At 43.4% G+C, this 238,707-nt stretch overlaps 2 protein-coding genes across 2 annotated transcripts in view; one reads left to right on the top strand and one right to left on the bottom strand.

The window, feature by feature from the left end:
* Positions 1 to 37,924: 37,924 nt before the first annotated feature.
* On the top strand, positions 37,925 to 188,511 carry LOC120926472 (sodium/hydrogen exchanger 2-like). Its single transcript, XM_040336409.1, has 12 exons — positions 37,925 to 38,353; positions 74,905 to 75,368; positions 121,440 to 121,690; positions 136,612 to 136,829; positions 148,432 to 148,637; positions 152,584 to 152,673; positions 157,824 to 157,894; positions 163,678 to 163,836; positions 168,329 to 168,425; positions 168,754 to 168,888; positions 178,642 to 178,732; positions 187,526 to 188,511. The coding sequence occupies exons 1-12, from the start codon at positions 38,080 to 38,082 to the stop codon at positions 187,879 to 187,881; spliced, it is 2,412 nt and encodes an 803-aa protein (XP_040192343.1). The 5' UTR covers positions 37,925 to 38,079; the 3' UTR covers positions 187,882 to 188,511.
* A 23,262-nt stretch (positions 188,512 to 211,773) lies between these two features.
* Positions 211,774 to 238,707, bottom strand: part of MFSD9 (major facilitator superfamily domain containing 9) — a 27,018-nt gene continuing 84 nt past the window's right edge. The window contains exons 1-6 of the mRNA XM_040336407.1: positions 238,565 to 238,707; positions 230,978 to 231,065; positions 229,276 to 229,319; positions 216,779 to 216,908; positions 215,124 to 215,333; positions 211,774 to 213,114 (exon numbers count right to left, since the gene is read on the bottom strand). The exon at positions 238,565 to 238,707 is cut by the window's right edge and continues 84 nt beyond it. Coding sequence (XP_040192341.1) covers positions 212,324 to 213,114; positions 215,124 to 215,333; positions 216,779 to 216,908; positions 229,276 to 229,319; positions 230,978 to 231,065; positions 238,565 to 238,639 — 1,338 coding nt within the window. The 5' untranslated portion in view covers positions 238,640 to 238,707 and the 3' untranslated portion in view covers positions 211,774 to 212,323. The remainder of the gene's footprint in view (positions 213,115 to 215,123; positions 215,334 to 216,778; positions 216,909 to 229,275; positions 229,320 to 230,977; positions 231,066 to 238,564) is intronic.

Raw genomic sequence — 238,707 nt, 5'->3', positions numbered from 1 at the left:
GTACTATAAACATATGTTGGGTTTGGGTCCATGAATGGAAGTCACCAGATCACAGCAGAAACCATAGTCAGAAGCATCTGCTTGTCATTATATAGCTATCTGCCCCCATTACAGACCTGCAATCACAGCCTCTAAAACTGGCCATACACTAGCAGATTTTCATACGCATATATATATGATCATTCACATGAACATTTTTAGTACATTCAATGACCCAATGAATATTGTTCAATAGTACCTCAAAATGTAAATTTGCTTTTAACCGCTTGGGATCCGCGCTATAGTCAAATGACGGCTACAGCGCGGATCCGAAAATCCAAGTGGACGTCAATTGACGTCTGCCCCTTTGCGCGTTCCCCGCGCGCGCTCCAGAGCGCGCAGCGGGGAAACTCTGTGTTGGCCGTGTCCCTTGGACACAGCCAATTACAGATCGCCGCGAACGGCCAATCAGAGTGGCCATTTGCGATCTGTGCGGCCAATGAGAGATGATCTCATATGTAAACATATGAGATCATCTCTCATTGCCGTTTTACACTGAGACAGCGTCCTGTCTCTGGAGAGGAGAACGATCTGTGTCCCTTGTACATAGGGACACAGATCGGTCAACCCCCCAGTCACCCCCCCTCCACCTACAGTTAGAACACAATGCAGGGAATACATTTAACCCCTTCCTCACCCCCTAGTGTTAACCCCTTCAATGCCAGTCACATTTATACTGTAATTAGTGCATATTTATAGCACTGATCGCAGTATAAATGTGAATGGCGCCAAAAATGTGTCAAAAGTGTCCGATGTGCCGCCATAACGTTGCAGTCCCAATAAAAATCGCAGATCGCCGCCATTTCTAGTAAAAAAATAAAATAATAAAAAATAATAATTCTGTCCCCTATTTTGTAGGCGTTATAACTTTTGCGCAAACCAGTCGCTTATTGCGATTTTTTTTTTTTACCAAAAATATGTAGAAGAATACGTATCGGCCTAAACTGAGAAAAAAATGTGTGTGTTTTTTTTTTAATTGGAATATTTATTATAGCAACAAGTAAAAAATATTGTATTTTTTTCAAAATTGTCGCTCTTTTTTGTTTATAGCGCAAAAAATAAAAACCGCACAGGCGATCAAATACCACCAAAAGAAAACTCTATTTGTGGGGAAAAAAGGACGTCAATTTTGTTTGGGAGCCACGTCGCACGACCGTGCAATTGTTAGTTAAAGCAACGCAGTGCCGAAAGCTGAAATTTCACCTGGGCAGGAGGGGGGTACAGGCATACCCCGCTTTAAGTACACTCACTTTACATACACTCGCAAGTAAGGACTTACCTGCGAGTGTATGTAAAGTGCCTTACAAGTACTTTACAGACATTTTGCAGCCGCAGTAGAAGGAGCTGAAGCTCCGAGAGCATACCCCGCCCTGTTCCAGTGTGCCCCTGACACCCCCACTACAGCTCCTTACACCCCCACTACAGCTCTGGACCCCCCACTACACCCTAGAAGTGAAAAAAGGTATTGTTTCACTTCAAGTACATTTTCGTTTTACATACATGCTCTGGTCCCATTGTGTACTTAAAAGTGGGGTATGCCTGTATATGTGCCCAGTAAGCAAGTGGTTAATATCTGATTTTGAAATTAATGTAATTTTTCAAACAAAAATCACATACACTGTTAAAAATTGGCTAGTCTGAGAAAAGATTTATATTCTGTGCCATGGAATTTTTTCATGACTGTGGTCGAAAAGGGACAACAATTTTACTTCACTAATGATTAGAAAAGTGTACAAATGTTCTTAAAAAATCCTACTAGTGTATGGCCAGCTTAACTGCTTATTAAGTCCTCCCACTCTCGCCGCACTTTCGTGCCTAGCGGAGCGTGCAGCAAATGTTGGTGCACTCTGTCCCTGGGACACAGTGCACCACCAATCCCAGTAAAGAGCCAATGACGAGGCTCTTTACCCATGTTGTCAGCTGTGTCCAATCACAACTGGTCACATTTACAAACAAGGAAATGGCAGTTATGACAACGCATGAGGAGAGGAAAGCCGATCAGCTGCATTACCTCACAGGGGAGATCTGCACAGATAATCAGTTCCCATCAGTGATGCCAATCAGTGCCCAGATTTATCAGTGCAGTCCCATCAGTGCCCCTCAGTTATGCCAATCAGTGCCTATTAGTGATGCCTGTCAGTGCTGCCTTTCATACCCATCAGTGCCTGCTCATAAGTGCAGCCTATCTCTGCCCATCAGTGCCTGCTTATCAGGGCTGCCTATTGATGCCCATCAGTGTTGCCCATAAGTGCGGCATATCAGCACCCATCAGTGCAGTGCAGTGTTTTCTTTAGCTCCTCTGTAATCAGTGGAACAGGGGTTGATTGTTTAGTTGATTATCTCACAGACTTCTGCTCTGTTACTTCTCCAGTGTTTTAGAGAATTCTAGAATTGTAGGAAGAATAGGGCATGCAATCTATATATTTATCGGACTCCATCCAATGCCTGGGGAGGTGTGCCCAGAAGGTGGAGGAAAAGAGCATACATAGTCTGAGGCCTGAGCAGCAGCTTCAGAGTTCCTGGGTCCAGTTTTTCTGGAGGAGATCCCTAGGCCAGCTTTCTGGGAGGATCTGGGAGGAAGACACTGAGGACCAAGCTAGGCTTAGCTGGGGGGGGGGGGGGTCTCTTAGCAAGCTGAAAACCAAGGATCAAGTGGGGTCTGAAGAAGCTCACTGGATAAAGCCAGAAGAAAGTTGGTAGGAAAGAGTAGAGCTGTCCTATGGTAATGTAAGTCTACATCTCCTCCACTAGCTAGAGCCTTGTTGATATCAGCAAGAGGCAACCAATGATCCTGTGACTAATTGGGTAAGCAAGTATTTTGCTAAATAGTGAGTGAGTGTGTGTAGCTTTTAAACAATGGAAGGTGTGCAGGCCACTGTCCTGTGGGACATTCAGCAGTTGTGCAATGCAGCCAGCAGTTTGTGAAGTGCAGCCAGAAATCGAGGAGTACTCAATTTATCCAGTTCTACCATTTTTGGGGGTATCCCATGCTCCCTCTCCCTATCCCAGTTCATTATTCCCCCCCAAAAAAACTAGACTGCTTTCACTGAGCCAGTGGAAAATGCTGTGTGCCTGGCTGTGTGTGCTCTGAGGGGAGAAATAGGACCCAAATTCAACAGTGGCTCTTTAGGGGGTGCACTACAGATATCAAGATTATTCATTTTTTTTAATCAAATAACGTTTCTATTCTCTGAATAGTTTTACTTCTTTATTTATTTATTTTCCTGTAATTTGTATTTTTTGCTGTAAATACATACAGTATCTCACAAAAGTGAGTACACCCTCATATTTTTGTAAATATTTTCTTATATCTTTTCGTGTGACAACACTAAAGAAATTACACTTTGCTACAATGTAAAGTAGTGTGCAGCTTGTATAACAGTGTAAATTTGCTGTCTCCTCAAAATAACTCAACACACAGCCATTAATGTCAAAACCGCTGGCAACAATACTGAGTACACCCCTAAGTGAAAATGTCCAAATTGGGTCCAAAGTGTCAACATTGTGTGTGGCCACCATTATTTTCCAGCACTGCCTTAACCCTCTTGGGCATGGAGTTCACCAGAGCTTCACAGGTTGCCATTGGAGTCCTCTTCCACTCCTTCATGATGACATCAGCTGGTGGATGTTAGAGACTTTGCGCTCCTCCACCTTTTATTTGAGGATGCCCCTCAGATGCTCAGTAGGGTTTAGGTCTGAAGACAAGGATGGACCAGACCATCACCTTTACCCTCAGCTTCTTTAGCAGGGCAGTGGTCGTCTTGGTGTGTGTTTGGGGTCATTATCATTTTGGAATAGTGCCCTGCGGCCCAGTCTCCTTAGGCGTTTTACATTGTAGGCCTGTAATTCTTAGGAATAACTCACTTAAATCTGTCCGAACAATAGTCTAGTAGAAAAAGAAAAGTCTAGTAGACATCTCGGGTATGATAAAGTTTGAAAAACAAAATCATAAATTATAATATAATAAATAACTATAAATAATTATAAAAAATAATAATATAATTATAATAAAAATTATTCAATAATGTAATCAACTCAAAATCACTGAAATTTGCTCAGTTGCAAAATTGTCGCTGTCGTTACTTTTTTTTTTATGACGAATTTCCCCACAAATCGCTATCGCTCAATTCTGCAAGTGATTATAATTTATTATCGCTGTTTTCTAGCTGCTATAAAACCACTTTTGACATAAAGGGACACTTTTGGTTGCTATGGACAATCTACAGTTTGCAGGCAGAAAGAACAGTTTTTAGTATACAAAAGTGCATGTAGGACACTGGACAGACCACTAGGGACAAAGGGGGTGTGTTTTTTTTTTTACATACAGTACTGTAATCTGTAAGATTACAGTATACTGTATGTAAAGTGTTTATTTACTTTTTTGAATTTGGCGCCGTCCTCCGCCCCCGTTTGTCATAACGTCGCAGGGAACGGAGATCGGCGGCACACAGGGACACTGTGTGAATCGAGCGAGGACACCGCTTGCTCACACAGCGGGGATGCATCGCAGGATCCAGGGACGTAACTTTGCCTGTGGCTGCTGCGAGGCGATCCCGATCCTGGCTCAGGGATACCGCTTTTGGTAATGAAATCTTACCCCGAGCCAGACTCGGGAATACCGCCAGGGGGGTTAAAGAGGACATACAGGTACGTGATTGTGCCCAGCCGTGCCATTCTGCCGACGTATAACGGCGTTAGGTGGTCCTTAAGTGGTTAAGGGGGAGTGACAGGGGGCGTGTCATATGTCTACATGCATTTTCCAGTAGGTGTCCCTCATTCCCATCTCATTCCCATCTCAAAATGTTGGGAGGTATGCTTCCAGGTTTATTAGTATCACATCTCCTTATTTTCTTTCCTTTCAGTATCTTAATGCAATATATACAGTATTTATAAATTGGCCTTAATTGTGCTCTGCTCAGGTGAGCCTGGATTAATATACCACCGGGTGTGAGGCTGTTCATGTAGCAATTTGAATGTTCACGTTATGAAGTATATCTTCACTTTGCTGTTAGTAAGTAAGGTGTGTTCATTTTGAAAACTCAATCATGTAAAAAAAAAAAAAAGTAGACTTTTTCTAGAACATAATTGTATAATTGAAGTGAACCTAGCTTGACCTTATTTACTAAGCTCAGTGAACATATTGTACACTTTAAATGAGAGCAGACTCTACTCCGTTTGGAAATCAACTCATGTTCTCTTCGGCTTGTATTGGTCATTCACATAAATATGGCTGTACTGCTTTGGGAAAACGGCAGGAGAAATCAAGAGAGAGGCTGAGAACGGGTGCTGGCCTTGGGTTTACACGACTGTATGCAACGTTGAAGCAAGTAGACATGTGAGTGGGAAAGACTTGTAATTGGTTAACAGTCCTGCCAAGATAAGCAACAGGGTGGGGAATATTTTTCCAGAACTATGATATGAAATAAATAATGTGTCATACTCCTTACATCTAATTAAATATCTAGAAAGTCATTTTACATTAACTGAAACTCAAACAGGTTTTTCTTGATACGCTGCAACATATCACCTCCTACATTAGGATGGGTACTCTTTAATCAAAGGCCACTTATTATGTATTTATAGTTCATTTTGCTTGTGCTGGAGATGAATGACCATTGGTTTAGGTTTTCTTTCTTAAAGTTAATGGTCTGTGACCTTTTTGTCTTGATATTTCTAGGTGTACCTGATACTTTAGAGACAGAGATAGTACTGTAGGTATTATGCATATCTTATTTATCATCCCAAACTAGTAAGTTTAGCTGGTTAATTTAAATTTAAATTTGCTTTTCTCATTTCAAAAATGACAGAAAACCTGATCACAGTTCCAAATTATTCACCTGCAGCAAAATGGCACACCAACTTTGCTATGCTTGGGTCATTTTATATATACAGTATATGTAGTTAACAAAATCTTACACTACAGACACATTTGAGTGATTTGTTGGAGCTTTTTGGGCCAGATTCTGGTAGAATCTGCGGCGGCGTGGCGTGAGCCATTTACACTACGCCGCCGCAAATTACTGGAGCAAGTGCCGTATTCTCTAAGCACTTGCTCCGTAATTTGCGGCGGCGTAGTGTAAATGGCCCGGCGTAAGGCCCCGTAATTTAAAGGGGGCGGTTTGTATTTAAATTAAGCACGCCCCGGCGACGATCGAACTACGCATGCGCCGGGCATAAAAATAGCCCAGTGCGCATGCTCCAGCTCACGACGGAAAACGTCAATGACGCCAACGTGAGCGTCATTGACGTAAAGTCGTATTCGCGAACGACTTACGAAAACAACGTAAACGACGGAAAAAGACGACGCTGACCCGACGCCATACTTAACATCAGGGGCGCACTGACCATTGGCACTCTCGGGCACTGCCCGAGGGCCCCATGTCACTAGGGGGCCCCATCAGGGTTGTCAGGCTCAATAAAACCAGGGACAGTATGTAAAAATCTGTGTTTTTTTTACATCTGTCCCTGATATGTCCAAAACCAACATGCTTTTGATGTGAAAATCCTGAGATTTTAGCTGCCCTGCCTAGGCAATGCCTCCTGGCGTGGTGGCCATCTGTAAGCCCGGGGGCCCCATAATCTTCTATCGCCCAGGGGCCCCATGAGTTGTCAGTCCACCCCTGCTTAACATGGCTTACGACGGACCTTCGTAAACTTGCCCCTCATATAGCAGGGGCAAGTTTACGCTTACGGAAACGTCGTAAATTCATTGCGTCGTCCACGCGTACGTTCGGGAATCGGCGTAAAGAGCTAATTTGCATAGACGACGTGGAAAACGACGAGGCGACACCTAGCGGCGGGAAAAAAAATTGCATTTAAGATCTGACAGCGTAAGAGCTTTACGCCTGTCAGATCTAAGGGATATCTATGCGTAACTGATTCTAAGAATAAGTCGCATAGATACACCGGGCTAGATTAGGACTTACGATGGCGCAAATGGTGTTGCGCCGTCGTAAGCCTTTTAAGAATCTGGCCCTAATTCTCCAGTATTTCGTCTTTCATAGCAACTTGTCCTTCAAAATAAAAAAAGCACTCCACTGCCATCTAGTGTGCGATGTAAAGAATGCTGGTAAGTATATAGTAGAATGAAAGTCAAAGTGAGAAGCAATGATTTTTAGTTGAATTTATAAATACAAGCTAAAATGAGTTGATGGCAATCATTTGTCATATTTTTTATTAAAGTTTCAGTAAGTTCAAATCTCATGTTTTAGGTTTAGAAAAAACACAAACAGGAGGACTAAGGGTTGGGACTTTGAATGAAGCAGGCAGGTGCAAGTAGCTTAAATTTATTGGAAATCAATTATAAGTTGCATGAGGCAAACAGAAAACTAATATAATTAATTTGGTGGATAACCATATAGCAATTGCAATTTACCACCTAATAATACAAATCACATATTACAAGTGATCAAAGATAAAACATATAGTTATAGTTATAAAAACATGGCATATAGTAGCTCTATGCATTTTGTGGATTCATCCACTCTTCAGGAGCATGCACGTGGAGATTAAATGCTGTAGTATAGTAATAACCAGAATATCTGCAAAGGGGTGTCGCTGGTTGGAGCTGAGGTGGTTATAACAGACCGAGACTCAACAAAAATGGTTTCCAAAAAAGGAAATTCCAAAAAATAATGGTCAGAACTGACCATAAGTGCTGAAAACAAAAGTGAAATTATAAAATAGATGGAGAACTCTTATCATGTGATATCATGGGTCATAAGTCCTATACTTGGTAAAGGATAGGATAATGAGATGCTAATGAGTGTATAGGTAAGGTTAGGTTAGTAAAAGTAGAAAGTAAAATGGATGAAGCAGTGAAATACATAGAAATTCAAAAACCATTGCCAAGATGAAGGTAGAAGTCAAATGAAAGTGCAGCATTAATACTTGAAAAAAGGGTGAAAGTCAATTTACCTAATAAGCACTTCAATTCTAAATGATCCGCAAGGTGTACTGTGCAGGTGTTCTTTTTCATTTCGGGTCTGATTAATACCCTATTTTATCATGTAATATGTTATTTATTCATTATATAAAAAATTACCCCTCCTTCCCCAGCCATACACAGGCATCAATAGTTTTGAACTGTACCTTCCTCTTGCATAGATGTTTTATTTGGTAGAGTGTGCAGGAGCTAAGTGATCACTTAACAGCCTATATGGAGCAGAGCTGTAGTATTTAAAATGAGAGAATTATATCCCTGGAAGTCTGTTAAGCTCACCATACACTATACAGTCTAATTGTACAATCTCTTTTAGATCTACCATAAACTATGTAATGCATGGGGCTGCCTGATTGGATACAGAGTGATTGGATAGATAGATTTCTGAAATTATTTAAAGGGGTTCATGGTGGTAATGGGGTATGGAAAAACAGGACCTGTAATGCACACACAAAATGAAGTGGTGACATGTCGTTGCAAGGGGCAACAAGTACAAGAGAAGGATGATATGACAACCAGACGGCGGGAGAGTGGTACTGACAAGGATGACAGGTTTCATGCATAGTGAAGAAAGTGGAGGAGCCCCAGCAATCAGGACCTTACCTGTGTGGTGTTGACCCTAGGGACCTGGCCGAATGGTACAGGAGCAGAAACAGTTAATTATGTGTGTGCATGTGGTCCGTGCTAGTTCCCGCTCTGTCACTGGTGGATAGGTGGCGGAGTCTAGCTGAACTGGTGGAACGGGACACTGCTATGTGGTGTTTCCTTCAGAGTGTCGCATCCTGAGTAGGTGTATGGATCGTAAGACCAGGAGGCACCTATATGACAACTTCAAGTTATGATACGGAGACACTGGGGTGTACGGCTCGCTTCTGAGTTGGGGTGCTGCCATAATTTTGATGTCACATGAACATGGCATTGGATGGTCCTGGGCATTAATGGGTGCATACACCAGAGAGTCCGCAGGAAGGAGAACAATAAGAAAGAGCAACAAAAAAAACGGTGAGTCGGCAAATCATTTACCACTGACAGGGGTGCTTGCAATTTTCAGTTTTTATGCATTCATATAAACTCTTCTTCCCAAAGAATAAAAATAAACTGTTGTTCTAACGGCTTGTGTAACTGCAGTGTGAGCTGGGGTTTGGCTTCAATGTGTTAGTATATCAAAAGCTGCTAATACAGCTAACTCTCCCCTCTCCCCGGACTGACAATGCTGTTGTCCAAAGGTGCCACTATGCTCATTCATCCACAGTGGGGGCACTCTAATACAGGAGGTTTAATACTGGCCAGATCACCAGGTTAAAACAGGGGGGGGGGGACGAAAGAAAAAAAAATGAATGCAGACAACACATCTAATGATTGGTAAGCTGCAATATATTGCATTTTTAGTTTGGTGAGTAATACCACTTTAAGTTACCTCTTTGTCTAGATGCTGTATTATTTGGTGTACTTGATATTTTAGAGCAGGGGTCTCAAACTGACGGCCCTCCAATGATTGTGGAACTACAAGTCCCATCATGCCTCTGCCTGTGAAAGTCATGCTTGTAACTGTCAGCCTTGCAATGCCTCATGGGACTTTAAAGGGGTTGTAAAGGTAAATGTTTTTTCACCTTAATGCATTCTATGCATTAAGGTGAAAAACATCTGAGTATTAGCGCCCCCCCCAGCCTCCCGATTACTTACCTGAACCCTCGAAAGTCACAAGCCGTGAACGAGCAGGCTTCTCGGTCATCTTCCTGGCTCATTCATTGGTTGATTGAAAGCAGCGCATTCATTGTCTTGCGCTGCTGTCAATTACATCCAATGACGTGGCGGGGGCGGGACCGAGTGATACAGTGAGCAGCTATGGCCACCGGCAGTGTCACGGGAGCGCGCCCGCAAGTACTCAACACCATGCAAGCTCGCTCACTTGCATGAAGGTGTTGAGTCCTTGCGGGGGGGGGAGCCAAGACAGCCGCCGAGGGACCCCAAAAGACCAGGTTCGGGGCCACTCTGTGCAAAACGAGACGCACAGTGGAAGTAAGAATAATGCCACGTACACACGATCGGTCAAACCGATGAGAACAGTCTGATGGACTGTTTTCATCAGACCAAACCGATTGTGTGTGGGCCCCATCGGTTATTTATCCATCGGTTAAAAGAATTCAATCTTGTTTTAAATTTAACCGATGGATACCTAACCGATAGAAAAAAAAAACGATTGTTTGTAGGTACGTCCATCGGTTAAAAATCCATGCATGCTCAGAATCAAGTCGACGCATGGTTGGAAGCATTGAACTTCATTTTTTTCAGCATGTCGTTATGTTTTACGTCACCGCGTTCTGACACGATTTTAACTGATGGTGTGTAGGCACGACTGATCATCAGTCAGCTTCATCGGTTAACCGATGGAAAAATCAGACCATTTTCATCGGATGGACCGATCGTGTGTACGAGGCATTACATGTTTGTTATTTAAAAAAAAAAAAAAATCTATAGTGATCCTTTAAGTTCTGAAACAGCTAAAGGGCCACCAGTTTGAGACCCCTGCTTTAGAGACAGAGATTTTAGGTACCATGAATATCGTATTTATCCCTCCAAACTAGTGAGTTCAGCGTGTTAATAATTTAGGTTTTACTTTGTTCTCATTTAAAAGAAGCAAAATAAAATAAAAAAAAGTGGACCTGATCAAATTACTAAAGTAATCACCTGCAGCAGCAGCACCCCAACTTTGCTATGTAAATATAGTGCTGTAGAGTTAGCACTATCTAATACAATTGATAAAGTTGAGTGTGAACGAGTAAGCATTTGATTTGTTAGAGCTGTGATTCTCCAGTATTTCATCTTTCATAGCAAGTTGATCTATATAATAACAAAGAAAGTACTTTGCTGTCATCTAGTGTTCAATGTAAAGAAGGCTGGTGACTATATAGTAGAATGAAAGTCAAAGTGAAAAGTAATAATATTTATGTTGCTTTTTATAGAGAAGCTAAAATGAGCTTTTGCTACGGTGGCTATATTTTTTCATACTTTTTAATACAATTTCAGAAATTTCAAATCTGGAAACTCTCATATTTTATGTCTGCAAAAAGTATTTTGGAACTTTGCTAAATTCATTTTTCACATGACTCACTCATGGTCACAGATGCCTAGATTTACAGACCAAATTAAGCACCACCAATATGCATTGGTTAAATTGGCAATACATCTTTGACAAGTATGTCAATAATTTCTGCAGATTTTAAAGGGCGCATACGTTTATTTATTTACTGCAATACTATGTTAAATACCCTTCTCAGATTAAATTTTTTTTTTTATATATATTATAGCTTGACAAAAGGACATAAAAGTGCAAAAAAAAAAATATGTTTCTTTTATCCTTAAAACATTTTAAACATATCTGTGCACCACAAAAGCACAGAAAAAAAACATACACCAACGTCAGTATCACATCATGTCATAGCTGACTTAGTGAACACTATGGATAAATACAGCTGCCAGGATTTGATTCACTGAGAAGCTGGTGAATCCTGTTTGAAAGTCTCAAAGTTTTCACCTTAATGCATTCTATGCTGCAGCTGCCCCCCCCCCCCCCCACTTTTCTTACATGAACCTGTTCATTCCAGCGATGAGCCTGAGTCAAGAAGCTCCTGCCATCTCACTGCTGTCAATCAAATCCATTGACATGAGAGGGGGGGGGGGGTGCGGAGCCAAGTCCTGCTGTCTGTGTTAATTGATGCAGCAGTGAACGCACTTGCTTGGGAGCCCCCATGGAAATTGGCTCTCTGTGGGGGCACCCGATGAAGATGAGGGGCCAGGAGCACCGCCAGGGCATCCCAGAAGAAGGAAATCAGAGCCGCTCTGTGCAAAACCCTTGCACAGAGCAAGTAAGTATAACATGTTTGTATTTAAAAAAAAAACCTTTACAATAAAGTTCTGTTTTAATGTGCTGAGGTACTGTCCATAGCACCCAGTTATACCTCACTGATCACTATTTACCCTTCCACCCCTCCAACTTATTTTCTACTAAGTTCTGCAAATAAATCCTAGAAAAAGAAGTGTATCGTGTGGACATTGGAATTTTTCAACTCTCTCTATCACCCTGGACAGCGAGAAGATAAAGGTAAAATGCCACCCAAAGAGTGAGATATCATATGTGGATATTCCCCAGCACACCAAGGATCGTCAATTTCGTCCAAACGTTTCTTTATTCAAGAAAGCTAACATCACAAAACAATGTAGTAAAACTTTTCAGAGCCACGCAGGACCCCTGACAAAGGGGTCCTACATGGCTCCGAAACGTTGTACTACATTGTTTTGTGATGTGAGCTTTCTTGAATAAAGAAACGTTTAAGCATGCATTCTAGGAGTGTGCGCGATGGGAAATTTGGACTGTGGGTGTGATATCAGGGGTCTAAACCAGGGCTGTGGAGTCGGAGTCGGAGTCGAGGAGTCGGAGTCGGGGGAAATTTTGGGTACCTGGAGTCGGAGTCGGCAAACAATGCACCGACTCCGACTCCTACTAAATTTAGATTGAAATAAAAATAAAAAAAAGCAAGTTTAAATGTCCCAATTCACAAAAAGTTATAATTAATGACTTCTCTACTGTAAGAATAAAGACAAATGCATGCAGTGCCTCACGTAACCGCAAAACGAACACGTTAAGTGACCGTGAAGAAGCATGCTTTTCATGTGCTTCACTATATGGCACGCAACGCACAATTAGGAGCTGCAATACTTATACTTTCCATAGTGTTGTGTTCTGCTTTTACAGGGAACGCATGTTAGAGAACCAGTAAGTGTCCAAAAAAAATAATTCCAACAGGAGTTTTATAAAGCACTAAAAGAAGTTGAAAAGTATGATCGCTCATCAAAACTTACTGTTGAAGAAGCCATCCTTGTTTATCCAGAGATCGTTAGTGATGTGGCCAGAATAGTTACTGCAATGCCACCCACCCAAGTCAGTGTCGAAAGATTATTTTCAGCCCTAAAAATAATAAAGTCTGACTTAAGAGCCTCTATGAAAGAGGATCTGGCAGAGGCAATTCTCTTCCTTAGAACTCTACATTGAATTGATTTGCATTTGCTAAGCCTATAACTACATTTCAAGATTAATATAAACCATTTCTAGGTTTTACAGATTTTGTTTTTGGTTCATTATAGATAAGCTTTGTTTTTGTTCTAAAACAACCAAATAATGTGGTTTGTATTTTTGAACTGGTAAAAATCCTGTTCCTGATGTTTATGCCTGCTGCTACTATCCAGCCACTTGATTGATTAATAAGAAAAAATTAATAAAACTTTGTTTTCATTGTGTTTGTCTTTTGCTTAAACTGTGCAATACAGTAGACTGTTGGCTTCCCAGCCAGTAGTCCTGTGGTAGGTCGCGTTTCTTTCCCTCAAGGAATGTATAAAATACATTCGCATATTAATACAGAGGAGTCGGAGTCGGGGAGTCGGAGTCTGAGTCTGAGTCGGAAGTACATAAAACTGAGGAGTCGGAGTCGGAGTCGGAACATTTATCTACCGAATCCACAGCCCTGGTCTAAACAGACCTCTAATGTTTCATCTTTGAAACAGAGAAATGAGATTGAGGACACAGCCCACAATCTCCATTTCTGCAGCCACAGCTGCACAGAATGAATGGACAGAAATAGCTCCATACAGAGCTTCCTGTTCATTCACAAACTGAAGCATAGTAAACATAGTTTACCATGTCTCAGTTATACATGAACTGGGTCAGTGATCCCTATTCATTAAGACAAGGGAGGAACCGGTAAATTACACATTTACTGGTCCCTTCCCCACACTCCATGCAGAAAACATCCCCCCGCAGCAGCCGGGAAGGAGAGGAGAGGAGAGGGGGGAACCCGGCAGCACTGTGGGGGAGGGGGGCCAAAGAGTACACAGGAGATTGGGGGAGCAGGTGGTGGATAGCACGGGGGAGGAGCTGCATATAGAGGAACCATTCCCCTTCATTTTCCTCCTGCAGCCTTTCAGCTGCTGCAGAAGGAAAATTAAGGGATAGGTTCCTCTATATGCAGCCCCTCCTATCCAGGTGTACAGGGGGTCGCATGGAAACCCTGGAGCATGCAATTGTGACCCTGGCAACTCTGTACATACGCCCCTGCTGGTGGGATGGAATGAGTGGCAGTGCTGGGGGGAATGGGATGAGTGGCAGTGCTGGGGGGAATGGGATAAGTGGCAGTGCTGGGGGGAATGGGATGAGTGGCAGAGCTGGGGGGAATGGGATGAGTGGCAGTGGTGGAGATAGGGAGGAATGAGTGACAGTGGAGGAGATAGGGAGGAATGAGTGACAATGGTGGGGGGATGAATGAGAGGTGCGTGGGATTGCTGGGGGGAATGAGATGAGTGTTAGTGGTGGAGGGAGGGAGGAATGAGTGTCAGTGCTGGGGGGGGGATGAGTGAGATTGCTGGGGGGATGGGATGAGTGGCAGTGGTGGAGGGAGGGAGGAATGAGTGTCAGTGCTGGGGGGGATGGGATGAGTGTTAGTGGTGGAGGGAGGGAGGGAGGAATGAGTGTCAGTGCTGGGGGGGGGGGGGGATGAGTGAGATTGCTGGGGGGGATGGGATGAGTGGCAGTGGTGGAGGGAGGGAGGAATGAGTGTCAGTGCTGGGGGGGATGGGATGAGTGGCAGTGCTGGGGGGAATGGGATGAGTGGCAGTGCTGGGGGGAATGGGATGAGTGGCAGTGGTGGAGATAGGGAGGAATGAGTGACAGTGGAGGAGATAGGGAGGAATGAGTGACAGTGGTGGGGGGATGAATGAGTGGTGGGTGGGATTGCTGGGGGGAATGGGATGAGTGTTAGTGGTGGAGGGAGGGAGGGAGGAATGAGTGTCAGTGCTGGGGGGGGTGAGTGAGATTGCTGGGGGGGATGGGATGAGTGGCAGTGGTGGAGGGAGGGAGGAATGAGTGGCAGTGCTGGGGGGGATGGGATGAGTGTTAGTGGTGGAGGGAGGGCGGAATGAGTGTCAGTGCTGGGGGGGGATGAGTGAGATTGCTGGGGGGGTGGGATGAGTGGCAGTGGTGGAGGGAGGGAGGAATGAGTGTCAGTGCTGGGGGGGATGGGATGAGTGGCAGTGGTGGAGGGAGGGAGGAATGAGTGTCAGTGCTGGGGGGGGATGAGTGAGATTGCTGGGGGGATGGGATGAGTGGCAGTGGTGGAGGGGGGGATGAGTGAGATTGCTGGGGGGGGTGGGATGAGTGGCAGTGGTGGAGGGAGGGAGGGAGGAATGAGTGTCAGTGCTGGAGGGGGGATGAGTGAGATTGCTGGGGGGATGGGATGAGTGAGATTGCTGGGGGGGGGGTGAGTGAGATTGCTGGGGGAATGGGATGAGTGGCAGTGGTGGAGGGAGGGAGGAATGAGTGTCAGTGCTGGGGGGGGGGGGATGAGTGAGATTGCTGGGGGGGATGGGATGAGTGAGATTGCTGGGGGGGGATGAGTGAGATTGCTGGGGGGGATGGGATGAGTGGCAGTGGTGGAGGGAGGAATGAGTGTCAGTGCTGGGGGGGGGATGAGTGAGATTGCTGGGGGGGATGGGATGAGTGAGATTGCTGGGGGGGGGTGAGTGAGATTGCTGGGGGGATGGGATGAGTGGCATTGGCAGCGCTGGGTGCCAGGATCAGAGACTTACTTGCTGTCAGTTTTCACTTGGCTTTCCCCTGCATTGCTCCGTGTCTCTTCCCTTTACACAGTGGCCGCGACCTCCTGCAGCTCCTCCCCCACCTTCTTTCAATTGGTGTCAGCAGTATCCGCCCCGCCTCCCTACATTCTCTGTCTCTGGATAGGCAGGGGCGGGGCGGTCCACAGTCTCAGCGCTGCCTGCCTTCTCTCTCTCCCCTCAGTTGACGAAAGCCCCCATTCCCACGACGGAACGAACCGACAGTGACAGGACAGTTAGGTGGGCCCCTCACGCGGGTGGCGGGCCCCCCTAAATTGGTGGAACTACAGGGCCCAGTCGCACATGCGACTGCTGCGACCATGATAATTCCGCCACTGCAGGGGATAAGGGACTAGTGACCTGTAGGCTCTCTCGCTTACTTTTTCTATTACAAACTAACAATGCCTTGTTCTGCACTGTGTTTCTTTATAGAGGTGACCATCTTGGTAGAAGCAGGCTTTGCTTCCTCATGTGAGTTTGCCTCCTGATCTAATAACTACCGTATTTGCTGGTGTATAAGACGACTGGGCGTATAAGACGACCCCCTATTTTTCCAGGAAAAATGTGCCTCCACTGTGCCATCACTTGCCCCCACTGTGCCATCACTTGCCCCCACTGTGCCATCACTTGCCTCCACTGTGCCATCACTTTCCCCCACTGTGCCATCACTTTCCCCCACTGTGCCATCACTTTCCCCCACTGTGCCATCACTTGCCCCCACTGTGCCATCACTTGCCCCCACTGTGCCGGCCAAGACAATCTCCTTACCTTATTTTGTTGCAGATTCTGGCTTCCAGGCTGCGGGCATCCATGATTCAAAAGCCGTGCCTTCTCCTCAGACTGTTCCGTGATAGGCGGAACACAAATTTTCCCAGCAGTGCCTCTGTTCAGTGTTCCGCCTATCACGGATGTCCTCTCGTCCGAGGATGAGAAGGCATCCGTGATAGGCGGAACACTGAAAAGAGGCCCTGCTGGGAAAATTTGTGTTCCGCCTATCACGGAACTGTCTGAGGAGGAGGCGCGGCTTTTAAATCATGGATGCCCGCAGCCTGACGGAGACTGTCACCGGCGTATAAGACGACCCCCGACTTTGGATGCATTTTTTTGCATCCAAAAGGTCATCTTATACGCCGGAAAATACGGTAATGGTGGAATAACAAATCAGCAGCAGGGCTGGGGTAGATTTCACCAAGTTACATAGTGAATGAAGTAGAAACCGTGAGATGTTTGTCTGCATGTCCTTATATACAGCATTCTCTCCAGCAATGAGAATAATGAGAAACACAGGAATGACGTCACCATATCTGAAGCTTGGCTGATGCCCTGTGTGTGTGTGTGTGTGTGTGTTGATATCTCATACCTGCAATACCTACAAAGCAAAGTGAAGCTAAAGCTGAATAAAAACCCCTCAAATGCTGCAGGTGCTGTAAGAGAGAGCTTTGTCATAGACTTTTATGGAGGCTTTGTAGACGCTTTAAAGCACCACTAAAGTGACATGGGGTATCATTTTTAAAGCAAAGCAAACACAGCATGTGAACAGGACTGTAAGCTAACCACTTTATTTAGTGACAGGGGCTTTGACTGGCATTGAGAGAGCTTTAAAGTGGAGTTCCACCCATTTTTTTTATGTTTGTCTGTGCTGCATGCTCTAATCTCATAGTGTTCAGAATGGACAATTTGTATTTAATTTGTTGCTTGTAAATACCTTTATTTTGTAGTCCTTCATTACTTCCTCCTCCTTATTTGCCTAGGCTATTTGCAAGGGTTTCTGGGATAGGCATCATGTTTCCCAGTAGTCCTTGCAAACCTGACTGAAACCTATTACATTGCTTGTGCACTGAGCATGTGCGAGATATGCAAAGCTGAAATCCAGGAAGTCATACAGTCTGACTTCATGATGCCCACACTTAAGATGGCCACGGTCTATTTCTAGATTATAAACTATCTAAATGCTGTAACAACCTAACAAAACGGACCTTAGTTTACAGACTAACTTTACTAGAATACATTAAGCTTGTGTATTACAGGGGTATTTATATTTAAAAAGTGAAATTGTGGGTGGAACTCCCCTTTAAGAAAGTGTCTCCATTGCCACATTTTGAAGCAAGTGTAAACAAGCCCTAAATCTCATGAAACTAGCTGTCAGATGCCCCCAGTGCCTTAGATCTCACACTATGGATTTACAGCTATGAGGCTGTAGGCACAGAGACGGCACTGCTATTTTTCAGGGAGAATTCAGCACTAGAGTTGAGTGGACACCTGGATGTTCGGGTTCGGGTCCGAACTCCGAACCCCATTGTAGTCAATGGGACACGGACTTTTAGAAAAAAAAAATGCGCGGAGGTCCCCGCAAATTCAATAACCAGACCCTTCAGGTCTGGTATGGATATTCAGGGGAACCCCGCCGTCAATTTAAAACAAAAATGACGTGCGGTTCCCCCTAAATATCCATAACCAGACCCGTTATCCGAGCACGTTGACCTGGCCGGCCGCAGAAAAGAGGGGGGGACAGAGTGCGGCCCCCCCCCTCTCCTGAACCGCACCAGGCCACATGCCCTCAACATAGGGAGGATGTCCCCATGTTGATGGGGACAAGGGTCTCATCCCCACAACCCTTGCCCGGTGGTTGTGGGGGTATGCGGGCGGGAGGTTTATCAGAATCTGGAAGACCCCTTTAACAAAGGGGACCTCCAGATCCTGACCCGCCCCCCTGTGTGAAATGGTAATGGGGTACACTGTACCCCTACTATTTCACGAAGGAAGTGTAAAGTCTTGTAAAAAAAAACACACTGTCACAGCTTTTGGGTGGATCTGATTTGTAAATCAGATATATAAGGCAGGCAAATGTAAATGGATACGTGTATACCAACACCTTTTTGAAATGTGACAGTGGTTGTGACCTGTATCGGAATTTAGTCTGATAGTGTGTATGCAAGACTGATGAAAGTGAGCTTCATCGGATATCCAACAAAAAAATCCATCGGATTTGATTCCATCAGAAATCCGATCGTATGTACACGGCTTAAGTTGCTTCTACAGGCAAAGCACAACATTTCTGTAGAAGCAGCGTTTTTTAGGCCAAGCGTGCATGGACTCTAAAATGCAGTGTTGCCAACCATCAGTATTTTTACTGGCAGTAAAAAAACTGGCACTTTTCTCCTGCCAGTAAATACCGGTAACAGGAAAAGCTTACTAGCAAAAAATATGGCTGTAGCGCTCAACTCTGAACTGCGCATGTGTGGTTCTGGTCTGGAGCCTGTCTGACGTTACTGTGTCAGTAAATTTTGAGTGTGGTGTCAGTAAATTTGAAAATGGTAGGTTGGCAACACTGTTAAAATGTGTCTTTGAACTTTTCAAAATGTTACAAAATATATGAATTCAGTGGCCCGGATTCACAAAGCACTTGCGCCTAAGAAACCCAGCGCAGATTTGGTGGCAAGTGCTTTGTGAATCCAGTGCTTGCCTCTCTGCGCTGCGTCGGCGTAGCGTAAAGAAGATACGCTACAGCGGCATAAATATGCGCCGCTGTATGTGAATCCAGGCCATATATATATATATATATACAGGCCCGGATTCACATACAGCGGCGCATATTTATGCCGCCGTAGCGTATATTCTTTACGCTACGCCGACGCAGAACAGAGAGGCAAACACTGGATTCACAAAGCACTTGCCACCAAATCTGCGCTGGGTTTCTTAGGCATAAGTCGTCGTAAGTGGAAGTGGGCGTGAGCCATGCAAATGAGGCGTGACCCCATGCAAATGATGGGCCGAGCGCCATAAAGATACGAATAACGAACGGCGCATCCAGTGCGCATGCTCAGAATCATGTCGGAACTACTCCCTAAGATACGCCGGATAACTGCCTACGACATGAACGTAACCTACGCCTAGTCATATTCACGTACAACGTAAACGACAAAAGATACGACGGCTTGTGTTCCCTGGTCCATAACTTTGCATGGGTTGCGCTTCATATATCTTAATAACTTTACGCCGGACGTACGACTTACGCAAACCGCGTATATTATGCGCCGGGCGCAAGTACGTTCGTGAATCGATGTATCTCCCTCATTTCCATATTTAAATAGGAAATCAATGGGAGCGCCACATGCGTCCAGCGTAAATATGCACCCACGATACACCGGCGTAGGCAAGTTACGTCAATCGAATGAAACCTATTTTGAGGCGTATCTCAGTTTGTGGGCACGGCGCATAGATACGACCGCGCAATTTTGCACTTACGCGGCGTATCTCGAGATACGTCGGCGCAAGTGCTTTGTGAATCCGGGCCACAGTGCCTTGAAAAAAGTATTTTCACATTATGTCATGTTGCAACCAAAAACGTTAATGTATTTGTATTGGTATTTTATGTGATAAACCAACACAAAGTGGCCCATAATTGTGAAGTGGAAGGAAAATGATAAATGGTTTTCATTTTTTTTTTATAAATAAATATCTGAAAAGTGTGGCGTGCATTTATATTCAGCCCAAAGTGTCATGGATATGTAGTATGTCTGGCAGCTTACCTTTCTCTCCATGTGTTCATTAGAGGCCAGACTCTCTTATCTGGCTGCCTTTATCATCTCTCCTCCCTGTATGGCTCCACCCCAGGCCATCCCAGGAACTCTATATTAACCAGTTCACTGCAGGTCTGCTTTTCTGATCAACGTTGTTTGTTAGCTTTGTGTTCCTGCTTGCCGTGTGCTACGTTATTTCTGTGTACCGTTTTTGGCTTGTCTCCGACTACTCCTGTTTGCCTGTGACCCTGACCCTTGGCCTGTCCCTTGGTTATCCTTGTCTGCCTGTTGCCCCGACCTCGGCTTATCCCTCACTATTTTTTGTGTCCTGAGTGGCTGCTTCGCCTCTCTCCTTACGGAGCGTGACCTAGGGGACTCTGGGGGCTGCGACCTGGATCCAGTTGGATACTTGCATATTTCTGCTATGTCAGCATCTAATGATGTGAAACACGTTAGTCTTTTGTCCCTGTTTCATTTTGATTTTGACTGTATTGCCATGATGGGATTTTATTCTACAATAAAGACGTCTTCTACAGAGTGCGGCAGTCCAGGATGTTCTCTTCCTCCATAGACTTGTGCAGATACGGCACCTGTTTGTTCAGGTAGAGCGGGAGCATAATCAAGGTTCAGAGGCTTGGTGAGCGGTAATTTCTTCATTGCATATTTCTGTTGACAGAGCTTGCGTTATTTTGAAGAATGGGCAAAAATGTCACTCTCTAGATGTGCAAAGCTGGTAGAGACATCCCCAAAAAGACTTGCAGCAAAAAGATGGTTCTACAAATTATTGACTCAGGGGGGGTAAATACAGATGCATGCCACACTTTTCAGATATTTATTTGTATAAAAGCCTGAAAACCATTTATCAATTCACAATTATGTGCCACTTTGTGTTGGTTTATCACATGAAATCCCAATAAAATGCATGTAATTTTTGGTTGTAACATAAAAAAACTTGGAAATTTTTTAGGTGTATAAATACTTTTTTAAAGGCACTGTTTATATATGTATATATATATATATATATATATATATATATATATATATATATATATATATATATATATATATATATATATGCATCTGGCACAACTATGACAAGTGAGTCAGTACCTGGGTACTATTATTATCTCTTTGCTCATCTTTCAATTTTATCTCCTTGGCTAAGTGATGATAGCTCCGTGTGATCGCATTTCAAGTGAAGTAAATTAAGCTCGGGCATTCTAACTTTCCAGGGACCCAACAGGAAATAGCCCTGTGCTGTGCATAAAAGTTTTAATATTTTTCACAATTGGTTCCTTTCGATTTTAGTTAGGAGTATGAGAGTAAAGGGGGCTGAATACAAATGCACACCACACTTTTCACATATTTATTTGTAAAAAAAATTGAAATTGAAATTGAAATCATTTATCATGGCAACAATAAGAAATATCAAAGAGTGGGAAATAAAGAGGGTAGATAGGCTGGCCCAGCTATACGAGGGAAGCACTTTAAAAACATTTACAGCCCTGAGAGATGAATATGATATACCCAAACACTCATTTTATAAATATCTACAAATGCAGACATGCATTCAATTTCAGTTTGAGAAACAAGGCCTGGATTGGAGTAATACCCAAATCTACCAAAGAATAGGTAGTCTGAGTAGGAGAGGGGGATTCATATCAGAAATATACCCACATATATGCGGCGCAAGTATTGAGGGCCCGGAACAGCAAAAAAAGTAGGGGAAAATGGGAAGAAGACCTAGGGATGATATCAGATGGGCAATGGAGGAGGATATTAGAGAGGGGGCACTTGGTATCGGTCTCATCCGCACAGAAGGTCTCACAATTAGTGCTGATACACAGGACATACTATACACCTAAGAGACTGTTTTTGTTCGGACGGCATAGGCATGCGCACATTGTGTGCTGGGTGTGCCCAGGCACACCCTAATTACCCCATGTGCATTAGTAATATCGCTCTGTGTAGCAGAAGTTACATGTAAAAGATCTACCCCTTACCTGCTCTACCATAAGTGAAGTGTTTATGCTCTTCTCTTTCACTGTGTCGGCAGGGAGGTCAGTGTGCCAGGTCATATATATGTAGACACATACACATGCATGTGTGTTTGAGCTTTAGGGTGCACACCCTAATGCAATAAGCTGCGCACACCTATGTCGGACAGAGAACAGATGCCAAGTGCCCCAGATGCCAGGATACGGGAGACATGCTACATATGATATGGAGGTGCCCAAAATTATTTTGATACTGAGCGGAGGTCCTCGATACCATAAATATGATATACGAAACCAGCCTGGAAATGGACCCCAGACTATGTATTGTGGGTTTGGGGGAAGAAATAAGTGGAACAGCTAGTATAACTAAGGTGGTGATAAGATGCCTCTTCCAGGCAAGAAAATTAAGAGCACAGCAATGGCAAGAAGAGAAGGCCCCCTCAGTAAAAGATTGGGTTAGCATAGTTGCAGAAACGATATGGAGGGAAAAAGTAGTCTATATAAAGAGAAGGGACTTCAAGGAATTTGAAAAAAATTTGGAAACCTTGGTTGGAGAGGATGGGATACCCTATATAAGGTATAGAATAGGAGTAATAAGAAATACTCCATAGAAATAAATAATAAACAGGAATAGGCTAAGGTCAAAAACATATACTAGGATAAAGAACGGGGGAAGGGGGAGGGATAAGGAAGAAAAGGGATAGGGTGATAAAAGAGACAATATAAAGTTGTAAGAAAATGTCTGTATGTAAATATATTTTATTGGGATTTTATGTGATAGAACAACACAAAGTGGCACATAATTGGAAGGAAAATTATAAATGTTTTTTTATTTATTTATATAATCTTTATTTTTTTTCTACATACTTTAAAAATACATATATATATATATATATATATATATATATATATATATATATATATATATATATATATATATATATATATATATATATATATATATATATATATATATATATATATATATATTTATTTATTTATTTATTTATATGAATGTATTTTTAAAGTATGTAGAAAAAATAAATAAAGATTATATAAATAAAAAAAAAAAACATTCATAATTTTCTTTCCAATTATGTGCCACTTTGTGTTGTTCTATCACATAAAATCCCAATAAAATATATTTACGTTTTTGGTTGTTTTGGGTTAAAGTCAAATGATCACTCAGTTTACTATGATCTGTGTAATCCACTGCAGCCAGATTCCTGATAGTTCCCTACATGTGTGTGGGTGGGTCTCATTCCTGGAAGGAAATCTATACTGAAAGAAATTTAGAGACTTCCACTTTGCAGTAAACATGAAACAATCTTTCCTTTCTTTTTTTTATTCTGCACAGTTAAAGAACATTAGTGTATATAAAATGAACTTCACGCTGCTTCCAAGCTAGCAGTAGTGTTTGCTAAAATAATGACATAACAGAAGGGGTGGGGCTTGTACAAAAAGCGACCATCATTAAACTAGAAGTGTGGAAATCAAAAAACAAACACACATTCTTACCTCTGTGGCTGTAGCGTCAGTCTGATGCTGCAGCTGTCCCCTCCCCCACGGCTGTAAGCCAGAGAACTGAGTGATCATGTGACTGCTGATTGCTCATTTCTCAGTCTACTCTGCCCCTTCAGCACTCACTTGAGCACCAGGCTGGAGAAGAGGCAGGGGTAGTTGGCTCAAGCTGGTGAACCGAATGTCTGAGCTGGGTGGATTTTGACATTATTACCTGGACCGACTCTGTGACATCAGACAGCAGTGGTCTTTAGCCCCCTGTTAGGTGATTCTGGGTCACAGGAGAGCAAAAGTAAGTGCACCCCTGTGACCCATAACAGTAGTTTGGCCGATCAAGCAAGTTAGGTAAATTTCCAAAGATTGCATTTTTAAGCAGAGGACATTTTACATGTTTCTTCTGCTAAACAAACAAGTTTCCCTGTCTCCTACCAATTTTTCAGTGACATAGGATGTGTAAGCAGCAGCAGAAAATATTGTGATTTAAGCAGGGGGCTGGTGGTGCCTTGGATAGATTGTATTTTAAATTGTGCTTTTTTCAAATTGAGTTATAGAACAAGGTGTATGCAAAGGTGTATGCAAAACAGTACAATTCATAGCTTGCCAAGGGTGGAAATAAAAACAATTATAGAGATTTTATCAACTGCATTAGAGATTCACATGCACATCTCTAATGTGTTAATTGTCAATAATGGTCCATTGCATTAAATAAGGGATAGTACATTCCAATCAGATTTGCTCACCAACAAATAAACATAGGAGTGCCTTTACATAATTATCTTATGTATGATTCCTTTCATATCACAAGTATGTTGCACTTACTTATATGGAGTGATTTGTTTAACTGGCAGGCCAAGCACAGGTGGCACTCTTTACAACATTTCTGATAACTGCATTCACTAATTTTTGGAAGAGCAAAATCCTTGTGAGCAACCTAAGATCAGTTCTATAGTGACAGCTGCAGTCTCTTCTCACATTCCCGTATAATGTGTGTAATTATTTTTTTATTATTATACAGGATTTATATAGCGCCAACACTTTACAACTTGAGGGTAGATAGTACGATACAATACACTTTAATACAATAGGAATCAGAGGGCCCTGTTCGTTAGAGCTTACAATCTAAGAGGGAAGGTCAGGAGATATAAGAGGTAATAACTATGGGGGATGTGCTGATGTAGAATATAAATGTACAGTTGTTAATGTGGGGGCCAGATAGGCTTCTCTGAAGAGATGAGTTTTCTGGGATTGTCTGAAAGTGGACAAAATAGGAGAAAGTAGGACAGATTGGGGTAGCGCATTCCAGAGGATGGGAGAGGCTCTGGAGAAGTCCTGAAGGCGAGCATGAGATGAGGTGACAAGGGAGTTGGAGAGCAGCAGGTCCTGGGGGTATTGAAGTGAACGATTAGGTTGGTATTTTTTATTTTTTATATACCGGGAAATAGGTTCACAAATACCACAACAGCAATGCAATCCGAACAGTAGTAATACAGATACAAATAAAGATACAAAGATAAAGGATACAGCATAGTGAAGCGAATGATGTGGTATCTTCCTAGTACCTTGTTAATGTGTGTTGGAAGATATAATAGGTGGTGGGTGCACTTGATTAGGTCTTTAAGGCTGTACACATAGGTTCCTGATGTAGGTCCCCATATCCATAGGGACATCGCCCATTCCTGAATATGGTATGCCAGGCTACTATTTCCTTTCTTTTTCCAATTAACTAAAGAAATAATAGAGAAAGAGAAAAGTTAGCACTCGGGCAGTGCCCAAGAGTATAGAGGAAAAGAAAGACAAGATAAAGGATGTATTGAGAGGGGAGCTCATGGACACAGACTCATGCACCCACACAGTGAGTGCAGGGAATACAAAGTATATTTTCTTACAGACATCACCTGGTGTAGGGAAACCATAAAGTTAAAGTATAATGTTTCAGGACAATAGGTCACCTCCTCTAAGGGCTTGCCCCTCCTCTGAATACTTAAAGATATTCCATAATTGCCAAGTCTTGGAGTAGGTCCCCTGTCTGTCTTGGCTTGTAAGCATGAGGTCTTCCATTTTGTTAATGTCATCGATTTTTTGGAGCCATAAGTCAATGGTCGGCGGGTGTGGTGATTTCCATTTAAGTGGGATGCAGGCTTTGGCTGCATCTAGTAAATGGCAAATGACTTATTTTTTATAGATAGGTTGGTATTTTGTGACTAGGTTACTGATGTAGCTGGGGGCCAGGTTGTGGATGGCTTTGTAAGCTTTTGTTAGTATCTTGAATTCAATTTGTTGGTTGAGTGGCAGCCAATGGAGGGATTGGCAGAGGGGTATAGCAGACGCTGAGTGGTTTGTGAGGTGGATGAGCCTGGCAGCAGCGTTCATGATGGACTGAAGTGGGGATAGCCCATTTAGAGGTGAGCAAATGAGGAGGGAGTCACAGTAGTCAAGGTGAGAGATGACCAGGGAGTGGATTAGAAACTTTGTGGAGACATTGGTTAGGAATAGGCATATCTTGGAGATGTTGCGGAGGTAAGGCGGCAAATGTGGATGTTGGATAGTGATAGGATGTGGGGCCAAAAGGTTAGTTCGGAGTCCAGAATTACACCTAGAACCTTGGCATGTGGGAATAGGTTGATAGTTGAGCCGTTGATATTGACAGAGAAATCAGTGGAAGTGGCACCTGGGGGAGGAAATATCATGAGCTCGGTTTTGGATAGGTTTAGTTTGAGGAAGTGATGTGACATTAAGGCTGATATGTCTGCCAGTACATTGGTGATGCATAAGGAGACAGGTGGCGAGAGCTGGGGGGTGGAGAGATAGATTTGGGTGTCATCAGTAGAGATGATATTGAAAGCCATGGGAGGCATCAACTGACCCAGTGTCGATAAGCTGTCTTGGGTGGAATGGAATATCGTGAACGAATTTAACCCCTGTCCCATTTGGGGTTCCGTTACAGGAGGCATCAACTGACCCAGGGTGGTGGTGTAGATTGAGAAAAGGAGAGGTCCAAGAACAGAACCTTGGGGGACCCCGCCCGAGAAAGGAAGAGGAGAGGAGGAAGTAGAGTTGTAAGTGATACTGAAGGAGTTGTGGGATAGGTAGAAAGAGAACCTGCGAAGAGTACAGTCACGGAGACCAAATAAATTGAGTTTTTTGAGAAGGAGGGGGTGGTCCACTGTGTCAGAGGCAGTAGAGAGGTACAGGAGAAGTAGTACAGAACAGTGTCCATTGGTTTTAGCCGTTAGTAGGTAATTTGTGATTTTAAGGAAAGCAGTTTCCGTGAAGTGTTAAGGGCAAAATCCAGACTGAAGGGGATCAAGAAGTTTGTTCATGGTCAGATGGTCACTCAATCAGTGTAATCAATTCAATTAATGTGTGTGAATTCAAATAATGTGCCATGCCTCTATTAAACTTTGTGTCAACCGTGAAATATGTCAAATCCATTAAATAAATTACGCCAAATTTCATATATACAACAGTAATCTACTCCATTAGCAGTGACCATGCAATGATAACAAGGTATGAAGTACCATAAATATATTTGTGCAATTCTTAATATATAAACAAAAGTCCAATTCGTTATTGCTGTGCTGACAATAACCAATCCTCCACTTGCTTCATTAAAGTGCTCAAAATTTTGCAGCTGGTGACAACATCCCGCTCCTGCTCCACTTTAAGTATATGTTCACCTTAACGCCAGTGACCTCACAATTAAGTTTGGTCAATACTCGCTTCTTAGTCCTATCTGGACTAAAACGTAAAGATGTCCTGATTCCCTTCCTCTCCTTCCAAGTGCTGCTGCTTCTCACCATACGATCAGTGTGTAAAAACAAATGATGTCCAATAGTGCTTATAACTATTTAAGACCCAAATAATCTCAGCAAGAAGGTTGTTCCAAACATCTTGGAGAACTAACTACAGATATTCTTTGAATGTAGGCTCTTCAAATCTTTCTGTCTCTTCATGTAATCCTAGACAGACTCGATGATGTTGAGATCAAGGCTCTGTGGGGTAGTTCTTAATGAGATTGGCTGTATGTTTGGGGTGGTTGTCCTGTTGCAGAATAAATTGGGGTTAATCACATGCCTCCCTGATGATATGGAATGATGGATACAGTAAGTATCTGCCTGTATTTCTCAGCTTCGAACATATCATTAATCCTGACCAAATCTCCAACTCCATTTGTAGAAATGCAGCCCCAAACTTACAAGGAACCACTACCATGCTTCACTATTCCCTGCAGTTATTAATTATTGTACCGCTCTCGTGAGCAAACTGCCTTTCACTACAGCCAAATATTCAAAATTTTGACTCATCAGTAGGGATGAGCTTTCTGTTCGAGTCGAACATGAGTTCGACTCCAACATTGGCTGTTCGCCCCTTCGGCGAACAGCGAACAATTTGGGGTGTTCGCGGCAAATTCGAAAAGCCGTGGAACACCCTTGAAAAGTCTATGGGAGAAATCAAAAGCGCTAATTTTAAAGGTTAATATGCAAGTTATTGTCATAAAAAGTGTTTGGGGACCTGGTTCCTGCCCCAGGGCACACGTATCAATGCAAAAAAAAGTTTTCGGGAGCAGTGATTTTAATAATGCTTAAAGTGAAACAATAAAAGTAAAATATTCCTTTAAATTTCGTACCTGGGGGGTGTCTATAGTATGCCTATAAAGTATCGCATGTTTCCTGTGCTTAGAAAAGTCCCTGCACAAAATGACATTTCTAAAGGAAAAAAAAATAATTTAAAAATACTGGTGGCTATAATGAATTGTCGGGTCCCAGAAATACAGGTAAAAGTCAAAGTCAAAGTGAAAAAAAAAAAACAGCATGGGTTCCCCCCTTAGTCCATTACCTGGCCCTTTGGGTCTGGTATGAATGTTAAGGGGAACTCCAAACCAAAATAAAAAAAATGCGTGGGGGTCCCCCCCAAATTCCATATCAGGCCCTTCAGGTCTGGTATGGATATTAAGGGGAACCCCGCGCCATTTTAAAAGAAAAGCTTATGAGGCCCCGTACACACGACCAGTTTCCTCGGCAGAATTCAGCTTCCGACCGAGTTTCTGGCTGAATTCTGCCGAGAAACCCGGCCGTGTGTACACTTTCGGCCGAGGAAGCCGACGAGGAGCTTGACGAGGAAATAGAGAACATGTTCTCTATTTCCTCGTTGTTCTATGTGTTTGGCACTTCGAGTTTCTCGGCCGTGTGTACGGGGCCTTAGGCTTTAAAATTAGCACTTTTGATTTTTCATGTTCGTGACCCATCGACTTTAACTATTTCTGCATGTTTGAACACATTTTTTTGCCTGTTCGCATGTTCTGGTGCGAACCGAACCGGGGGATGTTCGGCTTATCCCTACTCATCAGTCCAGAGCACCGGCTTCCACTTTCTGCACCCCAGTTCCTATGTTTTTGAGCATAGTTGAGTCGCTCAGCTTGTCTTCCATGTCCTATGCATGAAAACTGGGGTGCAGAAAACTATAGTTTGACATAGCCCCCTTGACTTTTGCTGGACAGCCTGGCTTTTGCTCCCTACACCCTTTCGGCTCAGTTCACACTTGCCCGCACTGATACCTGCAACTACTGTACCCGCAGCTGAATCGCACTGGTCTTGTGAGATGCTTGGGAGGTGCCATGCATCACATCTGACAGCGAGATTGCGCGTGCGGTAACAACAGGGAAACTGCATGGTCAAAAATATGGCAGCGTTGTTAAAAATGCATGTACCTTTTTTGTGCAGTTCATGCGGCAGAGCAGCTAATTTAAATTAATGTGCTGCTGCATCGGAGAAAATGTGGGACACACAGCCCGCACTAATGTAAACCTAGCCTCCATGACATTTTGTTTTCCTCTCCCAGTTGTAATGTGCATTTGTTGCTATTGGGCTGTTGTGAACCTGTTGTGATTGTATGCAAGAGGACCCGCAGGAGAAGTGGCCATGACTGCCTGTTCTAGGAGAAAGAGTTTGGATGCTGGGCATCATTCAACCCTAAAGGGCAGTAGCACATTCACAGAGGTAAAGTGTTTGAAACATAAAGCTTTTGCTGCAGAAACTGACATTTTTATCTATGTAGGTAGGGATCAAGTGGAGAAAACAAGAGCAAACCAGTAAAGCTAGAGAAACTGAAATATTACCATGCAGAAAATGAGCTATTCAATGCAGCTTTTCAGAGAACATTAATGACAATAGACAGAAGGTCGCTTAAGAGTCCCTTTAAATGAGAAGTATGGTTTTCACGTTTTTGGGCTATTTATACTTACCTCGGTGGATGGATCATCAGACCGATGCTCCAGCTGTCCCCCGCCGTCTGTGCACTGAGAACAGAGCCACGAACATCGCCGCTGGCTCGGTTCTCACAGATCTCCGAGAGGAAAGAGGCTGACTGTTAGTCAGCCTCTTTCCTCTCTGCTTCTCCACGCTCATTGGAGAGCTAAGCAGTGGAGGGGTGGGGAGGAGCTGTATCAGCGTCTCAGCGGCTCGCTGATAAGCTGAGACTGCCATCAATCAGGGCAGCTGGCGGATCCCGACTTGGGAAGTCCCGATCCCGACTGATGGCAGTGGCATCAGCGGAGAGCGGACTTCAGACCGATCTCTGCTGAAAATGGGTCACAGGAGTGCAAAACAAATTACACTCCTGTGACCCATAGGAGAAGCCCAGCCTAAAAAGCTCAGGCTGGACTTCTCCTTTAATCTTCCCAGGAGGAGCAGTATTACCATGATGGTCTTGCTGCTATAAGGAACAGGAACTTGCTGGCCCCTCCCCATCCAGACAAAGCTACACTACTCTTTTTAGCGAAAAGCGTTGACGTCACTTGCCACCACTCACAGTATGCCCCTCTCTAACAGGGACTAGGAACGGAAGGTGATTTAGACCACCACCTGACCCAAACGGCGTCTGCTGTTGATTACCTTGCTCTATCAACCATCATCCTTTGGAGCTTGTTGACCTAACAGACATACAGTACTAGCACAGCACTAGCACAGTGGAGGTCATAGCATCTCTGAATACACCAGGATGTGGTAACAGACTTTTATCTTCAATGTTATTCAAAGGAACAGTTGAGCTGAGCTGCTCCCCTTAAGCGACTGCCCTGGTGTGTGCTATATAAAATCCACGCATGCTCAGAATCAAGTCGACGCATGTTTAGAAGCATTAAACTTCGTTTTTTTCAGCACGTCTTTGTGTTTACGTCACCGCGTTCTGACACGATCGTTTTTTTAACCGATGGTGTGTAGGCGCGACGGACCATCAGTCAGCTTAATCGGTTAACCTATGACAACGGTCCTTCAGACTGTTCTCATCGGATGGACTGATGGTGTGTACGAGGCTTTAGTCTTAGCCTGATTGGCCACAGAAGGCTGTGTTCACACTGTCAGTGAGTGTATAAATGCAATGAGTACCCTGTATCCATGCCACCAACACAATGCTGAAGTATATACAGTCCATGCATTGGGAAGCACCTTGTCAGCAGACTGGCTATCAACTTTGTAGAAACACTGCTGAATTTATGATATATGATTATCTCTGCCAATATACTTTATGTTTTTTTCCAATACCTGGCCAACCACTGCCATAGGAGGGACAGTCCTTCCTTTGATCCACACACCTGTAATGATTGCATCTTGGACCCAGTGTTCGTAAGAGTCTCTAAATAAGGATATCACCCTTACCTATTGACTTCACATCCATTGGACTCAAATTTGGATGCAGATTTCCAATAGGTCATTACATAAGGATATTAACGTTGCCACATGATTCCACAATCATTGATCCTCCATCTGAAATTAATCTAAAACTAGTCAGTCGGCACCAAATCAGTATCAGTATGACTACACTTCCCTGGGGGACATACACATACTGAGTGTCAGAAAATATCAACCTTCCCTTCTAAGTCTCTCTTGAGAGATTGGTGGGGGGGCCCTCCTACACATCGACATCATGTTACGACTTGTTCGTGGTGTCTTTTGACTATACATGGATGTCCTTTGTCCATCTCACGCCATAGATGGGGTTGACGTGGCTCCACTTTGGCGCTTGTGCCGGTGGTGGATTTCACTGTCAAATCCTATTCTCATTCGACGTTGTGCATGACGTTGGTCGGGGACCCGCCCCACACCTGGATTACATAAGCAGGTGAGCTTGATTGCCTTACCATTTCACTATGTGTTTGACACCAGGGAGGTAGCACACACAGCCCATTCACTGGACACACACACACATAAGTTATGCACTAGACATGTGCGATTCTGTTTGTAATGAACGGATTTTCGTACGAATTTGTTAGTACATTCGTACATTTGGATCAATTCGAACATCCGAATAGCTGAAAGTACTTAAATACGAAAATGACGGAATTACGAATAAGCAAAATAACGAACAAGCGAAAATACGAACGTATGATTGGACAAACTTACTAAAATACGAAACACCGAAACAGCAAAAGAACGAAAATTACATCTATAACGAAACGAACGATTTGCATTCCGTATTTAAAATCCTTTGTCTGTTCATAATTTCGTATATTCGTATTTTCATTCGTATGTTCGTATTTTCATTTGTGTGTTTTGTAAATCCGTTTCTTTGTCTGTTCGTAAACGTGTGTACTCGAATAGTTCTTTCCAATGGTCGGATTTTTTGGAAAACGTGCTCATTTTGAAGTTTGTTGGCAAAAAGTCAGACCGTGTGTACGGGGCTTAACCACTTGACCACTGGGCACTTAAACCCCCTTCCTAACCAGATAAATTTTCAGCTTTCGGTGCTCTGAGGCCTCGTACACACGACCGAACATGTCTGCTGAAACTGGTCCGCGGACCAGTTTCCGTGGACATGTCCGACCATGTGTACGGCCTAGCGGACAGGTTTCCTGGCCGAGCGGACAGGTTTCCAGCAGACAAAAGTTTCTTAGCATGCTAAGAAACTTGTCCGCTGGAAAGCTGTCCGTCGGACATGTCCGATGGTTAGTACGACTCATCGGACATGTCCGCTGGGTATGACGTATAACCAGCGGCCATAAATCCCGCGCATGCGTCGAATTGATTCGACGCATGCGTGGAAGCATTGCACTTCCGTGTTAGAGAACGTCGGTGACGTCTACGTCACCGCGTTCTCTGTCCGCTGGGATTTTGGTCTGATGGTGTGTACACACATCAGACCAAAAGATCCCAGCAGACATGTCCGATGAAAACGGTCCGCAGACCGTTTTCATCGGACATGTCTGCTCGTGTGTACAGGGCCTTACAATTTGAATGACAATTACTCAGTCGTACAACATTGTACCCATATGAAATTTTTGTCCTTTTTTTTCACACAAATAGAGCTTTCTTTTGGTGGTATTTGATCACCTCTGGGTTTTTTATTTTTTGTGCTATCAAAGAAAAAAGACTGAAAATTCTGTAAAAATAAATACATTTTTCTCGTTTCTGTCATATTTCTCACACACAGCATATGCATACCACAAATTACACCCCAAAACACATTTTGCTATTCCTCCCGAATATGGCGATACCACGTGTGAGACCTTTACACAGCGTGGCCACATACAGAGGCCCAACATACAGGGAGCACCATCAGGCGTTCTGGAGCACCCAGACCAATTCTGACATTTTTCTCCTACATTTATTATTTATTTGCTAGAAAATTACATAGAACCCCCAAACATTATATATGCTTTTTTAGAAAAGACCCTAGAGAATACAATGGCGGTCATTACAACTTTTTATCTCGCACGGTATTTGCGCAGCAATTTTTCGAACGCGTTTTAAAAAAAAAGTTTTGTGCTTAGAAAAAAACACAAAACAGTAAAGTTAGCCCAATGTTTTTGTATAATGTAAAAGATGAAGTTACGCCAAGTAAATAGATAATCAACATGTCACCCTTCAAAATTGCACACGCTCGTGGAATGGCGCCAAACTTCGCTACTTAAAAATCCCCATAGGCGATGCTTTAAATTTTTTTACTTTTTTTTTTAGTTACAGAGAAGGTCTAGGGCCAAAATTATTGCTCTCACTCTAACGTTCGCAGCGATACCTCACATGTGTGATTTGAACACCGTTTTCATATGTGGGCGGGACTTAAGTGTGTGTTCGCTTCTGCATGCAAACTACCGGGGACAGGGGCACTTTAAAAAAAAAAAAAAAACATTTTATTGTTCATTTTACTTTATTTATTTTAGTTTGACACTTTTTTCCCCAAAAAATAAAATTTTGATCACTTTTATTCCTATTATATGGAATGTAAACATCCCTTGTAATAGGAATATAGCACGACAGGTCCTCTTTACAGTGAGATTTGGGGTCAATAAGACCTCACATCTCACCTCTAGGCTGGTAAGCCTGAAATAAAATAAAAAAATGATCCTTCGATCGTAGCGCTATTGCGGAGTATTGGCAGGGTATTGCGGAGTATTGCAGGGTATTGCGGAGTATTGCAGGATATTGCAGAGTATTTCAGGGTATTGCGGAGTATTGCAGGGTATTGCAGAGTATTGCAGGGTATTGCGGAGTATTGTGGAGTATTGCAGGGTATTGCGGAGTATTGCAGGGTATTGCGGAGTATTGCGGAGTATTGCAGGGTATTGCGGAGTATTGCAGGGTATTGCGGAGTATTGCAGGGTATTGCAGGGTATTGCAGAGTATTGCACAGGGGTATGGCAGAGTATTGCACAGGGGTATGGCAGATTATTGCACAGGGGTATTGGCAGAGTATTGCACAGGGGTATTGGCAGAGTATTGCACAGGGGTATTGGCAGAGTATTGCACAGGGAGGGATGGATGGCTGGATCTGTGACTGCAGTTGTCACAAATCCAGCCCGCAGCACTGCTGCTGCCTCCACTCTCTCCCCCTCCCCTCTCACACTGTACCGATCGGTACAGAGAGGGGAGGGAGGAACCGACGTCATCACATGACGCCGGTTTGTTTACAAGTGATCGCTCCGTCATTGGACAAAGCGATCACGTGGTAAATGGCCGCTATTATCGGCCATTTACCGCGATCCATGATGCCCCGGGTCTTCTAGACCCGGCCGTCATGGATGATTCCAGGAAGGCATCCCAGGGACGTCCTCCCAGAACAACTCGACCGCGCTGTAGCCGTCTTATGGGCTATGGCACGGTCGTCAAGAGGTTAATATGGATTAGCCGCATGTTAAAAATAAAACTGAAATACAAGATTGCGAAATGACCGCGCCACAATGTATTTACGAAAGTACAAAATTACGAATCCATTAAACGAAAATTATTGTCTAACAAAATTACGAATTTCGAATCAACGGAAATAAATTAGACAGAATTACGAATCATTCAGTATCAACGAAAATAAAACTGTTCCGAAAATACGAATGGGTCCGAATAGGAAAACTTGCGTCTTACGAAATACGAACGGGTCTGAATAGGAAAACTTGCGTCTTACTAAATACGAACGGGTCCGAATAGGAAAACTTGCGTCTTACGAAATACGAACGGGTCTGAATAGGAAAACTTGCGTCTTACTAAATACGAACGGGTCCGAATAGGAAAACTTGCGTCTTACGAAATACGAACGGGTCTGAATAGGAAAACTTGCGTCTTACTAAATACGAACGGGTCCGAATAGGAAAACTTGCGTCTTACGTAATTTTGAATCTTTACGAATCTACGGAACGAGACGAAAGGAAACAAAAAAAATGAAAATTTTTGTTGTGCACATGTCTATTATGCACATTTTTTCTCATCCAATGCAACATACCCATTTATATTGGGGTGTGGGTGTGTACATAACACTCATTCAAATATAAACTTTTTTTTTTTCTTCCCCCTTTTTTCTCTATTCCAAACACTCATGTTTTTTCACTTTTCACATGTTCTCACTTTTTCCATACAAATTTTTCACATATCTTTTTCCTTTTTTCCAGAACACCATACTTACAATCATCCTCACACATGTGGAATGTGTTGTGGCGATCGGGCATGCTATGTGGATGTTTTCTTGGCTGGGTTGGGTTTCCTTGCCTCAGCTCCGGAACAGACAACCATTTGGGGTCCCATCTTCCTCGATGCTAGCCAAGCACAGTGCTCTAGCCAGACCTGTGAGTATAGATTTCTCTCTCTCCATTAGGTCTTTTCTCCCCTTAAGGGTAGAACACATTAACTAATACTACATATCCATTTGTATTTACAGGTTATTTCTGTTCCCAACTCCTGATGAATGGCATATAGCCATGAAACACGTCAAGTTTTCATGGGGTGCTCAGTCAAGTCTGGCTCTTTACCTATTCGCTGGCCCCTATATATCTTTTATACATTCAAAATTCAATGAGTACTATGTAACTATTAATGTGTATGTGTATCTATCTTACAGCAGCTCTTTTGCATATGGTGTACCAATGCCTGCTAATAGGAAATACATTGTATTACATTTTATCAATATTCACTATCTCTCATGTGCTGCCAAGCTGACATATATCTATCCATTATGTTTATGCCATGTGTATATGTGTATTATATATATGAAAATACTTTTTTACCTGTTTCATATTATTATTACAAATAAATAATGTTTACTAACCACTCTACTGCAACAAGTCAATTGCCTCATTTAAAGTCTCACATTCCTTTCTTACGTACTTGAACCAGGGATGGAGGTACATTTATTGTGCCTCATTTAAAGTCCCAAACTCCCCCCTCTCGATTATATGATGGGCTCTGTACATGTCTTGTACCCTGGACTGTCATTCTATAATGATCTCTGTACATGTCCTTTACCCGGGACCATCCTTATATAATGATCTCTGTACATGTCTTGCATCCAGGATTGTCTTTATATAATGATCTCTGTACATGTCCTTTACCCAGGACTGCCCTTATATAATGAGATCTGTACATGTCTTGTACCCAGGACTGTCTTTATGTAATGAGCTATGTACATGTCTTGTATCCAGGACTGTCCTTATATAATGAGATCTGTACATGTCTTGTATCCAGGACTGTCCTTATATAATGAGATCTGTACATGTCTTGTATCCAGGACTGTCCTTATATAATGAGATCTGTACATGTCTTGTATCCAGGACTGCCCTTATATAATGAGCTCTGTACATGTCCTTTACCCAGGACTGTCTTTATATAATGAGCTCTGTACATGTCTTGTACACAGGACTGTCATTATTTTATGAGCTCTGTACATGTCTTGTATCCAGGACTGTCTTTATATAATGAGCTCTGTACATGTCTTTTATCCAGGACTGTCTTTATATAATGATCTCTGTACATGTATTGTACCCAGGACTGTCTATATAATGAGATCTGTACATGTATTGTACCCAGGACTGTCTATATAATGAGATCTGTACATGTCTTGTACCCAGGACTGTCTATATAATGAGATCTGTACATGTCTTGTACCCAGGACTGTCTATATAATGAGATCTGTACATGTATTGTACCCAGGACTGTCTATATAATGAGATCTGTACATGTCTTGTACCCAGGACTGTCTATATAATGAGATCTGTACATGTATTGTACCCAGGACTGTCTATATAATGAGATCTGTACATGTCTTGTACCCAGGACTGTCTATATAATGAGATCTGTACATGTATTGTACCCAGGACTGTCTATATAATGAGATCTGTACATGTATTGTACCCAGGACTGTCTATATAATGAGATCTGTACATGTCTTGTACCCAGGACTGTCTATATAATGAGATCTGTACATGTCTTGTACCCAGGACTGTCTATATAATGAGATCTGTACATGTATTGTACCCAGGACTGTCTATATAATGAGATCTGTACATGTATTGTACCCAGGACTGTCTATATAATGAGATCTGTACATGTATTGTACCCAGGACTGTCTATATAATGAGATCTGTACATGTATTGTACCCAGGACTGTCTATATAATGAGATCTGTACATGTATTGTACCCAGGACTGTCTATATAATGAGATCTGTACATGTCTTGTACCCAGGACTGTCTATATAATGAGATCTGTACATGTCTTGTACCCAGGACTGCCCTTATATAATGAGATCTGTACATGTATTGTACCCAGGACTGTCTTTATATAATGAGCTATGTACATGTCTTGTATCCAGGACTGTCTTTATATAATGAACTTTGTACATGTCTTGTATCCAGGACTGTCTATATAATGAGCTCTGTACATGTCTTGTACCCAGGACTGTCCTTATTTTATGAGCTGTGTAGATTGATTTATACCTAGGACAGTCCTGATCCATGCAGCTCCTTACAGTCATACTTGTGGCAGGGCTAAATGACAGGGAGGAGGAGTGCCGGGCTGTGGGCGGCTCTTGCAGTGCTCAGCACCTGTTCTTAGTGTAATAAGTATAGGGACAGGAGGAAGGAAGTCAGGGACAGCTCTGCTAACCTGAGCCCGGCACAGTGCAGAGAGAATGTACTGGGAGCATGCATGATCCTTCTCCTCCATAGAGGACACATCTACAGAATGATGGATCTGTCAGCCAAGACCCGACTCTGTTACCTTCTGCTGTGTCTGCTCACCTTCCCTTCAATAGAAGGTGTATCTGTCTCTGGGACCAGCAATCCAGGGGATCAGTCTACCTCCCACTATGGGGTCACCCCTGCTGAGACTAGGCTGCCAGTCTTCACCCTGGACTACCCCCATGTGCAGATCCCCTTTGAGATCACACTGTGGATCCTGCTGGCTTCCTTGGCTAAGATCGGTGAGTAGATCGATGTTTTCTTGCTTAGAAATCACTTTGTATCTTTGTATAGGCAGGCACGGGAAAAAATCAGAATAATATCCTTCCGAGATCAATGATACTGTATAGGGGCTGGATCAATAATCTATCATTTATATGGAAAGTCCACGCAGAACTACAGAGTGGGTTTAACTCAATGAATGACTTTATTTAGAGTTTAAAAAGTTATATCAAGAGAGAAAATATTGAGAACAAGGAATTTATCATCACTTGTATATTATGTGTATCATATATATATCATAGTTATGCATATATACTGTGTATATATATATATATGTATATGTGTATATATATATATATATATATATATATATATATCTATCTATCTATCTATCTATCTATCTATATATATATATATATATATATATATATAGTTTTCGAGACGTTTACACACACACACACATATATATATATTATATATATATATGTATATATATATTATATATATATATATATATATATATATATATATATATATATATATATATATATTTATACACATATAACTTAGTTTAAAAAAGTTCAGAAACCTTTTGAAGGACTATGTGTATATATATATATATATATATATATATATATATATATATATATATATATATATATATATATATATATATAAATATATATATAAATATATATATATTTGAGTACAACAAGTGTGTATGGCCACCATTGGCGATCATATCTACTGATCTATGTACTTTTCTACAATAGATTTTCCATCTAGACCAATCAGAATCATTTTGATGAAAATCAATTGACTTTGCCTTAAATCAATCGGCAGCACAGTGTAGGGTTGACTTACTAAAGGCAAATAGACTGTGCACTTTGCAAAGTGCAGTTGCACTCTGCAAGAGCAGTTGCTCACGAGCTTAGTAAATGAGCAGAAGCTCTGCTGACCAGCATCCAATCATGTGCAAGCAAAACTTAATTTTTTTAAATTGTTCTTGCATATGATTGAGTATTCTTTGTACAGTGAAGCTTTACCTCATCTACTAAGCTCTGGAGCAATTGCACTTGCAGAGAGCAACTGCACTTTGCAAAGTGCAATGTCTATTTGTGTTTAGTAAATCAACCCCAATGTGCCTTTCCAGTAATTTATAGATTTGATCATATTGTCTAATGCCGCGTACACACGGTCATTTTTCGGCATGACAAAAAAAATGTCGTTTTTAAAAACGTCATTTAAAATCATCGTGTGTGGGCTTCACATCGTTTTTCGGCTTCTAAAAAACGACAAAAAAAAATTCGAACATGCTGCATTTTTTAACGTCGTTTTTTAAAATGTAGTTTTTCGTGTTGTAAAAAATGATCGTGTGTGTGGGCTAAAACGACGTTTTAAACCCGCGCATGCCCAGAAGCGAGTTATGAGACGGGAGCGCTCGTTCTGGTAAAACTACCATTCATAATGGAGTAAGCACATTCATCACGCTGTAACAGACAGAAAAGCGCAAATCGTCTTTTACTAACACGGAATCAGCTAAAGCAGCCCAAAGACAAATGGAACTTCCCCTTTAGAGTGCTGTCGTACGTGTTGTACGTCACCGCGCTTTGTTCATCATTTTTCAAAAACGATCGTGTGTGGGCAACGTCGCTTTTAATGATGAAGTTGGAAAAACGTCGTTTTTTGGACATGCTGAAAAACGTTGTTTTTTTCATGCCGAAAAACGACTGCGTGTACGCGGCTTGACTCTCTGAAGATTGTTGCATGTATGGCAACCATTGGATGAACATCAGAAAAATGAATCAGTGGAAGACATGACAATGTTTTTGTATCTCTCTGTATCCATCTTTAGATAATAGAATGATACATATGGACATTTCCTGCACCTGGAGGTATCATTGCACTATCTGGCACCCTCACAGGATGATTCGGTAATGAAAACCATTACTGTGTACAGAATGATTCTTTACACAAGGGATTATTAGTGTGAGGAATCGATCTACTGCCTCGTGCCTATGAGTGGCCTTAAAGTCATATACTGGGCTGTTAAAGCTGAACTCGGGGCAAACAGCCATACATATAAGGGGATTGTTTTGACTGCCAAAGGATTTGTATTCCTGTCCACCCAGTCATGAAATTTACACAGCTCTGTCCTACAGCATACGCCTGTTTAGCAGGGGAGGGGACCTGAACTTTCTCTGCTGCAGTTTTATTTCTTACAAGTCCCCCCTGCCCCATGTCAGACAGTGAAGCTGCATTCACGCCTCTGCGTTTTGAATCGCGGGCAGATTTGCGACGATTCTGCCTGTGACTCCAAAGCGCAGAGTTGTGAATGACAAATCGCAGAAAGCACATTTAAGGTGCCATTAATTTCAATTGGACCTAAAATTGCTGTGAGGTTCTGCCGCGATTACCTATCGCGTGAAGCATGTTGCCAAAAAGTAGCTCCTGAATTTTTTTTTGGCTGACAAGCTTCACATGATGTGGGTTGCTGCAATGTATTGCGTGACAATTGCGGCAGAACTGTGCTGCAATTTCAGGTGCCATTCAAATGAATGGCATCTCAAATGTGCGTTCTGCGATTCGTCATTCACACATCGGCATGGGTGTCCGCTCCATAGGGCAAGGGGGGGCAATTGCCCCACTCTAAAAAAATTGAGAAGGTGTTGAAGAGTCTCGCGGCTGTGGGCTGTCTGAGCAGTCCCGGGCCAGATGTCACACAAGCACAGTGAGCAGAGTGAAGCCGCCTACACCTCAGTGTTTATGTGTACACAGGGGGAGGGAACCTGCTGCCTGTGCCGTACTGATGGCTGATCTGAGGTACTGAATGGGATGGGGGGAGGGGGGGTCCGTCTGTGCTGAAGGGGGGTTGTAATGAATGGGGGGTCCATCTGTGCTCAAGGGGGGTCTGTACTGAAGGGGGGGTCCATCTGTGCTGAAGGGGGGTCTGTACTGAAGAGGGGGTCCATCTGTGCTGAAGGGGGGGTCCATCTGTGCTGAAGGGGGATCTGTGCTTAAAGGGGGTCCATCTGTGCTGAAGGGGGTGTCTGTGCTGAATGGAGGGGTCTGTGCGGAATGGGGGGTCCATCTGTGCTGAATGGAGTGGTCTGTGCTGAAGGGGGGGGTCCATCTGTGCTGAATGGAGGGGTCTGTGCTGAAGGGGGGGGGGTCCATCTGTGCTGAATGGAGGGGTCTGTGCTGAAAGGGGGGGGTCCATCTGTGCTGAAGGGGGGTCTGTACATTCTCTAGGCTATATTTATATCGGCATGGAGTGAAGCTGAATTATCTGAAGAGCTATTTCACACTGCCAGCTGGCCGCATTATCGGTAAAGCGGCGCTTTACCATCCATTTAGCTGCGGTATCCGGAAGCTATCGGACGCTTTTAACCCCGATAGTTTACTAATCTCTCATCTGTCACTGCTCTCTCCCCCTGTCAGCATGCTTTGCACTACAGCACACTAGATTGGCTCCTTATGTTGCTTCTCCCCACCCTTCTCTGGGCTCTACTGTACAAACTGTAGCAATGCAATAGGCTGATACCAAGGCAATTGTTTAAAAATACAATGGGGGTTATTTACACTTGGAAGTGCAGTCGCTGTAGATCCGAGGGGGACATGCAAGGAAAATAAAAAACAGCATTTTAGCTTGCACATGATTGAATAATAAAATCAGCATCCAGCTTCCCCTAATTTCAGATCTACCCCTCAGATTTACAGCGACTGCATTTCCGAATGCACTTTGCACTTGTAGTTTGTACCTGTAGTGCAAAGTGGATTTGCCTTTAGTAAATAACCCCCATTGTCTTTTGTATTAATGGTAAGAGAGCTGTGTTCATTTTCACCTTTTAGATCTGCCTGGAGTTCAGCATGGAAAGGCAAGGTTCTAAAAGCTTAGCAAAGGAATACAAAAGCCTTTAGGGCTTATTTACACCAGATGCAGTTGAATGCGTTTATAAATGCTGTATGAATGCATATGCAAGAAGAATTGCGTTTTTTGAAAAGCGCAGAATGCTGCATTTTTCTTGCATGTAAACATGTATTTTTTACTGCCTAATAGCGATTTTGTATTGAGGCCTCATAAACACGACCGTTTTCCGCGGCAAAATCCATCAAGAAAAATGCTGGCAGAGCAATTTTGCAGAGAAAAACGGTTGTGTGTTCGTCGAGAAAACAGTCGTGGATCTCAACGAGAAAAATGTTCTCTTTTTTCTCGTCAGGAGTCTTAATTTCCTCGTCGCGTTCCTCGTCGGGCTGGTTTACGACAAGAAACACGTTCGTGTGTATGCTTGGAAACCCGCGCATGCTCAGAATAAAGTATGAGACGGGAGCGCACCTTCGGTAAAAGTAGCGTTCGTAATGGAGATAGCACATTCGTCGCGCTGTAACAGTCTGAAAAGTGCAAATCGTCTCTTACCAAACTTTTACTTAACACGCAGTAACATGAGATTAGCAAAAGCAGCCCCAAGGGTGGCGCCAGTGGAATCAAACTTCCCCTTTATAGTGCCGTCATACGTGTTGTACGTCACCGCGTTTGAGAACGACGAGATTTTGTCTTGACAGTGTGTACGCAAAGAAAGCTTGACAAGATTCTCGACAAGCCTGACAAGAACCTCGTCGAGGAAAACAACGTTTCTTTTACGACGAGATTCTTGGTCGTGTGTACGAGGCCTGAGGGGGGTGCGCTGCAGCTGCAGACTAAGCGTTTCCTATTCACTTATATGGGAGTGTTTGACCAGCGGTGCTGCCTGCTTATCTCTGCATGTTGCGTGGTAATTCTGGCACTGCGATGAAAAGCAGACACTGTGCACCATGTCTGCTTGTAGGTGGGTGGTCAAGGAGTGGTAAAAACGTGCACCAAAAACCTGTTTTTAACCCCCCCCCCGTTTAAATGAAACCTTACAGCTATTGGGTGTGTGTGCCAAGCTATCCACCCAGCTTAGTATTATATGAGCTCTCCTGTGTAATAATATGTTACATCATGTTTAATTTTAGACTGTACACCTGGGTTTAGTGTGGATCACCTGTAATCTCATTGACACAACCCATTACTGGGCAGTTAGCAGGGAGAAAGGTGCAGAGGGATTTATTCCTGAAAGGCAAATCCACTTTGCACTACCAGCGCACTTTCAAGTGCAGTCGCTGTAGATCCAAAGGAGACATGCAAGGGAAAATAAAATACAGCATTTTAGCTTGCACATGATTGGATGATAAAATCAGCAGATCTTCCCCTCATTTTAAACCTCCTTCTCAGATTTACAACGACTACACTTCCAAGTGCACTTGTAGTGGAGAGTGGATTTGCCTTTAGTAAATCAACCCCAGAGTCTTGGTCAAAAATTACGAAGCAGCATGAATTCTGTTATTGATTCAATGTATGACACGGCTCTCTGTGCTCCTCCCTAATGGGAACTGTGGATCCCCTGAGGACGTTGGGTTTCACAGTACTGTTTATCAGAAAGGACTGTTTATGCCTGTTACTGATACAAAGCTAAAGGCTTACGTTTAAATGTAACTACATTTTTACAAATAAATCACCTTGAGGCCCTATTCACAGTTGAGTGTATTGGAATCGCACGATTCAACCTGTAATTTCAGAATCGCAGCAAAGCGCAAAATGTGCCTGCAGTGTCATTATTTATTAATGCCACCCCAAACGTGGTGTGATTTTACCTCGATTGTTGTGCGACGAAACACACTAAAATCACAACAAAACACACAGCTCCAAATGCCCCTGGCTCAAAAATTTGGTACATGAGCTTCTTTGACATTTTTTTTGGAGTGGAGGGAGGCTAATTCAAAATGAATGGTGCCACTCCAAAAATGCGCCACAAACATGGATGTGACAGTCCCGATGCTCCTCTTCTTGGGTCTCCCCGTCGGTGTTCCAAGGCCCTCCCTCCTGCCTAGTGCCTCCATAGCAAGCAGTTTGCTATGAGGGCACCCAGGCAAGCTTGCTTCTGAGCTTCTGCTCTTTTTGTCCATTCACCACGCCCCAGCTCTCTCCACATTGGCTGTGATACTGCTGCGGTCTCAGCTAATGAGGAGGTAGAGACTTGAGGGAGCCGAGGCTCTCGTGCACATTGCTGGATTGAGACGGGGCTCAGGATAGTTTTAGGGTGGGCTGGGGCCCTGCTGCACACAGAAGTTCTTTTTGCATTCTATGCATGAAGGTAAAAAACTAGGGATGTCACGATACCGATACTAGTATCGGTACCGATACCGAGCATTTCCCAGAGTACTTGTACTCGGGGGAAATGCTCCGATGCCTCACCCAATACCTGGGCAGGCAGGGGAGTTGCAAGTCTTCTCCCCCATGCTGTCTTTCCCCCGTGCTCCGTGCTGTCTTTTCCCTGTGTTGTCTTTTCCCCGTGTTGTCTTTTCCCTGTGTTGTCTTTTCCCCGTGTTGTCTTTTCCCTGTGTTGTCTTTTACCCCTGCTGTCTTTTCGTCCGGGCCATCTTCTACCCCCGTCCGTGCCGTCTTCTCCCCCCGTCCATGCAGTCTTTTCCCCCCGTTCATGCAGTCTTCTCCCCCCGTCCGTGCAGTCAGGGCCAGATTAAGAACATCATGGGCCTGGTGCTGAGGATTTTGGTGGGGCCTTTTAGGCTGCATTCACACCTCCGCGACAAGTAACGCCGCGTACGCGGCATATTTTGCCGCGAATAGTGTAACTTTTTTTTTTACAAATCCTTCCTATTGCTTTGTATGGCCGAACGCCAATGCCGCCTGAAAAAAAGGGTCCGGGACTTTTTTTCATGCCGCAGGTGTATGGCGTCTATGAGATGTGAACCATCTCATAGACAGCAATGGGAATTCTCCCCTCCAGCGGCACGAGCGGCCGGCGTCGGGCGTTTTGTCGCGGAGGTGTGAATGGGGTGTAATACATAATAAATAAATGCGTGGGAATGACATGAACGCAGCCCAGCCAAGGCAAGTGACCAAAGGCACAGAACCCAGAAGGAAGACTGGGTGAAGATGTAAGCGCCCGGGCCCCGCCTGATTCATCGCAGCACTGGAGGGCTCAGTCTGAAAATTGAAGTGTACACTAATGTGCTAATATGCTGTGCATACTTGTACGTTGTGGCATAACCTACCCCAGGGCCTCTAAAAAGTAGTAATGTCAGGAAAGTTTACTACCGCTTTATTATCACAGGATCCCAGGAGCCTCTCATGGGGCCCCCTACTGACCCGGTGGACGGTGGCCAACATTTAAAAAATATGCACAGTTGCCAACATTTAAAAAATATTTTCAGGGCCACTTTTTTATATAAGTGCTATATTTAGAGTAGCTGAGATCCCCGATGTTCCTCTATACATCACAGTAGTAATCACAAAATTAAATGAGTACTAATAATGGGGCAGAACAAATATGAGAACTGAGATTTCCTTTAGTTGAACTAACAAAAGTGTGTCCGTTCTAGAGCTGGTAACATTGAGGATATTCAGTATAATTTTAAAGAACTGTTTTTGTGGGTAAGCGACATAGGGGAGGAGTATGGACGGTATATAAGTGGGAAGTATGTGCAGGTGAGGGAGAGGAATGTGGAGGGTCTAACAGTGGGCACTATGTACAGGAGAGGAGTACAAAGGGTACGGAAAAAAGCACTATGTACAGGAGAGGAGTGTGAAGGGTATGACAATGGGCAATATGTACAGGAAGAGTGAGGGGGGTATGACAGAGGGTAGTACGTACCAGAGAGAAGTGTGGAGGGTATGATGGGGCAGTATGTACAGGAGAGGAATGTAGACGGTATGATAGTGGGCTCTATGTATAGGAGAGGAGTGTGGAGAGTATGACAGTGGGCACTATGTATAGGAGAGGAGTGTGGAGGGTATGACAGTGAACGCTATGTATAGGAGAGGAGTGTGGAGGGTATGACAGTGGGCACTATGTATAGGAGAGGAGTGTGGAGGGTGCGACAGTGAGCAGTATGTACAGGAGAGGAGTGTGGAGGGTATGACATTGAGCAGTATGTACAGGAGAGGAGTGTGGAGGGTGTGACAGTGGGCACTAAGTACAGGAGAGAAGTGTATGTCAGCAGGCACTATGTACAGGAGAGGAGTGTGAAGGGTATTACAGTGGGCGCTATGTATAGGAGAGGAGTGTGGAGGGTATGACAGTGTGCACTATGTACAGGAGAGGAGTGTGTAGGGTATGACAGTGGGCACTATGTATAGGAGAGGAGTGTGTAGGGTATGACAGTGGGCACTATGTACAGGAGAGGAGTGTGGAGGGTATGACAGTGAGCACTATGTACAGGAGTGGAAGGATATTTAGGGACTGCGTAGTGGTTAAGCGGGTCATACATGGATTGAAATTATGCCAATTATGCAGAGACCAGCCATAGTCAATCTATGTATGGGCTAGCTGGTTTTACACAAGTCAATCTATTAATCAACTTGAGTACAACCAGCCTGTTTTTTTTTCTTAAAACAATCAGTGCTGCCAGCTAAAGTTAGCAACACTGATCATTGTACGCACTGGCAGAACACAATAACACTGCAGGAGTGATTCCCCCATCCACAGGTCAGCAGGTGAGAGGGTGTGTGGGGACAGGCTGGGGAGAGATACTAGTCAGTGGCTGGGTAGGCACTGGTAGTATCAGAGCCAGATATACACAGGTTATATACGCCACGATCGTTAGAGCGAGAACAATAATTCTAGTACTAGACCTCCTCTGTAACTCTAAACATGTAACCTAAAAAAATGTAAAGCATCGCTTAGGATACCAAAAAAAAATTGTGCTAACTTAACTAACTAACTGTTTTTTTAATGAATGAAACATTTTTTTCCAAAAAAACATGTTTGAAAAAATTGCTGCGCAAATACCGTGCTAGAGCTGCACAATTAATCGTTAAAAAAATTGTGATCTCGATTCAACCCCCCTGACGATCTTCAATGCAGAGTTTGCTGATTCTTTCATATAACAAGTGGAGAGACTTTCAGCTGTCAAAAGAAAATATCTGGGCAGTCTGCCAAGTTTTTAACAGAAAACATTGTAACTGACACTTCCTTCTTAGATCAAAGGGATACACTTCTGTGTGTAAAGAACAAATCTGGGCAGTCTGCGAAGTTTGTAAACAAAATGAAACATTGTAACTAACTAACATTGTAACTAAATTTAACCACTTAAAGTCCAACACTTGTTTCTTAAGTTAGAAAGCAATATTATTTGCTAGAAAATTACTTGGAACTGCCAAACATTATATATATTTTAGCAGAGACTCTAGGGAATACAATGGCTATTGCTGCAATATTTTATGTCACACTGCATTTGCTCACTTCAATGAATAATAAAAACCATAAAAACAAAACAGTGAAGTTAGCCCATTTTTTTTTTTTTTTTGTTTTAATGTGAAAGATGATGTTACGCCGCAACAATCGTGAGAGAATCGTGATCTATCTTCTAAGCAAAAAAATTGCAATTCTCATTTTAGCGAGAATCGTGCAGCTCTGTACCCTGCAACATAAAAAGTGCAAAGACCACCATAGAGTCATTTTCTAGCAAAAAACAAATGATGATTTTTACATGTAGTAGAGAAGTGTCAGAATTGGCCTGGGTGGCAAGGGGTTAATTACCATGAGTAATATACAAATAATTATTATAACACTGTGATCCTATCAGTCTGCTGTAGTGTGTCAGCTTGTATTTATAATGGCCGCTCTGAATGTAGCTTCTGACAGGCTGTGCAAGCAGGCCCGTATCTCCGGAACCATAAATGATAGCCGTCCCATATTTTAACCAGTTGTGGGGTAGCTCTTCCCATGCCTACCCCCAAATGTGGGGTTTCTGTGACCTCTGGTCATCGAGCTACAACCCCCCAAATTCGATCTTAAAAAAAAAAAAAAAAAAAAAATTTTTTTTTTTTTTTTTTTTTTGGGCAAATGGGCCTATCTTGAGAAAGGGGCCTGGAGCTGCAGCTCCATCAGCCCCATTGTTAATCCGGCCCTGCGTGCAGTCTTCTCCCCCCGTCCATGCAGTCTTCTTCCCCCATCCGTGCCGTCTTCTCCCCCCGTCCGTGCTGTCTTCTCCCCCGTCGGTGCAGTCTTCTCCCCCCGTCCGTGCAGTCCTCTCTCCCCCCGTCCGTGCAGTCCTCTCTCCCCCCGTCCATGCAATCCTCTCTCCCCCCGTCCGTGCAGTCCTCTCTCCCCCTGTCCGTGCAGTCCTCTCCCCTGTCCGTGCAGTCTTCTCCCCCCGTCCGTGCAGTCTTCTCCCCCCGTCCGTGCCGCTCTCCCCCCTCAATTTGTCAGGATGGAGAGCGGAGGTAGGAGCCGCTAAATCCGGTGACTTGTTGGTATGGTTCCTCTATAGGGATGGTTCACCGGGCTCCTACCTTTTCCGAATGAACAGAGTCAGTGATCACTGACTCTGTCCATTCATATAGCTAAGCATCGTGACCTGTGTTTACGATGCTTCAGTTTATGAATGGAGAGAAGCTTCTCTCCATTCTTAGCTGAGGCTGCTGAGAAAGGGACTGAGGAATCTGTGTCCTTAGTCCCTTTCTCTGTCTTAAAGGGGAGATGTCAGGGGTCTGTTAAGACCAACTGATATCTCTCCAAAGACCCCCAACAGGGCTGATTAAAAAAAAAATTGCAATAAATAAATAAATAATAAATTTAAAAAATGTAAAAAAAAAAAAAACACACTGACAATCCACCCCCCCCCCCCCTAAAATAATAATAAAAAAATATTGTAAAATAAATAAATAAATACTGCCACTGTCACATGACATTAAACAAAGTATCGGTAATCGATATCGGCGAGTACTTGAAAAAAAGTATCGGTACTCGGGACAACCCTATAAAAAACCTTATACATTTACAGCCACTTTAAGTCCACTTCTATAGGCTGCCTGCACACAGCTCTGGGGTAAATCTGCCAGCAGCTCTGCATGGAGGGCGACACTAATCAGCTGTCTGAATGAGCCCTTTTGAGAGCTGGCAGCACAACACCAGCCTGATAGGCCTGTCAGAGCCCATCGAAGTGGGGAGTAAATTACGTATCACTCATGATTGCAGCCCCTCTAGACTCAATAAGCAGTGAACACTTGAAGTGCAGAGGGGCCCTACTACAAGGGTACATTTTGCCTCATTTCCATAGTTAAAATGATACTAAAGTCTAGTTTTTTCTAAATAACAAACATGTTATACTTACCTGCTCTGTGTAATGGTTTTGCACGGAGCAGCATGGATCCTCCTCTTCTTGGGTCCCTCGCCAGCACTGTTGGCCCCTCCCTCCTTTAAAATGCCCCCACAACAGCAAGCAGCTTGCTATAGGGGAAACCTGAGCCAGGCCGCTGCTCTGCGTGTCCATTCAGACATGGAGCCGCAGCTTGGCCCCACCCCCTCAGTCTCCTGATTAGCTCACTGGCTGTGATTGACAGCAGTGTGAGCCAATGGTTCCTGCTGTTGCCAAAAGCCAATCAGGAGTGTGAGTCCCTGTAGAGACAAGTCTCTCCTGGACATCTCTGAATCGAGAGGGGTCTCAGGTAAGTATTAGGGGGGGGGGGGCTGAGGGATGGAGCAGCCTGTAAAGACTATGAAGAACAGCCATGAAGTCACAGAAGACCCCTAAAAAAAAGTGAAACTAAATCAGAGTGGACACAGAGATGTTGTTTCTAGTTAAAGCAGAACTTCACTCAATTAACAATGACTAGAATTAGTAAATAGATAGATCATATTTACTTTTTTTTTTTACATTTCTTATGACTTATGGCTTTCTTTCAACAATGGCCACATTTCCATAAAAGGCCAGATTTGTGGAGTGCACAACTAATAGTTGTCCTGTGGACAGATTCTCCCACCTGAGCTGTGCATCTCTGCAGCTCCTCCAGAGTTACCATAGGCCTCTTATGCCGCGTACACACGATCAGGATTTTGCCCGGCCAAATCACATTGGAATTCCGATGGAATTCCATTGGGAAAATATAGAACATGTTCTATATCTAAATTCCGATGGAATTCATCAGAATTTTTAATGAAAAAACTCAGATGGAGCTACACACGATTGGAAAATCCGATGGAATAAGTCCATCGGAAATTCCGATCGTGTGTACGGGGCATTAGCTGCTTCTCCGATTAATGCTCTGGATTGAACAGTGCTCTGTGAGATGTTCAAAGCTTCGGATATTTTTTGTGACTTAACCCTGCTTTATTTTACTCCTTATTTTTCAGTATTTGTCAGTATACAAAACATTTTCCCTTCAAGTAGGGATATACATTAACATACTTTTTTTTCCAATACCATATCCTCCATCTTTTTTATGTCTTTGCTCTAGTAAGTATATTTCTTCTATAAATTTTTCCCTCTTTTTTATTCTTCCCTTCTTTTTCCTGGCTCCCAATAAGATCAGAATTTCCCTTATGTAGGCTTAATGGGCCTCCCACAGGGTATTATCAGCAACCTCACTGGTTTAGTTTAAACTAAAGTATTGTTCTAGTTCTTTTTCTATTATCTCTTCACCTTGCTTATCTAGTAGGTCTTCATTTAACCTCCATGAATACGTCTGTGTCTGAGTTTCTGATATCTTTATTTTCATGGTCATTGGTGCATGATCTGATAGTGTAGTTATTTCTATGTTGTTGGAGATTACCATATCTAACATCATCAGCCAATAATCAATCCTAGTGTACGTCCCGTGCACAGGGGAGTAGAACGTATAGTCTTGTGTCCTAGGATGTTGCATTTTAAATACATCCACTAACTGATAGTGGTGTAATTTCTGTTTTATCGCCTTTAACTGAGCATTCCTCATCCCCTGTACTATGGACATACGGTCTTGTTGTTTCAGGTCCATACAAAAGTTCAAGTCCCGGGCTATAATCACTTTCCCTTTTTTAAATTCCGACAGTCTTCCCAGAACTTCACCCAGGTAACCCGTTGGGCCTCTATTGGGGCAGTATATATTTGCTAATGTACACTCTATTCCCAGCAACTTCCGCTTTAAGAAGAGAAATCTTCCCACTGGGTCAGTTAGTCTGTCCTCGAGGGAGACCCGAATTCCTCTGCCTATTGCAATTGCTACTCCCTTTGCCTTATTTGTCATCAAGTCACTATAGTACCACTTTGGAAATTGTTGATAATACAGCTCCAGGTTTGTTTCATGGGACAGGTGTGTCTCTTGTAAAAAGACCACTCCGGCCCCATGGTGCTCGATCTCTTTCAAAATGTTATGCCTTTATGTTGGTGTGTTTAGCCCTCTAACAATATAAGTCAAGAAGTTAATTGTTGTCATAGTTTAGTTATTTGCATCCTATTTTCGTAGTAGTGGGATCCATATCCATGTTTACAACTGTTTTTTTATGGGGTCTGAGTTTTGGCCTCAAGTTCTGGCGTCTGCTTTGATTTTGTTGGTTTTCCAATTTGTATAGTTTTTCTCTCTGGCCAGTCTGTAAAGTTTTGACTTTAATTTTTAATTATTTTATTTCTGAAGCCTGCTTATTGTTCTTATCCTCCGTTTCCTCTACTCTCTTTAGCAGCTGGCCCAGGTCAGCCCGCATGTAGCGATTTCTGTCTTGAGGGAATTTTCTAGTCTTACAAACATCTCTGTTATTTCTAATTAAGTTAGCATTTGAGCACAGGTACTCTGTTAGTCGCTTCTTCTTGTCTCTACTTCGCTTTCCATCTTGGTGTCTGTTTTATTTTTTTCCTGTGCTTCTCCTTTCTTTTTCGCAGGTTCCTTTTTCTTTTCTTTGTTGCCTGTTGTTGCTTTTTAGGGCCGGGGCTTTTGGACTTCCCTCTTTTGTTAAGTATTTTTGGATCGTGCTCGTATTCAAGCTCTCCCTTAGGGTTTTGGGCTTGGTCCCAGTGGTTCTGCCTCTTATTCTGGTATTTTTATTTACTGTTTTTTTTCCCCCTCCCCAGGTTGATTTCCCCTTCAAGCTTTGGCGACTTCTTGTCGACGTCTTTAAGCCACTGTGTTTCCTCATAGTCATCCCTGGTAATCTGTGGGTTGTGTGCGCCTCGGGCAGTTTGAGTGACCCTTATGCGTTTATGAGTCTCCTCCAAAACAGATTCCTTTTAATTTCCAGTCCTGTTCAGTTTATAAGCCGCTCAGAGATTATGCCTTTTTTTGTACAGTTCTTTAGTGTGGTTTTATTGGCGTTTTCATTATAGTTCAGACATTCATTGCTTTTTTAATCACACAAATCACCCAGTTAGTTAGCTGGTATATTTCAGCTCACTTATAGATTTTTCCTGTTAGGGGGGGTCATACTGGGGCAGGCATGAGTATGCAAAGATTTTTTCAAACAGTTCGTATAATTTAGTTAAACGTTCCTTAGTAGATTTTCATCCATGCCTTTTCTCCTCAGTTGCTGCGCCGAAATACTGGTCGACCTCTAATGACCCACCACTCCTGGTATACAGTCTGCAGCCCTGCTCACAGAAGTCCCCCCTATCTGGGTCAGCGGAGCAAGTACGGTGGTGCTTGGGCTCTCTGTCCAGTATTACACAGTTAATACAGTATATTTAATTCATGTGGTAGTACCTCAGTTCAAGCATATAACATTCCTCAGTTTATTTTTGCATGTACTTTACACTGCAGTTAATAGGCAGGGCTAGCAGCCACAAATTATCCATTTGTTTATTGCTCACCTCCCCCCTGCATATTCCCTTCTGAGTCCTGAGGCTAGGGGGGTGCAGGAGGGACCGAACCAGCCAAGGCAGACCTCCAAGCGTGTTATTCCATGTTCTCCCTCCGCTCAGAGCTCCTGTCCCTCCACCGGCATGCAGACGCTGTTGTCGGGTGTCATCCGTGGAGCTTGTCCCGGCCTTTCACGCCGTTAGTCTCCTGCCAGTCCACCCGGAGCCTCCCTCAGTTGCTCTCATTTGGCACCATGGTCAGGCTCTTTCCCCAGCTCAGCTACGTACTGTATCCTCCCCGTCTTCAGCGTAACTTAACCCTGCTTTAAACTTCTCCAAAACGTTATCCCTGACCTGTCTGGTGTGTTCCTTGGCGTTCATGATGCTGTTTGTTCAAATACAGAACAGCTGTATTGATACTGAGATTAAATTACACACAGGTGGGCTCTATTTACTAATTTAGGTGACTTCTGAAGGCAATGGGTTCCACCAGGGGCGGTCTGACCATTGAGGTACTCGGGCACTGCCCGAGGGCCCCATGCCACTAGGGGGCCCCATCAGGGTTGCCAGGCTCAGTAAAACCAGGGACAGTATGTAAAAATCTGTGTTTTTTTTACATCTGTCCCTGAAATGTACGAAACCGACATGCTTTTGATGTGAAAATCCCGAGATTTTAGCTGCCCGCCTCTGCACTACCTCCTGGCATGGTGGCCATCTGTAAGCCCGGGGGCCCCATAATCTTCTATTGCCCGGGGGCCCCATGAGTTGTCAGTCAGCCCCTGGGTTCCACTAGATTTTAGTTAGGGGTATCAGAGTACAGGGGGTTGAATACAAATGCATGCAATATTTATTTGTAAACATTTTGAAAACCATTTATCATTTTCCGTTCACTTGACAATTATGTGCCACTTTGTGTTGGTCAATCACATAAAATACCAATAAAATACATTTACATTTTTAGTTGCAACATGACAAAATTTGGAAAATTTCAAGGGGTATGAATACTTTTTGAAGGCACTGTAGATTCCAGAACTTTCAACATGTTTTTCCAAAAGCAACCTGCCCATTTCAAATGATACAAAACAAATTCATATATATCCACTATTTAAAGTGGAACTACACTGCATCTGAGCACTAAAAACGCAATTTAAAGGATCACTAAAGGAATTTTTTTTTTTTTTAGCTAAATAGTTTCCTTTACCTTACTGCAGTACTGGTTTCATGTCCTCATTGCTCGTTTTTGCTTTGATGTTGCTGTAAAACTGCTGTGATCTCCACACTTCCTGGTTGTCTGGCTCCTTATAACCATCATACTGGGAGCTTTTCACGATGGTCTAAGCCAGGGGTCTCCAAACTACGGCCCGCGGGCCACATCCGGCCCGCCAGGCCATTTCTTCCGGCCCGCAGCATGACTCCTTAGTCCACCTGTTAGTTGTGGAATCTGCGCTGCATATTCGCCCCAGGCAATATGCAGCGCAGGTCCCGCAATCCCTCCCGGCATCTCACTGTGTGTGTTGGCTGCTGGGACCACGGCATCCCAGCAGCCAATAAGGTGTTTAGGGCAGACCCGTTGCCGCCTCCCTGCTCCCGCCTCCCGCCTCGCTGTTAACCAGTAACGAGTGTGCAATACCAGCGGGGCGGGAGTCGGGAGATGCAGCAGGTCTGCACAGCCAGTGACGGAGAGTGGAGACGCGCTGGACACATGCAAGGAGGGGGGCTGATACACTTGAGTGGGGGTGGGTTGAATGGCGCTGATGGGGCACAAACATCTGGGGGCTGATGACTCTGATGGGGACACACGTGGAGGGGGTCTTCAGACCGATTTGGACACAAATTTTGGGGGGCTGATGACTCTGCTGGGGACACACGTGGAGGGGGGGTTGTAGACTGATAGGGACACACATTTTGGGGCGCTTATGACTCTGATGGGGACATACATGTGGGGGGGGGGGCTGATGACTGATGGGGACATAAATGTGGGGGGGGGGGGCTGATGACTGATGGGACATAAATATATATATATGGGGGGGGGGGGGGTGATGACTCTGATGGGGACACAAATATCTGTGGGGTCTGATGGGGACACAAATGTGGGGGGCTGATGATTTTGATGGGGACACAAATATCTGTGGGGTTTGATGGGGACACAAATGTGGGGGTGCTGGTGGCTCTTATGGGGACACAAACATGTGAGGAGGGGGGCTGATGGCTCTAATGGTGACACAAATATGCAGGCGGGGGTGGGCTGTGATGGGGACACAAATGTGCAGGGAGACTCGGATAAATGATGGGGGGGGCTCTAATGGGGACACCAATTTGTGGGGATAGCCTAATGAGTGATGGGGACACAGAAGAATGGGGACACAGATGAATGGGGAGACTGATGGGGACACAGATGAATGCGGAGACTGATGGGGACACAGATGAATGGGGAGACTGATGGGGACACAGATGAATGGGGAGACTGATGGGGACACAGATGAATGCGGAGACTGATGGGGACACAGATGAATGGGGACACAGATGAATGGGAAGACTGATGGGGACACAGATGGATGGGGACACAGATGAATGGGGACACAGATGAATGGGGACACAGATGGATGGGGACACAGATGGATGGGGACACAGATAAATGGGGACACAGATGATGGGGTCACAGATGAATGGGGACACAGATGAATGGGGACACAGATGATGGGGACACAGATGAATGGGGACGCAGGTGGATGGGGAAACTGATGGGGACACAGATGAATGGGGACACAGATGGATGGGGACACAGATGGATGGGGAGACTGATGGGGACACAGATGAATGGGGAGACTGATGGGGACACAGATGGATGGGGAGACAGATGGATGGGGAGACTGATGGGGACACAGATGAATGGGGACACAAATGAATGGGAAGACTGATGGGGACACAGATGAATGGGGACACAGATGAATGGGAAGACTGATGGGGACACAGATGAATGGGGACACAGATGAATAGGAAGACTGATGGGGACACAGATGATGGTGACACAGATGGATGGGGAGACTGATAGGGACACAGATGAATGGGGAGACTGATAGGGACACAGATGAATGGGGAGACTGATGGGGACACAGATGATGGTGACACAGATGGATGGGGAGACTGATGGGGACACAGATGATGGGGACACAGATGATGGGGACACAGGTGGATTGGGACACAGGTGGATGGGGACACTGATGGGGACACAGATGAATGGGGACACTGATGGGGACACAGATGAATGGGGAGACTGATGGGGACACAGATGATGGTGACACAGATGGATGGGGAGACTGATGGGGACACAGATGATGGGGACACAGATGATGGGGACACAGGTGGATTGGGACACAGGTGGATGGGGACACTGATGGGGACACAGATGAATGGGGACACTGATGGGGACACAGATGAATGGGGAGACTGATGGGGACACAGATGATGGTGACACAGATGGATGGGGAGACTGATGGGGACACAGATGATGGTGACACAGATGATGGGGACACAGGTGGATGGGGACACAGATGGATGGGGGACACAGATGGGGACACAGATGATGGTGACACAGATGGATGGGGAGACTGATGGGGACACAGATGATGGGGACACAGATGATGGGGACACAGGTGGATGGGGACACAGGTGGATGGGGACACAGGTGGATGGGGACACAGATGGGGACACAGATGAATGGGGACACAGATGGATGGGGACACTGATGGGGACACAGATGAATGGGGAGACTGATGGGGACACAGGTGGATGGGGACACAGATGGATGGGGACACAGATGGATGGGGAGACTGATGGATGGGGAGACTGATGGATGGGGAGACTGATGGGGACACAGATGATGGGGACACAGATAAATGGGGACACAGATGAATGGGAAGACTGATGGGGACACAGATGATGGTGACACGGATGTAAAGCCTCATGCACGCTGGAAGTTTAGCCCCGCTGCATGATGCTCCAGCGTTTAGGTGCCAGCAAAGAATATAGGAGCACCATCCAATCCTGCTGTCAGCAGTAAGTCAAATTCTATTCTATTCTTCTTCTGTGGATTTATTTATAAATTATGTTTCCGGCCCGCGAATATGTGTAAAATATAGAATGTGGCCCTCGAAGTAAAAAGTTTGGAGACCCCTGGTCTAAGCTGTCATTACTGTGTGTCTAAAACTTAACAGAACCAATCAGATTCATTTTAAAAACAAAACACTGCCCTGGATTTGTTTGTTTTTGTTCTGTGGGTCTCTTTACTTCACATAAACATGAAACCAGTTTAACCACTTCCATACCGGGCACTTACGCACCTTCCTGCCCAAGCCAATTTTCAGCTTTCAGCACTGTCGCACTTTGAATGACAATTGAGCGGTCGTGCTACACTGTACCCAAACAATTTTTTTATCATTTTGTTCCCACAAATAGAGCTTTATTTTGGTGGTATTTGATCACCTCTGCGGTTTTAATTTTTTGCGCTATAAACAAAAGAAGAGTGACAATTTAAAAAAAAAAACACAATATTTTTTACTTTTTTATTTAATAAATATCACAATTTTTTTTAAAAAAACTTTTTTTTTCCTCAGTTTAGGCCGATACGTATTCTTCTACATATTTTTGGTAAAAAAAATCGCAATGATCATATATTGATTGGTTTGCGCAAAAGTTATAGCGTTTACAAAATAGGTGATAGATTTATGGCATTTTTATTTTATTAATTTTTTTACTAGTATTGGCGGCGATTTGCGATTTTTTTACTGTCACCGTGACATTGCCGCGAACACATCGGACACTTTTGACACGTTTTTGGCGCCATTCACATTTATACAGCGATTAATGCGATAAATATGCACTAATTACTGTATAAATGTGACTGGCATTCAAGGGGTTAACACTAGGGGGTGAGGGAGGGGTTAATATGTATACCTGTATTGTGTTCTAACTGTGGGGGAAGGGGGGTGACTGGGGGAGGTGACCGATCTATGTCCCTATGTACAAGAGACACAGATCGGTCTCCTCTGTCCCCTGACAGGACGTGGAGCTCTGTGTTTACACACAGAGCTCCACGTCACTGCTCTGTCGTTACCGATCGCGGGTACCTGGCGGACATCGCGACCGCCAGGCGCGCGCATCGGCATCTCGGGGATGCGCCGGGCGCGCGCGCGCCGCCGCCGGCACGCTCGTGCGCCCCCCAGTGGCTGGAGGAATACAGGACGTCAAAAGACATCCTGTTGAATATTCAGAGTCACCATTTGACGATGGCCCGGTGCTCAAGTGGTTAAAACGAAAGTGAAACTACAGGCACATTATATGATTGAATTTAATCTATTTTTAATCATTTTTAAAAGGAATCAGTTAACTTTTATGTCTCTATATCCTGTAAACAGTCATTTCAGCAAAAAAATTGTTTTCCTTTAGTGATCCTTTAACTCATTTTTAGCATTCAAAGCAAACTCTCCCATCCATCTTGGTCTCCATGCTTTATTTTGCTGATAAATCACTCCTCCTAGCATTTCTAGCTGTGGCCATCTTGAGTAGGGGCAGATGAGTTCTATAGCATTTACTTCCAGGAATCCAACTGCCCATTAGCCAGCAGGGATCTCCAAACTACAGCCGTCCAGCTGTTGCAGAACTACACATCCCATGATGCATTGTATAACTCTGACATTCACAGACATGACTAGGCATGGTGGAAATTGTAGTTCCTGAACAATTAGATGGCCATCGTTTGGAGACCCCTGAGCTGAAGTATGCAGGCAGGAGGGTGTGCTTAGCTAAGAAAACCCCTCCTCCTCTCCTGAAGACTACTGGGATGTATGACATAATTTGCCTAGGCATAGAAAGCAGGAAGGAACTGAAGAAATAAAACAAAAGTTTTAAACAAGTAAATATAACATACTTTCCTATCTATTTACCAATGCTAGCAGCATAAGGATTACAAATAGTATTGATTGAGAGAGTGACGTTCCGGTTTAATGGTCCTTTAATCTATTTTTAATAAAATTATTTCTCATCTCGTGTTTTTCTGCCTCCTTGTAGCATCCTTTGTGGGCTCCCAACACTCTCTGTTTCCCTTACTTCTGTTTGTTTGAAATAAACAGTGCATGTTAGTTGCAGTCATGTACACTGCAAATCCCATTTTCCATCTCGGCAGCAAAAAAGAGAGAGTGGCAACATTTCTACATACAGTGACGCCATGAGGAATGAACTTGGCCACCCTGTAACAGGAAGTCAGGAAATCACAAGTATTTTTTTATGCTGAATTTGTCTGCAACCTCCCTGCAGAAAGTTACAGCAAAATATTGCATTATAATAATCCATCTATGTGCATGCAGCTTTAAATAGATTTTAGTGTCACATCCAGTTTGAAGTGTAATTGATACCTGTAAGTTGCATAACAAAAAACGTCAACAACAAAAAAAAAACGTAATAAATAAATAGTAGCCCACAGTTTGTGAGCTTTTCTTTTCTGTAAGAATACAAGTTATAAGACTGATGGAGACATTGATGATGGCTGCATGAACAGCACTGATTATTATAATTGTTATGTTTTTATACTGTAGCTTGAAATTTCCAATATAAATATAGATAATGCAATGCTGTATATGAGGCTTATTTTTTTTAAAACAATTATCCTTCAGTGCCTTAGGTTATTGCAGAGAAGAAGCAGGATACTAGTGTAGTTCATTAACTGCCCATTGACAATAGAGGGTGGCGTCATGTGCAGGCATGATCTGACTGCCCCCAGGCCAATTGTTTGGCTTTATTCCAGCAGAGAACCGCTGTGATTGAGGTTATCTCAGGAGAAATAATAGTAACTGGACAGGTTTTTTTTAAAGTGCCCCATTGCCTAACACTTACAACGTTGGCTGGCAGTGTCTACCGGTACCAAGTAAAAGGGACAGTGTCACGCAACCTAGCTCAATCCGGTAACTGTCATATCTGTGGGTGCCTTATTCTCTGTCACTAGACCATAAAACTAAAACTGCCCTAAGTTTTTTAGCCTGTGTCTGTGACAGTGGTTGTGTTACCAACAACAAAAATGACAGGTACCACTCAAGGCTCCCCCAGGTCCTCTTGCATGACAATCTGCTAGGAGTGCTGATAAGGACAGAGTTCGTACCAGCTCAAAAGATCTAGTAGGGAAAGGAAGTCCTAAAAGTTGCACATGACCACAAAACCCTGTAAGCAGGTGTATGACAGCCTCAGCACCAGGTACAACACGTTTCACTCTGCTCCAGAGCTTAATCATGGGGACTTACCAGATTTTAAGACCCTCCTGGGTCTATATGCGCTTTAGTAAGCTTTCACCCCTCACTATGCGCTCAACCGCATCCACTACCCAGCCTGCTTAATTGGACTCCACAGGTGTATGTATATTCCACAGTTATCAATAGTTAAGGAAACTTCAGAGCCTGGTCACACATTCATCATATGAAAGAGGATGATAAACTCATTGCGCAACATTTTTTTAAAAGCACACAGGAGATTATTAAAAATTGTACTTACAACAAAACGATAAAATTAGGCTCAAAATGGAAACATTTGTTTGTCCAGCACCCTCCACGAGAGTTCAGACGTCACTGCTGCTCCGTGCCTAGCCTGACGTATGTTTCGTCCCATGGGACTTCTTCTGTCACCAGGATCACCAGAACTAGTGTCTCAATTTGAAGATTTCCCTTCTATTACTTTTCTGCAAGTAACTAAAAGTTTTTACCTTTAATTATACTCTTACATACAGCATACACATACGGCATGCATTTACCTATATACTGTAAATGGGCCTTTACAGTTCATTTAAAGTCAAACCTTTTGTTCAGCTTTGGATAGAGTGTGGAAGGGTAAAACCTTTGTGAGTTTTTTCTGCTTCTGCTCCCATAGGGATAAGATCGGAGAACCAGATTCCATGATTTCTAGTGTAGGGAAAAGAATTATAGCTAGAAAACATCTGTTTGCTATGGGTACTTTTGCTTTTGCCTCATCCAATAAGTTAGATCTGCCTTTTTCAAACAGGGTGCCTTGAGGTTTCTTCAGGGGTGCCTTGCAAAATGCATACAAATGGATCAAAAATTGTATAAAAGCCAGCAGGTGGATGAAGCCTGCCTTTTCGTTACACAAAGCCACAAGTTTTCATTATGCACCATACCATAATGACTTTTTAGACAACCTAACAACCAATGATGTCATCCATTGATAGGGAGAATGTCTGTTGCCTCCACAGCATCCTTGTTTGACCCTCCTGTACCCCTCCTCAGCACTGGGGCCACATTAGCATACTGATGGAGAGGAATTGAGGGAGAAGATAAATATTGAAATACTGGTCAGTAACAGTGTGCAAACGTGCTTTGGAAGAATAAATCACCTCTAACGTTGGGTGTCCTACGTGTGGATGTTGTTGTATTATGTAAAGCTATTAGTTTTTACATTTTAGAAAGGGTGCCTTGATTGAAAAAAGGTTGACAAAAACTGAGCTAGATACAGTAGCTAGTGTGTATAAAGTTACAGTAAGTAATGTTTATTACAAATAATAGGCAGAAGCATATTTTTGGGACAGTGGTGTATCATTCAGTGTTCTGGAAATGTTTCTTGGAAGGTATTCAGCTATTAATAATTAATGAGCATTTTCTACTGCTGAGGCCAAGTAACAGAATTAGAAAATTTTAAAGATCGCTAATAGCATTCATTTGGCAATCCCACTAAAAGTCAGAGCATTAGGCAAATGTTGCCTTTCAGAAAAAAAAATAAAAAAACGTGCTTCAACTGAAAATGTCTCTTCTATGACTTTATTTGTTTGCAGTTAATCAAATAAAAAAAAGCGTACAATAATAAATATATGAAAAAAAAAACCTCTATGTTTTTCTTAATAAATGTGTGTTTGTACTTGTATTTTTATGTGTGTGTATGTGTTCTTTAAATAGAAGCTGAAGAAAGCTACAACTGGGAACATATACCGTATCCATCGCCTTACAATGCCGGTACAATGGTTTGTTGTTGTTACACAATCCTAGTGACAGAAGCACTCAGTGAAAAAGTCCATTATGATGGAATTCTTAAGGAAGCTAATTACAGGAGCTGACATAGGTCATAGTGCTTCAGTTTTCACTTCCTCAAGGAAAACTATGGACTCTTGTGCAGTGAACGAAGCTACACAGACGTAAGCCAATTACCTTGTACATTCATGTGGGCTTAAAAAAAAATGATCTACCATCACCCCTCTTCTGTCCATGACTTCCATTTAAAAATTGTTTTTTCACCTCAAAATATTTCTCCGTCCTGGAGTCTTTTGGAGTTTCAACAGCCATCATTTTCTTTTTCTTCTTCCCTCCTCAGTGGTGTTAATACTGATTTGTGTGAGGGAGAGGATTTCGATTTTTGTTTAGAAATAGGCAACCAGTCTAAGCCGATACGTATGCCAGTCCTTACCCATGGCTAACAGAGCAGAGCTGCCCTCAGAAGAAATGCTATATGTAGGATACATTATTTATTTTTTTATTTATTAATGTCTTCCATGTCATCAGCTCTGTATAGAAGGTTTAGAAAGTTAGGAGAACACTGCTGGTTCTCTAATGCCTCGTACACATGGCCGGACTTTCCGAGAAAAAAAGTCTGACGGGCTTTTTTTCTCGGAAAGTCCGGCCGTGTGTAGCCTCAATCTGACTTTTTTTGTCGGAAGTCCGACGGACCTTAGATAGAGAACCTGTTCTCTATCTTTCTGTCGAACGGACTCACGGTGGACTTTTGCATGGTCAAAAGTCCGACCGTGTGTACAAGGCATTAGAGACAAAACTCCAAGAACAAGATAGGTATCTAAGGGGGTAAAGAGTTTTATTTTTTTAATAGCCTCTGAGGGATTAGGTGACCTAAAGTAATTTTTTACTTTAGTTCTGTGTTTATTTATTTTAGGCCACATGATGATCATGACAGGATGTGAAAATCTACCAATCTGTATCCAGTCTTCTGTATCCAGTCTTTACAGCACCCTATCATTACTTCTATATCAGGAACTGTCCCCAGTCTTTCTGGTGCATGACTGAGTGGCACCCGGTGCCACGAAATAGACATTGGCACATATACTGTATAAATGGTATACCATCATCAGGGATGCTGTTGTTTGACGTCCCTGCTGAGGAACCCAAACAGCATGATGTCGCACCTTGGTTAGGAAAGGCTGCTTTAGGGCTTGGGAACTAGAGATGAGAAGTCACCTGAAGTCTGACTTATATTGTACCTGATCTGCTGCTCTACTACTGCCAACTTCAACCTCATGTAAAAAATGTATGTTGTTTCCTGAGTGTGCATACCAATGTGGCATAACAAAGACCTATAGGTAAAGCAGGATTAAACCCTCCTGTCCTTTATAGCTAAGAAAGCTGAAAGTTTTGTCAATTTTTGATCTGTAGTTATGATCAGTTATGTCACCAGCTTTTTGATGGCTTGACAGTTCAGTCGAGAGTGCAAGCAACTGTGACATTTACCATTCACGGCATGCCTTGAATTTAACTGTTTTGGGAAACATTGCTAATCAGTCGGTTTAGTTATGCTTGAATGTTTGATATTGTTATTGTTTCCTAAAAGTTGAGAAACAGTTAAAAGAGTTTAATAAAACTGGAGCGTGCAAAATCTGGTGCAGCTCTGCATAGAAATCAGTCAGCTTCCAGGTCTAAGGCCGGGTTCACACTGGTGCGACACGACACTAGTACTACTTTGGATCTGACTTTGCCCCCCCCCCCTTTCTTGACCGGCCAGGCTGCGTGCTCGGAAAAGGGTCTGGTGTGGATTTTGTAGGGACCCCCACACCGTTTTTTTCCCCTTTAAATCCATACCAGACCCAAGGGCCTGTTATGCTCTTGGAGGGGGAACCCATGCAGGTTTTTTATTTAAAAATTTGGCGTGGAGTTCCCCCTCAAGATCAGCAGAGCACAAGTCGCATGCCAAAGTCGGATCATGCAAGAAGGCAATCTGACTTTCGTAGGCGGACCAAAGTAGTACAGGGAGCATTTTCAAAGTTGGTCCGACATGTGTCGGACCAGTTAAGACGGCTCCCATCATGCGACATGAGCTCCCAATGTCGGAGCGTTTGTCGGACCAGTGTAAACCCGGGCCTTATTATTAAAGCTTAATTGAACAAATTAGAAGCTGATTGACTACGGTGCACAGCTGCACCAGATTCTAAGTGCTGCAGTTTTAGTAAATATCCCACAGCATGTGTTATTAGCATGCGTTGAGCCAGTTGATGGAGTAGAAAAAAGTCAGATCTCGGGATACATAATACCTATGACTCAAAATTTCAGTCACATGACTATATTTGCATATGTGTGCTTTTAGCATGTGCAGGGACTTAACTATATATCATGGAGCCCTCTTGGGGACTTTTGTTAGTGGTACCTGGCAGAGTATGCTGTAACAAAACCATAATTGATGTGAAAGTGATAGTAAAGCCTACCTTGTTTACTTGTACCTACAGGTAAGCTTAAACTAAGGCTTACCTGTAGGTACAGTAAATATCGCCTAAACATGCCGCGTTTAGGAGATATTTACTATAGTAGAAGCCGGTGCCATCCATTGAGAGAGCCGTGCCTCTGCCTTGACTACAGCGAACATGAGTGGGAGCGACGTCATCGCGGCGCGGCCAGTCAAACTGCCGAAGCCCGCAAACCCGGAAGGTAGACCTGGTGAAGATGGAAGCCCTGTCAGCAGTGACAGTGTGCCGCTGAAGGGCTTCATTCTAAGGTGAGTCTTTTGTAATGTGCTAATATGCGATGCATACTAGCACATTATGCTATTATTTTGCAGGGGGACTTTTTTTCCGGTTTACTACTGCTTTAAGATAAAATATGCCTATATCTGGGACAGGTAGCAGATGGCTGTCAGCATAGTCAGTCCATTACCAGGGACCAAGCTATGGACAGAAGTTGTCAGGGAAGAGGAGGGAAGCAATGACATGAAATTTTACATGAATTTTTCAGCATACCACTCAGTAGCTCACCAGCTGTGTTCAGCATTTCAGATTTCAGATTTAGTGTGAATTCTAAATCCTAACATCCATTCCACTGCCACAGGAAGCAATTGCAAGAAAGTCTAGTAGTAGGAAGAAAATGTTGTTGTAATAATAATAACTATAACATTATTGTTAAAGTAAAACTTTTGTATTCACTCAAGCATTACTAGCTGTGGTATAGTATGTTCAAATAGATAACAATATTACATGTTGTACTGGTTGTAGTTTAGGATAGTTTGAGTGATGGAGGTGATCTCACATTAATGCCAGGGAGGGCATGGCTGGAGACAAGAACAGGGATTAAAGGGAAACTAAACCAGGCAGCTTTTTTTTTACAAACGTAACAAACGTTCTTGGCACAGTGCTGATATTTATTATTATTATTATTATTATTATTATAAATTTATTATTATTCAGGTTTTATATAGCACCAACAGTTTGCACATTATTTTACAAAATGAAGCAGGACAAAATTATTCCAAATAATTAACAAATCATCGTCATGTATCGAACACTGGGATGTTTCCCAAAAAATAACTAACAGGTGGTATTTAACCTATTATAAATTATCCAAAATCTATCCATTCACATCTGACATTTGTTGGAGGTGTAATGAGCAAACTGGAAATCTTTTGCACACTCTCTGGAGTTGTAAAACCCTGAAAAGCTTTTGGAACTCAGTCTCATCCTTCATAGCAAATATTACAGGGAACCTTTCCACTCCCAAGCCTTGTACACACGACCGAGTTTCTCGGCAAAAACCAGTAAGAAACTTGCTGTTTTTGTTTTTTTTTTGCCGAGGAAACCGGTCGTGTGTACACTTTTCGACGAGGAAACTGTCGAGGAGCTCGTCGAGCCAAAAAGAGAGCATGTCTTCTTTTTCCTCGACGGGAATGGGGAAATTTGGCTCGCCGAGATCCTCGACAGCCTAACAAGGAACTCGACGAGCAAAGCGATGTGTTTCGCCCGTCGAGTTTCTCGGTCGTGTGTACGAGGCTTCAGTTTACTCAGCAAGAACCAGCAAGAAAACTGCTGGCAGAGCTTTCTTGCTGAGTAAACTGAGCGGGTGTACGAGACTTTCAGGTTTCTCGACAAGAAAACTGCCCAGACTCTAGATGAGAAAAATAGAGAACATGTTCTCTATTTTCTCGTCATGAGATTCTCTGCAGTTTTCCTGACGAGAAACCCGAGAGTGTGTATACTTACCTGTCACCGTGGAAACCCTTGCATGCTCGAAATGACTTTGACGCATGCGCGGTAGCTTCCTAGGCATAGGTAGGGTGCAGCAAGATGGCGGCGACGGCATCGAATGTGACGAGCGCATGCTCGTCGTACGCAATGAGGTCACCGCGTTCTTACCTTGCAAAAGAACCATGGTTCTTTTGAAAGGAGTGTCTGTACACTCGGGCAGCAAGAGATTCTTGCCAATGTTTTTTTGTCCAAAATGGCAAGGGAAGTGTATACCAACTGTCAGTTCTTAAAGTGAAACTAAAGCTCAGTTCATACAGTCGTGACTTGAGGGTTCAAAGTTTCAAGGTTCCTGCGCTACTCAACAATGTTTTTTTCCTGACAAGATTCTGGCCTGTGTGTACAGGGCTTTACTCCTGCATCAGCCTTATTAGGTATAGACCTTGAGAAATATCCCATCATGCATAGAACTATTGTGGTCCACATTTTGATAGCCTCAAGACTCACAGTTGCTAAACTCTGGAAATCTACGGAAGCACCCAATCTATCTACTGTCATAACCTGACTGAATACCCAAGCACAATTTGAATTAATGCTGGTTTACAAAAACCACTCCATCACCACCTTTAGTAGAACATTTTAAATTTGGTTATCCCACCCTAGAGCCTCCACTTACCTAAAAGAATGTAAAATTTCAGTGTATCCTATTGTCTGAAATACCTTGATCATCCAATTAAGTATTATGCCGGTGTAGAACAATATTTCTGTTATCCTTTATCCTTTGGTTATCTTGTATTTTAAATTTCCCCCTTTCTAAAAATAATTCCCTAATTAAAGTTTATATAGGCTAAAGTATTGTTTATTGTGATGCCCTGCCAGTCCGACAGTTTAAACCCATTAGGGAGCAGGCTGGACTAGGCCATCAAGGCCCAAACTAATTTTATTTTATTTTTTATTGTTTTCCACATAAAAAAAAAACTTTTGCAAACTTTACAAAAACATTTTTTAAGATTACAAACCATTATAAAGTACACATAAATACATTCATAAAAACATACAATAACACATGTATGGGTACATAGTAGGGTCCATCCTCTAAAACATGCACCTAAAATAGATCTATCTATACCATAGCGCCTTCTCTTTTATCTTCCAAGACCTCTCGGAAACATAGGGATCAGAAGAATCAAAAGAGCAAATCCCGAGCGGCTTTATGCGTATCCCATTTCTATATCTGTGCATATATACAAATTCTTACTTTCGGAAAAGGGAGAGGGGAGATCATATATCTCCTCGTCCCCCCTTATATCCCTTCAAATTGTGTGAGAAAAAAAAACGGGGAGTGGAGGGGGAGGGGACCAGAGGATAGGAGAGCTGCCACATAGGTGCTAGCCTCTATGTACTCTCCCCGCTTACCATGATCTCCAAATAAATCGGGACTGCTTAAATTCCATCCATTTCCCCCATGTACTCTGAAATCTTATTTATGCATCCTCTTGGAGACTTATTAATTCTTCCATTACCCTTGTTCTATCTACCTTCTTAAACCACTCCTTTATCCTTGGAACTTCCTTCAGTTTCCAATATTGTCACTCTATACTTCTTCCTAGATCCTCCCATTGCATGAAATAAGCATTTCCAGGGATCTAATTCTACCTCCTTCCCTTCTATCTGCTTAATTAGATCTAGTACTTCCACCCAATACGTTTGAATCAAACTACATTGCCACCATATATGGGCATGAATTCCTTCCTCCCCACATTCTTTCCAACACAAAGGTGAGGTGTCATGGTTCATTTTATGCATTTTGGAGGGAACATAATACCACTTAATCAATAATTTATAATTCATTTATTTTATCCTTGTGTCCCTTGAGGTAGAATACACATAGTCCATAACCTTCTTCCTCAGCATCTCTGGCGCTGCTTGGTTCAGTTCTATCTCCAATCTTTCCAAAGGGTGCATTAACCCGTCATCCATGGAGGTTATCAACAACCTATATATTTTAGAGGTCACCCCTTTTATACTTATCTCCCCCTGATCTATTAATCTTTCCCATGGATTTAACCTTTCAGCACAGCAGAGAGGTTTTGGAAGAGATTCAACAAAGTGTTGGAGCTGCCTAAATCTCCACCCATCCCACAGTGTTGTTCCATATTTCTCTTGCAATTCTTCTAATGAACATAACCTATTCCTTTTTAGAACATCTTTTAGTCTCAGTCTATCCGAATGGGTTCACTTTAGGTATAGTTTATTATCTTTTCCCAGAGGGAAATAGTTATTTCCCGTCAGGGTCATCAATGGACTGCTGTATTGCCCTATCGTATCTTTAGTTACCTTATCCCATATTCTTAATGTTTCTGTTGTAATTGGGGCCAATACCCTGGGAAGGTCTCTGTAATTTTTGGGTATCCAAATAATCTGGCCCAAGGCTGTATTACTCATGCTATCTTCTAACGATACCCATTTCTTGTGTAATACATTATGGACCCAATCTATAACTCTCTTAATTACTGCTGCTTCATGATATTTCTGGAAATCCGGAAGGAGCACCCCTCCATTGTCTCTGAATCTACTCATTATTTTATAGGAGACACAACTTCCTCTCCCATTCCATACAAACTTCTGTATTAAAGTTCTCATAGTTCTAAAATATGCCTCTGGGATACCAATCGGAAGGCTCTGGAAGATATACAGGGCTTTCGGAAGGGTCATCATTTTGATTACGTTTATCCTTCCTAACCATGACAGTCTGTATGCTTGATATCCTTTCAGATCTTGTTTAATTTTATTCAAGAGAGGTAAATACCGTATTTATCTTGCTATAACGCGCCCCGGCGTATAGCGCGCACCCCCAACCTAGAAGGAAAATTCCTGAAAAAAAAAAATACTTATACAGTTTGGATGCCCCTCGTCGGTGTCTTGCCCGCCGTCCAAAGTGTCCATCGACGGCCTTGTCCGGTCTGGCGTCCTTCTGCGGCCATCGTGGTGTCCTCCCCGCTCGTGGTTCAAACACAGCGCGGGAAGTGGGTATTGGCGTATATCGCGCACCCACGATTTTGCCCTGATTTTCAGGGCAAAAAAGTGTGCGGTATACGCCGATAAATACGGTAATTGTCTTGGTATAAATCTGTTGTTATTGCTGAGAGAGATACTCCTAGATACTTCAGCCCCCTTTCTCTCCAAATAAAGGGAAAGAGGGCTCTGAGTTCTCTTTTCTCCTTTAGGGGGGTGCCTATATTTAATATCTCTGTTTTTTCCATATTAACTCTAAAGTTCGAGACCTTTCCATATTCATCTATTCCTTCCATAATCTTAGGGAGTGAGTGCCGAGGGGTCGCTATAAATAACATAATATCATCTGCATATGCATTATATAGGCTAAAGCATTGTTTATTGTGATGCCCTGCCAGTCCGACAGTTTAAACCCATTAGGGAGCTGGCTGGACTAGGCCATCAAGGCCCGAACAAATTCTATACTTTATGCCTTCACAGTTTAATGTATTACAATGTTATGTAATATGTGCAGCAACTTTTGTCCTCTTTTTATGTTTGTTATTTTCTTTATTGATAAAATAAAAAAAATTCAAGATAAAAAAAAAATGAAGGCAGAGAGTACAGTTACAATGCAATTCAATACAAGACGAATCAGAGGGCCCTGCTCATTAGAGCTTACAATCCAAAAGATGACTCCATGTGCATGCTTGGTGGTTATGTCATCCCTGCTTGCCAATGAAGAGCCTGAAAACCCAGCACCCAGATGTAGCCCATGGAGAAGATGTCAGCTGCCGGTGAGGGATCCATGACTGAGGTGAGCATTCTGCAGACTTTAGTGCCCCTTTACATCTATGCAGCTTCAAAGTTGTGCGATTTTGACAGCCAACATCCTGCACAACTTAATTGCAGCTTGCTTGCGACTTCATTAACAGAAGTCAATGAAAGTTGCAATGAAGTCGCTCCAGAGTAGCGCAGGAACCTTGAAACTTTGAACCCTCAAGTCGCGACTGTATGAACTGAGCTTTAGTTCCACTTTAAGAACTGACAGTTGGTATACACTTCCCTTGCCATTTTGGACAAAACAATATCCTAGTTTCATACATCGTATGAATTGCTAATAGTGACAATGCCTCTCCCAATATGTTTAAAGTAGGTGGAAGTCATGCTAATGTAGGTGAACATTATGGACATGTAGGTGGTATTTGATGAAATATTGTACATTCTAATCTAAATGTATTCATAGACATAAAAGGCTTTGCCCAGCCAAGCTTCTATGAAAAAATAATTTCTATTGGTTTGCTGGGATTTCATTCTCTATGGTTTATGGTTTTAATGAGACATTGTAACACAGTAACTAGCTTAGGCTCTGTTTTAAGGAAGCTCCTGAAATGATTTTGTTAATTTGTAACACTTTATTACTAGACCACAATTGCAGTAGTTGCTTTTATATGGCGATGACAAAGCTGGCTTTGAACTTCAAATGAGTTATATATGTCATGTATGAATAAATGGCTTATCTTTTTCCATATGAATGCTGATAGCTCCATGTCACATGTAACAATTAATGATTCCATTTACTAATATGCGATTTTAAAGAGCTGACGGTGCGTTGTTACTAGGGTTGTCCCGATACCACTTTTTTAGGACCGAGTACAAGTACCGATACTTTTTTTCAAGTAGTCGCCGATACCGAATACCGATACTTTTTTTAAATGTGTCCCCAAATGCAGCCATGTCCCCCCCCATATGCAGCCATGTCCCTCTAGCCATGTCCCCCACATATGCAGCCATGTCCCTCTAGCCATGTCCCTCACATATGCAGCCATGTCCCTCTAGCCATGTCCCTCACATATGCAGCCATGTCCCTCTAGCCATGTCCCTCACATATGCAGCCATGTCCCTCTAGCCATGTCCCTCACATATGCAGCAATGTCCCTTCTAGCCATGTCCCTCACATATGCAGCCATGTCCCTCTAGCCATGTCCCTCACATATGCAGCCATGTCCCTCTAGCCATGTCCCTCACATATGCAGCCATGTCCCTCTAGCCATGTCCCTCACATATGCAGCCATGTCCCTCTAGCCATGTCCCTCACATATGCAGCAATGTCCCTCTAGCCATGTCCCTCACATATGCAGCAATGTCCCTCTAGCCATGTCCCTCACATATGCAGCCATGTCCCTCTAGCCATGTCCCTCACATATGCAGCCATGTCCCTCTAGCCATGTCCCTCACATATGCAGCCATGTCCCTCTAGCCATGTCCCTCACATATGCAGCAATGTCCCTCTAGCCATGTCCCTCACATATGCAGCCATGTCCCTCTAGCCATGTCCCTCACATATGCAGCCATGTCCCTCACATATGCAGCAATGTCCCTCTAGCCATGTCCCTCACATATGCAGCAATGTCCCTCTAGCCATGTCCCTCGATGCGGCGGCGCAATGCGGCGGCAGCGGCGGGGGGGGAAAGGGGGGGGAAGTATTCTATTTAGGTATCGGGGGTATTTGCGCGAGTACGAGTACTCCCGCAAATACTCGGTATCGGTCCCGATACCGATACTGGTATCGGTATCTGGACAACCCTAGTTGTTACATTGTAAGTTTGAGCAGCCACTAATAAAAGGTTATGTTGTATGTATTAATAAAGGAAAAACACTTTATTAATACAAGAATTGCTTGAAAAGGAAATTTTTTTCCCTACTTAAAGTGGTTGTACAAGCTCAAAGTTTTTTTTTCCTTAATGTATTCTCTGCATTAAGATAAAAAAAACTTTTGTGCCAGAGGATCCCCCCAGCCCCCCCCCCCTCCAATACATACCCAAGCCCGATTAAGATCCAGCTATGTGCACAAGAGCAACGGCTCTCCTGGCTTTGTGCCTCCTCATTGGGCAGAGTGATAGCAGGATAGCAGTAACCACTGCCTCCTGCTCATGTTAACCACTTAAGCCCCGGACCATTTTGTTGCTAAATGCCCAGGCCAGGTTTTGCGATTTGGCACTGCGTCGCTTTAACAGACAATTGCGCGGTCAGTTTAGGCCGATACGTATTCTTCTATCTATTTTTGGTAAAAAAAATCGCAATAAGCGTTTATCGATTGGTTTGCGCAAAATGTATAGCGTTTACAAAATAGGGGATAGTTTTATTGCATTTTTATTAATTTTTTTTTTTTTACTACTAATGGCGGCGATCAGCGATTTTTTTCGTGACTGCGACATTATGGCGGACACTTCTGACAATTTTGACACATTTTTGGGACCATTGTCATTTTCACAGCAAAAAATGCATTTAAATTGCATTGTTTATTGTGAAAATGACAGTTGCAGTTTGGGAGTTAACCACAGGGGGCGCTGTAGGAGTTAGGGTTCACCTAGTGTGTGTTTACATCTGTAGGGGGGTGTGGCTGTAGGACCGAGTCTCCCTATAAAAGGGATCACTCGATCGATGCAGCCGCCACAGTGAAGCACGGGGAAGCCGTGTTTACATACGGCTCTCCCCGTTCTTCAGCTCCGGGGAGCGATCGCGACGGAGAGGCTATAAACGAATAGCTTTAATATCATTTTAAGAGGAATTGAACCAATCTGTATTTTAGTGGAACTAAAAAAAAAAAATGAATGTGGAAGAAGAGGTGGATAAGATGGCAGTAGCAAGCAGGAAGCACAGTGCCATATGTGATGGAGAAGGGCAAACACATGTATGTTTGCCAGCATGAATAAGTATATATAATCACAAGTGCTCCAGTAGCCCCACCAGCCTTGGTTCTGCTTCAAAACTGTCACCTTAAACAAACTAACAGGGTTCAGTAGAATTTCAGTAACAATTGACATTTTTGTTAAAAGACTGCTAAAGACTGCAAGCCATCAGCACTTATATTGTAGACTAACTTCTGAAATCTGAAACTGAAGGCTTCAAGAAATACACACAGGAGTTAGTTTACTAAAACTGGAGAGTGCACAATCTGGTGCAGTTGTTTCTGGTAGCCAATCAGCTTCTAACTTCAGCTTTTTCGATTAAGCTTTTACAAGAAAACCTGGAAGCTGATTGGTTTCTATGCAAGAATGTTTTTTTCCCCAAATTCAAAAGCCACTAAGCAATATCCTTATTCTCCAAAATAATTGATACATCAATTAAAGTGGTTGTAAACCCTTACACACCACTTTCCCCTACAGATAAGCCTATAATAAGGCTTACCTGTAGGTACTGAAAATATCTCCTAAACCTGCACGGTTTAGGAGAAATTTACCATATATGCTTGCGCCAATGTCATCAGTGCATGGTAAGTTTGCAGTTGTGCCATACACTTTTCATTTTCTGATGATGGATTGAACAGTGCTCTGTGAGGCCTCGTACACACGGCCGAGTTTCTCGGCAAAAACCAGCAAGAAACTTGCTGGGAGATATTTTTTTGCCGAGGAAACCGGTCGTGTGTACATTTTCGTCGAGGAAACTGTCGAGAAACTCGACGAGCCAAAAAGAAAGCATGTTCTCTATTTCCTTGACGGGAATGAAGAAAATTGGCTTGTCGAGTTTCTCGACGGCTTTACAAGGAACTCGACGAGCAAAACGATGTGTTTCGCCCATCGAGTTTCTTGGTCGTGTGTACGAGGCCTGAGATGTTCAAAGCTTGGGATATTATTTTATAACATAACCCTGCTTTACATTTCTCCACAACTTTTTTCCTGACCTGTCTTGTGTGTTCCTTGGCCATCATGATGCTGTTTGTTTACTAAGGTTCTCTAACAAACATCTGAGGGCTTCACAGAACAGCTGTATTTATACTGAGATTAAATTACACACAGATCAACTCTATTTACCAATTAGGTGACTTCTGAAGGAAATTGGTTCCACTAGATTTCAGTTAGGGGTATCAGAGTAAAGGGGGCTGAATACAAATGCACGCCACACTTTTCAGATATTTATTTGTAAAAAAACAAATTAAAAACCGTTTATCATTTTCCTTCCACTTCACAATTATGTGTCACTTTGTGTTGGTCTAACACATAAAATCCAAAATAAAATACATTTAAGTTTTTGGTTTTATAATGACAAAAAGTGGAAAATTTCAAGGGAAATTTATATTTTTTCAAGGCCCTGTGATCTATGTACACTACAAATCTGAAAGTCCATCTCTGGAGCAAGCAAGATAGGTTGGCTATGTTCCTACATACAGTGGGATGAAGAAGAAATGCATGCACCCTCTAACACACAGGTGATAAACACAAGGCCTGCGGGCTGAATCCGGCCCTCCAGGCCATTTCATGTGGCCCTCGCACCTCTCCTGCAGCTACCGGAGAGCTCCAGTCCTCCTCTGGTCCTCTTCCAAACCCTTACTTTCTGCTTTCAAGCAATGCATCCAGCTTCTTCCCAGCAGCAGCATAAGGAAAGGGGGTGCGTTGTGATGTAAGGGAGAGTGGGGGGACTCAACTTCTGATGGTGGGGTGGCTCTTGACATCTAATGTAAGGGGAGGGGATGTGCTGGACATCTAATCTTACAGATACAACCGGCCCTTTGGAGGTAAATCATAATGCTGATGCGGCCCACGGTGAAATTGAGTTTGACACCCTTGCTCTAACAGGAAGTAACAGCAATATAAAGGTGGAGTTTGGAAGAGGCTGAGAGCAATAGAAGGTACTTTTCTGAGTTGGGAATGTATACTTAAATAGAATAGAGTTTAGTATTACTTTAACAAGGGCACTTTCATTCGTTTTTCTGCAATAATGTATGAAAACCTGTATTTGAAACCCTATTAAAACAGGACCTTTCTTTTTGTCGCACAGGGTTCCATCTTTACCACAAGCTGCATACCATAATTCCGGAGAGCTGTCTCCTTATCTTGGTCGGATTACTCCTTGGTGGAATAATATTTGCAGTAAATGAAAAGTCTCCTCCAGCGATGAAGACAGATGTCTTTTTCTTGTATCTTCTCCCTCCGATTGTGCTTGACGCAGGGTATTTTCTTCCCATGCGCCCCTTCTTTGACAATGTGGGCACAATATTCTGGTACGCAGTGATAGGCACACTTTGGAATGCCTTTGGAATTGGGATATCACTTTTTGGAATATGTCAAATAGAAGCCTTTGGGCTGTTAAACATTTCATTGCTACAGTGCTTGCTATTTGGTAGCTTAATCTCGGCTGTAGATCCAGTCGCAGTTTTGGCTGTTTTTGAAAATATCCACGTCAATGAACAATTGTACATTTTAGTATTTGGGGAATCCTTATTAAATGATGCTGTCACTGTGGTAAGTAAATTGATTTTGCATCTTTTTTTAGTTGTAGAACAGTATAAAATTATGTTTTAAAGAGGTTCACATTTTGTATCTTTTCTGTAAGGAATGGAGTCAGAGAGGGGCACATAAAGTGCCTGTGGTCAAGGGTAAAGCCACGTACACACCACTAGTTTTTTTTTTCGTAAAAAAAAAAAAAACTGACAGCTCAGGTCACAGACGCTGTACTAACAATCCGATGTTAGCACAGCGATCTCCCCTGCTATGCTATTATGTTCTGACAGGGGGACGCCCCCCCTGCAAGAACACTTTGGTCAGTGCTCTCAGCCATCGGGAGCTGCCTGCCATACACACAGGCTGAATGTCGGCTGGTTTCTATTGAACTGGTCATTACCTGCCAACATTCGGCCCTTTTGTACTAAGCTTAATAGCACACAATCTTGTTTTAGGTAGAACCTTTACTTTTAAAAGTGTAAAGCTAAGTACAACAATCAGTGACAACATGACTAATGTATGATTGTGATAGCATTGTGTGTTGAAAAAAACGTCAAGGAGTCTAACAACTCAGAAATGGGTGTTGCTCATGGCTGCGGTGTATACACAACAATTGTAAAGTATTAGGCCCCGTACACACGACCAAGGAACTCGACGTGCCAAACACATCGAGTTCCTCGTCGAGTTCAGTGTGGAAGCCGCCGAGGAACTCGGCGGGCCAACTTTTGCCATTGAACAACGAGGAAATAGAGAACATGTTCTCTATTTCCTCGCCGAGGTCCTCGTCGGCTTCCTCGGCCGAAAGTGTACACACGGCCGGGTTTCTCGGCAGAATTCAGCTCTGAACCGAGTTTCTGGCTGAATTCTGCCGAGAAACTCGGTCGTGTGTACGGGGCCATAGAGAGATGCAAGATAAATAGAAACCAATGAGATGTCCAGCTGAAAGTGGGGGCAACACATAAAGATATCCTTATTCTCCAAAAATAATCCATACATATTGTGAATGAGTGCTGCACTTGTAAAAATTATCCAACTAATTGTGAAAATCGATATTTTAAAAGGCATAGGTATTGTAAAAATAATTAAAATCGTATACCAAAGATGTGAAAATGGCACAACAAATAGGCAAATACACAATAAACAGTAAAGCCCTGTACACACGATCGGAATTTCCGAAGGAAAAAGTCAGACAGACTTTTTCCATCGGAAATTCCAACCGCGTGTATGCCCTATCGGAGTAATTCTGATGAATTCCATCGGAGTTTAGATAGAGAATATGTTCTCTTTTACTCCGATGTAATTCCATCGGAATTCCGATGTGAGTTTGGCCGGGCAAAAGCCAGATCGTGTGTACGGGGCTTAAAAAACTGTACCTAAATAATGTATTCAAAGTCGACCAAAGTCCATAATATAAACAGTGCTCTGGGTAACAAAACACAGTACATTGAACAGATGATGGGTGAGGCAAATCCTCCACCAGATCCCCCAAAAGTGTACTCTCACCTGGTAGATTGTTACTTACTACAAAGATCAAACTCACACGTAGGGCACAGTAGGGTTGATTTACTAAAACTGCAGAGTGCAAAATCTGGTGCATCTGTGCATGGTAGCCAATCAGCTTCCAGTTTTTTTGTCAAAGTTTATTTTGAACAAGCTGAAGTTAGTAGCTGATTGGCTATCATGCTTAGCTACACTGGATTTTGCACTCTCCAGTTTTAGTAAATGAACCACACACTCTCCAATTCTGCCAGATGGATTCAATCAAAATACAGCACACCAATCAGGATTTTGCTCTCCTTTTAATGATCAGGGGTCCTGAAGCCCTGTACACACGATCAGTTTGTCTGATGAAAACGGACCGATGGACCGTTTTCATCGGACAAACGGATCGTGTGTGGGCCCCATCGGTTTGTTTTCCATCGGTGAAAAAAAATAGAACTTTTCCTATGGATAAAAAAACGATCGAAAAAAAAACGATCGTCTGTGTGGAAGTCCATCGGTTAAAAATCCACGCATGCTCAGAATCAAGTCGACGCATGCTCGGAAGCATTGAACTTAATTTTTCTCAGCACATCGTAGTGTTTTACGTCACTGCGTTTGGACAGATTTTTGACCGATGGTGTGTAGGCAAGATTGATGAAAGTCAGCTTCATCGGATATCCGACGAAAAAATGCATCGGATTAGATTCCATCAGATATCCGATTGTGTGTACAGGGCTTTAGCCTCAAACATGCCCTTTGGATGCCTTCCTGTCAGTATCTGGATAACTGTCTCAGCAGAATGAATGGCGATGGATGCAGTGCAGGTCACAAAATCCCCAAGCTGGGCAATGATGGCTGTAGAATAGAACACTCTTTCTCTAGCACTTTTCCAAGGGTCAGACAAAAGGGAACATACCACACTGTGGCTTCTCTCCCCAGCCTGCACCTCCCTTTCAGGTCTTCTCCTCTGCGTCTCTCTCTCTCTCCACTGCAACCTTGCTTCTTCCAGCTTACTCTAGAAATATTTAAAACTGAACTTAGCCACCCTCTAAGCTGAATCACAACTTAAAAAAAAAGCAATTTGGAAGAGGCTGAGAATAATAAAACATTTTTTTTTAGTTAAAGCTCTTTTGGCTATACTTCTCCTGTAGGTCACGGGAGTGCAGTGCTTTCTGCACTCCTCTGTGGGCTAAAGCTGACGTTGTTCAGCTGGTCCAAGCTCGGGAAAGATCTAGACTTTGCAGTTGGGATACACCCAGAAGCCTGGATCGGCAGATGTATCAGCTTCTGAGCGAGCCACTGAGAGACGGAGCCAGCCTTAGCCGTCCCCTTCACCCTGCCGCTACAGTGAGCGCTGGAGGAGCAGAGCAGAGAGCTGGTGACTCAGGCCCCTTTCACACATGCGGACCGTATGTCCGCTTTTTCATCCATCCGTTTGCGGATGAAAAAGGGACATACATTGGTCCCTATGAGATCGCGGATTTCAGCGGATGAACATCCACTGACACCCGATCTCGTCCGCCCCGCAAAGATCTGATTTTGCAGACGGAAGAAAACCCTATTTTTCCTTCCGTCTGTGGATCGGATTGGATGAACACGGACAGACGGTCCGTGTTCATCCGATCCCCCCATAGGGGAGAGCGGAGAAAAGAAAGGGCGGTCCCTGCACAGTGTGCGGCGACCGCCCTGTCATTCGCCAGCTCAGCGGGGATCAACGGAGCGATCCCCGCTGAGCATAGGGAGGCGGATCATTACTGATCCGCCCCGTGTGAAAGGGGCCTCACAGTCACTGGCTTTCTGCTCAGTGAAGACTGAGAACTGAGCGATCAGCAGTCTTAGAAGCAGCGGGGGACATATGCAGCATCAGATCGATGCTGCATCCACCTAGGTGAGTATAATTTTTTTTTATTAAAACCCAAACTTAAATACTTTTTCTGTGATATTCCTACTAGTTAACATACTGTACATATTCAGGTATTAGTACTATAGAGTTAAATGGTGACCATCTCTGTGTCCTTAGTACTTCATTCCGGGATTTATTCTTCTGGCTACAACATACTAGTAGTGTCATTAAGATATTATTAGGATATTACATATCCTGCACAGGGTGACCTGTCGGTAGTACATTTTGAAGCACTAAAAAAATAACACGTAGACATAAGATGTACAATAAAATAAAGGATCTACTATCAGGAACACTGTGAAATAAATTGCCTTTATAAAATATTTTGCAGCACAATACCAAACTTTTAGTGCTTTACATCTATAAAGGAATTCCTTTCCCATTACTCTTATATTACTGATAATACTGATCACAGTGACTGGATCCGGTTGGCTAACCTTGTCTGTATAAATGTATTTATTACTTTAAATCATCAGCTACAGTACTTACATTTTTCTTCTTTTTTTTTTTAAGTAATGAATCATATCTGTAAAAAATTATGAGGACTGTAATTTCTTCTCATTTAGATTACAGATTGAAATTCGTATTTTTATTTTGGAACTGTTTTTGTCACTTGCAATATCATATCTATACATAAATATACAGGAAAGATCTGCTGAACATCAATGTACAGAGGTGGCTCTCAAATTAGGCAGTCACCTAAGGCCTCGCACTCACAGGGGCCTCGCGGCTGCCTAATTTGCCTTTGATCAATACTAATGTCAGCGTCATCGTATCTCTCTATTACCCCTCTCTCTTTTTCACCTCCCCCTCTCTCCCCCCTCTTGCATTGGCTGAATATGTCTGATGGGTGAGGAGGGTGCCCTGGAAGTCGTGCTGATCACCTGTGTGCTAGATCCGTGCATTTTCTGCAGCCATTTTTCTTGCTTGAATTATTTTTCCCATTATGGACGTGAGTGGGGCCTCATCTCTAAGTTTTGCCTAAGGCCTCACAAAGCCTAGAGCCACCTCTGTCAACATAACAATTTATTTAGCTTTTCTTAAATCAGGCCTCGTACACACGACCGAGTTTCTCGGCAAAAACCAGCAAGAAACTTGCTGGGAGATATTTTTTTGCCGAGGAAACCGGTCGTGTGTACATTTTCGTCGAGGAAACTGTCGAGAAACTCGACGAGCCAAAAAGAGAGCAAGTTCTCTATTTCCTTGACGGGAATGGAGAAAATTGCCTTGTCGAGTTCCTCGGTCGTGTGTACGAGGCTTAAGTGTAAGGCCCCGTACACACGTCCGAGGAACTTGACGTGCCAAACACATCGTGTTCCTCGTCGAGTTCTGTGTTGAAGCCGCCGAGGATCTCGGCGGGCCAACTTTCCTCATTGAACAACGAGGAAATAGAGAACATGTTCTCTATTTGGCCCGACGAGTTTCTCGTCGGCTTCCTCGGTGAAAAGTGTACACACGACCAAGTTTCTCGGCAGAATCCAGCTCCGATCGAGTTTCTGGCTGAATTCTGCCGAGAAACTGGGTCGTGTGTACGGGGCCTCAGTCATAGAACAGGACTGCCCAACCTTTTGAAGAGCGAGGGCCACTTAAGCGACTTGATAACCGGTCGCGGGCCACAATGAGCGGAGCGGGCGGATGGCAGGTCCGTGTCTGCTCTGTATATGCAGAGCAGACACAGAAAAAGCCCACTATACTTTTTGTTTCAATACGCTTGACCATGTATGAATCTGTTCCCTGGGTTTCAAATATCAGTTAGTCAATTTCAAAGTAACCTCTTTAATTCTCCTGTATTCATACTGACATTTTTAGGATGGAGTGTTGTGCTTGACTACTTATACCAAATTTAATTTTGTACTATATCCAGAGATGTACAATGCAAACTCATTTATACGTGACCACTGCTCTTTGCGCCAGTAATAATGCTGTCGTTTATACGTGATTGTTTGGTTAAATATTACCATTACTTTGCATGTTAGATCTCCCGTACAGTATTTGTATAGTAAAAGATTTGTGCCAAGAATACTAAAGCACTACCAATTGTCAATATGTACACATCTAGCCAAAGGAAGTGAAACCTAGATTCTGTTGAGGAAGACCTAGGAAATTCAGAATTTTCTAAACTCTTCATTTTACCTGTTGTTATCTTCTGTTTCTTTTTGGGGCAAAAAAAACAAAAACGGAACGTGTGGTTGGTTACCGGGTTAGTAGTAATGTAAAAAACAAAGTTCACCAATTAAGGGCTAGATTCAGGTACAGCGGCGTACCTTTTGGCCGGCGTAGCGCATCTCATATGTGCTACGCCAACGTAAAATAGGGTGCCCAGAGCTGTATTCTCAATGATCTGGCACCATACGTTGCGCCGGCGTAGTGGAAATAGGCAGGCGTAAGCCCGCCTAATTTAAATGTGGAAGGTAGTGGGCGTGTTGTATACAAATTAGCCGTGACCCCATGTAAATGTTTTTACGAACGAACGGCGCATGCGTGCACATGCTCAGAGTCACATCGCATTTACTCCCTAAGATACGTCGGCTCAATGCTTTCGACGTGAACGTAACCTACGCACAGCCCCATTCACGTACCACTTACGTAAACAACGTAAATTTCGACGGCTGTTCCGACATCCATACCTTAACATTGGCTGCGCCTCATATAGCAGGAGTAACGTTACGCCGGACGTAAGCCTTACGTAAATGGCGTAGCGGGCGCAAGTACATTCGTGAATTGGCGTATCTAGGTCATTTACATATTCTACGTGTAAATCAACGTAAACGCCCCCTAGCGGCCAGCGTAAATATGCAGCTAAGATACAATGGCGTAGGAGACTTACACCGGTCGTATCTTAGCAACAGATAAGCGTATCTCAGATTGAGAATACGCTTATAGATACGACGGCGTCGCATTCGGACTTACGACGGCGTCGTAAGTCTTTATGAATCTAGCCCTAAAATTTTAACGGTTAAGATCATTAATAACAAGTCCACGTGTGTCCATGGCAGGGGCAGATTGACAGGGGCAGATTGACCATTCGGTCAGTCGGGCACTGCCTGAGGGCCCTGTGGTGGGAGGGCCCGAGCCGGCTCAGTCCGTCCCTGGAGGTGCCCGCAGATTAATAAGCAGAAAAAAAACTCTGGAAAACGATACCCCCGAGGAATCAGTAAAACCCTTCAAATCCCGGTTGATGCGGCTATATGAGAGCTGGCTGGGGTGGATCATCAGTCACAGGCGAGCCGTCATCTGTGCAGGGATGATTTTAGTAACAGGCGCTCCGGCCACCTTTCCCCCTGGGGAATTCAGCCGAGGGGCAGGGCCATTCGTCACTGCCGCGGGGGACAGCTGGTAATGGAGCTGGAGGTTGCAGAGTGCATGCAGAGGCTGAGCATAGTCATCTTGGAATTTCCCTTCCCCTACGGCACCCACACTGACCTGCCTTGTGTGCAGCAGCAGGTCAGTGTGATAAAAATACAGCAGTAGTTCGTGTCTGTGTTGTAATAAGAAAAATGAGCCATGTGCTGAGTGTTCCTTCTTGCCCTGTGCTGTGCCTATTTACCAGGTGGCAGGTGCTATTCACTAGTGCACACTGACATCTGGTACACTGAATGTCACTCAGTGTATAGATATCAGTGTTATATATAGGGAATAGCACTATTGGAGAAATTTGACATGTCAAATCGCATGGCAAATCAGCGGCAATTGCCGGCAATGGCACTACCCGAATCAGTGCGATGCCACATTTGTGGCATTGCACTGATTCCCAAAAGTAGTTTCTGTACAGCTTTTGGCGACTTCTGGGTACGAATTCCATAGACATCTGTGCAGCAACCTGCACAGATGTCTCTGAAATCGCCCGCCAAACTCGCACTGACATGCGGGTATGAAATTGTGCGAGTTTAGCTGAACTTGCACGCTTTCATTCCCGCTGTCAGTGTGAACCTAGGCTAAGTGAGTTTATTATATATATATATATATATATATATATATATATATATATATATATATATATATATCACTGAAATGTATACACTGAGTGCTTTTCTCTAACACTGTCATCTGTAAACTAAGAATGTTCCTTACTGATTAGGGATGAGCTTCGTATTCGAGTCGAACTCATGTTCGACTCGAACATCGTATGTTTGATCGTTCGTCAAAATACAAACAAAACAGGTCTTTCGCGCCAAATTCGAGTTACGTTTCACAGACCATAATTCACTGCGGCATCGCTGGCTGATGATTGGCCAAGCATGCACTATGACCCGCATGCTTGGCCAATCACAGCTCGCAAAAAACGGAGAGCCATAATTGGCCAAAGCCAGGGTGGCTTTGGCCAATTATGGCTCAGGGGGTTTAGTACGCGCCCCACACTATAAAAGGCCGCCTGCAGGTCGGCCTTGTGTAGTGTGTTGCGGTGGTTAAGAGAGGACAGAGAGAGACAGAGAGAGTTTCTTTTTGTGCAGGTAGATAGAGCAGGCAGGCTAGTCAGTTAATGTTAATGTTACAGTGTGTAGAGGATGTATATACATCCCAGGTGTTGTACATATATTTATACACTGTATAGTTTAGCTAGATCAGTTCTTCCTAATTTACTGGCAGGCAGGTGATTGTACTAGGTGCAGTATTCTTACGTGGTTTATTGCCTGTGTCTTCTGTAGTTTGCACCTAAAGCTACTTGGTGTGTACTGGCTGTGTGCTCTGTAGTTTGCACCTAAGGCTACATGGTGTGTACTGGCCGTGTCCTCTGTAGTTTGCACCTAAACATTCAGGAGCAGTGATTTTAATGATGCTTAAATAAAAATAAAAAAAATGAAAAATTCCTTTAAATATTGTACCTGCTGGGTGACTATAGTATGCCTGTGAAAACGTCTTTGAGAACCCGGGTCTTGCCCCAGGGAACATGTATCAATGGAAAAAAACTTTTAAAAACGGTCGTTTTTTCAGGAGTCCTGAAAAAAACGACCGTTTTTAAAACTTTTCTTTCCATTGATACATGTTCCCTGGGGCAAGACCCAGGTTCTCAACGACGTTTTACGACAATAACGTGCATATTAGGCTTTAAAATGAGCACTTTTGAATTCGAACGTTCGAGTCCCATAGACGTCAATGGGGTTCTAAATGTTTGCGCGAACATTCGGTCCGTTCGAAGGTTCTGGTGCGAACCGAGCGGGGGGGTGTTCAGCTCATCCCTATTACTGATCACCAATGTAAGGGACATTCTTCCCACTGATCACCAATGTAAGGAACATTCTTCTCACTGATCACCAATGTAAGGAACATTCTTCCCACTGATCACCAATGTAAGGGACATTCTTCCCACTGATCACCAATGTAAGGAACATTCTTTTCACTGATCACCAATGTAAGGAGCATTCTTCCCACTGATCACCAATGTAAGGGGCATTCTTCCCACTGATCACCAATGTAAGGAGCATTCTTCCCACTGATCACCAATGTAAGGGACATTCTTCCCACTGATCACCAATGTAAGGAACATTCTTCCCACTGATCACCAATGTAAGGGACATTCTTCCCACTGATCACCAATGTAAGGAGCATTCTTTTCACTGATCACCAATGTAAGGAGCATTCTTCCCACTGATCACCAATGTAAGGGACATTCTTCTCACTGATCACCAATGTAAGGGACATTCTTCCCACTGACCACCAATGTAAGGGACATTCTTCTCACTGATCACCAATGTAAGGGACATTCTTCCCACTGATCACCAATGTAAGGGGCATTCTTCCCACTGATCACCAATGTAAGGGACATTCTTCCCACTGATCACCAATGTAAGGGACATTCTTCCCACTGATCACCAATGTAAGGGGCATTCTTCCCACTGATCACCAATGTAAGGAGCATTGTTCCCACTGATCACCAATGTAAGGAGCATTCTTCCCACTGATCACCAATGTAAGGAGCATTCTTCTCACTGATCACCAATGTAAGGGGCATTCTTCCCACTGATCACCAATGTAAGGGACATTCTTCCCACTGATCACCAATGTAAGGGACATTCTTCCCACTGATCACCAATGTAAGGGGCATTCTTCCCACTGATCACCAATGTAAGGAGCATTCTTCCCACTGATCACCAATGTAAGGAGCATTCTTCCCACTGATCACCAATGTAAGGGGCATTCTTCCCACTGATCACCAATGTAAGGGACATTCTTCCCACTGATCACCAATGTAAGGGACATTCTTCCCACTGATCACCAATGTAAGGGGCATTCTTCCCACTGATCACCAATGTAAGGAGCATTCTTCTCACTGACCACCAATGTAAGGAACAATGCACTACTTTACAGGCATGAGAAGAATGTTCCTTACATTGGTGATCAGTGGGAAGAATGTCCCTTACATTGGTGATCAGTGAGAAGAATGTCCCTTACATTGGTGATCAGTGAGAAGAATGCTCCTTACATTGGTGATCAGTGGGAAGAATTTCCCCAGGATCTCCTATTGCCCGTGGCCCCCATGAGTTGTCAGTCCGCCCCTGGTCCATGGTGTGGTTTATGTTCACACATTGTATTATAAGGCTGATTTACTGAAGAAGTAAAAAATCTTCAATTATCATGTTAAAAGCAAATTTCACTTTGAATATCAAATAATGTGCAGATGCTTTTTAGATGATTGGATAATTGAAGTGAATATTCAAACACATTTTTTGATGATTCTCAACACTTTTAGTAAATACACCCAACTGTATTTGGGGGAGAGAAATGCCTTTTCATGTCCCAATGAAACACAAAGTAGATATGTTTGTGCTGCTATAAAACAATTATCCTGGGAATCCAACTTTAATGTCATCCCAGTCTTAGTCCGTAGGGTTCAATATTGAGTTGGCCCACCCTTTGCAGCTATAACAGCTTCAACTCTTCTAGGAAGGCTGTTCACAAGGTTTAGGAGTGTGTCTATGGGAATATTTGATCATTCTTCCAAAGGCGCATTTGTCAGGTCAAGCATTGATGTGGACGAGAAGGCCTGGCTTGCAGTCTCCGCTCTAATTCATCCCAAAGGTGTTCTATCGGGTTGAGGTCAGGACTCTGTGCAGGCCAGTCAAGTTCCTCCACCCCAAGCTCACTCATCCTTGTCTTTATGGACCTTGTTTGTGTACTGGTCCAGATCATTTGGTGGAGGGGGGATTATAGTGTGGGCTCATTTTTCTGAGGTTGGGCTTGGCCCTTTAGTTCCAGTAAAGAGGCCTCTTAAGGTGTTAGCATACCAATACATTTTGTGAGAACAGTTTGGGGATGGCCCCTTCTTATCCCAACATGACTGCGCACCCGTGCACAAAGCAAGGTCCACGAAGACATGAATGAGTGAGTTTGGGGTGGAGGAGCTTGACTGGCCTGCACAGACACCTGACAAATGTGCTTCCGGAAGAATGGTCAAACATTCCCATAGACACACTTCTAAACCTTATGGACAGCCTTCCCAGAAGAGTTGAAGCTGTTATAGCTGCAAAGGGTGGGTCAACTCAATATTGAACCCTACAGACTAAGACTGGGATGCCATCAAAGTTCATGTCTGCGTGAAAAGGCAGGTGTCCCAATACTTTTGGTATTATAGTGTAGTTTCCTTTAGAACTACCTGCAGCTAATTCAGGTAAGCATTTGTGCCTCTTTTGGAAAAATTAGTGACATATTCAAGAAATTCAGGTACTGTAGTTCTAACTATCCGCATTTCTAGAGCCTGTAGTTAAAGAATTACCATAAGTGTGCAGAATAGGAAACATCTGTAGTTAAAGCGGGGGTTCACCCTAATAAATGTTTTTTCTTTATCTACCATCAAAACCAGCATACTAGCGTCAGCTACAGTATGCCTTTTTTTTTGCGCTGTACTTACCGTTTAATCGTCCACTTTCGTTTCCGACTCCGGCGGGGAAATAGGTGTTCCTATGAAGAGGCGAACATGATTGATGTCCGGCTATGGCGAGTCACGCGTTCCGAAAATAGCCGAAATATTACTCGGATTTAATACGGCGCCTGCGCAGTCAGCTCCTAGTCTGTGCGCAGGCGCCGTATAGCGCCGTGAAGAGCCGAGTCCTACTCCGGCTATTTTCGGAACGCGTGACGCGCCATAGCTGGACATCAATCATGTTCCCCTCTTCATAGGAACGCCTACTCCCCGCGGGAGTCTGAAACAAAACTGCAAGATTAAACGGTAAATACAGCTCAATTTATTTATTCATTTTTAAATCACAAACATGTTATACTTACCTCCTCTGTGCAGTGGTTTTGCACAGAGCAACCCGGATCCTCCTCTTCTCTGGTCCCTCTTCGCTGCTCTTACACCTCCCTCCTATCAAGTGCCCCCACAGCAAGAAGCTTCCTGTGGGGGCACCTGAGCCGAGCTGCAGCTCTGTGTGTCCATTCAGACACGGAGCTGCCGTTCGACCCTGCTCCGTCCCTCCTCTAAATGGCTAACTGACTTGGCAGCCAATGGCTCTGTGGCTGTGTCTGAGCCAATGAGGAGGAGAGTCCTGGACAGCTGAGGGAATTGTGAACATCGCTGTACAGAGATGGGGCTTGAGTAAGTATTAGGGGGTGTTGGGGAGGCTGCTATACACAGAAGGTTTTGTTATCTTAAGGCACAGGTGTCAAACACAAGGCCCGCGGGCCGAATCAGGCCCTCCAGACCATTTCATGTGGCCCTCGCACCTCTCCTGCAGCTTCCGAAGAGCTCCAGCCCCCCTCTGATCCTCCTCCAGACCCTTACTTTCTGCTTTCAAGCAATGCATCCAGCTTCTTCACAGCAGCAGCATAATGAAAGGGGGGTGCACTGATGTAAGGGAGAGTGGGGGACTCAACTTCTGATGGTGGGGTGGCTCTTGACATCTAATGTAAGGGGAGGGGATGCGCTGGACATCTAATCTTACAGATACAACCGGCCCTTTTGAGGGCAATCATAATGCTGATGCGGCCCACGATGAAATTGAGTTTGACACCCTTGTTTTAAGGCATATGCCTTACGATAAAAACCTTCTGTCTTTACAACCCCTTTAAAATGCATGCAGTTAGCACAGTCTATCTGTTGAGCACTTCAGTTTTTCTTGCAGCTACTAGGTTGGTGAACCAGTCTGTCCAGTCCCTTTTGACAAGAATGTGATGCTGTGAAAGCCCTTGCTGGTAATGCAGCACAGCTATTCGCATACCAATTGCAGGCTTCTTGATGTCTCTTCACCTCTGTAAGTCTCTGGAAGTTCTAATAAAATTCTTGCAGTCTCCAATAAAATTCAAACACATCTTGAGACTTTGGATGTCATTGGTGATACAAAAAGCAGGAGGAGGTAGTTAGAGGCAAGTAGACCATAAAGGGCTGGTTGCATTGCAATCCAGGTTGAGGATTCTTTAAGCGCAGCCCTTTGTATATAATAAAACTTTAGAGCTACCTCTTCAGCAGGTTGCAGGGGGGATGTGGGCGGAGCACGTTCCTGTGCAATTCCGCTGTGAATTGGCATTAAAGTTTCATTTTTTACATGGGGCTGCTCTTGTATGTTGTTCAACCTAGTGGAAGGGTCGCTTTAACTGCTTTAGGCTCCATTCACACCTAGGCGTTTTTACGCCTGTAGCGCGACGCGCACAAACGCCAGAGGGACGAAAAGTAATGAAAGGCAATGGGGATGGTTCACATCTGAACGCCTAAACGCCTGTAGCCTGTAGCCTGTAGCTCAAAAAAGTTCCGGACCCTTTTTTGTCGCTCCTAGCGCGCGATATGCGCGTATTTGAGCGTTTTTTTTTACATTGAAGTCAATGTAAAACGCCTGATACGCGCGTATTGCGCGTAAACACGCGCTTGTACAAGCGTTTTGACGCCTGTGTTGCTGAAATCCGGAAGAGGTATATTCACCCAGGAAGAGGAATAAAAAATTCCTAGGAGAGCAACAAGTGATGTCAGGGATGATCATTTTTCTTATTGGCTAATATGGAAAATGACAAAGTACAAAAACGTCGAACGCCACTGTGCGAAAACGCGCGCAAACGCGCATATACACGCGACAAAAACGTCGGTAAAAATCGCCTGTAAAAACGCCTGTACGCCCTACGCCTAGGTGTGAATGCAGCCTTAATACCAGGCACTTTCCCTTCTTCCTGCCCAGGCCAATTTTCAGCTTTTAGCTCTGTCGCTGTTCAAATGACAATTGTGCGGTCATGCAACACTGTACTTAAACAGAATTTTTATCATTTTGTTCCCACAAATAGAGCTTTCTTTTGGTGGTATTTGATCACCTTTGCGGTTTTTATTTTTTGCAAAAAATATAAAAAAAAGACAGAAAATGTTGAAAAAAATTAAGGGCCAGATTCACAGCAGAAATACGCCGGCGTATCTACTGATACGCCGGCGTATTTTAAAATTTGCCGCGTCGTATCTTGATTTGGAATCCTCAAACCAAGATACGACAGCTTTTGGCATAGATCCGACAGGCGTACGGCTTTGTACGCCTTCGGATCGTAGGTGTAATTTTCCGGCGGCCGCTGGGTGGAGTTTGCGTCGTTTTCAAGCGTCGGGTATGCAAATTAGCTGTTTACGGTGATCCACGAAGGTACGCGCGTTTGTCGCATTCTCTTACGTCGGTTTTCCCCATCGTAATGTTAAGAGTGCTATTTAGATGGTGTAAAATTACACCATCCATGTTAAAGTATGGCCGTCGTTCCCACGTCGAATTTTAATTATTTTTTTTTTGCGTCAGACGTCCGGGAATACAAAAGTACGTTACGCATGTCGCCGTTCAAAGAAAACGTCGGGGCGCCGTAATTTTGCGCAAAGCACGGTGGGAAATTTCCAAACGGAGCATGCGCAGAACGTTCGGGGCGGGAACGCGCCTAATTTAAATGGTACACGCCCATTTGAATTAGGCGGGCTTGCGCCGGACGGCTTTACGCTACGCCGCCGCAAGTTTACAGGCAAGTGCTTTGTGAATGAAGCACTTACGCCGAAAACTTGCGGGATACGTTACGCCGCCGTAAATCTACATGAATCTGGCCCTAAGTTTTTCTTTTATTTCTGTTATAAAATGTTGTAAATAAGTAAGTTTTCTCTTTCACTGATGGGCACTGATAGGCACTGATAAGTTGGCACTAATGAGGTGGCACTGACGGGCACTGACAGGTGGCACTCATGGGTTGCACTGATATACAGCACTGATGGGCATTGATAGGCGGCACTGATGGACACTCATGAGTGGCACTGGTGGGCACTGATGGGCACTGATAGGCGACACTGATGGGCAGGGAAAGGTTGCACTGCTGGGTACTTATGGGTGGCACTGATAGGTGGCACTGCTGGGCACTGATGGGCATTGATAGGCGGCACTGCTGGGCACTGATACGTGGCACTAATGGGCACTGATACGCGGCACTGATAGATGGCACTTATAAGCATTACTAATGGCACTGGCACTGGCAGGCATTGCTGATGTGCACTGATTGCCATCTGTTTGGGCACCAATTGGCAGCTGCCTGGTGGTCAAGGGTGGCATACCTTTTTGTGTATCTTCATTGGCATCCCTGGTGGTCTGGCGGCATCCCTGGTAGTCCTGGGTGGGCATCCGCTGGGGGCCTGTGCTGATAAACAATCAGCACAGACCCCCGTCTCAGGAGACCCGCTGATCAGCTCTCCTCTACTCGCGTCTGTGAGGCCCCGTACACACGACCGAGGAACTCGACGTGCCAAACACATCGAGTTCCTCGTCGAGTTCAGTGTGGAAGCCGCCGAGGAGCTCGGCGGGCCGACTTTCCTCATTGAACAACGAGGAATTAGAGAACATGTTCTCTTTTCGGCCCGACGAGTTCCTCGACGGGTTCCTCGCTGAAAAGTGTACACACGACCGAGTTTCTCGGCAGAATCCAGCTCCGAGCGAGTTTCTGGCTGAATTCTGCCGAGAAACTCGGTCGTGTGTACGGGGCCTCAGACGCGAGTGAGGAAAAGCCGATTAACGGCTCTTCCTGTTTACATCATGATCAGCTATGATTGCACACGGCTGATCATGTGGTAGAGAGTCTCCTTTAGGCTGATACACTGCAACAACAACCGCCGCAATGCGCACCCCCCCACGGGCGCACAACGGCTGTTATCCTGCTGGAAGTCATATCACACCCAATCAGGATAACTGAACCACCCGGCCGTCATTTTGCTATAGGCCAGGCGGGAAGTGGTTAAAGTGGTTGTAAACCCTTAAATATACCCAATGAAGAGACTATCCTCAGGTGATACACAGAGATAAAACAAATCCTCTTGCATAAGTTGTACTTGTTTACTTGCTGTCTTCTCTTCTCTACATCCATTCAAAGTGCTGAATTTATAAACTTGTCTGAGAACTCTGAGGCCCCGTACACACGACCGAGTTTCTCAGCAGAATTCAGCCAGAAACTCGGTCGGAGCTGGATTCTGCCGAGAAACTCGGTCGTGTGTACACTTTTCAGCGAGGAACCCGTCGAGGAACTCGTCGGGCCGAAAAGAGAACATGTTCTCTATTTCCTCATTGTTCAATGAGGAAAGTCGGCCCGCCGAGCTCCTCGGCGGCTTCCACACTGAACTCGACGAGGAACTCGATGTGTTTGGCACGTCGAGTTCCTCGGTCGTGTGTACGGGGCCTGAGAGCTGATTGGAGGGAAGAAATACACCCTCTTTCACACAGCTCACAGGAACAGAACTGAGGCTGTCAATCTGCTGAAAGTCCCTCCCCTGTCCCAATTTTTCTCTTGGTGTCCAGAAAAATTGTCAGAAGTGATTCATGCTGATAGCAGAGGAACAAAGCAACAGACAGAAATGACACTTAGTGCTCTTAAAGCGGATCTCCCATGCTAAAACGTTTTTTTTCTTTGGGGGTAGTTAAATAGTTAATGTGCAGGCTTAAGTAAACTCACGTTTCTCTTTTCAAACGTCCGTCCCGATCTGTTGCTATGTGTAATAAAAAGTTATATTTCGGATGGTCAGCCGTTGCCATCTTCAGTGTGGGCATAACAATCCCACCAGCGGAGACTTCCTGTTTGCGGTGATGCTGTAATCCCAGCATCCACTGCTCGATCTCACTAGCACCCGGGAGCAGCGGTGTCCTGTAATGGAGATTATTCAAACGCCCGCTCTCCTTCCTTTGTTTACATGGCACGTCACTTCCTGCTGCACGAAGTCGCGCGATGTTTACTCTAACAGGGCCGAATATGCTAACAAGGGAGCTATGACGCAAGCTCCCAGAAGACATTGCGCGGAACAGGAAACAAGGGAAAACCCGAAGGAAACCCGTGGGCTGCAGACCGGAAGCCTATCGTGTTTATATGGTACAGCAAAACTATTTTTTTATGAAAATATTGTATTGAACATTGTTTATGACCATTATTGCTATTGAGATTATGTTTGATTTAGGGTGGAGCTCCGCTTTAATTGAGACAGGTACACAATATGGAAGGATATGCTTTGTTCATATTTCATGTCTGAGGTTTACAACCACTTTAATGATGAGTCCCAATCTGTAAAAAAATAAAAAATAAAAATAAAAGTCAGCAGCTACAAATAATTTAGCTGCTGACTTTAAATATTAGGACACTTACCTGTCCAGGGATCCCGCAATGTCGGCACCCCAAACCGACCTGGTTATCGGCTCTGTGTGCAGGTGTCGGCATCTTCACTAATTGAAACAATAAGTGAAGCCTTGCGGCTTCAGAGCCTGGTTCCTACTTTGCATGTGCGTGTCATGCTGCACTTTCCTAATGGTCCCATTGTCTTCTGGGACCTGTATGTCTCCCAGAGGGCAGAGGGGGGGAGGAGAGGTCGAACATTTTGTGATCACCACCCAGCGATTGTGGCGATCTTATCCAGAAGTGGGTACCTGGTTTTAACAGCGTAGGGGAGGGACTCAAACAAGTGTAGCTTCTCCTTTTGGGTGGAGATCTGCTTTAAGGTAAACTGAGCAAACTTTTTGACTTCAACATAGTTGCATTGTTTGCTGGATAGCATTAGCAACTCACTGATTCCTTTCACTTTTATGTTCAAATGTCATGGGAAGAGTTATTTGCTATTTTTCACTTACCATTGTATTCAGTATATAAAACAAATAACCTTTTTTTATTTTATTTAAGAAAACATTTGTATAACTTTTTACCTTTCCTCTGACAAGCAAAAGCACATCACAGCAGTATAGCTTAATCCTTTCTGGCATCCCACTGTGTAGACTTCCTCACTAAGCTGTGATCCTCAGGTCATTTCCTTTGCTGTTGTGTGGTGGACGCCTTGTGACAAATCCTAAAGTCCTAAAACAAAACATGGAATCATTTTTTAAGAGTATCATATGACTTTTATAAATGAATATACAGAGGGTAAAATAAGTATTGAACACATCACCATTTTTCTAGGTAAATATGATTCTGAAGGTGCTATTGACATGAAGGGCCAGATTCTCGTAGAATGGCGTATCTCTGCGACGGCGTAACGTATTCGATTTACGTTACGCCGCCGCAACTTAGACGGGCAAGTGCTGTATTCTCAAAGCCCGCCTAATTCAAATTTGGATCAGGGGGGCGTGTTTTATGTAAATGTACTGTGACCCGACGTGATTGACGTTTTTCCCAGTGTGCATTGCTCCAAAGTACGCCGCAAGGACGTCATTGGTTTTGACGTGAACGTAAATGACGTCCAGCCCCATTCACGGACGACTTATGCAAACAACGTAACTTTTTCAAATTTCGACGCGGGAACGACGGCCATACTTAACATTGTTACGCCGCATTTACGCCACCATATAGCAGGGGCAACTATACGCCGGGAAAAGCCTAACGTAAACGGCGTAACTTTACTGCGTCGGCCGGGCGTACGTTCGGGAATTCGCGTATCTACCTAATTTGCATACTCAACGCGGAATTCGACTGAAGCGCCACCTAGCGGCCAGCCTAAAAATGCAGTTATGATCCGACGGCGTAAGAGACTTACGCCTGTCGGATCTAACAGATATCTATGCGTAACTGATTCTAAGAATCAGTCGCATAGATACGACCGGCCGAACGCAGAGATACGACGGCGTATCTGGAGATACGCCGTCGTATCTCCTCTAAGAATGTGGGCCGAGGTTTTCACCACATGTCAGTAACAACCCGTGCAATTCATACATACAAAGAAACCGAAACAAATAAGTTAAGAAATTAAGTTGTGTGTAATAAAATGGAATGACACAGGGAGAAATGATAGAACACATGAAGAAAGGGGGATGTAAAAAGACATGGAAAGTCAAGACACCAGCTGAAATCTAACAGTAATTAGAAACATGCCCCTTGTCAGTGCAAATTAATATCAGCTGGTTCAGTTTCAACTAATTGCCTATAAAATGGTGTCTCATTACCAAGGTGTCACACAAGAAACATCTCATGATGGGTAAAAGCAAAGAGCTATCTCGAGACCTTTGCTACCTTTTTGTTACAAAACATACTAATGGCATTGGTTACAGAAGGAGTTTTTAAAAACTTCTGAATGTTCCAGTGAGCACTGTTGGGACCATAATCCAGAACTGAAAACAACATTATTTTCCCATAAACCGGCCACGTCCAGGCGCTCCTCGCATGATTTCTAACAGAGGCGTGACAAGAATTATCAGAAGAGTTGTCCAAGAGCTGAGGACCACTTGTGGAGAGCTTCAGAAAGACTTGGAATTAGCAGGTACAATCGTTCAAAAGAAAAACAATAAGTAATGCACTCAACCACCATGGACTGTATGCACGCTCACCACGCAAGACTCCTTTACTAAAGAAAAAGAATGCTGAAGCTCATCTAAAGTTTTCTGCACAACTATACAAATACTGGGAGAACATAGTATGGTCAGATGAGACCAACATGTTATTCTTTGGATGCCATAATATATGGGAGATCAAATGGCACTGCACATTGCCCCAAAAACACTGTACCAACAATGAAGTTTGGAGGTGGGAACATCATGGTGTGGGGCTGTTTTTCAGCATATGGTACTGGCATACTTCAAGATCACTGAAGGAAGGATGAATGTAAAAATTTACCAAGAGATTATTGATAAAAATCTGCTGCCACCTACCAGGATGATGAAGATGAAACAAGGGTGGACATTTCCGCAAGTCAATGATCCCAAACACAAAGCCAAGGTAACTCGAAATTGGTTTTAAAGAAAGAAAATAAAGCCGCTATAATGGCCCCGACTTGACTTGAATCCAATAGAAAATCTATGGCAAGTACTAAAGATCAGAGTTCATAGAAGAGGCCCACAGAACCTTCAAGATTAGTAACACTTTCAGTTTAATACTTTACTTACACTCCAAATACTGAGTGAATCTAGTACTAAATCAGGAAAATCTGGTGAATCAAAAAAATCGCATATACTTGGCAAATCTAAAATGTTTAGCCTATCTGTATAAGTGCATGCGGATTGTTGAATCTGAGGATATTGGTACAATATTTTGTATGGAATATAAGGTGAGAATAAGCCTCCATCCCTAGGTGCACATCTTTACCTGACCTTCAGGCCTCATTAGTCTCAACTGACCTCAGGCCATTATATATGTGACCTATCTTACTCTCTGTGCTGTGAGAACCTGCTGACTGCTGGTAGCACACTAAAAAAGTAAAAGTGCTGCCTTTGTGTTTCAGGGAACCCACTGAGGGGCACCTTGTTAGTCAAGACCTGAGTTTGATTAGTGGCTTAAAGGACATGTTTTGTTTGTTTTGTGCTATGGATCTGCTGCAAAAAGCACTCTGGCATTGAAACTTTGGTTGCTGCTGTTGGGCTAAAAAATACAACAGAGCACGTTTGCAGAACATGTCAGATAGGACTGTTCCTGGGTGTCCATGTTTCTTGGTTTTAACAATTGGTTGTGAGTGTCACCGGCGCAAAAGGAAATAAATAAATAAATAAATGTGAACTATGATCTGCTGCAGTACTGTGTGCCCTTAGTGGGGGTCAATAGTGCTCTAAGAAAAAAAATGTTACTGCGCTGATCTAATTATCCAGAGGTATTTAATCTCTGGGAATATGGACATAAGTGAAATATCAGGGCCACAATGTACCCAATCTTAAGTGTGAATAACCTGAATACAAACAAGAAAAAATATAAGAAATATATGAGTCATACGAATGTGACACAGTGATTTCAAACTTAAATCATATATCTAGATCAGTGTGTCAGCATACAATCCATATGCCACAGTGCTTCTATGAGAAAAATGGCTGTTGCTGCTACTGACCAACCAAATAGTCAAAACAATACGAAAGATATTACAAAAAATATATATTATATATATATGTATGTGTAAAAACCCAATATGCAGTACGCCAACTGCACCGTGAGTTGTCCAATAACCGATATTGGAACAAAATAAAATAAATATCAATAAAAGTGAAATAATTATCAAACAACCATACAAATGTGCAATGTGCTGGCTGCACTTAAAAATAGTCCAAATGACAGGCAATCTTGCTCTTATACAATAGGTTCCAGCAAACACAAGGTTCAATGTTGGTAATGCTGTGTACAGGAAAGTGCCGCTATCTCTTCCACCCGACAAAGATGTGCCACCATCACCAATGGTTAAAATCAACACTCACCAGACCCCAGATATTATTAGGCTCCAAAGTGGTGTCTTTTCTTTGTCGGTCAATGGGTGTTGCCTCCTTTTCCCTTTTACAAGGTGTCATCAATTCCTCAAAAACAAGGGGCTCATCATGGTGTAGTATATTAAAATATGTATTTATTTAAAAAAGGTAAAAAAATATAACACTTACAATATAAAGTGCCTCTGACCGGCACTGAGTGTCTTTGGCAGTGTCAACAGTTAAAAGCCGCTGACCAGCATTTAAGTGGCGTCCTAAGAGGTGTGCTTGCCCCGCTGTGCTCCGCATGTATTGCTACAAGGGGTCCGTGCGCGCTGGTGTGCTGCACCCTCAATGTGTGTGTCCAAACAGCCTCTACGCATTTCGCAAGTTGCGTCGTCAGGAGAGCTGTGGACACTACTGTTTAGGCTGTATTTATACCCCTGTGGATTCCCTGAAATGCTGCAAGGTAGTCACAGGAAACAGGAAGTCTTCCGGCCACCATCTTAGCTGGTGGTGCAGGAAGTTCCTGTTCCACCATTTTGGTTCCTGGATACCTGGCTGTTTGCCAGTCCTGGCCATTCACAGGAAACAGGAAGTCTTCCGGCCGCCATCTTAGCTGATGGTGCCGGAAGTTCCTGTTCCACCATTTTGGTTACTGGATACCTGGCTATTTGCCAGTCCTGGCTGTTGTTACTGGGTGTCAGCAATAAAAATATAAATATATATATATAAATATAAATATGCCCAGCAGCCAGGGTGGCTGTATGTGTGGGGCGCTATGTGCACTGCTACCTCCGTTCGTTTGTGCACCTCCCCCCACCCCCGTGTGCGGGCGCTTGTCGCCCTGTGTGTTATTCCCTGTATTATCGCCGCAACCGGAAGTGCTTGTGCGGCCACCTTGCCTCCGTTACCGGAAGTGTCCGTTCCGCCATTTTGGTTACTGGCATCCTGTGTTAGTCTATGCCTATTTTAGGTAATGGCTAATTCCCCACACAGGATGTAATATTGGTTATTTTAGCTACTGGCAATAGTCCCTGTGTAGCAGTCACCGTCTCTGGTTGACGCTGCCAGGGACACTTTACAAAAAACAACATTTTATCACCTATATTACTGCAAGTGGTCAAAAACTATGTTTACTAAAAGTTTTATTTACTAAAAATTAATCAAACACCTGGCTGCTGGGCATATTTATATTTATATTTTTATTGCTGACACCCAGTAACAACAGCCAGGACTGGCAAATAGCCAGATATCCAGTAACCAAAATGGTGGAACAGGAACTTCCGGCACCATCAGCTAAGATGGCGGCCGGAAGACTTCCTGTTTTCTGTGAATGGCCAGGACTGGCAAACAGCCAGGTATCCAGGAACCAAAATGGTGGAACAGGAACTTCCTGCACCACCAGCTAAGATGGTGGCCGGAAGACTTCCTGTTTCCTGTGACTACCTTGCAGCATTTCAGGGAATCCACAGGGGTATAAATACAGCCTAAACAGTAGTGTCCACAGCTCTCCTGACGACGCAACTTGCGAAACGCGTAGAGGCTGTTTGGACACACACATTGAGGGTGCAGCACACCAGCGCGCACGGACCCCTTGTAGCAATACATGCGGAGCACAGCGGGGCAAGCACACCTCTTAGGACGCCACTTAAATGCTGGTCAGCGGCTTTTAACGGTTGACACTGCCAAAGACACTCAGTGCCGGTCAGAGGCACTTTATATTGTAAGTGTTATATTTTTTTACCTTTTTTAAATAAATACATATTTTAATATACTACACCATGATGAGCCCCTTGTTTTTGAGGAATTGATGACACCTTGTAAAAGGGAAAAGGAGGCAACACCCATTGACCGACAAAGAAAAGACACCACTTTGGAGCCTAATAATATCTGGGGTCTGGTGAGTGTTGATTTTAACCATTGGTGATGGTGGCACATCTTTGTCGGGTGGAAGAGATAGCGGCACTTTCCTGTACACAGCATTACCAACATTGAACCTTGTGTTTGCTGGAACCTATTGTATAAGAGCAAGATTGCCTGTCATTTGGACTATTTTTAAGTGCAGCCAGCACATTGCACATTTGTATGGTTGTTTGATAATTATTTCACTTTTATTGATATTTATTTATTTTGTTCCAATATCGGTTATTGGACAACTCACGGTGCAGTTGGCGTACTGCATATTGGGTTTTTACACACACATATATATATATATATAATATATTTTTTTTGTAATATCTTTCGTATTGTTTTCACTATTTGGTTGGTCAGTAGCAGCAACAGCCATTTTTCTCATAGAAGCACTGTGGCATATGGATTGTAAGCTGACACACTGATCTAAATATATGATTTAAGTTTGAAATCACTGTGTCACATTTGTATGACTCATATATTTCTTATATTTTTTATTGTTTGTATTCAGGTTATTCACACTTAAGATTGGGTACATTGTGGCCCTGATATTTCACTTATGTCCATATTCCCAGAGATTAAATACCTCTGGATAATTAGATCAGCGCAGTAACATTTTTTTTCTTGGTTTTAAGGCTGCCAATAACGGCAGAGCCTATATATATGTATAGAGGCCCGGATTCAGATACAATTGTGTATCTATCGGCGGGCGTAACGTATATAAGAAACGTTACGCCGCCGTAACTTAGAGTGCAAGTTCCGTATTCATAAAGAACTTGCGCCCTAAGTTACAGCGGCGTAGCGTATGTGGTCCGGCGTAAGCCCGCCTAATTCAAATGTGGATGATGTGGGCGTGTTTTAATATAAATGAATTGTGACCCCACGTATTTGACGTTTTTTACGAACGGCACATGCGCCGTCCGTGAAAGAATCCCAGTGCGCATGCTCGAAATTACGCCGCAAATAGCCAATGCTTTCATCGTGAACATAAATTGCGCACAGCCCTTTTCGCGAACGACTTACGCAAACGACGTAATCAGCGGAAAATTTGACGCTGGCCCGACGTCCATACTTAACATAGGATACGCCTCATATAGCAGGGGTAACTTTACGCCGGAAAAAGCCTAACGTAATTGACGTAAAAAAATGCGCCGGGCAGACGTACGTTTCTGAATCGGCGTATCTACCTAATTTGCATATTCCTCACGTAAATCGACAGAAGCGCCACCTAGCGGCCAGCGTAAATATGCAACTATGATACGACGGCGTAAGAGATTTACGCCAGTCGGATCTTAGCCAAATTCCAGCGTATCTTGTTTTCTGAATACAGAAAAAAGATACGCCGGAGCATCCTAGAAGTTACGCGGCGTATCAATAGATACGCCAGCGTAACTTCTTTCTGAATCTACCCCATAGTGTATTTCCTTACTCTATGAATGTATACCATTTTGTGTGTTAACTATCCCCGAAGGTTTTGGCTGCCAAATGACCAGGGCCACTTTTTGCGATTTGGCACTGCGTTGCTTTAACTGACAGTTGCGCGGTCGTGCGACGTGGCTCCCAAACAAAATTTACGTCCTTTTTTTTCCCACAAATAGCGCTTTCTTTTGGTGGTATTTGATCACCTATGCATTTTTTTTGCACTATAAACAAAAATAGAGCGACAATTTTTTAAAAAAAACAATATGTTGTACTTTTTGCTATAATAAATATTCCCAATTAAAAAAAAAAAAAATTCTCAGTTTAGGCCGATACGTATTCTTCTACATATTTCTGGTAAAAAAAATCGCAATAAGCGTATATTGATTGGTTTGCGCAAAAGTTAGAGCGTCTACAAAATAGGGGGTAGTTTTATGGCATTTTTTTTATAAAAAAATGTTTTTGCTAATTATGGCGGCGATCTGCGATTTTTATTGTGACTGCGACATTATGGTGGACACATCGGACACTTTTGACGCTATTTTGGGACCATTAACATTTATACAGCGGTCAGTGATATAAAAATGCACTGATAACTGTATAAATGTGACTGGCAGGGAAGGGATTTACCAGTAGGGGGCGGGGAAGGGGTTAAGTGTGTCCTAGGGAGTGATTCTAACTGTGTGGGGGTGTGGCTTACTGTGACACGTCACTGATCGCTGCTCCCGATGAGAGGGAGCAGGCGATCAGTGTTGTGTCACTAGGCAGAACAGGGAGATGCCTTGTTTTCAAAGGCACCGCCCCTGTTCTGCCATTCTGTGACTGGATCTAGGGACACCGAGTCTGTGGGTCCCGTGGGCATGGTCACGGAGACCGCGGCAGGCACGCGCCTGCTAGGCGGCAGATTTAAAGCAATGTATATATACATTGCTTTGCCTGCCCGTGACATTCTGCTGACGTATAAGTGCGTGAGGCAGTCGGCAAGCGGTTAACCAGATTTTTATAGTCCAACTCCAGATTAGGATAAAATGAACACAATAATTTGCCAATTTCAGGCTATGATAAGATTAACACATAATAAGCAGTGGAAGAGTCCCTACTAAACATAACCCCTGTTCATAGATAGGCAGCCAGTATGTCTAGGTTTCCATATCACTGGACTGAGCTGCCTGTAACCAGTCCTACCTGTTTCGCACTGAAACTCTTAGCTTGACAGAAGTTTCAGTTGGCTCTCACCGGCATTTCCTCCTCAGGTTAATTATTTTGTACCATAATTGGATAACTGTAAAGGATCAGAGCTGTAGTATAATCAGAGCTGTAGTATAATCAGAGCTGTAATATAATCAGTGTTCTTCTTGTTGCTTGTAGTTTTTAATAATGAACATATGGGCCCTTGGTTACTTATTAGTCTCAATAGATATATTCTTTGCAGAATGACAGCTCAAATCACCATCCAACTTGCATTCTTTGCAGTTGTATTAAGTACCATATATTCTCACATGCTACAGGAATGTGACTTACCTTCAATTGACCTTAAACATTGTCATAGGCATATGCAGATATATGTAGTGCTCACAGCGATGTTTTTTTTAGCTTACACTGCTAAAACAGGCTAATGGCTTTGAATAATATATTATAAGCTGATCTGATGAAAAAATCCTGTAAAATATTATTGCATATAAGCCTATTTATTTAGCACTGAACTACCGTATTTATCGCGGTATAACGCGCTCCCGCGTATACCGCGCACCCCTAAAGTGGCCCCCAATCCTGTGGAAAAAAAGTTTTTTTTTTTTTTTTTTGTACTTACAGTTTTGGTGTCTTGCGCGGCGTCCATCGGCGGCCTCGTCGGGTCCGGCGTCCTTCTGCGGCTTCGGGTGTCCTCTTCGGCGGGTCCGGCATCCGTCTTCGGCGGATCGGGTGTCCTCTTCGGCGGGTCGGGTGTCCTCTTCGGCGGGTCGGGTGTCCTCTTCGGCGGGTCCGGCGTCCTTCTGCGGCGTCCTCGCGGCGTCCTCCCCGCTCGTTTCCTGCGCCGAGTTTGAATACTGCGCCGACATATACAGAGCGCAGTACACTCGTGTATTGTCGGCAATGCTCGGCTACCCGCGCTGATGTCCTGTACGTCCAGGACGTGAGTGCGGAAGGAGCCAAGACTGCTCGACTATACCCGAGTGTACTGCGCTCGGTATATGTCGGCGCAGTTTTCATAACTCGGCGCGGGAAAGGCGGGTATCAGCATATACCGCGCACCCACGATTTTGCCCTGATTTTCAGGGCAAAAAAGTGCGCGGTATACGAAGATAAATACGGTAACTCTTCTTCTTTGGTACAAGCTGCACAATCGCTAGATCCTTTTTTTTCAAAAGAACTTTATTATCCAAAAAGCATAACACATCCCACTGGATTGTCCTCCTCCTCAAGAATCAGCGGCGTAGCCGCAGTCCACCTATAGTGATGCCATTTATGGGAATTTTTCCCTTCTTAACAAATAAGTTTGAATGCTTGATAGAGCTAAGCTTTCACACACACAAGCACCAACTGTGTGTTTGACTACTAAAATTGGAAAGTGCAAAATATGGTGCAGTTGTACATCAGCTTGTTCAATTAAAGTGACACCATAGGTTCAAATGTTATTTTTTTTAAATAACAAACATGTCATACTTACCTCCACAGTGCAATACGTTTTGCACAGAGTGGCCCCGAACGTCATTTTCTGGAGTCTCTCGGCTCCTCCCTGCTTCAGATAACCCCCTCTGAGAAGCTCTCTCCCAAGGGGGTTCACTTGCGGGTGCACTCCCGAGTCCTGCATTTGGCGTCCATAGCCACGGAGTGCAGGACTTGGCTCCACCCTCCCGGCGCCCGCGTCATTGTATCTGATTGACAACAGCAGGAGGCAATGCCAGCGCTGCTATCAATCTATCCAATGAAGAGCCGAGAACCCCTGGTCAAAAGAAGGGCGCGTTCTCAACGCGGGACTTTCCAGGGCTCAGGTAAGTAAAACGGGGGGCTGGGGGACCGGTAATAGTCAGATGTTTTTTTCACTTTAATGCATAGGATGCAGCCTATAAGTACTGCCTAGGTCACTTATCAGTGCCACCTATCATTGCCCATCGGTGCCACCTATCAGTGCTCATCAGTGCTGCATATTAGTGCATCCTCATCAGTGCCTTTCAGTTCCATCTCATCAGTGCCGCCTCATCAGTGCCCATCAGTGCAGCCTATAAGTGTCCATCAGTACAGTCTCATTAGCGCAAATCAGTGATGGAGAAAAATTACTTATTTACAAAACTTTTTTTTTCAAAAATGTTGTCCCTTTTAGCAAAAAATAAAATACCCAGTGGTGATTAAATACCACCAAAAGAAAGCTCTATCTGTCTAAAAAAAATGATATATTTATATTATAAACTTAATTTAGGTACAGTGTTGCATGACTGCGCAATTGTCATTCAAAATATGAGAGTGCTGAAAGCTGAAAATTGGCCTGGACAGGAAGGGGTGAAAGTGCTCAGTATTGAAGCGATGAAAAAAATAGATATCAATTTGTTAAGTCCCTGGTTAAATTCCATATCAGGTTTTTATTGCTAGAGAAACATAAAGTCACCAGCAGCAGCACTGACAATGTGTTCCTTATCACTTATGTCTAGTTTTTATTGCCATATGTTGCAGTGTTAAGGAGATTCACTCTCTCTGTTTGGCCTGTTGACTATTATCACTGGAACTGAAAGTTAGGCCCAATCACACTTGGGTGATTAGGAATCATGGGCAATGTTTGGATCCTGTGCAATGTTGCCATGATTGTTTTGAGACAAAACATGCAAGAATCATGTAAAAAGCTTTTGAGCGGCTTTTGTGTGACAATTGCACACAGGGCAACCCATTCAAGTGAATGGCCTGCCTTATGCACGACACATGGAAACACGTGTGAATCGTAATTTTAAAACCGCTAGCAAGAACTTACATTCCCGCAAAGTGATATGTAAACGGGACCTTAGATGAAAATCAAAAATATTGAGCTGTCACCAAAAGAATAATAGAAGGAGATTCATCCCACAAGGCACCTATTTCAGTAAAAACTATCTAAGAGAAGATAGAAAGACGATGTGCTTTTCCTTCCTGTTGTATCGACAGGACAGGAAAGGAACAATATTCTACTCAACTAGACACTATAGCAAAACAAAAAAAACCTAACCAGTGTTTTAACTAGGGATCATGTCCCGATACCGATACCAGTATTGGTATCGGTACCAATACCGAGTATTTTCCCGGGTACTTGTACTCGGGGGAAATGCTCCGATGCTTCACCCGATACTTGGGAAGTCAGGGTGATTGGTGCGGCAGGGGAGTTGCAAGCACTGATCTGCCACCTTTTCAGCTGCTTTAGTTAAAGTTATACACGGGTGATTAGTGCTTGTAACTCCCCCCAAAGCTACATCGATCACTGCTGACTGTCCCTGTATCCTCCTTCGTGCTGCTCTCCCCCTCCGTGCTGTGTGTCCCCCTCCTTGCTGTGTGTCCCACTCTGGGTCCTTGTCCCCCTCTGTGCTGCTCTACCGCCTCAATGTCCACCTCCACCCCCTCGATCTGTCAGGATGGAAGGCGGAGGTAGGAGCCGCTAAATCCGGCTCCTACCTTTTCCGAATGAACAGAGTCAGTGATCACTGACTCTGTCCATTCACATAACTAAGCATCGTAACCTGTGTTTACAATGCATTCATTTTAGCTGAGGCTGCAGAGAAAGGGACTGGGAAAGCTGTATCCTTATGCCGCGTACAGACAGTCGTTTTTTGTGATAGAAAAAAACGAAGTTTTATGTGATGAAAAAAACGAAGTTTTATGTGATGAAAAAAACGACGTTTTATGTGATGAAAAAAACGACGTTTTATGTGATGAAAAAAACGACGTTTTATGTGATGAAAAAAAAACACGTTTTTCAAACTTAATTTTCAAAAACGATGTAGCATACACACCATCGTTTTTTCCAAAAGCTCTAGCAAACCGCGGTTACGTTCAGCACGTACGACGGCACTCTGTTCCATTCAAACTCGCGTCCTAACTTGCTTCTGAGCATGTGCGGGTTTAAAAACGTTGTTTTAGCCTACACACGGTCATTTTTTATGACACAAAAAACAACGTTTTGAAAAACGGCACAAAAAATTGAAGCATGCTTCAATTTTTTTTTTGTCGTTTTTCTGAAGACATAAAACAACGTTTTCCCCACACACGGTCATTTAAAATGACATTTTTAAAAACGTTGTTTTTTTACATCACATAAAGCGACCATGTACACGGGGCATAAGTCCCTTTCTCTGTCGCAAAGGGGAGATGTCAGGGTTCTGTTAAGACCCCTGATATCTCACCAAAGATTCCCCAACAGGGCTGATAAAAAAAGAAAAAAAATTGCAATAAATAAAAAAAAATATTTTTAAAAAATAATAAAAATGTAAATAAACCCCCCCCCCCCCAAAAAAAAGAGAAGAAAGCACTGTGAAAAAAAAATTGTAAAAAAGAAAAATTAAAAAAAAAAAAAAATACTGCCACTTTCACGTGACATGACATAAAAAAATATATCGGTAATTGGTATCGGCGAGTACTTGAAAAAAGTATCGGTACTTGTACTCGGTCTCAAAAAAGTGGTATCGGGACAACCCTAGTTTTAACCAATTCCTATTCTACACAAAAATTTTTTACTATCAATGAGTCAGAAGAAATATCACCATTATGTAGTTGGGAAGCTCACAAATGCTATATCAGAGGTATGTTGATAGCATTAGGGGCCCATAGGAAACGTGTTTTAGGTGCTAAAATGGAGACATTGTTGAAAGAGATTGGGGTATTAGAACTGGCACATAAGAAATCACAAACCCAGCAAGTAGAAGAAAAACTTATGAGGCTACGAGAGGAATTAAATGGGTTATTGATGGATAGAGCCAAAGCAAAACTAACACGATGTAGACGGGCGTATTATGAATACGGAAATAAACCTAGTAGAATGCTGGCAAACGCCTTAAGAGAAACTCGGGCTAGGAACCATATTGAACAGATAAAAACACAGGGAGACATTTTGGTGAAATCTACTAAGGATATAGCAGAAGTATTCAGAGAGTATTATACCAAATTGTATAAAATAGAAGGGCAACAGGAAGTAGTAAGGATGTCTAACCGAGAACATCAGGCAAAAGAGTATGTAGAGGCATCAGGGCTGCCCGGGCTGTCGGAAGAGGAAGCAGGAGGGATTGATGGGCCAATTACTATGGAGGAATTTTTAGAAGCCATACAAGTAATGAAGCCAGGTAAAGCGCCTGGTCCCGACGGGTATACACTGCTTTATTATAAGACGTTCTCGGAGAAATTGGCATCAAAATTTTTGACGGCCTTTAATTCAATAAGGGAAGGGCAGGAGATGCGAGAAGAGACATTGATGGCTCATATTACACTACTCCCTAAGGAGGGCAAAGATCCAACTAATTGTGCCAGTTATCGGCCAATTTCACTATTGAACGTTGACCTTAAGATCCTGACAAAAATCTTGGCCAACAGATTATTAGGATATATTCCAGCAATTATACACCCAGATCAGGTGGGGTTTACTCCTGGTAGAGAGGGGAGGGAGAATACCCAAAGGGTAGTAGGAGCGATTCATACAGCGCATGTTCAAAAGAAGCCGTTAGTGATTATATCTGCCGATGCTGAAAAGGCATTTGATAGGGTAGACTGGACATTCCTGAGAGTGGTGTTGCAACATATAGGGTTGAGAGAGGGGATGTTAAATTGGATTAAGAGTTTATATACATGCCCTAGGGCAAGAGTCAAAGTAAATGATATGATGTCTAAACCTTTTTCAATTAGTAATGGGACACGGCAGGGATGTCCACTCTCCCCTATCATATTTGTTCTTACGGTAGAACCATTGTTGAGGACAATTCGGGCTAATACAGATGTTAGGGGTTTGGTAACAAAAGGAAGAGAACATAAAGTAGCGGCCTATGCGGACGACTTGCTATTTTTTATAACTTCGCCAGGAATATCTCTACCAGTATTGCTACAAGAATTACGCAAATACGGAGAGCTATCTAATTTTAAAGTAAATTATAGCAAGTCCGAGGCAATGGGTGTGGAACTGAGCGAGAAACTGAAACAGCAATTAGTGGGGAATTTTGGATTTAGGTGGACGGATTCATACATAAGTTATTTAGGGACCAAAATACCAAACAAGCTGAGCCAAGTTTTTTTTCGAACTCAATTTTGCTCCCTTAATCCGGCAAATAAAATTGGACTTTGTAAGGTGGGATAAAGAGGTATTCACGTGGTTTGGAAGAATAAATATCATTAAAATGAATGTGATGCCCAGATTGTTATACCTATTCCAGACTCTACCCATTAAGTTACCGGCCGGATTTTTGAGAGATATCAGTTCTAGGTTTGTGAGATTTATCTGGGCAGGGAAAACCCCGAGAGTACGTAGAACGGTGCTGACTCTACCTAAAGAAAGAGGAGGGGTGGGACTTCCGGACCCGGAAAGCTACTATGTAGCAGCACATTTAATGAGAGTGGTAGAATGGTGTATAGCGGATAAGGAAAAACCATGGATACAGATGGAGCAAAATATAACTGATATACCCTTGGAGGGAATAGTGTGGATAGAGGAGGGGGTGATACCAAAGGAGGTGAAGGGACATCCCACGATAGGAGCTACAATCCAGGTCAGTAAAAAGGTATTCAAGAAAACAAAGATGTCGGTACACCCAAGTCCTATGACCCCAATTTTGGGGACACCAAGTTTTGAGCCAGGATTGGTAGACCAACGGTTCAAAGAGGTAAGGCAGAGGGGAATTAGTAGGATGGTTCATTTTTCAAGGAATAATTATGTAATGACTTGGGAGGAGATCGAAAATGAGTTCTCGGAAAACTTGGACAGTTTCAGGTTAATACAACTCAAAGCATATATACGGGTAGCCACGCAACATATGGCAGAATTACGAATGTTATCTGACTTTGAAAAGATATGTTTAAAGGGAGAGCCTATGAGGCACTTACTTTCTGCTATGTACGCGATGGTGGTAGATCTAGGAGCTCCACAAGAATTGGCTTTTTTAAAAGCATGGGAGAGGGACCTAGGAATGACTTTCTCGGAGCTACAGAAAAAGAAAATACTGCTATTTACCCATAAAGCCTCGATGGCAACTAAATATCAGGAGGGAGGGTACAAGATCCTAACCAGGTGGTATAGAACTCCGGCAGTATTGAATAAGATGTTTCCTCAAGTGTCTAATCAATGCTGGCGGTGTCAAAATGCAGAAGGTACCATTTTACATATTTTTTGGGAGTGTTCTGGAGTGCGAGATTTTTGGAAGATGGTGGCTGAAACAGTAAAAAAAATCACAGATGTGGCTCTTGTAGAAAAACCGTCAGTGTTCCTTTTGCATGACATCCCGTTATCCAATGAAAAATATAAAAATTCTTTGGTGAGACATTTACTTACGGCAGCATAAGCATGCATCCCGAGTCTTTGGAAAAGTACAGTAGCTCCAACAAAAATGCAATGGATAGGGAGAATAACGGAGATTCAACAAATGGAAAATCTGACTATGATATTAAAAGAACAGGAAGGGAAATATCAGGAAGTATGGTCACCATATGAGGAATATAAGAAACAGAATCCATAAGGGGGTGCAAGGGGGGGGGGAGGGGGGACCGGACCACAGTGGGAGGGGGAGGGTTTTTTTTTTTTTTTTTTTTTTTGCTTGTTGTTTTTTTTTTTTTTTTTTCCCTTTTCTTTTCTTTCTGCTTTTGTTTTTATTTATATTTAAACAGCATAGGATAAGAAGGGTGTGGCTGAGAATGGGGGGGGCTCAGTCGGACAGAAGGTAAAATGTTTTTGTGCTAATAATATAGAGTGATAGTTGAGCTGTTCAGAATTAAGGGATAACCAGTGGTAAAGAGGATAGGTGTAAAGAATGTAATAATCAGAGAAGTGGATGTAAACTGTAATTTGAAATATTGACATGTGACTGTGTATTAGTGCTTAATGTTGTTAGGATTGCTGTTAACAAAATAAAGAATTAAAAAAAAAAAAAAAAAAATTGTAAAAAAGAAAAATTAAAAAAAAAAAAAAATACTGCCACTTTCACGTGACATGACATAAAAAAATATATCGGTAATTGGTATCGGCGAGTACTTGAAAAAAGTATCGGTACTTGTACTCGGTCTCAAAAAAGTGGTATCGGGACAACCCTAGTTTTAACCAATTCCTATTCTACACAAAATTTGTGAAATATGTTGGATTATATTTAGATTCAGTTCGCATGCGCCGCGCTTTATAAGTTTTTCATTCATTCATTCATTTTTATCCATTCAAAATCTCTTTGTGGCATCGTTTTGAAAAATGGACATATTTATTGAAGTCTGTTGTTTAACCACTTCCCGACCCCCGCATGTACATATACGTCCACAATATGGCACGTACAGGCACATGGGCGTACACGTACGTCCTCGCCTATTAGCGGGTGGGGGGTCCGATCGGGACCCCCCCCGCTACATGCGGAGGTCGGGTCCGCTCGGGGAGCGATCCGGGACCACGGCGCGGCTATTTGTTTATAGCCGCTCCGTCGCGATCGCTCCCCGGAGCTGAAGAACGAGGAGAGCCGTGTGTAAACACGGCTTCCCCGTCCTTCACTATGGCGGCGCATCGATCACGTCATTCCCTTTATAGGGAAGACACGATCGATGACGTCATTCCTACAGCCACACCCCCAAACAGTTGTAAACACATACTAGGTGCACCCTAACTCCTACAGCGCCACCTGTGGTTAACTCCCAAACTGCAACTGTCATTTTCACAATAAAGAATGCAATTTAAATGCATTTTTTGCTGTGAAAATGACAATGGTCCCAAAAATGTGTCAAAATTGTCCGAAGTGTCCGCCATAATGTCGCAGTCACGAAAAAAATTGCTGATCGCCGCCATTAGTAGTAAAAAAAAAATAAAAAATAAAAATGCAATAAAACTATCCCCTATTTTGTAAACACTATACATTTTGCGCAAACCAATCGATAAACGCTTATTGCGATTTTTTTTACTAAAAATAGGTAGAAGAATACGTATCGGCCTAAACTGAGGAAAAAAAATGTTTTTATATATGTTTTTGGGGGATATTTATTACAGCAAAAAGTAAAAAATATTGCTTTTTTTTCAAAATTGTCGCTCTATTTTTGTTTATAGCGCAAAAACTAAAAACCGCAGATGTGATCAAATACCACCAAAAGAAAGCTCTATTTGTGGGGAAAAAAGGACGCCAATTTTGTTTGGGAGCCACGTCGCACGACCGCGCAATTGTCTGTTAAAGCGACGCAGTCCCGAACTGTAAAAACACCTTGGGTCTTTAGGCTGCATATTGGTCCGGGGCTTAAGTGGTTAAAAAATGGAAATTTTCTGGTCTGTGGTCAAGTTTCATCTCACTACTGCCTGGGTATCACACAGTTATGTTTACGGTCCCTGTTTCTAAGCAGTTAAATATGAAGCACTGTCAAAATCTCTACGTTACAGAACTTGGAAGACTGTACAACGAGAAATGATACAAGGGACTGCTTGTTCTCTTCCCTGAAATAATCCATGTGTACAAAGAAGTCTGGTTATTCCAGTATCTCTTGTTCCCATTCAGCTTTCTAGAGCAGCTACCGCATTTCAATTTTAAATGAGCATGGCACTACATTTGGGTTTTGGAAATTTAGCAATGTCACAGTGATCACTTCAAAATAAATTCCAGGGACATTTTCCTACTGCGCTAAGTCTTTCCTTTTCACATTCAACATGACCTTGTACTAGTACATTCTCCATTAAGTCATACATCATGTAGGAGGGTTTGTGTATATGTAAGGGTGAACTGTTCAGATCTACAGTTACCGTAACACCTTCTGAGTCTAAAACAAATAGCCTGCATACACAGGTAATATTTGCCATTACACATTATAGTACCCCTACACAGATGCAGGAGAAATCAACGTTGTTGTCCACTATTGCCACTGACAGGTAAAGTGAATAACATTGATTATCTCATTAAAATGTCTACTGAAAGTGGATGGGAAATTTTATGCCTTATACACACGATCGGAATTTCCGATGGAAAAAGTCCAACTGACTTTTTCCATCGGATATTCCGATTGTGTGTAGCCCCATCTGAGTTTTTTCATCGGATATTCCGAGGAATTCCATCGGAGTTTAGATATAGAACATGTTCTATTTTATTTTACTCCTATGGAATTCCGTCGGAATTCCGATGTGATTTGGCCGGGCAAAAACCCAATCGTGTGTACAAGGCATTAGGCAGCACGTGAAACCCGTATATGTGTGCATGCACTTCAGATAGTGGGGTGCTTGTCCAACAAAGCAGGGCACACAACTATGACACTGTTCAAAAAAGCAGTATGTTATTTTTAGGAGCACAAAAAACAAGGGATGGTCTTGGGAACATCATAATTAAACCTAGATATTCCTGCTATCACCCATGGCTCCCTTGGCTGTAATCCGTAACATGCATTATCTCCCCACTATTCAACTCCTCCCCAACCTTAAACCTAAAATAATACTAAAAAATATCCATAACTTAAGCCTATTTGTCACCTAATCCTTAACCACCTTTGACTGATGTAGCAACGTGGACTACAACTGCAAAGTGCGGTGATCCTCCATTGTTTCTGTATATTTGTGTTGTTCCTTTAGTGCCCAGTATCACTAACTGACATAATTTTTGTGAGCCAAACCAAGGGGATGGTGGGATTAGTAGTTCCTCAGAATGGCAATTGTTCTGCATGACTATACACCTGGACTACATATCACAGGGATCTTTGCTACCATCATGGAGATTGCTGGGAGGAGCTATAAAAGAAGCCAGAGACACGCCTCACACTCTCTTTGAGTTATTTAAGTAAACGTTAATAGAATATAAACTGTAAACGTACTGAGCTGTTTGACTTATTACTTTAAGATGGTTCAAAGATGTCTGAACCCAGAGTGTCAGATGGGTTGGAATGTTTACACGGTCATGGTGGTGCAGATAAGCAGGTAAATCCAAGCAGTCCCCAAGGGGGTTGTGCTACACTCAGTTAGCCCCAATTCCTAATCAACAGAACCTGTATTTACCTTAATGCCCAACTCCGGGCAGATAAAAAAAAATTATCCGTTGCAGTGGGGATGTACCCACACTGCAAGGATTATTAGCTTATTCTCTCCAGCAGGGAGGAGACAGTATAACTTATCAGATTCTTCACTCCCCCAACTGGAGGCACTCCATGATCTTGTGATGGACTGTTCTTCAGCATTCTCACATCCAGAGCAGGGCTATGGAACTTGCTCTGGTCTTGATGACGTCAAGACACTAGAACACGAGGATGTAGAAGCTGTGGGGACCGGTCTAGCTGCTGGGCGGAGGGAATGATTGGGTAAGCATATCCCCTTCTATTGTTCCCCTAGACATAAATGAGAAGTTTACCCTTGCTGTGCAGACACAGCCACACTTCATGGGAACATTTTTTAATTGGCTGGAACTGGAATTTAGAGGAAAACTTTACTTGGTTTGGCCCCAAAGCATACTTACACGTAGTGGCAAATTTACCTTTTTTTGGGCCCCGGTCCCTTGCTCCCCCCCTGTTTCAACTTGGCTGGCACTGGCTTCTTCTTGTGGTCTTTTTCTGGGTTCAGAGCCTTCTGTCACATTTGAACGCTGAGCTGCACATTTTATTCAATATACAATTATAAGAAATGTAGTTAGCAGCCATGGCAAGTGCTTTTATAGCAGAAGAGACATTCAAAGTTTCTTCTACCATAAAATCTACCTTCTAGCATTTTTTTTTAAATATAACTTTAGTTACTTTGGGCCAGATACACAGAACAAATACGCCGGAGTATCTACTGATACTCCGGCGTTTTTTCAAATTTGCTGCGTCGTATCTTAATTTGTGATTCACAAACAAGATACGACGGCTTTTGGCTAAGATCCGACAGGCTTACGGCTTCGTACGCCTTCGGATCTTAGGCTGCAATACTTCGGGTGGAGTTTGCATCGTTTTCCAGCGTCGGGTATGCAAATTAGGATTTACGGCGATTCACGAACCTACTCGCGTGCGTAACGTCGTTTTTTCCCGTTGCAATGTTAGGCAATCTTTTTCATTGCTTAACTTTACACCAGCCATGTTAAAGTATGGACGTCGTTCCCGCTTCGAATTTTAAATATTTAATTTTTTTCGGCGTAAGTACGGCGTAAGTACGTTACGCACGTCGCCATTCACAAACACGTCGGGGCGCCGTAATTTCGCGCAAAGCACGTCGGGAAAATTGCGAACGGAGTATGCGCAGAACGTTCGGCGCGGGAGCGCGCCTAAGTTAAATGGTACACGCCCCATTTGAATTAGGCGGGCTTGCGCCGGACGTCTTTACGATACACCGCCGCAAGTTTACAGGTAAGTGCTTTGTGAATCAGGCACTTACGCTGAAAACTTGCGACGGTGTAACGTAAACGGGATACGTTACGCTGCGGCGCAGGTACCTGAATCTGGCCCTTTATCTTTAGTTTAACCGATTGACGACCCTCTCACGCTGATATATGTTGGCAGAATGGCATGGCTGGGCAGATTGATGTATATATACATCGCCTTTAAGATGTGGCATGGTGGGCCGCACTTGCTGCTGGCGGCACGTGCTCGCCGCGAGCTCCGTGACTCCCACCACGGGTCCCGTGAGGATACACACGATTGTCTCACCGAGAGAAAGAATGGGGAAATGCTAATGCTAAACAAGCATTTCCCCATTCTTCCTATTCTTGAGGATCTTTATTATAGCACAAAGTAAAAAATATTGCTTTTTTTCAAAATTTACGCTCTATTTTTTGTTTATAGCAAAAGATTTAAACCAGAGAGGTGATCAAATACCACCAAAAGAAAGCTCTATTTGTGGGGAAAAAAGGACGTCAATTTTGTTTGGGAGCTACATTGCACAACCGCGCAATTGTCAGTTAAAACGACGCAGTGCCGAATTGCAAAAAGTCCTCTGGTCTTTGGCCAGCCAAATGGTCCGGGGCTTAAGTGGTTAATCCATAAAGCAACATTCAAAATGTAATAAGAAGCATATGTAGCTACAGGTCCGCAGTGATTCCTACTCGCAGCCGCACAGACTGGGCTTTGATTACTAATGCTACTGCTGTTCACACCGTTTCTCTAGCTCCAGCCATTGGGTGTTACTACCCTTGCTGCTGTATTATTAATATTATAAAATAAATTAAATATCTGAGAGGGAGTGCTTTATTATGATAAGTGTGCAGATAGGAATCTGAGAATTCAGGCATGGAGACCTCAATATTGGAGTTTAACTTTTCATTATCTCCCGAACAAAGGGGTGTCAGTTTTGGAAGGATTGCCTTTTTTAAAAAACAAAATCTGGGGTACATTCACACTGGCGATTTAGGCTGGTGTGAATTGCAGTGGCAGGAATGTTCTGATTCCTACTGCTGCTGTGAGCTGCTAGGTGCAGCCGCTGGTCTTTTCACTATAAGGGCAGGTCGCTGGCGGACACAGCTGTTCGCTGCTATCTGCGCTCACAGCTGGACACACAGTTCACAGCAGTAGCAGGAATTAGAAGACTCCTGCTTCTGCAATTCACACTGGCCTAAATTATTGGTGTGAGAGTTGCCTTATACAATATTATATATATTCTCACTTTAGTAAATTAAATCCTAAAATGTAATGCTACACCAGAAGTTGGTGCAATCATTCACAACTTCTGATCTACATGCTTGTTCATGCTTATTAGTAATTCAGAATGTATTCAAGCCAGAGGGTTAGCAAATCAAACAGAGAGATTCTGCTAAATCCAGATAAATAAGTGTAGGGACATCTAAAAGTCCCACGACTTAGTCTTTTTACTCAACCTATTGGGGATGGAGGTATATACTAGGTATTGCCTCACTCAAAGTCCCAATTTAGCTTTATTTTAGCAATTTGTTCTCAAGTGTAGGGACACATTGTATAGCCAGCACTACAGTCAGAGGTAAATTATCTCTTACACATAGCCTAAAGTTTTACTAAACCCACAACAGTAAAATAAGTCTGTATATGCAGTAAAGCATGCTTGTTATACTCACTGTGGAACCTAATGCCGGGTACTGACGAGCAAACATGTACGATGAAACCGTTCCGTCGGACCGTTTTCACCGTACATGTCTGCCCGGGGATTTCTGTATGGTGGCTCTACTCACCATCATACAGAAATCCGCGCGTAAACAATACGCGGGGCGTGTCCGCACCGTCGCCGCGACGATGACGCGGTGACGTGGGCGGGCCTGCCAGTTAAATGCTTCCACGCATGCTTCGAAGTCAATCGACGCATGCGAGGGATTAGCGGGCGCTCGGACATGTACGGTAGGTCTGTACAGACGACCGAACATGTCCGAGGGGACAGGATTCCAGCGGGCTGTTTTAAAACAAGCCCGGAAATATTTGCCCGCTGGGAAAAGACCCGGCGGGCAAATGTTTGCTGGAATCCTGCCCGCTCGGGCCTACACACGACCGAACATGTATGCTGAAACTGGTCCGCGGACCAGTTTCAGCAGACATGTTCGGTCGTCTGTACGGGGCCTAAGAGGTTAATCTTCTGCATTGTGTGAAATGGCTATTTGATCATGTCTTCTCTGATCCTCCCCTTCTTTCACATTCCCCAATCTATCTGCTGATAGAACAGAGGCTAGAGGACAAGCTGCACATGCTCAGTTTTGTGTGTATTGCTAGAGAGGTTTTTCTTCTTGGGAGAGTGCATGTGATTAGCACAGAACCAATCAGCACTGTCCAGACAGAGAGTCAGGGGTCCTGCAGCCTCATAGGACAGTCAGAGCAGAATAAAAACTCCTCCTACAAGCTTTAACCAGATACTGATAGATGTCACAAGACTGCTATGTGCTGCTGATGAGAAAGGGTGTTTAGCCATTTACATTTACTAAAACTGGGGCAATACTTTTTTCCAGAGCTCAGGCCCAGCCCATTCCCCCCTAGCAACCAATCCTTGGATCCACCTTATCCTGTACCTGGCCATGCCCCTATCAGTCAAGGCTCTGTTTCCCTAAGGGGGCTCAAGAGGCCTTAATTTCCATGTTCTGTGTACTGTGGGAGACATGATATAGTGAATGCAGGGTCCTGGGTTTAGTAACACTTTAAGTATAACAGGCAGCAAAGTAGTATGGAGAGGGGCCAGTAGCTTCCCACAGTCCCAAAGATTTACAAGCTGACATTTGGATGCACAAAGTAATGCAATGGTATTTAAGATCTGAACTAAAAAGTTTTAGCACACCCACATTATAGTAAAGGTCATAAGGTGTAAACTTTATAGAAGGAGCAAGGTTAACTATCTACTAAATGTGCCAGACACAATCATTAGCTACTAATAAATCATTGCACTCTAGTATCTAATTTAGATACTTGTGAAGTTGGCAGTGGAAAGTTTTCAAGTGCAGATCACCCAAACTAAGGTCATGAGGCCTTTGTCATACTTTATATGATCATTGTTATCAGTTGTATTAAAGATTTGACTATCGAAGAATTGGTACAAAGATACACGTAACAAGATATTTCCATGTCAGTTTTTTTTATTTTTTATAACTCATAATCACCTCATCTATCGCTGTGTAAATGTCAATGTGAAAAGCTCTGGCCTTGTCACATATACGGGATTGGTTGGGAGAAGATAGTGGCAGGTGGCACTGTCTTGTATTAACAATCTTGATATAATAAATGTATTTACATATTGCCAAAATGAAATCTTATTGTATTAATTCCTTTAAATATACCAAAAGCTATAAAACGCAAAGGCTTGCCTCATTGTATATTTTGCTGGATGTTTCAGGTAGACCCTCAAACAAAATAGTTGGGGCAACTCAGTTGATGATGTGTGTGGCCAGCTTAAGGGACCTGGAGATTATTTCTGCTTCCATTTGTAAAAATGTATCTCTGCATTTTATTACCATGAATAGTGCTTGTATATAAAAATGTTAGCAATTTCCAAAATGATCTTTTATTGCTCATACTGTAGTTGCAGTGGTACACTTTTAGCTCGATAGGAAGCATTGGTTTTCTGCTGCTAGTGTTTAGACTAATTGCCTTGCTTAAATCTATTTTGGAAAATATAACCAATCTGGATACTTTTCCAACCTTTTATTTTTTAAGAGGACATTTCAGATGAATTTGATTAAAAGGCACATTTTCGACAAGCTATGTCATGTGGTTGTCAAATTCTGATATTTAATAAAGTGACTATTTTCTGAAAAAAGTTCCTGCATATTTATATAATTTCCTGTATTACCTTTTTTTTCTTTAATAGAAATAAAACGGGCCCAAAAATCCTCTTTTTCAAAAAAATAAATAAAAAATCAATTAAAGGAATGTATGAATTAGTCACTGTTTAAAAAAATATAGAAAGATAAATGTGTTAAGCTGCTTTAAAACAACAGTACCTGTATTGTAAAAAGGCTTATTTAAAAATGGCAAAAAAGGCAATCTCACTCACCCTTGATAACCAATCGCATTTCATCTTTTATTGGTTTTACCCAAATAACCCTAAATTTGATTGCGCTTACTAAGAACACTTATAATAATTATCAAATAGAGTGAGTGTGGGTGATTAAAAAAAAAATAACCAACTAGAAAGTGTATTTTAATGTGACCTAATTTTCTTTTCGTGGAGATGTTTTAAGGTATATCTACAACCAACTTTTTTTTGTCGGCTTTGGATTTCACGCGAACATTCGAACACCATTAAAGTCTATGGGACTCGAATGTGAGAAATCAAAAGTGAGAATTTTAAAGGCTAATATGCAAGTTATTGTCCTAAAAAGTGTTTGGGGAGACGGGTCCTGCCCCAGGGGACATGTGTCAATGCAAAAAAAAGTTTTAAAAACTGCAGTTTTTTCGGGAGCAGTGAATTTAATAATGCTTAAAGTGAAACAATACATTTGCAATAAAAAGTATGTGAAGCCTTTTGGAATGATATGGATTTCTGCACAAATTATTCATAACGTGATCTGATCTTCATCTAAGTCACAACAATAGACAATCACAGTCTGCTTAAACTAATAACACACAAAGAATTAAATGTTACCATGTTTTTATTGAACACATCATGTAAACATTCACAGTGCGGGTGGAAAAAGTATGTGAACCCTTGGATTTAATAACTGGTTGAACCACCTTTGGCAGCAATAACTTCAACCAAACGTTTCCTGTAGTTGCAGATCAAACGTGCACAGCGGTCAGGAGTAATTTTTGACCATTCCTCTTTATAGAACTGTTTCAGTTCAGCATTATTCTTGTGATGTCTGGTGTGAATCACTTTCTTGAAGTCATGCCACAGCATCTCAATGGGGTTGAGGTCAGGACTCTGACTGGGCCACCCCAGAAGGCGTATTTTCTTCTTTTTAAGCCATTGTGTTGTTGATTTACTTCTATGCTTTGGGTTGTTGTCCTGTTGCAACATCTTCTGTTGAGCTTCAACTTGTGGACAGATGGCCTTAAGTTCTCCTGCAAAATGTCTTTATAAACTTGGGAATTCATTATTCTTTCGATGATAGCAATCCATCCAGGCCCTGATGCAGCAAAGCAACCCCAAACCATGATGCCCCCACCACCATACTTCACAGTTGGGATGAGGTTTTGATGTTGGTGTGCTGTGCCTCTTTTTCTCCACACATCGTGTTGTGTGTTTCTTCCAAACAACTCAACTTTGGTTTCATCTGTCCACAGAATATTTTGCCAGTACTGCTGTGGAACATCCAGGTGCTCTTGTGCAAACGGTAAACGTGCAGCAGTGTTTTTTTTGGACAGCAGTGGCTTCCTCTGTGGTATCCTCCCATGAGATCCATTCTTGTTTAGTGTTTTACGTATCATAGATTCGCTAACAGGGATGTTAGCATATGCCAGAGACTTTTGTAAGTCTTTAGCTGACACTCTATGATTCTACTTCACCTCATTGAGCAGTCTGCACTGTGCTCTTGCATTCATCTTTACAGGACAGCCACTCCTAGGGAGAGTAGCAGCAGTGCTGAACTTTCTCCATTTATAGACAATTTGTCTTACCATGGACTGATGAACAGCATACTTTTGGAGATACTTTTATAACCCTTTCCAGCTTTATGCAAGTCAACAATTCTTAATCGTAGGTCTTCTGAGAACTGTTTTGTGCGAGGCATCATTCACATCAGGCAATGCTTCTTGTGAAAAGTAAACCCAGAACTGGTGTGTGTTTTTTATAGGACAGGGCAGCTGTAACCAACACTTCCAATCTCATCTCATTGATTGGACTGCAGTTGGCTGACACCTCACTCCAATTAGCTTCTTGGATATGTCATTAGTTTAGGGGTTCACATACTTTTTTCCACCTGCACTGTGAATGTTTACATGATGCGTTCAATAAAAACATGGTAACATTTAGTTCTTTGTGTGTTATTAGTTTAAGCAAACTGTGATTGTCTATTTTTGTGACTTAGATGAAGATCAGATCACATTTTATGACCAATTTGTGCAGAAATCCATATAATTCCAAAAGGGTTCACATACTTCTTATTGCAACTGTAAAAGTGAAATATTCCTTTAAATTTCATACCTGGGGGGGTGTCTAAAGTATGCATGTAAAGTAGCACATATTTCCTGAGTTTAGAACTGTCCCTGCACAAAATGAAATTTCGGAAGGAAAAAAAGTAATTTAAAACCACTTGCGGCCATTCATGAATTGTCGGTCCTGGCAATACAGAGAAAAGTCACTGAAAAAAATGGAGTCCCCCCCAGTCCATTACCAGGCCCTTTGGCCTGGTAATGGTTTTCAATGACTTTTATCTGTAATGCCGGGACCCGACAATTAATTAATAGCGCAAGTAGTTTTTTTTCCCTTCAAAAATGACATTTTGTGTAGGGAACCAAAATTAAAAAAAAATGTGTGGAGGTCCCCCCAAATTCCATATCAGGCCCTTCGGGTATAGTATGGCAATTAAGGGGAACCCCCCGTAATTTAAAAAAAAATTACTTGGGGTTCCCCCCAAAATTCCATACCAGGCCCTTCAGGTCTGGTATGGATTTTAAGGGGAACTCCACGGCAAAATAAAAAAAATGGCGTGGAGTCCCCCCAAAATCCATACCAGACCCTTTATCCGAGCACGCAACCTGTCAGGCCGCAGAAAAAGGGGGGGACAGGAGAGTGGCCCCCCTTCCTGGACCGTATCAGGCCACATGCCCTCAACATGGGGAGGAAACTTTGGGGGTCTGTGACCCCCCAAAGCAACTTTTCCCCATGTTGATGGGGACAAGGACCTCATCCCCACAACCTTTGCCCGGTGGTTGTGTGGGTCTGCGGGTAGGGGGGCTTATCGTAATCTGGAAGCCCCCTTTAACAAAGGAGACCCCCAGATTCCGCCCTCCCCTATTGTACCTCTACCATTTCACAAAAAAAGTTTAAAAAAAAGGTAAAAAAACACACAGACAGCTTGGGAAAAGTCCTTTAATACAAAATAAAAAAATAAATTCCAGCAATGTAAATCCTTCCACGACCCAGACCTGCACTACCCGCCACCATGAAAGATACAGCCGCTTCCATAGAATGCTCCCGTGATGCACCAGAGGGGGCGGGGTCACCTGTGACACCACGGGGAAGCTGCTGGAAACCCCTGTTACGTCAGAACGGGGCAGGGTCACTCGTCCACGTCACGGGTGGCCCCGCCCTCGGGTTTAAAAGAAATGTCACATGGCCCACGCATCATTCGCCCGGGAGCCTTCTATGGAGAAGGCTGTATCTTTCGTATCGGTGGGTAGCGGCAGTAGCGCGGGTCCGGGTCGTGGAAGGATGTACATCCCTGGAATTTTTTTTATTTTTTATTAAAGGACTTTTCCCAAGCTGTCTGTGTGTTTTTTTTTTACCTTTTTTGACACTTTTTTTGTGAAATGGTAGAGGTACCAATTCACATAGGGGGGGCGGAATCTGGGGGTTCCCTTTGTTAAAGGGGGCTTCCAGATTACAAAAAGCCCCCCGCCCACAGACCCCCACAACCACCGGGCAAGGGTTGTAGGGATGAGGCCCTTGTCCCCATCAACATGGGGACAAAGTGCTTTGGGGGGGTCACAGACCCCCAAAGCATCCTCCCCATGTTGGGGGCATGTGGCCTGGTACGGTACAGGAGGGGGCGCTCTCTCGTCCCCTCTTTTCTTGTGGCCTGCTAGGTTGCATGCTCAGATAAAGGGTCTGGTATGGATTTTTGGGGGGGACCCCACACCATGTTTTTTTTTATTTTATTGTTTCACTTTTAGCATTATTAAAATCACTGCTCCCGAAAAAAAGTACAACTTTTTTTTGCAATGATACATGTCTCCTGGGGCAGGACACAGGTCCCCAAACACTTTTTATGACAATAACTTGCATATTAACCTTTAAAATTAACACTTTTGATTTCTCCCATAGACTTTTAAAGAGTGTCCCCCAACTCATGTTCGACTCGAACATAAAGCTTATAAAGCTCATCACTATTGTAGAGTTGTCTGTTCTGTTGGGGAGATTTTTTCCTGACCCAAAGATGCAAAGTAGGAAAGCTCTCCAACGTTAGGAGGGATTTTCTCTTTCACAGTGCCACCTGAAGGTCTTTGGATTTCTTATCACAGTAGCAATGGTCACCAGGACAAATAGAGGGGGAAAATCCTCCCAGGGATACAAACAGCAATAAAAAACAGACAAATCTAAAATAAAAAATCATCATGTATCAGCTTCTGTAAATTAATCTGTGTCGCAAAACATGTCTTACATTCTGCATCTCTTTCTGCTTCTAGGTGCTGTATAATTTATTCAAATCATTTTGTGAGATGAAAACAATTGAGACAGTGGATATCTTTTCTGGAATGGCAAGTTTTTTTCTGGTGGGAATAGGAGGAGTTTTAATTGGAATAATTTTCGGATTTGTAGCTGCCTTCACCACCCGCTTCACTCGCAATATCCGTGTGATTGAGCCGCTCTTTGTTTTTCTGTACAGCTATTTGTCATACTTAACTGCAGAAATGTTCCATCTTTCAGGTATTATGGCGTAAGTAATTCAACTTGTATTAAATATCGAAATAATTATACTGTATTACACTGTATTTGCCTAAATGTTAGGATTCTTACAATGATCATAGTTTGTTTTTTTATTTACAATATATGTCATTATGATTGCAGCCCTCAAAAATTTAACTCACCTGCTCGCATTTTGCAAGTGGATTTTGAGGGCTGGCAAGCGTGGGCTGCCTGGGAGCGAGCACCGCCAGCCGGCAGGTTGTATGGGAGTCCTTCTCGCAGCACTCAGAGGGGGAAGAGAGGAGAGCAGGTGGCCGGATCATTAGAGTGTGGGTAACATCACTAGCAGCTTTCATTTCAATAGCAGAGTGTTTCCCGCGCTCACTGTCACACACAGTCCCCTGGTCCCGGGACTTTGACAGATCACCTGGGACGAATGACATGTATCAAAGTTCCCCGACCAGGGGGCAGATCTGTATGCGATGCCAAGCGGCAGGAACACACTGCTATTGAAATGAAACTTAGAACTTAAATTTGCATAAAACATTTAAGTGTTATTTCATTAGTTAATTTATGAGGGCATGTTTAGGGGCGGAATTAGGGGCGGGGCAGTGTAAGGGATGGGTGGGGCAACTGGTGGCGAGTAACCCTTAAGCTCGTAGCTCAGGACTTGAAATTTTGAACCTGGATGATTGTATAGTAACACTCATTATGACTAACATCTTATTACACTTACCCTGTTGTGGATGTTTGCTTTATAAGCATCTTCTTTTTTATGTTTTATCTTCAGTTAGATCCCTCCTATATATTAGTGTAGCACCTATGTACTTTATAGTACTGGTGCTAGTTAGCACTATGGCCTACCTGTCTGGGGCGTGCGTGCCACGCTGTGTTCCTGGTTCCGGGACCATGCTGGTCCGGAGCATTTAAACAGCGATGGGGACCCTGTGAGTGACTGGGTTCCCACTTCTGAAGATCCCAAGCTGTACTGCTGTACTGCTGTTTGGTGGGGAGTTGGTCCGAGGAGTGCCATTGAGAGGCTGGCGGTCCAAAAGGGCTTGGACGGACCACCGGGGATGAAGGTAGCCGCACACTGAGGGATTGATCACCTATCAGTTGGTACCTGGGCGACAAGTTGAAGGAGATCCAGGCATAACTCATCTAAGGAGGGATATCTCCAAGAAGTCAATCCAGAGAGGACCTGTGGCAGGGATGTCTTTCTGAGGCTCACCGATGGGAGTCTGTGGCAGAGGCTCTTTCTCAAGTACAAGTTCACTAAGGAGGGTCTGTGGCAGAGGCTTTATCCTACAACTGTTCGAGTGATACTCCGGCTGCCAGGTCAGTGAGAGAGGTCTGTCCTGGTACGCTAGGCCCACTCCGGCGGGAGTGGTGCACAGAAGGGTTACGTTTGGGAGCAGGACTGTTTCCTATTAGCACGCCTGAATCTGCTATTCTCCATTCTTCTTCAACTTTACTTTCCTCACCACAAGTTTACTGTTTTTTTCCCGGCTGGGTAATAAAGAGCACAGCAAAGAGCACCTGTCGTGGACATTCCTTTACTTCTACTATATGCAATACGCACCATTCACCCCTAGGAATTTCAGAGGAGCCAAGAGGTAATAATCCAGCAGCTCCTCTGGGGGTAGTGCTACATTAGTATAAGACTTGACACATATATTGGGAATATTTGCCAAAGAAGAATGCTGTGCAATAACACAAACAAAGCTTTCGGCCACTGAGTTCAGTTAGAGGCTTGGCAGACAGATCATTCATCACTCACTGTTTGTCTATGGCCGCACACAGCCGGGCTTGGACATGCACCCGCACATGTGCCCACATAGCTTATGGCTTACTATGGGGGCAGACGCAGGAGACGAGGAGCACAGTGCACCAACGGGGGAGTCCAGAAGAGGAGGTAAAGGGTCGCTTTGTGCAGTACAGTTGCACAGAGCATGTATATATACCCTCTTTTTTATTTTAATGAGAAAATTGATTTCACAACCACTTTAAGATGTTAAAAAATCTCTATATGGAATAACAAGTCATGAACCTCTCTAAAGTGCCCTTCACCACTTTGTTATCCTCTAAAGCTACATTAGGTTGCTGTGCTTTACACAGAGATATGTTGGAGGCATTGAAAGGCATTCCCTAAAAGTTAGTAAAAGGCCCAACCAGGGGAGATTACTGTCTGATTTTCAATGGATTGTCTGATGATGAGGTTTGGAGAAAATTTGGGTTCTAGTGATTACCAGTGTCTTTGATTTTATAATGACAATTAAACAATTCATATACAGTACAACAACCAAGGTTTTAGATTAGAAAAGGACACACTTTTCTGAAATATGTGGATTTTTGGAAACTGAAATTAAATGTAGCGCTCACCCCCGAAGGAGCCGCTGGTTATAGATTGGGATGGCGTGTTACCTCTGTGAGTGTCTAGGGTAGATGATGAGAGCCTTAGCAAATGGAATGTCCACACAGCAGATGTCTTTTCTTGTGCTTTTATTTTACCCAACACGGTAAACAGTAAACTTGAGGTAGATAGCAAAGATGGGTGAGGAGAGATAACAGATTCAGGCTGAAGGTTACGGAAACAATCCTGCTTCCAACGATACTTTACTTTTGTCGCCACTCCAGCCGGAGTGGGTATAGTGTACCTGGACAGGCCTCTCACACCGACCTGGCAGCCAGAGTATCACTCGGAACTTTGAGGGAAAAGATCTCTGCCACAGACCCTCCCTAGAACTTAGATTATGGAGACAATCCTCCTTGGTAGAATCTGTGTTAGAATCACCTTCAGGTAGTATTTTCCTCAGGCTACTGACTGACAGGTTGCTGACATCCAACCTCTCAGTGTCCGGTTACCTTGATCCCTGATGGATTGTCTAGGCCCTGTTGGATCGCCAGCCTCTCTTGGCTCTCCTCAGGCGGACTCCCCATCGAACAGCTATCTCGCTTGGGATCCTCTCAGAATTTGGGGACCCAGTCGAATACTGGGGCCCCGCCACAGCTTTAAATGTTCCGGAACGACATGGTCCCGGGACCAGGAACACTGCGTGGCACGCGCACCCCGGCCTGGTAGGCCATCTCGCCTGAACTACACTGCTGCCACCTGTCGCCCCGGGGCGGTACAACACCCCAGCAACAACAGAATGAGCCCACAGCACAGCCCAGCTAAAGCAGAGACCCAATTTGAACAAATCAACTGGATGAGAGCTAACTAACTCTCTCATCCCCCTTAAATTTAGAATAGCACCGGTACTTGAAAGTACACAGGCGCTACACAAAGTTTGGTATAAAATGACAGGCTTCAATAATCAGTGGGCATTATTGAAGTAGAATGAAAGTTAACAGTTTAAAAATGTCCCAAATCCTACTATCAGCATTTCTTGTAAACTCCTTTATGTTGAAAAATCTGCATTCAAAGTTGAATTTTATCAATTTTATTTATATTAATAATACAATAAAAATGTATATTAATCACTATTTGGTCTGCTAAATGTCTGATTAGAAAAAAACATCTAATCTAGACAATCAGTGACCCACACAGATCCACGTCCTTGTCTGTGTATCTGCCGATTGCGGGTTCCCGGCGGACATCGCGGCCGCCAGGCACGCGCATCGGGACTTCAGTGATGTCGCGGTAGAAATCAGGTAGGTCAGTGTAGAAATCAGGTAGGTCAGTGTAGTGGTCAGTGTAGGAATCAGATAGGTTAGTGCAGTGGTCAGGTATGTCAGTGTAGGAATCAAGTTGGTCAGTACTACTGTACTAGTGGAAGGGACTCAGGGAGTGCTAAAAGTCTGGTGGGGGGTGCAAATTTTTTGCTTTGTCCCGGGTGCTGACAACCCACGCTTCACTACTGACTGCATATATAATTTGAGTAAAATGTGCGTATAAAATTGTTTACCATTTGCCAATAAAAAAAAATGTCCCCGGATTTAATTTAAAAAATCTGGTCACCTTACTTTACCCTGATCCACGACGCGCTGGGTCTAGAAGATCTCCCCATAGGAGACAGCGGCGCTGCACAAGCCCCTCCCCGCTCAGTGAGCAGAGAGGGACTTGTCATCTGCCGGCTCAGCGGAGATCAGCGGAGAGATCTCCCGCTGAGACGGCGGGAGCTGGCGGTCTCCGTAGCGACGGAGTCTGCCTGTGTGGAAGAGGGCTTACACTGCCAACAGCAAAACTGTATATGTGGGTTCTTGAGGTATGCATATAAAAAGTGCATAAACAATTGCGAATAAGAATAATAAAAAGATCTCAGTGTTTTGCAAAACATAGAATTTAGAGAAAGATTTCCATAAGTGGTAACAGGCACTTTGTAAGTAGCGAGCAATAAAATAATACATGTAGTCATTGTCAGCCTTTCCCACAATCTTATCTTGAAGACCTGGAAATTTTATTATTTTTTTCCAAGTCCCTTAATCAGCTTTTATTGCACCACTAGCCATAACAGGCAGTCATTAATCTGTTAGAGAGAGTGTCAGAAATTAGATCTGGTAGGAAGAATTCCTGTAGTAGACAGTTAAATTTAAACTCCAGGCAGAAACTTGTAATCATTATTCAATAAGCCTGACCCCATCTTTATCAAATAAGTTTTTTTTTCAAGCAAAGTAGCAGTTAGCAATAAATCTTTATTGGAATGCAACACTTCCAGGGCTTTCAACTATATCCTATGTAAGATAAATGGCTGCTGTGCTGCTACTTACACTTTAATAATTAAGCAGCAGCATCAACATTTTATCTCTCACTGCAGTGGGTGGGAATTGGGGGTCTCAGACTCCCGATCTCTCCTTCTAACTATCACGACATAAGTTGATAGACAGGTCAGGAGACTCCTAGTCTGTCCTGCCCACCATTACATCATACCACGAACATTAAGGCCGGATTCACACTAGTGTGGTGCGAATTCTGCACACCTATGATCTCTACTTACTTCCAGGTTCTGTGCTGAGCAGCTGCCCTGCTGCTCTGCTGCATTCTGAACACAGGAGGTCATCCGCTCGGCAGGGGCTGCATTCAAAGAATGCTTTACAGTTTCTCAATGATTGCAAAGTGTTCTTTGATTGGACGAGGTGGTATGGTGACATCATGCTCTCCGCCTCATGCCTCATGCAGCAGGACCTGAAAGCAAGTGGAGATCACTGGAATAGTGGTGTTTATTTCAGCGATTTTGATCGCACAGGTGTGGTACATGCATAATATTGGTGCAAGTAAGTAACATTGGTGCAAGTAAAAATGCCATATCCAGAATTCAAATTTAGAGAAAAGACACAAACATGCATACATAGATCAGATTCCATGTACAGAAGTCAGATAGTCACAAATTAACAACTGACCTATGTGAAAAAATTACTTTCCCACATGTAATACTGCAATATTTGGATATTACAGTATCTAAAACTAGGACCTGACACATATACCTAGGAGAAAAAGCTTTGAGCATTAAATTGGATCTAGAGTACAGGCAAGAGACAGAGTAGCACCATTTGGGTAACATCAGCCATGTGGGTATTGGCCTGCACATTCTGATACCATCTTCTTAGTACAGTAAGCTGAAAATACCTTCCCAGTCACACAATATCCGAGCTGGAAAGTGTTGTACTAGGGCAGAGAGAGAGAAAGAACTTCAGTTCAAAGGGACACTTGTTCTGAAAGTGATCCTGTCAACCATTTCCACCTTGCCAACTTTTGTACCAGGGGTATATGCAAAGCATGCAGGCAGGCACCCGTGCTATAAAAACACGCATGTATGTATAAACTTTAGGCTGGCAGCTTGCCATCAAAGTCTAACTACCATTTATTATATACCGCAAATTTTGTATGTGTATCCCATTAGATCACAAAATCATTCAGTTTATTTAAAAAAATTCTCTGTGGGGGATTAATCCTAACTTTACGTGTTCTATCTTAACCTCCCTGGCGGTATGATTATTTCAAATTTTAGGTGCTGAAAGCGGTACCATTATTTACAAGGAAATTTGGCGTTTTATACTGTAGGTCTGTAATTCTTAGGAATAACTCACTTAAATCTGACCAAACAAGAGTCTAGTAGGCATCCCGGGTATGATTTTTTTTTAAAAACAAAATTAGAAATTATAATATAATAAATAATTATAAATAATTATAACAAATAATAATATAATTATAATAAAAAAAATTCAATAATGTAATCAAATCAAAATCACTGAAATTTGGTCAGTTGCAGAATTGTCACTGTCGTTACTTTTATTTTTTTATGACGAATTTCCCCACAAATCGCTATCGCACAATTCTGCAAGCGATTACAATTTATTATCGCTGTTTTCTAGCTGCTCTAAAACCATTTTTGACATAAAGGGACACTTTTGGTTGCTATGGACAATCTACAGTTTGCAGGCAGAAAGAACAGTTTTTATTATATAAAAGTGCATGCAGAACACTGGGCAGACCACTAGGGGCAAGGGGTGTGCATTTTTTACATACAGTACTGTAATCTATAAGATTACAGTATACTGTATGTAATGTGTTTGTTTACCTTTTTGAATTTGGCGCCGTTCTCCGCTCCCGTGCGTCGTAACGTCGCTCGCACAAGGTCCCGCTCGCTCACACAGCGCAGTGGCATCGCTGGATCCAGGGACAAGGTAAGTAAACCATCAGGTAATGGTTCTGACTATCAGGAACACACATTAATATTTATATCCAAAAGGTAGTTCCATCACCCTAATCCAGTAACCATGGAATGTGTCAAGGCAGACATCAATTGTCTAAGAACATTACGGGAGGAGTGAAAGTTTGCAAAACCTTTAAAGTGGAGGTCCACACAAAAATTGAACCTCCGCTTTTCGGAACCCTCGCCTCCTCCGGTGTCACATTTGGCACCTTTCAGGGGAGAGGGGGTGCAGATACCTGTATAATACAGGTATTTGCACCCATTTCCGGGAATAGACTCCCGCGGGAGTGATGCCTCTTCGCGTCACCCCCCGCTATCTTCTGGGAAACACACTGTCACGGGAGACAGCGGGGACCAGTGAGGACGGCGCCGTGCGGCTCGCGCATTGCACAGTAGGGAACCGGGCAGTGAAGCCGCAACGACTCACTTCCTGATTCCCTTACCAAGGATGTCGGCGAGGGCAGCAGAGAGACGAGTGATTGCTCGGCCTTGGCTGCCGACATCACAGGCGCTCTGGACAGGTAAGTATCCATTTATTAAAAGTCAGCAGCTGCAGTATTTGTAGCTGCTGGCTTTTTTTTTTCGGGTGGACCTCCGCTTTAATTACATGAGCAGGGGCGGACTGAAAACTCATGGGGCCCCAGGGCAATAGGAGATTATGGGGCCCCCAGGCAATAGATTATGGGGCCACACAGTAAACACACACACACATACAGTATGCATACACAGTATACATACACACAGAATACACTTGCACACACTGAAAAGGTACTGGAGAGGCGGGGCAGCTACAATTTTGGGATTTTTAGACAAAAAGGATGTCGGTAAGGGACATTTCAGGGACAGATGTAAAAAAAAAAACATACATACATACTGTCCCTGGTTTTACTGAGGCTGGCAAACCTGATGGGGCCCCCTAGTGGCATGGGGCCCTCGGGCAGTGCCCGAGTGCTCGAATGGTCAGTCCGCCCCTGTACATGAGTTATTGTTTGTAACATTCAGTAGGCCTAAAGAAGCTGTTTTGATAAGCATGGAAAGATCTCCAAAATTACAGTAAAAGTCCAATTAAATGTGACTAACTACTATTAGCTAAGATAGTAGATACTGAGGATTGTTTTTTGTATAGCACTGTATTTATGCTGTGTAGTGTTTTGGCTAATTTTACACATTTGGCCATGTACATTATATGGCATTCTGACAAATGGGTACAACCTGATCAATGTCTTTTTTTTAAGTGATCATGCCAGTATAATTTATGCTCTCTTTCACCAAACAAGTAATATCTATGGAGGACAGCTGGGGAACATCTAAACACCCAGGCTCATAAGTCAGTGACAGCAGCTGAAGAATTTGTATCTAGTTATTTGTTTGTTCCCTCGGAAATGATTTATCAAGCTTCTGTTCAAATGTCAGTCATCTCCTGATCTTGTCACAATTATCCAGTTGGGGAGTAGGATCAACTCATGTTCCTAAAGTATATGTGAACCTTTGCCTTGTAAAACAACCCATTCAGTTTAAAATAGAAATCCAAGTTAAAACATTTTTGTTTGTGTGTATGTATATATATAATTTTATATATATATATATATATATATATATATATATATATATATATATATATATATATATATATATATATATACATATACAGCGGGTAAAATAAGTATTCAACACGTCACCTTTTTTCTAGGTAAATATATTCTAAAGGTGCTATTGGCATGAGATGTTCACCACGTCGGTAGCAACCCATGCAATCCATTCATACAAGGAATCCAAAACAAATAAGTTCGGAAATCAAGTTATGCTTAATAAAAAGGAATGACACAGGGAAAAAGTATTGAAAGCATGAAGAAAGGGAGGTGCAAAACGGCACGGAACGCCAAGACACCAGCTGAAATCTACCAGCAATTAGAAATCAATCCTGCCCCTTGTCAGTGCAAATTAATATCAGCTGGTACCGTCTCAACTACCTATAAAAAGGTATCTTTTTAGCTAGGTATCACACAAGAAACATCTCATGATGGGTAAAAGCAAACAGCTATCTCAAGACCTTCGCAACCTTATTATTGCAAAACATACTGATGGCATTGGTTACAGAAGAATGTCTAAATTTCTGACTGTTCCAGTGAGCACTGTTGGGGCCATAATCTGGAATTTAAAGGAACATAATTTCACCATAAACCGACCATGACCAGGTGCTCCTCGCAAAATTTCTGACAGAGGAGTGAAAATAATTATCAAAAGAGTCCTGGAAAAGCCCTGGAATTAGCAGGTACAATTGTTTCAAAGAAAAAAAAAGTAATGCACTCAACCGCCATGGCTTATATGCACAATCACTATGCAAGAATCCATTGTTTATCCACTTCAATACCGGGCACTTTCACCCCCTTCCTGCCCAGGCCAATTTTCAGCTTTCATCGCTGTAACATTATAAATGAAAATTGCACAGTCATGCAACATTGTACCCAATTTGTACACAAATAGAGCTATATTTTGGTGGTATTTAATCACCTCTGTGGCTTTTATTGTTTGCGCTATGAACAACAAAAACAGACAATTTTGAAAAAATATAATATTTTTTACTTTTTGCTACAATAAATATCCCAATTTTTAAAAAAAAAATAAAAAGTCTTAAGTTTAGGCCAATATGTATTCTTCTAGCCACTGATTAATGTATAGATGTCACTTGGCAGGAAAGGGGTTAACACTAGGGGGCAATCAATGGGTTAAATGTGTTCCCTGACTGTGTGTTCTAGCTGTGGGACGATGGGATTGACTGGGGAAGGAGACTAATTGGTGTTCCTATATACTAGGAACACACGATCTGTGTCTTCTCCCCTGACAGGACGTGGATCTGTGTGTTTACATACACAGATCCCTGTTCCTGCTCTGTCACGAGCGATCGCGGGAGCGCGCATCGGCTCCTTAGTGACCCGGTGACTGCGTGCGGGTAGCGCAGGACGTCATATGACACCCGCCCGCGATAGGAGATTCCCTCCATCAAAAAGCATGTTGAAGCTTGTTTAAAGTTTGCTGCACAACATTTTGACAAGCCTGTGAAATACTAGGAGAATATAATCTGGACAGATGAGACCAAAATTTAACTCTTTGGATGCCATAATACGCACCATGTTTAGAGGTCAAATGGCACTGCACATCACCCCAAAAACACCACCATACCAACAGTGAAGTTTGAAGGTGGGAACATCATATTAATGAAGGAAGGATGAATGGAAACATGTACCAAGACATTCTTAATAAAAATCTGCTGCCACCTACCAGGATGATGAAGATGAAACGAGGGTGGACATTTCTGCAAGACAATGATCCCAAACACAAGGCCTAGGAAACTCTCGAATGGTTTTAACAAAAGAAAATAAAGCTGCTAGAATGGCCCAGCCAATCACCTGACTTGAATCCAATAGAATATCTATGAAAAGAACTAAAGATCAAAGTTCATAGAAGAGGCTCGCAAAAACTTCAAGATTTGAAGACTGTGTGGAAGAATGGGCTAAAATCACACCTGAGCAATGCGTGCGACTCGTTTCTCCATACATGAGGCATCTTGAAGCTTTCATTACCAAAAAAAGATTTTGTACGGAGTAATAAATACATTTCAGTTAGCGTGTTCAATACTTTTCGTTTCATTTTATTACACATAACTTAATTTCTGAACTTTTTTTTTTTGTATGTATGGATTGCATGGGTTGTTTCTGACATGTGGTGACAATTTCATGCCAATATCACCTAGAAAAATATTGTTGCGTTTAAAACTTATTGTATCTATCTATCTATCTATCTATCTATCTATCTATCTATCTATCTATCTATCTATCAATCTATATATATATATATATATATATATATATATATATATATATATATATATATATATATAAAACATTCTAAATACTTTATTTTTCTTTTTTCGTAAGTGATCACATGACCTCTCTTCTCAGCTGCATGAGGGGCCTAAGGCTCAATCCACTAAAGAATATTTGCAAAATTTGGGTCATGTATCCAAATATCGCATTCAATATATATATAATCTCCGTTCACTATAGGTTTAAGCAGTATTTACCAAAAAACAAAGGATTAATGGGTAAATACTGCCTAGAAGCAAATAAAAGTAAATTCACTGAACAAAAACCTGAAAAAAAAGCCTTTAGACTTCACAGCTGGGTCCCTACTGCACAAGTGCGAATCGCGCTGCACTCCTTTACTGGCCCGGCGGCGGGAGAAAGAGGAGGGAGGAAAAGGGGGAGCCGGACCTCTGACGTACCTCTTTGCGGTGAGGTCCGATGGAAGTGGGAACAGGGTACCTGTCAAAAACAGGTACCGACTACCCTAACCCCCCTGAAAGGTGCCAAATGTGGCACCGGAGGGGGGGAGGTAGCAGATCAGCGGAAGTTCCACTTTAACAACCAATAAATAGCTTGTTGATAAAGAGCCGGCACCCACTGCATTACTAACAATCATCATCTGCTGTCAGCCAGGGATTCCCTGCTAGCAGCAGAATTTACAAAAGAGCCCGCCGTAACAATAAATGTGTAAGATTCCCCCCTACAATCGATACCAGGCCCTACGGTTCTAGTATGGATTTTGGGGGGATCTTGCACCTCAAAAAAAATTACATGAGCTCCCCTCCCAAATCCATCATACCAGACGTCCATACCTTGCATGGGCTGCGCCACCTAGGGAGCAGCTTTATCTTTACGCCGGCGTATCTCTTACGTAAACGGCGTAACTAATTGCGACGGGCGCACGTACGTTCGTGAATCTGCGTATCTTGCTCATTTGCTTATTCGACGCGGAACACAATGGAAGCGCCACCTAGCGGCTAGCGTAAATATGCACCCCAAGATACGACGGCGTAAGAGACTTACACTGCTCGTATCTTAGCCTAATTTAAGCGTATCTGGTTTCCAGAATACGCTTAAATTTACAACGCGTAGATTCAGAGTTACGACGGCGTATCTACTGATACGTCACCGTAACTCTCTCTGAATCTAGCTATATCTCTCTATTGTCAGCCTTTTTTAAAGTGTATCTGAGCTTTTGAAGCCACATTGGGATAATGCATACTTTATATTTGTTACATGTTCACCTTTACATAGCATAACTGTGAAAAATATATTTAACAATATTTACTACCGTATTTATATTTACTTGCCTAAAAATCCTGCTTAGCTTTTCTCTTCTATATAATGTTTGGTAGGGGGCTGGAAGTTATGTTTACTATAATCAACCCTGTCTGTACTGAGCTGGCAGATCTTCATTAACAGTTGTATACTAGATATACACACTGGGCCAGATTCAGATAGATTAGCGGATCTTTAGATCTGCGTAATCTATCTGATTTACGATCCGCCTGTGCAATTTTGCGAGGCTAGTGCAGTATTCACAAAGCACTTACCTGGAAAATTGCACCGGCGGATCGTAACTCCCCCGGCGGAATTCAAATTCCGCGGCTAGGGGGAGTGTAGTATAGCAGGGGTAACTATCCGCCGGAAAAAGCCGAACGCAAACGACGTGAAAAAAAAGCGACGGGCGTTTCTGAATCGTCGGTTTTCCTCATTTGCATATTCGTAGCGTAAAAAAACGAAGCGACACCTAGCGGCCGGCGGGAGATTGCAGCCTAAGATCCGACGGTGTAAGTCACTTACACCTGTCGGATTTAAGGGATATCTATTCGGAACTGATTCTTATGAATCAGTCGCATAGATCCGACCGTCGGATCTCAGAGATACGACGGCGTATCAGGAGATACACCGTCGTATCTCTTTGTGAATCTGGCCCACTGTCTTCCCTAACAAAGCTTTAAAGATCTCTAAGCTTGGATATTACATTGTATGCTAATGCACAAAAAAAAGTCCCTGAATTTGTCCACTATTTGCACACTGTAAGCCATTCTGAACAATGCAAGCTGTCTATCAGGTCCTATATTCAAACTTGATCCAAGAAAACAACTAGATGTAAGAAAATATTGCTTTAAAAGAGATGTATTTTTTTTTATTTTTTTTTTAAGAATCATACTTACCTAGGTGGATGCAGCATCAGTCCGATTCTCTCGGTTCTTACTCGGTTCTCACAGCTTCATGAGCAGAGAGCTGCTAACTGTCAGTCACCGCTCTCTACTGTGCCCCCCCCCCCTGGGCTCACTGGGCTGTGGATGGGGCAGGATCAGCCGACTCAGGCTCTTAGTGGCTTGCTGAGAGGCTGAGCCAGGTGCCGATCCAGGGTTGTGATCGGATCCTGACTTCATTATCGCAATCATGGCCAAGCCTGAAAATTGGTCACGGCCCCGGGAGTGCAGAACAAGCTTTCGCTGTATGTCTCCTTTCATTCTTTTTAGGTATGCTGTGTGAATGGGAACACATACCAAACATATATTGGAGATTTCAAAGTATTGACTGTAAAGGCAAAAATGCACTTTAACCACTTGTGCCCTGGAAGGTTTTACACCCTCCACGACCACTAAATGTTTTGATATTCAGTACTGGCAAATGAGTGGTCATGTAATACTGTACGCAAATGACATTTTTATAAAAAAAAAATTCACATGCATAGTGATTTCTTTTGGTGATATCTGTTTTTTTTTTTTTTTTCGATATAAACGAAAAAAGACCACAACGTTTTAAAAAAAATACAATGTTTTCAACTTTCTGTCATAAAACATATCCAATAAAATCACATTTCTTCATAAATTTAGGCCAAAATGTATTCTGCTATGTATGTCTTTGATAAAAAAAAAAATCCCAATAAGTGTAAATTGATTGGTTTGTGTAAAAGATATAGCGTCTCAAACTATGATATGTATATATTTGAAAATGTATCAATTCTGAAGTACAATTCCGACAGCCTATATCATATCTTGAGGTCCTAAAATGCCAGGACAGTACAAATAACCCCCAAATAACCCCTTTTTGGAAAGTACACAGTCTAAGGCATCTAGTAAGAAGCATGGTGAGCTTTTGGAAGTCGTAATTTTTTTCACAATTTATTTTTCTATACTGTCACCTGTACAGTATCATCATGTGACTTGTGTGGCAGTGATCAGAGACACTGACTGGTGAGTATGTTAAAAATCATCAGGGTTTTTATTTATTTTTCCTACATTTTGTTTGTTACAAACATCATTGTAACAGCAAAGTTTTGAACTGTCATGAATAGGTTAACCATTCATGACAGCTGTGATCACTAGTGATCTGTGATTAGCTACAGCTAATTACATAGTACAGGGGTGCTGCGATTGGCCCAGGTACCATGTCATAGCTGTGGGCCAATCACAGCATAGGCAACACAAATGTTTTGAACTCACAGAGTTCCCAGCTCTGCAGACTCTAAAGTAAAGGAGAACTCTGTGGACTCTGACATAAGGGATGCTCTGGGAACACTGATTTAAGGGGGAACGCTGAGAACTCTAATGTACGAAGAAGACTCTGATGTAAGGGGAAACACTGTGGCCTCTGGTGTAAAGGGGCGATGTGATATAAGGGATGTTCTGGGAACCCTAATTTGCCTTAGTACACTTTCTCAGAGGCAGAAGAGAGAAGGGGGAGACTTCAGTCACAGACAGGGATGGATGGTGATCTCACTCACCTCCTGGCAGTCAGCACCTCTCATCCAGATGTATCTGAGGCTGCTGGACTTAAAATTTCCTTTTCTAAAGGCACAGCCCTGGGGGTTGGAGTGTGGGAAGACACAGAGGGGTAGGGGTGGGAGGAAGAGGAGCAGATCAAGCCCTCTCTCCTCTCCCATCTGTATGTGGGGGGAACTGTTTGTGCTGGCTTTGGGCAGTGTAAAGGAGTTTAACAGACACTCTCAGCTTACACAAGTGCAGCCAGCAACCCTGCTGGGAAGCCATAGTCCATTCTAAATAATGTGTCAAGGTTTCAGGTAGTCTGAAACCCGGACGCATGATTCCAAACCCAAACTGTCCAGGTGAATCCTGGACAGGTGGCAACCCTAGCTCAGGCAGGAAGGTGTGCTCAGCTGGGAAAGCCCCCCCCCCCACCAGAGGGAAGAAAAATGAAGACTCTTGGGATATATGATATGACATCATTTTGGCCTAAGCCAGAAACCAGGAAGCAATTGAAGAAATGTATTTAAAAGTTTAAAATGGTTAACTATAATATACATGCTAATTTATTTACTGAGGCTAGCAGTATAAGGAATACAACTAGTTAGTGTTGATTGAGAGAGTTTAGTTCTGCTTTAAATGACACTATAACAAACGTTTTCTGTAATACCAAACATTGCTTTGGCCTCAACAGCATGAACATTTCTTTTTCTTTAGCATAACAACATGCGCGATGTCTATGAGTAGATACGTGGAAGAGAATGTGTCCCAGAAATCCTACACTACCATCAAATACTTCATGAAGATGCTGAGCAGTGTCAGTGAAACCTTGATCTTTATCTTCATGGGTGTGTCCACAGTTGGGCGAAACCACGAATGGAACTGGGCCTTTGTGTGCTTCACATTGTTCTTCTGCTTGGCATGGCGTGCAATGGGTATGTTGGCTCAGCATCTGATTACATTTATAGAACAAAGTAGCACAGTATGCTTGATAATATTTTTTAATTGAACTTATTCCAAAAATAATTTTTGCAAACTAATTGGTGGAAGTACATTAAAAATATAGCGCTTCCATGTTAACCTCTTACTTTTGTAATCATTATATTTCTAAATGATGAAATCAATCAGAGCGGACAAGTAAAAAACAGCTTGTTGATCCTATTCATATGTTTGTAGTGGCTAGTAGGTATTAGGCTAGGTTCATAATTGTGCAATGCAGCAGTGCTCATGCATTGTGGTGGGGAAGCCCATTCATTTGAATAGCGCAGCTTTGATTTTTTCGCATTTGTATTTTGGTGTATATCTCACTGTCTAGTTGCAGCTTTTTGTCCTATTATAGTGTAGTGTCCTGTTTTGCTCATTCATTTGAATAGGCTACATCCTAATCGCAGCAAAGATGTCCATTTTTTTTTAAATTATGCCTCAATAAAATGCATGACACTTTGTTAACAAGAGTTTTGTCTCGTGGATTCTCACAAACTTTAGCAAGGTGCGTTGAGGTGTAATTAACAGCCATTAACAATGTGGTAAAGGATGAGGTACAGCGCAAAATCAATTAATGTGAGTATTTGGTAATGTTACCAAAAAAAAAAAAAAAATGAATACAAGGTGTTAAGCAAGAAACACAAAATATACCACAACCTAACGTGATAAATATGCCAAAAACAGAGTAAATGAGTGACAGTCTGTTACTAGTCAAAAAATGTATATAATCAAAACATGTGACATGACACAAATATGATAGGAGTGAATAAATTGTCCATAAAACAGTCCCAGATGAGATGAAAGTGAGAAGTGAATCCAACAAACTTCTTAACCAGTTCCCGACGGCTGTACGACTTTGTACGGCCGTCGGGTGGCTCTGAATCCCTGGGAGGCCGTGTTTTTACGGCCGCCCCTTTCCTCGTTCCCCGCGCGCGCTCCCGAGCGCGCATCGGGGAACTCCTGTACTGGCCGTGTCCCTTGGACACAGCCAATTACAGATCGCGGTAAATAGCCAATCACAGCGGCTATTTACAGCGCGATTCTGTGGCCAATGAGAGATGATCTCAAATGTAAACATATGAGATCATCTCTCATTGCCGGCTCTCCCTCCTCACACACACAGCGCGTGTGAGGAGAGAGATTGTCTGTCTGTGAGTAAAAAAAAGCATCTGTGAAAAAAAAAAAACGTGCCCAATCAGTGCCCAGTGATACCAGTGTCCATCTGTGCCACCAGTGTCCACCTGTGCCCCCAGTGCCCACCTGTGCTAAGTGCCCACCTGTGCTAAGTGCCCACCTGTGCTAAGTGCCCACCTGTGCTAAGTGCCCACCTCTGCCAAGTGCCCACCTGTGCCAAGTGCCCACCTGCCACCTCAGTACCCAATCAGTGCCCAGTGATACCTGTGCCACCAGTGTCCACCTGTGCCACAAGTGCCCACCTGTGCCAAGTGCCCACCTGTGCCAAGTGCCCACCTCTGCCAAGTGCCCACCTCTGCCAAGTGCCCACCTCTGCCAAGTGCCCACCTGCCACCTCAGTACTTTTCAGTGCCCACCTGTGCCACCTCATCAGTGCCTACCTGTGCCACCTCATCAGTGCCTACCTGTGCCACCTCATCAGTGCCTACCTGTGCCACCTCATCAGTGCCTACCTGTGCCACCTCATCAGTGCCTACCTGTGCCACCTCAGTGCACATCTGTGCCGCCTCATCGGTGCACATCAGTACCCATCTCAGTGCCCACCTGTTTCGCCACATTAGTGCCATCTGAGCCGCCTCATCAGTGCCATCTGTGCCGCCTCATCAGTGCACATCTGTGCAATCAATCATCGCACATCTGTGCCGTCTCATCAGTGCACATCTGTGCAATCAATCAGTGCACATCTGTGCCGCCTCATCAGTGCACATCTATTCCACCCCATCTCTGCCACCTCAGTACCCATCTCTGCCACCTCAGTACCCATCTCTGCCACCTCAGTACCCATCTCTGCCCATCTGTGTCGCCTCAGTGCACATCTGTCGCCAGCAACAATGTCTAAGCGTCTCTATTCCACCGAGCAGGCATTTGCAATTATTGCCGCAAGTGACGAGAGCAACGGGGAGCTCTCGTCTTCCGATTCACAGCTGGATTCGGATGTGGATGTAGACTACGAGCCAGTCTACAGCAGTGGAACCGATACAGGCTCAGAGGGGGAAGATAATCAGCCCGCCAAAAGAAGGCGCTCTGGTGAGGCAGTGCCATCCACCAGCACCGTCATGCCATCCACCAGCCCCGTCATGCCATCCACCAGCCCCGTCATGCCATCCACCAGCCCCGTCATGCCATCCACCAGCCCCGTCGTGCCATCCACCAGCACCGAAGTGCCATCCACCAGCACTGCAGTACCTCGGCAGCAAAGGCCAAGGACCCATGCAAGCCTTCCCTATGCCCTTCAGTACCCCTTGTGGCTTCCTCCAAATTCCGGAGAAGCCAACATTCCCCCTTTTACTGCCCAGCCAGGAGTCCAGGTAAACACGGACAATTTTTCCCCAATACATTTTTTCAATTTATTTTTTACTGAGGAACTGCTTTCTAGCGTTGTGGCCCAGTGCAACCTATATGCCCAACAGTTTATCACCAACAACCCCACATCGTCCTATGCCCGTCCCTACAATTGGAGAGATCTAACAGTGGAGGAGTTCAGAATTTTTTTAGGCCTCACCTTTTGTATGGGACTCAACCCAAAAAACGAAAAACATTCATTTTGGTCCAAACGCCCCATTTATCATATGCCCGTCTTTTCTGCATCAATGCCCCGAAACCGATATTTCATGATCCTGAGGTTCCTCCACTTCAATGATAACACCCAGTGCCTTCCCCAAAATGACCCAAATTTTGATAGGCTTTTCAAAATTCGCCCCTTATTAGATTATTTTTCAGAATTATTCCCCCAAATATATACCCCGGAACAACACATTTGTGTCGACGAGTCCCTAGTAAAATTTTGTGGCCGACTTAAGATCAAACAGTTCATGCCAAGCAAAAGAGCCCGCTATGGGGTGAAGATGTACAAGTTATGTGAACGAGCCACAGGGTACTTGTATTCCTTTTTGGTGTACGAAGGGAAGGACACCCAGCTGAATCCCCCCGATTGCCCAGACTACTTGGGATCAAGTGCAAAAGTTGTCTGGCAACTCATCACCCCCCTCCTGGATAAAGGATACCACCTGTACGTGGACAATTTCTACACGTCTCTTCCTCTGTTCCACAACCTGCACCGAAAGAAGACGCCAGCATGTGGCACCGCCAGAAAGAACCGGATAGGCTTTCCTCAAAGCCTTGTGAATACAAAGCTGAAGAAAGGGGAATCGGCGAGTCTGCGCAACAAGGAGGTTCTGGCAGTGAAGTGGAGGGACAGAAGAGACGTGTACATGTTGTCGTCCATCCACAACGATTCCTTGGTAGAAACCCGCAGAAGGCGTGGCACCACCATCCAAAAACCCACCTGCATTCAGGACTACAATTTGTTCATGGGGGGAGTCGACCTAAATGATCAAATGATGGAACCATATCTACCCACAAGACGCATGTACCATTGGTACAAGAAAGTAGCAATTTATTTTTTTCATTTGGCCGTCTACAACTCCCATATTATTTACCGCAAATCCACCCAAAACCCCCTACCCTTCCTTGGCTACCTGGAGGAAATTACCACTACCCTGATATTCCCGGACGACCTGCCCCAACACATCCGATCAGATGTCCTAAGTCGGCTCTCCGAACGGCACTTCCCGGATAAGGTCCCTCCCACAGCATCAGGCAGACGAGCTCAAAAAAAATGTAGAGTGTGTGCCAGTGTAGGAGTCAGACGGGACACAGTTTATTATTGTGCAGAGTGTCCTTCACAACCAGGCCTCTGTATAATTGACTGTTTCAAACGTTACCATACTAAACTAAAGTATTAGTTTAGTATGGTAAACGTAATCCTCCGTTCCTGCCTTCTCACCCCTTATGCCACTGCCTGCTTTGTAACTGACCCCGGCTTGTTATTGGACCACCCTTCTGCCTAATGATTTTGTAATACCGCTGCCCGATTTGGAATTGACCCTGGACTGTTTTTCGACCATTCTTCTGCCTAACGATTCTGTACTGCCTCTGCCTGATCTGGAACTGACCTCGGACTGTTTGACCATGCCTTTTGCCTGCCTCTTGGACTGATCTTGTACCCTGCTACTGGACTAGTGGGATTCAACACAGGGGTCTCACATATGTGAGGGGCGCCAGAAAAGTTTTTCTGGATGAAGAAAACTTTTTTGTTTTCTCATGCTAGATTAGGGTCTGGTTGCCCGGAGGCTTCAAAGAGATTTGGGTGGGAGAAGCCTCTACCCCTGTCCCCATTCTGTCCTGAACGAGGCCCTCCTGCTGCCTGTAGGACCTATGCCATCATGCCTCTGCCTGTTGCATGAACTGACCACCTGCAGTATCCCTGCCTGGACGTTGCTGACCAGTCCCTGCCTGCTGCCTGGACCAGTGCTATCCTGCTGTGTAGAACTGCGCTACTATTACCAAGGTAATCTTTTGTTTACGCTTTGCTCAGCATAATGTATTTTGGGGTGTAATTCTTGGTATGTGCATGCTATGTGTCTCTGGAACACCTGACGGTGTTCCTTGCATGTTGGATCTCTATATGTGGTCAGGCTGTGTAGAAGTCTCACACATGGGGTATCGTTTTACTCAGGAGGAGTAGCAGAATGTATTTTGGGGTGTCATTTTTGCTATGTACATGCTATGTGTTGGAAAAATCTTATCAATGGACAACTTTGTGTAAAAAATATGCGATTTCATTTTTTTTTCCACATATTCCAAAAAATTCTGGAAAAAAATGAACCGTTCAAAAGACTCATTATGCCTCATAGATTATACGTTGGGGTGTTAGCTTTCCAAAATGGGGTCATTTTGTGGGTAATTCCATTGTCCTGGTGTTCCAGGGCCTTCAAACGTGTAATAGGTTGTCAACTAGTTAGATGTGCAATTTATGCTCCTAAAACCCCTGATGGCGCTCCCTGCATGTTGGGCATCTGTATGTGGCCAGGCAGTGAAAAAGTCTCACACATGGGGTATCATTTTACTCAGGAGGAATAGCAGAATGTATTTTGGGGTGTCATTTTTGCTATGTACATGCTATGTGTTGGAAATATCTTATCAATGGACAACTTTGTGTAAAAAAAATGCGTTTTCATTTTTTTTCCACATATTCCAAAAACTTCTGGAAAAAAATGAACCGTTCAAAAGACTCATTATGCCTCATAGATTATACGTTGGGGTGTTAGCTTTCCAAAATGGGGTCATTTTGTGGGTAATTCCATTGTCCTGGTGTTCCAGGGCCTTCAAACGTGTAATAGGTTGTCAACTAGTTAGATGTGCAATTTATGCTCCTAAAACCCCTGATGGCGCTCCCTGCATGTTGGGCATCTGTATGTGGCCAGGCAGTGAAAAAGTCTCACACATGGGGTATCGTTTTACTCAGGAGGAATAGCAGAATGTATTTTGGGGTGTCATTTTTGCTATGTACATGCTATGTGTTGGAAATATCTTATCAATGGACAACTTTGTGTAAAAAAAATGCGTTTTCATTTTTTTTCCACATATTCCAAAAACTTCTGGAAAAAAATGAACCGTTCAAAAGACTCATTATGCCTCATAGATTATACGTTGGGGTGTTAGCTTTCCAAAATGGGGTCATTTTGTGGGTAATTCCATTGTCCTGGTGTTCCAGGGCCTTCAAACGTGTAATAGGTTGTCAACTAGTTAGATGTGCAATTTATGCTCCTAAAACCCCTGATGGCGCTCCCTGCATGTTGGGCATCTGTATGTGGCCAGGCAGTGAAAAAGTCTCACACATGGGGTATCGTTTTACTCAGGAGGAATAGCAGAATGTATTTTGGGGTGTCATTTTTGCTATGTACATGCTATGTGTTGGAAATATCTTATCAATGGACAACTTTGTGTAAAAAAAATGCGTTTTAATTTTTTTTCCACATATTCCAAAAACTTCTGGAAAAAAATGAACCGTTCAAAAGACTCATTATGCCTCATAGATTATACGTTAGGGTGTTAGCTTTCCAAAATGGGGTCATTTTGTGGGTAATTCCATTGTCCTGGTGTTCCAGGGCCTTCTAAATTGTAATAGGTTGTCAACTAGTTAGATGTGCAATTTATGCTCCTAAAACCCCTGATGGCGCTCCCTGCAGGTTGGGCATCGGTATGTGGCCAGGCAGTGGAAAAGTCTCACACATGGGGTATCGTTTTACTCAGGAGGAGTAGCAGAATGTATTTTGGGGTGTCATTTGTGGTATGCACATGCCATGTGAGAGAAATAAGCTATTACAATGACACTTTTGAGAAATTTTTTAAATAAAAAATAAAAATCTTAATTTTGCAAAGTGTTTTGGGAAAAAAATTACAACTTCAAATAACTCACCATGCCTCTTACTAAATACCTTGGGATGTCTACTTTCCAAAAAGGGGTTATTTGGGGGGCATTTGTACTTTCCTGGCTTGTTAGGGTCTCAAGAAATGAGATAGGCCTTCAAAACATCAGGTGTGATCAGATGCGATAATTTATTATGATTTGCACTATAGCTTGTAGACTCTAAAACTTTCACACAGACCAAATAATTTCCAAAAAATTTGGGTTATTTTTATCAAAGACATGTAGCAGTATAAATTGTGGCCAAAATTTATGAAGAAAAATTAATATTTTGCAAAATTTTATCACAGAAACTAAGAAAAAAACATTTTTTTTCTAAATTTTCGGTCTTTTTTCATTAATAGCGCAAAAAATAAAAAACACAGAGGTGATCAAATACCACCAAAAGAAAGCTCTATTTGTGGGAAAAAAAGGACAAAAAAATCATTTGGGTACAGTGTTGCATGACTGAGTAATTGTCATTCAAAGTGTGAGAGCCCTGAAAGCTGAAAATTGGTCTGGTCAGGAGAGTGTTTAAGTGCCCAGTATGGAAGTGGTTAATAATGGGTGTTTGTGATACTAAGGATTAAACCTTCTTCCACCAAGTGAGCACCCAAGTGAGAGAGATGTAGTCTCCTTACCAGACACTGACCAGACACTGAGACCGCAGAGAAGCTGGAGCGGGTTCCAATGTATTCAATCAGACACTGACGGGTATCTCAGATAAAAACACAAAAAAGAAGCCCATAGTGTAGACTGCGATGGGGATTTTAATTTAAAAAAAGGTAATGCACTTACAGAAATTGAAGCAATGTATGCCCGATAACGTATATCGTGTGCGGTGTACAATCAAGATCTCGGCGTCCCCTCTTGTTCATTCTCCTGTGTCAGTCTGTTCCAGGGAGCGTGATGACGTCAGGACGCAGGCCACACCTACACGTTTCATCATATGTTGACGTCGTCTGGGATTGGCTCCTATTTTTTTCCCCTATTTTTTCCTATTTTTTTCCTATTTTTTCCATTAACAATGTGTTTTGTGCATTGAAGAAATACGTGAAATTATGCATGCATCCCTGAAATGCACAAATGTGAACCTAGCCTAAAAAGCAGGCACCCCCCCGAAGTGCCTGCACATACCTGCAGCAGATTTTATTGCCCCCTCTAAACATGCCAGTCCATCATAATAGGGCAAGGCTCCAGCACTTTCTTTGCAACTATGGGGCTTGCATGCCTCTCCACCTGCTTTGCGCACATTCCTACTGTCTGGTGGGTGAGGTTGCATATCATTGTGGTGAGCCAGTTTTATGAATTTCATGGTGCAGACAAGCTCCAACATTACCTGGAAGTGTTGTAGCTTTGTCCTTCCACAAAGGCCCAGCATTTGGGTGTGCAAGGAGCAATAAAAGCTGCTGCAGATTACAGAGCTGCAGAGTTAGGGCTCTTTCACACGGGCAGACCGTTCAGTTCCACCTGCCAGTTTTTTTGCGGATCTGAACGGGCGCTCCATGCCCCTCTATGGAGCCACGGATGTCAGCGGTGACATGCCCGTGGACATCCGACCCGCTCCGATCCACCAAGTGTGACGGAGGAAAAACCTACTTTTCCATCCGTCTGGCGGATCTAATCGGGTGAACACGGACACACGGTCTGTGTTCATCCGATCCCCCCATAGGGGAGAGCGGAGAACAGACAGGGCAGTCCCTGCACAGTGTGCAGGGACCACCCTGACATCCGCCGGCTCAGCAGGGATCAACGGAGTGATCCCCGCTGAGTAAGCGGAGGTTCACATGGCGGATCATTACTGATCCGCCCCTTTTGAAAGGGGCCTCACCTTAAAATGGCATTGTGCCCCAAGCAGGCAGAGGGCAAAGGATTAGTCAGAAGTATTACATGTCTTCTCCCTGCAGATGAGCTTTTCCCTAATTACTGACTCACCATGTTTTGTTCTGCACTCTGGGGTTGATTTATTAAAGGCAAATAGACTTCACTCCAGAGCTTAGTAAATGAGCAGAGGCTCGGCTAACTTCCATCATCCAATCATATACAAGCAAAGTAAAGCTTTACCACATTTACCCTTACCACATTTACTAACAACTGTTCTTGGCAAATTGCAAAGTCTATTTGCCTTTAGTAAATCAACCCCTATGTTTCTGTGTAGAGGTGGCAAGATTGCAGTAGGCAGGACTTTGCTTCCTTATGTCAGAGCCTCCAGCAAGTAGAGCATTGAGCAGCACGGTAGTGACATCACCAAATCTCCTGGCACTAGCAGTCGGAGGTAACAGACTTAGATCTCACACTGCAGATATACAGGTATGAGGCTGTAAGTACAGGAAGTACACCTACATATCAGGAAGTGCACTTCTCTTTTACAGGAGGTATTCCAGACAAAGGGTAAAACTTTCAGGGTACCTTTTAGGCACAATGAACTTTTCTAAATGTTCCCTATAACATAGCAAATAGTTCCACTTAAAAACACATGCACCAGGGAGATACAACTGCAAAGAATGTTTGTTGAAGGTCGCCTTCGCTGCTTTATAAATACATACCCCCAAGTGCCTGCTGGCCGTATAGAATTGTATTAACAATTTCCAGTATTATATCAGTTTCATATGGTCTCTTCATTACAAAATCCTTTGTTGGACAGATAAATACATTTGTTGTATTATATGATTTGTTTAGGCAGTAGTTAGCACTTCTGCGTAGCAGTACTAGGGTCAACAGTTCAAATTCCAACCACAACACTACCTGTCTGAAGTTTTCATGTTCTCCGGGTACTCTGGTTTCCTCCTACACTCCAAAGACATGCTGGTATGTTAATTGGATCCTGTATAAATTGGCCCTGGTATGTATCTGAATGTGAGTTAGGGACCTTAGATTGTAAGCTCATTGAGGACAGGGATGGATGTGACTGTATATACTGTATATATATATATATAGGCCACTCAGAGGCTGAATCATTTACCACAACTCTCTGTACCTACTTTTGAAGTCAGTTTCTATCCATGTACAGCAGTATTAATTTTGGCAGCAAGTTTTGCCTGTAATGCGACCTTCGGCGCTGAACCCTGCGTAGTGAAATCCTGGACACCACAGCGCTAAGGCATTCCTGCAGGATGCTGTACAGGTCCAACTGAGTGGACCCTCATCCTAAAAGGGTACCCAATCCTTAAAGTTCCGTGGTGACAGAACCCGCTAATATCCAAACAGAGGAATCTCCCTTAAGTGATTCAGAGCCTGAAGAGGCTCAGATTATATCAGCCTCTCAATCACAACAGCTTCTCATCCATTCTCTGTACTGATGGTCCATACAGCTTCTAAGTTACCTCCAGTAGAGGTCCCTGAAACACCTTGTTCCTCCTGGGTTCTTTGAAACCACAGCAGGGTACGCAGGTGTTTCCTTTTCACCCACTCTTGAAGCAGGTGGTATATTCTGACCGGGAACACCCATATAGGATGTTTGTACCTTTTATTTATTATATCCTATGGAGGAAAGCTTTAATAAGAAGTGGAGCATACTGGTTGTGGATGCAGTGGTTTCCTCCATGAGCAAGACCTTAACTTGTCCAGTGGATAATGTACAGATCTTTAAGGATCCTGCGGATAAGAAGCTGGAAGCCTTGTTAAAGGCATGCTTCGCCCTGGCAGGTTCCACTATTTAGACCACAGTAGCAGCAATTGGGGTCTATCAAGCTTTGAAGGATCAGGCTAGATGGCCTAATAGACTGGAAGATTCTGTTAAGGATAGAGCAGATCTGCCTCAGGCTCTTTTCTTTGCTATATATGCCCTTAAAGACTCCATGCAGCTTGGTCTTGGTACCGGTTTGTCTCCGTAACAATTTTTTCAATAATCTCTTCGGTCAAAAATTGTTGTAGGTATGCTAAGGGGTTGTCTTCTTCAACATCCACTTTCATACCAGGTGCTCCAGTAAATGGGAATCTTGGGTGGCGCTGCGTACCGCAGTCAATAGAGCACCAAGTCCGCACATCACTTAACTCAGTCGCAGGATCATCACTGGAATCACTTTCTGTGTCTGATGAGAAATTTTTCCACGAATCGCTATCACTCAATTCTGCAAGTGATTCTGTATCACTATCGCTGTTTTTTCAGCAGGTCATAAACCGCTTTTGATGTAGAGGCACGTTTTTTGGATGCCATGGTCGTTCTCCAGTTTCCAGGCAGAAAGAACAGTAAAACTGCAGGCAAGGGCACTGGACAAAGCACTGGGGGGGGGGGGCAAGCTGAGGATACAGTAATCCAATAAGATTACAATGTATTGTGTGTGTTGTGATTTATGCATTTTGAATCTGCTGCTTGTTCCACCCCCCTGCGTCGTGGCGCTCGCAGTCAAGGGAAGCCGGAACACACAGAGCATCGAGCGGAAGATCCGGCTGCCGGACACAGCGGCAATACATCGCGGGATCCCAGAAACAAGGTAAGTAACCTCTTCCAGGATGGAGCGATGCAATCCTGAGTGTGGCTCGGGGTTACCGCTAATGGTGCTGAAATTTCACCCCAGCCACACTAGGGAATATCGCCAAGGAGGTTAAAGCATATCTATAGTTAAAATGTAAAATCCTATATTTATTTCCACATTGTTTTTCAATTATTTCTAGCCTACTCCTGTTATCCTGAATGATCCTAAAGTTTGTAAACTTACTTTGTGAAGATCCTCGCACATTTATTTCCTTGAATTCTGAGACATATTCACAATTTCCTGTGGGGAGGGACTGTCACACATTTCTTAGAGCATGCCTTCTGAACTACAGTGGTGCTTAAATGGGGAGTTTGAGGAGGTGGAGTCAGGACAGGAATCACTGCTTGCAGGCAGCAAGGTATCATGGCATATGTAGTCCTTGGATATTGAAAGTAAACAGCAGAGGAAAAAATGCAAAGCATGCAGGGAATCCAGAACGTTGTGGAAAGAGATGACCAGCAGGCAGAACTCAAAGTGAAAGGAGATTTTTCAAGTGAGCTTTTAATTGAGTTGTAAAATATACCAATGGTTTGCTTTGCTATTACAATGATGATGCTATTAAATGAAAGTGTATGCTGTGATAATAGATTTCCATTAAACTGCATGTCTAAAAGTTTTTTCCTTTTTTTTTTTTAGGTGTATTTTTCCTGACTCTGATAATCAACCAATTCCGCACAATAACACTGACTATAAAAGACCAGTTTATCATTGCATATGGGGGGCTTCGAGGTGCAATTTGTTTTTCTCTAGTCTTCCTCCTCCCTGATTCTGATGCATTTCCAAGAAAGAAACTCTTTATTACTGCAGCAATTGTGGTCATTTTTTTCACAGTTTTTATTCAGGTGAGACTGAAGATGACATTCAGTAGAATTTGTCAAGACCTCATGAAGTGGTTTTCTAATTTGAACTAAAATTGGAACCATGCACAAGGCCCTTTATAAAACAAGACACATCGTTAAGTCTACCCCTATATAATACGTAATGTGAACATGCCAGCTGTTGTAGACCTTTGAAGTTTATGTCCCCTGTCACTGTTATGTGGAGCTCCATTAAAGAGATTTCTCAACACCTATTGTGATAAAGATTTTCCTCTTGTGTTGACAAAAATGTCACAAGATGGAAATTGAGCAAAATCTGTAATAGCAGTATAGACAGAAATTGGAATGAACTGTTGTTTTTAGTAGAGTAGGGGAAGGCTAGAAACTCTGTGAACTTTTTATTGCATATTTGTATTCACTTCCTTTCTAGTGAAACCATTGTCAACGTGAGAGGGAAATCTTTTTAAAGTGCCACTAATAGTAGTAAACACCCGGTAATCCTTCCCCGCTGAACATAATTTAAAAAAGTTTTGGCTGGACTTAAAGTGGATGTAAACCCCCCATACACCCAGTGAAGTGAACAGCCTCAGATAATACACAGAGATTAACCAATTCTCCCTACATAGGTTTTATATGTATATCTGCTGTCTTCACATGTATATACTGTTTAGAAAGTTGAGATTGTGTTAGGAGATTTTCTCTTCCTGGTTAACACAGAGTGTGATGTCTGGGCATCACACTCTGTGATGCCCAGCTAACATTGCTAGCTGTTAGCTAACATTGCTGATTGGAGGAAAGGCATACACCCCTCTCCTCATAGGCAGAGACACTTTTAGAGCTGTTTTGTAATAGGAGCTGCTCTCTGCTACTCTATTTTAGCAACCTCCTTTGACAAAAGATTCAGGCTGATTTTGTCTAAATAGTAAAAAAATATGTCAGGAGTTCTCAGGCTGATAACAGAGGGACCATTCAGAAGAGAGCTATAAGACTTAGCTCATTGAAAAGAGATAATAAAATACTGTAGATATATGTGCCCAGCTCAAATTTCATTAATCAGGTGTACATTCAGCCTTAAAATTCTTGCCTAAGAGCAGATCACACGATGTCTATTAATTTTATTAGGCAGCAAGCCCTCTACAGTTGGCTTGTCTGATTTTGTTTCATTGTTAGATGAATCAAGTCTTGACCAACTGACTTTTGGCACTTCAGTGGCCATTAAAGCAAAACTAAACACACTTCTTCTCTAATGATGGAGGCCTCCCACCTGCACCGGTATCTTTTCACTGGCTGCTAGTTTTCTACCATGTCCATTGGCTGGCGCCAGATGGCGTAACTCATTCCGCCACACAGGGACCTGTGCCGCCGATGTAAGCTGAGATGCACATGTGCAGCTCAAATTACATTCTGGAGAACACTGCGAGCAGGCAGGTACAGTGGGTGACCGCGATATTGTGTCAATCTTGCTCCCTTTCTCGGCGAGATTGACCACCTACGATGGAGACAAATCCGTCATAGAAGCGACGGGAGATCCGACTTGGATTCCTGCCAATTCTAGCTGCGGTATTTGGTATGCATTCCTGAGAGGGAGAACTCCACGGCAATTTTTAAATAAAAAACCGACATAGGTTCCCCCCCAGGAGCATACCAGGCCCTTAGGTCTGGTATGGGTTGTAAGGAGACCCCCCCTACGCCGAAAAACCGACGTAGGGGGTCCCCCTACAATCCATACCAGACCCGTATGCAAAGCACGCTACCCGGCCGGACAGAAAAGGAGTGGGGACGAGCGAGCGCCCCCGCCTCCTGAGCCGTACCAGGCTGCATGCCCTCAACATGGGGGGGTTGGGTGCTCTGGGGCAGGGGGCTTATCGGAATCTGGGAGCCCCCTCAAATAAGGGGGCCCCCAGATAACGGCCCCCCACCCTAAGTGAATGGATATGGGGTACATCGTACCCCTACCCATTCACCTGGAGGCAAAGTGTTAAAGTTAATAAACACACGACACAGGGTTTTTAAAATAATTTATTAGTCTGCTCCGGGGCCCCCCCTGTCTTCTTTAGCTCTTTTAGCAGGGGGGCTTCTTCTTCCGCTCTCTGGGGGGTCTTCTGCTCTCCGGGGGGGTCTCCTCCGCTCTCCGGGGGTCTTCTCCGCTTTCCGGGGGTCTTCTCCGCTCTCGGGGGGTCTTCTTCTATCTTCGCCGCTCTCCACTGTTGACTCGGCGCACCCCGATTCTTCTCCTTCAGGGCTGGCCGCCGCTATCTTCGTGTGTTAGCTCAATTACTAGCAGGCGGCCAGCCTGCTGTTCTGTGACGTCTTCTTCTTCTCTTCTCTTCTTCTTCCTTCTTCCGATGTTGACCCGACACCTCTTCTCGCTGCAATGACAGCTGCGCGGTTTGCATCCGACTTATATAGGCCTCACAGTCCCATCATGCTCCGGGACCTACCCACGTGGTACCTACCCACGTGGGTAGGCACCGGAGCATGATGGGACTGTGAGGAGAAGAACCGGGGTGCGCCGAGTCAACAGTGGAGAGCGGCGAAGGTAGAAGAAGACCCCCCAAGAGCGGAGAAGACCCCCGGAAAGCGGAGAAGACCCCCGGAGAGCGGAGGAGACCCCCCGGAGAGCAGAAGACCCCCCGGAGAGCGGAAGAAGAAGCCCCCCCTGCTAAAAGAGCTAAAGAAGACAGGGGGGCCCCCGGAGCAGACTAATAAATTATTTTAAAAACCCTGTGTCGTGTGTTTATTAACTTTAACACTTTGCCTCCAGGTGAATGGGTAGGGGTACGATGTACCCCATATCCATTCACTTAGGGTGGGGGGCCGTTATCTGGATTCCGATTCCAATTCCGATAAGCCCCCTGCCCGCAGACCCCGACAACCAACAGCCAGGGTTGTCGGGAAGAGGCCCTGTCCTTATCAACATGGGGACAGGGTTCTCTGGGGTGGGGGGGCCCCGCAGTGTGCCCTACTGCCCCAGAGCACCCAACCCCCCTATGTTGAGGGCATGCGGCCTGGTACGGCTCAGGAGGGGGGGGGCGCTCGCTCGTCCCCACTCCTTTCCTGGGCAGCCGGGTAGCGTGCTTTGGATACGGGTCTGGTATGGATCGTAGGGGGACCCCCTACGTCGTTTTTTTGGCGTAGGGGGGGTCTCCTTACAACCCATACCAGACCTAAGGGCCTGGTATGCTCCTGGGGGGGGAACCCATGTCGGTTTTTTGTTTAAAAATTGGCGTGGAGTTCTCCCTCTCAGGAATGCATACCAAATACCGCACCTAGAATTGGCAGGAATACAAGTCGGATCCCCGTCGCTTCTATGACGCGCTCGCTGGAATGTGTTTTGTCTATTCCAGCGAGTGCGAGATGTCGGCACCCTGTCGCCGAGAATCAGCGCGGTGCTGTCGTGCTAGAAACACAATATCGCGGTCACCTACTGTAGGTGTATTTTATTGCAGAAGAGACACTGCATACCTCTTCTACGCTCACAGCCCAATCTAAATAAAGACTTAATTTCTGATTTAAGGGCACCTACTTTTAAGAGGGGGCAGGTCAATGGGCTGAGCTAAATAAAAAAAGCCATGCCCCAGCAACAACGTGAAACTAAATGAGAGAGGAGCACAGATGGTTTCTGCCAAATGTAGGTAATAGTAGAATGGAGGAAAGGAGTTTTCTAAGCCCTGTGCAGGGTATAGCACAGAGTATAGTGCAGGGAGCTAACCTATAAATTTGCTCTTAATTTGCAAAGTAAAGATTCTCTTTTAGAAATGCATAAATAGTAGCAACTCACAAACATCCCACCTTGCTGTCCAGCCTTCCATTATTCTATGCAATCTGGCCTCCATGTCTAAGGTATTGGCCAGTACAAAGTTTTAAAAAAAAATAACCCATTTCGTAATATGCTGTGTAACAGGTAGTGGGGAAGTAATGAGAATGCAATGAACATTGATATACACCTATTTGTTTATCGTTTTTTTAGGGCATTACCATTCGTCCTCTGGTTGACTTTTTAAATGTGAAGAGGGCAAATGCAAAGCAGCAGATGATCAGTGATGAAATCCATAGCCGGGTATTTCTCTACGTTTCTTGTTTCTACGTTAATTAGGGTTGAGAACACATTTGAATATAAAGTAATTTTTGTAACTTTATGAGTCATTTTAAATACATGTGTGGTATATTAAGAGATTTAAAAAAAAAATCACACTTTTTTTTTTGCTTTTTGCACAAGGTTACTCCTTAAAATCTATACCAGAATACAAAGGATATGATATGGAATTAAAAGAGTTGTATAGTCAGAAGTTTTTTTTTTTTTTATCTTAAAAAATTCTATGCATTAAAGCGGTGGTTCACCCTCCATAGCAACATTTTAGCATAAAATTAGGCATAGTAGCGCGAGCTACAGTATGCCTGTCTTGATTTTTTTAGCGCGGTACTCACAGCGCAATCGTACATTGAAGATTCCGACTCCCCGCGGGGAATGGGCGTTCCTATCCAGACGGAGGATGATTGACGGCCGGCTCTGGCACGTCACGCTCCCCGAAGACAGCCGGAGTAGGTCTCAGCTCTTCACGGCGCTATACGGCGCCTGCGCACAGACTATGCGCAGGCGCCGTGAAGAGCCAAGCCTATTTCGGCTATTTCCGGAGAAGCGTGAAGTGCCAGAGCCGGCCGTCAATCATCCTCCGTCTGGATAGGAACACCCATTCCCCGCGGGGAGTCGGTATCTTCAATGTACGATTGCACTGTGAGTACCGCGCTAAAAAAATCAAGACAGGCATACTGTAGCTCGCGCTACTATGCCTAATTTTATGCTAGAAGAATTTTTTTTTGTTTTTTTTTGTTTATAGGGTGAACCCCCGCTTTAAGATATAAAGCCTTCTGTGTGCAGCAGCCCCCCGGCCCCCATAATTCTTACCTGAGCCCCTTCTCTGTCCAGCGATGTCCATGAGTGTCTCAGGCCATCTGGGACTCTCCCTCCTGATTGGCCGAGACACACAGCAGCGCCATTGGCTCCCGCTGCTGTCCATCAAAGTGAGTTAGCCAATCAGGAGGGAGAGGGGGCAGGGGTTCCATGTCTGCTGTTTGTGGTGGGGGCACTCAACAGGAGGGAGGACACCGAAGAGACACCCAAGAATAGGAGGATCTGGGCTGCGCTGTGCAAATCCACTGCAACAGAGCAGGTAAATATCTTGGGCTAGATTCAGGTAGCTGCGCCCCTTCTTACGTCGGCGCAGCGTATCGTATTTACGCTGCGCCGCCGTAAGTTTGAGAGGCAAGTGTTGTATTCACAAAGCACTTGCCTCCTAACTTACGGCGGCATATCGTAAATGTGGCCGGCGTAAGCGTGCGTCATTCAAATGATGTTGAGGGGGGCGTTGTTTTTTAAAATTATGTTGACCCCGCGTAATTTACGTTTTTTACGAACGGCGCATGCGCCGTTCGTGAAAAAATCCCAGTGCGCATGCTCGAAATTCCGACGCAAATCGTCATTGCTTTCGACGTGAACGTAAATTACGTCCAGCCCTATTCGCGAACGACTTACGCAAACGACGTAATAAATTCAAATTTCGAAGCGGGAACGACGTCCATACTTAACATTGGCTGCGCCACCTAATAGCAGGAGCAATGTTACGCCGAAAAAGCCTTACGCAAACGACGTAAAAAACTATCGCCGGGCGCACGTACGTTCGTGAATCGGCGTAACTAGGTAATTAGCATATTTTACACGGAAAACAACGGAAGCGCCCCTAGCGGCCAACGTAATATTGCACACAATTATACGCCGCCGCATTCAAGTTACGTTGGCGGAGGAAGCCTATTTTTTAGACGTATCTGCCTTGGAGAATCGGCGTAACGATACGCCGACGCAGATTTGAAATTACGGCGGCGTATCTGGAGGTACCTGAATCTAGCCCAATATGTTTGTTATTTTTATAGAAAAAAAAGAGACTTTACAATCACTGGGGACCACATGCCATTTTTGTCTCTCTTAAAATCCAAACCAGACCTAAATGGCTTGTTTTAACAGCATTTGTTCAGTTGTTTGCACAAGAATCTCCATAGAAGGCTGGTTGAGTATTCTTAGCCCATAGCATTAGGGTATTTTCCCGTGAGCGTTAACTCTCATGGTTGAATGTTCTTTTTTTTCTCTTAGAAAGAATGCTAGAGAATGTTACATTCACCCAGCAAAAAGGAACAAGGAAACTAATACACACACATTAGACACATATTACACTTTAACAAAGCAAACATTTGTTAACCAGTTCAGCTCTGAAAAGGTTTACTCCCTTCCTGACCAGGCCATTTTTTGCGATACGGCACTGCGTTGCTTTACCCGACAATTGCGTGGTCATGCAACACTGCATCCAAATAAGAATGATGTCCTTTTTTCTCCACAAATAGAGCTCTCTTTTGGTGGTATTTGATTACTTCTGCATTTTTCTTTTACGCTACATGTAGAAACAAAGATCGACTGACACTTTTGAAAAAAACTTTTTTTTTCTGCTCTAAAATGCATCCAATAATTTTTTAAAAAAAATCAAATTTCTTCATCAGTTTAGTCTAATATGTATTCTGCTGCATATTTTTGGTAAAAAAAGTTAGTGTCTACAAACCATGGTAATTTTTTTATTCTTTACTAGTAATGACGGAAATCAGCAACTTAGAGCGAGTCTGCAATATTGCAGCAGACAATTTGGACACCTAACTGACACTTTTTTGGGGACCGTTAACACTAATACAGTGATCAGTGTTAAAAAAAATATGCACTGTCACTGTACTAATGATACTGGCAGGGAAGGGGTTAACATCAGGGGCAATCAAAGTGTGCCGAGTGAGTGCTTATTAAAGTGGAGGTTCACCTGAAAATCCACTTTTTGTCACTAGATCCAGCATACTGCTGACATCTGCAGTATGCTGGATTTTTTATTTTTTTTTGTACTTATCGTTGTAGCCATATCTCTTCTCCGGCTCCGAGCGGGGAATCCGTCGCTAAATCAAGTGCAGTTGATTAACGGGCTTGATAAGCGCGTCACGCCATCCGGAAATAGCCAACGTGATTCTCCGCTGCTTACGGCGCCTGCGCCTGCCGTGTAGAGCTGACTGCGCAGGCGCCGTAAATTGCCGAGAGTCAGGTCGGCTATTTCCGGATGGTGTGATGCGGTATCCAAGCCCGTCAATCAACTGCGCTTTATTTAGGAATGCCTATACCCGGAAGGATACGCCGCTCCGTGCAGGAGAAGAAATACGGCTAAAATGATAAGTACAAAAAAAATAAAAAATAATCCAGCATACTGCAGATGTCAGCAGTATGCTGGATCTAGTGACAGAAATTAGATTTTTGGGTGAACCACCGCTTTAAGTGTGGGGGAGATGCTTTTACTACTGCTTCACAGAAACACAAGATCCATGTCTTCTGTACTCGCAGAATGACAGTCTGCCTTGTTTACATAGGCAGACTGTAATTCTGTCAGAGTAACAAACGATCGGTGGGTCCCTGGGCAGACATTGGGTCCGCTAATCAGCTCTCGCTATGAAAAATCACAGCGGGAGTAAGCTCGCGCCCAAAATCCGGAAGTGCAGAGTCACGTACAGTAAAACCTTGGTTTGCGAGCATAATTAGTTCCAGAAACATGCTTGTAATCCAAAGCACTTGTATATTAAAGCATTTTTTTTACAGGGTATAAAAGAGAGACGCCTCCTAAGTGTAGCAATAAGTTGCTAAATGTTGTAGTTTCATTAAATGTAACCATCTTGCTACACTTAGAGGCTTCTCTCTTCGTTTTTATACTCAGTTGTGACATGACGCTACTCTTATATTAAGACAAATTTATTAAAACATTTTGCTTGTCTTGCAAAACGCTCTCAAACAAAGTTACTCTCAAACCAAGGTTTTACTGTATATATATATATGTGATTCTGCACAAAATGGCCACTTTGTAGCAGTAAAACTGCTATGGGGCAGTCGTGAAGCAGTTAACTTAGAACAGTATGGTAAAAATTTGTTAGCACAGCTTGAATGTGTTTTAGTGCAACTTGTAACATAAGTTGGAAAAAGGATCGCCCCCTCCTAAAAATGACTTGTAAACTCAGTCAGGTGTAGCTAATCACCTTCTCAATGGCACACAAGGCCATTTGACTTTCAACTGTGATCATTTTAAATAGCTTAGCATGAAAATAGCTTTCCTGGAACATTTCAGTCCCAGGTAGTGCAACTTAAGCAAAAAATCAACTATGGGTGGCAAGGCACTATCATCGGGATCTCTGGGATAAAGTTGTGGACAGGCAAAAGTCAGGAGAGGGAATGTAAAATGCTTTATCAATGCCTAATAGCACAGTGAAGTCTATACTTAAAGGGGTGGTTCACCCTAAAAACTACTTTTTTTTATTAAACTGGCCCCCCACATTACAATACGATTAAGGCTATTATTATTTTTTTGATGCTGTACATACCTTTGTACAGCATATTCACCCGTTGCGAGTCCCGCGGGAGTGGGCGTTCCTCACATGTCTGTGATTGACATTTTGACCAAAAACGAGCTCCCCCCCCGTCGCGTAAGCCGCGTCATGGCGAAAGGAGCCGAAAGGTATGTACAGCATCAAAAAAATAATAATAGCCTTAATCGTATTGTAATGTGGGGGGCCAGTTTAATAAAAAAAAGTAGTTTTTAGAGTGAACCACCCCTTTAAGAAGTGGAAGGTATTTTGTACAACACAGACCCTTCCCAGATTAGGAAATCACTCCAAACTGGATGAAAGAGCAATGAGGAAACTGGTCAGAGAGGCTACCAAAAGGCTTACAGCAACTCTGAAGCTGTTGCAGAAATTTATGACAAAGAGTGGTCATTGTGCGCATGTGACAACAATATCACGTATGGGAGGATTGCCAGAAAAAAGCCACTCCTCAAAAAAGACCAAAGCTTTGCCAAAATGTAGCACTTGTCAGGATAGAAGGAAAAATGAATGGGACAAAATACCGTCAAATTCTTGAGAAAAATCTGCTGCCCTCTGCCAGAAAGTTATCAATGGGAAGAATATTTACCTTCCAACATGACAATGACCCAAAGTACACAGCAAAAATGACCACACAGTGGTTGGAGGAGAAAAGGGTGAATGTCCTTGCATGGCCTAATGAGAGCCCAGACCTAAACACCATTGAAAATCTGTGGAATGACTTGACTATGTGTATGTGTCAATAATCAAGTGTTATTTCATCCCCAGTTTTTGGATCACGTAAAGGCAGGCCTCGATGATGTTTGTGGTCACTGGGGACACAACTACTACAAAGACAAGTAGGTTCAAATATTTAAAACATTATCTGCAACATTACATCTATTAAATGCCATGATTGAACATACTTTTGAATACTGTTACCTTTAAGTGCTTTTGCCAGCATTGAAGTAATTATATTAGTAATTATTATTATTATTACATACCTCCCAACTTTTCAACTTCAGAATACTTCGTTGGGAGCATACCTCCCAACGAAGTTGTTGAGCGGGGGGGGGGGGGTTTATCGCCAATCGCGAGACCGCGGGATTTACCGTAAATCGCGCGGGGGGGTGACGGTGCCGCGGAATCGCGGGACTCTAGCACTGATCGCGGGACCGCAGGATTTACCGCGAATCGCGGGACAGTCCCGCGAAATCCGGGACGGTTGGGAGGTATGTTATTATTATGTTAGTAATTATGTTAGGATTATGTTACAACACCCAAAGAGGGTGGTGCTTGCAGTTGTAGGGCTGTATAGTAAATACAGAAAGCATGCTTGCATTTAAAATACAGAGGCATACTGTACATTGCTCTTACTTTATTTTGTAATCTCTGTCATAAATATATTTTAAATAATGCGTAAGGCGACATATTGACTTGAAGAAGACCTGTACTGAAGAAAAAAAAAGGTGGCAGCAGTGCAGCCAGAGAAGTCAAAACTCCAGATCTGCATAATTGTTCTGGAGGGTCAGGAATAGCAGCCCATGTATTTCTCTCATTACAAGTTCCCTCTTAACAAATAAAATCCTACAATGTGCCCTGGCCATGATACCGACATTGTTTCCCTTAAAGTGACTCTGTCATTATCTAAAAAAAACATCCCCAAAAAGGCATATGTGTAAAAGAAAAGGGCAAGTACATGCCTTTTACACTGCTTTGAGCTTGAGAAATCTTATATGAAGTCTTTAGGGAAATTGACACTTCCTGTAGTGTCGAACTCCACCACATGACCCCCTCTAGCCTTTACATTACTACTGTACCCTTTAATGCATAAAGGTCAGTGGGAGGAACTGTTGAGTATCCAGTGAGAGCTGCAGGCAGGGCAGGACTTAGGGTGGTGGGGGCCCCTGGGCTTGAGTGTTGAAGGGGCCCCCTAGAGGGGAATTGAAGTTGTTGAGCGGGGGGGGGGGGGCGCATTAAAGTTGTTGAGCGGGGGGGTGCGCATTAAAGCTGTTGAGCGGGGGGGAGGGTACGCATTAAAGTTGTTGAGCGGGGGGTGCGCATTAAAGCTGTTGAGCGGGGGGGAGGGGGTGCGCATTAAAGTTGTTGAGCGGGGGGGTGCCTCTCACCACCTGTGCACAGAATGTGTCGGCTCTCTTCCCTTCAGCAGACATCCACACGCCACTCCGTGTTCCTCCTGGGGGGGGTTTGAAGTTGTTGAGCAGGGGGAAGTGCCTCTCACCTGTGCCGACTGTCATTAGCCCGGCTGTCGGCTTTCTTCCATTCAGCAGCCACAGTCCTCCACACACCGCACCGGTTCCTCCTGCTTCTGTGCTGCCTCCTCTTGCAGTGCGGGAAAATAAACCCTTTTGCGGGACTGCGGGAAGAAGCTGCCTGCGGGAAAGTCCTGCAGAATCCGTGCGTGTTGGGAGGTATGCACAGGGTCGCCATCAGGAATTTTGGGGCCCCTTACACAGCTTAAGGCATGGGCTCCCTGGAGCAGAGAACCAGGGGGGGGGGGTGCTGCCGCCTGAAATTGAGAAGGGGGGGGGGCCTTTCATGACTATGAAAATTGTAGATTCACACTGAAGGCATCAAAACTATGAAATAACACATGTGGAATTATACATAACAAAAAAGTGTGAAACAACTGAAAATATATTTCATATTCTAGGTTCTTCAGTAGCCACCTTTTGCTTTGATTACTGCTTGGCACACTCTTGGCATTCTCTTGATGAGCTTCAAGAGGTAGTCACCTGGCGCAGCACCCCATCACTCTCCTTCTTGGTCATATAGCCCTTACACAGCCTGGAGGTGTGTTTGGGGTCATTGTCCTGTTGAAAAATAAATGATGGTCCAACTAAACGCAAACCGGATGGAATAGCATGCCGCTGCAAGATGCTGTGGTAGCCATGCTGGTTCAGTATGCCTTCAATTTTGAATAAATCCCCAACAGTGTCACCAGCAAAGCACCCCCACACCATCACACCTCCATGCTTCACGGTGGGAACCAGACATGTAGAGTCCATCCGTTCACCTTTTCTGCGTCGCACAAAGACACAGAGGTCGGAACCAAAGACCTCAAGTTTGGACTCATCAGACCAAAGCACAGATTTCCACTGGTCTAATGTCCATTCCTTGTGTTCTTTAGCCCAAACAAGTCTCTTCTGCTTGTTGCCTTTCTTTAGCAGTGGTTTCCTAGCAGATATTCTACCATGAAGGCCTGATTCACACAGTCTCCTCTTAACAGTTCTAGAGTGTCTGCTGCAAAAGGTGGAAGAACCTAGAAGGGGCCGGGGCCCTAAAGGGGGTCCCTTATTGGGCGGGGCCCATGGGCTTGAGCCCAGTCAAGCCCAATGGTAAGTCCGGCCCTGGCTGCAGGGTATCCAGGAGATTGCCTCCCTCAAAAGCGGACTTCAGGGGACCATTTCTCAGCATCAAAGTAATGTTCAGTGGTGTGGGGCATGTGGAAAGTTAGAATGCTACTAAACTTAGGGCCCTGCATTCACTATATCTGGTCTCCCACAGTACACAGAACATGGAAATGCAATCATTTTAGTAAATTTAAACTGCTAAATACCTTTTCTCATCAGCAGTATACAGCAGTCTTGTGACTTCTATCAGTGTCCGGCTGAGCACTGATTAAAGCTTGTAGGAGGAATTTTTATTCTCCTCTGACTGTCCTATGAGACTGCATGAGCCCTGACCCTCTGTCTGGACAGTGCTGATTGGCCCTGTGCTGATCAAATGCATCCTCCCAAAAGAAAAAGGAAACTCTAGCAATACACAACAAACTGAACATGTGAAGAATCCCCCCTGGGGCCAGATTGGGGACAGAGAAAGAAGGGGATGATCAGAGAAGCAGGATCAAACAGCCTTTTTAAACAATGCAGAAGATTAAGGGGCAGATTCACGTAGATGGCCGTATTATTGGGCGGGCGTAACGTATTTGAGTTACGTTACGCCGCCGCAAGTTTTACACACAAGTGCTTTATTCACAAAGCACTTGCCTGTAAAGTTGCGGCGGCGTAGCGTAAATCCCCCGGCGCAAGCCCGCCTAATTCAAATTAGGCGGGTAGGGGGCGTATAGCATTTAAATTAGGCGTGTTCCCGCGCCGAACCTAATGCGCATGCGCCATCCGAAGAATATCCCAGGACATCATTGGTTTCGACGTGAACGTAAATGGCGTCCAGCAAACAACGTAAATTTTCAAATTTTGACGCGGGAACGATGGCCATACTTAACAATGGCTGCGCCTCATATACACAGGGACAACTTTACGCCGGGACAAGCCTAACGTAAACCGCGTAACTTCACTGTGTCGGCCGGGCGTACGTTCGGGAATTTGCGTATCTAGCTAATTTGCATACTCGACTGGGAAAACGACGGTGGCGACACCTAGCGGCGAAAAAAAAAAAGCATTTAAGATCCGACGGCGTAAGAGCCTTACGCCTGTCGGATCTAATGCTTATCTATGCATAACTGAGTCTAAGAATCAGTCGCATAGATACGACGGCCCAGATTAGGACTTACGATGGCGTACATGGCGTTGCGCCGTCGTAAGTACTTTAAGAATCTGGGCCTAACTTCTTAGGTTCCACAGTGAGTATAAAAAGCATGCTTTACTGCATATACAGACTGATTTTACTGTTGTGGATTTAGTAACACTTTAAAGGGGTTGTAAAGGTACAATTTGTTTTCCTAAATAGCTTCCTTTACCTTAGTGCAGTCCTCCTTCACTTACCTCATCCTTTCATTTTGCTTTTAAATGTCCTTATTTCTTCCGAGAAATCCTCACTTCCTGTTCTTCTGTCTGTGACTACACACAGTAATGTGAGGCTTTCTCCCTGGTGTGAGGATTTCTCGGAAGAAATAAGGACATTTAAAAGCAAAATGAAAGGATGAGGTAAGTGAAGGAGGACTGCACTAAGGTAAAGGAAGCTATTTAGGAAAACAAATTGTACCTTTACAACCCCTTTAAAGTGTTACTAAATCCACAACAGTAAAATCAGTCTGTATATGCAGTAAAGCATGCTTTTTATACTTTTTTTTTATAAAAAAAATTGTACCTTTACAACCCCTGTAAAGTGGTTGTAAACCCTTTACAACCACTTTTACCTTCAGGTAAGCCTAGATTAAGGCTTACCTGTAGGTGCTCGAAATATCTCCTAATCCTCCACGGTTTAGGAGATATTTACAGAAATGACGGCATTCACCGTAGACAACGGCGCAGACGCACTTTAGCAACAGTGATCGTGCCGTTCCTAAAGGAGCCCGTGCTGTGACTGGGAGTGACGTCATTGCGGCTACGGCTAATCACAGCGCCGGAGCCGCGATACCCAGAAGTAACCCTTGGGAAAGATGTCAGCCATCTGAGCGGGGTACGAGGACGGCTGCAGGGGCTTTGATCGGATGTGAGTATTACATAATGAGATAGTATGCTATGCATTCTATTAGTATGCTACTCATTGCATACTAGCTCATATTCTCGTATGCTCATTATGCCTTTGTCTTGCAGGTTTTTTTTTTTTTTTAGGCTTTCTCTACTTTCTCTACTTTCTCTTTAATATATATATTTTTTTTTTACAAGCTTGCCTTTTTAGATTATTTTTGTTTAATTACAGGTTCACTTTAACATTATATAGAGATGTAATTAGTAACGTTGGTAAAGAACAGTAGAGTGGAACTATCATTGTGCTGTTATATTGACTGTATAGAAGTCCAGTTTACTGATGTATCAGTGCCTTTAAATCATAAATGTACTCTATGCATTGTTACAGCACTATGCAGAGCTGGAAAATCTGAAAGTGCAAGATTCAGTCCCAACATAGGGACATGTTGGACTGAGCTCTTCCACGTTACCACCTGGAGTCCATTCTTCAGGAACAAAGCTGTAGCTTAGGCCTCGTACACACAACCGTTTTCCTCGATAGAATCCATCAAGAAACTTGGTGGCAGAGCTTTTTTGCCGAGGAAAACGGTCGTGTGTACGTTTTTCATTGAGGAAACTGTCGAAGAACTCGACGAGGAAAAAAGAGAGCAAGTTCTCTTTTTCCTCGACGGGAGTCTCAATTTCCTCGTCGTGCTGGTTTTCGACGAGAAACGCGAGCGTGTGTATGCTAAGAAACCCGCGCATGCTCAGAATAAACTATCAGACGGGAGCGCACCTTCGGTAAAAGTAGCGTTTGTAATGGAGATAACACATTTGTCACGCTGTAACAGACTGAAAAGTGAAAATCGTCTCTTTCCAAACTTTTACTTAACACGCAGTAACATGAGATTAGCAAAAGCAGCCCCAAGGGTTGTGCCAGTGGAATCGAACTTCCCCTGCCATTGTATGGGTTGTATGTCACCGCGTTTGAGAACAAGGAGATTTTGGTCTTGACCGTGTGTACGCAAAGCAAGCTTGTCGAGTTCCTCGACAAGCCTAACAAGGAACTCGTCGAGGAAAACGATGTGTCTTTTCCGACGAGTTCCTCGGTCGTGTGTACGAGGCCCCAGTCTTGAAAAACATTTTAAATTGCCAGTTAATTTTATTTATGTCAGAAAACGTTTGCATAGAGTTAACATTTTACGGTTTGTATCTGATTTAGAATGTAGGTATGTGATACAATACTCACATAAAATTTCTGCCAAACATAGGTTTAAGCACTTTGATCAAAGATATCTGCGTAGACTACTGATACGAGAAAATGAGCCAAAATCAAGCATTGTGTCCTTATATAGAAAACTGGAAATTAAGCAAGCCATTGAGATGGCGGAATCTGGCTTGAGTAGGGACCCATCTTTATCATCATTGGGGTAAGTACTACACAAATTAGACTTTGTGAAAATGTGTCATATCAGGTGGTTATTCATTGATCCACAATGCACTTACATTGGTCTGAAGGGAATTTTGATGAGTCTGTGGTGTGCTACATGGGGCTGCAGGCTAATGTGAGTTTAATACTCTATAAAAATAAACCCAGCTCTCTTCATCTCTTAGATATCAATAATATGAATTTTTGGCAATAAGACAAAGAAAAACAACAGACAAACCAAACTCCTACAATAAAACTGATCATGAAAATTGTAGAGTTTAGGAATATATGTACATAGACTGATATACAGTGGGGAAAATAATTATTTGAACCCCTGCAGATTTTGTAAGTTTACCCACTTGAAAATAAATGAAGGGTCTATTATTTTTTATCATAGGTTTAGTTTATCAATTTTTCAATAAATGTTCTATTTTGTTTAATGGTTTGGATATCTAGATACTATTTCCCTGTGGCTCTCTGTGTGGCACTTTGCACTACACCTTTCTATTGGTATAGTGTTTTTCTTTTTCATATGCCAGTTTGGCCACTGAGCCCCACCCATGGAGTAAGTGGATGAGTATTTAGTGGTACTACTTTGTACCTTATTTTTGGTATCCACTTTATTTTTTGTTAATTTTTACACATGACAGGTCCCAGAAGACATCAGGACCAGTCACAGAGCGCAGCACCGCTTGCGCATGTGCAGTGGGCACCAGCTGTTACAGCTGGATGCCCATAGTAAAGATGCCAGTGCCACCGAGAGAGGACACAGGGTAAAAATGGCTGGGGTGAGTACATGGGACAGGTGTGTGGCTGTTTATTAAAAGTCAGCAGCTGCACTTTTTTGTAGCTGCTGACTTTTAATACGCACAAAAATGAATGGAATTCTGCTTTAACCACTTCAATACAGGGCTTTTATACCCAACTCAATACCGGGCCTATTCTGGCACTTCTCTCCTACATGTACAAATCCTCATTCTTTTGCTGGAAAATTACTCAGAACCCCCAAACATTATATATTTTAGCAGACACCCTAGGGAATAAAATGACGGTCATTGCAACTTTTTATCTTGCACGGTATTTGCGCAATAATTTTTCAAACGCCTTTTTTTGGGAAAAAAATGGTTTCATGAATTAAAAAATAACAAGTTAGTAAAGTTAGCCCAATTTTTAGGTGACGCTTTGAATTTTTTTACAGGTTACCAGTTTAGAGTTACAGAGGAGGTCTAGTGCTAGAATTGTTTCTGGCACATATGTGGTTTGAATGGCGTTTACATATGTGAGCGGGACTTACATGTGCGTTCGCTTGTAAGTGCGAGCTACCGGGGACAGGGGCGTTTAAAAAATATATATATATCATTTTTTTTTTTTTTTTACACTTTATCACTTTTATTCCTATTGCAAGGAATGTAAACGTCCCTTGTAATAGGAAAGGTGTGTGACAGGTCCTCTTTAGGGAGAGATGCGGGGTCAATAAGACCCCACATCGCTCCTCCAGGCTGGAAACCATGAGATCGTGAAAAAAAATTCACCGATCTCATGCTTACTAGCCGCAATCACGGCTTTGTTTACTTCCGGGTACCCAGGCTTGACGTCATCACATCGCGCCCGGGCCTCCAACGTTCATAGTCATCTCTATGCTTCCCATCCGATGTCGGACGATTCTTTCTCCGGGCCCCAGATGGCATGGGAGAGCCCGGAGAAGCACCTGATGGCGGCAGAAGGGGGGGATGTCCCCTCCCGCCGCCTATAAGAACGATCAAGCGGTGGAACTGCCGCTATGATCATTCTTATCGTGCACAGAATCGCTGGCACGAAAAAATGATATCTGAATGATGCCTTTAGCTGCAGGCATCATTCAGATATCACCGCACAAAGCCCAGGACATCATATGACATCCACCCGGAATGGTAAATCCCATCTGTGGACGTCATATTATAATGAGCCAGTAATGAAGTGGTTAAGGTTTCTTGGCTGTCGCTTGACTACTCAAAGTTTCAGCTCCCTTCATAAATTTTCTATATGATTAAGGTCTGGAGACTGCCTAGGCCACTCTATGGCCCCGAATGTGCTTCTTCTTGAGCCACTCCTTTGTTGCCTTGGCAGTATGACATTGTCATGCTGGAAGACCCATCCATGACCCATCTTCAGTGTTCTGGCTGAGGGAAGAAGGTTCTCATCCAAGATTTTACAATACATGGCTCCGTCCATTGGCCCCTCAATGCAGCAAAGTTGACCTGTATCCTTAGCAGAGAAACAGTCCCTAAACATAATGTTTCCATCTCCGTGCCAGACTCTAAGGATGGTGTTCTTAGGGTCAAAATCAGCATTATTCTTCCTCCAAATACAACAAGTCGAGTTAATGCCAAAGAGCTAAATTTTGGTCTCATCTGACCCAATCCTTCTCTGAATCATTTAGATGTTCATTGGCAAACTTCAGATTGGTCTGTACATGTGCCTTCTTGAGGAGGGGGACCTTTTGGGCACTGCAGGATTTCAATCCATGGTGTATTGTGTTACCAATGGTTTGTTTGGTGACTGTGGTCCCAACTTCCTTGAGATCATTCACAAACTCCTCCCGTGTAGTTCTGAGCTGATCCCTCATTTTTCTCATGATCATCCTAACCCCATGAGGTGAAATTTTGCATGGAGCTCCAGACCGAGGGCAATTGATGGTTATTTTGTATTTCTTCCATTTGTGAATAATCGCTCCAACAGTTGTCTGCTTCTCACCAAGCTTCTTGGGTTTTGCCAATGATTGTGAGGTTTTAATGGAAGAAAGAGATTCTGCGGACAGGTGTCTTTTATACACATAACGAGTTGTTGTTAGGAGCACCTTCTTAAATTGACAGGACTAATCTGTCTACCACATGAGCACATACTGTAGCCAGTCTGTAGGAGCCAGAATTATTGTTGGTTGGTAGAGGATCAAATACTTAATTTACTCACTAAACCAGTGGTCATCAACCGTGTCCTCAGGGCCCACTAACAGGCCAGGTTTTATGTATTACCTTGGGGAGATGCAGACTAGAATACTGCAATCACTGAGAAGTAAATGATATCACCTGTGATGTATTTCAGTTATCTTGCAAACCTGGCCTGTTAGTGGGCCCTGTGGACAGGGCTGATGACCACTGCACTAAACTACAACTCAATTTATAACATTTGTATCATATGTTTTTTCTGGATTTTTGGTTGATATTCTGTCTCTATGATTTAAAATACACCTATAATAACAATTATAGACCCTTCATTTCTTTGTAAGTGGGCAAACTACAAAATCTGCAGAGGATCAAATAATTATTTTCCCCACTTTATGGTGCTATTACTGACAGAGTGACATAGATCCATAAAGCATAAGTTTAGTTATATTTATATTAGGGCTGTTACTGATCAAAATGTTTCTGTTCGATTAATCATTTGTTTTTTTAATCGATTAATCGACTAATTTCGATTAATTATAACGCACATAAAGATCCAACTACTTTTAGCTGATCTCCTTGGAGATAAAATCGATGTAGCTACACAAACTGTAAAAATGGTGCGAGTAATACCAAACGGTACCAAAAGCAGTCATAAAAACATGTAGCTAAGTATGATACTGGTATAAAAATGTGTACAACGATACCACTGCTGAATCCAGATGAGCAGAGGTTAACATCAGTTAACTACAACCATCACAACTCCCAGTGGATGGTTGTAGAATCCCAGGTTGATAGAGGGAATTGTAACAGCCCTTGCGTGTGGCAGATAGTAAGGTCCCACTGGCATGCAGATATGAAGGCACAGCAAAGGAGCCCTTCAGATGGACACGGCAAGCACCCCCGGTGTCCGTGACATTACTGGATCTCTGAAGGCCCAGAAGCCGGCGGAGAGGTGAGTACCAATCAAAAGAATTTTAATCGATCCAAAAAATTAAAGATTATTCGATTAATTAAAAGTTAATTTGCACAGCCCTAATTTATATATAAACCTTAGGCGGAGTGAATAAGTCAAATATGCGTAAATAGCTGGTGTAACACATTTTTTTTTTTAACGCCACCGACTTGTAATGTCTCGAACTCCTGGCCATTATTTACTAAAAGAGTTGAGTCTGTTGAATGAGCTTGGCTGTTAAATGAGCTTGATAAATTATGTGAACCTTTGTTTACTTCTAACAATTATGGATTAGCAAAAATTCTAACAATATTCCCCCATCCACTCCTAGTGTGCATTGGGTGATTGTGCTGGCGGAAGGCAGTGATGTACAGATTGGGTTGCAGGATTTGGGTTTGGGCTGAGGATAAGGATATGATAAATGTAATCTAAAATATCACACATGTTACAGACATCTATAACAAATGCATACAGGTGATCAGAATGTTAATTGGTATTGGTATTTTTATTTTTATGTTTTTTACAGTCTTTTCAAATAAGTATCTAGTTAATCCATGCATTTGCTATTTAATCCAAGAATGGCATTTATTAACCTTATTTTTGATTCTTTAAACCAGAACATACGAAAAGAATAAAGTAAACGCTCTTTCCCCATCTGACGTTAATGAATTGCGAGATGTCTTATCAAGGAACCTCTATCAGATACGCCAACGGGTAAGATTTACTTTATGTAGGTGCGCTTTACTTTTATTCTTTTCATGTCTAGTCCACCGAATATAACATTACTTTTTTCTTTTTATGTCTAGTCCACCGAATATAACATTACTTTTTTCTTTTTATGTCTAGTCCACCGAATATAACATTAATCACATATTGTCCTTATTGCATTTATCAGATAATTTTATTCTTAGGCGAAATTGTACATTAGGAGCCAAACCACTAACCTGTCAAACTTGAAATGTTAATGTAAATGTTAGATATCCTTTTATTGATTTGAACATTCAAAGTCTCTAAAGTTTGAAATGTAATTATTTTTTTCTAGACACTCTCCTACAACAGGCACAATCTTGCAAATGGAACCAGTGAAAAACAAGCCAAGGAAATCCTGATCCGTCGGCGACACAGCATGAGAGAGAGTTTGAAGAAGAATAACAGTCTTGTAACAAGGAACAGAGCGGTACCCTTATTGTTTACCTATTTCCAATAAAACTCAAATGTACAAGAATTTTCAAATCAGTTTTTGAAGGGGTAATTTTGTTCTGTTCTGGGAATAAAGAGTCCATGCTGTAACTCTCTATTCCCATATAGAAATTAGCTTCCACCATTATCTCTTTCCCTCATTGATTTGTGATTCTGTCTTCTCTAACCATAGAAACACCCATAACTGGGTTGAAGCCTTGAAACGGGAGGAGGGAAAAATGAGCACCAGTTTAGGGAAGCTTGTTTATTGGTTGTAAAAGGGCTCATGGGTTTAACATTTGCCCCAGAAAATGTGTATTTTTTCAGAAACATTAGGTGTATTTTTGAAATGAAGTGCTACAAAAACAAACAAATGACACAAAGTGACCAAAAATGTATTAACAGAAACAATAGAAAATAGTTAAAATGCTTAGAGCTAATTAGGATTCAGAAGAATTAATAACAGATTCAATGGGAAGAACTTTTATTAAGTAACAGTTCAGGTTTTTTATAGGCTGACAAATGGGGAAAAAATCAAATGCCTCCAGCTTCATAGTTATCACCTTGATTGACTGTCATGGTGTTCATCAGGAACCACTCCGATTGGCTTTGGTTTGTTAGCTCAGATCATAGCTGTCAGAGACAGCATGGTATGACAATAAGGAGTGCACACTTTTTGAGATATACCTTTAGATTAGGTGTATCTACACCTTTTTAAATTACATTTTCTGGGTGTATAATGGACACTCAAGATCCACGGCTGGTTAGCTGCATTATAGAAAAGTAACGGTTGGCTGGTTTGTCTTTTAAATCACAGAACTGATTAAGCTTTAGATAGATATTAATAGGTTGTTGTTATATTTGATACAATATGTTTTCCTCTGTTTTTAATAGATAGGAATAGGTTGTTGTTATATTTTATACAATATGTTTTCTTCTAGTGATATAAAGTTTATGTTAAGTTCACGTAATATTTGGGTGAAGCCAAAGGGGCTCACAACCCACCCACCCACTGATAACGTCATCATACTCAGAGCCATGGATAAAATTCCTTTGTAAGTTAATCAACCCTACCAACTATGTCAATTCCATGTTGGTCAGAGTTGGAGCTTTCCCCAGATTTAATGGCAGGCTCTGCTCCCCTATATGAAAGTGCTTGGGCCTGGCCATTGGCCAGTCAGGCCCTAGCACTGAATCATGGGAGTAGATGGGGAAGTTCATAGGCTCCCTTTACGCACAAATATTGTTTGTTTCTAAAGGGTTTTGACAGAGCAACGGAGGAGCATGGACAAAGATGAGCATCAGTGTGTGGCATGGTTACGTAGTTACATAAAAAACAAGACAAACAGACAGAAATAGAAAACCTCCATATACACTATCTTATACTCACAGTTGATTCATGGGTAGGCAAAAAGAAAAAGAAAACAACAGTGAAGCATGACCCAGCGGGAGAAAAAAATACTTCCTAATCCCCCATAATATTCAATAATATTTTGTGCACTTAAAGCGGATCTCCACTCTAAAGTGGAGTCCCGCTGATCGGCACCCTCCCCCCCTCCGGTGTCACATTTGACACCTTTCAGGGGGGAGGGGGGTGCAGATACCTGTCTACAGACAGGTATCTGCACCCACTTCCGGCCCTACGATACGGGCAAAGGACGGGTTTTTTTTCCCCTTCCCGTCCGTCCCCCGTTGTATGCTGGGAACACTCGGCTCCCAGCACACAGCGGGAGCCAATCGGCGGGCGCAGCGCGACTCGCGCATGCGCCGTAGGGAACCGGGCAGTGAAGCCGGAGCGCTTCACTTCCTGGTTCCCTCACCGTGGATGGAGGGGGGAGCAGCAGGGTGACGAGCGATCGGCTCGTCATCTGCTGCGATCACCGCTGGACTCCAGGACAGGTAAGTGTCCTTATATTAAAAGTCAGCAGCTGCAGTATCTGTAGCTGCTGGCTTTTAATATATTTGTTTAGTGGCACATCCGCTTTAAGATTGCATCCAACTCTTTAAAAAAAAAACAATCTACCAAGCTGGCCAGAACCAATTCTTGAGGGAGACTATTCCACATTTTCCTCTTGATGTAAAGAGTGCCCCTTTATCCTCTGTAAGGACCTGAAAGTGAATAACTCTACACCAAGTTCACTATAAGAACCACTTATGTATTAAGACATGGGGATCATATCCCCCCTTAATCTCCTCTTCTCAACAGAGAATAAATTCAGTTCAGCTAATCTTTTCTCATAGCTGAGCTCCTCCATGTCTCTTAACAGTCTGGTTGCCCTTCTCTGCACTTTCTTCAGTTCTGCAATATGCCTTTTGTGTACTGGTGCCCTAAAATTTAACTGCATATTCCAGATGAGGTCTTACTAATTATTTGCACAGGGGCAACATGATATCTCCTTTGCCGGTGTCTATACCTCTTTTAGCCCCTGTACAAATCATTAGTAAGACCTCATCTGGAATATGCAGTTCACTTTTGGACCCCAGTTCTTAAAAGGGATATTGGGGAACTGGAGAAAGTGCAGAGAAGGGCAACCAAACTGATAAGAGGCATTGAGGAGCTCAGCTATGAGGAAAGAGTAGAGAAACTGAATGTATTCACTCTTGAGAAGAGGAGATTAAGGGGGGGATATGATCAACATGTACAAATATATAAGGGGTCCATATAGTGAACTTTACGGTCAACACAAAGGACAAGGGGGCACTCTTTACGTCTAGAGGAAAAGAGATTTCACCTTCATATATGGAAAGGTTTCTTCACAGTAAGAGCTGTGAAAATGTGGAATAGACTCCCTGCAGAGGTGGTTCTGGCCTGCTCAGTGGATTGCTTTAAGAAAGGCCTGGATTCTTTCCTAAATGTACATAATATAACGGGGTACTAACATTTATAGGTAAATTTAAACCAGGGAATATCTGATTGCCTTTCAGGGGATCAGGAAGGATTTTTTTCCCCTGCTGTAGAAAATTGGACCGTGCTCTGCTGGGGTTTTTCGCCTTCCTCTGGATCAACTGTGGGTATAGAATTGGGTATATGGGATTTTAGGATATTATTATTATTATTTTATTTTTGTTATGGTTGAACTGGATAGACTTGTGTCTTTTTTCAACCTGACTAACTATGTAACTATGTTTTAATACAAGAGCATATTTTGCTTGCTTTAGGAACTGCAGTCTTTCATTGCATGCTATTGTTAAGTGTATGATATACCAGATCCTTCTCCCCCATTGATTCCCCCAGTTCTACTATTCCTTGTATGTATGATGCATGCATGTTTTTAGGCCCCAACTGCATAACTTTACATTTATCAACATTAAATCTCATTTGCCACATAGTTGCCAAATGAAATAGTGCTTTGAGGTTGCCTTGCAAGTTAGAAATATTCTGTATGGAAGTAATTCTACTGCATAGCTTGGTGTCATCTGCAAATACTGAAATGTTACTTTTATTGCAAACTCTATATCATTTATAAATATATCAACCACTTCACCCCCGGAACATTTGGCTGCTCAATGACCAGGCCATTTTTTGCGATATGGCACTGCGCCGCTTTAACTGACATTTTTCCCCACAAATAGAGCTTTCTTTTGGTGGTATTTGATCATCTCTGCGTTTTTTATTTTTTGTGCTATAAACAAAAAAAAGAGCAACAGTTTTGAAAAAAACACAATATTTTTGCTATAATAAATATCCCCAATTTTTTGGAAAAAAAGCAATTTTTTTTCTCAGTTTCGGCTGATATGTATTCTTGTACATATTTTTGGTAAAAAAAAATGCAATAAGCGTATATTGATTGGTTTGCGCAAAAGTTATAGCATCTGCAAAATAGGGGATAGATTTATGGCATTTTTATTATTATTATTATTATTTTTTACTAGAAATAGCGTCAATTTGCGATTTTTATCGGGACATATTGCGGCCGACACATCGGACACTTTTGACACATTTTTGGGACCATTGACAATTATATAGTGGTTGGTGCTATAAAAATGCACTGATTAATGTATAAATGTCACTGGCAGGGAAGGGGTTAACACTAGGGGACGATCAAGGGGTTAACTGTGTTCCCTCCCTGTGTTCTAACTGTAGGAGGGAGGGGACTAATAGGGGAAGATAGAGATCGATGTTCATACATTGTATGAACACACAATCAGTCTCCTCTCCCCTGAAAGAACCGGGATCTGTGTGTTTACACACACAGATCCCGGTTCTCGCTCTGTCATGAGCGATCGCGGGTGCCCGGTGATCACCTCGCCCACCGGGCACTCGCTTCAGCTCTGGTGGTGCATGCGCGCCCCTAGTGGCCAAAGGGCGAAGCGACATAAGGTAACGTCGCTTCACCCAGCCATGCCATTCTGTACCTTTTGGAGTATGAATCATTAATCACTAATCTCTGAATTCAGTCTTTTAACCAGTTTTCCAGTTCTATCCATTTAAAACTTGAATTTTCTAAGCCTGTAGACTTTAATTTACACATTAGCCACATGTGTCAAACGTTTGGGAAAATCCAGGTATACTATATCCATGTGATCCGGCACTAGTATAAAAAAAAATGTGATTGTGCTTAATTAGTGCCAACAATCATATACAAAGAACACTCTTTAGATTATTTACACTTATAAGTGTTCATAATACCTGTCCAGGTATTGGAACAGTGGTGGTTGGTCTCTGCAGTATCGCTTGATACTGGGTGCCAGAACATGGCGCATTTATATACAGTTGTGTGAAAAAGTATTTGCCCCTTTTCTGATTTTTTTTATTGTTTTTTGCATATTTATCACACTTAAATGACTCAGATCATCCAAAAAAATATGGTTTTATTTAATAAGGCAAAAAAGCTGTCTAAACCTGCCTGGCTTTATGTAAAAAAGTAATTGCCCCCTAAACCTATTAACTGGTTGTTCCACCCTTGACGGCAACAACTGCAATCAAGCGTTTGCAATAACTGGCAACGATTCTTTTGGCCCACTCTTCTTTGCAGAACTGTTTTAATTCAGTCACATTGGAGGGTTTTCCAGCATGAACAGCCTGTGTAAGGTCATGATACAGCATCTCAATTGGATTTAAATCAATGCTTTCATGGTTCCATCAATTAGGGTAAGTCGTCCAGGTCCTGAAGCTGCAAAGCAGCACCAGACCGTCAAGCTACCACTAGGGATGAGCCGAACACACCCCCTGAAGGGTCTGGAATGGATTTTTGGGGGGAACCCCATGTCATTATTTTTTAAATTGAGAGGGGGGTTCCCCCTTAATATCCATACCAGACCTGAAGGGCATGGTAATTGAATTTGGGGGGACCCCACTTTAAGCATTATTAAATTCACTGCTCCCGAAAAAACTTTTTTTTGCATTGATTCATGTCCCCTGGGGCAGGACCTAGGTCCCCAAACACTTTTTAGGACAATAACTTGCATATTAGCCTTTAAAATTAGCACTTTAGATTTCTCCCATAGACTTTAACAGGGTGTTCCGCGGCTTTTCGAATTTGCCGCGAACACCCCAAATTGTTCGCCGAATAGGTGAACAGGCAATGTTCGAGTCGAACGTGAGTTTGACGCGAACTCGAAGCTTATCCCTAGCTACCACCACCTTATCTGACTGTGAGTATGATGTTCTTGTTATGAAATGCTGTATTCATTTTATGCCAGATGTAACGGGGCGCACACCTTCCAAAAAGTAAAATTTTTGTCTCATCAGTCCACAAAATATTTTCCTAAAAGTATTGGGGATAATCAAGATGATTTTTGGTAAATGTGAGATGAGCCTTTGTGTTGTTCTTTTTGGTCAGTAGTGGCTTTGGCCTTGGAACTCTCCCATGGATGCCATTTTTTCCCAGTCTCTTTCTTATTGTTGAATCATGAACACTGATCTTACCTGAGGCAAGTGAGGCCTGCAGTTCTTTAGATGTTGTTCTGTTTTTTTTTTGTTGACCTCCTGGATGAGTAGTCGTCATGCTCTTGGAGTAATTTAAGTAGGCCGGCCACTCCTGGGAAGGTTCACCACTTTTCCAAGTTATCTCCATTTATAGATAATGGCTCTCCCTGTGGTTTACTGGAGTTCCAAAGCCTTAGAAATTGATTTGAAACCCTTCCTAGACCAATACACGTACATTACTTAGTTTCTAATCTGTTCTTGAATTTTTCTTTAGATTGTGGTATAATGTGTGGCTTTTTGTGATCTGTTACTGTGCTTTGCTTTGTCAGACAGCTTCTATTTATGCGATTTCTTGAACAGGTCTGGCAGTAATCAGGCAAGTGAAATTTAACTCAGCCTTCCAAAGAGTTGTGGTTAATCACAGTTCATTCACGATCCAGCATGGTAGGGGACAATTACTTTTTCACATAGGGTCAGGCAGGTTTGAACAGCTTTTTTCCCTTAATAAATGAAATAATAATCCAAAAACTGCATCTTGGATTTTCTCGGGTTATCTTCGTGTAATATTAAAATATGTTTGACGATCTGAATCATTTAAGTGTGAGAAATATGCAAAAAAATTAAAATAACAAATCAGGAAGGGGCAAATACTTTTTTCACACAACTGCATAAGATTATGGCCCGGATTCACATACATCGGCGCATATTTATGCGGGCGTAGCGTATCTAATATACGCTACGCCGACGCAGCGCACAGAGGCAAGCACTGGATTCACAAAGCTCCCACTCGCTCTTAAAGATACGCTGGGTTTCCTCGGCGTAAGCCAGCGTAGGTGGAAGTGGGCGTGAGCCATGCTAATGAGGCGTGACCCCATGCAAATGATGGACCAAGCGCCATAGAAGTACTTAAAACGAACGGCGCATGCGCCGTCCTGTGGACGCATCCCAGTGCGCATGCTCAGAATCACGTCGGAACTACTCCCTAAGATACAACGGATCACTGCCTACGACGTGAACGTAACCTACGCCCAGCCCTATTCACGTACTACGTAAATAACGTAAAATACGACGGCTCTGTTTACTGGTCCATACCTTAGCATGAGTTGTGCCTCATTAATGGGGAACAACTTTACGCCGGACGTACGACTTACGCAAACCGCGTATATTATGCCCCGGGCGCAAGTACATTAGTGAATCGGCGTATCTTCCTCATTTGCATATGTGCATAGAAAATCTATGGGAGCGGCAAATGCGCCCAGCGTAAATATGCGTCCACGATACGACGGCATAGGCAAGTTACGTCGGTCGTAGGAAGCCTATTTTTAGGCGTATCTCAAATTGTGGGCACGGCGCACAGATACGACGGCGCATAGTTACACTTACGCTGCGTATCTCGAGATACGTCGGCGTAAGTGCTTTGTGAATCCGGGCCTCAATCTATATGGTTTTAATTTTTTTGTGGCTGCTGAATTTATGGAATAAACACAGGTTATGCAATGATGCTGTATTTGTGGTTCTTCTATTCCCACCTGAGTTCATTGGAGTGAAGATGTGATGTTGGACCTTAAAAGTGACATTTGGAGATGAGCTCCTCTGATATTACAAGTACTTAATGACCCATATTAATATCTAGGGTTGTAGGAGTCTGGTGAGTTTCAGTTTGCTTGGGGCATTTGGTGACACAAGCATTTGTTTGTCTAATTTGGCACTAGATTTCACAGTGGACTGTTTTTGAGCACTTTCTTACAATTGAATACACCGTGTTTATGGGCACATTTATGTAGATCATCTAACAAGTGTTCTTTGTATATGATTGTTAGCACTAATTAAGCACAATCATATGTAAATTATTATTTTTGTTATAATAGCGCTGCTCATAATTGCTGGTTTGATCATATATCTTTGTGCATTTAGGTGGACATATTTGTTTGAGTGGCAGCTGTAGAAGGGTTAATACACATATTTTTTTTGCACAATCCTATGTGCTGTACTTTTTATATTTTGTTTTTGATACAATGTCCACAGGCATTCCTTTGTCTGAGTTTTTGCTTTCTTCTCATAAAAAGAAATCAGATTTGTTTGACAACTTCGGTCTTTCGTGAATGCATGGTAGGCTGTTAAAAAGAACTTGTCATGTGACCAAAGTTGTCAAAGTGACAGATCTCCTTCAACCATTTTTTTGATAATTTCCTAACTACTAAATTTTTTATACTCTTAACAATTCTCCTACAAGCATATCAAAGTTTAATACTGTAACCTAAGTGGGCAAAGTAACTGATTTCCTTAAACCATTATTTTACTAGTTTTCTAGTTACCAAGGGCCAGATCCACAAAGAGCCACCGTAACTTAAATATTCTGATTTAAGTTACACTGCCGCAAAATTTCTACCTAAGTGCCCGATCCACAAAGCACTTACCTAGAAATTTTCGGCTGTGTAACTTAAATCCGTCCGGCGCAAGGCGTTCCTATTTTCATGGGGCGAGTCCCATTTAAATTAAGCGTGCTCCCGCGCCGGACGTACTGCGCATGCTCACAACGTCATTTTCCCGACGTGCATAGCGCGGTTTTACGTTACGCAGAGTTTTGTGAATCGCGCCGGGTAAAAAAAGTTGCGTCGGGAAAAAAAAAGATACGGCGGGAAAAAGAAATAAATAAATAAATAAATAACAGCGTCGCGGGTAAGAAGGGTCTACTTTTACAAGGTGTAAACAGTTTACACTTTGTAAAAGCAGCCCTAATTTTACACATGCAACTTAATACTTACGGAGAAAAAACGAAACGTAAAAGCTTCGTGGATCTCCGTAAGTGCTAATTTGCATACCCGAAGCGGCATTTCGACTCGACATGCCCCCAGTGGCGGATGCGGTACTGCATCCCAAGATCCGGCAGTGTAAGTCCCTTACACATGTCGGATCTTCTGCCTATCTTTTGGAAACTGATTCTGTGGATCAGTTCCAAAGATAGAAACAGGGATACGACGGCGTATCAGGGCCTGATCCACAAAAGGGATACGCCGGCGTAGCTACTGATACGCCGTCGTATACCTGTTTCTATCTATGGAACTGATCCACAGAATCAGTTTCTCATAGATAGGCAGAAGATCCGACATGTGTAAGGGACTTACACTGCCGGATCTTGGGATGCAGTACCGCATCCGCCGCTGGGGGCATGTCGAGTCGAAATGCCGCTTCGGGTATGCAAATTAGCACTTACGGAGATCCACGAAGCTTTTACGCTTCGTTTTTTCTCCGTAAGTATTAGTTTGTCGTCGCAAAATTAGGGCTGCTTTTACAAAGTGTAAAGTTAGTACACCATGTAAAAGTAGACCCTTCTTTCCCGCGACGCTGTCAAATTTAAAAAAAAATAAAAAATTTCCGCCGCATCTCTTTTTTTTCCCGACGCAACTTTTTTTACCCGGCGCGATTCACAAAACTCGGCGTAACGTAATTTCGCGCAATGCACGTCGGGAAAATCGCGTCGGGAGCATGCGCAATACGTCCGGCGCGGGAGCGCGCCTAATTTAAATGGGACTCGCCCCATTAGATTAGGAACACCTTGCGCCGGACGGATTTAAATTACACCGCTCAAAATTTATAGGTAAGTGCTTTGTGGATCGGGCACTTAGGTAGAGATTTTGCGGCGGTGTAACTTAAACGGGAAAAATTAAGTTACGCCGGGTTTTTGTGGATCAGGCCCTAAATGCTTTATACTAATGGAACAATTCTTCTACAAATATATCATATAAAACGTAATCCTCAATACTTCATGAGTCAGACCTCTAATTACTATTGCAGTTTGGTTTCCCCAGTATTCCACATATTGCTTGTTTAAATGTTGAATGTTGAAAAACAAGTCTTAAAGTCTTTTTCACATATTTTTAGACTTCTGTTCAGCAATCCCGGTTTCTGTCTCTACCTGGACACACAAAACTTTCTGAAAGGCCAAGAGGAAAAGATACACATTCTTTTAAAGGTGAGACTATGTTAATGAAATCATGGCATCTTGATCTGTAATAAACATATACACGTTCATCGTGCGCATAAATCAAAAGACTGACGTGCCAAGCACTTGAACAGCTTTGGTGGAATTAAAGGGGTTGTAAAGTCAGAAGTTTTTTTTTATCTTAATGCATTATATGCATTAAGATAAAAAGCCTTGTGTTGCAGCAGCCCTCCCTCAGGCCCCCTAATACTTAACTGAGCCCCATCTAGATCCAGCGATGTTGCTTGAGAGTTACTCCCCCGCTACTCCCCTCCTCATTGGCTGAGACAGGAGCATGGTGCCATTGGCTCCCGCTGCTGTCAATCAAAGTCAGTGAGCCAATGAGGAGAGTAAGGGGTGGGCCAGGCTGCAGCTCCATGTCTGAATGAACATAGAGTAGGGCTTGGTTCGGGTGCCCCAATAGCAAGCTGCTTGCTGTGGGGGCACTCAACAGAAGGGAGGGGCAAAGAGTGCTGAAGAGTGACCCGAGAAGAGGAGGATCTGGGCTGCTCTGTGCAAAACCACTGCACACAGTAGGTAAGTAGAGACATGTTTGTTATTTAAAAAAATAAAATGATTTTAGTATCACTTTAAGCTCACACAAGGGCCAATTAATGCAGTGATTTTAGGATATTATTAAAGTATATGTTAACCCTTACCTTGTAAAACAACCTATTCAATTTAACATAGAAATGCAAGGTAAAAATTCTCTGTTCTCAGCTGCAGAGAGCTGGGGTTGGGGCATGTCAACAAGAGGCAAGGAAACAAGCAGTACACTGAATATTGAAGATCTGGGGTGGGGAGCAATGCAAAGACCACAGCATAATTTTTAATACAGGTACATTGTGACTAAGGATGGGCCGAACATCCCCCGGTTTGGTTCGCACCAGAACATCTCGAACAAGCAAAAAGTTCTAGCAAACATGCGAACGCTATTAAAGTTTATGGGACACGAACACGAAAAATCAAAAGTTCTCATTTTAAAGGCTTATGTGTAAGTTATTGCCATAACAAGTGTATGGGGACCCAGGTACTGCCCTAGGGGACATGCATAAAAAAAAAAGTTTTTAAAACAGTCGTTTTTAAAGGAGCAGTAATTTTAATGATACTTGTTGTGAAACAATAAAAATGTAATATTCCTTTAAATATTGCACCTGGGGGGTCCCCTTATTCTGCCTGTAAAGTGGCACATATGTATAATGTATATAACATGCCACAGCAATAATCACATTTCTAAAGGAAAAAATATCATTTAAAGTTGTCCTTTGGGTCTGGTATGGATTTTAAGGGGAACCCCACGCCAAAATGTAAAAAAAAATGGTGTGCCCCACCCAAATTCCACACCAAGCCCCTATCAGAGCATGCAGCCTGGCAGGTCAGAAAAGGGGGGGGGAGCAAGAGCCCTCTCCCTCCTGAACCATACCAGGCTACATTCCCTCAACATGGGGGCCTCCAGATCCCGGTCCCACTCATTTACCAAAAAAGTGTACAAAAGTAAGAAACACAGTACACAGTTTTTGACAAGTCTTTTATTAAAAAATAAAAAATATTGTCACGTGATGTCAGAAGGAGGTGGTGCCACTGGGTGACATAGCCGGGTGGCCCCGCCCCTTGCCTATAAAAGAGCTGTCAAAGCAGGGAAGAGGCAGATGGGTGTGATTGATGGTGGATTACTTTTTCTTTTTTTTCAAAGGACTTGTCAAAAACTGTTTTCTGTGTTTTTTTGGTGAATGGGTAGGGGTACAATGTACCCCTACCCATTCACGTGGGCGGGGCCGAGATCTGGGTGCCCTCTTGTTAAAGGGGGCTTCCAGATTCCGATATGCCCCCCGCCCCCAGACACCGACAACCACAGCCAGAGTTGTCAGGAAGAGACCCTTGTCCCCAACAATTTTGGCCAAAATTTACACTGCTACATATCTTTGGTAAAAATAACACAAATTAGTGGATATTATTTAGGCTGTGTGAAAATTGTAGAGTCTACAAGCTATGGTGCAAATCATAAACATGTGATTACACCTGATGTACTGATGGCCTATCTCAATTCTTGAGGCCCTGAAATGTACAAATACCCCCAAATTACCATTTTTTGTTAAGTAGACAATCCAAGGTGTTTAGTAAAAGGTACAGTGAGTTTTTTGAAGTTATAATTTTTTCCCACAATTCTTGGGAAAATAAAGAAATTATAATTTGTTTTTACACAAAATTTCCATAATAACAAGTTATTTCTCTTACACAGCATATGCAAACTTCCAATTATACCCCAAAATACATTCTGTCACTCCTCCAGAGTATGACCTGTTCCTGCACCCAACAAGAGTAACTGTGAGGGGTTACAGTGTTCAGTCACCACCAACACCCAAGGCCCAATTTTTCTGCACCTGTTTGACAGGTGCCTGTAGTTTCATTTTTTTTTTATTCAAGAGCAAGACCCATTTTTGGGCCCAACAAGAGTAACTGTGAGGGGTTACAGTGTTCAGGCACCACTAGGGATGGGCGACCAGTTTGGACCGAGCATAAGTTTGGCCTGAACATCTCCCATTCAGTACTTGTATAACACATGAACTTATGTTGATGGGGACAAGGGCCTCTTCCCGACAACCCTGTCAGGGTCTGCGGGCCCCCTTTAACAAGAGTAGTGTCTGAACAGTGTAACCCCTCACAGTTACTCTTGTTGGGTGCGGGAATGGGCCCTGCATTACAAATTTGAAAAAAATTAAAATTATATGCACCTACCGAACAGGTGCAGAAAAATTGGGCCTTAGGTGTTGGTTTTCCCCTAAACCAAAAGTATTGTTGGAAGCTAGCATAATCAAGATTCAGGAATAGGATGGGCAGCATAGGCAGTCTTCAAGGGATCCCAGATCCCTAGAAAATTAAATCAGTTACATCAGCATCAGGGGCTTGATAGCTGCTGTTGATCCTGGACTGATTAATTTTGATAAATGTCAGCCTATCAACAAAGTCTGTGGACAGGTGCACTCTTTTATCCATCACAAACCCTCCAGCAGCATTGAATGTCCATTTGGAAAACATTCTGGATTACAGGACAGGCCAGTAGCTCGATTGCATATTGAGCAAGTTCTGGTAGTGGTCCATCCTCAAGACCCAGTAACCCAGTGGATTCTCAGTTGGAAAGGTCAAGTCTGCTCTTGCCCCTAGATAATCCTGCACCATATGATGGAAACGTACGGATGGCTGCTTAAACCTAACAGCCCTGGGCGCTGAGGACTAAAGAATTGTTTAAAGGCATCGGTCAGTCGGCCGCCTTCTCCATTTCTCTTCCTCTTTCAGAATGAAGCCTCAGAAACATGTTGTCCAGGAAACGGTACCCTCCCAGTGTCTGGAAAGGTGTTAAACAATTTTTTCTTCAAGCAATTCAGAAGATATTTCATCCTCTGCTCCGTCTGCGAAGGCAGTAATGATCCCTCTCCTTGATACCACAAATCCTCGGGTCCTTTTGCAGGATTTGCAGAATCAGGGAGCCCATGCAGCATAAGTTTGAGGAGGCATGATATTCTGAGTCCTCTGGGTCACTAAGGATGACATTGTCAGGAACTCATTCCTCACAGCACACCGTGGATTTCTGGGGACTAAAAAACATTCATTGAAGACTGCTGTATGTTATCCTCTACATCAGTGGTTCTCAACCTTTTTAATGCCATGACCCCTTGATATAATTTCCCAAGTTGTGGGGACCCCTAACAGTAAAATTATTTTTCGTAGTGTGGGTTGTCAGCACCCAAGGCAAGACAAGTAATTTGCATCCCTAACCCATGGACATTTAGCGCTCACTGAGTCCCTTCCACTCGTACAGTAATAAAGCCCTTAGGTACATTTTAGGATGTACCACTCTTTCTCTTTGTTCTCCTTTCTTTCCCTTTTATCACTCTCTATCCTAATTTCTTGTCCCCCCCCCCACCACCACCATCCCTCTCTCTATCCATTTTTCTTGTTCTTTCTCTTATTCTTTATCTCCCTTTTTATTTGTTCCTCCCCCTCTTTCTTATTTCCATGTATTCTTTATTTGTATTCCTTCTCTTACTCCTTGCGGGGGGGTGGGGGGAATGGCATGAGTGGCAGTGCTGGCGGGGAGTTGGGATGAGTGGCAATGCTGGGGGAAGTTCTGATTAGCCAACTTAGGTGCTCTTGATCAAGGTCATCTGCTGATCTGAGGACTGTAGTGGGGACTTTTAATGGCAACTATAATCATAGGTAGTGTTACTTTGTGTCTTTGTGTAACTGTGTCTCTGACTTTGTGGTGTCTCATAGCAGTGACACCTATGCCAAAATCAGGAGACAGGGTCTCCTCCAGCCCCTTCCACTTCACATTCCTCACTTGTCAGCTGATCTGTAGTCTCTGCCCTCCAGCCATGCCGTGAAATGAATTGGCGGCTGCAAAGAGGCTGAGTGGTCGGCTGCGGACCCCAGGAAGAGCCCAGCTGGGCGGCCACAGGCTCCAGGAACAGCCCTGCTGGACGGCTGCAAAAAGGCTGGGAGAGTGGTGCGGGCTTCAGGAACTGCCCAAGATTCAGTGACCCCTGGCAAATCATCATTTGACCTCCAGTTTGAGAACCACTGCTCTACATCCATGCTGACACAATCCTCCTCCTCCTCTTCCTCCTGTGTGTTTGGCAGCCCCACAGGAATGGGATATGTATAAAGGGGGCCTTAAGAGGAAAGGAAGTCCTCCTCTTCCTCCCGCTGTCCTGCCTCAAGTGCCCTGTCCATGATTCCACAAAGCGTGTGCTCCCACAGGAAGAATAGAGGGACAGTTTCACTGATGCATGCATTGTCACGGCTCACCATTCTTGTGGCCTCCGCAAATGGATGGAATGGCCTTACGTGAAAATAAATGTATTTTTGGAACCTACCACTGTGGTATAGCACATTCTGCAAATTCATGAAAGGGGGCAGAGTCTACCAGATGAAAAAGCAGCAGTTGTAGTGCTGGCAATTTGGCCAAGCTAGCATTTAGACGCTGAGCATGTGGATGGCTGGGATAGTAATTTTTTTAAGGTTCAGCAACTGGGGTAGCAAAATTAGCTTGATGAAATCAACAGGTGGTGTACTGCTTGCAGATTGGGTTCTTGTGGCACCCATTGCTATACCATCATTCCTCTAAGTGCAGGTTTTTGAGAAAACTTGAGGTAAATTAGGGGTAGAAATCCCAAATGAGGAGCAAGGAGAAGTCTGAATTTTTTTATGATGTGGGTCTTTCAGGTGCTGTTGCCAACAGACTGCATGGCAGGTTGTCATATACAGTATCTCACAAAAGTGAGTACACCCCTCACATTTTTGTAAATATTTTATTATATCTTTTTATGTGACAACACTGAATAAATTACACTTTGCTACAATGTAAAGTAGTGAGTGTACAGATGGTAAACCGTGTAAATTTGCTGTTACCTTTAAAATAACTCAACACACAGCCATTAATGTCTAAACCGCTGGCACAAAGGTGAGTACACCCATAAGTGAAAATTTCCACATTGGGCCCAATTAGCCATTTCCTTCCTCTGTGTCATGTGGCTAGTTAGTGGTACAAGGTCTCAGGTGTGAATGGGGAGCAGGTGTGTTAAATTTGGTGTTATCACTCTCACTCTCTCATACTGGTCACTGAAAGTTCAACATAGCACCTCATGGCAAAGAACTCTCTGAGGATAATTTTTTTTATTTATTGCTCTACATAAAGATGGTCTAGGCCAGGGATATGCAATTAGCGGACCTCCAGATGTTGCAGAACTACAATTCCCATGAGGCATAGCAAGACTCTGACAGCCACAAGCATGAACCCAGAGGCAGAGGCATGATGGGACTTGTAGTTTTGCAACAGCTGGAGGTCCGCTAATTGCTTATCCCTGGTCTAGGCTATAAGAAGAGTGCCAAGACCCTGAAACTGAACAGATTCCACTCAGAACAGGCCTCACCATGGTCGACCAAAGAAGTTGAGTGCACATGCTCAGCGTCATATCCAGAGGTTGTCTTTGGGATATAGACATATGAGTGCTGCCAGCATTGCTGGAGAGGATAAAAGGGTGGGGGGTCAGCCTGTCAGTGCTCAGACCATATGCCACACTTTGCATAAAATTGGTCTGCATGGCTGTCATCCCAGAAGGAAGCCTCTTTTAAAGATGATGCTCACAAAAGCTTGCAATTTGCTTTAAACAAGCAGACCAAGGACATGGATTACTGAAACCTGTCCTGTGGTCTGATGAGACAAAGATAAACTTATTTGGTTCAGGTGATGTCAAGTGTGTGTGGTGGCAACCAGGTGAGCAGTATAAAGACAAGTGTGTCTTGCCTACAGTCAAGCATGGTGGTGGGAGTGTCATGGTCTGGGGCTGCATAAGTGCTGCCATCATTGGGGAGCTACAGTTCATTGAGGGAACCATGAATGCACACATGTACTGTGGCATACTGAAGCAGAGCCTGATCCCCTCCCTTTGGAGACTGGGCCACAGGACAGTATTCCAACATAATAACAAACACACTTCCAAGACGACCACTGCCTTGCTAAAGAAGCTGAGGGTAAAGGTGATGGACTGGCCAAACATGTCCCCAAACCTAAACCCAATTGAGCATCTGTGGGGCATCCTCAAACAGAAGGTGGAGGAGCTCAAGGTCTCTAATATCCACCAGCTCAGTGATGTTGTCATTGAGGAGTGGAAAAGGACTCCAGTGGCAACCTGTGAAGCTCTGGTGAATTCCATGCCCAAGAGGGTTACGGCAGTGCTGGAAAATAATGGTGGCCACACAAATTATTGACAATTTGGGCACAATTTGGACATTTTCACTTAGGGGTGTACTCACTTGTGTTGCCAGTGGTTTAGACATTAATAGCTGTGTGTTGAGTTATCTTGAGGGGACAGCAAATGTACACTGTTATACATTACACTGTTATACAAGCTGTACCCTAACTACTTTACATTGTAACAAAGTGTAATTTCTTCAGTCTTGTCACATGAAAAGATATAATAAAATATTTACAAAAATGTGAGGGGTGTGCTCACTTTTGCGAGATACTGTATCTTGTCAAGCATGTGGGGCCAAAGCGGCTGGTGTTCTGGACATGCTTGATGCCCTTCAGACAGAGATTGCAAACAGCAACGCTGTGGTCAGCTGCACATGTGTTGAAAAAAACACACACCAATGAACTTTTGGAATTTAGCACCAAGACAGCAACACCCTGCACCTGTGGAGTACTGTGGTTTGGCTGCCCTTAAGCTGGCCCCTGGGGGACATCCTGCCTCGTTGGAGTTGTGACTCCTCCTCCTCACTTCCCTTCTCTCTTCTCTTAGGCACCCAAGTACAGTCAGTGACCTCATCATCCCCACCCACCTTGTCACTGGAGCAAAATTGGCAGTATGCTGCAGCTGAGAGAACATGAATGCTAGTTTCTTGTCCCTCTGTGACACCCCTCTCTCTAGGCTCATGTTTCTCCCTTCCTCAACCTGGAAACCAATATTGGAGCATTCAAATTGCTGCGCATCCTCCAGCAGCATGTAACCGACACTATGATCAAATAATTCAGGTGACTCCTCCATGCATGTAGGTGGGGCTATAGAAGGAGTAGCTGTCGACAAGGAGTCGGTGGAATAGGCCGTTTTGGCAGCTAAGGTGGAAGGCAAACAAGTATGACAGAGGATGAGGAGGATAGTTATCTACTCCATTAACTCTTTTGCATGTTGTTTCTCAATAACATGGCCAGCAGTGGGAAAAAAGGACAATACTTTTGTTCTTGGTGCACAATAAACTGTTTTATTATTATTAAAAAAAATAAGAAGGGCCAAAAAAAACAGTGGTGACGCAGAAGGAAGACCACCTGTGACTCAGAAGAAGGAACAGCAACTATGGAATATTTTTTTTTCTGCTGCTGGGAAAAAAAAATCGAAAAGCCCCCCCCCCCCCAAAAAGAGGAACCACTGCTGACGCAGAAAGAGAAACACCTGTGATGCAGAAGGGAGGACAGCAATTATGCCCTAAATATTCTTAGTGCTGCACCACCAATTTATTTTTTTAAATAATCAAAAGCATACCACTGCTGTGGTGACGCAGAAGGAATAACACCTGCAACAAAACCTGATACTGCAAAAAAATAAAATAAAGAGATTAATAAAAACAAAAATGTATACACTGCACTCCATGCTCAGCTGGAGGGATTCCCCTGTCAACACTGTCCGTGTTGATGGGGGAATCGAGCAAAGAAATTTGCACAGTCTATGGCCTGCCTTATTTTTTTGTGATGAAATAAAACAACCTTTTTAAAAACGTCATTTAAAATGATCGTGTGTGGGCTTCACATCGTTTTTTGTCTTCTAAAAAACGACCCAAAAAAAATTCGAACATGCTTCCATTTTTTATGTCGTTTTTCAAAATGTCGTTTTTTGTGTCATAAATAATGATCATGTGTGGGCTAAAACAAAGTTTTAAACAACGTTTTAAAACCAGCACATGCTCAGAAGCAAGTTATGAGATGGGAGCTTGAATGGAACAGAGTGCCGTCGTACGTGTTGTACGTAACCGCTTTGCTAGAGCATTTTCGGAAAACGATGGTGTGTGGACAACGTCGTTTTTTATAATGAAGTTAGAAAAACTTTGTTTTTTTTCACGATGAAAAACGTTGTTTTATTTCATCACAAGAACTGACCGTGTGTACGTGGTATAAGTGTTACTGATGTGAAAAAAAAAATTATTTATTTGAATATTGCAGTTGTATGTTTACTTTTACTTGTCAGTATATTTACCATAATTTTGATATCATTATGTTTTTGTTATATACAGTGGGTGACAGCGATTCAGATGGTGGTAACTCCAGCCAGGATTTAAATTTTTATCCCAGAGCCAAAGACATCTTGCAGGATAATAGGCAAAAACGTGCTCCTAGGCTAGAGTGGACTGATGAAAGGCTTACTAGTCAGACTAAAGACTCCAGTTCAGTAGGTGGCTTACCACTGCAAAGAGGAGTTCGGAAGCCGCTCTTGCCTAAACCAAGGTTTGGAACCTTGAGTGAGGACAAAGGGCCAATAGAGGAAAGTAGCACTCCAGTTCCACCACCAAGAAGTAGACATTCCTTGGAAGATGAGATTAAGAAGAAGAGACGTGGAGAAAGAAGACCTGATCCTCGATTGCCAAAATAGTAAAAATCACACCTGTCAAAGAGGCAAAATATTTTGCAAAAAGAAGTCGACATGTTGCATTGCCATGTTACTCAATTCAGTTTTTCTGGATATAATGTATTTTCTGATATTCCAAAATGAGATTACTTTTACCACTATAAAACTTGTTATCTCTGCGGATTTTGACTGGTAAACTAAGCAGGTGGTTTTTGCAAATTCTTTATTGAAGGCATTCTGCATTCATAAAGAAAATTGGAATATACAGTAAAAAACTACATTTACATAGTAATGCAGTAACTAAGCAGTTTTTCACAGGCACAAAATAAATATCGAATTAGGTGATTACCACACCTAGAATATCAATTGAACCATTTCTACAAAGTGTGGAAATGTGTAAATTAAGTTTTACTGGCGCATGTATGGGGTTATTAGTGTACATACAAACTGATATTTTAGCTCAGAAAGTAGTCAACACAAAGAGGTTGATTTACTAAAGGTAAATAGACTGGTCACTTTGCAAAGTGCAGTTGCTCCAGAGTTTAGTAAATGAGGTAAAACTGCATTTTGCAAAGAGTACTCAATCACATAATAATAATAAAAATAAAAAAAACAGCATTTTTGTTTGCACATGATTGGATAATGGAAGTCAGCAAAGCTTCTGCTCATTTACTAAGCTTTGGAGAAACTGCATTTGCAGAGTGCAACTGCACTTTGCAAAGCGACCAATCTATTTACCTTTAGTAAATCAATCCCTTTGTGCCTGTGTTGACAACTTTCTGAGCTAAAATATCAGTTTGTATGTACGCTAATAGCACAGTCTATTTGCCTTTATTAAATCAACCCCAAAGTGTCTCCTATTTTTTTTCAAAAATGACTGCAAGCTTTGCACACATTTTTACAATGTAAATGCAGCCAGAACCAAAAATAGGTCTAGATATATGAATGGCATGGCCCTAATTTTGGTATACGTTTATGCATGCCCGTTAGTGAGAACCGGGATGTGGTGTGATAACCACATGAACACAAATGTACACTGACTATACCAATGAACAATTTTCTATGTACCCATAATGTGTTGTATATAAAATAAATTTATTGCACTGATTTATTGGAGCGCTTGCCCTGAACCTATTTCAGAAGGCAGCAGGCGTTCCCTTGTTCACAATTTATAAGTGAAGCAGAACCAATTAAATGGGAGCTAGTGTGGGGGCCATGAGTAATAAGAGAGCCTCTGTAAAGGAAATATCTCCAGATAGGAAAATTGGCACATTCATTAGTAATATTTAAAACAATCTGCACTAATTACCTAAGAAGACATACAGTGTGTGCACTGATTGTTAGCAGTGGCTATCAGTGCAAAACGACATGTCACATTAAAGTTAAGAAGCGGGGGGGGGATAGGCCAAAAATGACATGTCACAATAAAGTTGAAAAGCGGGGAGGGGGGGGCGCTGCCGACAGTAACATGTCACATTAAAGATTAAAGAGAAGCGGGGGGAGGGGGTGATCTGCTGTCTGAAATTGCATCTTACATTAAAGTGAGAAGCGGGGGTTGCTGACTTCTTACCTCTTCTCCCATGCAGCCAGCGAGTTGAGAAGTGGGGTGAGGGGCCGAAAATTACTTCTCACCAGACGGGGCCTCTAGTAATTTGGGGGGCCCTCCGCAGCTTTGCGGGGCCCTAAGCGGCTTGAATAGTGAGCCTATAGGGCGGATCGGCCCTGGTGGCTATAGCCAAGCCTTGGCAGAAAGTTGTAGCACTAGGGCCTGTTTACCCTTGTGCATATTGGTGAAGGTAAATGCATATGAAATGCACAACCACTGATTTATTAATACAGATCTTACCACTATATTTTGAATGCGGTTTAACAGGTGTTTAGCATCACCAAAAATGTACAAACGTGGAAAGGTCCTAAGGTTGGTCATTCATGATGGTGGCCCATATTGCTAGTATACACCTGGAGAAACAAGTACAGTAATGTAAATTCTCCTACATACCCAGCTAGCAGAGTGCAGCTGAGGGTCCGTGAGGGAGCTAAGAACCTTGTCATTCCTAGAAGACAAGGTTTGTACTTTGTTGTATTATGGTAATGGATCTGTTGTGAATGGTTTCTGGGCACAGGATTGGAAAATGTAGGATCCAGGAATTGCACCCGCGATCTGCGGGTGCAATATCTTACAGGCTGCAGAGTAAAAAAAAAAAAAAAAAAAATGCATATTTTTTTACCTGCAAAAAGATGTGCATTTATTATTATTTTTGTAAACGGTTAACTTAGCCTTTCCGCTACAGCATTAGGTGCAATGCACTGAAGATTACGACCTATAATTATTATACCTAAATTTAGGTATTATTAGTTGTGGCATTGTACACTGAGGTGCTAACAATATAAGAGTCTTAAATCTAAGTCAATTTACTAATGTGCCTCAGGCCATGTGACTTAAAATGTAATAGGTCAAAGAGAGCTCCAAATTAAAAATTTTAAGTCTTTATCGATCAACTGATTACAACAATCAGGACAGTTAGGACTCTTGCTACTTCTATTCTGAACATATCATCTGCCTACTGATCAATTTGCTTAGCAGTACCATTGAATCCATTTAAAATTCTGTAATTTCCCCAGCTCTGTGAAGGGGAATTGTGTGACCCCCAAAATTCAGTAGATATTTGTTGCCCTGCTTGTTGAAACCAGCTGAACAATCAAGACTTAACTCCAAAGGACTTTTAATTTGGCACTCTCCTTGACCTTGATACTTGGATTTCTCAACTCGGCTGCATGTCCTTTCCTGGGGGAGCTCTGTCTTTGTGGTGAGCTGCTAAATACAGGCCAATTCTGCTCAAGTAATGACTTTGGGGCAGATCCACAAAGCGAGTACGCCGGCGTATCTACTGATACGCCGGCGTACTTTCAAATTTCCTGCATCGTATCTTTGTTTTGAATCCTCAAAACGAGATACGACGGCATCTGGGTTAGATCCGACAGGCGTACGGCTTCGTACGCCTTCGGATCTAAAATGCAATTCTTCAGCGTCCGCTGGGTGGCGTTCCCGTCGAAATCCGCGTTGAGTATGCAAATTAGCTATTTCCGACGATCCACGTAACTTACGGCGCAAATTCTTCCAGGATTCAAACCAAAAAAAGTAAGTTACGGCGGTGTAGCGTATCTTAGATACGCTGCGCCGGGGCAGATCTTTGTGGATCTGCCCCTTTGTCTACATTTACTGTCTACATTAATTATCTCTATAATTTCTTCATGTAAGTTCAGGTGATTATTTTTATGACTGCTTTAATGTGCATTTTTTTCCCATCATACAAAAAAAATGTAGTAATATTGCTTGGTAATACACTGGTATTGCCTAATTCCAGCCAAAATATTGTTTTAAAAAGATTGTTTTGGGTATAGCTGCAAAGGGCTAAAACCTCAGTGGTGCCTTTGTCATTGTCTTTGTCCCAGAAGTGGATCCCTTTCATTTCCTGTCCCAATAGTGATTGGAAGTCCAGGCATGGATTGGAAGTTCTTCCAGTGAAGAGGGCAGCAACAAAACTCTTTTATAGTGGAGAGGGAAAAGGTTAGAACATAATGTAATATTTCTACTGTTGTCTGTGCCTTCTTGACTCGGTGACCCCCATTCCCTTAATTTCTTGTCCAGGGATAAAAACCAAAAATACATTTACCCAATAGAGACATAGACTGCAATAACATTCTGTTTACTGCTTTTCAATTACTTGATAAACATTTAATAATATGTACCGTACTACTACTACTACCACATACTGAGATGGTTTTCAGTTTTATCTGGCACTATCTTCAAAACAGCGTGTGACCTTCTGCATAGCAAGATTTAAATTGTTAAAAAATATGTAAATTCAGACATAAATATGCAACATTGGCATGTGTGGAGAGACAGCAGATTACGTTTGAACAGTTGACTTGAAGCTTGTTTAAAATGATAAACTTTCCACATTCATGAAGTTTTTTTTGGGACTTTAAATGAGGCAATGGCATAAATGCCACATGTCTCCATCCCTGATAAATTTTGAGATAAAAGAAGGGTTGGGACTTTGAGTGAGGTGCATGACAAGCAGTGGGTAAGCAAAAAAGTAAACATAAAAGGTATCTATGTAGTTAAGCAATGGTGGAATCATAACATAGCACAATATGAACCATATAAATTATGTTGAGAGCAGTTGTTTATTAAAACCACTCATCAACAGTTAGTAATATGATACAGTTCTTACAAGAGGTAAAAACATGATTGATAAAAAAAATCATAATGCATAGAGCAAATGAACATGAGCATGTAATGGAGAACTGATTGTAGAGAAACAATGTATCAATAATACATCGGTAGTAACAAATTCATAGATTGTATATACAGACATGACACAAAGGTAGTAAATAAAAAGCATCTTATAGCTCGATGCGTTTAGTTGAAATTGAGGAAGTGGAGCGAATTTTCATGAAACATTACATTTTACTAACTATTTTACTAACTGTTGATGAGTGGTTTTAATAAACAACTGTTCTTAACAACATTTATATTGTTTATATTGTGCTATGTTATAATTCCAACATTGCCTAACTACATAGATTCATTTTATGTTTACTTTTTTGCTGCTTGTCATGCACCTCACTCAAAGTCCCAACCCTTCTTTATTCTCACTTTCCACATTAATACCATTTTTACTGATAGTGCCACATAAAAGGTGCTGCTGCTTAGGGATGCTTTCCTGAACTCCATGTCATATGTATGAATTATAGACAGATGTACACATTTGGAGAAATCTTTAATACATTGAAGCCTTCCTATGTGGGCTTCTAAAGAGCCACCTGTACTTTTTGTCTACAGATTTTACCTCTGCAGTTACTTGAAATGTTGCTGTCATCCACTAGTGACCTGTTCACCAATAACAAGAAATGTTTTTTTTTTTAACAGAAAAAAAACAACAAGAAATGTTTTTAACTGTATTATAATTTTAAGAATATTTATTATATTGTGAACCAAATGATGGAAATGTGTATTAAATTTTAATATATAAAAAATAAAAATACTGTTCATATTTTCTACAATAAATCAAAATCTTTTCTTCTTGCGTTTTGGTAATTTTTAAACAGGGTGCATCGAGTGACATTGGTTTCTGCAGAGGAAGCCCAGCACCACCTATTGATTTTGTAGCTGCCTAAGAAGTTGCTGTCAGCTGTATGAATAGGGCAGGATAGAAGGGAAGGTGTCTCTCCTCTAACTTACAACAAATCAGTATGTGCCAGTTCACACAGGGGCAACACGAATCTGGACGCGACTTTGTGTGGCGACTTCAGCGCGACTTGGGGCGACTTACAACGCGACTTCAAGAACCTTTTCTGAAGTCAAAGCGACTTCAGTAGTGTGCATTAAGACGGCTCACTTCCATGTAATTTGACATGTAGCGCAACTTGGGGCAACACAAGTCACCCCCCAGGTTGCGGTAGTGTGAACCGGCTCTCAAGGTTAGGCCTGTAAACACCGGTCTATAACTCTACCTTTCTGCAAACAATTCAGCACATTTTATAGAGGAAAACATTGGTGCTATATTTTGTAATTGCTTAGTATATTTGACTCAATCAACTGTCTCACCAAACAATCAGTTCTAACTACACCGTATAATTAGATCCTTCTGCTGCTACCTGGGCTGTGGGAATCGGCTGCATAAAGAATGGCATACCTGACTAAATAAATAACATTTGTCCATCTAAAACATTGTCTTATTATGAAGTAAGGTATCCTTTTGTAGTAGGAATCAATTGAACATCCAAAAGCTATTTAGATTAAATAACCCATTCATGAGCAGGCATACATTTGCTAGCGTTTGATACTCTGGCAGACAGGAAGCATAAATTTGATAAAACAAGTCTACCAGTCTCCTGAAACATGAGCACAACCGCAACTTCACCAACCTCTATAAAGAAGTGCACAAAACCACGCACTTCTGGGGATTAGATTGCAAGACTGAAGGTAATATAAGCATCTATTGTTTGTTGTTCCCGGAATGATGGACTGTTCTGCTGCTGGTATAATTTCAAAGTTATGAATTAAATACACCTTAAAACCTAACTCTGAGAACTTTTAAAATGATCCATTGTAGTGGGACTGTGAAGGCACTGCATGGGTTAATTTCTCTTTTTATCTAGGGGAGAGGAGAAACATTTTTACTTACCTGATCCTCTCTTTCCCCTGGCAGATGGTGCTCCCCCATGCTCAGGCAGTAGTCTAAATTACTAAGAGAGAAAAAAAGAAAAGGAGGGCGTACCGACCTAGTGCATTACCATAAGAGGTTTTATTGAATAAATAAAAGCAAAAATTCCTACTCACAAAGAGAGCTTGAATACAGCTTATCAGACCGGTCTCTTGGTTCCTACCAACAAGACCTAATAATGCAGAGGATCCAATGGTACCCCAACGGCGGAACGGCTAACGTTTCTGGGGCGCACCCCTTTCTTCAGAGCCTGGAAGGTCTGTCATAGCTCTCTCCAGAAAGCCCTCAGTATATATATGTGTGTGAATGTGATTGCACATGTGCAGAGGAGTCCAGAGGTCAGGTGACCTTCAGTTAGCCAATCCCACCCCCTAATCCATCCGCCGGGATGAAATTCTTAGGTGACCACCTCCATGGCTGATACTCTTACCCAAATAGGGGGGGAGAGATGTTTGTAATACCATGTGCGAGGCATCATGGCACCACCAACTCCCGTTCCGGCCCAACCCGAAGGGACGTTGTGGCTGGAACGCAGGAAATGTATACACTTGCTGGTCGGGACGTCCTGCGGTCCAAGAGCAAGGGGATTGAGAGGAGGTGCTGTACACAATAGAGGTGGGTGTTGCCTGCCGATCCGCGGCTGCCCGGTGGTGGGCTTGTGGTGGTGGGGGGGTTAAGACATCTATGGGGGATGTTTCCCCTGTGCGCCCCTCCTCCCTTGGGTCTCCATGGTTGTCTCTGTAGTGGCCTATGCAGCGGCAGGGTGGACTGGTGCTGGGAGTTGGTGGTGCCATGATGCCCCGCACATTTATTTATTCAAGAAAACCTCTTATGGTAATGCACTAGGTCGGTGCGCCCTCCTTTTCTTTTTCTCTCTTAAGTAATTTGAAAGCCCATGGTTCTGAGGAGGGCTGCAAGACTTTAGACCTTGCCTTAGGATTGGACTGCATCACCCTATAGCGAGTTTTGTTTGGAATGTGTCAGATAGTCGAACAAGAAGTTTGGGACTTAAAATGAGGCAATCGACAGACAGCTATGAATTATAAAATGCAACATATTTATTGTCTTGGAATTCATATAACAGAAAATATAAAACCATTCCATACACATACAAACATAGCAATAAAAGCCATTTCATATATATACACATACATAGTAGTATTGGATCTAGCTCATTCCCATTTATACATAGAATTGATATAGCAACGCATTTTCAGTTACCAATTACAAATTAAAACTCCATATGAATTCATTTATAATTTGGCCAGAAAGTTTATAACGCTCCATATGAGGATATTGTCTTAATTCGCGTGAATGCAATTCAATATAATAGATAATTGGGTGCATCCTACAATTCCCTATGCATTTTGTGATGCAAAGCCACTTCTTTAGGGGCTGATGCATCCATATGTATGGAGTTACTGTTAACAGGTATGCAGTATAGTAACACAAGGGCCACCAGGAATGTAGTCTGTCCCAGGAACTGAGGTAACGAACCTACAGATGAGGCGGCCACCCTCAAAGCATCCCCAGAGAGTAGATTTCTCCAATTGTGGTGAAATAACAACAGGAAATAGTATGTGTGGGATCCATGATCTCTGATATGTCTGCATGGTAGAATGGCCATGTGAAATGAAGTGTGTCAGATGTGGCTTTTTGTTTCTCCTCTTTTTTGGTCCTGTCCTGTCCTGTCCTGTCCCGTCCCCTAAAAAATAACCCAACACACAGCCATTAATGTTGAGCAGGTGTGTTAAATGTGGTGTTATCGCTCTCACTCTCTCATACTGATTACTAGAAGTTCAACATGGCACCTCATGGCACACAACAGAACTCACAATTTGGGACAAAAAAAAACAGAAAAAAGAATTGATGCTCTCCATAAAGATGGCATTGGCCAGGGGTATGCAACCATGGCCCTCCAGCTGTGGTGAAACTACAAATCACATCATGCACGTGCTTCTTGAAGTCATGCCTGTGATTGTTATGCCGCGTACACACGGTCGTTTTTTGTCTTGTAAAAAAAACGTCGTTTTTTTCTCATGAAAAAAAAAGAAGTTTTTTAAACTTCATTTTAAAAACCGATGTTGCCTACACACCATTGTTTTTTCAAAATGCTCTGGCAAAGCACGGTTACGTTCAGCGGCACTCTGTTCCATTCAAGCTTGCGTCATAACTTGCTTCTGAGCATGCGCGGGTTTAAAAACGTAGTTTTTAACGTTGTTTTAGCCCACACACGACCATTTTTTATGACACCAAAAACGACGTTTTGAAAAACGACATAAAAAATTGAAGCATGCTCGAATTTTTTTTTTGTCGTTTTTCAGAAGACATAAAACAACGTTTTCCCCACACACGGTCATTTTAAATGACGTTTTAAAAAATTTCGTTTTTTTTTTTATCACAAAAAACGACCGTGTGTACGCGGCATTAGGGTCTGGCAATGTCTCATGGGACTTGTAGTTTCAAAACAGCTGGAGGGCCAAGGTTGCCTTCCCAACTTCAAGATATTCATGTATCATGTCATGTGTTTATTATTGTAGCACTGTGTGTATATATATGTCTGAACATTTTTTCTACAAATCCTAAATTGTGTTTGTTTCAAAATAAAGCATTTTTTTATAAAAAATCTATTTAAAATTCGAAATTCTTTGAAAATTGCCTTAAAAATCCCAACTTTGAGGTTTATCTATTTTGCCTACCCCTGGCCTAGGCTATAAGAAGATTGGCAAGACCCTGAGACTGAGCTGCAGCATGGTGTCCAAGACCATATAGCGGTTTAACAGGACAGGTTCCACTCAGAACAGGAGAAGTTGGTCTGCATGGAAGGAAGCCTCTTCTAAAGATGATGCACAAGAAAGCCTGCAAATAGTTTGCTGAAGACATGCAGACTAAAGACAGTTACTGGAACCATGATGAGACCAAGATAAAGGGATTTTTAATACAGCTTACCTGTAAAATCCTTTTCTTGGAGTACATCACGGGACACAGAGCGGCATATTCATTACTATGTGGGTTATATGGAGTACCTTCAGGTGATGGACACTGGCAATCTCAAACAGGAAGTGCCCCTCCCTATATAACCCCCTCCCATAGGAGGAGTACCTCAGTTTTGTAGCAAGCAGTATGCCTCCCAAAATGTTCCCCAAAAGAGGGGTGGGAGCTCTGTGTCCCGTGATGTACTCCAAGAAAAGGATTTTACAGGTAAGCTGTATTAAAAATCCCTTTTTCTTTATCGTACATCACGGGACACAGAGCGGCATATTCATTACTATGTGGGATGTCCCAAAGCAATGCTTTTAATGAGGGGAGGGAGACATCTTCCCAAGACAAAGGATTTAATTTAGAGGTATACTCAAATAATAATAATAAATCCAACTTAGTCGAGAAAAATTAAACTTAAATTTAAATTTTAACTCAAGGGTGCCCCCGATTCTGAGGGTCTTAAATCGCAGCCTGCAGCACTGCCTGCCCAAAGGCTGTATCAGTATTCCTTCTTACGTCCACCTGGTAAAATTTAGTAAACGTGTGGACTGAAGACCAGGTTGCCGCTTTGCATACTTGAGCCATAGAGATCTGATGGTGTGCTGCCCAGGAGGCGCCCATGGCCCTGGTAGAATGAGCCTTTACTGACAAAGGAGGAGGCAACCTCTTCAAGCCGTAGGCCTGAGTAATTAACTGTTTAATCCACCTCGAGATGGTGGATTTTGCAGCTGCCTACCCTTTCTTGGGCCCATCTGGCAAAATGAACAACACATCTGTTTTCCGAATCTTCTCTGTAGCTTTAAGATAGGCCTTCATGGCCCTGACAATATCCAAGGTATGCAGCAACCCTTCCTTTCTGGAAGTAGGCTTCGGAAAGAAGGATGGTAGTACCAAATCCTGGTTCAGGTGAAAACTGGATATAACCTTTGGTAGAAAGGAAGGATGAGGACGGAGAACCACCCTGTCCTTATGCAGAATAAGATATGGCTCCTTACAAGATAAGGCTGCCAATTCTGACACTCTTCTGGCGGAAACTATTGCGACCAGAAATACCAACTTCCTTGCCAGTAAAACCAAAGGAATCTCAGCCAACGGCTCAAAAGGTTGTTTCTGCAGAGTTGACAGAACAAGATTCAAGTCCCACGGACAAAGTGGTGACTTAACCGGAGGATTAATACGTAAGACCCCCTGTATGAAGGTCTTAACCAGCGAGTGGGTGGCCAGCGGCCTCTGAAACCACACTGACAAAGCTGAAATCTGTCCTTTGTCCTTTGATTGTGCTTAATGCCAGGCCTTTATCCACTCCTAGCTGGAGAAAACTTAACACTCGATCAATGGTATACTTGCGGGAAAGCCATTTCTTGGACTCACACCAGCCTACGTAGGCCTTCCAGACCCTGTAATAAATCACCCTGGAGACCGGCTTTCTAGCCCTGATCAGGGTAGAGATTACCTGCCTAGACAGCCCTCTACCCCTGAGAATCAGGGATTCAGCCGCCAGGCCGTCAAATTTAGACGCCGTAATGCAGGGTGGAGGATCGGGCCTTGCGAGAGTAGGTCTGGTCGTAGAGGAAGCGTCCAATGGTCTCCCACTGCCATCTTTAGGATTAGTGAGTACCATGCCCTCCTGGGCCATGCTGGAGCTACCAGGATGACTGGTTTGTGCTCCACCCTGATCCTGCGTAACAGGCGGGGTAGCAACTGTAGCGGGGGAAAGGCATATAGAAGTTTGAACTGATGCCAAGGGCAAACCAACGCATCGGCTCCGCAGGCCATAGAGTCCCGTGTCCGGGACATGAACCTGTCTAGCTTCTTGTTGAATCTCGATGCCATGACATCCACGTCCGGCATTCCCCACCTCTGGCAGATTACCTGAAAAATTTGCGGATGCAGAGACCATTCCCCTGGCGACAGAGTCTGACGACTCAAGAAGTCCGCCTGCAGGTTGTCCACCCCGGGAATGAATATTGCCGATATGCAGGGCACATGAGCTTCTGCCCACAGGAAAATCAAGCTCACCTCTCTCTGAGCTGCCTGACTCTTGGTCCCCCCTTGGTGGTTTATATATGCCACAGCTGTGGCATTGTCCGATTGTATCCTCACCGGGAACCCCTGCAATTTGGCTGTCCAAGCCTCGAGGGCTAGCCGAGCAGCTCTGAGCTCAAAGATATTGATGGGCATCTGCCTCTCCGCCTGTGCCCAAGTACCTTGGCGAGTGCAACCATCCAAGATCGCTCCCCAGCCCCTCAGGCTGGCATCTGTGGTCACTATCTTCCAGGCCACGGGGCTGAAAAATTTTCCCTTCAGTAGATTCTGAGGATTTAACCACCAGCACAGACTTTGCCGAACTCTTGATGAGAGTGGCAAAGGAAATTCCAAGGCCTGTGGCCTCTTGCTCCATGCTGACAGAATGGCTGCCTGTAGGATGCGAGTGTGGCTTTGAGCGTAAGGTACCGCCTCGAACGTGGCCACTAGCTTGCCTAGTAGTCGCATACATAGGCGAATAGTTGGTTCTCTTTTGCTTAGAACCAGATGTATCAAGTCTTTGATGGCCTCGACCTTTACCAGAGGCAGGAACACTCTTTGCTGCTCTGTGTCTAATGTCATGCCGAGGTATTCCAACCGTCTTGTGGGTTGGAATGCTGATTTTTCTCGGTTTAAGATCCAACCGAACCTCTCGAGGTACTGGACCGTGAGGGCCACTGCTCGTTCCAGGCAAGGAGACGAGTGATCTATGACTAGGAGGTCATCCAGGTAGGCTAGGACCGTGACCCCTTGGATCCTTAGACTGGCTAGGATCGGAGCTAGGATCTTCGTGAATACCCGGGGGGCCGTAGCCAGCCCGAAAGGGAGCGCCACAAATTGGAAATGACGCTGGGCCACCGTGAAGCGGAGAAATCTTTGATGTGGCTGAAAAATTGGTACATGAAGGTAAGCATCCTTTATGTCTATGGACGCCAGAAAGTCGTCCTTCTGAAGTGCGGCGGCTGCAGACCGAACAGATTCCATCCGGAAAGAACGAACCCTTAGGTAAACGTTTAAACCCTTTAGGTCCAAAATTGGCCTGACATCGCCGTTGGGCTTTGGAACGGTAAACAGATTGGAGTAGAACCCTAGCCCTTGCTCTTGGGCTGGTACCTCTACTATCACGCCCTGGCAAAGCAGATGATCCAACGCCGCCAGTAAAGAGGCCTTTTTTGTTGGATCGTTCGGTACCCTTGACTCCTGATAATGAGGTGGAGGAAACTCTAGAAACTCTAATCTGTAGCCTGTGGCCACGGAAGACCGGACCCATCTGTCGGGGATATCGGCTTCCCAAACCTCAGCAAAAAGACGAAGCCTTCCCCCCACCTTTGTGGGTGGGGGCGCCCCTTCATAAGGCAGATTTAGGGGCTGGCTTTGCTGGCTTACGATACCACTGCTTCTTGCCCCCAGAGGCCTGTCCCTGCGACTTATTGCTAAAGTTTGATCTCGCAGGAGGCCGTCGATACTGCCTGGAATTGGAGGGCCCCGGAATAGGGGAGAGCTGCCTTTTGAACGCAGGTCCTCGAAACGTCTTTTTGACTGGTAAAAGGGTACTTTTGCCACTCGATATAGTCTGAATATATTTATCTAGATCCTCTCCGAAGAATCGACCTCCATGGAAGGGAAAACCTGCCAGAAGTTTTTTGCATGGGGGCTCAGCCGCCCAGTTCTTTAACCATAAGAGCCTTCTCATGTGTACTAAAAATAGTGACAAACGAGACGCCTGCTGAATGGAGTCCTTTATAGCATCCACCGCAAAGCACAGGGCTCTAGGAATATCCGATAATTCTTCTGCCTGCTGGGCAGGAATGTCTTTAAGCATCTGTTTTGTCTGGTCTGTTAACGCCTGACAAACCCCAATAGCAGCCACTGCGTTGCTCAAAGGCGCTTTCAATGAACCTAAGGATGATATCGCCGAAGCCTGAGGCTCTGGTAAGGGCAACTTAAATGCCAGGCGGACCATGTCTGTCAATGACTGAATCCACAAGCTCTCTGCATGGGAGGCCGAGACTGGCTCCTCATAAGTAGACTCCTCATTCCCTAACCCTCATGGTCCTGGTCTGAATGATTTTCCTGAGCTTCTAATTCTCCAAGGGAGAGAACCTCAGCATCTGGGGGTACACCCCCAGGTGACGGAGACCTAGTCCGCTTCTTGCCCGACATGGAATTGACTATCATAGTTGCCAATCTCTTCTCTAGTCCCCCTAAGGAAAGGGCTAGCATTTCCTCTGTGAAAACACAGGGTTGGGTGGATCTGATCTAGCCTCAGCACCAGACGCCCCTAATGGCTCAACCAAGGCACCCACTACTGGAATAATTTGTGGGGAGAGTACAGGCATATCCTGACTCGAACCTTCAGAATCTGAGGGGGAACCCTTTTGTCCTCTGGCACCTCTTGCCATTTCACCTGATCCTGATGCTTTGGAAGCCATGGTACAATACCGAGGTACCCCTACTTACAACAACCAACTGATGTAGGTAGGAGAAAAAACTATGCGGTTTTAAGGGGACAGTAGTGAACAACTAATGCCCAAAAAACCCAATGGGGAGACCAGTATGTGTTCCCCCTTTTTCTTTTCTTTTTTTTTTCAATCATGTATATATATATATATATATATATATATATATATATATATATATATACACACATATTTTTTTTTTATTTTTTTTTTGGGATCTTTGGATCCTGAGTCCCTTTTTCCCCTTTTTCTATGGAATCACATTGTCTCCCCACAAGAGAAATTGCAAGAATCCACCTGCTGTAAGGAATTGTTTAGGCTAGATTGAAAAGCTAGTTCTGTTTGTCAGAACTGCAATACTCCCTTGCGCCACCGGGTGCCACTGTGCATCGCTTGCACTGATGCCGCTCTGTGTCCTCCTCTCCTGAGCTCAGAAACAAACTGAGCTAATACAGCATAGAGGAAGGGCCCCTTCCTCTTATGAGATCCAACGTCCCGCCCCCCCCCCCCCCTCTGAAAACAGCGCAAATTTCTTCCCGTGATGTACGATAAAGAAAAACCTATTTGGTTCAGATGGTGTCAAGCGTGTGTGGCAACAACCAGGTGAGGAGTACAAAGACAAGTGTTTCTTTCCTACAGTCAAGCATGGTGGTGGGAGTGTCATGGTCTGGGGCTGCATGAGTGCTGCTGGCACTGGGGAGCTACAGTTCATTGAGGGAACCATGAATGCCAACATGTACTGTGACATGCTGAAGCAGAGCATGATCCCCTCACTTCGGAGATTGGGCCGCAGGGCAGTATTTCAACATGATAACGACCCCAAACACACCAGCAAGACGACCACTGCCTTGCTAAAGAAGCTGAGGGTAAAGGTGATGGACTGCCCAAGCATGTTTCCAGACCTAAACCCTATTGAACATCTGTGGGGCATCCTCAAACAGGAGGTGGAGGAGCGCAAGGTCCCTAACATCCACCAGCTCTGTGATGTCATCATGGAGGAGTGGAAGAGGACTCCAGTGGCAACCTGTGAACTCCATACCCAAGAGGGTTAAAGGGGTTGTAAAGGTAAAAGTTTTTTTACCTTAATGCATCCTAGGAGCCGAGACAGCCGCCGAGGGACCCCAGAAGACAGGATTCGGGGCCACTCCGTGCAAAACGAACTGCACAGTTTTGGAGGTATTTCCAAAAAAAATAAAAAAATCACTTTCTGTTGGGACTAGGGGACAGTAAGTAAAGGAAAATATCCCCAATATGTCAAAGATGGCAAAATAAAACTTGACAGGGATTCTAACCCTCCTTTGCTCTATCCAAACTGAAAAAATATGTTTTGCCTTCAGCTCTGCTTTAATCTCTGGCCCCCCCAGTCTCCAATAAAGCAAAATGCGTCACAGCTTGTCATTACTAGGCACTGATGTGCGCTGTTTCTTTATGGGAACAGTGGGGAGAGCTTCAATTCACACATTTCTTTTTAATGCCCCTGTGAACTTATAAAGATAGAAATTCTCATTGTTTCCTGTATACTGGAATACAGCGTGTTTTATTGTTCTATATAAAAAGCAACAGCACCATCTACTGGCTGCATTTGTGTACCACATCGCCCTTCATACTTCCAAACAGATTTATTTTAAATTGATTTATTCTCAGTATAGATGATTTTTAAATACTGTAGTGAATTTAATTTTAGAAAGGGAATCCAAAACATAATAATGAAAACAAATATTTTGCTCAAAATGAGTATTTACTGTAGTGAGATACATTACTCTAAAAGTAAAAATGTGTGTTTTATATCTCTAATGTTGGACAGCCTTTTTGAAACAGGGTGTTGTGGCACCCTGGAGGTGCCTTCTGGATTTTTCAGGGGTACCATAGCAAAATGCCTGAAAATTGCCCTAAAATGTTTTTATTTACAAGTCTACAAGATCAAAATCGATTTTTGTTACACAAGGCATCAGATTTTTATTGTGCAACATTAAAAACCTGGGCACCATGCAGGCCAGCTGCCAGCATTCTCAGTGACATCATAGGTTGAGAAGGTGGAAGTGGGACACTTGCTGTGGATGTCCTTGTTTGCACCTCCCATGCTTCCCTCTGTCAGTTTAGCGGAGTCAAGGAGAGAAATGGAGGGAGAAGAGAAAGACTGGAATACTAGTGTCAGTACCAGTGTGTAAAGATGTATTTTCTTTGTAGGAATAAGGCCTGATTCACACCTATGCAGGTTGCAGTTTGCATATTCCAGATGCATTTTGCATTTTTTAATACACGTTTTTGATCCATCAAAGTCTATGGAACCAAAAACCAGAAGAAAGTATCTGACCCTTTCCATAAAATGCACAGATGTAAACGTGACCCATTGGAAATCATGTTAAATGAACTGTAATGTGTTTCTACAAAACTGAAAATGCATAAATGTGAACCAGGCCTTAGTCCCCTCTACTGTTGGGTGTTCTATGGGTGTGGATGTTACTGCATTATGTAAAACTATTATTATTATTTTTTTAACTTTAAAATTGGGTGCCCATTGTGCAGAATTTTGAAGGGTGATTAAAAAAAAGGTTGAGAAACTGTTGTAGGATATATTGAGGCCTTGCTCAATTGCCATTTGTTAGATTTACACATCTATTTATGCCATTAGGTTTCAATCAAGTTTTAATCCATCGAATATACTCTCTTTATACACGGCTCCTGCTATCCAGTAATGATCTGAACAGGTGCTACCAAAGGGGCATCACTTAGACGAATCAGAGAGCTTCAAATCCCACCAAGGATATTGGCCTGCATTGAGAATTTTAAATTTTACCTGCGATTTCCTGCATACATTATACTGCAAGACCTTTTCAAGGTAGTTATCTGAATGGTCTTATGCACTCTGTAGTACAATGAGTACCATGTCAGTGCTTTATAAGTATGGGAAATAATAAATTCAAAATAACAGTAATCCAGCAAGTGATAGCCAATTGACGTATACAATATATACTGTAACTACTTTAGATAGTTATACTATATATAACTTGTTTAGATATGAGCATTTGAATCTGAATGGATTCAGTTCACAGTTTTGTGAATTCTGCTCGAAGTTCCAAAATGTTGTGCTAACTTGATTGAAGTCTATGGGGAGAATGTTAAACCAAGGTATTCAATTCTAGGCAAAACAAACACAAAACCATTGTCAGTGCACCCTGGAGCTATGTTTTTTTTGCCATAAAAAAGGTTGACAAATCCAATCTTCCAACAAATGGATTAACACCCAAGCGTTTTACACATCTAAAATGTGTTACACGCTTTGACAAGTGTAAATAATTTTTCTGCCAAAACACCACTGCCAGGAGAAAAGGCATCCAAGAGAGAGCAAAAATGTCCAGTGTGCATGAGGCCCTAGTATAGATTATACAAAGGAGGTAGATAATAGTATGTGTGTAATATAATAGCAGAAATGTGGAGACTAGGCACGAGTTGGAGACAGAGACAATAGAACGCTTGTGTATCAAACTTTTGTGGAATTCTCCACCAGAAAAGAAGAAGAAAAAAAAAATACACTTGTTCATTAAAGTCGTATTACATTTTTTTTTTTTTTTTTTTTAATTTACAAACATGTCATACTTACCTGCTCTGTGCAGTGGTTTTGCACAGAGTAGCCCCGATCCTCCTCTTCTCAATATGCACCGACATTGTACCAATGACACTGGCAGGGAAGGGGTTAACATCAGGGCTGATCAAGGGGTTAAATGTGTTCCCTCAGTGTGTTTACTAACTGTATGGGGGATAGGTTGCCTGGGACAACACAGAGATCCGTCTTCCGGCATAGCAGAAAGACAGGATCTGTGTGTGATCCCCTGTCAGAACAGAGATCTGCCTTGTTTAATTTGGCAGATCCCCATTCTGTCACTGCAGGAAACGAACGCGGGTGGACATCTAGTCCACTGGACCGGCTGATCGGCTCCCCTGCTGGCCTATCGGCACAAATCTCTGTGTACGAGCCCGACGTACACCTACGTCGATTTGTGCAGCCGAGCCAACCTGCCGCAGTATAACTGCAGTGGCTGGTCAGTAAATGGTTAATTGGGAGCTGCACTCAGAAGGTTTTTTACCATAAATGCAAAGAATGAATTAAGGTAAAAAAAAACATGAGCCTTTAGAACCACTTTTCATGGAGACCTACAAGCAGTCTGCTGTGGTGGATGATGGTACTTGTAGTTCATTCATTCACAGGCAACTGTGAATGAATAACGTGGCAGAGCCCCACACGGCCATGCTGTTTTTGAATTGTGACAGTGGGTGCGGAGAGAAGATCCCCAACCCAATGTCATGCTCTGGTTATCTGAGTGAGTGAAAAACGTATATAGCGCAACACATGCAAACTGAATTGCCTCTGGGCTCTGGTTATCTGGGGGGAGAGGTGTCAGGAGCTGGAATAGGTTACACATTCCACCCTAAAACCCCTTTCACACTGAGGGTTTTTGCAGGCGCTATAGCATTAAAAATAGAGGGCTTTCACACTGGTGCTGTGCGCTGGCAGAGCGTCGAGCTTCTTTGGAGTGCATTAGGAGCGGTGAACTCACCACTCCTAATGGTCTCCTGCTCATTGAAATCAATGGGCAGCACCGCCGTACCTCCAGCAAAACGCTGCTGTAGTGGCGCATTGCGGACGGTTTTAACCCTTTTCGGCCGCTAGCGGGGGTTAAAAGCGTGGCAAATCCAATGGTAAAGCTCGACGCTCCGGGAGGCACAGTGTGAAAAGGCTCCAAATATGGGTGGAACATGTGGCATTTTCCAAAAGGCAAATTTTATCAAAGTGGAACTAAAGGCAAACTTTTTTTCTTAATTTTGGATATAAGAGTAAGGGAGGGTTATAGACCCTGTTTTATTTTTTTTTGCCATTTGTGTCCCATTAGAAAGATTTCCCTTCACTCCATGTCCCATAGCCATAACAGGAAGTGAAAGGAAAACCCTCCAAAGTTAGGGAACCCCTGGTTTTCTCCAAGGTCACCATGACTAGTGTCCCCATTGGAAGATTTCCTCTCCATTTGTGCTGTTCCTGTTATCTCCAAACATGAAAGCAGAAGAAAAATCAAAATTTTGGGCTGCCCCAGAACCGGAATAAAGAGTCCCTCTCCATTTTAACTAAACAAAACTATTTTTCGTTTTGGATATATACTTTAAAACCTTCAGCCAGAATCCTCCTCAGTCTCCTCACATCTCAAAGGCAGAAAATGCAAACACTTCCAAAAAAAAAAAAAGAAGGAAACTAGACAGATATAATATACATTATAATATTTTAATTTAAAAGGAGACAAGTGGCATAAATTAAACATTGCACATTTCAGTCCTGGCACAGACAAAAATGTCCTATCTTTAGACAACACACTCAAAGGTTATTGTAAACATCTTCCTTGATGGTGTCAATGCATGTACCTTTTCTGTAGGGCTTACTGAGACCATCAACAGAGCAGCCCCTGTGTTCAAAGTGCATGCAACTGCACATGGAAAGGAATGGAGAGATCAGCAGCAGTGGTTGTACATGCAGGAATACCCTGCTATTTGTTAAAGAATATCATACCAAAAGATAGCTGCAGATTTGTTCTTTAGTTCCCCTACGCATCTGTAAAAGAACCGTATTTCTATGCTTGCACATTAAAGCCAATGCCCCTACTTACTCTTGCGACTGGGGGAGGGGGGCAGTAAAAAACATGGAACTGAGCCACGTGTTTGCTTTTCCCAACCACTCTTCCTTAAAGCAGAGTACCACTCATTTTTATATTTATTAAAATTCAGCAGCCACAAAAAGCATAGCTGCTGACTTTTAATAAACACACACTCACCTGTCCCACGGTCCAGCGATGTGGCCACCTGAAACATCGCTTCTCTCCCTTGCCTCTCTGCGGCGCAAGTATGCTCAAGCCACCTGTCAAAACACGTACTTGCCCCCCCCCTAAAAAATTACATGCCAAATGTGGCATAATGAAGGGGTGGGGGAGTGCCTAGAGCAGAACTTCCCCTTTTGGGTGAGCACCGCTTTATGCTGCAAAGGCAACAGACAGGGGTGTACATATGCCACGGTGCTTTGCACTATGGTGTGGCAAACAGTATTCCTACTGTCATGCTCAGAAGGTAGTACTGCCAGCTGAACGTGATCCATTCAACTGAGTGAGGCAAAGCCGCAACCATGTGCAATGCATGTGCTTGTGGCACAATGGGCTGGGTTTTTAGTAGTTAAAACATGGAGGCTTACTAAAGGCAAATAGACTGTGCTCATTTACCCAGAGCTTAGTACAGGTGGTGAAGTGTTGCGGATTTCCATCATCCAATCATGCGCAAGTAAAAATGCTTTTTTTCACCCCTCATTTTCCCTGCCCCCGATTGGGTATTCTTTACAAAGTGAAGCTTCTCCACATTCACTAAGCTCTGGAAAAAATGTGTGTATATTTGCCTTTAGTAGATCAGCCTCTTTACTGCCTTTCACCAGGAACGAGCCCTAAATCCACCAAGTACAAATTGATTTAATCACACACAGGCTAAGTTCTCGGCTTTGGCAGCTGCAAGAGTTTCACTCCTCTTGCTCCTTTTTTTATGGTAGAATATAAATGTATAACACGGTGGGGAGTTAAGGACCTCCTCAAAAGTGATTTTGAGAGCCTCACTCTCCACAATTTACAAGACTTCATTGTGCCTTTGCGGTGCAATGTGCATGTTACCACAATGCATGTTTTGTGCTTTAGCATTATACAGTTCTATGCATTTTGTAAGGCACCCCAATGCACTAAGGCAATACAGCTGTGACGAACATATGATGCTATGCACCATAATGTAAAATAAAGCATTAGTGTGTGTTGTGGTGCTCTGCACTGGAAAAAAAATGATGCATGTTTGTTTTTTTGTCCATTCTGGTGCATTGGCAGTTCATTCAAAATCAATGGGTAGCCTTAACACAATGCACATCGCACAAGAAAAACAAAGGTGTGAATAGGCCTTTAGGGAATTCAACCAGCTAGGTCTTCTTAAAACACTAGGAGGTTCAGTAAAAAGGCATATTCTGCTACAGTAGCCAGGATAGTGGAAATGTACAGGATGCCATTGCTAACCTCCTAAAAATACTCTTAAAGCTGGGTACACACAGATCCCTGCTGAACAGGCCAAATTCAAATGTGAGTGTGATCTTCACTGTTTGACAGATCAGCTTCTGTCGCACACTACTGCTGAAAAACCTTTATTTGATGAGCTGCTGCAGTGCTGATCGGTGTATTCTGACAGCAGAGGAGTCCCGCTATCAAAAGACAATAACACAGCGGGTAGGATTCCTCCATCCACCTCACTTGTGTGGATCGAGTAAAAATGACATAACCAGCTTAAGAGTACCTGGCAATCTCTAACTATAAAATTCTTCCTGAGTTAAACTGGCCATAACACCATACAATTTTCTTTAGATTTACCTTCAAATATGTAGTGCAAGGGCCTGCCCGATTGCATACAAATTGAAAGTGTTTAGGTGTGACCTCATATTATATGGTTTTAGTAAAAAATGATATAATGTATGGTCAGCCTTACTGGCCTGGAACAAGTGCCGATTGGAAAGTCAGAACACCTGATGTGTATACTTGTATTAGTTCAGTGCCTCATAATGACATCCAGGACACTGGTATTTTTAGGAGGGGTTGACAATGGCAGCATTCCTGTTAAAAAATATATAAATATATATATATATATATATAAAACCATTTGCTGACCAGCCGTCGTCATACAGTGGCAGGTTGGCTCTATTGCGCAAATCGCCATATATGCACGTTGGTTCGTGCTATAGACACAGTGGGCATGCGCAGCCCTGGAGCTGATGCCACCCGCAAATTGCTCCACAGAGTGCCAGAATGGGGATCTGTCAATGTAAACAAACCGATCCCCGTTCTGACAGGGAAATAGCGAGAGATTGTTTGTTCCTAGTGATCAAGAACAGCAATCTCTCTTCTCCTCCAGTCAGTAAACCCCCCCCCCCAAGTTAGAAACACCTCCCTAGGAAACACTTAACCCCCTGATCGCCCCCCAGTGTTAACCCCTTCCCTGCCAGTGACATTTATACAGTAATCAGTGCATTGTTATAGCACTGATCGCTGTATAAATGTCACTGGTCCCCAAAAAAAGTGTCCGATTTTTTCGCTGATCATCATCACTAGTAGAATAAAATAAAAATAAATAAAAATTAAAAATGTTATGAATCTATTTGTGGGAAAAAAAGGGCATACATTTTGTTTGGGTACAACATCGCACGGCCGTGCAATTGTCAGTTAAAGCGATGCAGTGCCGTATCCCAAAAAATGTCCTGCTCATTAAGGGGGTAATTCCCTCCGGTCCCCAAGTGGTTAATACAATCTACTGCTTCAACACATACAGTATGCTACATGAGCTCAGTCATGTGGTGAAGCAGATAGAATATGAGGAAAGTATGTTTTTTTTTTTTACAAAATACAACTCTGCTGTTCCCAATCCTCAATATTTACTTCCATACAAAAATATACATAAAATCATACACTATTAAAAGACCTTCATACAGTGTTACTTTTTGTAATACATTCAGTTTATCTTCCTCCTTTTATTTAATAAAATAAAATAATAAAATGGTGTGTGTACACCAAGCAGCTAGAGGCCTTTCCAGTTTTCCCATTTTTCTACTGTACTATGGTATTAGATTTACCTTGCTATGACAAAATGCTGGTAACATCCCAGGGTTTCAAGTAGCCAAATTGAATCAATTAATTTCAATATCAGGACACCGGCTAAACACAACATTTCAAACAACCTAACCATTACACCTAAAGTAAAGCCTTGTGAGGCCCAAATGCAATCCTAGTGCCTACTAAATTTAGCTAAAATATGCTTCTATCCAGCCCTGCTATATAGTCTAAAATGGAATTATATATGTGCGCCGTTTGCCAACATACATAAATAACACCCCGATTACACCGTTTTCTTTGTTGAAAGTACAGTGGTCTATGAAGGTTAACATATCGCTGTATTTTCTAGTTGTTTGTACCCTTTAGATGGCACCTGCCATGTCTACTTTTCTATAAAATAAAACTAGCATACATGCATTCTAACAACAGTAAACATTCTGAATTAGCATTCAAAATTTCACATTAGTTTTGAAATGGGAGTTCAAAATTCAAGCATAAGACTCATAACTCAGTCAAGTACTATAGAGAGGAATGCCTTGTAAAAAGTGCTGTAAAATCATTTTTTAAAACTATATTATTAAAAACAGTTTGTCTGAATAAAGGCAGAAATAAATAAATTATTTTAGAATCCATAAATACCTACATATTCAGATTTCTGAAATAGTGTGCACATCATTATTCCTAGCATTAGATTTGTGTAATGTGTAAGAGTCACACATACATATTAAACTTATTTTCCCAGGGACCACAGTATGTCCTCTTTTATCTGCTTTTTTCTGAAACCATCTTTGATCAGTCATCAATTAGGGTCAGCATCAATCATTTCTCTATATGTGGTAAATCCGGATGACAGATATGGGCTGTGGGCACATGTCTTCTACAGATCAGCCCCCTGCTGTCTCTCACTGGCTTCTTCCTGCCAGCAGCAAACAGACAACACTTTCTGAAAATACAACTCAGTCTAGGCACAGTCGTTATTCAGCCCAGAGACTGATTAAAGTGCAAATAATGTTTCTGAATTATACGGTTATTGTGCATGCAGACATGTTATGATATTGAAAGGTCTGCTTTTGCAACTACAAATGTGGGAATATATGCACTATAAAGCCACGATTAGTTGCTTTACTACTGTAACCTCTAAGGCCAAGCTTAAATCGGCAGATTTGAGGTCTGATACATAGATCAATCTAAAGCCTTGTACACACGATCGCATTTTCTGCCGACAAAGCCTCAGACTTTTGGCCCGAAGGGCGTTGGCCAAAAACTTGTCTTGCATACAAACGGCACACAATTGTCAGCCAACAAATACAAATGTATGTGTTTTTTCAGCTCTTGAGCACCTTCTGCTAATGTCGTGTTTGGTGAGCATTAATTTCAAGCATGCGCTTTTGTACTTTGGACTTTAGTCCAACAGACTTGTGTGCACACAATCGGAAAATCCAACAGACCGTTGTCTGTGGAAAATGTTAAAGCATGCCGTCCAACATTTGTCCGTGGAAAATCCAACAATTGTCCGACGGAGCATACAAATGGTCGGATTTTCCGCCAACAGCCCGTCACACAATTCCCGTCGGAATGTGTACAAGGCTTAAGATTCGGACGATTTCCACATAATTCAAGAGCATTAAAAGGGGCACAGTGGTCTATTCCTGTCAGCCACATGGTTTTACTCCTCTTGCACAAATGCAGAAAGAGGTATCAGACCTTATCCATAGGGCTGAGTCGCCATTAACCACATATTACTTCAGAAAGCATAGATTTTTGGAATACAGGTGCATACATGCGTAAAGATTGCTGCAATTCTATCTTCTATTTTCTGGCTGGTAGAACATTGCAATTGAAGCATGTACATTTATATCTTAATGTATGTTTCTGCAAGGCAAACATTCCTTCATTAGATTGTGAAAAGAGAATGTGTGTTTCTTCTCTATATAGTCATCATTTTAAAGCAAGGGTGAGTAATCTTTAGTTACACGGCCTACAATGAAAGGTATGGCTTTTACCTTATATTTTTAATCTAAGAAAGTCTAAAGGGAATAGTGAAGCATGTACTGCACCTGCACCTACCACAAGCTATTGAGAGTATTCTACTGAAGTATTTGTCAGATTATTAGGCTTCTTTAAGCTTTTTATGTGAGGAATAACTGTAGCCTAATTTGCTCTTGTACATGAGGAATATGGATGCCAATGCCAACACAGCACCCAGCTGCGGAGGACCACATGGACTATATTCTTGTGCTATTCCCGACAAGAGGGGTACCAGTATGCGTCCCACCGATGTCACTGACTGCCCAACTCCTATTAGTGTGCCACTTCCATGCTGCTCACCTAGTGTAAGCTCAAGGTCCACAATACAAGTCCTCCCTATACTGGTAGAAAAGGCCAAGAATGTTGAAGACAACATTACGATCCACATTTTAGGTGCTACTGAATACACAAGAATTGAAAAGAATGTGAGGACGCTTGAATGTAACAACATGGTATAAATATTGTATTGATAAAGTCTAGATAGTGGTCCCAGTGAAAATCCAGCCAAGGCTCCAAGAGTACTGCCATAACTAATCAGGAAGCCAGTCATTCGAGGAGTCATATGGAATCTTTCTTCCATCGCCAAGGCAAAGTTGCTGTAGTACAGCATTACAGATATTGCCATGAGTAGACGGACTAAAAAGATGTCCCACATCTCAGAGAAAGCCACGCCTGTGACTTTCCTAAAAACAGAAATTAATTGCCCCCACACTGTTTGAGTGGCGTTATTTGGCTTCTTCCCATCATCTTCCTGCAAACTATGTGATCTCATAGTAGAATCTGGTGGCTGGTTGATTCCTAGATTCACACTGCTATCAGAGGGAGCAGAAATGTTTAGTTTTTCCTCAGTCTGTGGCATAATCCAAACAAGACCTGAAAATAAGCAAAATACACACATTTAAATCCCGGTGACATTTCTGATCAATACTAAAAGGTTATTACAACATTTGTGTGTCAACAATAAAAAGCCCCATGGAGAAGTTCAAATGACATTCTCAGTGTTCCTGCGTCTCATGTGTACAGTTCACCGAGAATTAATTATGGCTCTACTTATATATTATTCATGACATATTGCCCTTTTGCAAAGAGACAAGGCTACACATTGAGTAGTGAGCAGCAGTGAGTAGAGACTCTGTGAGCTTTATCCACTGTTTTATATGATATGGTTTAGATCCCCTTATTTAAAGTCAAACTGCTAGATCACTTCATACTGGCCCCTTTTGCAGGTATAGCTATGTAAAACATTAAAAATAAGTACCGTATTTATCGGGGTATTGCGCGCTCCGGCGTATAGCGCGCACCCCTAAAGTGGACCTGCATTCCTCTAAAAAAAAAGATTTTAGTACTTACAGTTTTGGTGTCTTGCGCAGCGTCCATCGGCGGCCTCGTCTGGTCCATCTGCGGCTTCAGTGGTGTCCTCCTCGTGGGGTCCGGCGTCCTTCTGCGGTGTCCTCCCCGCTCGATCCCCGCTTAGTTTGAACCACTGCGCCGGCATATACCGAGCGCAGTACACTCGGGTATAGTCGGGCAGGCTCGGCTCCTCTCGCGGTCACGTCCTGTACGTCCAGGACGTGACCGCGAGTGGAGCCGAGCCTGCCTGACTATACCCGAGTGTACTGCGCTGTGTATATGCCGGCGCAGTGGTTCAAACTCAGCGCAGGAAGCGGGTATCGGCGTATATACCGCGCACACCCACGATTTTGCCCTGATATTCAGGGCAAAAAAGTGCGTGGTATACGCCGATAAATACAGTACCTATGCTGTGTAAAATCCAGCAAGACACTGTCTCACCCTGTTCTGCACATGCTTGGTTGCTCTATATTTTTTTTTTTAGGCACTGCTGAATTTGTAGAGGCTGATCTGCTGTCAGCCTAAAGATTTACTGCTGTCCAGGAAAATCTGAGCTTCAGCAAAATGGCAGCCTACAGCAAGAAGAAACAGGAGCTGGAGGCAATTTATAGCACACACTCATTTTGGTAGCATAATTATTAATGTTGAATGTATGTTTCTTGCTAAAGAACATACATTTTTATCAACTTGATATGGGTGAAGTTCCACTTTTTTTTTCCTTTCAAATCGATTTTTTATATGCATGTACAAAGTGAGGAGATGGTGTACAAAATAGCAAAAAACATTATATAAAATACATCAGGTACAGCAACAGTCTGAATAAATCAAGAAATGCCTAAGGTCTAAGCAGAATAGCGTGAAGCTCGAAGAAATTCAATGACGAACATTATTATGCCGCGTACACACGACCGTTTTTCATGACGTGAAAAATTACATTTTTTTTTTAATGTCATTAAAAACGACTTGAAAAATGGCCATTAAAAATTTAGAACATGCTCTTTTTTTTCGCATAGTTTTTCACGTCGTGAAAAGCGGTCGTGTGTAGGTTTTAACGACGTGAAAAAACCGTGCATGCTTAGAAGTTATAAGACGGGAGCGCTCATTCTGGTAAAACTAGCGTTCATAATGGAGATAGCACATTCGTCACGCTGTAACAGACTGAAAAGCGCAAAGACTGAAAAGCTCAAATCGTCTCTCACCAAACTTTTACTAACACGCGGTAACATTAAATCAGCAAAAGCAGCCCCAAGGGTGGCGCCATCCGAATAGAACTTCCCCTTTATAGTGCCGTTGTACGTCACCGCGCTTTGCTAGAGCATTTTTTTTTCACGATCTCACCTGCGGTAGTCTATCTAAAAGCAGTCTATCTGTTCACACTAGTCAAAAGCAAAGGTTATTACGTGCCAAGCAGCCAATATCTATGGGTCCCTTTAGACAGAACAAAATCCAATTAAAACATTTAATACAAAGTTACTGGGAAGGCGAATGAAACAAATTAATCTTCATTTGCTTATAAAATAATTGGTACATACCTGCATTTATTATAAATATGACAGTGCAGATGAGGGATGTCATATAAAAACCTCCCTGCAGTTCAGCTAGGTAACCACCAACAACAGGACCCAGGATAAAGCCCATACTGGAAGCTGCATTAAACCTCCCCATTACATGGGGGCGCTCTTTTTCACATGCAAGATCTGACAGGAATGCTTTTGATATGGAGAGTGAATGCTTAAAAATTCCTGCAAAAATTAAAATTAAACTGTTCAAAATATGTTTTCACTATACATCTGTAATTATTTTTAATAGTGCTTTCATCCATTCTACCACAAGAAAATCGAGTGTTCAGGAAAAAAACGTATTTTGCAAGTGAAAAAAAAAGATTGAATTATCTCAGCACTACTATAGGTTTGACCAGTGTCGCCACCTGCTGTTCAAATATGGTACTGTACTAACCTAAAAGTAGCCTGAAGCAGACTATTAACGTGATCACTTAACAGAAAGCGTAATGGTAGGAGCTAGCAGCAAGCTTCAATACAACCTAGACCAGGGGTGTCAAACTCAATTTCATTGTGGGCCACATCAGCATTATGATTGCCTTCAAAAGGGGTCCAGCACATCCCCTGACCTTACATTAGATGTCAATGTAACTGCCATCAAAAGTTGAGTCCCCCACTCTCCCTTACATCACAGTGTACCCCCCTTTTATTATGCTGCTGCTGGGAAGAAGCTGGATGCATTGCTTGAAAGCAGAAAGTAAGGGTCTGGAGGAGGACCAGAGGAGGGCTGGAGCTCTCCTGCAGCTGCAGGAGAGGTGTGAGGGCCACATGAAATGGCATGGAGGGCTGGATTCGGTCCGCAGGCTTTGTGTTTGACACCTGTGACCCATCAAACCATTGTATTTTGGAATGGCTGAGTATTTGGTTGTATTTGAGGCTGCTGCAGGTAACGATGCATGTGCGTTTTTTTGGGGCTTCATTCCAATACTAAAATCTATACACACCTTTTCTGAAGCTGATCTGGTCCGGTCTCCAGCGGTGGAAACTCTGTGCAGGACACAGCCGACAATGGCTGGGAAATTAATGGAAATTGACGTCACCCATAGAGTTACTATGGGGCTTCCATTGTTGGCTGCCTCCTCTGCACCCGCCTACACAGAAAAGCCGATAGCTCAGCGTGGGACTCGACCAGCTTCAAAAAGAGTATGTATAGCGATTTCTTCTATACATGGCTAGATAGGTTAGTCTTAGCTTGTGGATGCCGTTAGATTTAAAGATTTTATTATTAGGGTGAACTTTTACTTTAAGCAATAGAATCACTTTAAGAACAAGGATGTCTACTCTATCAAATGTGTAAGGTCAGTCTAAAAGATGGCCATGGTCAAACAAATTTCAGAAAAAATTGCAAAATATCGTTTCTTTACATCACTTCATCTTCTGCAGCCATTCAGTTGTCCTATTTCCACATTCTGCCATTTGTTAACTAAACTGATTAGCACTATTTTTTTAAATGCACGACCCACTTAGACTGACTATTTTATTTGTAGATATTCAGGCTAATAGAAACTATCTATGGTAAACATGAAAGAGGGATACTTTCTCCAATGTGCACACTTCAAGCTTTCACAAAACCAGGCTCTCAAAGGTACTTTCTGTACATTAGGGAGCAGCTAATGGTGGCTACTTACCCACAGGTATCCTAGCAATGGCATAAATGTAAATATTAATGGACACACCAAGAAGACCATAGCCAAGAGCACTTATAACAATACAGGCAATTAGCGAATATCGTCTTCCAACAATATCACTCCAGCTCCCCTGCAGAAAAAAAAAAAAAAAGTGATGTTTACAAGAGCTGTTCTTTTACGATCGGGATTTAGAAACCTTTGTAACAAGTGCTTTCCCAGGTACCTCTTAGCAACCAACCAGATACAAATTCATTCTACAAGTCTGAATATCCCTGACCACTAGGGGTTGTGTGAGACAGTTCTATCGTCAGATAGTGACCCCAACATTATTTTTTAGCAAAAACTTGTTTTTCACTAAGCTTGTTCACATATGTGTCAATACCATGTGTTTATGCGTCATTTATTTGGCATTCTCTCACTGATAGGCTGGAGAGCGATACAATAATAAGTGTCTTGCAGGCAACAGTGAGTCTTGGTGGAGGTTCCTTGCAAGTTTGGGGCTGCACGTAGAAAAATGTAATATTTTTTTCACAAATATCACTTCAAGTAACACAGTGAACTAGAGCAGGGGTGGTCAACCCCTGGTCCGTGGGTGCGGGCGGCCGTCAAGAGACATGCTGGGCTCCCGACATAAGAGTGCTGGGTGGATGGAAGAAGTGAGCGGGCAAGTAGAGATATCATCTCTCTCAGCCCCCTGCATCACCGCTCTTCTGCCCTCAAAGCCAGTGCTCTGTCTCAGTGTTGGAAGTTGGGCGGGGAGCAGAAGGATGGAGCCAGAGAGTGACAGCCGAAGGAGTCCCAGACCCTCCCTCTGCCAGGGGAGACCGGCTGCAGAATGAGGGAGAGAGACACACCCTGCTACATCCAGAAGGGCGATCCCATAGAGATGTGACGTCATCAGTGACAGGTGAGCGGTGTGTGGGAGTACAGGTGAGGTGTGCTGGGACTTATAGTTCACCCCCTCAGCTGTCTAAATGATATACTACAAGGGGCGGTCTACTCAGTCCACATCTGGTGACAGGCAACGTGGCAGGTGGCAATCCACATCTTGTGACAGTAAGCATGGCAGGTGATGTGGCAAGTGACATTCCGCATCTGGTGACAGGCAGCGTGGCAAGTGACTATCCACATCTGGTAGCAGGCGACAGTGGCAAGTGACACGCTCAGGGCTTCCACTGATTCTACATTATGGTGAGTTTAACTATTTCATTTATTACTACAATGTAATAATATAAATAATCACCCTGACACCATATCAACCATGGTGCCGTAATGATTAGAGCACCAACACCAGCCATTGTCCGTGAAAAATTTGTCCTTGGCACAATTTTCTTCCACGCAGCCGGTCCCCTAAACTAGAGGAATGACCGTTCGGGCACTTCTCAATTTCAGGTCCTGAAGTACATTTCGCTCCTGTTCTTGTCCAGATTGGATTGTGTGAACAGTGTTTGGAGCCCACTAGACCAGTAGATCTTTATCTTGGACAGCGTGCAGCTCCCCGTTTCTGAGCATATTTATACACATTCATTTTATAGGCCAAGTGTGTGACAAATCTTCTATATTAGATTAGAATGGCACTCCCAGGGTGGATTCGAAATTCACTAAACACAAATAAAGTTATACAGGAGAAGCTGAATCCAGGCAGTATTATTAGTCTGTGGCTTACAAATCAATCTGCATGAGTCATATAAAAACACAGAATTCCTTATAAGGCTTAAAGGAGCATATCTTCATGTGATCTGACTGATCCAAATGCAATGCAGCATTCAAAGCACACAATGCTGCAAACCATTCCAACATTAAATATGTCACCACAATGGAATTCTGTTATAAAAATGGGAGGGCCAAATATCTCCGGAAGTGATGTACTGTATATTACATATAATTAGTCATTAAATTACATGGTAGCAGAGTATTTGGCACTGCTCCGCTGAAAAAACACGTTACAAATGCATATGCATTTTTGATACATGTTTGGTGCATTTTCTGGTTTCCTGACTTCCAGCATGCACATGTCACTCAAAAACCATGCCAAAAACCCAACAAGTGTGTTTTTATTGGAAAAACAGGAAAGTGTAGAAGTGTATCAGGAAAACACAAACATGAACCATCAGAAGTAAAGTCCAGCAACATAAGCAGGAGACACCCATGGATATCCCATATCCATCATATGGGAGGAAAAACATCCACAAAATGACACAAGTAATGAGATTACATATAACATAACATATGGAGCGGAAGAGAAAATGGCTTATGAAACTCTTCACAGGGGAATATTGTACTCTAATGGGAAAAAGAGAACCTAAACAAAATATGCACATAAAAAGAAAAGGAGAAAAGAGGGGGAAAAAGACCTAATGCCTCGAACACACGATCAGGTTTCCTTGCGGACTTTTTTCCTGCTAGGAAACCCGAAGGGAAAGCCGAGAACCGGCTCGGCAGCTTTTTCCCCTACACACGGCCGGAAAACTTCCATGAGAGCTTTGGCCGGGAAACCCGGCCGTGTGTATGCTCCACCGCAGTATTTCTCATAGGAAAACTGCCGGTAAAAGGCCGCCGGGAATCGCGGCAAAAAAAAAAAAAAAAAAAGAACATGTCAGGGAAACTGCCATGGAGCAGTTTTCCCGGCCAAAAGCTGTCACAGCAGTTTTCCTGACGGGAAAACAGGTCATGTGTATGAGGCATTAGGGTCAGAAAAAGGGGGGGGCAGGGGGGATTGGCACGAGATTATGAAAATCGAGAATTGGGAGTAAAACGCAGAGAAGGCAAGCCCTCACAATGGCGTGAAAGGCAATACAGGCAGTATGGAAGGATTGAACAGGCAGTGATCCTTAGCGAAGGCCCTCTAAAAAAATCCTATCTTTTTTTTTTGTTGAAGAGTCCATATACATTATCCAAGCCAGCCAGACCTGTGTGGAATTTGTGACGGTATCGGTATGATATCCCCGTCAAGCATTCCCTTCTCTCCATACAAGAACATCACAGGATCATCCATACATGAGTCAAGACTGAATGCTGGAACCAAGACTGAATTATTGGCAGCTTGCTGCTGGTTATAAATACAGTTTTACAAGCTAAATCCTTAATCAAGGAACAATGGGAGCTCCACCCCCTTTTCACACACTCTGGAGTTTCTCATACAAAATATAGCCAGACAATTCGGAGCCGACCTGAGACACATTTTCTTTAAATAATGACATCAGGGAAGTTAATTACAAGGTGTACAGAACACATTAGCTGGGCAGCCTGGCACCGCATAGTGAAGCAATCAGAATACATAACATGAGTCACCTCTAATCACAGTAAACAGGTTTAACATCCCTTTGAAACAAGGAGCTAGCTGCAGACGGGTCATTAACATGTCAATAGCTTGTAACACATGAATCCATTTTACCTCTAACCCACAATTTAACCAAGCAGGGAGAATTACACTGACATATCCTTCACAATGGCCCCCCTTTTTCTCCCTGCTACGGCAAACCCGGTTGGACCTTCCCTGGTCCAGTAGGGTTGACGGGTTCAGAGCTTTTAGTCCGAGGTCAACTCCGTTTGGCGTGACTGACCTCCATTGGTAACTGCTTCCGACTCAGGTATGCCACCGGGTCGTCAGATCACACGCCGGTCAGTCCCCAAGTCTTTGTGCGATCTGCAGAGTCACCAGAAGTCAGTGTGAAGACGGCGAATGTGTCTGTGCGCCGCCGTCTAGGTGTCCTGCTATGGGAGGGGCAGGTTATGGCTCTGAAGTGACAATCACAGGAGATTCATAAAAAGGAAAAGTTATATTTGTTGAAATGCTGTAGCATTGGTGCTCAGAGTCCGGGGGGGGGAGGGGACTCAGAGCCCCATAAGGTCAGCCACCCCCTGCTCCCTCCGCAGCCGCCGGTTCTCCTCTTGGAGCTTCTCCAGCTCCATCTTCAGTTCATGGAGCCTGGGGGGGTTGGCCTGTTGTGACCTCAGGCGGTTGTTCTCCTCCTCCATGCGGCTTATGCACTCCTTCAGCTCCATGTATTCACGGATCAGCTCCTGCTTGCTCATGTCCTGCAGGCTTTCCACGTGGTCCTTCATCATCAGGAACTGGGTGGTGGTGTAAGGGGACACCGGTGGGCCCTTGGCGAACATCTCGGCCCGCATCTGGGGCGCCCGCTGCGATTCCATCTCCTCCAGTCGCTTCTTCTCCTCCCAGGTCCGCTGGTTACATGACTTCCAGGACCTCTTCTTCTTGGAGGGTAGCTGGCGGTGCCTCTTTCTGCCCAGCTCCCTCCAAGGCCCCTCCGGCTCATGGCTGTCGCCCATGACCAGCTGACAATGGTGTTCCCTGTTGTCCGTAATAACAGATTGTACCATGAGGGCTTCGTAAGGGGTGCCCAATGGTTCTTCCTGACCCAGCTCCTGGGGATCCCAAGCCGAGTCTACACAATGGGCTGCTGCTGGTGGGCGGTACCCAGGTTGAGACCAATTTGATCTGGTGTTGTCATTGAGGGGGCAATTCTGCTTGAAGTGACCCAACTGTTTGCACCGGAAGCAGCGTTGTTCGTTGTCCTCCTGGCGTGAATAGCGAGGGCTCGATGTCATCGGTCTGTTAGGCGGTTGGTATCTAGCGGCTGGTGGGTGTGAGGGCGCCGTTGGTCGTGGAGGTTGTACCCGTGGTGTGACCTGGTTTGTCTTGCGAGTATCCGCATATTCATCCGCCAACTTCGCGGCCTCTGGTAGAGTCATGGGCCTGCGATCTCTCACCCAATCTTTGACATCCGTCTGGATGTGATTGTAAAATTGCTCCAGGAGCATTAGTTGCAAAATGTCCTCTGCGGTGGTGGCCTGGCTGCTGTTAACCCAGTTAGAGGCCGACAGGGACAACTGGCATGCCCATTCCGCGTAAGAGTCTTTCGTGGTTTTGCGTGAGTCCCTGAACTTCTGTCGGTGGGACTCTGGGGTTACTGCATAACGAGCCAGGAGCACTTCTTTAACCCGGGCGTAGCGATGGATATCCTGATCTGGCACGGTCCGGAAAGCATCAGAAGCTTTGCCTGACAGTTTGCCTGACAATATTGAAACACACTCTCCTCTAGCTATTCGGTGCAGGTTACATTGTCGCTCAAAATCTGCCAGGTAGTTATCAATCTCACAGTCCTTTTCATCAAAAGCTTTAAAAGCGCTAAACGGAATCTTCCTTGTGTCTGCTGTGCTGTACTCACTGTTCGGAGAATGTGCGGCTGCTTGTTGGACTGCTGCCAGTTTTAACTGTAGCTCTGCGTCTCTTATTTGTTTAGCCTCCTGTAGTTCTGCGTCTCTTATTTGTTTGTCTCTTATTTGTTTAGCCTCCTCCGCTAACAGGTCCATCACTTTCAGCACCACATCCGCCGTTGGGTTCGGGCCGAACCACGCTAGCTTCTCTCTCATTAGCTTGTTTGCTGGTGATTCCTCTTCCTGAATCACTGGTGTCTCCATCTCTTGTACTGCTGGCGTTGCTGCAATCACGTTCTCCTGGTCTAGCTCCATTACTTCTGCTATGATGACCCGCTTGGTTTTGTTGCTAGCAATCCTTCCACAAACTTCCAGTAGTTCTTTCAGTGTATTTCTTTTAAGCAGGGTGTAGCAGCCTTCCATTCACTGTTCCCAGTGTCTGCTTGGAATCCTGGTGTAAGGGAGAGTAGAAGGGAAAATCCCTCTGCTGCCAACCAATTGTGACGGTATCGGTATGATATCCCCGTCAAGCATTCCCTCCTCTCCATACAAGAACATCACAGGATCATCCATACATGAGTCAAGACTGAATGCTGGAACCAAGACTGATTTATTGGCAGCTTGCTGCTGGTTATAAATACAGTTTTACAAGCTAAATCCTTAATCAAGGAACAATGGGAGCTCCACCCCCTTTTCACACACTCTGGAGTTTCTCATACAGAATATAGCCAGACAATTCGGAGCCGACCTGAGACACATTTTCTTTAAATAATGACATCAGGGAAGTTAATTACAAGGTGTACAGAACACACTAGCTGGGCAGCCTGGCACCGCATAATGAAGCAATCAGAATACATAACATGAGTCACCTCTAATCACAGTAAACAGGTTTAACATCCCTTTGAAACAAGGAGCTAGCTGCAGACGGGTCATTAACATGTCAATAGCTTGTAACACATGAATCCATTTTACCTCTAACCCACAATTTAACCAAGCAGGGAGAATTACACTGACATAACCTTCACAGAATTCATCAGAAGTGTTTTTATCATCCGCCTCCAATATCTCCATACGTATAATATCGATGAGGGTCTCAAGCTATTCAGGAAAGGAAGGTATAGTTTTGGATTTCCATTGCCTAGGGATCAAGTGTCTTACCACGTTTTTGATGCTTAATTCAATGGAAAGAAAAGCACACCAAAAATGCAGCAAGCAGGAATTTTAAAACCGCAACTGAGACAGTTGTGATGAGTTCCATGGGATTTGAAGGTATGCATTTTTGTTACGCTTTTTTTTTTAACTGAAAACTGATCAGTGTGAAAGGGCCCTTATTGTAACTGGGGTACCTCTCCAATGACCATCAATGAAAGGGGACATTACACTGACCGCCAGGTCAGTAAAAAAAGGTTATTTGCCAGGACTACCAAAAAGCAGGTTATTCTTAGGTGGTCTTTGCCTTTTTACTGGCCACAAAATGCACAGGACTTGTATTTCAATAAGAGGACATAAAAGTTTACGTTTGTAACCTGTGATTGGTAGTTATGCCCCTGCTGACAGCAATGGGCTAGTGTACCACAAAAGAACAGGGCAAAAGTGTGCTTCTCTCCTTCTGCAACCCTAATTCTGCTCCTTACACCTCTTCCGTTGCCCCTCACCCACCCACATCTCTTCTTTTATTTTCCTTTCCTGTTCTGCTTCTCTTATCCACATCCAGTACTGCTTCACTACCTCGCTTTCAGCACTACAATCGTAATGCTCTACTTCCCCACAGGTAGGATTGGGCTCTGGTATTGGGATGTGGGGGGGGTCAGGGAGGACATTTTTGATTTAATGCTGGTTTTATTAAATATTTTAATAAATGATTGTGGAGTTTACTCAATAGGGTGTGTATATCGTGTCCCTTTTTTGTTTTTTGATAGACCTAAAATTCCCACTCCCATTTTAATCCTCTCCTCCATGTTGCAGGATTTCCCCTGTCATGCACTTATTTTTGACCTCTGCATGCCTTTCCCCAGAGATAGATTTTCATCCCATTCTGGCAGGTATTAGATAGCATACCAACCACAACAGAAGATTATATCCTTACATTTAAAGGCTAATTTTGGCTTTAACATGGTTATAAACCTCAGACATGAAATATAAACAAAGCATATCCCTCTATAGTGTGTACTTGTCTCAATCAAGAACATCAAGTGTCATTTCTGTCTGCTGCTTTGTTCTTCTGCTATAAGCACGAGTCACATCTGACGGGTTTTCCTGACACCAAGAGAAAAAAAGGTGACAGGAGAGGAGATTGACAGCCTCTGTTCGTGTGTAGGTACAACTTATGCAGGAGGATTTGTTTCATCTCTGTGTACCACCTGAGACCAGTCTCTTCACTGTGTATGTAAGGGTTTACAATCACTTTTTTTTCCCCTTCTACAGGAGCCAGCAAAGCATTGCACCTGCGATCAGGGGATGGCAGGTGCAGTGTTAGGCTTTGGCACACTCGTTCTGCAGCTTTCTGCCTGCACCTCTGCATGGCCTTTCTGTTGGAAAGCTGGAGGAAGCATTAATGGACTAAGAGTGCACAGATTACTGCACTCGTAGTCCACTGAAACTACAAGTCTGCCTGCCATGCTGATTTTAAACGTGGCACCGACTGGGGGGGCATGGGGACTCCTGCATACCATTACAGGAATGGGGAGGGGTGCTTAGGAATTTGATACATTTAAATAAAGGGGACACCTAGGCAGAATTAGGGACGACCATTTAGGGCTGAGGAAAACGATCCTGGCGATATTTTGTGATGCCTAAGGCCCCATGCACACGAGACGCTGCTAAACTCGAGTTCAGAGGCATTTGGGCATTTTTTTCAACTGCCCCTGAACACATTTAATGTTATCCTATGTGTCCATGCACACAATCACGTTTTTTGGCGTTTCAAAGCAGTTGAGTTTAGGGCCGTTTTTCCAAACCCAAAATTTTGGGTTCAGAAGCTTTCAGCTTTTGCGTTTTAGACGCAAATCGCGGCAAATCGCGGCAAATCGCGGTACCGGCGTTTTGCCGCGATTTCGTTTATAGGCGTTTTTAAAGGTGACCTATTTTTTTACATTAGAAATCTCAAAAATGATGGCAAATGATGAAAAACCATAAAAAAAAACATAAAAAATGTAATTGCTTGCATTGCATTGTGGACAATCCACAACTTGTGGCAGGTGACGTGGCCAGTGGACAATCCACAACTTGTGGCAGGTGACATGGCCAGGTGACGTGGCAAGTGGACAACCCACAACTTGTTGTAGGTGACGTGGCCAGGTGATGTGGCAGGTGACGTGGCCAGGTCACGTGGCCAGTGGACAATCCACAACTTGTGGCAGGTAACATGGCCAGGTGACGTGGCAAGTGTACAATCCACAACTTGTGGTAGGTGACGTGGCCAGGTGACGTGGCAGGTGATGTGGCCAGGTGACGTGGCAGGTGACGTAGCCAGGTGACATGGCAAGTGGACAATCCACAACTTGTGGCAGGTAACGTGGCCAGGTGACATGGCAAGTGACATGGCTTGGTGACGTGGCCAGTGGACAATCCACAACTTGTGGCAGGTGACGTGGCCAGTTGATGTGGCAGGTGACGTGGCCAGTGGACAATCCACAACTTGTGGCAGGTGACGTGGCCAGGTGATGTGGCAGGTGACGTGGCCAGGTGACATGGCAAGTGGACAATCCACAACTTGCGGCAGGTGACGTGGCCAGGTGACGTGGCCAGTGCACAATCCACAACTTGTGGCAGGTGGGGTGGCCAGGTGACATGGCAGATGACGTGGCAAGTGGACAATACACAACTTGAGGCAGGTGACGTGGCAAGTGGACAATCCACAACTTGTTGTAGGTGATGTGGCAGGTGACGTGGCCAGGTGCCGTGGCCAGTGGACAATACACAACTTGTGGCAGGTGGCGTGGCCAGGTGACGTGGCAAGTGGACAATTCACAACTTGGCAGGTGACATGGCCAGTTGATGTGGCAGGTGACGTGGCCAGTGGACAATCCACAACTTGTGGCAGGTGACGTGGCCAGGTGACGTGGCAGGTGATGTGGCCAGGTGACGTGGCAGGTGACGTGGGCAGGTGACATGGCAAGTGGACAATCCACAACTTGTGGCAGGTGACGTGGCCAGGTGACATGGCAGGTGACGTGGCAGGTGGCGTGGCCAGTGGACAATTCACAACTTGTGGCAGGTGGCGTGGCCAGGTGACGTGGCAAGTGGACAATTCACAACTTGGCAGGTGACGTGGCCAGTTGATGTGGCAGGTGACGTGGCCAGTGGACAATCCACAACTTGTGGCAGGTGACGTGGCCAGTTGACGTGGCAGGTGGCGTGGCCAGTGGACAATCCACAACTTGTGGCAGGTGACGTGGCCAGGTGATGTGGCCAGGTGACATGGCAGGTGACGTGGCCAGGTGACGTGGCCAGTGGACAATCCACAACTTGTGGCAGGTGACGTGGCCAGGTGACGTGGCAGGTGACGTGGCCAGGTGACATGGCAGGTGACGTGGCCAGGTGACGTGGACAATCCACAACTTGTGGTTGGTGACGTGGCCAGAGGACAATCCACAACTTGTGGCAGGTGACGTGGCCAGTTGATGTGGCAGGTGACGTGGCCAGTGGACAATCCACAACTTGTGGCAGGTGACGTGGCCAGGTGATGTGGCAGGTGACGTGGCCAGGTGACATGGCAAGTGGACAATCCACAACTTGCGGCAGGTGACGTGGCCAGGTGACGTGGCCAGTGGACAATCCACAACTTGTGGCAGGTGGGGTGGCCAGGTGACATGGCAGATGACGTGGCAAGTGGACAATACACAACTTGAGGCAGGTGACGTGGCAAGTGGACAATCCACAACTTGTTGTAGGTGACGTGGCCAGGTGATGTGGCAGGTGACGTGGCCAGGTGCCGTGGCCAGTGGACAATCCACAACTTGTGGCAGGTGGCGTGGCCAGGTGACGTGGCAAGTGGACAATTCACAACTTGGCAGGTGACATGGCCAGTTGATGTGGCAGGTGACGTGGCCAGTGGACAATCCACAACTTGTGGCAGGTGACGTGGCCAGGTGACGTGGCAGGTGATGTGGGCAGGTGACGTGGGCAGGTGACATGGCAAGTGGGCAATCCACAACTTGTGGCAGGTGACGTGGCCAGGTGACATGGCAGGTGACGTGGCAGGTGGCGTGGCCAGTGGACAATCAACAACTTGTGGCAGGTGGCGTGGCCAGGTGACGTGGCAAGTGGACAATTCACAACTTGGCAGGTGACGTGGCCAGTTGATGTGGCAGGTGACGTGGCCAGTGGACAATCCACAACTTGTGGCAGGTGACGTGGCCAGTTGACGTGGCAGGTGGCGTGGCCAGTGGACAATCCACAACTTGTGGCAGGTGACGTGGCCAGGTGACGTGGCAGGTGATGTGGCCAGGTGACATGGCAGGTGACGTGGCCAGGTGACGTGGCCAGGTGACATGGCAGGTGACGTGGCCAGGTGACGTGCACAATCCACAACTTGTGGCAGGTGATGTGGCCAGGTGACGTGGCCAGGTGACGTGGCCAGGTGACGTGGCCAGTGGACAATCCACAACTTGTGGCAGTTGACGTGGCCAGTTGACGTGGCAGGTGACGTGGCAGGTGACGTGGCCAGGTGATGTGGCAGGTGACGTGGCCAGGTGACATGGCAAGTGGACAATCCACAACTTGCGGCAGGTGGGGTGGCCAGGTGACATGGCAGATGACATGGCAAGTGGACAATACACAACTTGAAGCAGGTGACGTGGCCAGGTGATGTGGCAGGTGACGTGGCCAGGTGACGTGGCCAGTGGACAATCCACAACTTGTGGCAGGTGACGTGGCCAGTTGACGTGGCAGGTGGCGTGGCCAGTGGACAATCCACAACTTGTGGCAGGTGACATGGCCAGGTGACGTGGCCAGGTGACGTGGCAGGTGACATAGCCAGGTGACATGACCAGTGGACAATCCACAGCTTGTGGCAGGTGGCGTGGCCAGGTGACGTGGCAGGTGATGTGGCCAGGTGACGTGGCCAGGTGACATGGCAAGTGGACAATCCACAACTTGTGGCAGGTGACGTGGCCAGGTGACGTGGCCAGGTGACGTGGCAGGTGACATAGCCAGGTGACGTGGCCAGTGGACAATCCACAACTTGTGGCAGGTGGCGTGGCCAGGTGATGTGGCAAGTGGACAATTCACAACTTGGCAGGTGACGTGGCCAGTTGATGTGGCAGGTGACGTGGCCAGTGGACAATCCACAACTTGTGGCAGGTGACGTGGCCAGGTGACGTGGCAGGTGACGTGGCCAGGTGACGTGGCAAGTGACACGCTAAATACACGTACACTGCTGCTCTCTCAGCTGCTCTGGTCTCACAAAATAGCTGAAATGGTTAAATAATATTGTTTTTTGAGCTTAGGGAGGGTCTTATGATGTTTCTTAACCAAATGCTTATAAACGCAAACGCGGTAAAACGCGGTAAATCGCGGTAAAACGCCGCGAAATTCGCGGCAAAAACGGGCGTTTTAAACGCCGGTTTTTGCGTTTGAAAACTTGTGTTTAGATGAGTTTGCATTTGCTTCTCGTGTGCATGGGGCCTTAGATACCTTTTCCTCATGTATTATGTTGTGGTACCTTATAAAATATGATTTGTTATATTATAAAGATGTTATGAAGCTTTGACCTGGTTTAGGTAGTGAACAAAATACATGTGTGTGTGCTGCACCAGGAATACAAAGTATTTGTTGTATAATTGCTGGTTGCTGAGTTATTTCCAGCTCCTTTTAGAGAAGTTCACCTTTAAGAAGGCACAGACAAAAGGGTTCATTATATAATAACAACAATAATAATAATCTATGTGTAGGAATACATGAGTAATACAAGTGATACTAAAGCTTTGTTTTAAAAAAAATTAAAAACAACAAACATATCATACTTACCTCCACTGTGCAGCTCGTTTTGCACAGAGTGGCCCTGATCGTCCTCTTATGGGGTCCCTCGGCGGCTCTCACGGCTCCTCTCTGCATTAGGTATCCCCCTAAGAGAAGCGCTCTCCCAAGGGGGTTACCTTGCAGGCGCACTCCTGAATCATTTTATTTGACGTCCATAGACGTGTAGCCCCGCCCCCCACATCATTGGATCAATGGCTGCGCTGCCATCAATCTATCCAATCAAAGCCAGGACTTCCAGGTGTTTTTTCACTTTTTTCTTGGGGGGGGGGGGGGGGGGTGTCTGTTAATTGCAGTATACAAGACTATCCCTACTAGTGTGACATGTACATACTCACCACAACAGAGCTAGAGAAGAGTTGCAAAATGCCATAACAGGAACCTGTGGTATATAAAAAAATACCATAAATTAAAAAAATATATAAAAATTAGTGCAACCGAAATAGTATTCGACAAAGACATGAACATCATAAAATAATAGTAGGGATATCCAAAACCACACTGGAGTTGCCAGCTGACCCTGGATAAGTGATTTGGCAACACTGGGGGGTTTATTTACCAAAGGCAAATTCAATTTGCTCTTCAAGTGCACTTGTAGTGCAAAGTGGATTTGCCTTTAGTAAATAAACCCCCCAGTGTCACAATATAAATAATGATAATTAGTGCAGCGCAACTCAACTACTAAATACAGTAAAACCTTGGTTTGAAAGCGTTTTGCAAGACAAGCAAAATGTTTTAATACATTTTGCCTTGATATACAAGCGATGTCTTGATATAAGAGTAGCGTCATGTCACAACTGAGTATAAAAAAAGAAGAGAGGAGCCTCTAAGTGTAGGAATATGGTTACATTTAAAGCGGAGTTCCGGCCACAATTTCACTTTTTATATATAAATACCCCTGTAATACACAAGCTTAATGTATTCTAGTAAAGTTAGTCTGTAAACTAAGGTCTGTTTTGTTAGGTTGTTACAGCATTTAGACACTTTATAAAATAGAAATTGACTGGGGCCATCTTAAGTGTGTGCATCATGAAGCCAGACTGTATGACTTCCTGGATTTCAGCCTTGCAAATCTCGCACATGCTCAGTGCTGCACAAGCAGTGTCAGATCAGGTTTCAGCACCTGTGCTGTCCAAGTCACATGATTCTTTGAGACTGGGGAATGCACAGACTCCTGGAAAGTTACACCCACTACATTCCCAGGAGTCTGTGCGGTGTAGGTTAGGAAGCATTAAGCACCTAGGTGCAGGAAGTGGGAAGATTAACTATTCTGCCTAGCAACAACACTTTGAAGGCATCAAAAAAAAAAAAAATGTTCGTAAAGGACTAATGACATTTTTTTTAAAACTACTGATGTAATGTTATATTTATGGGTGGAACTCCACTTTAATGAAGGTACAACATTTAGCAACTTATTGCTACACTTAGAGGTGCCTCTTCTCTTTTATACCCTGTAAAAAAAATGCTTTGAGATACAAATGCTTTGGATTACAAGCATGTTTCTGGAACAAATTATGCTCGCAAACCAAGGTTTTACTGTACTGATGATCAGAATTACAATAAAACAATCCACTGTGCGAATAAAAATATTCAACAATATAAAAAAAAAGCCCAATGAATAATCCAACCACTACTGTGACAATGTGAATGAAATAATAAAATGTGCTTTGTGTCTCCGCCACCCATGCAGACTGGCCATTCACCTCACGGCTATGACCCCTGCATTACCAGAAAGGTCATAACATGCTGTGTACCTTTGAGGGATAGTGACTGTAGGTATATCTCTTGGTGAATATTCACTCTTGCCCAAGTAGGGGCGCACAAATCCTCAAATGTAACCGGTGTCCATAGGAGAGCAAGAGACAGATGTGAATGTACAATATATATGTTAAGTGCTGCCTAAATTGTTGGCACCATATAAATACATGAAATAAATAGCTAACAGCGTGTTCATACACCTGCAGCCACAGTAAACTATAGCGGCTTATTTACACATTGTATCACATATCTTATTGGAACAAAGGTTCATGAAAGTGTTACCTATTATACCAGCTGTCGTTGGACTGGCCCCAAGTGATTTCATATGATGATTCAGTAATGGCACAACCATACTCACACCAAAGAGGTCCTTGGGGAGAATAAAATAAATAAAATATCAGATAAAAATATACTGCTGTCATATGTTTGCAATATTTTTCAAAAAAAGTACCATTTCTCCTAATGTACATTTTTCAATGTGAACCCAACCAAAAGGGTAAAAATACTAAGCACATAGAAGTGCCCCAATCACCTCCTACTGTCCTGGATGACCAAAATGAACATAGAGCCCTTATCCTTAGAAATGATTTTCATAGATTAGGCAGGAGAGGTGAAAGTAAAAGGGATCAGAAAATTCAAGTCTTATTTTTACTATGAGCAGTACATGTGCTCTGAAAGATCACATTTTAAAATAGCCATACTGCAAGGTCATTTCTACATGTATGTCATACCTATGGCATGCAAAGGGAAAAAATACCTCCAAGCAAATAAATGTCTGAGCTGTATTTGTGACCTCCAGACCACACACCACCTTCCATGAATAAGCAGTAAGTGATACATCTGCTTTGTCTCTTTTTGTGCCCTTCAAAAATCTGCACAGAAGGCTCTTCTTGTCATATTACCACAGACAAACCATGCTTCCAATAAATCCTACCTGTGCTCTACTCTTTAGTGTATCATTCCAAATCAACGTGCGTTTATTACCGTAATACAAACTACAATTGTGCTGTGAATAATATATTAGTTCGTTTCAGATTTTAAAGCCTCACCTTAAATTAAAGTGTAAGTCCAGGCAAAAGTTAAATAATGCTAAACCTGCTCTCTGCCACATTCTAAGCCTAATCTATCTAACCCTGTAAAGAAAAATCGCTGTACTTGCCTATTCTGCTTAGGTCTCCAGTGGCGGATGCGGTGTGCAGGAGAGGAACGACAACAGCTGGAAAACGAATGGGAAGTGACATCACCCATAGACTTACTATTGGGTCTCCATTTGCCTGCTCTGCACCTGCCTACACACTGAAGCCGTCGCTGACAGCTGATGCTAGGACCAGACCGGATCGGCTGCAGAATAGGTAAGTATAGCGACAGGGTTTTTGCTTTACAGGGTTAGATAGATTAGGTTTAGAATGTGTCAGAGAGCAGGTTTAGCGTTAGTTAGGTTTTGCCTGAACTTCCACTTTAAATTAAAAAACAGCACAAGGGACTGTACAAACTTTGAATGTGAAGTGTCCTTGTGCTGATGACTGCGGTCCTGGTTTAAACATCTATTTTTTCTGACCTCCCACCCTTACCCACACAATCTTGAGGTGTTGTGGTGGGTAAGTGATGACCACCCCATCTCCTTTATTCATAGACGCTGTACTATAGCTTTCATTAATGGAATGGAGGCGGACCTTTCATTGCTAAAAGCTATAATACAGCTTCTATGAGTAGAGAACACATAGATGAATGAAAGGTCTGCCTCCTCCATTCATAGAGCTCTTTCCATTGATGGAAGCTGTAGTATGGCTTCCATGAATAGAGGAGGGGGGCCTTGATAAGTGCCTCTAACATCGCTGTATTACCTCCCGCAGCACCGGAAGATTACTATTGCAGGGGTATGGGGCCCGAGGAGGGAAGATAAGCTAAGGCTAGATTCACAATAGTGCAGGTTTCCTACAGCAGCCCATTCATTTGATTCCTTGTACCTGCAGGAAAGGGTCTCTGCGCCTTTTCTAACTGCAACCGCACGGAAATTGCATAGTGCTACACATTTCTGCGTACGGGAAACTGCACTGTGGTTTTCCACTACATGGGATTACCATTTAGAATCAATAGCAATCCTGTGTTTCTACTGACAGCAACACTTTTTTGCTGCAGGTGTGGGAGCACATGTGATTTACATGCAGTACAACACAGAGCCGGGACCGTCAGTCTCCAGCTCTCTGCTCTGCCCCTCCTGTGCTCACTGGACTGCTGGGCTGTGGAGGGGTCAGGAGCGCCTGGGGTGGTGCTCAGGCTCTCAGTGTACGGCTGAGAGGCTGAGCTACATGCTGGTCCAGGGATCTGGGTCAGGCTCTTGGTGGATTGCTGAGAGGCTGAGCCAGATGCCGATCCAGGGATCTGGGTAAATCCCAATCCTATGGTCGGGATCTTTCCTAAGCCTGTGACATCAGCCGACAGTGGCCTTCAGTTTGCTGTCAGCTGAAAACGGGTCACAGGAGTGCAGAATAAACTGCACTCTTGTGATCCAAAGAAGTACAGCCAAAAAAAGCTTTGGCTATACTTCTCCTTTAAAACAATGTCCACCAAGCTTCTTCTTCAAAAAAAGTATATTTCTGGTCATAACCATGAGACAAGGGCTTCCTACTTAAAGTAGACCATTCCCCCTTCATCCCTAAAATTCACATTGGCGGAAGAATTTTCCCCCTTCCTGACCAGGTAATATTTTTGCGATACGGCACTGCGTTATTTTAACTGACAATTGCGTGGTCGTGCGACGCGGCTCCGAAAAAAAATTGGCGTCCTTTTTCCCCCCACAATTAGAGCTTTCTTTTGGTGGTATTTGATCACCTCTGCGGTTTTCATTTTTTGTGCTATAAACAAAAGAAGAGCGACAATTTAAAAAAAATAAATAATATTTTTTTCCTTTTTTTGGGAAAAAATTAAATTAAATTAAATTAAAACTCAGAGAGCCCTTTAAATAAATCAGTGTTGGGGGATGGGGGGGTTTCAAGAGAATGTTGCAGACATTTAAAAATCGGCATGCCACACACAGACAGACCAACTCGGTAATGTCCGCCATGATCTCGCTATCTCAGGAACAGGCAGAGACCACATAGTGTAGCAGCCCTGAGCAGGTAGATAGCGGACAATTTTTCTTTTTAAAAAATCAATTTTCCTCAGTTTAGACCAAAATGTATTCTTCTACATATTTTTGATATAAAAATAAATAAATCCCAATAAGCTTACATTGATTGGTTTGCACACAAGTTATAGCACCTACAAAATAGGGGATAGATTTATGGCATTTTTATTATTATTATTTTTTTACTAGTAATGGCGGCGATCAGCGATTTTTATCGGGACTGCGATATTGTGGAAGACAAATTGGACACTTGACACATTTTTGGGACCAGTGACATTTATACAGCGATTAGTGCTATAAAAATGCACCGATTACTGTATAAATTTCACTGGCAGGGAAGGGGTTTAACACTAGGGGGCGATCAAGGGGTTAACTGTGTTCCATGTGTGTGCCCTAACTGTGGGGGGGACCGACCAAGGAAGGAGACCGATCGCTGTTCATACTTAGTATGAACACACAATCTGTCTCTTCTCCCCCGAGAGAACCGGGATTTGTTTACACACACAGATCCCGATTCTCACTCTGTCACGAGCGATCGCGGGTGCCAGGAGGTCATCGGCTTCGGAGACACACTGCGGGCACAGGTGCACGCGCCCCCTACAGCGTCTTAAAGGGCCGACGTACAACGACGGCTCACCCAGGGGAGCCAATCTGCCGTAGTACAACTGTGGTGGCCGGTCAGGAACCAGTTTAAGTACATATCTAGTCAAATCCAAATCTGCATAGTATCCCCGTCCAAGCGATCATTTAAAAAAAAACTATGGCCGATGTATAGGCAGTCCGCCCCTAAGCTGACATCACTTCTGCCCTATCAACAAGGGTCCCAGAACTTCTCCTCCAGCCCTGTGAGCACCTCTATTGGCCGTGGTTTTCTATCATCAGTGGGATGGGGACACTATGCAGATTTGGATTTGACGAGATATGTACTTGTTATAAAAAATTTAATAAACTGCCAATTGCTGCACTAGTTGGCGCTTCCTTATCGGCCACCGCACATTTACTGTGGCAGGGTGGACTGGCTGCGTGAAACTACCTGTATGTTGTTTCTGCCTTGGGGTCTGCGGCGTGTGACCCACTCTCGCTGTGATTGGACACAGTGGGAGCCAATCAGCCAGTCCGGCGGCCACCGATCGTTCACTGGTGAGGCAGAATGATGGTGTGTGTGTGTGAGAGTGTGAGAGATCAGAAACACAGATCTCTCTTCCTCCAGTCAGTCCATCCACCACACAGTTAGACCTCCATACACACCATTAGATTTTCTGCAGATTTTTGTCTTCAGATTTACCAAAATCATATAATATGAGGTCAAACCTTAAAGGGGTTGTAAAGGTAAAAAAAAAAAAATCCCTAAATAGCTTCCTTTACCTTAGTGCAGTCCTCCTTCACTTACCTCATCCTTCCATTTTGCTTTTAAACAGGGCTCGACAAATCCCGGTCTCCATGGCGACTAGAAATAGCGTCCTGGCGACTTGGCTTGGAAGGTGGGCAAAAAAAAAAAAAGTCCCCAGCTCTTCCTTGTGTGAGCTGGTGCTTTCTGGTGGTGGCCGCTGGTATTACAAGTTAAGCATTACAAGTTAAACAGCAATTCTAATGTCATTTTTCACTATTTTCACTGCCATCTCCTTCCCTCTAATTAGAACCCCCCAAACATTATATATATTTTTTATCCTAACACCCTAGAGAATAAAATGGCGACCGTTGAAATACTTTCTGTCACGCCGTATTTGCACAGCGGTCTTACAAGTGCACTTTTTTGGGAAAAAATTACACTTTTTTTAATTAAAAAATAAGACAACAGTAAAGTTATCCCCATTGTTTTTTTTTAATATTATGAAAGATAATGTTATGCCGAGTAAATTCATACCCAACATGTCACGCTTCAAAATTGCATCCGCTCGTGGAATGCCGACAAACTTTTACCCTTTAAAATCTTCATAGGCGACGTTTAAAAAAATCACAGGTTGCATGTTTTGAGTTACAGAGAAGGTCTAGGGCTAGAATTATTGCTCTTGCTCTACCAATCGCGGCGATACCTCACATGTGTGGTTTGAACACCGTTTACATATGCGGGCGCTGCTCACGTATGTGTCCGCTTCTGCGCGCAAGCTCGTCGGGACGGGGCGCGTTTTCTGGCTCCTAACTTTTTTAGCTGGCTCCTAGATTCCAAGCAAATTTGTCAAACCCTGCTTTTAAATGTCCTTATTTCTTCTGAGAAATCCTCACTTCCTGTTCTTCTGTCTGTAACTACACACAGTAATGCAAGGCTTTCTCCCTGGTGTGGAGAAAGCCTCTTGAGGGGGGAGGGGGCGAGCAGGAGGGTCAGGACGCTCTCTACTTTTCAGATCGAGTAAGGAGCTGTGTGTTAGTGGGCGTCTCGACACTCCTGCTCGCCCCCTCAAGAGGCTTTCTCCACACCAGGGAAAATGTTTACCTTTACAACCCCTCGGAGTTTCAATTTGTATGCAATCAGGCAGACCCTTGCACTACATGGTTTTGGTAAATCTGGAGAAAATCCAATAGTGTGTATGGTGTTCACCCCTTCCCTGCCAGTCATGTAAACAGTGACAGTGCATTTTTTTTAGCACCAGTTACTGTATTTTTGCCACTGGTCCCCAAAAAGCGTCACTAAGTTTACACTTGTTTTGGCTTCAACACACATTAACGGCTAGTTTACATATGCTTCAAACAGGCTTTGTTAAAGCTCTCCGAACGCTAGTCAAAGCCCCTGTTACTAAATAAAATGGTTAGCTTACAGTCCTGTGTACGCCTGCTTTTGTTTGGCTTTGCTTCAAAAATTATACCCCATGTAGCTTCAGTGGTGCTTTAAAGTGTCTTCAAAGCCTCCATAGAAGTCTATGGCAAAGCTCGCTTGAAGCCCCACCAAAGCACCAAGCATAAGCAGGTGTAAACAGGACCGTAAGCTAATAATATTTAGTGACAGGGGCTTCTGACTGACATTCAGAGAGCTTTAACAAAGCTTGTCCAAAGCCATGTTTTGAAACAAGTGTAAACTAGCCCTAAAAAACGCCAATTGCCACCATGATTGGTAAAAAAAAAAAAAAATATGTCATAAATCTATCGTCTATTTTGTAGACAGTATACCTTTTGCACAAACCAATCAATATACGCTTATTGCGATTTTTTTTTTTTTTTTTACCAAAAATATGAAGCAGAATACATCTTGAAATTTGATTTTTATTGGATGTGTTGTATAGCAGAAAGTAAACCAATGTTTTTTTTTTTTTTTTTGATAGCACAAAAAATAAAAACCGCAGAGGTGATCACATACCGCCAAAAGAAAGCTTTATTTGTGGGACAAAAAGGACGTCAGTGGCCCAGATTCAAGAAGCAATTGCGCCTGTGTAACCATAGGTTACGCAGCGCAATTGCTTACTTGCTCCGGCGTTACGAATGCTCCTGATTCAGGAACATCGTAACGCCGACTGCAGCCTAAAATCTGCGTGGCATAAGGCTCTTATGCCACGCAGATTTTAGGCTGCATTCTTGCGTTGACCGCTAGGGGGCGCTCCCATTGTGATCAGCGTATAGTATGCAAATTGCATACCAACACCAAATCACAATTGTTGCGCGGGCCCTGCGTACGCAAGTTACGTCGTTTCCGTACGGCGTGCTTAGCGTAAGGCTGCTCCTGCTAATAGCAGGCGCAGCCAATGCTAAGGATACCCGTCGTTCCCGCGTCGCGACGTTCGAATTTTACGTCGTTTGCGTAAGTGAATCGTGAATGGCGCTGGACGCCATTCACGTTCACTTTGAAGCAAATGACGTCCTTGCGACGTCATTTGCCGCAATGCACGTCGGGAAAGTTTCCCGACGAAGCATGCGCTTTACGATCGGCGCGGGAACGCGCCTAATTTAAATGATTCCCGCCCCCGGCGGGATCATTTACATTGCGCGCGCTTACGCCGGGCAATTTTGCCGGCGCGCCCTCGCAATTTACGGAGCTACTGCTCCGTGAATCGAGGGCAGCGGCGCAAATTTGCGGGGGCGCAGGGCAAAATCGTTGCCCTGTGCCTCCGCAAAAAAAGAGCAAATCTCTTTGAATCTGGGCCATTGTTATTTGGGTCGCACAACTGTGCAATTGTCAGTTTAAGTAACGCAGTGACGTATTGAAAAAATTCCCTGGTCACGAAGGGGGTAAATCCTTCCGGGGCTGAAGTGGTTAAACTAAGTACACAGCGTTTTTGTGCGTCATCACATTTTACAACTTTATTGAAGTGTGACACGACGACATGATGCCTGCAGTTTTCTGCACACCACCGCCAAATTGTGGAAAACAATCATTTTCTACATTACCCTACCAACGACCTGAGATGTTTTTGTACAAAAAAATAAATAATCAGGTTACCGCATACAGCGTAAACAATCTTGAAATCTGGCCACACACTATATACCATCAGATTGTTCTGATAGTTGATGGCAGATCTAAAGGAGATTGTACAATCAGATTGCACAGTGTATGGGCAGTGTATTCGATTTCAGGAACCAGGTTCTATGCAGATACACCCAGACAATCCATTGAATGTACATGACATCTGTCTAACCCTTGCACTATATAGCTGACCAGATTGGACAATAGTTTGTCTATTGTGACAGTACTAGAGTATATAGGGAATGGTCAGCTGCTATACCTGTCATTAGATAGCTACTGACATTTATACCAATGGACACAGCCCACTCCCCCCATGTCCATCAGCAAGATACCCTTCCCCCTCTTCACTCACCAAAAAGCCCACCACGTGCAGATACTGCTGTAAGCCCCGCCCATTCGGCGTACTCGTTGGTTCGGCAGCCCCCATTCTCCATCATCCATACGCAGCACCCCCAATGCAGCACGTCCTAACACAGCCACCGCAATCCAGCGAGC

The sequence above is a fragment of the Rana temporaria genome, chromosome 2, assembly GCF_905171775.1.
Source record: "Rana temporaria chromosome 2, aRanTem1.1, whole genome shotgun sequence".
Classification (NCBI taxonomy): domain Eukaryota; kingdom Metazoa; phylum Chordata; class Amphibia; order Anura; family Ranidae; genus Rana; species Rana temporaria.
The sequence above is the reverse complement of the archived record's forward strand: the minus strand, read 5'-3'. Positions and strand labels throughout refer to the sequence as shown.

Coding starts and splice junctions, on each gene's coding strand:
- LOC120926472 (XM_040336409.1), top strand. CDS start 38,080: ATGATCCTTCTCCTCCATAGAGGACACATCTACAGAATGATGGATCTG. Junction 75,369..121,439: donor TAAATGATGCTGTCACTGTG/GTAAGTAAATTG, acceptor TTCTGCTTCTAG/GTGCTGTATAATTTATTCAA. Junction 178,733..187,525: donor AGATACACATTCTTTTAAAG/GTGAGACTATGT, acceptor TGTTATATACAG/TGGGTGACAGCGATTCAGAT.